Raw genomic sequence first — 275,472 nt, 5'->3', positions numbered from 1 at the left:
GGCTGAGGCAGGAGAATGGCGGGAACCCGGGAGGTGGAGCTTGCAGTGAGCTGAGATCTGGCCACTGCACTCCAGCCTGGGCGACAGAGCGAGACTCCGTCTCAAAAAAAAAAAAAAAAAAAAAAAAAAAAAAAAGATGATGAAGAAGAAGAAATTGGAGAAACCATGCTGGGTGGTGTCCAGCCTTGTGAATCTCTTACAAAACCAACATTAGGCCGGGCACGGTGGCTCAAGCCTGTAATCCCAGCACTTTGGGAGGCCGAGACGGGTGGATCACGAGGTCAGGAGATCGAGACCATCCTGGCTAACACGGTGAAACCCCGTCTCTACTAAGAAATACAAAAAACTAGCCGGGCGAGGTGGCGGGCGCCTGTAGTCGCAGCTACTTGAGAGGCTGAGGCCGGAGAATGGCGTGAACCCGGGAGGCGGAGCTTGCAGTGAGCTGAGATCCGGCCACTGCACTCCAGCCCGGGCTACAGAGTGAGACTCCGTCTCAAAAAAAAAAAAAAAACAAAAAAAAACCCAACATTACTCACCAAAGCTTTTCACGTGTTTCGTTTTGTCTATGGGAGTGGGGAAGAAGATGGGAGAAATGCTGAGGGCGACCTACAGGTGGGCAAGGAGGCAGATGCTGCCATGGGGGTCCTGCTAGACTCAGTGCCACTGCACAGGGAAACTGTCGCCAAGGGTGGGCAGGGATGCAGCCTCAGAGACCGCCCCAAGCAGCACCGTTAACACGCACGACACCCGCTCCCCGCCTCCTGGCTTCCTCCTCTTCCACTCTAGACGGCTTTCTAGCAGGGGAGCAGGGATGCCAACCCTTCCCGCTCCCTCTGCCTGAGCCGCTGAGCGCTGACTCGAGGTTAACTAAAATCCCAGGAAATGACTCTTGATTGGCACCGGTCAGGGCCTGCCCCTGACCAATTAAGAGTGGCCAAGTGGTGATGTCACATAACAATGGTTGCTCCTGGGGGTGTCCCACAGTTGAGGGGCAGGTTGGGGAGGTGTGGGGAGGGTTCAGGACAGGCAGAATAGCAGAGGGAGGAGCCCACTGCCCAAGGGACTTTGCGTCTCTGCACCCTGCAATATATATTTATTCTCAACTCACAGATGAGGCGGCCATGGCCAGAGAGGGTCTGTGATGACAGCTGCTGAATGGAGGAGTCATGGGTGCCAGTGCTCAGACTCACCTCCTGCACCACTGCCTGGTCTTGGATCCTGTCTCTTCTAGGTGCTCACATCTTGCAAGATTTTTTTTTTTTTTTTGAGACGGACTTTCGCTCTTGTCGCCCAGGCTGGATTGTAATGACTGGATCTTGGCTCACTGCAACCTCCACCTCCCGGGTTCAAGTGATTCTCCTGCCTCAGCCTCCCAACTAGCTGGGATTACAGATGCACGCCACCACGCCCGGCTAATTTTTTGTCTTTTTAGTAGAGACAGTTTCACCATGTTGGCCAGGTCGGTCTCAAACTCCTGACCTTAGGTGACCTCCTTGGCCTCTCCAAGTGCTGGAATTACAGGTGTGAGCCACTGTGCCTGGCCTGTCCTTGCCAGATCTTAAGGCCTTGAAGGCAGAAACCACGCTGGATCTTTTCTCTCATCCCCAGAGTTCGTTTCTCCAGGCTGGATCTGGATAGTCCCTGGCTGCTACCAAGGGGTCCTCCGAGGAGTCTGCAGTGATGGAGAGGGAGCCACAAACCCATCTGTCACCTGAATTTCCCAAACGTGCCATGTCAGAGTGGTCCTGATGATTCACAGAAATCTCTCCATGTTATTTTATTTATTTATTTTTGGTTTTGTTTTTAGAGACATATTTCACTCCGTCACCCAGGCTAGAGAGCAGTGGTGTGATAATAGCTCACTGCAGCCTCGAACTCCTGGGCTCAAGTAATTCTCCCAACTCAGCCTTCAGAGAAGCTGAGACTACAGGTGTGCATCATCACACCCAGCTCTTTAGATTTTTTTGTAGAGACTGGGTCTCATTATGTTGCCCAGGCTGGTCTCGATCTCCTGGCCTCAAGTGATCCTCCCACCTCCCAAAGTGCTGGAATGACAGGCGTAAGCCCCACCTAGCCCCATGTTCTTAACAATCCTTACATCCTCAGGGGCTGGGCGTGAGCCCCAGGACTGCGCCAGCCAGCTCACCTCAGCTGCGGTGTTGGCATCTGATTTGCTGGTTAGAGTCTCCAGGTGTTAAATTTGCATTTCCCTTGTTATTATGGTATTAGGTTTTATTCTCAATACTCAGAGCTAGAAGATATGGCTCAAAGTGATTCAGGAGGCATGCAGGAGTCATGTGGATCCCGCCACGTGGACGATCTTGTAAACATAAACAAGGGGCAGGGGAGCCATGCAAATGCAGAGAGGGTCCCTGCCAGCTACTCCGCAGGTGCAACTGGAAAGAGCAAGCAGGCAGGACAGCCAGGAGCCCGCAGGGACTGACTGGCCCCCACCTAACCCCAGCTCCTGGCAGTGGCTGTGATGCAGCTGTGAGTGCGGAAGAGGCCAAGAGCTCTTTTTTTTTTTATCTTGAGACAGAGTCTAGCTCCGTCACCCAGGCTGGAGTGCAATGGTGCAATCTCGGCTCACTGCAACCTCTGCCTCCCGGGTTCAAGTGATTGTCCTGCCTCAGCCTACTGAGTAGCTGGGATTACACGCATATGCCATCACGCCCAGGTAATTTTTGTATTTTTAGTATAGATGGCGTTTTACCATGTTGGTCAGACTGGTCTCAAACTCCTGACCTTGTAATCCGCCTGCGTTGGCCTCCCAAATGCTGATATTACAGGTGTGAGACACCACGCCTAGCCGGGAGCTCTTTTTCGAAGTGGGCGCTTGTATTCTCTAAATCCGTAGGGTTTTTTTTTCCAGAACAAGCAAAAAATAATTATTTGCAGCAGAAAACTGATTAATTTTTGACACTAAAGGCAGAGATGTTCAAACTATAGACACCATTCAATGTCCCCTTCCCTCTAGCAAGAAAAGGGAAACAGTTCACACTGTGCTGAGAAGGCAGGAAAACCTGGTAGTGATGAATTATGTGCCTCCAGATCCACTGGCTGAAACCCCAACTCCCAGTACCTCAGAATGGGACCGTATTTGGAGAGAGGGTAAAGGGGTATTTAAGTTCAAATAAGATCATATGGGTGGGTATTTAAGTTTTTTAAAAAGGCCATACTATCCTTATGAGAAGAGATTAGGCTGGGCATGGGAGCCTTACTCCTGTAGTCCCAGCACTTTGGGAGGCCAAGGCAGGCAGATCACTTGAGCCCAGGAGTTCAAGACCAGCCTTGGCAACATGGCAAGACCTCATCTCTACAAACATATATGAAAATCAGGGCTGGGCGCGGTGGCTCATGCCTGTAACACCAGCACTTTGGGAGGCCAAGGCAGGTAGATCACCTGAGGTCAAGAGTTTGAGACCAGCTTGGCCAACATGGTGAATCCCCATCTCTACTAAAAATATAAAAATTAGCCGGGCATTGTAAACGGGTGCCTGTAGTCCAGCTAGTCAGGAGGCTGAGGCACAAGAATCGCTTGAACCTGGGAGGCAGAAGTTGCAGTGAGCCAAGATTGCACCACTGCACTCCAGTCTGGGCAGCAGAGTGAGACTCCATCTCAAAAAAGGGGAAAAAAAAAAATTAGCTGGTCACTGTGGCGTGTGCCTGAAGTCCCTGCTACTAGAGGAGCCAAGGTGGGAGCAGCTGAGCCTGGGAGGTCAAGGCTGCAGTGAGTCAAGATTGCGCCACTGCTCTCCAGCCTGGGTGACAGAACGAGAATCTGCCCCCCACAAAAAAGAAGAAGAGATGAGGACATAAACACACAGAGGTAAGACAGCATGAAGACCTGGGAAGGAGAAGGTGGCCAGCCACCTACAAGCCAAGGACAGAGGCTCAGAAGACACCAACCCCACTGACACCTTGATCCTAGACTTCCGGCCTCTAGAGTTGCGAGAAAATAAATTTCTATCATCACAGTGGTGCACACCTGTAGTCCCAGCTACTCAGGAGACTGAGGCAGGAGGATCACTTGAATCCAGGAGTTTGAGGCTGGAGGGCTCTATGATCACACCTGTGAATACCCGCACTGCCTCCCGCCTCTGGCAGAACAGTAAGACTCTGTCTCTAAAAAAAAATAATAAAAAAAATTAACGTAAACTGGCCAGGCGCGGTGGCTCACACTGTAGCAGGACGAGCCGCAGACAAAACTCCTCAGACACCGGATTAAAGAAGGAAGAGGTTTTTTATTCGGCCGGGAGCGTCGGCAGACTCGAGTCTTAAGAGCCAAGCTCCCCGAGAAAGAAATACTTGGCCTTTGTAAAGGCTTACAACTTTAAGGGGTCCACGTGAAAGGGTCGTGATAAATCGAGCAAGCGTGGGAAACGTGACTGGGGGCTACATGCATCAGCTAACAGAACAAAAAGTTTTACAATGCTTTTCTCATACAGTGTCTGGAATTTACAGATAACACAAGTAGTTTAGGCCAGGGGTTGATGTTATTATTATTACTTTGTTTAACTCCTAGGGCCGAGTGGTGGTGCCAAGGTTGTCTGGCTATTTATCTTACTTTTGTTTCTTTCTCTCTTTCCTCCTGTCTTGTGAACTAGGCAAGGTCGGGGGAGGAGGGCAGCCGGAGTAGTAGTGGTCTCCTTCCTTAACTCCTGTAATCCCAGCACTTTGGGAGGCCGAGTCGGGCGGATCACGAGGGGAGGAGATCAAGACCATCCTGGCTAATATGGCGAAACCCTATCTCTACTAAAAATACAAAAAATTAGCTGGGCGAGGTGGCAGGCGCCTGTAGTCCCAGCTACTCGGGAGACTGAGGCAGGAGAATAGCATGAACCTGGGAGGCGGAGCTTACAGTGAGCCAAGATTGTGCCACTGCACTCCAGCCTAGGTGACAGAGCGAGACTTCGTCTCAAAAAAAAAAAAAAAAAAAAATTTAAAGTAAACTGTTGTTTAATCTACCCAGTCTGTTATTTTCTTACGTCAGCCCAAGCTCACTCATACAATGCCCCAGAGTTCATGTCAGATATTATGTTCAGAAAGTATGATGTTCCATTTGCAAATTTTTTTTTTGAGACAGGGTCTTGCTATGTTGCCCAGGCCGGTCTCAAACTCCCGGGCGCAAGCAATCCTCCTGCTTCAGCTTCCTAAAGTGCTGGGATTTGCCAGGTGCGGTGGCTCATGCCTGTAATCCCAGCATTTTGGGAGGTTGAGGTGGGTGGATCACCTGAGGTCAGGAGTTCGAGACCAGCCTGGTCAACATAGTGAAACCCCATCTCCACTAAAAATACAAAAAAAAAAATTAGCTAGCCATGGTGGTGGGACAGGCGCCTGCATTCCTAGTTACTTGCAAGGCTGAGGCAGGGGGATCGCTTGAACCCGGGAGGCGGAGGTTGAGATCGCACCACTGCACTCCAGCCTGGGCAACAGCACAAGACTCCATTGCAAAAAAAGAAAAAAAAAAAAAGAAAGTCATCAGTCCAAAGTGCTGGGATTACAGCTGTGAGACACAGACCCCAGCCCAGTGACTCGTCAACATTTTGACAGTTGGACAAAGCTACCGAAGTCTCGGCTCTCAGCCCCTGTGCAGAGCAGGAGCAAGGGAGGAAGGTTTCATGACTTTGTTCTGCTTATCACTGAGCACCCAGGCTCAGGGAAGTGCTGTGTGTGTGTGTGTGTGTGTGTGTGTGTGTGTGTGTGTGTGTTTATCCAGGGCCCTGCAAATCAGGAGCCCAAGCCATCTGGCCCCTCCAGCACGAGTGCTGCTTCTCGATTTGACCAGGCTGAGGATCAAGTCAATGATTTTTTTTCTTATTTTTGAGACAGAGTTTCTCTCTTGTCGCCTAGGCTGGAGTGCAATGGCGAGATCTTGGCTCACTGCAACCTCCAGCACCTAGGTTCAAGTGATTCTCCTGCCTCAGCCTCCCGAGTAGCTGGGATTACAGGTGCCCGCCACCACGCCCAGCTAATTTTTGTATGTTCAGTTTTTTTGTTTGTTGGTTGGTTGGTTGGTTTTGAGACGGAGTCTTGCTCTGTCACCAGGTTGTGGTGCAGTGGCGCGATCTCGGCTCACTGCAACCTCCAACCACCCAGTTCAAGAGATTCTCCGTCTCAGCCTCCCAAGTAGCTGGGATTATAGGCACACACCACCACGCCCGGCTAATTCTTTGTAATTTTAGTAGAGACAGGGTTTCACCATGTTGGCCAGGATGGTCTCGATCTCCCGACTGTGTGGTACACCCACCTCGGCCTCCCAGAGTGCTGGTATTACAGTTGTGAGCCACCACGCCTCGCCTTCTTTTTGTATTTTTAGTAGAGATGGGGTTTCGCCATGTTGGCCAGGCTGGTCTCGAACTCCTGACCTCAGGTGATCCATCTGCCTCAGCCTTCCAGGGTGCTGGGATTACAGGTGTGAACCATCACGCCTGGCCAATGATGTATTTTTAGCTACATCTAAATGTTGTGCCAGAGAAAGAACCTTCTCCAAAGCCAGATGTCACCAGAGAGAGGCTTAAAACTAGGCTAGCCAGGGACAGGCCCAGGTCGAGAGGGTGGCGTGCTGCTAGTGTGTCGCCAGGACCACACCACAGGCAGCCTCCTGAGGAAACATCACCAGTTTCTGAGGCCAGGTTTGACCCGAACACCCAGAAGGGTCCCATCTTAGCCTATTTGGGCAGGTGTGACAAATACCCCAAGACCAGGAGGCTTCTAAACAACAGACACTTCATTCTCAAAGTTCTAGAGGCCGGAAAGTCAAGAAGTCAAGGCACTGGCAGATTATGTGTCCTGTTCAGAGTTAGTCATTCTATTTATTTATTTATTTTTAGGCTAGGCATGGTGGCTCACGCCTGTAATCCCAGCACTTTGGGAGGCCTAGGCAGATCACCTGAGGTTGGGAGTTCGAGACCAGCCTGACCAACATGAAGAAACCCGTTTCTACAAAAAATACAAAATTAGCCAGGCATGGTGGCACATGCCTGTAATCCCAGCTACCCGGGAGGCTGAGGCAGGAGAATCGCTTGAACCCAGAAGGCAGAGGTTGCAGTGAGCCGAGATCATGCCATTGCACTCCAGCCTGGGCAAGAGCGAAACTCTGTCTCAAAAACAAAAACAAAAACAAAAATTAGCCGGGCATGGTGGTGGGCGTGTGGAATACCAGCTACTCAGGAGGCTGAGACATGAGAATCACTTGAACCCAGGAGGCAGAGGGTGCAATGAGCCGAGATTACGCACCACTGCACTCCAGCCTGGGTGACAGAGCGAGACTCTGTCTCAAAAAAAAAAAAAAAAAAAATTAGCTGGGCATGGTGACGTACGCCTGTAATTCCAGCTATTCAGGAGGCTGAGGTGAGAGAATCACTTGAACCCAGGAGGTGGAGGTTTCTGTGAGCCGAGATCACTCCATTGCACTCCAGCCTGGGTGAGCGAGCAAGTCTCCTTCTCAAAATAAAATAAAATAAAAAATAAAAAATCTTTTTAGAGACGGGGTCTTGCTCTGTCCAGAGTGGCAGAAACAGAAACTTTCCTGGGCCTTCCTATAGCAGGCAGCTGTCAGGGCCTGGGGGACACAGAATGTCTCCCTGGAATTCCCCGTGAACCCCAAAGGTACTTTGGGGTCCACCTCTTTGACTTCTTCCTCGCTCCTAGAAAAGTCCTCCATCAGGACCGGGCACGGTGCCTCACGCCTGCAATCCCAGCACTTTGGGAGGCCAAGGTGGCAGATCACTTGAGCCCAGGAGTTCAAGACCGGCCTGAGTAACATAGTAAGACCACAAAAAAATCAAAAAAATTAGCCGGGCGTGGTGGCATGTGCCTGTAGTCCCAGCTCCTTGGAAGGCTGAGGCGGAAAGATCACCTGAGCCCGGGAGGTTGAGGCTGCAGTGAGCTGTGAACACAACGCTGCACTCTAGCCAGGGCAACAGAGGAAGACCCTGTCTCAAAAAAATATGTAAAGAAAAGAAAAGAAAAAAAAAAAACCTGAAAAATCCCGTCAGTCCAGAACCCCCAAGCCATGCGTCATGCGGCTGTGGCTGATTTTTAATCTGCTGGTCTTGTGTGTTTGCAGAGGGACTCTGCCAGAATTGGAGTAATTTGGTTAAGGCCGAAGCTGCGTGGACACAGCCAGCTTGTCCTGTGTCCTGGGAGGGTGGCAGGAGGAGGCCACAAGTTCCCAGAACCACAGCCCTCACAGATGGAGGGGGATTGGGAGAGACCCCCTCCCTGCACAGCCCCCAGGAACCAGTGCGTCACCCCAAGCCTGCGAGGGAAGGATGATTAGTCTTCCTAGTTTACAGATGAGAAAACCCAGGCTCTGAACGGCCCACGGTCTCACAGAGAATGAGCAGCTGAAAGGTGCTAACCAGGCCTGTTGGAGCCCACAGCCTCGTCTGCCTCTCGGGACAGGTGCTGCCGCTGAACGAGGTGGCTGAGCTGATCCGGGGTGCCCGAGCTGATCCGGGGTGCCCTCTCCCCAATACCGCTTTCCCATGGGTCCCTCGCATGCCTGGAAGCTCTTCCAGAGGCAGCCTTTGGAGTCCGGCAAAGGATCGGTCCAGGTCACTCCCTGGGGACTCGCCTTAGCTGACCCCCAGCTGGACAGCAGGCAGGGGCCTGGGAAATAGTCGAGGAGGAGGACCACGGGGTTGGGGGAGTCTTCATGGCCTCCGCCCTTCTCCTCACTTCCCCATCCAGCCTGGCCCTGGCCTTTCCGCCCCTCCTTCTGCTCCCCATGGGCACCCAGGGACAGATGTGGCCTGTTAGTGCTATCCGAGAGCTGTGGGGAATGCCTGTCACCTGTGTCCATGGGCACACAGGGACAATTCAAAGTCCTCTCTCAGCTCCCAAAAGGCTGACCCCACCCTGGGCAGCACGGTCCTTTGTCCTGCTTTCCTGGGGGAACCACTTGTATGTTGATTTGGGGACTTGTCCTAGCTCCAGATTGTTTTGCTTTATTTTAAATAACAGGTCAAGGCAGCTTGAACAGGGGCGTGAGAGGAAGTCACAGGCAATCCCAGGGCAGCAGCCCTGCAGGGCGGCCCTCCACCCTGAGGTCTCCCACAGACTGGCTAGGTTTCAGAGCCATCTGAGGACATGGCTGGGACAGACCCCCACCCCACATCACCTGGCCTTGCACTGTGTCTCAGTATCTGGGGTGGGAGTTTTCCATGGTTGGATAAGACGTTTCACAGTTTCCTAACAGGAAATGTGGGGTGTGGAGGCCTCCTTTGGGTCCCAGTCCACTGGGGTTAAGAAGAAGGGCTTGAGGCCAGGTGCAGTGGTTCATGCTTGTAATCCCAGCACTTTGGGAGGCCAAGGCGGGCAGATCATTTGAGGTCAGGAGTTCTAGACCAGCCTAACCAACATGATGAAACCATGTCTCTACTAAAATTACAAAAAAAAAAAATTAGCCAGGTGTGGCCAGGCGCGGTGGCTCACACCTGTAATACCAGCATTTTGGGAGGCAGAGGCAGGCGGATCATGCGGTCAAGAGTTCAAGACCAGCCGGGCGCGGTGGCTCACGCTTATAATCCCAGCACTTTGGGAGGCCGACGCAGGTGGATCACCTGAGGTCGGGAGTTCAAGACCAGCCTGACCAACATGGAGAAACCCCGTCTTTACTAAAAATACAAAATTAGGCAGGGTGGTGGCACATGCCTGTAATCCCAGCTACTCGGGAGGCTGAGGCAGGAGAATCGCTTGAACTCGGGAGGCGGAGGTTGCGGTGAGCCGAGATCGCGCCATTGCACTCCAGCCTGGGCAAAAAGAGCGAAACTCTGTCTCAAAAAAAAAAAAGAGTTCAAGACCAGCACAGCCAATATGGTAAAACCCCGTCTCTACTAAAAATACAAAAATTAGCAGGGCGTAGCTGGGCACAGTGGCTCACGCCTGTAATCCCAGCACTTTAGGAGGCCGAGGCAGGTGGATCACTTGAGGTCAGCGGTTCGAGACCAGCCTAGCCAATATGGTGAAACCCCGTCTCTACTAAAAATACAAAAATTAGCTGGGCACGGTGGTGTGCGCCTGTAATCCCAGCTACTCAGGAGGCTGAGACCAGAGAATCACTTGAACACGGGAGGCGGAGTTTGCAGTGAGCCAAGATCGTGCCACTGTACTCCAGCCTGGGCAACAGAGACTCCATCACACACACACACACACACACACACACACACACACACACACAACTAGCCAAGCATGGTGGCAGGTGCCTATAATCTCAACTACTAGGGAGGCTGAGGCAGGAGAATTGCTTGAACCCAGGAGGTGGAGATTGCAGTAAGCCGAGATCATGCCACTGCACTCCAGCCTGGGCAACAGAGCGAGACTCTGTCTTAAAAGAAAAAAAAAAAAAAAGAAGAAGAAAGGCTTGGCCCTTGGCTTCCACACAGAGTCCTGGGGTCCCAGCACCCTGCTCCCCAGGCCTACCCTGGACCCCAAAGCCTGCAGCCCCACTGCCTCCCAGGCCATGCGGCCCAGGCCCCAAGTCCTCACCTATGGATGGAGATAGCACCCTGCCCACCTGGCCACGCAGGGAGAGGGCAAAACGACCTGGTCATCACACTCTCCCAGTGTCACCTTCCTGGTTTCCCCCCCCAGAGACTCTTCCACTCATTGAACGAACACAGAGGCCTTGGCCTTGGCAGGGAGCCAGTCGCTGTGGGTGGGCAGCGCCGACAACCATCACTGGGAGCAGGGCAGGAGGGGGCACAGGGGTTGCTGAGCAGAATGGCAAGGGGCCAGCTCTCTGGGGAACTGGCTGAAGTCAGCAGTCATTGGCCATGGGCCTACACCCTGGAGAGGCCTGGCCGGGTCTGTGCCACCCTCTGATGGGGGCAGTCGGGCACGTGGAGAGATCACCGCAGTGAGACAGACACGCTGCGGCACACTCCCCTTCCCAAAGAGAAACGACAAGCTGTCTCGAGAGACGGGCTGGATGCAACGCAGGCAGGAACACAGACGGGGCAGGAACACGGGCTGGATGTTCACCACCGGCCCTTGCCTGAGGCCACCTCTACATGGGGGAACCAAACGTGATAACCACGGTGAAGGCTTGGGGTCACCCTTGAGCTATACAAGAAGATCCTGTTTCATCTTAAGAACACCTCGGCCAAGGCTGGGTACAGTGGCTCACGCCTGTAATCCCAGCACTTTGGGAGGCCTAGGCGGGCGGATCACCTGAGTTCAGGAGTTCAAGACCAGCCTGGGCAACATGATGAAACACCGTCTCTACTAAAATACGAAAATTAGCCGGATGTGGTGGTGTGCGCCTGTAATCCCAGCTCCTCCGGAGGATGAGGCAGGAGAATCGTCTGAACCTGGGAAGTGGAAGTTGCAGTGAGCCGAGTTTGTGCCACTGCACTCCAGCCTGGGTGACAGAGCGAGACTCCATCAAAAAAAAAAAAAAAACAAAAAAACTCAACTCTATGAGGTCCACACTGTAAGGAAGCACAGAAGCAGCAAAGGCTTCGCTGAGTATTGGGAACCTACCCTGGGCAACAAGCTCGGGCATGCCTGGGAAGGAGCTGTGCCCAGCAATGATGGTTTTCTGTTTTTTTTAAGGCATGCACCACCATGCCCAGCTAATTTTGTATTTGTAGTAGAGACAAGAGTTCTCCATGTTGGCCAGGCTGGTCTTGAACTCCTGACCTCAGGTGATCCACCTGCCTCGGCCTCCCAAAATGCTGGTATCACAGGCATGAGCCACCGCACCCGGCCAGTGATGCTTATTTTTTCCGCCAGTGGTGAGGCTGGGAACACAGGGACCATAGGAGTGGGAGCAGCCAGCCTGAGGATGGACAGTAGTACAGGGGCACCCCCACCTGGCATGGGAGGTTAAGAGCCAGCCACCAGGCCTACATGGCTGGGCAGGGTGGATCCGTAGCTGCCAGGAGAGGGTGGTGCCCCTGGGGAGGCCACAGAATGTCCTCTTCGAGTCCATCAGCCTGCATCCTGCAGGCTGCAAAGCGCAGTCGCCTGGAGCGGCCGGTGCTGACTGGGATGCTAACCAAGCGCTTCTCATTGCTGGGGGGCATCTCTCTTTCCCATCCCAACAAAGAGGGCAGGTCTTCGGCTCTCTTGTCTCAGGGAAAGCAGACAGAGCAGGCAACTAGATCATAGCCTCCCTGGCCAGCACCCACACACCCTGGGGTGGCAGAAACTGGAGCTCCCTGAGAGGATTAGGCTGGGGCAAGCAGGAGGGCAGTGGGTTAGAGGCAGGTGCGGGCGGACGGGAGGGGTTGGCAGCCTCCCCACCTAAGACTGGGAATGGATGAGGCCCCTCCTAGCCTCAGATGGCAGGACCCTGGGATCCTGCAGGTGGCTACAGGGGAGCCCAGGATAGCCAAACCCTGGAGACAGGAGTCCCAGGGAAACTGTCCTTATAAAATTTATAAAATTAAACAGGGTCCGGGTACAGTGGCTCATGCATGTCATCCCAGCACTTTGGGAGGCTGAGGCAGGCAGATCACTTGAGAGTAGGAGTTTGAGACCAGCCTGGTCAACATGGCGAAACCCTATCTCTACTAAAAACACAAAAATTAGCTGGCTGTGGTGATGGGCACCTTTATAGGCACCGCAGCTACTCGGGAGGCTGAGGAAGGAGAATTACTTGAATCGAGAAGCGGAGGTTGCAGTGAGCTGAGATTGCACCACTGCACTCCAACCTGGGCGACAAGAGCGAGACTCCACCTCAAAAAAAAAAAAAAAAAAAAAGTAATCAGGGAAGAGGAGGGAAAAACGGAAACAAGGCAAGCTTGCAAGCTACTCAGCATGAGCTGTGAGGGCAGCCTGCTCTCTGACGGCTGCCTCACAGCCGTGCAGTGCCTGTGGCCTCAGAACCACACAGACCCTGTCGCAGGATGATAACACCACTTAACTGCTCTGCAGATAGCCACTTGTACATCATGAAACGTTAACTTTTGCATTTGAGATATTCTTTTAGGTCCTGCATCCGGATGAAACTACTGACGCCAGCTAGTCTGAAAGATCCCACAAAGAATTGACTCACGCGGAAAAAAAAAAAAAAAAAAAGCCGTTTCCACATCCTGATGAATTCATCTCCGTGCCCCGACCAATCAACGACTCCAGTTTTCCAACCCCTTGACTTCTTTATAGGATCCCCGTAAAAGCCTCAGCCCGGAACTCCTCCGGAGGTGGATTTGAGGTCTCCTCCCAATTCCTCGCTCTGTGCTCTGCAACCATTAAACTCTTTCTTTGCTGCAAACCCTGCTGTCTCAGTGTCCTGGTCTGCTACTGAGCAACGGGCATGCAAACATGTCGGTCCTATGACACCAGTCTTAGCCAAATGCTAGGCCCAGGAAAGTCACACCCTAGAGGTCTAGACAAGAAGAGTGTCAGCGGGGACCATTTTGTATTGTACACTGCAGGCCCAGCTAATTTTTGTACTTTTAGTAGAGACAGGGTTTCACCATGTTGGCCAGGCTGGTCTCTGGTCTCGAACCCCTGACTTCAGGTGACCCGCCCACCTTAGCCTCCCAAAGTGCTGGGGTTACAGGCCTGGAAGTTCCTGTTAATGAGTATAATAAAATCTTTAGGCCGGGCGCGGTGGCTCAAGCCTGTAATCCCAGCACTTTGGGAGGCCGAGACGGGCGGATCACGAGGTCAGGAGATCGAGACCATCCTGGCTAACACGGTGAAACCCCGTCTCTACTAAAAAATACAAAAAACTAGCCGGGCGAGGTGGCGGGCGCCTGTAGTCCCAGCTACTCGGGAGGCTGAGGCAGGAGAATGGCGTAAACCCGGGAGGCGGAGCTTGCAGTGAGCTGAGATCCGGCCACTGCACTCCAGCCTGGGTGACAGAGCGAGACTCCGTCTCAAAAAAATAAAATAAAATAAAATCTTTAGATCTTGTTTTTTGGAAAATGCTACATTTCAGCTTTGTTCTTAAAAGACTGTTTTCCTTGGTACACATTAAAAATTAATATTTTATCCTCACATTTTGAAAACATTATTCCACTGTCTTCCAGCTTCCATTGTCATTGAAATCCTCCCTATTGTCCTCTACTAGGTTTTTTTTTTTTTTTTTTTTTTTTTTTTTTTTAAATTGGCCAGGTGCAGCGGCTCATGCTTGTAATCCCAGCACTTTGGGAGGCCGAGGCCGGCGGATTGCAAGGTCTGGAGTTTGAAACCTGCCTGGCCAACATGGTGAAACCCGTCTGTACTAAAAAATACAAAAATTAGCCGGGCGTGGTGGTGTGTGCCTGTAATCCCAGCTACTTGGGAGACTGAGGCAGGAGAATTGCTTGAACCTGGGAGGTGGAGGTTGCAGTGAGACGAGATCACGCCACTGCACTCTAGCCTGGGTGACAGAGCAAGACTCCATATCTCAAGACTCCAGCTATGGTGGCTCATGCCTGTAATCCCAACACTTTGGGAGGCCAAGGCTAGCAGATTGCTTGAGTTCAGGAATTCGAGGCCAGCCTGGGCAACGTGGTAAAACCCCGTTGTCACCAGTGGAGGTTCTTGGCATCTTGAACAAAGAATTGGACAAAATGCACAAACAAAGCAAGGAAGGAATAAAGGGATTTATTGAGAATGAAAATACACTCCGCAGTGTGGGAGCTGTCCTGAGTATAGGGGCTCAAGGGCCCTGTTACAGAATTTTTGGGAATTTAAATACCCTCTAAAGGATTCCATTGGTTACTTAAGGTATGCCCTATGTAAATGAAGAGGATGAAGTAGTTACAAGGTTATTTACTTGGCCTATGCCCTGTGGAGAGGATATTTCCTGTCATAGTTGAAGTATGAATTGGCCTTATGTGCCCTGCCTCCAGACCCTATTTTCCTGCCTCACCTTCTGTACTAAAAATACAGAAGAATTAGTCAGGCGTGGTGACACGTGCCTGTAGTCCCAGCTACTGAGGAGGCTGAAGTGGGAGGACTGCTTGAGCCCCAGAGGCAGAGGCTGCAGTAAGTGGAAATCATGCCACTGTACTCCAGCCTGGGTGACAGAGCCTGTCTCAAAAAAAAAAAGTCTCCCTTTCATCTCGCTGCCATGATCTGCGGCTTTCCAAAAGCATACCTAGGTTTAGATTATTTTTATTTATCCTGCTCAATATATGTTGTGATTCTATGTTTATAGATTCCTGACTTGCACCATTTCTAGAAAATTCTCAGTCATTAGCTTTTTTTTTTTGAGAGACAGAGCCTCACTCTGTCCCCAGGCTGGAGTACAGTGGTGAGATCTCCGCTCATCGCAACCTCTGCCTCCTGGGTTCAAGCAATCCTCCTGCCTCAGCCTCCCGAGTAGCTGGGACTACAGGCACCTGCCACCCCGCCCAGCTAATTTTTGTATTTTTAGGAGAGATGGGGTTTCACCATATTGGCCAGGCTGGCCTCGAACTCCTGACCTTGTGATCCGCCCGCCTCAGCCTCCCAAAGTGCTGAGATTACAAGCAAGAGCCACCACCCCCAGCAGCTTTTTTTGAGAGGGAGTTTAGCTCCTGTTGCCTAGGGTTCAAGCGATTCTCCTGCCTCGACCTCCCAAGTAGCTGGGATTACAGGCATGTGTCACTACACTGTCTAATTCGGGTTTTTTATTTTTTATTTTTTGAGATGGTGTCTCCCTCTGTTACCCAGGCTGGAGCGCAGCGGTGCGATCTCAGCCCACTGCAACCTTTGCCTCCCGGGTTCGAGCGATTCTCCTGCCCCAGCCTCCCAAGTAGCTGGGATTACAGACGCCCGCTACCATGCTAGCTAATTTTTGTATTTTTGGTAGAGCTGGGGTTTCACCATGTTGGCCAGGCTGGTCTCAAACTCCTGACCTCAAGCAATCCCCGCCTGCCTCAGCCTGCCAAAGTGCTGGTATTACAAGTGTGAGCCACCACGCCTGGCCATTAGCTCTTTATTTGCTGCCTCTCCTTCCTCCCTTCCTGGGACTCAAGATTAGACTCTGTGAATGTCCCCTGGTGGGTGATGGGCAGGTCTAGACAAACCTGCCCCCAAAGTCTGAGGAAGCTAAAAGGCTGAAAAAAGAGGCTGACAAATCTGGCTTCTCAGGAAAAAACATTTAATAGGGCCTTATGAACAGAAGCCATGTCTGTGTCTAAGGCAGTGAGACAAGACAGTGGATCCCCACACACTCACTCCCAGACTCATAGCCTGGGAAAGGGTGAGTCAGAGGAGCGAGCAGGACACTTGAAGTATGATAACATTAAGGTTGTTTGACCTTAGGGCAGGATTTACAGTAAGTGTGTGCTCTTACACAAGGAACAATAGAGAAACTGGAAATCGTTCTGTTTTTGAGTCGAAGTCTCACTTTATCACCCGGGCTGGAGTGCAGTGACATGATCTCGGCTCACTGCAACCTCTCCCACCAGGTTTCAAGGGATTCTCCTGCCTCAGCCTCCTGAGTAGCAGGCACAGGCCACCACGCCCGACTTATTTTTGTATTTTTAGTAGAGACGGGGCCAGGCGCGGTAGCTCATGCCTGTAATCCCAGCACTTTGGGAGGCCGAGGTGGGCGGATCACTTGAGGTCAGGAGTTTGAGACCAGCCTGGCAAACATGGTGAAACCCCATCTCTCCTAAAAGTACAAAAATTAGCCGGGCATGGTGGTGTGTGCCTGTAATCAATCCCACCTGCTCAGGAGGCTGAGGCAGGAGAATCGCCTGAATCTGGGAGGCGGGGGTTGCAGTGAGCCGAGATTGCGCCACTGCACTCCAGTCTGGGTGATGGAGAGACTCCGTCTCAAAAACGAAATAAAATAGTAGAGACGGGGTTTCGCCTTGTTGCCCAGGCTGATGTCCAACTCCTGACCTCAGGTGATCCACCCGCCTCGGCCTCCCAAATTGAAGGTTCTCCTGTGGGTTCCAAACCCGAGAGCCAATAGACAACAAGAGGCAATGCAGAGCAAACACGCTGTTATAATTAGCGATTGGATGCAGGCAGGCTGAAGCCTAAAATGGCGTCAGCACCAAGCGAGGACGGGGCAGGGATTTTAGTCTCCTGTAAACAGGAAGCGCCCCAGTCTGACGTCGCTGCTACCAAGTACCCGGACGGCCTCCCTCTAGCTCTTCAGCGTGTATGTGTCTTCCGGCCAGGGTAAGTGTCTTCCGGCCAGGGTAAGTGTTTTCCGGCTGGCTCTCTTCCTGCTTCTGCCATCTTGCTGGCGCAGGCTGCTGCTGCAAATAGTCTTGCGCCTTGGGACTGGGCCTGAGAAGGGAGGAGTTACTCATCCCTTCAAGCTTTCAGGTCCCGGGGAGAATCACCAAAGTGCTGGGATTACAGGGCTGAGCCACCGCGCCTGACCAAACTGGAAATCTTAGAGGCCTCCCTGAACTGGGATTATTCAGAAGTCAACATGGCGGATTAGCGTCCAAGATGGAGCTGCTTTGGCAGCCTCGGCAGCCTCGACCTCCCCAGCTCAAGCGAGCCTCCCACTGGAACTACAGGCATGCACCACCGTGCCCGTCTAATTTTTTATTTTATGTTTTAATTTTATTTATTTATTTTGAAATGGAGTCTCGCTCTGTCGCCCAGTCTGGAGTGCAGTGGCGCGATCTCGGCTCACTGCAACCCCCGCCTCCCTAGTTCAAGCAATTCTCCTGCCTCAGCCTCCGGAGTAGTTGGGACTACAGGTACCCGCCACCACGCCCTGCTAATTTTTTGTATTTTAGTAGAGACGGGGTTTCACCATGTTGGTCAGGATGGTCTCGATCACCTGACCTCGTGATCCACCCGCTTTGGCCTCCCAAAGTGCTGGGATTACAGGCGTGAGTCACCGCGCCCGGCCTTTATTTTTTAATTTTTTTTTTTTTTTTTTTTTTTTTTTTTTTTTTTTTTTTTTAGAGACAAAGCCTCACTATGTTGCTCAGGCTGGTCTCAAACTTCTGGCCTCAAGTGATCCTCCCGCCCGGCCTCCCAAAGTGCAGGGATTACAGGCGTCAGCCAGGGCGCCCAGCCTCTCTGTCTCTTTATTGCTATTAATATTTCATCCTCTTTCCTTCTCCACGTCCTCCCCGCCACTTCCTGGCTTCCCTCTCACGCTCCAGGCCTTGCCAAGGCCCCACCCGGCCTCCAGGGATGTTCCAAGGACCAGCCTGCCAGGCTGAAGTGAGTGTTCTCTAGGTTCAGCTGAGATCAGCTGGAATCTCCCCCAAAGCAAATTTCCTAGGTAACTTAAGGGCAAACAGAGGCCAAACAATGGAAAGAATAGAGGCCCCCAGAGGGAGAGGCCAAAGGGGCCGCCATGGGCTGTCCCAGGGGCTGAGCCTGGGCTCTGCTCCAAATGCCTGCCCTCCTCCCCACCAGAGTCCTCTTGCCTCGGGCTCGGAAGATTGAATCACTAGGAGGCCCCCAGATGCTCTTTCTCCGCACCCCCACCCACTGCTGATCCCCTGGCGGGGGAGGTGAGAAGGCGCAGGTCGGGGGCAGGGCTGGAACCCCCCTAAGCCACAGACAAAACTGAAAAATGAAGTGTCTGTCCTCGGGGGATGGGGATTGGAACCCATGACAGAGGGTACTCAGTCCCCCAGCCCAAGTCCAGTCTGAATGTCCCCTGCCCCAGACCCTCACAGATTTTCAATCTCCTGCCACCCAGGATGGCCACTGCTGGGCCTGTAGGGTCCTCCCAGGACCCTAGGAGAGAGGATGCTCTGACCCACACAGCACTTCGCTACCCAGGACTTGCAGGAGCCCCTAACCAGAGCGCGAGAGCCGGCAGACCCAGGGCGACCAATCCGAGTCCAGACCTTGTACCGAGCTGATTGGCTCAAGGAGAACCAATCAGAGCCCAGAGTTGGGATTTTGCAAACAAGATGCAGAAGAGAACTTTTGTCTTCCCAGTCCCACGGAGAGCCAGCCTGTCAAGAAGAGAGATAAGGAGTGGACAGGAAGAGAGTAGCGGAGGCACTGGGGCACTAGGCTTGGGGTATTCCTGCTTGTCCCAATATTCGGTTTGGAATCTTCCCAACTCCACAAGCCAGTGAATCCTCTTTGTAGCTGAGTGAATGCGAAGTGGATTTCTGAAATTTGCAACTAAGAGAATCCTGATTCTCTTAGTTGCAAGGATGTTTACACCTTGAAACAAAACAAACAGGAAAAACCTGGGCCCTATCACCCTGGGCTCCAGGCCATGCGAGCTTCTCAGGAGAGTGGTCTACACCTGCTGTCTCTCCTTCGGAGGTCTGGTCTCTCCATGCTGCCCTCTGAAACCGCCCCCACCACTACCCCCACGAGGAGGCCAAAGACTTACGTGTCCCCGAGCCTGAGAGACACACTCAGTCGTCATCTTCCTAAACCCTGCCAGGGCCTGATGCTGCCCGATACTCTCCTCCCCCTCAAGACTCTGTCCTGGCCTCTCATCCCTTCTTTTCCTTTCCTCCTCTGGGGGCCTCGCAGGCCAATCACAGCCACCTAAATCCTTGTCACTGGCCCAGGCCTCTGCCTGGAGGTTGATGAAGACACCTTACTACGACATGTCAAAATCAAACTTACCCTCTTTCCCCGCATTCTCCTACCTCCCGGCCTTTGTATAAGCTGTTCCCTCTGCCCGGTGTGCCCTCTCCACCCTGACCCCCTATATAAACCAATTGCCTTTCCAGCTTCCGGACTCCCTGGCATCAGCCCACACCCTGCAAAACTTCTTGCCCAAGCTGGAGGAGCCAGGTAGGAGGAGGGTCTGAGTTGTGACGTCCCCACTGAAGGAAATCAAAATATCACACCCCAAAATATGGCTCCCTGCTATAATGAGCATTTGAATTAAAAACCCTTAGGCCGGGTGCGGTGGCTCATGCCTGTAATCCCGGCACTTTGGGAGGCCGAGACGGGCGGATCACGAGGTCAGGAGATCGAGACCATTCCGGCTAACACGGTGAAACCCCGTCTCTACTAAAACTACAAAAAAAGAAAAAAGTTAACTGGGCATGGTGGCGGACGCCTGTAGTCCCAGCTACACGGGAGGCTGAGGCAGAGAATGGCGTGAACCCGGGGGACGGAGCTTGCAGTGAGCCGAGATCGTGCCACTGCACTCCAGCCTGGGCCACAGAGAGAGACTCCGTCTCCAAAAAATAAAATAAATAAATACATAAAATTAACAATTCTGAGAGATCGGCAATGCAGGAAGAGACTTTTTCCCAGTCTACCTAAAGGTGGGACTCACCCGCCAAGGAGAACAGCTGTTCTTTTTGTCACGCGCATTCCGTGTGGGAAGAGACCACCAAACAGGCTTTTGTGTGAGCGACAAGGCTGTTTATTTCATAGTTCACCTGGGTGCAGGCTGGCTGAGTCCAAAAAGAGAGTTAGCAAAGTGTGGTGGGATTATGGCTGGTTCTCATAGGTTTTGGGATAGGCGGTGGAGTTAGGAGTAATGTTTTGCGGGGCAGTGGGTAGATCTCAAGGGTGGGGAGATTACAAAGAACCTTCTTAAGGGTGGGGGAGATTACAAAGTACATGGATCAGTTAGGGTGGGGCAGAAACAAATCACAATGGTGGAATGTCATCAGTTAAGGCTATTTTCACTTCTTCTGTGGATCTTCAGTTGCTTCAGGCCATCTGGATGTATACGTGCAGGTCACAGGGGATATGATGGCTTAGCTTGGGCTCAGAGGCCTGACACTTTTCCCTCCCTGTTATGTCATTATCCAAAAATGCAGCCACACCTGAACGAATTCTTTTTTTCTTTTTCTTTTTCTTTTTTTTAAGACAGAGTCTCACAGAGTCTCACTCTGTCGCCCAGGCTGGAGTGCAGTGGTGCGATCTCAGCTCACTGCAACCTCCACCTCCCGGGTTCAAGCGATTCTCCTGCCTCAGCCTCTTGAATAGCTGGGATTACAGGCGTGTGCCACCTCTCCCACCCCCTGAACACATTCTTTCCAAGACAATGACTGTCTCCAGGGGTTGTTTAAATTCCAAAGAGAACGATTTAGAAATTAATCTCTGAGGCCGGGTGCCTCACGCCTATAATCCCAGCACTTTGGGAGGCTGAGGTGGGCGGATCACGAGGTCGGGAGATCTCCTGGCGAGACCATCCTGGCCAACATGGTGAAACTCTGTCTCTACTAATATGCTAAAAAAAAAAAAAAAAAAAGTAATATCCGTTCCCCATTTAATCCTTCTACCTGGCACTCATTTGTTGCTCAACAGATTTCCTCTCTTCCCCTCCCTTCCCCTGTTTTACCAGGATCTAAGCCCCCATTCTTTCTGCAACCTTAAGATGGTTTGGAAGTTTCTGTGCTGCGCTGAGAGGTTGGGTCTTCATTGTGAAGGCTCCCGTGTGTGCACCGCCTCATAAACCCGTGTGCCTTTTGTGCTGTGAATCACTCTGCCTCACATCAGTGATTACAGCTCTTGACCCCCAACCCCCCTAACTCCAATCCCTTCATCTGCCAGCCACGAACAGTAAGCTCCAGCTCACCTGCTTCAAGGGTTGAACTAAGCTCAAGTGAGGACTAGACCCTGAATGTTTCATGTGAGGAGCCTGGTCAGGTTTAAGAGACCAAAAAGGGGGTTGAAACTGTTAACAGGAAAGGGGTCCCGATCCAGACACAAGAGAGGGTTCTTGGATCTCCCAGAAGAAAGAATTCAGGGCGAGTCCATAAAGTGAAAGCAAATTTATTAAGAAAGTAAAGGAGCTGAGCACAATGGCTCACGCCTGTAATCCCTACACTTGGGGAGGCTGTGGCTGGCGATCACTTGAGGTCAGGAGTTCGAGAGCAGCCTGGCCAACATGGTGAAACTGCGTCTCTAGTAAAAATACAAAAATGAGCCGGGCATGGTGATGCACGCTTGTAATCCCAGCTACTCAGGAGGCTGAGGCAGGAGAATTGCTTGAACTGGGAGGCGGAGGTTGCAGTGAGCTGAGATCTCGCCACTGCACTCTAGCCTGGGGCAACAGAGTGAGACTCCTCAAGAGAAAAAAAAAGTAAAGGAATAAAGAATGGCAGGCCGGGCGCGGTGGCTCACGCCTGTAATCCCAGCACTTTGGAAGGCCGAGGCGGGCGGATCACAAGGTCAGCAGATCGAGACCATGGTGAAACCCCGTCTCTACTAAAAATAGAAAAAATTAGCCGGGCGCAGTGGCGGGCGCCTGTAGTCCCAGCTACTCGGGAGGCTGAGGCCGGAGAATGGCGTGAACCCGGGAGGCGGAGCTTGCAGTGAGCCGAGATTGCGCCACTGCACTCCAGCCTGGGCGACAGAGCGAGACTCCGTTTCAAAAAAAAAAAAAAAAAAAAGAATGGCTGCTCCATAGACAGAGCAGCCCCGAGGGCTGCTGGTTGTCTTTTTTTTTTTTTTTTTTTTTTGAGACGGAGTTTTGCTCTTGTTGCGCAAGCTGGAGTACAATGGTGCGATTTCGGCTCACCGCAACCTCCGCCTCCCAGGTTCAAGCCTCAACCTCCCTAGTAGCTGGGATTACAGGCATGTGCCACCACGCCTGGCTAATTTTGTATTTTTAGCAGAGATGGGGTTTCTCCATGTTGATCAGGCTGGTCTCGAACTCCCAACCTCAGTTGATCCACCCGCCTTGGACTCCCAAAGTGCTGGGATTATAGGCATGAGCCACCACGCCCAGCCTGGTTGCCCATTTTTATGGTTTTTTTTTTCTTTTTTTGAGACGAGTCTCATTCTGCTGCCCAGGCTAGAACTGGAGTGCAATGGTGTGATCTCAGATCACTGCAGCCTCTGCCTCCTGGGTTCAAGCGATTCTCCTGCCTCAGCTTCCCAAGTAGCTGGGACTACAGGAGCCTGCCACCACACTGGCTAAGTATTGTTTTTTGTTTTTTTTTTTTTAATACTTTTAAGTTCTAGGGTACATGTGCATAATGTGCAGGTTTGTTATATATGTATACCTGTGCCATGTTGGTGTGCTGCACCCATCAACTCATCAGCACCCATCAACTCACCATTTACATCAGGTATAACTTCCAATGCAATCCCTCCCCCCAAGTTTTGTGTTTTTAGTAAAGATGGGGTTTCACCATTTTGGCCAGACTGGTCTCAAACTCCCGACCACAAGTGATCCACCAGCCTCGGTCTTCTGAAGTGCTGGGATCATAGGCATGAGCCACTACGCCCAGCTGGTTATATCTTAATTAAATGCTAAACAAGGGGTGGGGTTATTCATGCCTCCCCTTTTTAGACCATATAGGGTAACTTCCTGACGTTGCCATTGCATTTGTAAACTGTTATGGAGTTGGTGGGAGTGTAGCCTTGAGGACGACCAGAGGTCACTCTCATTGCTATCTTGGTTTTGGTTCACTGCAAGCACCGCCTCCCGGGTTCACACCATTTTCCTGCCTCAGCCTCCTGAGTAGCTGGGACTATAGGCGCCCACCACCACGCCCGGCTAATTTTTTGTATTTTTAGTAGCGATGGGGTTTCACCACGTTAGCCAGGATGGTCTCAATCTCCTGACCTCGTGATCCACCCGCCTCAGCCTCCCAAAGTGCTGGGATTACAGGCGCGAGTCACCGCGCCCGGTGGTTTTGGTGGGTTTTGACCGGCTTCTTTGGTGCAACCTGCTTGATCAGCAAGGTCTTTATGACCTGTATCTTGTGCTGAACTCCTATCTCACCCTGTGACTTAGAATCCCTTAACCACCTGGGACCGCATCCCAGTAAGTAGGTCGCAGCCTCACTTTACCCAGCTCCTATCCAAGATGGGAGTTCCTGTGGTTTACATGCCTCTGACAAAACCACTTAGAGGTAGAAAGCCACGTGTGAGCTGACTTTTGAAGAAGACTCGCTTCATTTGTAACCAAACACAGGTCCGGATGCCCACAGAGTCCAGTTTACAAGAGTGAAAGGTCTGGTAGAAAGAAAATGATTTTGCCTGGGCGTGGTGGCTCACACCTGTAATCCTAGCACTTTGGGAAGCCAAGGTGGGTGGATCACCTGAGGTCAGGGGTTCGAAACCAGCCTGGCCAACATGGTGAAACCCCTGTCTCTACTAAAAATACAAAATTAGGCCGGGCGCGGTGGCTCAAGCCTGTAATCCCAGCACTTTGGGAGGCCGAGACGGGCGGATCACGAGGTCAGGAGATCGAGACCATCCTGGCTGACACAGTGAAACCCCGTCTCTACTAAAAAATACAAAAAAACTAGCCGGGCGAGGTGGCGGGCGCCTGTAGTCCCAGCTACTCGGGAGGCTGAGGCAGGAGAATGGCGTGAACCTGGGAGGCGGAGCTTGCAGTGAGCCAAGATCACGCCACTGCACTCCAGCCTGGGCGGCAGAGCGAGACTCTGTCTCAAAAAAAAAAAAAAAAAAATTAGCTGGGCGTGGTGGCACATGCCTGTAATCCCAGCTACTTGGAAGGCTGAGGCAGGAGAATCGCTTGAACCTGGGAGGTGGAGGTTACAGTGAGCTGAGATCCTGCAATTGCACTCCAGCCTGGGCAACAAGAGCGAAAAACTCTGTGTCAAAAAAAAAGGAAGAAAGTGATCTTATTACTCAGAACTCCCAAAACTAGTATTGGGCAAGTGGCCGGACTCCCATCTAAAGAAACCACTTCAAATTTGTGGGGGGAAAGCAAGGGTTTAGAAAGGGAAAACTGTCCAGGGGCGGTGGCTCACGCCTGTAATCCCAGCACTTTGAGAGGCTGAGGTGGGTGAATCGCTCGAGCTGAGGCGTTTGAGACCAGCCTGGGCAACATGGAGAGACCCTGTCTCTACAAAAATACAAAAAAAATTAGCTGGGCGTGGTGGCACACACATGTAGTCCCAGCTGCTTGGAGGAGGGTGAGGCAGGAGGGTCATCACTTGAGAGCAGAGATCATGCCACTGCACTCCAGCCTGGGCAACACTGTGAGGCGCCATCTCAAAAAAAAAAAAAAAAAACAGAGAGAGAGAGAAAAGTTGATAAGGAAGGTAAGGAAGGTATATGCAGGAATGTGCTGAGTAGTCTATTGTCTTATTCCTGAGGCTGTCGGCTATCTTGGGTCCCAGTCCACCTGGAACATGGGCTGGCATCATCTCAAGAATGGGAGGGTTGTTAATTAGCCGTCTTGAGGTCATCTCTGGAATTTTGCAGCTGTGTCTCCAGGCTTGGTCTGTCTGTCTCAAGATCAGCCCTGGAGCTTCTAAGAAGGCTCATGATCAGATATTAACATGCAGTTAGGTAAATGTGAAGGGAGTATAGATGGCGGAAAGGGGAGAGACCTGGAGCGTATTTCAAGGCTAAGGGAAAAGGGGCTTCTGCAATTTGTTACAAGGTTACATCTTGAAACCCAAGAGAAAGAGAAAGAAAATGTAAAAATGCGTTTTGGTGTGGGGCGCAGTAGCTCACATCCCTATAATCTCAGCTACTTGGGCGGCTGAGGCAGGAGAATCACTTGAACCTGGGAGGTGGAGGTTGCAGTGAGCTGAGATCGTGCCACTGCCCTCCAGCCTGGGCAACAGAGCAAGACTCCATCTCAAAAACAAACAAAAAAATATAAAAATAAATGCATTTTGAAGTTAAGCTGCCTAGTTACACATTCACTCACTCATTCATTCATCAAACACTGTCTGAGTACTTAGTATCTTCCAGGTCCTGGGCTTGAATGGAACCCCAGCCTGCCCTCCAGGAACTCCTGGTCAGTGGGGCTGAGAGGAAAAAACAGGCCATCCCCCTGTCGTGATCAAGTCATGATGGAGGGCAGGGAGAGGTGGGACAGAGCAGAGAGCCAGAGCCTGTGGGCTCTGAGATGAACGTGGAGGCTGATCCACTGCTGTCCCTGCATCGGGAGGGGCAGAACTGGAAGGCAAACCCAAGTTTCAGCGTCCCAACCCCGGCTGCTCCTGGCAGGGCCAGGGATTAGAACAGATTGGGACTCAGGGGCTTCTGGGGTTAGTATAGATGGGGAGTAAGGCCTGGGGTCTCCGTTCTGTGGGAGAGGTACCCCCATCAGGCAGTGGCCTGGAGGGGTGAGCACAGAGGCTGCCCGCTCTCTGCTGATCCCGCCCACCCTCTCTGTCCACATTGGTTGGGGGTGGTTATGAGGAGAGTCCAACAGTGCCCAGTGCCAGGCTGGCTCACCCTGCTGCACACCTGAAAGTCCTAGCTAGTGGCTCCCAAAGCAAGGCTGCCCGGCCCAGCAGCATCAGCATTAACTAGGTACTGTCAGAAATGCAAATTCTCAGCCGGGGTGGCTCACGCCTGTAATCCCCGCACTTTGGGAGGCTGAGGCGAGTGGATTACTTGAGGTCAGGAGTTCAAGACCAGCCTGGCCAAGATGGCGAAACCCCATCTCTACAAAAATACAAAAGATTAGCCAGCCTTAGTGGCGCATCCCTGTAATGCCACCTGCTCGGGAGGCTGAGGCAGGAGAATCTCTTGAACCCAGGAGGCGGAGGCGGAGGTAGAGATTGCAGTGAGCTGAGATCACGCCACTGCACTCCAGTCTGGGCAACAGTGTGAGACTCCCTCTCAAAAAAAAAAAAAAGAAAAGAAAAGAGAAAGAAGGCCAGGCACCGTGCCTCACTCCTGTAATCCCAGCACTTTGGGAGGCCGAGGTGGGCAGATCACCTGAGGTCAGGAGTTCAAGACCAGCTTGGCCAACATGGTGAAACCCCGTCTGTACTAAAAATACAAAACTTAGCCAGGCATGGTGGCGGACGCCTGTAATCCCAGCTACTTGGGAGGCTGAGGCAAGAGAATCCCTTGAACCCAGGAGGCAGAGGTTACAGTAAGCCAAGATTGAGCCATTACACTCTAGCCTGGGCGACAGAGCAAGACAGACTCTGTTTAAAAAAAAAAAAAAAAAAAAGGGCCGGGCACGGTGGCTCAAGCCTGTAATCCCAGCACTTTGGGAGGCCGAGACGGGTGGATCACGAGGTCATGAGATCGAGACCATCCTGGCTAACACGGTGAAACCCCGTCTCTACTAAGAAATACAAAAAAAAAACTAGCCGGGCGAGGTGGCGGGCGCCTGTAGTCCCAGCTACTTGGGAGGCTGAGGCCGGAGAATGGCGTGAACCCGGGAGGCGGAGCTTGCAGTGAGCTGAGATCCGGCCACTGCACTCCAGCCTGGGCTACAGAGTGAGACTCCATCTCAAAAAAAAAAAAAAAGAAAGAAAAGAAATGCAAATTCTCAGGCTCCACCCCAGACCTGAACCAGAAGCCCCAGGGATGACACCCAGCCATCTGTGTGCTAACAAGCCCTCCTGGAAGACCCTGATGCACTCCAGAGCCTAAGCCACCGTTCTAGAGTTCCGAGGACCGTCTAAGAAGACAATAATGGAAGTCACATATGTGCTGGGTGCTTTGTGTCATCTCAGGTAATGCTTCCAACAGTGCATGCAGCAGGGGCCTACAAATCCTTCCGGGCTCAAGAGAGTCACAGGCTTAGCCCCGGGCTGGATCAGCATCCAACTCCAGGTCACTGTGACCCCAAGGCCTGGGCTTCGGTTATCAGACAGAACCCGCTGTGCAGTAAACACCCACGCAGCAGTTAGTGGCTGCAAAAACGCTTCCTCATACGTGTTGTCATTGTTCAGTTTATCTCCCGGGGGCTCCAGCCAGGCACAGAGGCTGCACACTTTGCTGGGCTGAACAGCCAATGCGTTATAGCCAGGGCCTGCTGAGCAAACTGGAGAGAAAGGGGAGGCAGGTGGACTCGGCGCCAAGTCACACAACATCCGGTGGGTCAGGCAATCTATCCAGAGTTCAGTTTCTTCATCTGTAGAATGGGACGATAATCCCTCCCACATAGCCAAAAGAGATGGAGGTCAGATACGAAGCAGCCACCTCCACTTTCTCCCAAAATTCCACCAAAATGGCACAAAAAAAGATGTCTTTATTTTATTTTATTGTTGAGATGGAGGCTGGCTCTCTCGCCCAGGCTGGAGTACAGTGGCACGATCTCAGCTCACTGCAACCTCCGCGTCCTTGGTTGAAGTGATTCTTCTGCCTCAGCCTCTACAGGTGCCCACCACCATGCTCAGCTAATTTTTGTATTTTAGTAGAGATGGGGTTTCACCATGTTGGTCAGGCTGGTCTTCAACTCCTGACCTCAGGTGATCCACCTGCCTTGGCCTTCTGAAGTTCTGGGATTGCAGGCATGAGCCATGACATCATTCTTTTTTTTTTTTTTTTTTTTTTTTTTTTTTGAGACGGAGTCTCGCTCTGCCTCCCGGGCTGGAGTTGCAGTGGCCGGATCTCAGCTCACTGCAAGCTCCGCCTCCCGGGTTCACGCCATTCTCCTGCCTCAGCCTCCCGAGTAGCTGGGACTACAGGCGCCGCCACCTCGCCCGGCTAGTTTTTTGTATTTTTTAGTAGAGACGGGGTTTCACCATGTTCACCAGGTTGGTCTCGATCTCCTGACCTCGTGATCCACCCGTCTCGGCCTCCCAAAGTGCTGGGATTACAGGCTTGAGCCACCGCGCCCGGCCTTTTTTTTTTTTTTTTGGAGATGGAGTTTCATTCTTGTTGCCCAGGCTGGAGTACAGTGGCATGATCTTGGCTCACCAAAACCTTCGCCTCCCAGGTTCAAATGATTCTTCTGCCTCAGCCTCCCGAGTAGCTGAGATTACAAGCACCCGCCATCACGCCCAGATAATTTTTTATTTTTAGTAGAGACGGGGTTTCACCATGTTTGCCAGGCTGGTCTCAAACTCCTGACCTCAGGTGTTCCACCCCCGCAGCTTCCCAAAGTGCTGGGATTACAGGCGTGAACCACCAAGCTTGGCCTGTTATTCTTTTTTATGGCTGCATAGTATTCCACAGTGTATATGTACTACATTTTCTTTTCGTTTTTTTAGACAGAGTCTCACTCTGTCACCAGGCTGGAGTGCTGTGGTGCAATCTCAGCTCACTGTAACCTCTGCCTCCAGTGTTCAAGTGATTCTGCTGCCTCAGCCTCCTGAGTAGCTGGGACTACAGGCGCACGCCACCATGCCCAGCTAATTTATGTATTTTTTAGTAGAGACAAGTTTCACCATGTTGGCCAGGATTGTCTCAATCTCTTGATTGAGATTGGGGTGCCCAGCCCCAAACAGAAGCCTAGTTCCATGTCTTTGCTATTGTAAATAGTTCTGCAATAAACACGTGTGCATGCATCTTTATAGTAGATTGATTTATATTCCTTTGGGTATATACCCAGTATATACCCAGCCTGATCTTTCTAAAACTGAAAAAAAAAAAAAAAGTCCAGGCGCGGTGGCTCACGCCTGTAATCCCAGCACTTTGGGAGGCCAAGGTGGGCAGATCACAAGGTCAGGAGTTCGAGACCAGTCTGGCTAACATGGTGAAACCCCGTCTCTACTAACAAAATACAAAAAAATTAGCTAGGCATGGTGGCGTGCACCTGTAATCCCAGCTACTTGGGAGGCTGAGGCAGGAGAATTGCTTGAACCAGGAAGTTGAAGGTTGCAGTGAGCCGAGATAGCACCACTGCACTCCATCCTGGCAACAGAGTAAGATTCAGTCTCAAAAAAAAAAAAAAAAATTCAAGCAGACCATGACTCTGGGCACCAGCATCTCCTTTGTGGGCTGGACTAGGGTTCGGCTTTGGAAGGAGGCTAGGGTGGGATGGGGGCCAGGCCACCTATGCAGGAGACCACCCGGGAAATATAAGGCAAGGAGAGAGGGGGCTGGCAAAGGGCCAGGGCTCCAGCATGGGAGGGGTGAGTTGAGAGGAGTCCTCAACCAGTCAGAGAGGCAGGAGGCCAAGGACACAGAATTTGTGACCAACTGTCAAATACACAAGCAGTTCAGAGGGACAGCCTCTGAACCACCATTGCGTTTGCTGATGGAGTTGTTGCTATCAAGAGATCTCAGGCCAGGCGTGGTGGCTCAAGCCTATAATCCTAGCACTGTGTGAGGCTGAAGCAGGAGAATCACTTGAGGCCGGGGATTTGAGACCAGCTTGGGCAATATAGTGAAACCCCATCTCTGGAAATTAAAAAAAAAAAGACAGGTGTGATGGTGCACACCCATAGTCCCAGCTACTCGGGAGGCTGAGGTGGGAGGATCACTTAAGCCCAGGAGTGCAAGGCTGCAGTGATCTGCGATCATGTCACTGTACTCCAGCCTGGGCTGGAGTGAGATCTTGTCTCAAAAAAACAAGAGTATAATTTCCTTTTTACCAAGAAAATGTATCCACTTATTTGTGTCATAAACAACAACTGCTGGGCACAGTGGTTCATGCCTGTAGTCCCATCTACTCAGGAGACTGAGGCAGGAATTCCTTGAGGGCAGGAGTTTGAGAGCAGCCTGGACAACAAACAAACAAACAAAAACCTTCTGAACCATACAAGGCAAAGAACAAAACAAACTAATAACCACAACAAAAATACCAATAAACCAACAATAACCTTTTTTTTTTTTTTTGAGATAGAGTCTTGCTCTGTTGCCCAGGCTGGAGTGCAGTGGTGTAAAATCATGAATCACGGCAGCCTTGACCTCTAGAGCTCAAACAATCCTCCTACCTCAGCCTCCCAAGCATCTGGGACTACAGGGGTATGCCACCAGGCCTGGCTAATTTTTAAAATTTTTTTTTAGAGACAGGGTCTCATCATGTTGCCCAGGCTGGTCTCGAACTCCTGACCTCAAGTGATCCTCCGACCTTAGCCTCCCAAAGTCTCGAGATTATTAGCGTGAGCCACCGTACCCAGCTGGGCTCTTCTATTGCAAAAGCAAAACTTTGAAATCCAATTTCTTGAGTATTCCAACCTTGATTACAAACTTAATTAACTAAACTCCTACACATGATCTAAACTGCAGTGACAGATTTTGTATGGCTGACTTCTATTACAATACTGTTACACTTAACACTCTTCTGAAACATCAAGGTCCAGGGGTCATTCAGTGCTTCCTCACTTTTTTTTCTTTTTTTTTTTTTTGAGATGGAGTCTTGCTCTGTTGCCCAGGCTGGAGTGCAGTGGCACGATCTTGGTTCACTACAATCTGCGCCTCCCAAGTTCAAGCGATTCTTCTGCCTCAGCCTCCCGAGTAGCTGGGATTACAGGTGCCTGACACCACACCCAGCTAATTTTTGTATTTTTAGTAGAGACAGGGTTTCACCATGTTGGTCAAACTGGTCTCGAACTCCTGACCTCGTGATCTGCCAGCCTTGGCCTCCCAAAGTGCTAGGATTACAGGCGTGAGCTGCCACACCCAGCCAGTGCTTTCTCATTTCTATCCTTGCTTTTATCTTCTTAGGGATATTTTGATTTCTCACTAGGGCTTTGGTGATGGGAGTTTATTTATTTATTTATTTATTTATTTATTTATTGGATAAAGGGTCTTGCTTTGTCACTCAAGCTGGAATGCAATGGCTAACAGCTCACTGTAGCCTCAACCTCCTGGGCTGAGGCAATTCTCCCATCTCAACCTCCCAAGAAGCTGGAACTACAGGCACACACCACGACACCTAGCTAAAATTTTTATATTTTGTAGAGGCAGGGGTCTTGCTATGTTGCCCAGGCTGGTCTTGAACTCTTGGGCTCGAGTGATCCTCCTGCCTCAGCTTTCCAAAGTGCTAGAGTTACAGGGTGAGCTACCCTGCCTGACCCGTGATGGGATTTTGGTATGTTCCCATGTTTGGAATAATTTTCCAAGACAAGCTGAGATCACTGGATCTGGATGTTTGACCGTGGGTCCTTGGCTGGAACATAGGGCTTGACTGCCTCTGCTGGGATTGCACTTGCCTATTTAATTGTTTTGGACATTCTCTGTTGAATCCTCCTCGTCCTTGACAACTAGGGGTGGCCCCTGTCCTGAATACCCGGCAGAGCCTCGTCTGCCTGGTAGTTCTGTGCAGCTACCAGTGCCCATGAGTCTGTGCTTGCTTTCCTTTGTGCAGTTTCTGCCTCTCCAGGGCTCCAGTCCAGAGCTCTGTGTTTATTCTTTTCTAATTACACAGAGAGAAAGCAAACAGATCTCTTTACTGTTTTGTTTTTTTGTTTGTTTTGCTTTCTTTTGTCGTTTTGTTTTTGAGATGGAGTTTCGCTCTTGTCGCCCAGGCTGGAGTGTAATGGCGTGATCTAGGCTCACTGCAACCTCTGCCTCCTGGGTTCAAGCGATTCTCCTGCCTCCTTGGGATTATAAACTTGAGCCTCCTGAGTAGCTGGGATTACAAGCATGCACCACCACGCCTGGTTAATTTTTAGTAGAGACGGGGTTTCCGCATGTTAGTCAGGCTGGTCTCGAACTCCCGACCTCAGGCAATCCGCCCGCCTCAGCCTCCCAAAGTGCTAATATTACAGGCGTGAGCCACCGCGCCCAGCCTAGTATGTTGACAATAATAAAAGAAACAAAATGCACAGACTAACACACCCCCACATATTAAGCTCAATAAAAATTCAAGTCATATGACAATCATCTTTCTTTTTTTTTTTTTTTGAGACGGAGTCTCACTCTGTCACCCAAGCTGGAGTGCAGTGACACCGTCTCAGCTCATTGCATGCTCTGCCTCCTGGGTTCCCACCATTCTCTTGCCTCAGCCTCCCGAGTAGCTGGAACCACAGGCACCCGCCACCATGCCCGGCTAATTTTTTTTGTATTTTTAGTAGAGATGGGGTTTCACCATGTTAGCCAGGATGGTCTTGATCTCCTGACCTGTGATCCACCCATCTCGGCCTCCCAAAGTGCTGGGATTACAGGCGTGAGCCACCGCACCTGGCCTAATTTTTTTTTTTTTTTTTAATGCTCCAAGGGATCCTGGTTTCCTTTAGTGGATAAGGGTCTTAGAGACTTATATCTGGGTACCAAGGTGCCCATGAGACTGGGGGTGGGCAAGGAGCTGTTGTGGCTTTCAGGCAACTCTTTGTCAAAAACAAAGCCGGAGGCCAGGCACAGTGGCTGACATCTGTAATCCTAGCACTTTGGGAGGCCAAGGTGGGTGGATTGCCTGAGCTCAGGAGTTCGAGACCAACCTGGGCAACATGGTGAAACCTTGTCTCTACTAAAAATACAAAAAATTAGCCAGGCGTGGTGGTGCATGCCTGTAATCATAGCTACTCGGGAGGCTGAGGCAGGAGAATCACTTGAACCCTGGAGGCAGAGGTTGCAGTGAGCCAAGATTACACCACTGCACTGCAGCCTGGGCGACAGAGCGAGACTCTGTCTCAAAAAAAAAAGAAAAGAAAAGAAAAGAAAAAACATGGCCAGGTGTGGTGGCTCACGACTGTAATCCCAGCACTTTGGGAGGCCGAGGCGGGTGGATCACCTGAGGTCAGAAGTTCAAGACCAGCCTGGCCAACATAGTGAAACTCAGTCTCAACTAAAAATACAAAAAAATTAGCTGGGTGTGGTGGCGGACGCCTGTAATCCCAGCTACTTCGGGAGACTGAGGCAGGAGAATCACTTGAACCTAGGAGCAGAGGTTGCAGTGAGCCAAGATGATGCCATTGCACTCCAGCCTGGGTGACAAGAGTGAAACTCTGTCTTAAAAAAAAAAAAAAAAAAAAAAAAACACACTTTGGGAGGCCGAGACGGGTGGATCACAAGGTCAGGAGATTGAGACCATCCTGGCTAACACGGTGAAACCCCATCTCTACTAAAAAAGACAAAAAACTAGCCGGGCGAGGTGGCGGGCGCCTGTAGTCCCAGCTACTCAGGAGGCTGAGGCAGGAGAATGGCGTAAACCCGGGAGGTGGAGCTTGCAGTGAGCTGAGATCCGGTCACTGCACTCCAGCCTGGGCGACAGAGCAAGACTCCGTCTCAAAAAAAAAAAAAAAACAAAACAAACAAAAAAAAACCCCCAAAAAAAACAAAAAAAAAACCCAAAGCTGGAAATACCTCATATACTTTTAAGGTCATAAATTGACAGTAAATTCCTTCAGTCTGTGGTTTTGTTTTCGGACATTAATAACATTGTTATTGTTAATTCTATATTGACACGGGCAAGCTACAGCAGTTACTGTGACACTGGCTGGCTCGGCAGGGGATGAAGAAGGCAGGGAAGGAAGGGTCCGAAACAGCGAGTGGAGGGGATTGGTTTGAGAAATCCGGCCGACAGGAGAGCACTGGCAGTCACAGCATGCAGGGAGGAGTGTTTGCTTTACTTTTTGTTTTCTTGTCCTTTTCTTGGGATGGGAGGGGCTCAACCTTGCCCATGGGTGGAGTGAAAGTGCCAGTAACCCATAAGGGTGCATCAATCAAAATTCCTGCTTGTACAAAGGAAAGTAAGAAGCTGGGTGTGTAATCCCCACACTTTGGGAGGCCAAGAAGGGCGGATCACCTAAGGTCCAGAGTTGGAGACATGGTGAAACCCTGTCTCTATTAAAAATACAAAAACTAGCTGGATATGGTGGTGTGTGCCTTTAGTCCCAGCTACTAGGGAGGCTGAGGCTCGAGAATCTCTTGAACCCAGGAGGCTGAGGTTTCAGTGAGCCAAGATCACGCTACTACATTCCAGCCTGGGCTACAGAGGGAGCCTGAGTGAACAACAACAACAAAAAAAAATAGTGAAAGAATCCAGCTCATCTGGTTAAACCAAACCATGTAACAGGAAGGCCCAGGTGGGGGTGGAAACAGGGAGATCACCAGGTCAGGCCCAGCTGGACATGGCTCCAGGGATGCCTTGACTCAGTTCTGTGTGTATAACCAGCTCCATTCATGGGGGACTGGGCTCTGTTCTGAGATGAGCCCTCCCCTTATGTGGCAATGAAATATCACTGAGTCCAGAAAAAGACCTAGAAGCCATCCAGAAGAGGACACACCTCTATCCCAGACTTCTGTCATTAAGACCATGTGGGTTACATCATCTCTGGACCAGTCTCTGGCTGGGTGTCGTGAACGGTCCATGGTCAGAGATAACCAGTCCCATGTTTGTGTCTTTCCACAATGTCAGGATTTTAGCGGATTTTTTGTGTTTCGATCACAAAAGCCATGAGCTCCATGGCGTTCCCAAGGAGGCGTTCTCATTGATTCCCATTTACTCGGTAGTCAGTGCCACAGGCACACAGGCTTAAGCCACTCCACAAGTCAGTCAATACTACAAACCATACAGAGTAGTGTCCTTAGTCTATATATAAATGCTACAGATTAAACGTTCCACAACAAAGTCACACTTAACATCAAGAAGAAAGAGAGGCTGGGCGTGGTGGCTCACATCTGTAATCCCAGCACTTTGGGAGACTGAGGTGGGCAGACTGCCTGAGTTCAGGAGTTTGAGACCAGCCTGGCCAACATGATGAAACCCATCTCTACTAAAAATACCAAAAAAAAAAAAAAAAAAAAGAAAAAAAACGCCAGGCATGGTGACAAGTGCCTGTAATCCCAGCTACTCGGGAGACTGAGGCACTAGAATCACTTGAGCCTGGGAGGCAGAGCTTGCAGCAGTGACAACAGAGCAAGACCCTGTCTCAAAAAACAAAACAAAAACCCAGGTGGAACTCCTCAGGAAGTATTTAGTGTGCTGTTACCAGACAGTTGGCAGAGAGAAGAAAGAAAGACCCCTGTCCACCAGAAAGTTGGAGTTAGAGGCCAGAGAGGGGGTGACCAATGAGAGCAGTCACAGAGGGGATGACAGCAGACGGGCCCTGTGCCTTGCCTTTGCCTGTGCTGTTCCTTCTGCCAGGAGAGCCATATGGAGTAATTCACAGAACTTCCCCTCCCCCGTAAGTAATGGTCTAGATGTTGACATCCTGCCTTTCTTCTCTAGGGCCCAGGAAATGCCTGTTGAAATAAATTGCATTTGCTGGAAAGCCACCACGAACCATGCAAATCGTCAGACTGTTCTTTCCCATGTGGGTATGAAATCTGCTTTGGAGCACGGGCCCAGTGGGGCTGCAGCGAGCGCACCACCTTCCAGGACCACTCTCCAGATGACTAAGAGCTGTGGACTGAGACCTAGTCACTGAGGGCCCTGAGGCAAACCTGTGCCTGGCTCCCTAAGCCCCAGGTCCTCCTGGGTAAGGGGTGCCCCTGGAAAGCAAGTGGTGGGAGTTCACCCCACCAGTAACTATGCCAGTGCTTTATCTGTCCTTTATTGCAGGTAGACCAAAGTGGCCACAGGCTTTCTACTCAAGGTTCACAACCAGATGACCAGCTCCAGTTTACTGATGGGAGAGAAACCCACTGGTTTAGAGAGTTTAAGAATTTCAGCCTAGAAGCTGGGCAACGTGGCTCACACCTGTAATCCCAGCACTTTGGGAGGTCAAAGCAGGAGGATCATTAGTGGTCAGGAGACAAAGACCAGCCTGGGCAACATAGGGAGCAACTGTCACTTCAAAAAACATTTTTAAAGAAAAGGCCAGGTGTGGTAGCTCACGTCTGTAATCCCAGCACTTTGGGAGGCCGAGGCGGGTGGATCACCTGAGGTCAGGAGTTCAAGACCAGCCTGACCAACCTGGTGAAACCCTGTCTCTACTAAAAATACAAAAAAATTAGGCGGGTGTGGTGGTGGGCGCCTGTAATCCCAGCTACTCAGGAGGCTGAGGCAGGAGAACCACTTGAACCCAAGAGGCGGAGGTTGCAGTGAGCCGAGATTGCGCCACTGCACTCCAGCCTGGGTGACAAGAGCAAAACTCCATCTCAAAAAAAAAAAAAGAGCCGGGCATGGTGGTACACACCTGTGGTCCCAGCTACTGAGGAGGCTGAGGCAGGAGGATCACTTGTGCCTGGAAGGACAAGGCTGCAGAGTTGTAATCACATCACTGCACTCCATCCTGGGCAACAGAGTGAGACACTGTCTCTAAATAGTAATAATGAATCCCAGCCTGGGTAAGACTCTGTCTCAAAAAAAAAAAAAAAAGAAAGAAAGAAAAAAAAAATTTGGCCACACTCACCCTGCTAAGACAGGCAGATTCAACCCCAGGCAGATCACTCTCTTTCACAAGCATCCCAGGGCTGTCCATCTCCGACCAGAAAGCCAGCCATGAGCCATGCCTTCCTGTCCTCTCAGAGCCTGTGTGCTCGACCTTAGGAGGAAAGGGACCTGCCAGGGTGCTTGGAGGGAGGGAAGAGGGGAGCACTGGGCTCAGAGGCGGAAGGGGTGCTCCAGGGGTCAGGAGAACCCAGGGCAACAGGGGCCAGGCTGTGCTTCCAGGGCAGGGTTTCACAGATGAGTAAACTAAGGCCACGGCAGGTCAGACACGTAGGCTCTTTTGTCCCCTGCTTCCTCCTCCATGCCCTGGCCTCTGAAGCTCTCCCAACAGTCGGGACAGGTCAGACCAGAAAATAATTGGCCTCGGCTGGGCGCGGTGGCTTAAACCTGTAATCCCAGCACTTTGGGAGGCCAAGGTGGGCAGATCACAAGGTCAGGAGATCAAGACCATCCTGGCTAACACAGTGAAACCCTGTCTCTACTAAAAGTACAAAAAAATTAGCCAGGCGTGGTGGCGTTCACCTGTAGTCCCAGCTACTCGGAGACTGAGGCAGGAGAATGGCGTGAACCCGGGAGGCGGAGTTTGCAGTGAGCTGAGATCATGCCACTGCACTCCAGCCTGGGTGACAGAGCAAGACTCCATCTCAGAAAAAAAAAAAGAAAAGAAAAGAATTTGGCCTCGAAGGCTGCTGGGGCTTTGGGGGTCAGGCAAATTTGAATTCCAACCTCTGCTTGTCTTTTTCTTTCTTACTTTTTTTGGAGATAGGATCTTTCTATGTTGCCCAGGCTGGTCTTGAACTCCTGGGTTCAAACGATCCTACTGCCTCAACCTCTGTGAGCTTAGGTTAATTTCCATCTCGGGCTCAGTTTTCTTTTTTTTTTTGAGACGGGGTCTCACCCTCACCTAGGCTGGAGTACAGTGGCATGATCTCGGATCACTGCAACCTCCGCCTTCCAGGTCCAAGCAATTCCCCTGCCTCAGCCTCCCGAGTAGCTGGGATGACAGGTAGGTGCCACCACATCTGGCTAATTTTTGTATTTTTAGTAGAGATGGGGTTTCACCATGTTGGCCAGGCTGGTCTTGAATACCCAAGTTTAGGTGATCCACCTGCCTCGGCCACCCAGGTGCTGGGATTACAGGCTTAAGCCCCTGAACCCAACCAATGGCCTCCGTTTTTTTGTTTGTTTGTTTGTTTGTTTTGAGATGAAGTCTCGCTGTGTCGCCAGGCTAGAATGCATTGGCACGATCTCGGCTCGCTACAACATCTACCTCCCGGGTTCACGTGATTTTCCTGCCTCAGCCTCCCGAGGAGCTGGGACTACAGGCGCCCTCCACTGCGCCCGGCTAATTTTTGTATTTTAGTAGAGATGGGTTTCACCGTGTTGGCCAGGATGGTCTCGATCCCCTGACCTCATGATCCGCCCGCCTCGGCCTCCCAAAGTGCTGGGATTAGAGGCGTGAGCCATGGCGCCTGGCCCAGCCTCCGTTTTTTTCATTTGTAAAATGGGGATGATAACAGTGTGACCTCAGAGGGTTGTGAGATTAACAACTGCAAGGAGGCCGTTTCCCCAGGCATAGCCAGGAAGAGCTGGTGGGTCTGGGCACAACAGCAGTGGTGGCTGTTGTAAGAAAGCCATTCCCTTCTCAATTCTCTTTTAATCCCTTTGCTTAAGTCCAGGGGCGAGTCTCTGCTGGGTGCTGGCCTGTCTTGAATACCTCTCTACACCTTTTGAATCTTCCTTTTAACAAGGAGAGGGCAGGAGGAGCTCAGCTCTTAGAGAGGCAACAGGACCTACCCAGGTTTTATAACATTGTTTTAGTGTTACTTTTACTGTTGACTTCTAGTCTCTGAGATACTCGTGTTCCATTTAGGGTGGCAATACAAAGTTTCTCTGAAAAATACATTTGTGATCATGGAAAAGCCAACATAAAGCAAAAGCATTAAAAGTATTACAAGTGGGCCAGACTGGGTGGCTCACACCTGTAATCCCCACACTGTGGGAGGCTGAGGCGAGTAGATCACTTGAGATCAGAAGTTCGAGACCATCCTGGCCAACATGGTGAAACACTGTCTCTACTAAAAATACAAAAATTCGCCAGGCATGGTTGTGCACGCCTGTAGTCCCAGCTACTCAGGAGGGTGAGGCAGGAGAATCGCTTGAAACCAGGAGACAGAGGTTGCAGTGAGTCGAGATGGTGTCACTGCACTCCAGCCTGGGCAACACAGCGAGTCTCAGAAAAAAGAGTATTGCTAGTGCAGAAAGGGTCCACATTCATTCATTCCTTTTTTTTGTTTGTTTTGTTTTGAGACAGAGTCTGGCTCTTGTCACCCAGGCTGGAGTGCAGTGGCATGATCTAGGCTCACTGCAACCTCTGCCTCCTGGGTTCAAGTGAGCATGTCCTGCTGATTTTTGTATTTTGTAGAGAGGGAGTTTCACCATGTTGGCCAGGCTGGTCTTAAACTTCTGACCTCAGGTGATCCACTTGCCTTGGCCTCCCAAAGTGCTGGGATTACAGGCCTGAGTGCTTGCCTGGCCTCTCCTTTCCATTTTAAGATGGGAGAAGTAAGAGCCTGTGATGGAAACGACCCGGGGAGAGTGGAGAGAGGGCAGAGTTTTGGGATCAGTGTTGGCTTGAAGGGTCGGGTCGGGATCTTGTGAAGGGGGTGGTCGTGGCCAGGAGCTGGATGGGTTCAGCCCGGTCCCAGGAGGGAAGGGAATGGGTGCTACCTCAGCAGGTGGGTGGGGGAGCTGGTGGGAATTTTCTACTGATTCCTTCATTCGAAGTGTATTTATTAGGCACCCACTAAGTGCCAGGCTCTTTCTCAGGGCTAGGATAGAGGTTCCATTTTCTCAGTGGCTTAGGCACCGGATCATCAGCGGAGTGAGAGGATGGGCATCAGCACTCAAGAGGTCACCCAATGGTTTCATTTTTTGCAGTCTTTGTTGTCCCAGAGGAATAAGAACTAAAATCACTAGGATTGTGACATGCTGGAAATACGGCATCTTCCAAAGATGATAATATACAGTTTTGTGATACACAAATTGTGTGTGATACATTCCAATTCCTCACATTGAATAAATTACCAATAGCAATATGCTGTGAAGATGGGCGAGATGAGAGTGAAGAGGAGAAGGTATAGAGAAAGGATGGGGCGGCGTTAAGGATACAGCAAATAACTGGAATTCCGCAAACACTGGGGTGATGCAGGCACGCCCTTAGCACGGTCCCGGCAGGGGGCGGTGGGGTCAGGCCGACCCGGGTCCCAGGGGTGACAGCGTCCTTTCCCCACTGCAGGACATCGAGGTACTCAACCCTCTGAACCTCAGTTTTCTCATCAGTTACATGGGGAAAACAGGATGGTAACCCGTAATACTGGCGGCGCGGAGGCCGGGGAGCGATCCCTACCTGTTGGCCCGCGGGCTGGGGACGGTCCGCACCCGCTCCAGGGAGGAGCGAGGGTGCGCGGGCCGGGTCGCCGGGACCCAGCAGGGGTTCTGGGGATCGGGACCCGCAGGGCAGGGCGAGACGGGCGGGACGGGCGGGGCGGGGCGGCGCTGACCCCGCCCCGGGCCGGAGGGGCGGTGCTGCCTCCCGCCGGGCCCCGGGCATTGCCCTCCGGCCGCCGAGCCGCCCGCCCGCCGGCGCCCCGCTGTCCGCTGCCAGCTGCCGCGGGAGCCAGAGGTACTAGAGGCCGCGCCGAGGGTGCGGGGGGCGGGGGCTCCATGCAGATCCTGCGGCTCCCTGTGGGGAGGGGGCGCCTCGGGAAGGCAGGGGCTGGGGGGACCGCGAGGGGCGGAGGTGCTGGGCCGCCGCCCTAGCCCGGGCCACCTGTTCTGGAGGCGACATTTGTGCGCGCACGAACCCCGCGCGGCGGTGCCGGCCACCGCCTCCACCCCAACTGCGCCCCGAAGTGGAGCGCAGCGGCTGGACCCGGAGCCCCGGCCCTCGCGGGCAGGACGCTCCTGGCTCCGGAACCCTCGAGGGCAGCCCCGCCCGGTTGGGTCCCGGGGCTGGAGAGGGGGCGTCGGGGAGAAGTCAGGTTCGAGGCAGGCTCTGCCCGGCCACCTTGGGCGAGTCGTGCCCCTCCGTCCGAGGGAGGCCTGGGCGCCGGGCGGTGCTCGCCCCGGAGCGGATGCGACTGGGGACGGGGATGGAGAGCGTCCGGCAGGAGGGGGCTTTGCCGGGCTGGAGGCGTCGGCGCCGGCCTTGGGGAGGGTGAGGATTTGAACCTGCCCAGAAGCTGGAAGGGCCCTCCCCATGCGGGAAACGGCCTGGGTACAAGCTGGGCACAGAGCGAGCCGGTTGGAGTCGCCCGGCCTCCGCGCTCGCCTGGGATCCACAGGCGCCCCTCCCTCCTCTCCAGCTGGGGAAAATTGAGGGCTGAGCGGGAGCGGAACTGGGCTTGGGAGAGGCTCTGCTGGGGCACCTGGTTCCAGCGCCCATCCCATTTCACTGCCAGGGCCCTTCCCTCAGTTTCATCACCTGTCATCCGGGGGGATAAGTTCCCACTGCCTGGATAGTCTCGGCTGAGCCTCTGGCCCTGAGTGGGTTAAAGCGCCATCTCCCCTGCACCCACCTTTCCCTTACGACACCCACCTTTCCCTTAGGACACCCTCTCTGCGGCTTCCTCCGCTCCGCCAATGTCGAGTGATTGACTGTTCCGCGAAGGCCCCTTGGGGTCACTTACCCTGCATTCAGCAAATAATCCCGAGCACCTGGTGTGTCTCAGGCCAGGTCTGGCCTTCCTGTTCCGCCACCAGCTGCTCAAAGACTACCCCTATGTCACCTCCTCCCAAAGAATGGGGGGGAGCCACCGTGCCCAGAGTCCCATAGCAGAGTGCCGATGGAGCCAGGCCTCCCTCAAGATTTCCCACAACCCTCTCCAGCCTCAAACCTTCTCCAGGACCCGAAACCCCCTCAAAAGGGGGTCCCCAAATCAAAGGAATACAAAGGAAAACAAAATATAAAGGTAAAGAAAGGGAGAGGAGAGATGGAATCCTCTCTGTCATTAGTTTTTTGTTTGTTTTTTTAGGGTCTCCCTCTGTCACCCATGCTGGAGTGTTGTGGCAACTCATTGCAGCCTCAAACTGCTAGGCTCAAGCAATCCTCCCACGCCAGCTTGCTGAGCTGAGACTGGGGGCACACACCACTACACCCAATGTTGTCATTAGTTTGTCTCTCAAACATTTTTCTAATGCCTTGGGTGCCTGTCGTTTCTTGTCTGATAGGACAGCTCAGTATTAGAGGATAAACTCCGAAATGGACAGCCATCTAAAAAATATGTTTTGTTTCCTTCTACTAATTGAAGCCCTCTAGCTGCTAGTTTAATGGGTCCATTAATTTCCAGTTCGTGTGATGGGCCCTGGGACCTCAGTGTGGGGCAGGGTTGACAGAATCTCTGCAGGTGGTTTGTGTGGAACACAGGAGGTTGTGAACGACCACATCAGCCCCAGCTAGCAACTCCCAAGCCTACCTGGCCATGGGGCCACTGGGTTCAGACCTCCAAGGATGCAGTTCAGCTGGGGATGCAGGTCCCTGAACGTGGTGGCAGGTGGACGGCTCCACCACCAAGCTGGCCATCTGAGTTCTGAAGTGTACCTCCTCTCACTCTTCCCAGCTGCCTCCTTCTTTGGAGACTTCCTAGGTGTGCTCACAAACTCCTGTTGATCACCCTGCATTTTCATCGGCTCACCGCATCCTTCCCTCCAGATTGGAAGCTCCTGGAGGGAAGGAGCCTTGTCCAGATCCCAGAGCCCAGTGCCAGGCCTGGCACCTAGCAGGTGCTTGCTGAATATCGTTTGAATGAATTAACCGAAAGAAGTAGGAAAAATCACTCCTGTTTGCATACTTGTAGATAACTATTGTTAACATTTGCCTTTTTTTGCCAGACCTTTAAAAACACGTTTTCCCAGTCGGGCGCGGTGGCTCATGCCTGTAATCCCAGCACTTTGGGAGGCTGAGGCGGGTGGATCACTTGAAGTCAGGAGTTCGAGACCAGCCTGGCCAATGTGGTGAAACCCCGTCTCCACTAAAAAAAAAAATACAAAAAATTAACCAGGTGTGGTGGCACGTGCCCGTAATCCCAGCTACTCAGGAGGCTGAGGCAGGAGAATCGCTTGAACCTGGGAGGTGGAGGTTGCAGTGAGCCGAGATCACACCACTGCACTTTAGGCTGAGCAACAGAGCAAGACTCTGTCTCCAAAAAAATAAATAAAATAAAACAAATAAATAATAATAAAATAACACGTTTTTCCATATTTGAATATGTCTATATAAAATATTTTTCCATTGGTATAATTTCATGAGCATTCCTCACCTCAAACATTTTTTATATTTTTCAATGCTTACATTTTGCTACATCGTGTTGCGTTATTGGATCTCTTTTGACTTTTTAAAAATATATTTGGCTCTTTTTGATAATGTTACATTGAATTTCTGCGTACATTTATACATGGCCAGATCTTTCCTGGGAAGGAATTAACCTGGTAATCAGTGCGTATGAACTTCTAGAATGGCTGTATCTAGACCCAACTAGATATTTCTTCGTATTTCCTAGAAATGAAATTCCTGGGTCAGAGTATGAGCAACCAGGTTCTTTGTGTGTTGCTTATTGATTGGTTTGAGTTGATCAATAAGGTTTTGCCCCTTGTCTGGTTTCTGTGTGGCAAAGATCTTTCCCCAGTTTATCATTTGGCTCTTATTTGTGGGGGTGTGTGTGGGTGTATGTCTGTGAGAGAGAGAGATAGAGAGGAGCAGCAAGTTTTTTTATTTTATCTGTGTGTGTGCTTTCTGATGAGGGAAACCTGGCGGCATTTATGAGCTGATGGAAAAGCCAGAAGAGAGAGCTCAGCTCCCTCAGACCCGGGAGAAGGAGGGACAGGTTAACAGGCTGAGGTCTCTGAGGACTGAGGAGGTGGGAGGATGCCGTGCTGCTCCCAAGGGACCTCCTGAGCTGGTGAGGACAGGAGGCAAGAGGGAGGGGCTGGGGGGGGACACTTGATGAATTGGCTTTGATCTTCCCCAGAGAGAGTTGGGGAAGGCCCCAGTCCCTCGGTTCTTCCTTCCTGGGAGGGAGCAGGTGTGAACACTCCCATTGACGACTATGCAGGGAGGGGAGAGCCTAGTTCAGGGGGAGTCCATGCAGAGCCAGGTTCAAAGCAGGCTGTCCACATACAAACCACATGCCCTTGGGAATTGCTCTGCCGGGCTGGAGTGCAGTGGCCGGACCTCAGCTCACTGCAAGCTCCGCCTCCCGGGTTCCCGCCATTCTCCTGCCTCAGCCTCCCGAGTAGCTGGGACCACAGGCGCCCGCCACCTCGCCCGGCTAGTTTTTTGTATTTTTAGTAGAGACGGGGTTTCACCGTGTTAGCCAGGATGGTCTCGATCTCCTGACCTCGTGATCCGCCTGTCTCGGCCTCCCAAAGTGCTGGGATTACAGGCTTGAGCCACCGCGCCCGGCTGAGTCTCCGTTTCTTGTAGCTATTAGGAAGTGGCAGCTCTTTGAGTAAGTGCCCTTCCCTCTCCCATCCGCCGCCTTTGTCTTCCCTATGGACAGACCCTGGGGGTGCAGAAGCTTCCAGCTGTGCAGTTGGCCACAGGACTAGGGGAGCCCCCTTCCCTTCCAGACCAGTGTCCACATACCCTCCCCTGTGCCAACACACCTTCCCCTGTGCCCACACTCTCACCCACCACAAGCCTACTCCAGCAGGAGCACCACAGCCTTCTGGGGTCATGATGAGCTGGCAGACAGGGAGCCAGGTGGACCAGCACATGAGAGCGAAACAGGAAGAGTGTCTGTCTTCACCTTCGCTGTTTGAAAGTCATTGTCCCAGATATAGGTATAGGACCCAGAGAGCCCCAATCATCTGTGACCATCATCTGTTCCTTCCCCTTCAGTTTGGGGTGGGCCTCTTTCCACTGAGCTCCCACTAGGTACCAGACACTGTTACCTGACCTTACCAGACCCTCTCAGCCACCATGCTCTGTTATTCCCGTTTTACAGACAAGGAGACTGAGTCTCAGAGTCAAGCGCCTCCTCTTGGCCACAGTGAGATTGAGCCGCTAGCCTGGTGCAACCCCAGGCGAATGAGGCTGAACTACAGGTAGACTCCTTTCCCCCAGCAAAGGGTGTTTGAACCCCGCTCTGCCGCTGCCCAGCAGGTCTTGGTTTCCTCCGCACTTACACTGTAGTTAATCATAAGAGGACCTGCCACACGCGATGGTGAGGGATTAAGCAAGTCACAGCAGAAAACCACTTTGACCAGCGTCTGCACAGAGTCAGTGCTCAGAAAATACACGCCATTGTTATTATTAAACCACACAGCTCCAGGCCTGACAGTGAGCTTTTAATAAATGTTAACTCAACACTGGAGAAGCCTTCTCACCCTGTCAGCAGTGCAAGCAGAAACAACAATGAGATCACATTTGCCACTCACCCGAGTGGTGGAGAGGACGGTCATGCAGCCCACTCACCCTCCTATGCCCTGGGAGAGCCTGTGGTGAGGCAAGTGTGCCCTGAGCCTGGAGTAGGAGCGGGAGAGAGCAGGTTAGGGCTCCATATCTGAAGCTTTAAATTATATTTCCGAGGCCAGGTGCGGTGGCTCACACCTGTAATCCCAGCACTTTGGGAGGCTGAGACGAGTGGATCACCTGAGGTCGGGAGTTCAAGACAGCCTGAGCAACATGGAGAAACCCTATCTCTACTAAAAATACAAAATCAGCTGGGTGTGGTGGCGCATGCCTGTAATCCCAGCTACTTGGGAGGCTGAGGCAGGAGAATCGCTTAAACCCGGGAGGCAGAGGTTGTGGTGAGCCGAGATTGCGCCATTGCACTCCAGTCTGGGCAACAAGAGCAAAACTCCGTCTCAAAAAAAAAAAAAAAAAAAAAAAATTGTATCTTTCCAGCCAGGTGTGGTGGCTCACACCTATAATCCCAGCACTTTAGGAGGCTGAAGGGGGTGGATCGCTTGAGTCCAGGAGTTACCTTTTTTTTTTTCCAGTATAACTTTTGAGACAGGTTCTTGCTCTATTGTCTAGGGTGGAGTGCACTGGGGCAATCATGGCTCACTACAGCCTCAACCTTCTGGGCTCAAGCGATCCTCCCACCTCAGCCTCCTGAGTAGCTGGGACCACAGGCACCCTCCACCATTCCCTGCTAATTTTTTTATTCGATTTTTTGCAGAGAAGGAGTCTCATTATGTTGCCCAGGCTGGTCTGGAGCTCCTGGGCTCAAGTGATCCTCACGCCTCCACCTCCCAAAGTACTGGGATTATAGGCATGAGCCACCTTGCCCAGCCCTAAATTACATTTCCTTTAACCCACAGGGTTCTCTTCTAGGAACCAGTCCTATAGAAGCTATTAAGGACCTGCTCAAAGATATAAGTGATGGTTACCATGGTGTTGTTTATAAAAGCCAAAAAGATCAAAACCACATTTCTGGTGGTCAAGATAGGAAATGTATGAAAGGAAGGCAGAAACTGCCTTAAAATGGGATACAATGTTGCCTTGGAATTTATGGTGTGAGGGCTGTATTGCTTTCTTAGATCTCTAAGACATAAGTCACATTGTAGCACTCCCAAAATCATCCCAATCAAAAGGCAAGTCCTTCAGCAGCTCTCAAGGTCTCCCCCCGCCCCACCCTGCACCTGGCCACCCCGTGGCCCACCCTCCCCTTATCTTTCTGACCTCCTCTCCTGGAAACCCCCAAGCCCACATACTCTGCTGTTTGCTCAGTCCTCAGCCACACTCGCCCCTGGATCTTTGCCCTCCCTGGTCTTCCTCCTCCCTGAGTCACTTCCCCCAGGGCCCCACAGTGTGCTCCCTGGTTTCCTTCAGGCCTCAGCACAAATGTCCCCTTTTCAGAGTGGCATCCCCTAACCCAACTGTATGTAGTAGCCCCTGTCCCGCAGCCCATCTCCCCGAGTGCATTTTTCTCCTGGCACATTTTATCCCCTGATGTATTTCTTTATTTATTTTCTTTTTCTCTTTCCTTTTCTTTCTTTCTTTTTTTTTTCCAGCCTGTAGTACAGTGGCACCATCTTGGCTCACTGCAATCTACGCCTCCTGGGTTCAAGTGATTCTCCTGCCTCAGCCTCTCGAGTGGCTGGGATTACAGGCAAGTGCCACCACGCCCAGCTAATTTTTGTATTTTTAGTAGAGATGGCGTTTCACCATGTTGGCTAGGTTGATCTTTTTTTTTTTTTTTTTTTTTTTTCTTGCTCTGTTGCCCAAGCTGGTGTGTAGTGATGAAACCCTGGCTCAGTCTTCTGGGCGCAAGCAAACCATCCTCCCACCTCAGCCTCCCGAGTGGCTGGGACTACAGGCCATGCTAATTTTTGTATTTTTTTGAAGAAACGGGGTTTCACTGTGTTGCCTAGGCTGGTCTTGAACTCCTGGGCTCAAGTGATGTTCCCACCTTAGCCTTACAAAATTCTGGAATTACAGGAGGGAGCCACCATTCCTGCCATTTATTTATTTATTTATTTATTTATTTTATTTATTTATTTTTTTTGCCTCCACTCTGTTGCCCAGTCTGGAGTGCAGTAGTATGAGCATAGCTCACTGCAGCCTCAGCCTTCTGGGCTCATGCGATCCTTCCACCTCAGCTTCCCGAGTAGCTGAGACTACCACGCCTGGCTAATTGTTTTATTTTTATTTTTTGTAGTGATGTGGTCTCCCTATGTTGCCCAGGCTGATACTGAACTCTTGGCCTCAAGATTCTCCTGCCTCAGCCTCCCAAAGTGCTGGAATTACAGGCATGCTCCACTGTGCCTGGCCTCTGACTAATTTTTTTATTTTTATTTCTGTTTTTTGTAGAGATGAGGTCTTCCTGTGTTGCCCAGGCTGGTATTGAACTCTTGGCCTCAAGATCCTACCACCTTAGCCTCCCAAAGTGCTAGGATTACAGGTGTGAGCCACCTCGCCCAGCCAGCACCTGATGTCTGACTGTCTGCCTGTCTTTTTTTTTTTTTTTTTTTTGATGGAGTTTCACTCTTGTTGCCCAGGCTGGAGTGCAATGGCACAGTCTTGGCTGACTGCAACCTCCACCTCCCTGAGTCTCATTCTCACAGAATTTCTCCTGAATCAGCCTCCTGAGTAGCTGGGATTACAGGCGCCCACCACCACACTTGGCTAATTTTTGTATTTTTAGTAGAGATGGGATTTCGCCATGTTGGCCAGGCTGGTCTCGAACTCCTAACCTCAGGTGATCCACCCACCTCGGCCTCCCAAAGTGCTGTGATTACAGGTGTGAGCCACCGCGCCCAGCCAGCACTTAATGTTTTTCTTCACTAATTTTCCCCTACTCGAATGTCAGCTCCATGAAGCCAAAGACAATCCTTCTCTTCCCTGCTATACATATTCCCTGACCTTGGAGAGGGGCCGCCACCACATCAGCACCCAGGCACTTGTTGGATGAACGGTCTAGGTGCTAAGGGCAGTGCTGGGGACTTGTCTGGTTTCTTTCCAGGAGACTTCTTGCACGAGGTTGAGCAGAAACTCTCACCTGTGAGTTGTCACCTCCTGACTTCTTTAATTGTCTTCTGCACCCTTGGCCTTGACCCAAGGGGGCAGGTGGCACAGAGCTGCTCTAAGAGGTCAGTGATGTTGGCTCCTGATGGAATGGACAGAGGTGGTGCTAGCAGACCAGATTAGGAAGGTCTTTCTAGAAGGGTCCTAAGAGATTGTCTTTTCTTTTTTTTTTTTTTTTTGAGACGGAGTCTCGCTCTGTCGCCCAGGCTGGAGTGCAGTGGCGCGATCTCGGCTCACTGCAAGCTCCGCCTCCCGGGTTTACGCCATTCTCCTGCCTCAGCCTCCCGAGTAGCTGGGACTACAGGCACCCGCCACCTCGCCCGGCTAATTTTTTTTGTATTTTTAGTAGAGACGGGGTTTCATTGTGTTAGCCAGGATGGTCTCGATCTCCTGACCTCGTGATCCGCCCGTCTCGGCCTCCCAAAGTGCTGGGATTACAGGCTTGAGCCACCGCGCCCGGCGAGATTGTCTTTTCTAAGCTCTTTGTTTTACAGATGAAGAAGCTGAGGCTCAGAATTGAGGGGGAGGCTACAGAGCAGGATGTAGAAGAAAGAAGACAGGCCCTTTCTCAGGCAGTATCATTAGCAAAGATGGTTAATGACAAGAACACCCAGTAGGTGATGCTGGGGGAGCAGGGGGAGGATGAGCACTCTCTTTTGCTGCTATTTTTGTTGTAGTTGTTGTTTTTTTGAGACGGAGTCCCACTCTGTCGCCCAGGCTGGAGTGCAGTGGCATGATCTTAGCTCACTGCAACCTCTTCCTCCTGGGTTCAAGTGATTCTCCTGCCTCAGCTTCCCAAGTAGCTGGAATTACAGGCGTCCACCACCACACCCAGCTAATTTTTTGTATTTTTAGTAGAGACGGGGTTTCACCATGTTGGCCAGCCTGGTCTTGAACTTCTGACCTCAAGTGATCCAGCCACCTGGGTCTCTCAAAGTGCTGGGATTACAGACATGAGTCACCACACCCGGCCTTGCTACTGGATATTTTTAATCTTTTTTTTTTTTTTTTTTTTTTTTTTTTTTGAGACGGAGTCTTGCTCTGTAGCCCGGGCTGGAGTGCAGTGGCCGGATCTCAGCTCACTGCAAGCTCCGCCTCCCGGGTTTAGGCCATTCTCCTGCCTCAGCCTCCTGAGTAGCTGGGACTACAGGCGCCCGCCACCTCGCCCGGCTAGTTTTTTGTATTTTTTTAGTAGAGACGGGGTTTCACGGTGTTAGCCAGGATGGTCTCGATCTCCTGACCTCGTGATCCGCCCGTCTCGGCCTCCCAAAGTGCTGGGATTACAGGCTTGAGCCACTGCGCCCGGCCGGATATTTTTAATCTTTAAGACAGTAAAACAGGTGAAAGCGAAGCAACATGGGAACTTTCTTTCAAATAGAATGAACTCAGTACTCTTCTAACTCAGACCTAGATTTCTAGATGCCCTTTTCATGGGCATTGCATTTGCCAGGCAAGATTACCCTGTGAAGAACTTTCCCTGAGACTTGCATCTCTGGGATCTCTGTGCAAAGCGAGTGACCCAGTCAGAAAACATATCCACATCCAGGCAGCCTGGCACGACAGGATATCCCCATATGTGCATGTGCATGTGTCCAGAGTAAAGGTGTAGGAGCCCAGATTCAAGGTCACTTAGTACTTTCTGAACTGAGATAAAACCCAGTGGGGGCGTTGTGGGGAATTTCACTCTGCCCCTGAGAAGCCAGCCCCACCCAGCCAGATCCAGCGTCCTGTGTAGAGCTAGAGTGACCCTGGGAGGGAAGGATGGCCTCAGGGAAGGAAGAAAGGCACTCTTGGGACTGGCAAGTAGTCAGGTACTTTACCATGAAGAGCTAAAGGCATGTGACTTGATTTGTACCTTCAAATAATGAGGCAGCTGAAATTTGCATCGCATAGAGTTTATAGTTTGCAAAGGGCATTTCCCAGGATTAGTTATCACATTTGATCCTGGCTTTGTGGGCAGGACTGGTATCATTTACTCATCCTTTCAAAAAATATGTATTGAGACCAGTCACGGTGGCTCATGCCTGTAATCCTAGCACTCTGGAAGGCCAAGATGGACGGATCACTTGAGGTCAGGAGTTCGAGACCAGCCCGGCCAACATGGTGAAACTAAAAATATAAAAATTAGCCGGGCGTGGTGGTACTTGTCTGTAGTCCCAGCTACCCGGGAGGCTGAGGCAGGAGAATCTCTTGAACCCAGGAAGTGGAGGTTGTAGTGAGCCAAGATCGTGCCACTGCATTCCAGCCTGGGCGACAGAGTGAGACTCGGGGGTGGGGAAAAAAAAAAAGCAAAAAACAGAAAATATGTATTGAGCACTTACTATGTGGTAGGATCTGTGCTGGCCCCAGAGGAGACGACAGTGAGTAAAAGCAGCATTGGTCTGCCCATTTCCATGGTCTCGTTGCATCATTGTTTATTTAATCAGCCTCTTCAAGAAAGACCTTGGGTTGTTTCTAATCTTTTGCAACTGCAAACCTGTGACCTTGTGCAAATGTCACATTCATCTGTAGGATAAAGGCCCAGAGTGAGATAGACGTTGTTAAATTGTCCTCTGCAGCCGCTGAACACTGTTTTGTTGCCCACTGGCTGTGTATGAGCATGCCTGTTTGCTCACAGCCTTGCCAAAAGAATGTGTTAAGTGTTTTGGATTTTTGCTAATCTGATAGGTGAGAGATGCTATCTGAGTATGTCCATTTGCATTTCTCTACTTATAAAAAGATCCTTGCTCTAGCTGACTTGTTTAGAGGTCATATTTTGTATGTATGTGAATTGTCTTTGCCCCTTTTTTTTAGGGAGTGTTGGTCTTCTTCCCTGAGCTTACTATTAGCGCCCAGGTATGAAACTGTGTATTGGTACTCTCTGGAGTATGAAGCTAGTTCCTGGCTTCTGTGTTAATCTGTATAATTTTGTTAAGGAAGTGTCCCTTGATTTGTAATTTACTAAGTATTGGCTACTCTGTTAAATGTTTTTTGGAGTCACCAGGGATGATTTTTCTGCTTAGATCTATTTAATATGATGAATTATATTCATGATTTCCTAATTATATTGAACCATCCTTACATTCTTTGAATAAACCCCACTTGCATTCCTGAATCACCCCCATTTTTTATTTTTGTAATTTTTTGAGACAGAGTCTCATTGTATTGCCCAGGCTGGAATGCAGTCTGGTACAGTCTTGGCTCCCTGCAACCTGTGCCTCACAAGCTCAAGTGATTCTTGCGCCTGAGCCTCCTGAGTAGCTGGGATTACAGTTGTGCCCCACCACACCAGGCTAATTTTTGTATTTTTAGTTGAGATGGGTTTTTGCCACGTTGGCCAGGCTGGTCTCAAACTCCTGGCCTCAAGTAATCCACCTGCCTCAGCTTCCCAAACTGCTGGGATTACAGGCATGAGCCACCACACTTGGCCTCCTTTAATTTTAATGTGCTGCTGAATTCTATTTGGTTATATTTTATTTTGGATTTTTACAATAATATTCATAAGTGAAATTAGTCAGAAGGATATTCTGTGAAGCCGTTGTCAGGTTTTGGTTTAAGTATTTGCTTTATTTAAATTTTTTTTTGCCTGGCACAGTGGCTCATGACTGTAGTTCCAGCATTTTGGGAGGCCAAGGCAGGTGGGAGCCTAGGAGTTCAAGACCAGCCTGGGTAACATGGTGAAACCCCATCTCTACTAAAAATGAACCTGGTATGGTGGCATGTGCCTGTAGTCCCAGCTACTCAGGAGGCTGAGGTGGGAGGGGCGTGTACTTGAGCCTGGAAAGTGGAGGCTGTAGTGAGCCATGATCATGCCACTGCATTCCAGCCTGGGTGAGAGCAGACCCTGTCTAAAAAAAAAAAAAAAAAATATATATATATATATTATATATATATATATATATAATATATATATATATATAATATATTATATATTAAACTTTCCTTTCTATGTGTTGCTGTTTAACAGTTTAAACATTATCTGTTATTTCAGAGTTTTCCAGGATTCCTCCCAAAATGTTTTGCCCTGGTGCTTTTGTTTGTAATGGTAGTCCTTTTGTAATTCTGATTCTAATGTGGAAGTTGTCCTGTGTAGATTAGCTATGTCTTCTGGGATCCATTTGATTATTATTTTTCTCTCAGAAATTATTTTATTCAGATTTTAAATGTTATTTGCTAAGTACTGTCTTATTTTTTAAAATAATTATCTGCTTATTTGGTTATTTTCCCATTTGGCATTTCCTAGTTTGTATGGAAGCTTTCTCCCCACCCTCTTATCTTGATTAGGTTAGTTGGTGGTTGTACATTTTATTGGCTTTTTTTTCCAATGAGCCAGCTTTTTACCTTATTTATTAGTTCTACTGCTTATTTCTTCCCTAATTTATTTCTTCTTTATTCCCTCCTCCCTTCCTTCCTTCCTTCCTTCCTTCCTTCCTTTCCTTCCTTCCTTCCTTCCTTCCTTCCTTCCTTCCTTCCTTTTCTTTCTCCCTCCCCTCCCCTCCCCTCTCCTCCCCTCTCCTGTCTTCTCTCTTCTTGAAACAGGGTCTTGCAGTGTCATACAGGCTGGAGTGCAGTGGCACCATCATGGCTCACTGCAGTCTTAACTTCCCAGGCTCAGGTGATCCTCCTGAGTAGCTGCACTGCAGGTACACACCACCACATCTGACTAAGTTTTTTTTATTTTTTGAGAGGGAGTTTAGCTTTTGTTGCCCAGGCTAGAGTGCAATGACATGATCTTGGCTAACTGCAACCTCCACGTCCTGGGTTCAAGCGATTCTCCTGCCTCAGCCTCCCAAGCAGCTGGGATTACAGGCATGCGCCACCACACCCAGCTAAGTTTGTATTTTTAGTAGAGACGGGGTTTTTCCATGTTGGTCAGGCTGGTCTTGAACTCCTGACTTCAGGTGATCTGCCCAGCTCAGCCTCCCAAAGTCCTGGGATTACAGGTGTGAGCCACCGCACCCAGCCTTTTTTTTTTTTTTTTTTTCCTATAGTGACAAGGTCTCACTGTGGTTCCCAGGGTCTCAAACTCCTGGGCTCAAACGATCCTCCCACCCCAGCCTCCCAAAATGCTGCGATTACAGACAGGAGCCACCATGACCAGCCATTGTTTCTGTTTTTCATTTTGTGGTTCTTTTTCTAACATTTTTAAACCGGTGCTTTATTTATTTTTATCCTTTCTGTTTTAATTGTTATATACACTGGTGGCTAAAAATATTCTGATCATTTGCAAATATTCATACATCTGCTGTGGCTGTATCCTGTAGATATGGATACTTGGTGTTTTGGTATTTATTGTTGTTGGTGGTGGTGTTACATTTTGAGATAGAGTCTCAGTCACTCAGGGTAGAATACAATGATGCAATCTTGGCTCACTGCAACCTCCGACTCCTGGGTTCAAGCAATTCTCGTGCCTCAGCCTTCTGAGGTAGCTGGGACTAGATGCGTGTGCCACCATGCCTGGCTAATTTTTTGTACTTTTAGTAGAGACCAAGTTTCACCACGTTGGCCAGGCTGGTCTCAAACTCCTGTCCTTAACTGATCCCCTGCCTCGGCCTCACAAAGTGCTGGGATTACAGGCGTGAGCCACCACACCCAGCCTGGTGTTTTTATTATTTTTATTTGCTAGAAATCCCATATATTCAATTTTTAAAAAATTTCCTTTTTTTTAAATTAATTTCTAGTGATATTGCCTCATAACCGTAAATTTTAAAAATATTTTTTGGGGCCGGGCGCGGTGGCTCAAGCCTGTAATCCCAGCACTTTGGGAGGCCGAGACGGGCGGATCACGAGGTCAGGAGATCGAGACCATCCTGGCTAACACGGTGAAACCCCGTCTCTACTAAAAAATACAAAAAATTAGCCGGGCGCGGTGGTGGGCGCCTGTAGTCCCAGCTACTCGGGAGGCTGAGGCAGGAGAATGGCGTAAACCCGGGAGGCGGAGCTTGCAGTGAGCTGAGATCCGGCCACTGCACTCCAGCCTGGGCGACAGAGCAAGACTCCGTCTCAAAAAAAAAAAAAAAAAAAAAAAATATTTTTTGGATGTTATTGACATTTTCTTTGGACTGAATATGGTCAGATTTCATGATTGTTCCATCAGCTCAGCTCTTAAAAAGAAAGCACATTATCTATCACTATGGTAGAGAGTTTGAAATATTATAGTACCTTACTGATTATCTTATTTCGGTCTTCTGAATTCTTATTTCTGTTTATGCTACTTAACATTTCTTGGACTGAAAGTGGTAAAATCTCGGCCGGGCGCGGTGGCTCAAGCCTGTAATCCCAGCACTTTGGGAGGCCGAGGCGGGCGGATCACGAGGTCAGGAGATGGAGACCATCCTGGCTAACCCAGTGAAACTCCGTCTCTACTAAAAAATAAAAAAAAAAACTAGCCGGGCGAGGTGGCGGGCGCCTGTAGTCCCAGCTGCTCGGGAGGCTGAGGCAGGAGAATGGCGTGAACCCGGGAGGCGGAGCTTGCAGTGAGCTGAGATCCGGCCACTGCACTCCAGCCTGGGCGACAGAGCGAGACTCGGTCTCAAAAAAGAAAAAAAAAAAAAAAACTGGTAAAATCTCTTATTAGTGTTTTGATATTATTTATCCTAGTAGCTCTGTAATTTTTTATTCTGAAAATTGTAGCAGTATTATTTGATACATTGTAAATTATACCGTTAGCATAATAAATTGCCCTTTGGCTCATTTAGTGATGTTTGTTGTGATTTTGCATCATTTTATATTGAGATTATTGCCCCAGCATTTTGTTTGCATTTGCTTTTATATCTTTGCTTTTTTCTTTCTTTTTTTTTTTGAGACAGAATCTCTTTCGCCCAGGCTGGAGTGTAGTGGTACCATCTCAGCTCGCTGCAACTTCTACCTGCTGGGTTCAAGTGATTCTCCTGCCTTAGCCTCCCAAGTAGCTGGGATTACAGGCACGCGCCACCACGCCCAGCTAATTTTTTGTATTTTTAGTAGAGAGAGGGTTTCGCCCTATTGGCCAAGCTGGTCTTGAACTCCTGACCTCAAGTGATCCGCCTGCCTCGGCCTCCCAAAGTGCTGGGATTACAGGCTTGAGCCACCGCGCCCGGCCAGGCAATATTTTCATAGTGAATTTTCTTTATATATAAGCGAGTGTTTGTGCTCCTCACCCCCGTTTCCATTTTGTTTTATACCTTTAAATTTTTTTCCATATTTGAATTAGTTGAATTTTCCTGGAGTGGCAATTAACAGGAGGTTTTGGTGGAAATTGGGAGAGGAGCCAGGACAATTCTTTGGGTTTCTCTGGTGAAAGGCTCCCTCCTCTGTTGCCATGGTAATGGGCTGTGCTTTTAAAATATGGCCTTTCTCTGTATCCACTCCTTTTTCACCTCCAGAACCTAACCTGTCTCAAGAGGTCACCGGCCTCCAGCCCTGAGTACTCCCAGTTCTTTCTGGCTGTAGCTCCTGCCTTCTGCCATCTCCCTTTTAGAAGTGGCCTTTTCTGGGGTCCTCCACGCCTGAGCGCACCCCCTGCCGTCCCCCACCGCCTGCGCCATTGCCATGTCTGCTGCTCGCGGGTGCTTTGGGCCACACTCACCTGTGGTTAGGAGTTTGTGGGTTTTCCCTGCCTCTTAGTTGCTTTGTATAATTTGGTAGAAGAGGGAAAGTTCAGAACTAAGCTGCTGCCTTATTCCTCCTGGAATGAAGTCCACCTCCCTGAGTTTTCTGTTTGTGGCGCCCACGCAGAGAGCAAGGCCGCCTGCTTGATTCCCGGCTTCTGAGGCGTTAAAGCCTTGGGAGGAAGAATATTTTGTAACCTCTGCTCTGAAAAGAGCCCTTCTGCCCTTCTTTTTTTTTTTTTTTTTTTTTTTTTTTTTTTTTTTTGAGACAGAGTCTCGCTCTGTGGCCCAGGCTGGAGTACAGTGGCCGGATCTCCGCTCACTGCAAGCTCCGCCTCCTGGGTTCCCGCCATTCTCCTGCTTCAGCCTCCTGAGTAGCTGGGACTACAGGCACCGGCCACCACGCCCGGCTAATTTTTTTGTATTTTTAGTAGAGACGGTGTTTCCCAGTGTTCGCCAGGTTGGTCTCGATCTCCTGACCTCGTGATCCGCCCACCTTGGCCTCCCAAAGTGCTGGGATTACAGACGTGAGCCACTGGGCCCGGCCCCTTCTGCCCTTCTTACAAACAACAGCTCTTTTTTTGGGGGGGGTGTCCAGAGTCTCACTCTGTTGCCCAGGCTGGAGTGCAATGGCGCAAACTTGGCTCACTGCAATCTCCGCCTCCTGGGTTTAAGCGGTTCTCCTGCCTCAGCCTCCTGAGCAGCTAGGACTACAGAAGTGCACCACCATACCTGGCTGATTTTTTGTTTTTCTTTTTTTGAGACAAAGTTTTTTTGCTCTTGTTGCCCAGGCTGGAGTGCAGTGGCTCAGTCTCAGCTCACCACAACCTCCACCTCCCGGGTTCAAGTGGTTCTCCTGCCTCAGCCTCCCGAGTAGCTGGGAGTACAGACCTGCACCACCATGCCCGGCTAATTTAATTTTTGTATTTTTTAGTAGAGACAGAGTTTCACCATATTGGACAGGCTAGTCTTGAACTCCTGACCTCGTGATCTGCCCACCTTGGCCCCCAAAGTGCTGGGATTACAAGCATGAGCCACCGCACCCGGCCACAAACAGTCCTTCTTATGACAATACTTCCTCCTAAAAACTGTCATTCTTACTTCTTGGGTAGAAACATTGTATGTATTTGTGCCCTGGAAGACTGTGGGGGCTAGGGGTGGGGAACAGGACACTGGGTCCTCCAAGCACGGTTTGGAAGGGCATTGAGTTTTCACACCAAGAGGGGTCTGAGTTCCAAGACCAAGGAGCCCACCCCCTCCTTTGATGGACAAAGCAGTGAAGGTCCAGGGAGGGGCAGAGGTGGGTCCAAGGTCACGTTGCCAAATCTTAGCAGGTGGGGAAGCTGTCAGGCAGGGCCTGGGTTTGAATTCTGTACTCCGTGCTGTTTCTTGGCTCTGTGGCCTTCCACCCCAGATCCCTCAGGGTTCTTGGCGCCTCAGGTCTGTGCTAAGGTGTTACTTATCACATGTAGGTTAGCAGCAGGTGCTCACGCATCCCCCCAAGGTTAGAGCATTTGGTTAGCCTGCACCTGCCCCGCCCCCTCCCCCCGCCACTGTGCAGAAGGGAATCCGAGGCCCAAAACGGAAAGTAACCTGTCTAAGGTCACACGACAAGTCATATTCCCGACCTCACTGGTGAGTGGGCCGAGGTCAGCTTCCTAGTTCTGCACTTTCAGAGTTTTCAAAACACTCCTTATTGCAGGCCGGGCATGGTGGTTCACGCCTGTAATCCCACCACTTTGGGAGGCTGAGGCCAGTGGATCACAATGTCAGCAGTTCAAGACCAGCCTGGCCAAGATGGTGAAACCCCATCTCTACTAAAAATACAAAAATTAGCCAGATGCGGTGGCAGGTGCCTGTAGTCCCAGCTACTCGGGAGGCTGAGGCAGGAGAATCACTTGAACCCAGGAGGCAGAGCTTGCAGTAAGCTGAGATCATGCCACTGCACTCCAGCCTGGGCAACAGAGCAAGACTCCGTCTCAAAAACAACAACAAACAAACAAAAACGCTCGTTATTTATTTAACACATGTGGCTGAACCCTAGGCTGGGCTAGTCTCTGCCCCCAAGGCATTGACAGCCTGGTGGGGACAGTGCACACACACACACACACACACACACACAGTAGGGCAGCACGCACACACACACACACGCACGCACACAGTGGGGCAGCACACACAGTGGGACAGCATGTTCACACACACACACACAGCAGGGGAGCATGTGCCAGCCAAGGCTGCAGCGTGGAGAGCAGGGGTGCTGCGGCCAGCAGACCACACTGTAATGTACCCCGGCCTGAGTACCACTGTGGCCCCTTAACTATTCTGAAAGTTAAACAAGGGAGCAGGGCTGGGATTGGCTGGAGTAATCCCTGCATCCCTTACTGGGAGTCAGGCTGAGCTAAGACAGCCTGCCGAGCCCATTGTTTGGGCCAGGACCTCCTGACTCCACCAGGTGCATCCTCAGCAAGTGGAGGAACCCAATCCGGCGGGCATTTCACCTTTTCTGCATGAAGGCTCCTGACCCTTTGTCTCCCACTACGTCCCCTCCCCAAAACCACCCAGTTCCAGTGAGTCCAGGTGTCCTCTTCCCGGCAAGCGGGCTCCCATGCCAGTTGGGGGTAAAGAGTGTGTTCCAGCCGGACACAGCGGCTCACGCCTGTAATCCCAGCACTTTGGGAGGCCGAAGTGGGCAGATCACCCGAGGTAAGGAGTTCCAGAACATCCTGGCGAACATGGCGAAACCCCATCTCAACTAAAAATACAAAAAAATTAGCCCGACGTGGTGGCACATGCCGGTAGTCCCAGCTACTTGGGAGACTGAGGCAAGAGAATTTCTTGAACCCGGGTAGCGGAAGTTGGCAGTGAGCCGAGATCGCACCACTGCACTCCAGCCTGGGCGACAGAGCAAGACTCCATCTCTTAAAAAAAAAAAAAAATCCCTCTCCTCTGGTGGGGGAGCCCCTTTTTCTGGTGAGGTCACAAGTCCTCAACAGTGGCCGCGCATCTAGGTGCCTTCAGTCCTGTGAGTCTGGCCCTGGCCCTCTCTATCTCCTGCCATTGCAGCCCCACCTCTGATACCATGATGTTGTGGGGTCAGAGACCAAGAAAGGCATCCTGGTGTCCGCTGAGGGGGATGAGGAGGGAGAAAGGAGAGACAGAGAGACCAACCTGGAGTGGCAGGAGTGAGAGAAAGAGCGGAGGGACTAGGAGTTCTGGGGAGAAAAAGCAGGAAGAAGACACAGATCAGGGGGATGAGACATTCATTGACTGGCTGAGGAGGTCATCAGAAGGTTCCATCATTGACTTCTAGGTTCTCCTTTCCTCTTGGGTGGGCTGTGCAGGGTGGGATCCACGTGTCGTGACAGTGTCGTGTGGGTCTCTGTCTCCTTCCCTTGACTCTGCTTGCCTCAGGGCTGGCTTCATTCCCAGGCAGCCTCTGCCCGGACGGTTCCTGGCTCACACCTAGTGACCCTATGGGAAGCACATACCTCTGCTTGGCCCGGACTGCATTCTGGGTGCCTCAGCCTGACCACTGCGGCCAGGGGAATGTGGTACTATCATTAGCCGGACCTGAGTCAGTGCTCACGGCAACAGCCAGGGAGCGGGGCCCCCAGGCAGGGGTGGCTTCCCACAGGACAGCAGGTGTTCTCAGGAGGATGAATGGGTGCGGGGTAGGTAAACCTAGATGACCCCTCTGCCTCCACTACAGAACAGCGGCGCATGTGACTTTGCTCTTTCCTCTCCTGCTGCGGCGGGAGCCTTCTCCACGGAGCTGCCATGTTAGTGATGTTCAAAGCCACGTGTGACCTTAGGGTCATGGGGACCCTGGAGAAGGTAGTATGAGAAGTTTCCTTTCTACCTCACCCTGGCCAGGGTTCTACCTCGGGCTCCTGTCTAAGTCTGGGACCCAGCTGAGACCTGACCACACTTAATCCCCACAGCAACCTGTGACCTGAACCAAGGTTCAGAGAGGTGGCCTGTCTTGTGGGCACGTGGCAGGGCCAGGAAGGAAGCTCAGGATGTTGGTGTGGGCCTTTGTCCTCCAGGCCTGGCCACATAAAGTCCTGCTCAGGAAGGAAGCCGTGAGGCAATGAGCTGGGAGACGCTGGGGGTGAAGCCCACCTTGGTTCCTGTCTGACCAGGCAAGGGTGGAGGTGGATGGGGAGGGGACCCAATTTGGCTCCACTAGAGGCCAGTGTGACCGTGGGACAGGGATGGCAGGCTCTGACGGTCCAGTTGGGAGCATGATAAAGAACATGCTACGTCCTGGCTGCATGTCCCTGCTTCCTGACCTTAAACACTATCCTGAGTGGCCCCTCCCTCCCAGCCCCATCACAGACACCCACCAGTTCCCCTGCCAGAGGAAAGGCCTATGACACAATGGCCGTGGCCACATCTGTTGAGGGCCTGCTCCGTAGGCTGGGCCCTGGAGATGCATTGCCTCCCTCCATCCCTCCAAAGTGGAGTTAATCCCATTTTGTGGGCAGAGAGAGACTAAGGTTCAGAGAACGAGCATGGCCTGACTGCAGTCACATGGCTGGTGACACAGTAGGAACCCCTGTGTGACCCTGGCGCTGGTGTCTTTCACCTCAGAGGTCTGGGGTCACAATCACAAGTCAGCAGGGGTAGCTACACCCCAGCCTGGCCATGCACAGGGGCCAGCTCCTTATCTGGAGGCTTGGAAGCCACGGCAGGATCCAGCCATGGTCACTGATGCGCCCCCCTTGGCCATTCCTGGGCCTGTTTATCCCCATATCCCACCGTGGCTTTGCTCCTGAAGTTCCAGTTCCTGGGCCCTCCTGTTGAGACCCCAAGAACATGAGAAGAGCGGAAATAGCCTCTGGCTCTCCTGGAAGGCCACTCCCCATCTCATCGGTGTCTGTTGAGCTCCTGCTGTCCGCTAAACCTGTGTCAGCACCAGGAACAGAATGAGAGCGAGGAGACCCCGCCCGTGAGGACTGAGATCACGGAAACACACACAATTATTTCCAGGGGATGAGGGCTGCGCTGGGCGCGGTGGCTCCATCTGGTCCCACCACTGAGCCCTGGAGCCCCCGTCTCCTGGGTGGATTGCTCCCTACCTCAGGAACAGCCCATCTCCAGTGACCCACTGTGGGCCAGTGTTGGTGTAGGCCCCTGGGTTAGTCGGGGTTCTCCAAATAAACAGAACCAGTCGATGAGAAGATGAAATAAGACGTCTCAGCTCAGCAGTGAGGCAGGAGAACAGGGGCACATTCCTCCGTCCTCAGCCTTTCCTTCTACTCAGGCCCTCGAGGGTTGAGGGGCCACCCACACTGGGGGCCATCTGCTTCCCGAGTCCGCTACTCGAATGCTAATCTCATCCGGAAACACCCCCAGACACACCCAGGAGTAGTGTTTAATTGGGGCACCCTGTGGCCTGGTCAAGTTGACACATGAAATTAACCATCATAGCCCTGACTCTGGTTTGGAATAAACATCTCTGAAGGCCAGCCCAGCTACAGCACTCCCCGAGGACTGGCCGAGGCCTCTGTGGTGACGACAGCCTCACGGCTCAGCCTCTCTCTCTGCGCAGTTGTGCGGCCCTTGCCCTCACGGGGACCCAGAGCCCTCCCCAGGCCCTGCATGGGGCTCTCCAAGTCCTCAGTGAGCTCCCTGGGCCAGGTCCATGACCAAGGAAAGGAAATGTTGAGGGACGTGACCAAGAGTCACAGAAGGGTCATGGTCACTCATGCCAAGGGGCAAGAAAGAATTCAGGGCGAGTCTGCAGTGCAAAGTGAAAGCAAGTTTATTACGAAAGTAAAGGGGCCAGGCGCAGTGTCTCACGCCTGTAATCCCAGCACTTTGGGAGGCCGAGGTGGGCGGATCACGAGGTCAGGAATTCAAGACTAGCCTGGCCAACATGGTGGAACCCCATCTCTACTAAAAATACAAAAAATTAGCCGAGCATGGTGGCACACACCTGTAATCCCAGCTACTCAGGAGGCTGAGGCAGGAGAATTGCGTGAAGCCCGGAGGCGGAAGTTGCAGTGAACCGAGATTGGGCCATTACACTTCAGCCTGGGCGACAGGGCAAGACTCTGTCACACACACACACACAAAACGGAAAGGAATAAAAGAATGGTTATGCCATAGAGCAGCCCCTAGGGCTGCTGATTACCAATTTTTATGGTTATGTCTTGATGATAATGCTAAACAAGGGGTGGATGATTCATACCTCCCCTTTTTAGACCACATAGGGTAACTTCCTGACATTGCCACGGCATTTGTAAACTGTCATGGTGCTGGTGGGAGACTAGTAGAGAGGACGACCAGAGGTCAGTCTCATGGCCATTTTGGTTTTGGTGGGTTTTGGCCGGCTTTTCTACTGCAACCTGTTTTATCAGCAAGGTCTTTATGACCTGTTTTGTGCTGAACTCCTATCTCGCCCTGTGACTTACAATGCCTTAACTGTCTGGGAATGCAGCCCAGTAGGTGTCAGCCTCATTTTACTCACCTCCTATTTAAGATGGTGTTGGTCTGGCTCACACGCTTCTGACACCTTTTTCCCTCTTGGGGCCTCTGTGTTCCCGTCAGGACATCGGAATCTCCAAGGGCACAACCCTGGTGCTCTGGGAGCCTCTCTGTCAGCACTCAGCCTGGATGGAGGGCTCAGTGCGGACTCCATTTCGTTGGGTCATGGTTGGCCAGTGCTAGGCTGAGCTGGGCTGGACACAGGGCGGGAGGGGTAGCGCCCTTACTGTAGGGACAGGTGGGGGTGCAATTCGTGTAGGGATGAAAAGCACCAGCTTGGAAGGCCTTTCCTAAGCCCTTGGGCCTGGCCCCTGATATTGATACCCCTAGTTGGGGCCTGCAGAGCTGGTGCCAAGAACCTAGCCAGTAGGAGTCTGACCCAGCCTTTGGCCCTCTGTCTCCATTACCCTGCACCTCTCGACTTTTTTTTTTTTTTTTTTTTGAGATGGAGTCTCGCTCTGTCGCCAGGCTGGAGTGCAGTGGTGCAATCTCAGCTCACTGCAATCTCTGCCTCCCAAGTTCAAGCGATTCTCCTGCCTCAGCCTCCTGAGTAGCTGAGACTACAGGCGCACAGCACTACACCAGCTAATTTTTGTATTTTTGGTAGAGACGGGGTTTCTCCATGTTGGCCAGGATGGTCTTAATCTCTTGACCTTGTGATCCGCCCACCTAAGCCTCCCAAAGTGCTGGGATTACAGGCGTGAGCCACCACGCCCGGCCATGCCCTGCACCTTTCCTCACTCCTCACTTCCTGCCTAAGATGAGTCATGGGGGATCCTGGTGGTGGGAACCATGGAAGGGCTTAGAGCAGGGGAGTGGCCACAGTAACAGGCTAACTGGGAATAGCTCCCTGGTGACAGGGTGGGAAGTGGTGAGCCTGGAGGCAGGGGCAGGCAGCAGGAGTGTGCCAGGCCCAGCTGACAAGGCCCAGGACATAGGCTGCAACTGTGAGGCCTGTCTCGGGGGCCAGGAGCATGCTTTGGGCCTGAGGTCACCCGGGTATTGGGATGTGGCCAACTTGGCCCCATACACAGTTTCTATTCCTGGGTCTTGGGCTCTGACACCAAATATGGCGTGGCCCGAGTCTGGCACCCCCAACTGTGGTCCGACGACATATCCTGCCCCTCCAAGTGGGCCCGGACCCCGCCTACACCATGGAGTCAGATCATGCCAGCACTCGGGGCCCCCAAGCAGGCAGGGGCCCCTGCTGCTGCTCCTGGACCTCCAACTGTTCACCTGTTCGCGTGGTTCACATGGGTTAAAAGTACTCAGGACCAAAATAGCCCCTCTCCCTGCAGAAGAAAGACAGGGGCAGGGGGCACCATGTCTTAGTTACACCACAGCCCTGTCCTTGCTACCCGCATCCCAGGGAGCTCACCCAGCCTCTGCCCCCCACTTTTCTCACTGGCCCACTTGGTCACACAGCAGTCTACACACTCATTGGTTCGCTGTTACTGGTCACTCACTCGTTAATTAATCCATTCATTTGCTGATCATTCATTAATTCACTCATTGGTTAACTCATGGAGTCACTATTTATTGACTACATACTAAGAGCTGGGCACTGTTCTACTATTCTAGAGCTGAACAAAACACAAAACATACCTATCCTCATGGTGTTATGTTCTAGACAACCAAAGCAAATAAGTAGGATGTACCGTGTGTTAGAATAAGTGCAAGGATGAGGAAACTAACGAGGGGGCTCTGAGGTGATGGGGGCAGTTGGAAATTCAGGGGGCCCAGGGAGGACTTGATGAGAAGGGGACTTTTGAGTGGGCACCTAAGAGAAGAACCTTCCAAGCAGAAGGACAGCAGGTGCCAAGGCCCTGGCAGCCGTGCGAGGTCTGAGAAACAGGCAGCCAGGTGTGGCTGGGGCACAGGTGACGGGGAGAGAATCAGAACATGAGGTCACGGGTATGGGGTACACATGGCACCCAGCGGGTCAGGGCCTCCCATCACTCAGGGTCTAAGCTGAGAGTGACGTGGCCGAGGTACTTGTAAAGCATCCTGCTGGCTGTCGAGGGAGTGGGTCAGGGTGAGCCGTTTTCCCATGTGTCTGCTGCATGCTGGGAACCTAGCTGGGTGCCGGGGAGAGAAGATACAGGTGCACACTAGATTCTTGTTTCCATGGTGCTTGCAGAGGTCTGGAGCCACCGCTGTCTCCTCCATCTGACCTGCTCATCTGCTTAACCAAGTGTCACCTCCCTGAGGGAGTCACCGTCTTGTTTCCTTTTTTCTTTTTCTTTTTTTTTTTGAGACGGAGTTTTTTTTTTTTTTTTTTTTTTTGAGGCAGAGTCTCACTCTCTTGCCCAGGCTGGAGTGCAGTGGCCAGATCTCAGCTCACTGCAAGCTCCGCCTCCCGGGTTCACGCCATTCTCTTGCCTCAGCCTCCCGAGTAGCTGGGACTGCAGGCGCCCGCCACCTCGCCCGGCTGGTTTTTTTGTATTTTTTAGTAGAGACGGGGTTTCACCGTGTTAGCCAGGATGGTCTCGAATTCCTGACCTCGTGATCCGCTGGTCTCGGCCGCCCAAAGTGCTGGGATTACAGGCTTGAGCCACCGCGCCCGGCTTGAGACAGGGTTTTGCTCTTGTCATCCAGGCTGGAGTGCAGTGGTGCGATTTCAGTGCACTGCAACCTCCGCCTGCTGGGTTCAAGCAGTTCTCCTACCTCAGCCTCCTGAGTAGCTGGGATTACAGGCATGCACCACCACGCCAGGCTAATTTTGTATTTTTAGTAGAGACAGGGCTTCTCCATGTGGGTCAGGCTGGTCTCGAATTCCCCATCTCAAGTGATCCACCCGCCTTGGCCTCCCAAAGTGCTGGGATTACAGGCATGAGCCATTGTGCCTGGCCCCCTTTTTTTTTTTTTTTTTTTTTTTTGAGACGGATTCTCGCTCTGTCGCCCAGGCTGGAGTGCAGTGGTGCGATCTCTGCTCACTGCAAGCTCCGCTGTCTCCCGGGTTAACGCCATTCTCCTGCCTCAGCCTCCCTAGAAGCTGGGACTACAGGCGCCCACCAGCACGCCCGGCTAATTTTTTTTTTGTATTTTCAGTAGAGACGGGGTTTCACCATGTTCACCAGGATGGTCTCGATCTCCTGACCTCATGATCTGCCCACCCCAGCCTCCCAAAGTGCTGGGATTACAGGTGTGAGCCACCGCGCCCAGCCTTTTTTTTTTTTTTTTTTTTTTTTGGAGACAGAGTCTGGCTCCGTCACCCAGGCTGGAGTACAGTGGCGCAACTCGGCTCACTGCAACCTCCGCCTCCCTGGTTTTCAAGTGATTCTCCTGCCTCATTCTCCTGAGTAGCTGGGATTACAGGTGCGCACCACCACACCTGGCTAATTTTTGTATTTTTAGAAGAGACAAGGTTGCACCACGTTGGCCAGGCTGGTCTTGAACTCCTGATCTCAAGTGATCCACCTGCCTCGGCCTCCCAAAGTGCTGGAATTACAGGCGTGAGCCACCACGCCTGGCTTCTTTGTCTGTTTCTAAATGGTGCCCCCACCAGACTGAGAACTCCTTCAGGGAAAGGCTGTGTCTGATTCTCCCCTTCTCCCAGGTACCAGTGCAGGGCCTGCCCCTGTTCCCTGAGTGTCCCCTGAGAGGTGGAGCGAGTGAATGTATCAGTGAACACATGAGCCCCAGGCCTGACCTGCCTGTGTGGCCAGGGGGACGAGGCCTCTGAGAGCCAGCGACCTGTCTCACTCTCTTCTTGCCATCTTTTGCAGATGGATTTGCAGCCGCTGCAAGTGTGTGGAAGGGCCGTGTTCGTGTTGGCAAAGAAGGTCGGCTGCTGAGCCAGGGCGTGTCTCCCGGAGGCCTGCAGACTGCCAGGATCCCCACCTCTTTGCAATGGGCTGCCCAGGCTGGTCAGTTACCAGCCAGTGACATCGTTGAGGTTCCCAGCTCTCTACCCTGGGAAGGGCCCAGCCTAAGTTACGAAGCCCCAGGCTCCCAGTACCACTCTCAGCCTGTGTGAGATTGCCACCCCACCTTCTGCCTATCCTTGGAAGGGGACCGACTCTCAGTTCCCCTTAGCAACCAGGTTGCACCCAGTCCCTTGACTTCGTGCCCAGGTTTCCTGGCACCTAAAGTAGAAACGATGCAACTGCCCCCTGGGCTTGCTGAGGGCCAGCGGGGGTGTGAGTTTGTCACGGAGCATAGAAGTCACTGAGTTAATGGTGATCCCGCTGGCTGTTAACATCGATACAGTTCAGGTCAGCATGCACCAAGTTCCTCCAACACATCAGGTACATTGGCTAACCACTTCTTCCAGTCAGGGTGGTGCAGTGATGAGAGCAGGGACCCTGGCCAGGTGGCCTGGGACCTAACCCCTGCACTGTCACTGCTGGCTGTGGGACTCTGCACAAGGTACTGTACTTCTATGCCTCAATTTCCTCATCTGTGGGGTAGGGGTGGTAATTGCCACACCATAGGGTGGTTATAAGGGGCCACACATGTTCCTATGTGTGAGATGCTGAGAAAGTCACCCGGTATGGACAGGATGGACAGCCAGTATTTACAGAATTATAAACGAATGAATGTTCCCTTTAGTGGGTTCCAGCGTCCTGTCCTGCCGGTGGGAAGACAGGCTCAGGGAGCTCCGTAACTTGCCCCAGGTCACACAGCCGGTTCAGGCAGAGTTGGGGTCTCATGCCTCCCAGGTGTTCACACAGTCTTTTCCCCAGGAGCATGGTCCAAGCCTGCTGCTCCCCCAACCACCTGCGAGGTACCTGGGCATGTTCCTGCACTGGCCAAGCGCACATCACCAAGAAAGAGAGGTCTAAGGGCAGTAGTACCAGTCAGCATCGTGGCCTAAGGCACAACCTCCCAGTTTCTTTCCCACCTGTGTCTATGAAAAGCACAGCCCAGGGTCTGGGCTGGGCAGCCAGGGGGCCAAGAGACCCCCGTGTGTCTGGAGCAAAGGGCTCTGGGATGCGATGCGGTAGGCATCCCATGTGCCTGGAACGAGTGCCCTGTGAGTGCACCTGCCGGGCCAGCCTTTAGCAAGCCAGTGCCCGGGCCTGCCAGAGCCCCAGGCCTCATGCTGAACGTCCTCAGGACCCCTCAGTGGCCTGTCCTTGGATGAGCCCCAGGCCTGGTTCATGGAGCTGAGGCGGGCATGAGCTGGGCCTCAAATCCCAGGCTGCCAATCCTAACAGAGCCCTGTGTGTCACATGGTGAAGCCATCACTTCTGACAGTCCTTATGCGGACCAGACTCTGGCCTGGGCCTGTAATGGTTACACACCATGGGTGGCACTGACCTGGTCCTTGGGGGAGCTTACAGGTGTGTCACAGAGAGTGGAAGGGACCCTGCTCAGACCCCAGTCTATGGCCCACTGTGCTCCCATTTCGTAGGTGAGCAGCCAGCAGGCTGGGGTTCAAGCCTTGACCCCTGTGGGCCCGGGAGTCCATGGGCTTGGAAGCCAACCTTGGCTCTGGCTGATGCTCACAGGAAGCATTTCCCTGTGGGTCGGGAATGCCAACGGCCTCCCTGATGGGGGTGCTCATCTCTTGCAGACCAGCCGGTTCCTGCTGGAAGCTCCTGGTCTGATCTGGGGAGACCATGTCCAAGCCCCCCGACCTCCTGCTGCGGCTGCTGCGGGGTGCCCCAAGGCAGCGGGTCTGCACCCTGTTCATCATCGGCTTCAAGTTCACGTTTTTCGTCTCCATCATGATCTACTGGCATGTTGTGGGAGAGCCCAAGGAGCAAGGGAAGCTGTATAACCTGCCAGCAGATATTCCCTGCCCCACCTTGGCACCCCCCGCCCTACCCTCCCACGGCCCTGCTCCGGGCAACATCTTCTTCCTGGAGACTTCAGACCGGACCAACCCCAACTTCCTGTTCATGTGCTCCGTGGAGTCGGCGGCCAGAACTCACCCCGAATCCCACGTGCTGGTCCTGATGAAAGGGCTTCCAGGTGGCAACGCCTCCCTGCCCCGGCACCTGGGCATCTCACTTCTGAGCTGCTTCCCGAATGTCCAGATGCTCCCGCTGGACCTGCAGGAACTGTTCCGGGACACACCCCTGGCCGACTGGTACGCGGCTGTGCAGGGGCGCTGGGAACCGTACCTGCTCCCCGTGCTCTCCGACGCCTCCAGGATCGCACTCATGTGGAAGTTCGGCGGCATCTACCTGGACACCGACTTCATTGTTCTCAAGAACCTGAGGAACCTGACCAACATGCTGGGCACCCAGTCCCGCTACGTCCTCAACGGCGCCTTCCTGGCCTTCGAGCGCAGGCACGAGTTCATGGCGCTGTGCATGCGGGACTTCGTGGACCACTACAACGGCTGGATCTGGGGTCACCAGGGCCCGCAGCTGCTCACGCGGGTCTTCAAGAAGTGGTGCTCCATCCGCAGCCTGGCCGAGAGCCACGCCTGCCGCGGCGTCACCACCCTGCCCCCCGAGGCCTTCTACCCCATCCCCTGGCAGGACTGGAAGAAGTACTTTGAGGACATCAACCCCGAGGAGCTGCCACAGCTGTTCAATGCCACCTATGCTGTCCACGTGTGGAACAAGAAGAGCCAGGGCACGCGGTTCAAGGCCACGTCCAGGGCACTGCTGGCCCAGCTCCATGCCCGCTACTGCCCCACGACACACAAGGCCATGAAGATGTACTTGTGAGAGGCCTGAGAGGCCACCTTCCCGACCCGCTCCTGATGGAGGGAGCACTTGGCCACCCTTCCTGGGGAGGCAAGATTGGGGCCCAGGAGAGGGAGGCCTGAGCTGCCACTGGGCTTAGGCTGGCTGTTGAGGAGCTGAGGGAGCAGGTCCAGTGGGAGGCTATGGACACCCCCAGGACAGTGTCCTGTCTTGAGGCAGGGCTGACCCGTGGTGCCAGAGCCTGCGGAGTGAGCTCAGTGAGCGCCCCGGGCCTTCTAGACAACAGGCAGGAAGGATGAACCTCAGGGCACCCCTCGGGTGGCACAGGAAGCCAGACAGTTGGGGCAGAGGTGCCCACAAGGGCAGAGGCCGGTGCTAAGGGGATGGGGAAGGAAGGACGAGGTTCCCAGAGAGGAGAGGAGGCTGTTGGTAGGAAAGCGGCAGCGATGGGGGAGACCCAGCCCTAAGGACCAGGTGTGGAGTAGCTTCTCTCTTTTCTGGTTTTGGTTCCTCTTTCAGAGGGGCCAGCAGGGACTGAGTGGGCAGAGGCCTGGCAGTGCCAGCCTGGGGAGCCCCTTAGGGGCAGCCCCTCCTGCCCACCCCATCCTTCCTCCTCTCCAGAGATGCCAGGGGGGCGCGTATGCTCTGCCCCTTCCCTCTGACGGGGGCTGGGTGGGGAGGCTCTTTAGGCTCAGGAGAAGCATTTTAAAGAAACCCCCTCCCCATTATAAACAGGAGAATAATCAATAGAATAAAAGTGAACCACTGTCACCTCGGGCCTTGTGATTGGTGAAGTGCGTTCAGGCTCACAGCCTCCTCCGCTCCATTCTTCTGATGGGGAAGCCACTGGGTGGACAGGTGGTGGCTTCGCCGAGGTCTCACAACCTGCCTGGCACGGAGAGCCTGGGACCTGGCTCCTAGCCCCGGCGTCCCTGGTGATGGAGCGGGGAACGAGGGGAGCTTGTTTTTCCCTCTTCCTTTTTCAAGGCTCACAAACACCCGAGGTTGGGTCTGAGGAGCCCACCACCCATCCAGGGAGGGGTCCATTGAGGGAGCTGTGAGGGCCTGTGGGGTTCCTCTGGCCTCCACCTGGATGCCCAGCTGAAATCCCGGGAGGGTCCTGAAGTACTGTGTGGGCGGCTCCAGGACTGGGCCATAGGAATATCTGATCCCCACAGGGCAAGACCCCAGCTGGTTCACATTGTGGAAGCTGCCTAGGCGTTCCCACCAGGCTGGAGGAGAGCTCCCCACCAGGACTGGGGGTGCTGCCAGGAGCACTGGGGCCCAGCGGGCTGCTGTTTGGCAGCTGAAGGGGGAGGCATTCATTGGCCTCCGTTTACTGCCCACAGACCGTCTCGGGCAGCATGGGAAGGAGGTGAGCTTCCTGGCTCTTTAGGGGTATTCAAGAGCAGATTATGTGTTGTTTTCTTTCTTTCTTTTTTTTCTTGAACTCCTGACCTCGGGTGAGCCACTGCACCTGGCCCAAGTTTTGTTTTTGATAAATACAAAGGGTTGTTAAGTCAGTGATTTCTCCAGCCACAGCAGCATTTCAAATGAGCAGGTTTTACTTAAATAATACAAATCATATACTAACTATATACGTATGTGAACAAACGAGATGACCTTTTAGAGTCCAGCATTGTTTAGTCATTTGACCATTATACAGTGAGTGCCTACTCGGTGCCAGCATGAGGTCAGGAGTTCAAGTTCAGCCTGGCCAATATGGTGAAACCCTGTCTCTACTAAAAATACAAAAATTAGCCAGGCATGGTGGTGGGCGCCTGTAATCCCAGCTACTTGGGAGGCTGAGGCAGGATAAACGTTTGAACCTGGGAAGCAAAAGTTGTAGTGAGCTGAGATCGCACCGCTGTGCTTCAGCCTGGGTGACAAGAGCAAGACTCCATCTCAAAAAAAAAAAGGCCTGGCGTGGTGGCTCATGCCTGTAACCCCAGCACTTTGGGAGACCAAGGCGGGCAGATCATAAGGTCAGGAGTTCAAGACCAGTCTGACCAATATGGTGAAACCCCATCTCTACTAAAAATACACAAACTAGCCAGGCGTGATGGGGGGCGCCTATAGTCCCAGCTACTCAGGAGGCAGAGGCAGAATTGCTTGAACTCGGGAGGCGGAGGTTGCCGTGAGCTGAAATCACACCACTGCACTCCAGCCTGGATGACAGACCGAGATTTCATCTCAAAAAAAAGGGGCCGGGCGCGGTGGCTCAAGCCTGTAATCCCAGCACTTTGGGAGGCCGAGATGGGTGGATCACGAGGTCAGGAGATCGAGACCATCCTGGCGAACACAGTGAAACCCCGTCTCTACTAAAAATTACAAAACACTAGCCGGGTGAGGTGGTGGGCTCCTGTAGTCCCAGCTACTTGGGAGGCTGAGGCAGGAGAATGGCGTGAACCCGGGAGGCGGAGCTTGCAGTGAGCCGAGATCGCACCACTGCACTCAGCCTGGGCAACAGAGCGAGACTCCGTCTCAAAAAAAAAAAAAAGGAAATTATGTGCATAAATGTCTGCTTAGGGCAGAGAGGTGGGTAGGAAGTGCCAGTTCCTGGGGAGGATGCTGTTGACTCCTATTCCATGGCCATTCTCCTCCCCCTTCTTTCTGGCTAAGGAAACCCCAATTTTCTTCGACCCTCAGGTAACTCAGGCCTGTAGAGGAAGTGGGCCCTCTCTAGGCCTGGGAGTGAATCTCCTTTGGTCTAAGCCAGTCCTAGTCATTCCAGTCCCTTCCTAGTAATTGGAGTGGAAATGGGCATGTAATGCTATTCTGGCCAATGAGAGGGCAAGTCAGCTGGAAAAGGGGGCTCTGAGAAAATTTCCATAGGCAAGAAAGCAGCATTTCTTTTCTGCGTTTGGCATAAGGGTGTAATGCTCCAAGCAATGGCAGCCATTTTGGGGCCATGAGGGGACAAGTCTGAGATCAAAAGTCACCACACTGCATCCTTGAAGATGTGAAGACCTCAAGGAGCTGCTGAGTTAACCAGCCTTGGAGGCGCCCTATCCTAACTCCTTGTCTCGTGTGTTAGATGCTATCTACTGTCCTCGAGAGTCTTTTCTTCCTGTGGTCCTCAGTAATAGAACACACTGAGTTCTAGGCAGACATATCACCTCTTGGCAGCTGGCTGTGGCCATGTGACTAAGTCCAGGCCAATGGGATGTGAGCAGGAGTGATGCCTGCAACTCATGTATGATCTTAAAGGCATCTGCTTTGGGCACTCTTCCCTGCTTCCCACTGGCTGGCGCGTGGCAGCAACTGGAGCAAAGGTTTTGCAGGGCACATTTTGGGGGTGGCAGAGTGGCCCCAGTAGCCTTGGAGCCCTCACCTTGGGATTGTAATGCGAGACAGAAACAATCTCTTTTTTTTTTTTTTTTTTTTGAGGTGGAGTTTGACTCTTGTCGCCCAGGCTGGAGTGCAATGGCGTGATCTCAGCTCACCGAAACCTCTGCCTCCCGGGTTCAAGCGATTCTTCTGCCCCAGCCTCCCGAGTAGCTGGGATTATAGGTGTGTGTCACTACACCCAGCTAATTTTGTATTTTTAGTAGAGACAGGGTTTCTCCATGTTGGTCAGTCAGGCTGATCTCAAACTCCCGACCTCAGGTGATCTGCCCGCCTTGGCCTCCCATAGTTCTGGGATTATAGGCATGAGCCACTGCGCCTGATCTAATTTTTATATTTTTGTAGAGATGGGATTTCACCATGTTGGCCAGGCTGGTCTTGAACTCCTGACCTCAGGTGATCTGCCTACCTTGGCCTCCCAAAGTGCTGGCATTATAGGCATGAGCCACTGCACCTGGCCTGGTCTCGCTTCTCTCCTTGGAAGTTGGTGGGGCCAGGGCCTGATTTTTGGCGGTGACTACAGCTGGGAGGTGTGTCTCCCTCCAAGACCACATCTCACCTCCCCCTGGTTTCCTGCTGCTGCTGCTGCTGCATCCACCCTGGAAGGGGATGCTTCTTCCCCCGACCCCACACCCCCCACCGCAGCACAGATCACACCTGAGTCCAGGGCCTGTGGTCAGGGCCTGAAGCCTGGTCCCACCCTGACCCCCAAACTCACAGCGGAATTCCGAGCACGCCTTGCACTGGGCTGATCCAAGTCAGAACAAGCAGAGAATTAGGAACAAGTGAACCATGAAACCAGACTTCCAGGAACACAGGGCTCACTCATCCCCGATCTCTGTTAGGCGCTCAGATGGAGGACATTACAATTTAATATTTAAACAAGAAGTTGAATATTGATACGCCAGCCAGGCGGAATTATTTTCCTTCCCTAGAGCTGCTGGGGAAACGACTCCCTGCTTGCCTGTGCCTGGCCCGCTGGGAAGATTCGTAAATAACCGACAGGATGCCAGCCCCAGGCCATGCAGTGCCCCCCGCCCCCAGTAAAGGATGGGTCCACATCTTTCTCAGTCCTGGCCAAAAACGTCTGTGAACACACCCACTAGAAACAAACCAGGAACAAACCGCTGCTCTGAGGATCTGATTACATTTCCCCAGAGCAGGTTTCCGCCAGAGCGAGCACCCCTCCCTCCTTTCCCAGAACTCAGTTGCCCAACAACTGTTCTGGCTCCTGCTCCTGAGGCGGGGGCAGCCTGAGGAACCAGGGCCTCAGGCGACAGCCAGCTCTGTTAGGCAGGGGCAGAGCGAAGTGCAAGGTCTCTCTGGAATCCCCCAAGGCAGAGGGCAGGGGCCAGACTCCTCTGGTAGCTGTGGGGGCTCGGAAGGGGACATTAGACTCTGGTCTGTGGCTGTTGGCACAGGGAGGTGAAGAATGGCAGCTGCCACTCGAGGCAGGCACTGGACCCCTTCCTGGCTCCCCAGCCAGCCTCCTTCCTACCGTGCGCACAGAACAGTGAAGGTCTGGGTTCAAATCCCAGCACCACCACCTACTTGCTGAGCCTCTGTTTCTCCGCGTGGAAAGTGGAGGTGTGATAATAACACCACTCTGTGTCGTAGAGAACGTGGTCTGTGCCAGGGGCTGGGCTGGGCTGGCTCATTTGATCATTACAACCATGCTGGGAGGGGGCACCACCCATCTCTTTGCAAAAGAGGAGACATACAACTCTGGCCAGGGGTTGGAGGCCAGGAGGGAGGGTCAGAGGATCTTCGGGACTTAGGCCTGTTGCTCCCATCCCAGAGGTGCAAGAGCACAGCACCATGATGGGCAGAGGCTGGGGTCCTCACCTGGCTGGGTGGTGTGGTGGTAGTGGGCACCTTCTGGCCTTTCTCCTGTTACCTCTGCCCTACCTGTGCCCGTCCTCACTGCCCCTGTGTTCTCTAGGATGCTACTCTTATTTCTGGCCAGCTGGATCCTGGCTCATTTACAGCAGTTGCATTAACAGGCTGGGCTGAAGCCAGGCACGGTGGCTCACGCCTGTAATCCCAGCACTTTGGGAGGCCAAGGCGGGCAGATCACTTAAGGTCAGGAATTCAAGACCAACCTGGCAAACATGGTGAAACTCCATCTCTACTAAAAATACAAAAATCAGCTGGGCATGGTGGCGCGTGTCTGTAATTCCAGCTACTTGGGAGGCTGAGGCACAAGAATTGCTTGAACCCAGGAAGTGGAGGTAGCAGCAAGCCGAGATGGTGCCACTGCACCACCACCCAGGCTGGGGTGTGGTGGTGCAATCATGGCTCTCTGCAGCCTCAAATTCCTGGGCTCAAGAGATCCTCCCACCTCAGCCTCTCAAGTAGCTGGGACTACAGTCATGGACCACCACACCCGCCCAGCTAATTTTTAACTTTATTTGTAGAGTCGGGATTTCGCCATGTTGCCTGGGCTGGTCTCAAATTCCTGGCCTCAAGGGATCCACCTGCCTTGGCCTCCCAAAGTGCTAAGATTACAGGCACGCGCTACTACACCTGGGCTGGTTATTGTTTCTTGATCTGGTGCTGGTTAAGTGGTGTGTAATTTGCTGAAAATTCACCGATTTTAGACTTAGGGTTTGTGGACTTCAAGAACATTTACATGAACAACAAGACAGAGGCCGTGAGGGTGAAGGAGGGGGCGGTTGGAGAGGTACTTGGGCCAGGGAACAGGGCTGAATGTTGGGGATCTAGGGTGCAGCCTGGCTTCTGGCCAAGTGGCTGGAGAGATGGGAGGATGAGCAGATGAGACACTCAGCTGAGTCTGAATGCGAGGGGCCCCCCCGAGATGTGGCTCCCGGGGACCCAGATTGAGGAGCTGACCTTAAGGCAATGGGAAGTGCTGCCATAGGAAGGAGGGCTTGTTCTGGGCGAGGGAGCTGAATACGGGGCATGAGCACCCATTCTAGGGGCTGCCTTCCCCCCAGAGAGTGGGTCCTGGAGGAGGGCTAGGGGAGATGGGGAGAGGACCAGAGCCAGCAGTGTCCACGGAGTGAGCAGGGTAGCAGGGAGAAGTTCTGGAGCTGCTGCTGACATGGGGCCTCAGGAAAGAGAACCAAAAGCTGGGGCCCTCAGAGCCCCCTATGTCAGCAGCGCCAGGCACCCTGGCCTGGGACAAAGGAAGCAAGTGGCCACAACCACCTGTTTATAGAAGGGTCTGGCAGGGATCAGGGAGGCCTTACAGGGGCCCTGGGGGAGCGGATGACGAAGGCTCTGCCAGGTCTCTGCCAGCCCCGTCCATATCCTCAGAGCAGAGACCAGGCCAGAGTTCAAGGAGATCTGGGACAGATGCGGGCCAACTGCACCGTGCAGGCACAGCTGGGCCTAGGAGCAGGGGCTTGGGTCTATCTGTGCTCTGTGGGCTGAGGGAGCTTTTTCTTCTCTGGCCTTGCTGTCCTTTCCTGTGGTATAGGAGACCCCATTTGTCTCTGCCATGAGACCACGTACTCCTCCTGGAGCCCAGGGTGGGGTTCCCTCTTGGCCCCAACCCAGTCCAGGGTTGGATAGGACACGCCTGCTTACTGAGGGGTGAATAAATGAGAAACTCACGTCCCCAGAGGCTGAGGGACCTGCACAAACCCCAGGCCTTCTCCTGGCCACTCAGACCCCTCTGATGTTGCCCTAAAGACCTCAGGGACTCCAGGTGCAGTGGCTCACACCTGTAGCCCCAGCACTTTGGGAGGCCAAGGCAGGTGGATTACTTGAGGCCAGGAGTTCAAGACCAGCCTGGCCAACATGGTGAAACTCTATCTCTCCTAGAAATACAAAAATTAGCCGGGCATGGTGGCAGGTGCCTGTAATCCCAGCTACTCAGGAGGCCGAGGCAGGAGAATTGCTTGAACCCAGGAGGCAGAAGTTGCAGTAACAGATCACATCACTGCACACACCAGCCTGGGCAACAGTGCGAGACTCCATCTCAAAAAAAAAAAAAAAGTCTCAGTGCCCCCAACAGCAGGGGCTGCCCAGCCTGGCCAACATGGTCAAACCCTGTCTCTACCAAAAATACAAAAAGTAGCAGGGTGTGGTGGCGAGGCCTGTAATCCCAGCTACTCGGGAGGCTGAGGCAGAGACTTGCTTGAACCCAGGAGTGGAGGTTGCAGTGAGCTGAGACCACACCACTGCACTCCAGCCTGGGTGACAGAGCAAGATTCCGCCTCAAAAAAAAAAAAAAAAAAAAAAAAAATTAGCTGGGCATGTTGGCAGGTGGCTGTAATCCCAGCTACTTGGGAGGCTGAGGCAGGAGAATCGCCTAAACCCAGGAGGCGGAGGTTGCAGTGATCCAACATCGTGACATTGCACTCCAGCCTGGGCAACAAGAGTGAAACTCCATCTCAGGAAAAAAAAGAAAGAAAAGAAAAGAAACTCAAGAGAGAGTTAATTGGCCTGGCGTGGTGGCTCACGCCTGTAATCCTCGCACTTTGGGAGGCCGAGGTGGGCGGATCACGAGGTCAGGAGATCGAGACTATCCTGGCTAACACGGTGAAACCCCGTCTCTACTAAAAAATAAAAAAAAACTAGCCGGGCGAGGTGGCAGGCGCCTGTAGTCCCAGCTGCTCGGGAGGCTGAGGCAGGAGAATGGCATGAACCTGGGAGGCGGAGCTTGCAGTAAGCCGAGATCGCGCCACTGCACTCCAGTCTGGGAGACACAGTGAGACTCCATCTCAAAAAAAAAAAAAAAAAAAAAAAAAAAAAAAAAAAAAGTTAATTGAGGATGTGCTAACCACACTTGAGATCCCTTGGAGGGCTACCCTGCAGTGTCATGGACAGAATGTTTTTCTAGCAGCTGATAGAACAGGCCACAAACTCCCTGAGCAAGTTATATCTGAGCAAGTTACATCTTCTTGGAGCCTCAGTTTCTTCATCTGCAAAGCTGGGCAGGGAACCAGGGAGCCTTTACCCAGTTTCTGGCCCTAAAATTCATGTTTGGATAGAGATCTTCAGGGGTCTCGGGGTAAGAGCTGGAATGTGGCCATAGGCCCTTTGTGAGGCATGGGTGGGATCTGGGATCGGGGGTTTGGATGCCTGTGTCAGGGCTTGGGAGGAATGATCCAGATGCAGCCCACAGAGCCACGAGAGGGCATCTATGCCAGGAGGCCACATCCCAAAGTCCAGAGGCAGTGGAGGCCCATGTGATGTCCCTGGGCGGCAGCATGGTCCAGGGGAAAGTGCCTACCATGTGCTACCTCACCCAGCCCTCTGACGTGGGTATCATGATTGTCATTTTGCCAAAGAGGAAATGGGTGCCCAGAGAGGGCAAGTGTATTTGCAGAGTCACACAGCTGTGTCTAGGGCATCTTCAGCTTCTGCCATCTGTAACAGCGGCAGCAGCTCAATCTTTTTTTTTTTTTTTTTTTTTTTTGAGACGGAGTCTTGCTCTGTCACCCAAGCTGGAGTGCAGTGGCTGGATCTCAGCTCACTGCAAGCTCCACCTCCCGGGTTCACGCCATTCTCCTGCCTCAGCCTCCCGAGTAGCTGGGACTACAGGCGTCCACCACCTCGCCCGGCTAGTTTTTTGTATTTTTTTTTTTTTAGTAGAGACGGGGTTTCACCATGTTAGCCAGGATGGTCTCGATCTCCTGACCTTGTGATCCACCCGTCTCGGCCTCCCAAAGTGCTGGGATTACAGGCTTGAGCCACCGCGCCCGGCCCAGCAGCTCAATCTTGAGCCAGAACAACTCCCACCTCCAGCCTGGCCCCATGGTCCTCTTCTGTCGCCTGTCTATCCTGGACCCTCTGCATAGAGCACCTCTGTCTCCCGGCAGGCTGTGAGCATCTCAAGGACAGGACCGGGTTGTAGGATAACCCCTTTCACCGGCTACAGGATTTTACCTTTCACAGAGCACTCTCCCTCCCTCTTCTGCACAGAACCCTGAAGGGCAGATATGAGCCCCGTGTGACCCAGGAGAACCCTGAGGCCCTGAGAAGTTGGAGGCCTTGCCCGAAGTTCACAGCTCCTAGGAGGCAGGGCCACAGTCCAGGTCTGTCTGACCCAAGCCTGGGCTTATGTTGTGCTCCACCCTCCCTCAGATAAACCCAAGAAGGGCCAACGTGCTAATGGGGAAATGCGGGGCCACAAAACCACCCCTCTTTCCACACAGTCACATGCAAGCCGCAGTCAGGTCCATTCCGTCAGGGAAAGTCCAGACTGTTAGAAGCCAAGAGACTGACTGTAATGTGGGCATCCAGGCAGAGTGAAGCCCTGGGGAGTAAGTTCCCCTAGCTCGCCCTCCTGCTGGCAACCATGCCCAGGGCCTGGCCCAGCCTCCCTGGCTGCTCTGAGAGGCCTGGCCCTGGCTCTGCAGATGCTGGAGCCAGCGGAGGCATCTGGATCCCATGAGCTGGTTTGAGCAGAATGGCCTCAACAGCCCCCAGAGAGCCCCCCTCGCCCCTGGCTGCGCTGATGTAACTCCCATCTGTCCCCAGCCCAAGCAGCTCCCAAGGATGGAAAGTGTGAATCCTCAGGGAGGGTTGTCTAGAGGCCCTGGGCTGGACGGGGATCCCACGCTGACCGGTAGACACGGCCCCAAATCCCCCTGCACTGCACTTGCTGCTCTGTGTTGCCTGTAAGCGCCTCCCCCATCAGACGGTGAGCTCCTCCAGGATAAGAACTGTGTCTGATTTATCTGTGAGCTGCCAGCACCGCCCTGCCTGGGACCTGGCACCAAGGAAATGTCAGGCGACTGCTAAGTGAATGAGTGAAGGGATGAATGGATGAAGCATCATCTCCACAGATCGGCCAGGGTCCAGTTAGGAAAACAGGAACCTTGTGAGTTATTTTACCATAAAGTATTTAATGTGCAGGGAGTTAGCTAAAGAGGCATTGACCAAGCCTTAAAGAGAACCCTGAAGGCATGAGAGAATGCCACCTCCAAGCAGCAGCTGCCACACCAGAGGAGGCGAGATGAAGAGATGGGAGCTACTAGAGCCTAGAAGCTTGGAGGGGGTGCCCGGGGCTGGAATTCACACTTCTAGGCAGGGCACAGTGGCTCACACCTGTAATTCCAGCATTTTGGGAGGCCAAAGCAGGTGGATCACTTGGGGCCAGGAGTTCAAGACCAGCCTGGCCAACATGGTGAAACCCCGTCTTTACTAAAATAAATACAAAAAATTAGCTGAGCATGGTGGCGGGTGCCTGTAGTCCCAGCTACTCGGGAGACTGAGGCAGAAGAATCGCTTGAACCTGGGAGACAGAGGTTGCAGTGAGCCGAGATGGCACCACTGCATTCCAGTCTGGGTGACAGAGTGAGACTCTGGCTCAAAAAAGAAGTCACACCTTGGAGGAGGAGAGGCTGCGCAGCCTCAGGATCTTGGAGAAGGGACCCCACCCTGAGGCAGCACTCAGGCCTCAAAGGAGGGAGTGCCAGAGTCTCTGAGCAGCTGGTTCTCAGAGCATGGAGAAAACTCTGAAACTGGACTGTGTGCCGCTGCTGACTGAAGGGCCATCAGCTGGGTGATTTTGGCAGGACACTGAGCAAATGAGGAATAAGTCCTTCCTCCCTCCCCCAGCCTTCCAGTCTCTCTCTAGTCCCTCCTGTTGGTAGAGCACAACAGGCTGCCAGATGGCAAAGGAGACACGCAGTGTGCAGAGGCTCCCACCCGAGCAGGGGGCCAGGAGCCCAGCCCCATGGCATGGGCGGCCCCACTAACGCAGGTGCACCTCCATCAACAGTAACAAGCTTGTCATGCTTCTGCTTCGAGGGACAGACCTTCTCTTCCTAGAAAGATACTTTCACCCTCTTCCCCCAACAGAGACACAAAGTCCCAAGGGTCACTGTCTCCATCTCTGGGAAAGGTTAATTACTCTCCAAGTCAACCTCACCTGTGTGTTCTGCAATCTAAAGAATACATTTTAGGCTGGGTACTGTGTGGCTTGCACCTGTAATCCCAGCACTTTGGGGAGCCGAGGCAGGAAGATCCCTTGAGCCCAGGAGTTTGCGACCAGCCTGGGCAACATGGCAAAAGCCCATCCCGACAAAAAATACAAAAATTAGCCGGGCATGGCAGCGTATGCCTGTAATTCCAGCTATTCAGGTGGCGGAGGCATGAGAATTGCTTGAACCCAGAAGGCAGAGGTTGCAGTGAGCCAAGATCACATAACTGTATTCCAGCCTGGTTGACAGTTCCAGCCTGGGTGACAGAGTGAGACTCTGTCTCAAAAATAAAGAAGAAGGAAGGGAGGGAGGGAGGGAGAGAAGAAGGAAAGAAAGAAAGGAAGAAAGGAAAGAAGGAAGGAAGGAAAGAAGGAAGGAAGGAAGAAGGAAAGAAGAGAAAGAAAGAAAGAAGGAAAGAAAGAGAAAAAGAAAGAGAGAGAAAGAAAAAGGGAAGGAAGGAAGAAAGGAAGGAAAGAAAGAAAGAAGGAAGGGGCCGGGCACGGTGGCTTATGCCTGTAATCCCAGCAATTTGGGAGGCCGCGGCGGGTGGATCACGGGGTCAGTAGATCGAGACCATCCTGGCTAACACGGTGAAACCCTGTCTCTACTAAAAATTCAAAAAATTAGCTGGGCATGGTGGCAGGCACCTGTAGTCCCAGCTACTTGGGAGGCTGAGGCGGGAGAATGGTGTGAACCCGGGAGGCCGAGCTTGCAGTGAGCGGAGATCACACCACTGCACTCCAGCCTGGGTGACAGAGCGAGACTCTGAAAAAAAAAAAAAGAGAGAGGGAGGGAGGAAGGAAGGAAGGAAACAAAGAAGAAAGAAAAGAAGGAAGGAAGGAAGAAAGAAAGGAGAAAAGAAAGAAAGAAAGAAGAAAAGGAAAGAAAAGAAAAAAGGTACAGATGTATAGGCTGGGGATGGTGGCTCACACCTATAATCTTAGCACTTTGGGAGGCCAAAGCAGGTGGATTCCTTGAGCTCAGGAATTCGAGACCAGCCCTGGCAACATGGCAAAACCCTGTCTCTAAATAAATAAATAAATAAATAAAATAATTAATTAAATATATATAAAAATTATATAATACATTTTAAACTTAATCACCAACATCAATGCTGAAATAAATCAGGGGAAGGAGGAAGAGAGAAGATAATAGGAAGTTAGGAGGGGAGAAGAGTGAGGAGGAGGAAAAGAAGAAATGTATGTATGTGTAAAATACATACATACACGTGTATGTGTGCGCACATGCATTATTTTCTTTTCTGTGTGTGTGCATGCGTGTTTAGTTCAGTGGATAAGGAGCCTAACATGGCCAGGTGGCAATCTCAGCTTCTGACTAAGTGGAACCACTGTTGTCTGCTGGTAGAAACACCCCTCTGTTGGGGACCAAGACCTTTACCCAACAGAGCTCCAAGCTTCAGGAACCGGAAATGACAATTCTGTGGGTGATGACTCGGTGCGGTCATGATTCCTGGCTGTGTGTTCTGTCATGGAATGTGCGGGTCTCTGAGTCACCACACACTGTATCCTACAAGACAGAGCCTCATCTTTTCAGTGTGTTGCCTCCCAACTGGGGTTGTACCTGAGCCTTCAGGAGGTCATGCCACCATCCTGCTGTACCAGCTGTTTCTGGGTAGAGGGGTATCTCAGAGACAATAAGAGCCTACTCTGCCCTGGAAGGTCCTCCACTAGGTCATGGATGAAGCCCACCCAGCAGTCCTCGCCTGTGCTGCTGAACCAGGCTGGGGACTAAAGGCAAAGGGTGGGGGTTGGGTGGTGGAACATCACCTTTGACCCCAGCTTGGTCTAAAGTCCCCAAATGTGATCCCCTCCTGGCTAAAATATCGGGGGGAGTTCATTCTACTTGAGTCTGGGAGGAAACAACAGGGATTGATCACAGTGAAGGCTCAGTGAGAAACAAGAAATGTACACCTCCACAACCCTCCAGGGTAATATTCAAAATAAAGAGGATGACGTCCCACGACAATGTGAATGCACTGAACACTCCTGAACTGTACACTTACACTTGGCCAGAAGGATCGATTTTTATGTCGTGTATATTTTATCACAATATTTTTGTGTTTTGAGACAGGGTCTTGCTCTGTCACCCAGGCTGGGGTGCAGTGGCTCAAAATGCCTCCCAGAGTGCTGAAATTACAGGCATGAGTCACTGCACCTGGTCTTATTATTTTTTAGTAGAGACAGGGTCTTGCTATGTTGCTGAGACTGGTCTCTAACTCCTGGCCTCAACAAATCCTCCTGCATCAGCCTCTCAAAGTGTAGAAATTACAGAAGTGAGCCACTGCACCAGGCTTGTTTTACCATAATTAAATTAAAATAATAATAATGAGATGGGAAATGTGAGGTATTTTCACACTGCTATGAAGAAATACCCTAGACTGGGTAATTTATCAGATGAGATTGGGCATATTCAGGGTGGTACAGTCATCCACGACACTGGGTAATTTATAAAGAAAAGAGGTTTAATTGACTCACACTTCTGCATGGCTAGGTAGGCCTCAGAAAACTTACAACCATGGCAGAAGGCACCCCTTCACAAGGCGGCAGGAGAGAGAATGAGCACTAGCAAGGGAAATGCCAGACACATAAAACCATCAGATCTCATAAGACACACTCATTATGAGAACAGCATGGGAGAAACTGCCCTCCATGATCCAGTTACTTCTACCTGGTCCCGCCTTTGACATGTGGGGATTATTACAATTCAAGGTGAGATTTGAGTGGGGATACAGAGCCAAACTATATCATTCTGCCTCTAGCTCCTCCCAAATCTCTTCTCCTCACATTTCAAGACACAATCATGCCCTTCCAACAGTCCCCCAAAGTCTAAACAAAGTCCCCAAAGTCTACACCCAGTATTAACCCAAAAGTCCAAGTCCAAAGCCTCATCTGAGACAAGGCAAGTCCCTTCTGCCTATGAGCCTATAAAATCAAAAATGGGTTAGTTATTTCCTTCCTAACACAATGCAGGTACAGGCATTGGGTAAATTCACCCATTCAAATGGGAGAAACTGGCCAAAATAAAGGGGCTACAGACCCCTTGGAAGTCTGAAATTCAATAGGGAAGTCATTGAACCTTTAACTTCCAAAATGATCTTCTTCAACTCCATGTCTTGCGTCCAGGTCATGTTGATGCAAGAGGTGGGCTCCCATGGCCTTGGGCCACTCCATCCATGTGTCTTTGCAGCGTATAGCTCCCCCTTCTGGCTGCTTTCACAGGTTAGTGTTGAGTGTTTGTGACTTTTTCAGGCACACAGTGCAAGCTATTGGTGTATCTACCATTTTGGGGTCTGGAGGATGGTGGCCCTCTTCTCACAGCTGCTCTATGCAGTGCCCCAGTGGGGACTTTGTGTGGGGGCTCCAATCCTACCTTTCCCTTCTGCACTGCCCTAGCAGAGGTTCTCCATGAGGGCTCTGACCCTGCAACAAACTTCTGCCTGGACATCCAGGCATTTCTATACATCCTCTGAAATCTAGGCAGAGGTTCTCCAACCTCAGTTCTTGACTTCTGTCTACCTGCAGGCCCAAAACTTTGTGTAAGCCACCAAGCCTTAGGGCCTGCACCCTCTGAAGCAATGGCCTGACCTGACCTGACCTTGGCCCCTTTTAGCCATGGCAGGAGCTGAAACAGCTGGGACACAGGGCACTATGTCCCAAGGTGGCATAGAGCCTGGGACCCTGGGCCCAGCCCAGGAAACCATTTTTCTCTCCTAAGCCTCAGGTCATGTGATGAAAGGGGCAGCTGTGAAGGTCTCTGACATGCCCTGGAGACATTTTCCCCATTGTCTTGGTGGTTAATATTCAGCTCTTCATTAGGCAAATTTCTGCAGGCAGCTTGAATTTCTCCCCAGAAAATGGGTTTTTCTTTTCTATCACATTGTCAGGCTGCAAATTTCCCAAACTTTTATGCTCTACTTCCTCTTGAACACTTTGCCACTTAGAAACTTCTTCTGCCAGATACCCCAAATCATCTTTCTCAAGTTCAAAGTTCCACAGATCTCTAGGCCAGGAACAAAATGCTGCCAATCTCTTTGCTAAAGCATAGCAAGAATGACCTTTACCCCAGTTCCCAACAAATTCTTCATCTCCATCTGAGATCACTTCAGCCTGGACTTCATTGTTCATATCACAATCAGCATTTTGGGCAAAGGCATTCAAGAAGCCTCTAGGAAGTTCCAAACATTCCCACATCTTCCTGTCTTTTGAGCCCTCCAAGTCTCTAGGAAGTTCCAAACTTTTCCACATTTTCCTGTCTTCTTCTGAGCCCTCCAAACTGTTCCAACCTCTGCCTGTTACCCAGTTTCAAAGTTGCTTCCACATTTTCAGTTATGCTTATAGCAGCACCCAACTCCTGCTACCAATTTACTGTACTGGTCTGTTCTCACGTTGCTATGAAGAAATACCCAAGACACTGGGTTTTGTTTTGTTGTTGTTGTTGTTTTATTTTTAGTTAGTTTGTTTGTTTGCTTTTGAGAGGGAGTGTCGCTCTGTCACCCAGGCTGGAATGCAGTGGTGCCATCTTGCCTCACTGCAACCTCTACCTCCGGGTTTAAACAATTCTTCTGCCTCAGCCTCTCAAATAGCTGGAGTTACAGACGCCTGTCACCATACCTGGCTAATTTTTGTATTTTAGTGGAGATGAGGTTTCACCATGTTGGCCAGGCTGGTCTCAAACTCCTGACTCAAGTGATCCACCTGCCCTGACCTCCCAAAGTGGTGGGCTTACAGGCATGAGCCACTGCACCTGGCCATGACTGGGTAGTTTATAAATAAGTTTAGTTGACTCACAGTTTCACACAGCTAGGGAGGCCTCAGGAAAAATTACAATTATAACAGAAGGCACCTATTCACAGGGTGGCAGGAGAGAGTATGAGTGCGAGCAGGGTAAATGTCAGATGCTTATAAAACAATCAGAGTTCGTGAGACTCACTCATTATCATGAAAACAGCATGGGATGCCGGGCGCGGTGGCTCAAGCCTGTAATCCCAGCACTTTGGGAGGCCGAGACGGGCGGATCACGAGGTCAGGAGATCGAGACCATCCTGGCTAACACAGCGAAACCCCGTCTCTACTAAAAAATACAAAAACTAGCCGGGCGAGGTGGTGGGCGCCTGTAGTCCCTGCTGCTCCGGAGGCTGAGGCAGGAGAATGGCATAAACCCGGGAGGCGGAGCTTGCAGTGAGCTGAGATCCGGCCACTGCACTCCAGCCTGGGTGACAGAGCGAAACTCTGTCTCAAAAAAAAAAAAAAAAAAAGAAAAAAGAAAACAGCATGGGGGAAGCCGGTCCCATAAACCAATTACTGCCACCTGGTTCCACCCTTGTCATGTGGAGATTATCACAATTCAAGGTGAGATCTGGATGGGGATGTGGTGCCAAACCATATCAGCTAGGGACCACTATGGCAAAATCCATGTCTGAACTTGAAACCCATCCAACAAATATGTGTCAACACTAATTGTGCTTAAAAAAACACAAATGCCAACCCTAAAGTTCCTCAAATTTCAGGAGAATTTCAGCACCTTCCTTCTTCGCCTTTAGCAATTCAATATTTTAATAGCAGTGTGAAACTTCCTCATGACAAAACGTTTCTTGGTCAAGAAAAACCAACTCCAGTGAATAGTTGCCTATAAGCACAGGCCACCATGCCTGGCTAAATTTTTTAATTTTTAGTATAGACGATCTCCCTGTGTTGCCCAGGCTGGTCTCAAACTCCTGGGCTCAAGCAATCTGCCCACTTTGGGCTCTCAAAGTGCCTGGGTTATAGGCGTGAGCCACCACACCCGGCCAACTCTAAAAGATCAAGGACCACCTTCCAAGTCAGGGTGATTCACTTGTGGTCAATGTCATTTTGATGTTGGCCCTTAACCAATTTTATCTTCTTCCAGATTTGGCCAGCCCGACTCTTCCTGTGTGCTGGGACCCCCTGGACAGGAGCACCTCATCTGAGAGATGGCCTGGTCTTAGGAACCGTGGCCCTGGAACCAGCTACCTGTCTTCCCAGGATCAGATCTCTATTCTTGGCCAATATTGCTGGGTGCTGGGTCACCTCCTCCATTTCTCTTTTTTTTTTTTTTTTTTTGAGATGGAGTCTCACTCTGTCGCCCAGGCTGGAGTGCAGTGATGGGATCTTGGCTCACTTCAACCCCTCCGCCTCCTGGGTTCAAGCAAGTCTCTGCCTCAGCCTCCCGAGTAGCTGGTATTATAGACACATGCCACCATGCCTGGTTAATTTTTGTATTTTTGGTAGAGATGGGATTTCACCATATTGGCCGGGTTGGTCTTGAACTCCTGACCTCAGGTGATCTGCCTGCCTCGTCCTCCCAAAGTGCTAGGACTACAGGCATGAGCCACTGTGCCCAGCCCGTTTCTCTTCTTTTCTTTCTCTCTCTCTCTCTTTTTTTTCTTTCTCTCTCTCTCTCTTTTTTTCTTTCTTCTGGGAGATTTGAGCAAGATTTTGAGGTCTTGCTCTGTCACCAGGCTGGAGTGCAGTGGCACAATCATGGCTCATTGCAACCGCGATCTCCCGGGTTCATGCCATCCTCCCACCTCAACCTCCCGAGTGGCTGGGACCAGGAATATGCCATCGTGCCCAGTTAATTTTTGTATTTTTTAGTACAGATGGGATTTCACCATGTTGTCTAGACTGGTCTTAATTCCTGGGCTCAAGCAATCTGGCTGTCTCAGCCTCCCAAAGTGTCGTGGTTACAGGCACGAGCTATCGTGCCTGGCCCCCTCCTCCATTTCTGCCCCTGCCTGGAGCTTCTGCAGAGTTTGGGCTTGAGCCCCATCCACTCCAGCCCCAGAAACCTCTCCCCACTTCAGTTCTACTTTTGTAAGCTCCAGCCTCTGTGCCCCCTCATCCTGTTCCCTGTCCCAGGGAAGTCCCCCACCTGCCTAACAGGCCTCAGAGCCAAATCAACCCAAATATTTCTTTAACAGGAAACAGCATCCCAGCCATGCTGGGAAAACAAGGCTTAAAAAAAATTAGAGGCAATAAAAATCCCCAAATGACTCTGTTGTATTCTGACAGAAGGGGAGGAAAAAACAGGATTTCACAAACTGGATTTTTGGCGTCGCAAAATGGTCATCGACTCTCCCAACTTCCCAGTGAGACTGAAAGGAAAATTCCCAAAGAGCTTCTTACTCTTTTCTGTAAGTGCAGTCCATCTTCTAGTTCAATTACAGAAGGTCAGAACTGAGGTTGAGGGAAAAGAGTTCACATGAAAAAAGGAAGTAGATAAAAGATCAGGCTGGGTGTGATGGTTCATGCCTGTAATCCCAACACTTCAGGAGGCCGAGGCGGGTGGATCAATTGAGTCCAAGAGTTAGAAACCAGCCTGGGCAATACGGCAAAACCCGTCTACAAAAAATACAAAAAAATCAGCCAAGCACCTGTAATCCCAGCTACTCGGAAGGGTGAGGCAGGAAGATCACTTGAGGCCAGGAGTTTGAGACCAGCCTGGGCAACACAGCAAGATCTGTCTGTTCTTAAAAATCTATATATATTAGCTGGCATGGTGGCATGAGCCTGTAGTCCCAGCAACTCAGGAGGCTGAGGCGGGAGGATCACCTCAGCCCGGGAGATCAAGGCTGTGATGAGCAATGATGCCACTGCACTCCAGCATGAGCAATAGAGTAAGACCCTGTCTAAAAGAAAAGAAAGGAAAGGAAAACTCAGAATCCAGTCCAGAGCCTTGAAACTTTGGGGGTCCTCAGCCTAACCAAAACCTGTCCCATCCTATAACCGCAGAATTTCAAGACTGGGAGGGTCCGGGCTTGGTGGCTCACACCTGTAATCCCAGCACTTTGGGAGGCCAAGGTGGGTGGATCACTTGAGGTCAGGAGTTTGAGACCAGCCTGACCAACATGGTGAAACCCTGTCTCTCCTACAGATACAAAAATTAGCCAGACGTGGTGACAGGCACCTGTAATCCAAGCTGCTCGGGAGGCTGAAACAGGAGAATCGTTTGAACCCGGGAGGCAGAGGTTGCAGTGAGCCAAGATGGTGCCATTGCACTCCAGCCTGGGAGACAGAGTGAGACCCCGTCTCAAAAAATCAAAACAAAACAAAAAACTGTGAGGGACCATCGACCATAGATATCTACTGGTTCAGCTGGCACATTCCTGGAGAAGCACACATTTCCCACCATAAGACAATCTGGGCCAGGTGCAGTGGCTCATGCCTGTAATCCCAGCACTTTGGGAGGCCGAGGCGGGCGGATCATGAGGTGAAGAGATTGAGACCATTCTGGCTAACACAGTGAAACCTCGTCTCTACTAAATATACAAAAAAATTAGCTGGGCGTGGTGGCGGCGCCTGTAGTCCCAGCTACTCGGGAAGCTGAGGCAGGAGAATTGCTTGAACCCGGGAGGCGGAGGTTGCAGTGAGCCGAGATCGCACCGTTACACTCCAGCCTGGGGGAGAGAGCAAGATTCTGTCTCCAAAAAAAAAAAAAAAAAAAAAAGTAAAAAAAAAAAAAAAGACAATCTGCAAGTTACTACACAGTACCATACAGAATACCCAGGAGAGGCCGGGCGCGGTGGCTCAAGCCTGTAATCCCAGCACTTTGGGAGGCCGAGGCGGGTGGATCACGAGGTCAGGAGATCGAGACTATCCTGGCTAACATGGTGAAACCCCGTCTCTACTAAAAATACAAAAAACTAGCCGGGCGTGGTGGCAGGCGCCTGTAATCTCAGCTACTTGGGAGGCTGAGGCGGGAGAATGGCGTGAACCCGGGAGGCGGAGCTTGCAGTGAGCCGAGATCACGCCACTGCACTCCAGCCTGGGAGACACAGCGAGACTCCGTCTCAAAAAAAAAAAAAAAAAAAAAAAAAGAATACCCAGGAGACCCACACAGGGAGGAAAACACTCTCCATTAATAACGGCCTAAAGAAGGTGGAATTGTATTTCCATCTGAGGTAAGAGACCAGAGGTGGGCAGTCAGGGCCCAAAAATTGACCATCTCCCCGAAGTCATCCAAACACCCCAGACTCCTGCAACCCTGCTCTGTTCCTTAACGCTCAGCTCTCATCTCATGGTCCAAAGCAGCTCCTCCAGTTCCTGCTGTTGCACCCACATTGAGCCAGCCGACTTGACCCAGAGATCATGATGTCACTTCTTTCTTCTCTTATCCCATTGGCCAGCCCTTATTTCCCTTCGTTGCAAGAAGAGCTGGGAAAAACAGTTGCTAGGTAGGGAGCCAGGTGCTGACCTAAAAATCCCATTGTGGTGTATGACAGTAGCGTGGGTGCTGCCGAGAACTAGCCATGTCTGCTAGAGAGGTTTCCTCTGGGAAAATCCAAGTCTTTGTATGCTGTGATTTCCCAGAATGCACTATGCTGAAGCATGAAGAATGTCACATTTTGTTTTATTTGAACTTGCTAGCATCTTGGGCACAATTCCACTTTGTTGTTAATGCCAAATCCAGGTCCCAAGGCAAAAATGTAACCGTTTTTGGACTTTGCTCCTGGCGTAGAGTCAAACTGCTCAGGTTTGACTCTGCTGAGGAGTCAAACTCCTCCGCTGGGAGGCTGAGGTGGGTGGATCGCTTGAGGTCAGGAGATTGAGACCAGCCTGGCCAACATGGCAAAACCCTGTCTCTACTAAAAACACAAAAATTAGCCAGCCATGACGGGGGGCACCTGTAATCCTAGCTACTAGGGATGCTGAGGCAGGAGAATTGCTCTAACCCAGGAGGCAGAAGTCACAGTGAGCCAAGATCACCCCACTGCACTCCAGCCTGGGCAGCAGAGTGAGTCTCCATCTCAGGAAAACACACACACACACACACACACACACACACACAATTGATTCTACCTCATATGATTTCATGTGGGTGGCCGGGTACAGTGGCTCATGCCTGTAATTCCAGCACTTTGGGAGGCCAAGGCAGGCGGATCATCTGAGGACAGGAGTTCAAGACCTACCTGGCCAACATGGTGAAATCCCGACTCTACTAAAAATTTAAAAAAAATTAGCTGGGCAAGGTGACGCACGCCTGTAATCCCAACTACTGGGGAGGCTGAGGCAGGAGAACTGCTTGAACCCGGGAGGTGGAGGTTGCAATGAGCCGAGATCGCACCACTGCACTCCAGCCTGGGTGACAGAGCAAGACTTCGTCTCAAAAGAAAAAAAGAGATTGCATCTAGGAGCACCCAGCACGGCATAAGCACATACAAATGGCTCAATAAACGCTGTCATTTCTATTATTCCTCTGTCCCCTGAGCCACTAGTCCCATCTCTGAATCTCGGCTTCTTCGTTTGTGTAATCAGGGGCGTGGTAGCTAATCTCCAAAGATGATTTCAAACAATTATTTCCCTGTCTGCACACATATACCAGTCCTGTCAAGATGTATCTGGAGGCCAAAGCCACTCCGTCTTAGATGCTAATCTGCCATGTTGACTTCTGATTACCCTCAGTTCCAGGACTACTTTATCTACTGTTAAAAACACATGCCTCCAGCCCTGGCAACCATAGTGAGACCCCATCTCTACAAAAAAAATTAATAATAATAACTAAAAATTAGCTGGGCGTGGTGCATGTGCCTGTAGTCCCAAACTGTTCAGGAGACTGAGACGGGAGGATTGCCTGAGCCCAGGAGTTTGAGTCTGCAGTGATCTAGTATTCCATCATTGCCCTCCAGAGTGACAGCCTGTCTTTTTTTCTTTGAGATGGAGCTGAGCTCTGTTGCCCAGGCTAGTGTGCAGTGGCGTGATCTCAGCTCACTGCAACCTCCACCTCCTGGGTTCAAGCAATTCTCCTGCCTTAGCCTCCTGAGTAGCTGGGATTATAGGCATGTGCCACCACACCTAGCTATTTTTTTTGTATTTTTAGTAGAGACAGGGTTTCACCATGTTGGTCAGGCTGGTCTTGAACTCCTGACCTCATGATCCGCCCACCTTGGCCTCCCAAAGTGCTGGGATAATAGGCATGAGTCACAGTGCCCAGCCCAGGAAATTACTATTGGATGCTGAAGAAAATAAGACCCAGTTATGTAACCCAGTGAGATAAACTGGAACACTTGTTTTAATCACCTCTCTTTACCTCATTGGTACAGGAGGGATTCCTGCCCTAGGATTATGGCGATGGCTGAACACAGGACACCCGAATCTGGGCAGAAGGCATCCAGAGCAGTTTATGAGTCACATGTACTCACAGCTCAGGAGAGGAGGACACACTCTGCAGGGCCACACAGGGCTTGTGCCTGGTACCAGTGGATCACAAGAGGCTTTGTAGAATCAAGAGGGTAAGGTTGGCGTGGCACAGTGGCTCATGCCTGTAATACCAGCACTTTGGGAGGCCGAGGTGGGTGGATCATTTGAGATCAGGAGTTCGAGACCAGCCTTGCCAAACATGGTGAAACCCCATCTCTACTAAAATATAAAAATTAGCCGGGCGTGGTGGCGAGTGCCTGTAATCCCGTTACTTGAGAGGCTGAGGTAGGAGAATCACTTGAAACATGAAAATGGAGGTTGCAGTGAGCCAAGATCGTGCCACTGCACTCCAGCCTAGGTGACACAGCAAGACTCATCTGGAAAAAAAAAACCAAAAAAAAAACAAAACCAAAAAAACGGTGAGGTGCTCCCTGGTTTCATGGTGTATAAGATTGACTTGTTTGTATAATTCCATGGGTGGGCTGGGAACTGAAACCAGCTACTCAGGAGGAAGCAGGAATTGTACCCAGTCCACTTGATAAGGAGGATTGCTCGGCGCTTGGCTAGAGTACATTACGTTGAAATGTTGAAAATGCCTTTTTTTTTTTTTTTTTTGGAGACGAAGTCTCGCTCTTGTCCGTCAGACTGGAGTGCGATGGCGCGATCTCGGCTCACTGCAACCTCTGCCTCCCGGGTTCAAGCGATTCTCCTGCCTCAGCCTCCCGAGTAGCTGGGATTACAGGCACCTGAAACCACCGGCAAATTTTTGTATCTTTAGTAGAGACGGGGTTTCACCATGTTGGTCAGGCTGGTCTGGAACTCCTGACCTCAGCCTCCCAAAGTGCTGGGATTACAGGTGTAAGCCACTGCACCCGGCCAACCAGCTATTTTCTTTTAGCTGCTTATTATAAAATTCAAGATTATAATGAGTGAAAAAGGAAGGATTCAGGTAGAATTAAAAGGGCATATAAAGGAGCCAGGATTTGCTGGTTTCAAACATATAAACTACCATGTAATTTCTTTCTCTGTTTCTTTCTTTCTCTCTCTCTCTCTTTTTTTTTTTTTTTCTGAGACAGGTTCCAGCTCTGTCACCCAGGCTGGAGTGCAATGGCACGATCTTGGCTTAGCGCAACCTCTGCCTCCCCAGCTCAAGCCATCCTCCCACCTCAGCCTCCTGAGTAGCTGGGACTACAGGTGCAAACTACCATGCCCGGCCAATTTTTGTATTTTTGGTAGAGACGGGGTTTTGCCCTGTTGTCCAGGCTGGAATCCAGCTCCTGGGTTCAAAGCGATCCTCCTGCCTCAGCCTTCTAAAATGCTAGGATTATAGGCGTGAGCCACTGCACCCAACCTAATTTCAGTTCTTGTTTGTTTTTTTCCTTTCCTTTTTTTTTTTGAGAAGAAATTTCCCTCTTGTCACCCAGGCTGGAGTGTAATGGCATGATCTTGGCTCACTACAACCTCCGCCTCCTGGGTTCAAGCAATTCTGTCTCAGCCTCCTGAGGAGCTGGGATTACAGGCACCCGTCCCCATGCCTAAGTAATTTTTGTATTTTTAGTAGAGATGAGATTTCACCATGTTGGCTAGACTGGCCTCAAACTCCTGACCTCAAGTGATCCACCTGCCTCAGTCTCCCAAAGTGCTGGGATTATAGGCGTGAGCCACCGCGCCCGGCCCTAATTTCATTTTTTAAACAATGAGATCAGTTTCTTTTATAATAAACTTAGACTCGCAGTAAAAGATTTTTAAAAGTATCTTGGCAGTCTTTGCACCTAGGACAGAACCTGGCATGGTGCTTATCCACATTGACATCTGAACAAATGCGGTCTGAGACTTGTTCAACCTCTATTTCTCAAGTTCCTGCCTGCAAACGGACAACAGTCTGTTACCTCAAAAAAAGCAAGAGCAGAACAAGTGACTCCAGCAAAAAGTAGGGCATCTGGGGAGCTGAGATGACTGAAAGCCACCAGGAAGGTACTTTCCAGGCAAAGTTAAATTTTTTTTTTCTGGTATCCCCCTCTTCCTCCATCAGCCACAGATTGCTCCCTACAAGAGGTGACCTGTGATGCCAATTCAGTGATGCTCAGGGCTGGGTGCTGTGATCTTCCTCCAGGTGTCAAGGAACTTGCAGGAAATGGTCAGACCAATTCGGGCTGCCACGACGAAGCAAGTGAGGCTCAGAAAAGTAGTCACCCAGCCAAGATTTGAACTGTGGTCTCTCTGAGGATAAACTCATGCTCTGTCAACTACATCAGGGGATTTCAAGCTTTCTCCCAAAGCCCTTGCCCTGTGAATACCCAGGAGACCCATAAAAGTCCCAGATCTCAGATGAGGATAAAAATACATGCCATCATTTGCATGTTACAATGCAAAACCTGTGGTACTCACCTGCTTCAGCAAGCAGGATGGTATGTGGATGCCCTCAGACTCCACTCTGACCTGGGTACATCAGAGCAGCTGTGCTGGGCCTCCACTCTAAGGGCACTTTTGTGGTGTCATTCATTCAACCATTATTGAGGGCCACCATGCTCCAGGCCCTGGCACACAGTGGACTGTACCCAGGGAGACAGCCTGGGCATAGGGAGGCAGCCTAGGCACAGGGAGGCAGCCTGTGTACAGGGAGGTAGCCTGGGTAGAGGGAGGCAGCCAGTGAGGCCAGAGTGCCTGCATCTGCAGTACATTCAGCTATGTGATGCTGAGTATGTGAATTACTGGTCTGTTTTCTCTTCTGTGGGATGGCAGTAATACAGACTTTCTCCTCCCAGGGTGGCCAGGAGAAATGGATGAGTTAAGGCATGTACACAGTACCAGGCATATAGCAAGCAGTCTCATATTCTTCTTTTCTTTTCTTTTTGAGACAGGGTCTGGCTCTGTCACCTAGACTGGAGTGCAGCGGTGCGATCTTGGCTCACTGCAACCTCCGCCTCCCAGGCTCAAGCCATTCTCCCACCTCAGGCTTCCCACGTAGCTGGGACTACAGGCATACACCACCATGCCCAGTTAGTTTTTGTATTTTTTTGTAGAGATGGGGTTTCACCATGTTACCCAGGCTGGTCTCGAGCTCCTGGGCTCAAGGGATCCATCTGCTTCAGCTTCCCAAAGTACTGGGATTACAGACTTGAGCAACTGCGCCCAGTCTCTCATTTCTTTATTACTATTATTTGATAACTGGATGGATGGATTTAATTACAAAATTGTAAGATACATAGGAAAGGCCATGGTTAAACCCATTTTACAGGTAAGAAAAATTGAGGCTTGGGGCCACTGAAAAAGGTTGCCAGGAATAGAGTAGGTAGAATTATTCCCATTTCATAGACAAGTAGACTGAGGCTCAGGGAGTTAAGTCACCAGCTCAAGGTCAGTATCAGTGTCAGAGCCAGGCCCAGGCCCCTCTGGCCCCCTCTTTGAACTCTGAACTTTGGGGCAGTGTTTCACAGAAGGCACAGATGGCCTCAGTGACAGGAAAGGCCCAGGAGGACAGGTGGCCTGAGATAGCTGATGTCCTGCAGCAGCGTGTACTCCTCCAGCTGAATCGGCCTGGGCCTCACCTCCTTGGTCCTCACCTGCTCAGACTCTGCAGGAAGCCCCCTGGGAAATGGCTCAACCCAGAGTTTGTGCTCAGGAAACCCGTCCTCCCACTGCCACTGGGCTCAGCACCTAACCCTGGCTCCATGGCTGATAGGGATTGATTGATTGATTGATTGATTTAGAGACACAGTCTCACTCTGTCAGCCAGGCTGGAGTGCAGTGGCATGATCTCGGCTCACTGCAACCTCCGCCTCCTGGGCTCAAGTGATTATTCTGCCTCAGCCTCCTCAGTAGCTGGGGTTACAGGTGTGTGCCACCACGCCCGGCTAATTTTTGTATTTTTAGTAGACTCCTGACCTCATGAAATAGAAATAATACCCCGAGGGAAAACTATCAAAAGTTTGTAATTGGCTGGGTGCGGTGGCACCCAGGTGTGAACCTGTAATCCCTGAACTTTGGGAGGCCGAGGTGGGCGGATCGCCTGAGATCAGGAGACCGAGACCAGCCTAACCAACATGGTGAAACCCTGTCTCTACTAAAAATACAAAAGTTAGCTGGGAATGGTGGCAGGCCCCTGTAATCCCAGCTACTCGGGAGGCTGAGGCAGGAGAATCACTTGAACCCGGGAGGCAGAGGTTGCAGTGATCCCAGATGGTGCCACTGCACTCCAGCCTGAACAACAGAGTGAGACTCCGTCTCAAAAAAAACCAAAAATAGTTTGTAATTATAGAAGGGAAGGAGCTCCTGTCTTTCTTTTCTCTTCTCCTTTTTTTTTTTTGTTGAGACGGAGTCTCGTTCTGTCACTTGGCTGAAGTGCAGTGGCACGATCTTGGCCTACTGCAACCTCCGCTTCCCAGGTTCAAACGATTCTCCTGCCTCAACCTCCCGAGTAGCTGGGAGTACAGGTGTGTACCACCACGCTCAGTTAATTTTTGTAGTTTTAATAGAGACAGAGTTTCGCCATGTTGGTCGTCAGAATGGTCTCGATCTCTTGACCTCGTGATCTGCCTGCCCCAGCCTCCCAAAGTGCTGGTATTACAGGTGTGAGCCATCACACCGGCCGCTCCTGTCTTTCTTGTTTTTGTTTGTTTGTTTGTTTGTTTTTGAGGTGGAGTCTTACTCTGTCACCCAGGCTGGAGTGCAGTGGTGTAATCTCGGCTCACTGCAACCTTCGCCTCCTGGGTTCAAGTGATTCTGGTGATTCAGCCTCCCCAGTAGCTGGGATTACAGGCACGTGGCACCACACTCGGCTAATTTTATATTTTTAGTAGAGAAGGGATTTCACCATGTTGGCCAGGCTGGTCTCGAACTCCTGACCTCAAGTCTGCCTGCCTCAGTCTCCCAAAGTGCTGGGATTACAGGCACGAGCCACAGTACCCAGCCTCTTTCTTGATTTTTAAAAAAAGGATGCAGAGTCTGTTTTTTTGTTTGTTTGTTTTATTGTTGTTTTCTTTTTGAGACAGAATCTCGCTTTGTTGTCAAGGCTGGAGTGCAGTGGTGCCACCTCGGCTCACTGCCCGCCTCAGCCTCCCAAAGTGTTCGGATTACACGCGTGAGCCCCCAAGCCTGGCCAAAAGGATGCAGAATCTGTTTTGAAGGAGGAGGTGGAAATGGATGGAAGAGACTTCCAGAGCGTGCCGTCTTCTTTGTGACAGGCTCTGTCCTCGGCAGGGGCCGGCGTGACCTCTCTGAGCCCATGAGCGGGAACTATTTTTGCCCTGGACACCCGGTGATGGGCCCTCAAGGCGCTGGGCATCCCCTGCCCCGCTGCCCTCTTGGCTTCCATTCAGGAGCTTCATATCCCCCTCCCCTCACCCCTACCCCTGGGGCGCTGGAGTACTGGGGGACCAACTGGGAACTCCGCGGGGAGTAACCCCACGAGGGCGGGGGAGGGGAGGGCGCCGCCCAGCACCCCTTGGGGCTTCGGCCACCTCGAAGCAATCCCGGATCCAGAGGGCGCCTGGACCAGGTAGGGCCCCCATCCCGCCCCTGGCTGTGCGTGCCCTTGCAAGAGTCACCCGTCTCCATCCGTCACCTCCTCTCGCTCCCGGGCCTCCCCGGCAGCCCCCACGACCGTCCACCCTGGCCCGGCCTGGCCCGGCCCGGCCCTGCCCGGGCTCCCGCTCTCTCGGCCGCTCCCCGCAGAGCCCCGCAGCCCGAGGGGGCAGCACCCACCCCGTGGCCCGCTGCCTCTCTTCCCCACCGAGGCGTCTGCAGGAGTCCTTGTCGCGGCGCAGGACTCGGGGGCACTGACGCGAAGGAACCTGAACACCCCCAGAGCGCGGAGGTCGTGGGGGATGAGCCCGAAGAGGCGCACACCCCTCCCAGGCTGCCAGGACCTAAGGTGGGCACGGGCTGGGTCCGAGGAAGGGGTAGAGGAGGCAGGATTTGGGGCTCGGCTGGCGCAGAGCAGCGGCAGAACCCCTAGCGGAAGCCGGTGAGAGGGGAGATTTCGAACGGAGCCCGCTGGACCGGCGCCCCGGCGCCAGGAGCCTTGTCGTGGCTTGGGCGCGCCCCCTGGAGGCCTGAACCTGACATCAGGGGCGCCCAAATTGCTGAGATTGCAGACAGGGCCACCGCACCCAGCCTATCCTCCTCAACTGCAAACGCCCCCTTTATACTTAGGTCTATTTCTGGACTCTCAAAGATCCATTGAGGCCTATTCTGCATTGGTTGGACAGAACCAATTTTCTTCGTCTACAAATAATAATAGAACTCCTCTTTTTTTTTTTTTTTTTTTTTTTTTGACAGAGTCTGGCTCTGCCACCCAGGCTGGAATGCAGTGGCGTGATCTCCGCTCACTGCAGCCTCTACCTCCCGGGTTCAAGTGCTCTGAGATTATAGGCATGCGCCACCATGCAGGCTAATTTTTGTATTTTTAGTAGAAATGGGGATTTCACCATATTGGCCAGGCTGGTCTCGAACTCCTGACCTCAGGTGATCCTCTCACCTCGGCCTCCCAAAGTGCTGGGATTACAGAGGTGAGCCACCACACCTAGCCAAGTTAATTCAATTTTTAAAAATAAATAATTTTTTTTTTTTGAGACGGAGTGTAGCTCTTGTTGCCCAGGCTGGAGTGCAATGGCCCGATCTCAGCTCACTACAACCTCTGCCTCCTGGGTTCAAGCAGTTCACCTGCCTCAGCCTCCTGAGTATCTGGGATTACAGGCATGCACCACCACATCTGGCTAATTTTGTATTTTTAGTAGAGATGGGGTTTCCCTATGTTGGTCAGGCTGATCTCGAACTCCTGACCTCAGGTGATACACCCGCCTCGGCCTCCCAAAGTGCTGGGATTACAGGTGTGTGCCACCGTACCCAGCCAAAAAAATAAATTTAAAAATATGTAAATCAATAATAATATATAATTAAATATAATAAATAAAAAAATATAGAAATAAATAGATTGAGCACAGTGGCTCACACCTGTAATTCCAGCACTTTGGGAGGCCAAGGCGGGTGGATCACATGAGGTCAAGAGTTCAAGACCAGCCTGGCCAACATGATGAAACCCCCTTCTATACTAAAAATACAAAAATTAGCTGGACATGGTGGTGGGCACCTGTAATCCCAGCTACTCGGGAGGCTGAGGCAGGAGAATCGCTTGAACCCAGGAGGCAGAGGTTGCAGTGAGCCAAAATCATGCCATTGCACTCCAACCTGGGTGACAAGAGCAAGACTCCGTCTGGGAAAAAAAAAAAAAAAAAAGCAAAGAAAAGAAAAAAAAGAAAGAAAGAATGGACGGGGTTGGGAGAGCTTCTGGACAGCTTAACACTTGCTGGTGCCTATAGGGTGGTGTGCCTGGAGAGGGCATGGAGGTGCCACACATTTCCCCTTCCCTTGCCCTCTGGATCTCTTCCACCTGGTTGTCCTTCTGTGTCCTTCTGAATATCATTTTATTTTATTTTATTCTATTTTATTTTATTTTTTTTGAGATGGAGTCTCAGTCTGTCGCTCAGGCTGGAGTGCAGTGGCACGATCTTGGCTCACTGCAGCCTCCACCTCCCAGGCTCAAGTGGTCCTCCTGTCTCAGCCTCTCAAGTAGCTGGGACTACAGCTGGGACTACACTATGCCCAGCTAATTTTTTGTATTTTTGGTAGAGATGGGGTTTTGCCATGTTGCCCAGGCTGGTCTTGAACTCCTGAGCTCAAGCAATTCACCTGCCTCAGCCTCCCAGAGTGCTGGGATTACAGGTGTGAGCCATCACACCCGGCCCCTAAATATCCTTTATGATAAACCTGTAAATGTTAGTGTTTCTCTGAGTTCTGTGAGCCATGCTGCCAAATTAATCAAACTTAAATGGGGGGTCTTGGGAACTCCAACTTACAGCTGGACAGTCAGAAGTGTTACCAGCACACTGGGTTCTTGTAATCTTCCAGGATAGAAATCAAGAGAGATCACCAGTGGCTCACGCCTGTAATCCCAGCACTTTGGGAGGCCGAGGCGGGCGGATCACAAGGTCAGGAGATCGAGACCACGGTGAAACCCCGTCTCTACTAAAAATACAAAAAATTAGCCGGGCGCGGTTGTGGGCGCCTGTAGTCCCAGCTACTCGGGAGGCTGAGGCAGGAGAATGGCGTGAACCCGGGAGGCGGAGCTTGCAGTGAGCCGAGATTGCGCCACTGCACTCCAGCCTGGGCGACAGAGCGAGACTCCGTCTCAAAAAAAAAAAAAAAAAAAAAAAAAAAAAAAAAAGAGAGATCACCAGACATAGCAGCAAAAAGAAAGTTTATTTTAGCTTGTGCACAAGGGAGCCAGCACTGAGACAGGAAAAGGAACGGGCTGCTCCCCAGGGGTAGTGTGTGGGTTAGTTTTATAGCAGAGGTGCCCAGCCTTTTTGGCACCAGGGACCAGTTTTATGGAAGACAATGTTTCCATGGATGGGGGAGGCGGGTGAGGGGGTGGTTTCAGGATGATTCAAGCACATGACATTTATTTGCACTTTATTTCTATTATTACTACATTGTAATATATAATGAAATAATTATACAACTGGCCATCATGTAGAATCGGTGGGAACCTGAGCTTGTTTTCCTGCAACTAGACGGTCCCATTTGGGGGTGATGGAAAACAGTGACAGATCATCAGGCATTAGATTCTCATAAAGAGTGTGGAACCTAGATCTCTCACATGCACCATTCACAATAGTGTTCACGATAGGATTCTCCTATGAGAATCTAATGCTGCCGCTGATCTGACAGGAGGCAAGCTCAGGCGGTAATGCAAGCGATGGGGAGTGGCTGTACATACAGATGAAGCTTTGCTCACTCGCCTGCCACTCACCTCTTGCTGTGTAGTCCAGTTCCTAAAGGTCGTAAACCAGTATCAGTCCATGGCCCGGGGTTTGAGGACCCCGGTTTTATAGGGTTGTGAAAGGAGAATAGGGCCAGGCGTGGTGGCTCACGCCTGTAATTCCAGCACTTTGGGAAGCTGAGGCAGGCAGATCACCTGAGGTCAGGAGTTTGAGACCAGCTTGGCCAACATGGTGAAACCCTGTCTCTGCTAAAAATACAAAAAATTAGGCCGGGCGCGGTGGCTCAAGCCTGTAATCCCAGCACTTTGGGAGGCCGAGACGGGCGGATCACGAGGTCAGGAGATCGAGACCATCCTGGCTAACAAGGTGAAACCCCATCTCAACTAAAAAATACAAAAAATAACTAGCCGGGCGAGGTGGCGGGCGCCTGTAGTCCCAGCTACTCGGGAGGCTGAGGCAGGAGAATGGCGTAAACCCGGGAGGCGGAGCTTGCAGTGAGCCGAGATCCGGCCACTGCATCCCAGCCTGGGCGACAGAGCGAGACTCCCTCTCAAAAAAAAAAAAAAAAAAAAAAAAAAAAAAAATTAGCCAGGCATGGTGACGCACACCTGTAATCCCAGCTACTCAGGAGGCTGAGGCAGGTGAATCACTTGAACCCAGGAGGCAGCAGTTGCAGACAGCAGAGATCGCGCCATTGCATTCCAGCCTGGGTGACAGAACAAGACTCCATCACAAAAAATAAAATAAAATAAAATAAAATAAGAAAGAAAGGATAATAAATCTCAGGACCCTTAAAATCACTAAGCCAAAGGGAAAAGCCAAGCTAGGAACAGCATCAGGCAAACCTGCCCCCATTTTATTCTGCTTGTTTTTGTGGTTTGCTTTTGTTTTATGAGATGGAATCTCTCTCTGTCGCCCAGGCTGGAGTGCAGTGGCGTGATCTAGGCTCACTGCAACCTCCACCTCCCGGTTTCAAGCAATTGTTTTGCCTCAGCCTCCGGAGTAGCTGGGACTACAGGCATGCCCCATCATGCCCGGCTAATTTTTGTATTTTTAGCAGAGACGGGGTTTCACCATATTGGCCAGGCTGGTCTCGAACTCCTGACCTCATGATCCTCCAGCCTCAGCCTCCAAGTGCTGGGATTACAGGCATGAGCCACCATGCCCTGCCCATTTTATTCTTAAATAAGATAACTACAGATATTTTTAAAAAAGAAAGAATCTACATACCTCCCTCACGATTTACCCACAAGGAAATTCCTTGCGGTCCCCAAGATCACCTTAAAATAATTCTATTGAATTCCACCCTGGCGATGTAAATTGATACCTTGTCTTCCCAGGTGTGGGACAAAGGACAGAACTCAGTCACACCTCTGCTCACCTGAGACAAATGCATATCTGATTGACTCCTCTGCCCTATTGTTTATGCTATATCTAATGTAAAATGCAGATTCACTGAGCCAGACTAAGGCGTAAGTGACTACTCCTCTACCCCGCTCCCACATGGAAATTGTGTATTCAGTGAAAGGCTGATCAAAGACTCAAAAGGATGCAACTATTTGTTTCTTATCTACCCACACACTTTTAAAATTTCTTCCTCTTATGACCGGGCACGGTGGCTTATACCTGTAATCCCAGCACTTTGGGAGGCCGAGGCATGTGGATCACCTGAGGTCCGGAGTTCGAGACCAGCCAGACTACCATGGAGAAACCCTGTCTCTACTAAAAAAAAAAAATTCAAAATTAGCTGGGCATGGTGGCACACGCCTGTAATCCCAGCTACTAGGGAGGCTGAGGCAGGAGAATCGCTTGAACCTGGGAGGCGGAGGTTGTGGTGAGCCGAGATTGCACCATTGCACTCCAGCCTGGGCAACGAGAGTGAAACTCTGTCTCAAAAATAAATAAAATAAAATAAAATAAAATAAAATGTCTTCCTCTTTCCCCAATATCCACCCTTTCCCCTTTAAATACTGAAGCTCAGGCACAAGTCCTTAACCTTTGTAAAATAAACTTTCTAAATTGACTGAGACCTGTCTCAGATAGTTCTGGCTTAGAGTGTCTTTCTATAGGAAGGATTATGTCAGGGCATGTATGGGAAGGGTTTGTCTAGCTCTTGCATGGTGGTTCAACATACTTCTTCATACATCATGTGTAGCATTAGCATTTTAAATCTCTACCCCTGGAAATGATTTTTAGCATTAAAATGAGGAAAGGGGGCCGGGTGTGGTGGCTCACTGTAATCCCAGCACTTTGGGAGGCCAAGCCAGGCAGATCACCTGAGGTCAGGAGTTCAAGACCAGCCTAGCCAACATGGCGAAACCCCGTCTATACTAAAAATACAAAAATTAGCCAGGTGTGGTGTGGTGGCGCATGCCTGTAATTCCAGCTACTTGGAAGGCTGAGGCAAGAGAATCGCTTGAGCCTAGGAGGCGGAGGTTGCAGTGAGCAGAGATCATGCCACCGCACTCCAGCCTGGGTGACCCCCGCCCCCAAAAAAAGAATTATGGCAGGGGCCTGACTTTTGCTAAGACATTTTCCTCTCCCTCCGACCTTTTCCTCCCCTTCACATGGTTGCATGCCGGCAGTCATTTCCATAAGCGGAAGTCACTAATAATTCATTGTCTTCCTGTCCTAACCACCTCCCCACAACCCTGGCAGGCTGCCTGCAAGATTAATAAATTTGTTTTTTATTTTAAAGAACAATGGGATGCCGGTAGAAAAAAAGAAAAATAAGTAAAAATAAAGAACAATGATCTTTAGATCACATAAACCCCCTTGACGGCTTCTAGGAGTTGGGACTGGCTAAGGGGGCACTCAGGCAGCTTTGACCACGGGTGTCTCACCTCCTGCGTTCTGCTATGCTCTAGGCGGAGTTAAACGACAGCCCCGGCCGGGCACGGTGGTTCACACCTGTAGTCCTGCACTTTGGGAGGCTGAGGGATCACTTGAGCCCTAGAGTTTGAGACCAGAGTGGGCAACGTGATGAGACCCTGTGTCTACAAAAAATTTTAAAATTGGCTCAGAGTGGTGGCATGCACCTGTACTCCCCCTGCTCCTGAGAGGAGGCCCGCTTGAGCCTACGAGGTCAAGGCTGCAGTGAGCCGTAATCACACCACTGCACTCCAGCTTGGACAACAGGGCAAGACCCTGCCTCAAAAAAAATAAAAATAAAAGAGACCGGGCGCCATGGCTCACGCCTGTAATCCCAGCACTTTGGGAGACCGAGGTGGGTGGATCACGAGGTCAAGAGATCGAGACCATTCTGGCTAATGCAGTGAAACCCCGTTTCTACTAAAAATACAAGAAATTAGCCAGGCATGGTGGCGGGCACCTGTAGTCCCAGCTACTTGGGAGGCTGAGGAAGGAGAATGGCATGAACCTGGGAGACGGAGCTTGCGTGAGCTGAGATCACGCCACTGCACTCCAGCCTAGGCGACAGAGCAAGATTATGTCTAAAAAAAAAAGAAAGAAATATATTTTGGGGTAAACTATTTTTATTTCCTTCAAAGCCACACAGGAAATAGCTGGAGTGTTCACCAAATCGAGTTAAACAAGTGAGGCTCTAACTCTAATAGTAAAATGGGACGGGAGGTGGCTAAAAGAAGGACAGGGCGGTGACACGGTCTAGAGAGCCTGCCCAGTACAGGGACTGCCCAGGTGAGGGAGCGCAAGGGCTGAAGAAAGCAGAAGTAAGGAACGAAAAGCAGACTGGTCGTTTCCATCTGACCTTCCTTACAGGGTAAAACAGAGAGACCTTCCTCACAGGCAAGCTGGGCCTGGCATGCTGCGGTTCATGGGTGGAACACGCACCCCTGCAGAGGGGAGCAGAGGAGACTCGCTCCTCCCCTCATAATCTTTTTTGTTTCAATCAATTTCCTGAAGTACAAATAACTTTTTCCCCCCGGGAATCATGTGAACTTAAGTTGCAACATCAACCCCAAACATTTCCTACAAAGATATTCTCCACAAAAGCACAATCAGGAGTTAATATTGACCCATCAATGACCGGTACGTCAAGTTCAATTGGCCATAATTTTTTTTTTTTTTTTTTTTTGAGATGGAGTCTCGATGTTTGGTTCAGGCTGGAGTGCAGTGGTGTGATCTTGGCTCACCGCAACCTCCGCCTCCTGGGTTCAGGCAATTTCCTTGCCTCAGCCTCCCGATTAGCTGGGCCCACAGGCACCCACCACCATGCCTGGCTAATTTTTTGTGTTTTTAGTAGAAACCGGAGTTTCACCATTTTTGTCAGGCTGGTCTCAAACTCATGACCTCAGGTGATCCACCTGCCTTAGCTTCCCAAAGTGCTGGGATTACAGGCATGAGCCACTGTGCCCAGCCCAAATTGGCCATTATTTTGGACAGAGCTCTTGCCCTAGGCCCCAACAGACCAGACCAAACTAGAATTGAATCACTCGTGCTAGGTGCCACATGATCAAGCCAAACTTTGAAATGGGCCAGTTGTCCAAAAAATAGAAGATTCACAGCAACTAACCAGAAGGGGCCCAGTTTACCTGAGCTCAGGAGTTCAGGGTTGTAGTGTGCTATGATCGTACCTATGAACAGCCACTGCACACCAGCCTGGGCAACATAGCAAGACCCCATCTCTCGCTCTCTTAAAAAAAAAAAAAAGTCAGTTAGCTCTTCAAACTAATTTTGTTGAAATTTTGTCTTTTGACATATTGACCCATTAGTGACTTATAAGTGCAGTTCAGACAGAACACAGCCAAGTTCATTTGTTTACATTTGGTCTACAGCTGTTTGGTTTTGTTTGGCAGAACCGAGTAGTTTCAACAGAAACCATATGGCTTGGCTGGGTGCAGCGGCTCATACCTGTAATCCCAGCACTTTGGGAGGCCAAGGCAAGAGGATTGCTTGAGGCCAGGAGTTCAAGACCAGCCTGGGCAACATAGCGAGACTGTCTCTACAAAAAATAAAAAAAGGCTGGACGAGGTGGCTCACACCTGTAATCCCAGCACTTTGGGAGGCCTAAGTGGGCGGATCACCTGAGGTCAGGAGTTCGAGACCAGCCTGGCCAACATGGTGAAACCCCATCTGTACTGAAAATACAAAAATTAGCTGGGCATGGTGGCACATGCCTGTAATCCCAGTTACTTGGGAGGCTGAGGCAGGAAAATCGCTTGAACCCAGGAGGTGGAGGTTGCAGTGAGCCGAGATTACATCATTTCGCTCCAGCCTGGGCAACAAGAGGAAAACCCCATCTCAAAAAAAAAAAAAAAAAAAAGGAAAAGGAAAAAGAAAGAAAGAAAAGAAAATGAAACCACTTTTGCAAAACCTGTAACAGTGAAAAAATTATAACAGAGAAAGAGATCTGACCTAACCGACTCCCTCTTGCCTCTAACCTCCAAGGTGTCATTGTTCATTCCTGGGTGTACGCCAAACTAACTTTGCGAGGAACTTAATTTATAGTTTAACTTTGTTTGGGGGTTTTATTTTTTGTCTTTTTTGAAATAGGGTCTTACTGCATCACCCAGGCTGAGAACATTGGTGTAATCATGGCTCACTGCAGCCTCTGCCTTCTGGACTCAAGGGATCCTCCTGCCTCAGTAGCTGGGACCAAAAGTGTGTACCACCATGTCTGGCTACTTTTTTACGTTTAGACATGGGGTCTATATTGCCCAGTCTGGTCTCAAACTCCTGGGCTCAAGTGATCCTCCCACCTAGGCCTCCTAAAGCTGAGATTACAGGCGCGAGCCACTGCACCCAGCTTCTGAGATCATATAGGTCACTGTGTGGCTGTGTCATCCTGTCACCAGTTGGCCACGCCAGTGAAAAACAAATGGTGTAGGGGATAGGGAGGCACCTACAATCATCTGTGGTCCTTCTAGGATTGAACCCCATTTTATTTTATTATTATTATTTTTCGAAACAGGGTCTTGCTCTGTTGCCCAGGCTGTGGTGCAGTGGTGAGATCATAGCTCCCTGAAGCCTCCAACTCCTGGGCTCAAGAGATCCTCTTGCCACAGCCTCACAAGTAGCTGAGTACAGGCATGCGACATCACGCCTGGCTAATTTTTCTTGAATTTTTGTTGAGATGGGGTCTTGCTATGTTGCCCATGCTGGACTCGAACCCCTGAGCTCAAGCGATCCTTACACCTCGGCCTCCCAAATTGATGCACCTGGCCTAAATCCCGAGGTCCTGGAGCAGGTAAGGGCTGGAGGCCAGGTTCCAGTGAGGTTGCCAGAGGCTGCTTGGCAAGGTGACTTCAGCTCCCCATCCGGGAAGTAGGAACTGCAGCTCTTCTCCTTTTTCAGTGTTTTCAGTCATTCTTAAATTAACCACTTGAGGGCGCTGGTGGCCTCTGGCCGCTCTTGAAGCAAGGCGATCAGGGCTGCCGCTGCCTAAGGAGGCTGCGGTCGGAGCTCTGCAGAGCAGCCTGGATGTCTTCTCTCAGGGCCCCATGGCCCCCTCCTGCCTCTCAGAGCCAAGCTCACAGCCTTCTCTACCTACACCTCCTCCACGCCCACCCAGGCCTGGGCAGACCACCACCTGAGTGCCATCTTTGGCTCGTTTCCCCCGCCCATGCCGGCTCTAGCCCTGGACGGCCTAGCACCCCAACCTTGCTGGCGTCTCAGCCGGCAGGCCCCAGCCATGCCCTCCTCGCCTCTTCCATCTCCAGAACTCCTCCTTGGATGCCGTCTTCTCTCTGAACCTGGCCCAGTGGCCTCACGGGGTGCTCCCTTCTTGTTGCCCCCACTGCTCATCTGTCCTATCATCACTGCCTCCGGGCCTGAGTCCCAGGATCTTCAGCTCCCTGAGGGCAGGCCCTGAATGGTCTCCAGGGCAGTCTCTGTGCAGGGCGTGGTGAGTGAACAGCGAATGGCTTCCGCGAGGGCAGAGGGAGGGTGTTCGGACATGTCAGGGCTCTGGGGGACAGGGACGCTGTGATTGGGTCCTCTGTGCCAGCATTCTCAGCATTAGGTGGCCACAGGACTGGCTTTCTGCTAACCAGATTCCAAGAAACTGGCCAAGAACCCACAGTGACGAGGTCCTAATCTACCCAGATGGATGTACCTTGGGGGTGACCTGCCTGAGCTGCTGGGGGCTGAGGAGCCCTTAGGCTGCAAGCCCAGCAGCCCCTGCGTCAGGGATTTCCGTGTTCACCAAGCAAGGCTTTCCCATCCCCATGGTGTAGGCATGGCCTGGGGCTGGGCCTGGAAAATTCTTGCCTTTTCAAGTCTCTTTCCAGCCTTTAGACCCAGGGAAGAGAAGACCCAGGCTTAGGCCTCTGGCCAGCAACAGACTGGGATGTGGCTAGAATTGAATTACATTATTTCCATCGTGCTTATCTTTATGGTTCCTTTCTATTTCTGTCAAGTAATATTTGTTTTCCACTGTGAGGATGCCTTAACACAGCCCTGTGTCGTGTCCCCTCCATGGGGGAGGGAGCTGAGATCCAAAGGGATAGGTATCATTATCTCCACACTGCCGATGGGGAAAGAGACTCCAGCCATGTGATGTACTCAAGGCCACATAGTTAGAGGGTAGAAGGGCTGGGATTGGAACCCAGGCCTGTCTGACACCAGAGCCTGTTTCTTTCTTCCTTTCTTTCTTCTTTCTCTCTCTCTCTCTCTGTTCCTTCCTTCCTTCCTTCCTGCCTTCCTTCCTTCCTTCCTTCCTTTCTTTCTTTCCTTCTTTCCTTCTTTCTTTTTCTTGACGGAGTCACCCTCTGTCATCCAGGCTGGAGTGCAGTGGCTTGATCTCAGCTCACTACAACCTCCACCTCTGGGGTTCAAGCGATTCTCCTGCCTCAGCCTCCCAAAGTGCTAGGACTACCGGCATGAGCCACTGCACCTGACAATTTTTGTATTTTTAATAGAGACGGAATTTCACCATGTTGGCCAGGCTGGTCTCGAACTCCTGACCACAGGTGATCTGCCCGCCTTGGCCTCCCAAAGTGCTGGGATTATAGCCACCGTACCCGACTGAGCCTGTGTTCTTTTTTTTTTTTTTTTAGACGGAGTCTTGCTCTTGTCACCCAGGCTGGAATACAATGGCAAGATCTTGGCCCACTACAACCTCCGTCTCCAGGGGTCAAGCAATTTTCCTGCCTCAGCCTCCCAAGTAGCTGGGATTACAGGCGCCCGCCACCATGCCTGGCTAATTTTTGTATTTTTTGTAAAAGCAAGATTTCACCATATTGGCCAGGCTGGTCTCGAACTCCTGACCTCAGGTGATCCGCCCGCCTCGGCCCCTTAAAGTGCTGGGATTATAGGCATGAGCCACTGCACCTGGCCACCGCACCTGGCACCTGTGTTCTTTCATTTGCCCCAACTGCCAGCTGCACTGAGGACCTGCACCCAGAGGCTGATTCCTTGGGGACCTACCCTAGGGCTCTCTCTGCACTCATTTTGTTTGCCATGTTTATTCCCATGACGCTCTTTGTGAGGGCTGCAACTAGAACCATGGAAAAAGCCTGGCAAGTCCATTAACCACTCAGGCCCTTCTCTGAGCCTCACTCATAGCATCTGGAAGATGAGGCCGTTAACCCTGCCCTACATCCCGCTCAGGGCAAATGTGTGGGTTGAAGGAAGTGGTAGACGAGCCCTAGTCCCTACCTCGGCTTCCTCCTGTCCCTGATATTGGTTCTCTCATCCCTCCATCTCCCAGCATAGTACTGGTGCACAGAGGCTGCCATGTAGCAGAGCTCTTTTCTTTTTGTTTGATGTATGGGTTTTTTATTTTATTTTATTTTTTCGAGACGGAGTTTTACTCTTCTCCCCCAGGCTGGAGTGTAATGGCACCATCTTGGCTCAATGCAACCTCTGCCTCCCAGGTTCAAGCAATTCTTCTGTCTCAGCCTCCCGAGCAGCTAGGATTACAGGTGCCTGCCACCACACCCAGCTAATTTTTTGTATTTTTTAGTACAGACGGGGTTTCACCATGTTGACCAGGCTGATCTCAAACTCCTGACCTTAGGTGATCCACCCGCCTTGGGCCTCCCAAAGTGCTGGGATTACAGGCACGAGCCACTGTGCCCAGTCTGTTTTTTTTTTTTCTTTTTGTGGAGACAGGGTTTTGCTCTGTCGCCCAGGCTCACAGCAGCCTTAACATCCCAGGCTCAAGACATCATCCCACTTCAGCCTCCTGAGTAGCTGCAACTACAGGCATGTGCCACCGTGTGCAGCTAGCTTTCTTTTCTTTCTTTCTTTTTGAGACAGACTCTCGCTCTGTCACCCAGGCTGGAGTGCAGTGGTGCGATTTCAGCTCACTGCAAGCTCCGCCTCCTGGGTTCACGCTAGCATCTCCAGCAGCTGGGACTACAGGCGTTCACCACCATGCCCAGGTAATTTTTTGTATTTTTAGTAGAAACAGGGTTTCACCGTGTTAGCCAGGATGGTCTCAATCTCCTGACTGCGTTATCTGCCCGCCTCGGCCTCCCAAAGTGCTGGGATTACAGGCGTGAGCCACCGCGCCTGGCCGGCGCTTTTGTGCAATTAGCAATAACATGCCTCAGATAAACCTCCTTGCTATCATACTGCCACTGCGCCAAGCTAGCTTGCTCGTGCCCTCTCTCTCTCTCTCTCTCTTTCTTGTGAGATGGAGTCTCATTCTGTTGCCCAGGCTGAAGTGCACTGGTGCGATCTCGGCTCACCACAACCTCCGCCTCCCAGGTTCAAGTGATTCTCCTGCCTCAGCCTCCCAAGGAGCTGGGATTACAGGCATGTGCCACCAAGACTGGGTAATTTTTTTTTTTTTGAGATGGAGTCTGGTTCTGTCGCCCAGGCTGGAGTGCAGTGGCTGGATCTCAGCTCACTGCAAGCTCCGCCTCCTAGGTTCACGCCATTCTCCTGCCTCAGCCTCCCGAGTAGCTGGGACTACAGGCGCCCACCACCTCGCCCGGCTAGTTTTTTGTATTTTTTAGTAGAGACGGGGTTTCACCATGTTAGCCAGGATGGTCTCGATCTCCTGACCTCGTGATCCACCCGTCTCAGCCTCCCAAAGTGCTGGGATTACAGGCTTGAGCCACTGCGCCCGGCCTAATTTTTGTATTTTTAGTAGAGACAGGGTTTCACCATGTTGGCCAGGCTGGTCTTGAACTCCTGACCTCATGATCTATCTGCCTTGGCCTTCCAAAGTGCTGGAATTACAGGCCTGAGCCACTGTGCCCAGCCAATTTTTGTATTTTTAGCAGGTGATCCACCCTCCTAAGCCTCCCAAAGTGCTGGGATTACAGGTGTGGGCCACTGCACCCAGCTTTTTTTTTTTTTTTTTTTTTTTAACAGATGAAGTCTTACTATGTTGTCAGGGCTCGTCTGGAGCTACTGGGCTCAAGTGATCCCCCTGCCTCAACCTCCCAAAGTGTTGGGATTACAGGCATGAGCTACTCTGCCCAGTCAGAGCTCTTTTGTTCTCCACAACTGACTTGTGGGTGTCATTTATTAGTTGCCTGAGAGAACCATAGGTAATGAGTGATGCATGCCTCAAACAGTTTGCTTTCTTTTTTCTTTTTTTTTTTTTTTTGAGGCGGAGTCTTGCTCTGTAGCTGAGGCTGGAGTGCAGTGGCGCGATTTTGGCTTACTGCAACCTCTGCCTCCTGGGTCCCGGTTAAGCAATTCTGCCTCAGCTTCCCAAGTAGCTGGGATTACAGGTGTGCACCACCATGCCCATGCCCAGGCCCAGATAATTTTTGTATTTTTAGTAGAGATGGGGTTTCACCATGTTGCCCAGGCTGGTCTTGAACTCCTGACCTCAAAGTTCTTTACAACTTGTGAGGGATGATTAAAAGGAGAAAGCCAACTTAGTCACCTCCACGTTTCACAAGGAAGCCAGATGTGGTGGCTCACACCTGTAATCCCAGCACTTTGGGAGGCTGAGGCAGGAGGATCACTTGCTCCCACGAGTTCGAGACCAGCTTGGGCAACATGGCAAAACCCCATCTCTACAAAAACAAAACAAAACAAAAATAAAACAAAACTAGCTGGGCGTGGTGGTACATGGTGATGCATGCCTGTAGTTCCAGCTACTTGGGAGGCTGAGGTAGGGAATCATCTGAGCCCTGGGAGATGGAGGCTGCAGTGAGCTGTGATGATGCCACTGCACTCCAGCCCGGGCAACAGAGCAAAACTCCATCTCAAAAAAAAAAAAAAAAGAAAAAGAAAAAAAGGCTACTTGAAGTAAATTATTCTGAGTGGAGTTATCTTTTTTAGTTTTTGAAACAAAGTCTTGCTCTGTCGCCCAGACTGGAGTGCAGTGGTGAGATCTTGGCTCACTGCAACATCTGCCTCCCGGGTTCAAGCGATTCTCCTGCCTTAGCCTCCCCAGTAGCTGGGACTACAGGCACCCGCCACCATACCTGGCTAATTTTTGTATTTTTAGTAGAGATGGGGTTTCACCATGTTGGCCATGTTGGCCAGGCTGGTCTCAGACTCCTGACCTTGTGATCTGCCCGCCTCAGCCTCCCAAAGTGCTGGGGGATTACAGGCGTGAGCCACGGCTCCCGGCCTTAAGAGGAGTTGTTGAGATGTCTTCCAGCTTCCTAGAGTCCAGAAGTAGCACTAGTATTGACTTGCCTGTATGTAGCAGGGCTCCCTTAATTGCATCTGATGATTTTTAAATTTTATTTTACTTTTAATCCTGTTAGCTTTGAATATATTGCCTAGAGACTCAGTTACTACCCAGTTTTTGTTTTTGTTTTTGTTTTTGAGAGAGAAATATGCAACTGGACAATTTATTAGCTTTGCTTTTCTTTCTTTTCTGGTTTTTTTTTTTTTTTTTTTTTTTTTTTTGAGTCTCCAACTCCTGACCTCAGATGATCCATTCACCTCGGCCTCCCAAAGTGCTGGGATTACAGGCGTGAGCCACCGCGCCTGGCCTGTGTGTGTGTTTTTCTTTTCCTTTTTTGGTTAGTTTTTCAATTAAAAAAAGACACCTAACCCATGTAGTGTCATCTTTCTACAATCAGTGTTCCCATGGGGGTAAAACTATTCAGATTACTTGCATGCAAAATATAATTTAACTTTTAACATGAAAATACGTGGCAAAACCCAGAAAGATCCGTCATGAATGCAGGATACTTTCCACAAAGTTATACAAAAATAAATAAAATAAAATTGAAATAATGCTTGACTGATCCCAGGCCAAGATTCACTCTTGTATTCTACGGTAGTAGGTCCCTCCCTCCACACTGCCCCCAGAGTTCCCTCTTTAAAACCAGTAGGTCAGGCCGGGCACGGTGGCTCAAGCCTGTAATCCCAGCACTTTGGGAGGCTGAGACGGGCGGATCACGAGGTCAGGAGATCGAGACCATCCTGGCTAACACGGTGAAACCCCGTCTCTACTAAAAAAATACAAAAAACTAGCCGGGCGCGGTGGCGGGCGCCTGTAGTCCCAACTACTCGGGAGGCTGAGGCAGGAGAATGGCGTGAACCCGGGAGGCGGAGCTTGCAGTGAGCTGAGATCCGGCCACTGCACTCCAGCCTGGGCGGCAGAGCGAGACTCCGTCTCAAAAAAAAAAAAAAAAAACAAAACCAGTAGGTCAGCTGGGCACGGTGGCTCACGCTTGTAATCCTGGCACTTTGGGAAGCAGAGGCAGGTGGATCATGAGGTCAAGAAATCGAGACCATCCTGGCCAACATGGTGAAACCCCGTCTCTACTAAAAACACAAAAATTAGTTGGGCGTGCCGGGCGTGGTGCCGAGGTGGGCGGATCACCTGAGGTCAGGAGTTCTAGAACAGCCTGACCAACATGGAGAAACCCTGTTTCTACTAAAAATACAAAATTAGCTGGGTGTGGTGGCGCATGCTTGTAATCCCAGCTACTCAGGAGGCTGAGGCAGGAGAATTGCTTGAACCTGGGAGGCGGAGGCTGCGGTGAGCTGAGATCACACCATTGCACTCCAGCCTGGGCAACAAGAGCGAAACTCCGTCTCAAAAAAATATATAATAATAATAAAATAATAATAATAATTAGCTGGGCATGGTGGTGCGCACCTGTAGTCCCAGCTACTTGGGAAGCTGAGGCAGGAAAATTGCTTGAACCCAGGAGGCGGAGGTTGCAGTGAGCCGCGATTGCACCACTGCACTCTAGCTTGGCAACAAAGCAAGACTCCGTCTCAAAAAAAACCACAAAACAAACAAACAGAAAAAAAACCAGTAGGTCAGGTGGGTGGGTAGGCGGGTGGACATGGTGGCTTATGCCTGTAATTCCAGTGCTCTGGGAGGCTGTGGTGGGAGGATGGCTTGAGCTGCAGTGAGCTGTGATTGCATCACTACACTCCAGCCTGGGCAACAGAGCGAGATCTCATCTCTAGGTAAACAAATAAACCCAGTAAGTCACTCCCTCACCTGCCTAGATCCTGCAGGGCTCCCCATTCTCCTTGACATTCTGGTTCTTTCCACCTGGGGCTCCACATTGCCTCCACAACGTCACATCGCACCACTGTGCCGCCGGCTTGGCTGTATCAGCTTCTCTAACCTTGCACATCAGGCCTCTGTTCACCTGTCTCCACCAGCAAGGCCAGCAAGGCGCTTCTCCCTTTCTCTGCCTGGTCTGTGCCACATTGCCTGAACACACGGCCCGGCCCACCCCACCCCCTCAGAGCACCAGGAGCTCACATCTGGGTCCAAGACCCTACTAGGAGAGCAAGGCCAGAGAATGACCCCTAGGGCCCAGCATGAGCCTACACGGAGAAGGTGTCCACTGTCCGTTGAATTCACCCATTCAACAAGTATTTAGGCTGCTCATCGTGGCTCACGCCTGTAATCCCAGCACTTTGGGAGACCAAGGTGGAAGGATGGCTTGAACCCAGGAGTTCCAGACCAGCCTAGGAAACATAGTGAAACCCATCTCTACAAAAAAATACAAAAATGGCCAGGCGCGATGGCTCACGCCTGTAATCCCAGCACTTTGGGAGGCCGAGGCAGGCGGATCACCTGAGGTCGGAAGTTCGAGACTAGCCTGACCAACATGTTGAAACCCCGTCTCTACTAAAAATACAAAATTAGGCCGGGCGCGGTGGCTCACGCCTGTAATCCCAGCACTTTGGAAGGACGAGGAGGACAGATCACGAGGTCAGGAGATCGAGACCATCCTGGCTAACATGGTGAAACCCTGTCTCTACTAAGAATACAAAAAATTGCCGGGCGCGGTGGCTCAAGCCTGTAATCCCAGCACTTTGGGAGGCCGAGGCGGGCGGATCACAAGGTCAGGAGATCGAGACCACAGTGAAACCCCGTCTCTACTAAAAATACAAAAAATTAGCCGGGCGCGGTGGCGGGCGCCTGTAGTCCCAGCTACTCAGGAGGCTGAGGCAGGAGAATGGCGTGAACCCAGGAGGCGGAGCTTGCAGTGAGCCGACATCGCGCCACTGCACTCCAGCCTGGGCAACAGCGTGAGACTCCGTCCCAAAAAAAAAAAAAAAAAAAAAAAAAAAAAAAAAAAAAAAAAGAATACAAAAAATTAGCCGGGCGTGGTGGTGGGCGCCTGTAGTCCCAGCTACTCGGGAGGCTGAGGCAGGAGAATGGTGTGAACCCAGGAGGCGGAGCTTGCAGTGAGCCGAGATAGTGCCAATGCATTCCAGCCTGGGCAACAGAGCAAGACTCCGTCTCAAAAAAAAAAAAAAAAAAAAAATAGGCGGTTAGCCGGGCGTGGTGGCACATGCCTGTAATTTCGGGAGGCTGAGGCAGGAGAATCTGTTGAACCCTGGAGAAGGAGTGTGCGGCAAGCCGAGATCGCGTCATTGCATTCCAGCCTGGGCAACAAGAGTGAAACTCCATCTCAAAAAAAAAAAAAAAAAAAAAAAAAATTAGCTGGACGTGGTGGCACGCGCCCAGCTACTCAGGAGGCTGAGGCAGGAGGAACGCTTGAGCCTGGGAGGTTGAGGCTAAAGTGAGCTGTAATCAGGCTCCTGCATTCCAGCCTGGGCAAGAGTAAGACCCTGCTTTAAAAAAAAAAAAGAAAGAAAGAAAAATAAGCATTTATTGAGCACCTACTATGTGGTAGGCTCTGTGCTAGGCTCCGGGGATGTAGGGGACTTCAAACCAGACAGGGCCTTGCCCTCCGGGACCCCACAGTCCATTGAGATAGGGTGGGAGTGGGGGAAACACGCAGGAGGCCTTCAGCTACGTGGGACAAAGACCACTCCACAGTGGGACAATAGAAACAAGGGGAGCGGAGGCGCCGCCGGGGAGGAGGCTCTGGGCGGGCCGTGCTGAGACCGCAGCATTTGACCTGGGACGTGAGCAATCAGAACGGCCCGGCCAGAGGCAGCTGGGAACAGTGCTGCCCAGGGAATTGCAAGTTCAAAGGCCTGGGGAAAGGCCGCGCTGAGCAGCTGCAGGCACAGGCCCAGGCCAGGCCAGGCAGGGCCGGCCCCTGCAGGCTCGGAGGCCTGGCGAAGATTCCGCTTCTTATTCTCGCTCCCGTTCGGGGGGCGCCATCTTGCTTCCTTTATGGCGGCGAACGAGGCCCAGAGAGGCCACCGTCCCGCGTGGGGCCGCACAGCGGCGGGAGAGCTTCCAGCGCAGAGGGGCGCGTCCCCACTTCCCCGTCTCCAGTGCGCGGCAGAAGCGGGCGGAGCGACCCGGTACCCGCCCCCGCGCCCGCCCCGCGCGCCCGCCTGGCCCCTCGGCCCCGCCCCTGCTCCGGGGTGACGCGGGCTGGGGCGCGACGGTCTCGGCGGCGGCTGCAGAGGGAGCGCAGCGCAGGGCCACCATGGGGGCCCAGCTGAGCACGGTAGGCGGGGAGGGGGCGCCGGGGCCGCAGGGCGTCGCGAGGGACAGGGACCCATTGGCGAGGGGGCGGGCTGGCCTGCGGGAGGGGGCGCGGGACCCGGGCCGAACCCGGCCCCATCTCAACCGGCCGCACCCACTCCGCCCGCCCAGCCCGCCGCGCCCCACCCCACCGCACCCTAGCCCTGCCCGGGGGAGCAGCGTGGTGACCGCGACTCACGCCCTGGTCGTCTGTACCGGGGAACCAGCCCTCCTGCCCGGGGTGCGCGGCAGAGCCCAGCAGCGGGGAGCACCCGAGCCCTGCCCTGGCCGCCGTGGGGCCTTGGCTGCTGGAGGGACCCGTGGTTGTGAGTGTGTGCGCGTCTGAGTGTGAGTGTGTGAGCGAGCGTGCGAATGACTGTGGCTTGAGAGTGTGTGAGTGTGACGGTGGGTGTGAAGGGCGGGCATGGAAACGTGTGATGTGTGTGTGTCGGGAATATATGAATGGGCGATGTGACTGTGACAACGTGTGTGTGCGCGATGTCACTGAGTCAGAGGGTTTTGCACGTTTTAGCAACAAGGAACAGAACCCTGATGACGCTGGGGCGTCCTCCCAGTGCGCAGTGGGCCAGGCTGCCAGCGAGGCCAGGCTCCCACTGACTCTGCAAGCTGTGCTGGGGACCTCACACTTTATGGTATCAGCGCCGTTTGCCCCATTTCACAGATGGGGAAATGCACCGTCCCACAGCGCCGCCGCCCGAGGGAGCCTGCTCCATGGGGTTTCAAAGTCCACTCTGCTGCTGTCACTTCTGGGCTGGCCTAGAACCACCTTCCCTTCCCCCCAGGCCACCTCCTCTCTCCAGTTTCTCAAAAGTTGATCATGGTGGGGCTGGAGGCTTGAGTCTGTGTGGACACGTGGAGGCTGCAGCTGCAGAGGGCAGCTCCCCCCTCAACTGTGACCCGCTGTGTGTGGGGAGGCAGACACAGAAGGAATCAGCCCAGCACCCCTCCACCTCCACCTCCACACCTGGCATCTGCCACTTGGAGGGCACCTGGGCCCTCCCTCTGGCGCTAGAGGCTCCTCCTTGGGGAACCAGGCAAAAGGCCTCTTGGCTTGGGCGGTTGCTCAGGAAAATGTGGCTTAACCCAGAACTTGGGGGTATTCAGACCCCAGGGTGAACCTGTGGGCATCACCCCAGCCTTCATGCAACACTCTCCCCATTCTTCCCCAGAAAGCACCTGCCTCCTTTATTGTTGAAATGTCCTGCCTGTGTCTCCAAAGCTTCCCCTGGGCTCCACTCAACCCTTCCCTGCTGTTTTTGGTGGTGCTCCTTACCTTCCAGCTGGTGGTTGGATTTATGGCCACTTCCCCAGCACCTGGCTGCTCTACACATTTCTCGTGTTCTTTTTTGAGACAGGGTCTCACCCGGACTGTAGTGTAGTGGTGTGATCATAGCTCACTGCAGCCTCACCCTCTTGGGCACAAGTGATCCTTCTACCTCAGCATTCTGAGTACAGGCACGCGCCAACACGCCCGTCTGAATTTTTTTTTTTTTTTTTTTTTTTGAGACGGAGTCTCTCTTTGTCACCCAGGTTGGAGTGCAGTGGCCGGATCTCAGCTCACTGCAACCTCCACTTCCTGGGCTCGGGCAATTCTCCTGCCTCAGCCTCCCATGTAGCCTCCCAAGTAGCTGGGATTATAGGCACTCGCCATCACACCTAGCTATTTTTTGTACTTTTAGTAGATACAGGGCTTCGCCATCTTGGCCAAGCTGATCCCGAACTCCTGACCTCAGATGATCCACCTGCCTCAGCCTTCCAAAGTGCTGGGATTACAGGAGTGAGCCACTGTGCCTGGCCTAATTTTTTGTATTTTTAATGGAGACAACGTCTTGCTATGTTGCCCAGGCTGGTCACAAACTTCTGAGCTCAAGTGATCCTCCCGTCCCAGTTCCTCAAAGTGCTGGGATTACAGGTGTGAGCTGCCGTGCCTGGCCTCATTCCATTTATTTCTGTTGAATGACTGAGTAGTCCCCTGTGAGGGGCAGAGCCCTGCCTGGGAGTCGGGAGACCTTCACCAACCCCCTGAGCCCCATCTCTCCAAGGGTGGGTGGGGATTACCCTTTGTGGGTGCTGCTGGGGTCCCCGCTTGGTCCAGAATGTCTCCAGCATGTTCTGAGCTAGGCCTCCTGGCTTAAGGGCTCCCCACAGTCTGTAGGAGGCTGGCTGGGGGCCTGGTGTACTAGGTGTCTTATCTAGGACGTGCAGGCCCCGTGGGAGGCCTCTCCCAACATTTTGGGGGATCCAGGCCAGGGGTTGGCCCTGGAGTCTGCCAGCCACACTGGGAGAACGTTGGAGGTTGGCCTGCCATCCTGAACTGTGGTTCCCCTGCTTCCCAGCCCGGCTGTGAGTGCTCAGTGACCCTGACAGGCTGACAGGTAGAGTCTGCCGGGCTTTCCTACTGTCCTTGGCAGCCCCATGCTTAGTCGGTGGCCCAGATCCCAGCTCTGTGTCCACCTGTTCCTCCTCCTGGGTTCCCTTCTCCCACAGTTCCCAGCCAAGCCAGAGCCCCCCACTGCAGAACTTCCTCCGCTCCCTCCCACTTCCTCCCTGTTAGAACAGTACCAGGACGGAGGTGCCGCTCAGATTCTGGTGGGACTGCTGGCGGGCAGGCGGGCGACAGGTAAGCAAGTAACCCGACTGGCTTGTCCAAGCTCCAGGGCAGGGAACTGGCACCTGGGGACGACTGGGCCTGCCACGTAGGGGGCCCTGGCAGCTCTCTCTGCCCATCCCAAACCTGGCCTGGGCAGAGTGGAGGCCAGGGTCCCCGTAGGGAATTCTAGGGGTGGGCAGCTGAGCAGGGCATTCTATGCGTGGGGAGCAGAGCTACGCAACCCCTCAGCTATGGTGTATTAGCTGGGGGCTCCCTGGGACTCTGGCACCCTGTGTCCCTCTTCCCCTCTGTGTTATTAGAGACAAGGAGAGGCGGGTGGTGGGTTCCCTGGTGGGGCAGAGCATGGCCTGTGGGCATTAGGTCAGGAACTGGGAGGCAGCTGTCCCCTGGGTCTGCAGGTGGCTGGGTTGAGGTGGTCTGTGTGTGTGAGTGTGTGTGTAAGTGCGCATGCAGCACAGCTGAGGAGGCACAGGGGTGGGACCTTGGCCTCAGCCATCTGCCTCCTGTTTACTTGGCCCACTGCTGGTGGGGGTGGGGGTGGGGGTGGTGCTGTGGTTGGGGACGGGGCAGAGCCTGTTCCAAGCCGTGCTGGTGGGAATAGAGTGTACTCCACCATGTGAGTCTGGTAGGGCCTCTAGCTTTCTGGAGGTAAAACCTTCGCCCCTCCACTGCTCCTGGCTGTGGTGCACCCTCTCTGCCCATGTCTGTCACCCCCTTTGGCTTGAATTCAGGTGGGGCCTCCTGGCCTGTGTCCCCCGCATTGGGCATGGGACCTGCCACTTGAGTGCCCACTGGGGTTTGTGGACTAAATGACTGACAGATGGTGATGGTCTGCCCGTGGCTGCCTCCCCAGATAAGAACTTTTACCAATAAAAAGCCCACCCCTTCTCTTTAGTGGCCGGAAGGTTTCGCCGGGCTCAAGTCTGTCCCCTGAGGCTTGGTTTCCTCACCTAAAGTGGGAGGAGTCATGAACAGGCTAGAGGACTGAATGAGGTGGTGGGAGCAAAGGCTGCCCCCTCCGGCTCCGGGCAGCCCCCGTTGTTGGGAGTAGACACTGGAAGGAAGGCCCCTGACTCTCATCTGCTGCTCACGGCGAGCCTGGCTTTCTGAGCAGTGCCTGACTCCCAGCTCAGCCCTGGGAGCTGTGTGTATCCTCTCTGGGTGTGGAACAGGCGTGGGAACAGCCTGGAGCCGGATCCTAAGCCCACCTCTGATGCCTGTGCTCTTGGAGGACAAGCGGGCTTTTCTGACACATAGGACAGGCTGTGCCCCGCCCTCACCCAGGAGTCTGGGCTCTTGTCCTGGTTCTGGAAACTTCTAGGCAAAATAAGAAGACTGGGAGGGTGGGAGCCTATTGTCCCTTCACTAATTCATTCCACAAATATTTGTTGAGTGCTTTCTGCGTGGAGTATTGGGGATACAGTGGTGACGACAGACACAGATCCCGGGATCTGCTCCAGGGCCACCTCTGGATACTTGTGGGGAGCCGGTGCCTGGGGTTGGAGGAAGGTCTGTGCAACAGCCGAGGCCAGCATTCAGGGACTTGCCATTGGGGCCACTGACACGTGGGTATCTTTTTCTTGGCCTGGCACCCACCCAGGCCCACGTCCGTGGGTTTAGTGTTAGGGCAAGTGAGGGAAGTGGGAAAGCAACAGAAAATCAGAAACCAACACCAAGGCTCCACCCTGGGCCTCCTTGAGCTACATTTGTGCCCTCACTGTCACGCATTTGTCCCTCATTGTCACATGGAGAACATGGTGGTTCCCACCTTGCATCACTGTGGGAGGGCCAGGGAGGAAATAGGGGAAGGTGCCTCGCAGCCGGTGAAGCCAGCTGCCCACAGAGGGGCCTTAAGCTGGGCTGTGCGCTGACACAGCTGTGCTGGAAAACAACTCTAGGAAGCAGCAAGCACAACTCCAGCTCCTCATGTCATTGAGGTTCATTGCCAGGGTCCCCAACAATGGTGATTTCCTGCAAAGGTAACTTCCGCCAACTTTTTCCCTAGACGCTATTCCCCCTGGGTGTGGTTTCTGTGACTGAGGGAGAGGTCGATAGCAGAGGAATCATCGGAATTGTCCTCATCCCAGAGAGTTTCCAGAGGGGACCAGGGGCTGTGAAAAGTCTACCAAGGGCCTGGTTAGCTAGGGAAGGGCTCATCAGGGAAGATTTTGATGTTTGAGCTGGGCTCTGAGGGATGAATAGGAGTTTGCTGGTTGGATGCCTGCAGATGAAGGACATTTAGGGCAGAGAGGAGAGCATATGCAAACGCCTGAAGCAAGAAGGGCTTAATGTTGAGAGAGCAGAGAGCTGGGAGGTGAGTCCAGAGTTGGGGCCATAGAGAGAGTGCCTTCAGGTAGGCAGTGGGGAGCTATGGTGGGTATTTGAGGAGGGGGTGGAGCCGCCTGTTGGTTTGGGCCCCCGGGGCTGGGGGCAGGTGCTCAGGCCTCACTGTGTGAGGCAGGATATCAGATTTGGGCTGTGAGCTCTGTGACTGGGGCAGAGAGAGGGCACCTGTCTTGGGTGGTGACTCAGGAAGAGCGGCACTTTGGGCTGGACGTTGGGAGTCCAGTCCCGGCCCACCCCGCAGGGCTGCATGACCTTGGCAGGTCACCTCATCTATCTGAGGGACAGATAACAGTGTCATGTGGTGAGCAGTGCTTGGAGGGCTGGCTTTGGTGTACTCGGGGAAGGTCACTCCCCTTTCCTGGCCTCGGTTTCCTCACGTGCTGGGATGATCACCACGCCCGCGGCCTAGGGTTGAGGTGGGGAATATCCCAGGAAACCCGTGGCCCCTACTCGGAACAGCGCCAGCTCAGGGGCGCTGACCGCTGGGTGCCTCCTTCCTCCCCACCCTCCCCATCCTCCAGGTAGGGCCCAGGGAGGTGAAGCGACTCTCCTGCTGTCCTAAGCTGGGACTCAAATCCTGGTCTCTCTGACCCAAGTCCACAGCTGCCAACTGGGGCCTTGAAGGATGCGTGAAACACCTGGGCCATGCTGATTAAATGGGTGGTGGCCAGAGACCCCAGCTGGGTGGCCCTGGGCATGGGTGAGGGGTGGGCTAGGCATCCACAGCCCTTCTTTTAGACCCGTGGGTCAAATACCAAGGGCCCCACGGAGCGAGGCCTCAGCTGCACCCATCACGGAGGCCCTGCCTGGGAGAGAGGCGTTTTGTTTTAAGTCCAACAAAGGGCCTGTAACTGTAGCCGGGCAGCTTGGAGCTGCTGGGCTGGTTTGGGGGTGGGGGCCAGGCCTGGTATGAGGTTGTAGCACTCTGCCCTTCCTTCACTTGGCTATTCCACTTCTCAGTTGGTAGTGGCCCCATGAGGGTGGCAGGAAAAGCTCCTGTGTGTGAGCTGGCACTTCCCAAGTTATAGACCCCTATGTGACCTGGGACTCCGCTTATCTCATCTCACATCTCTTCAAGGAGATAGGCCAGGCAGTGGCCCTTGCCTTCTAGGGACAGGACACGCGGCTCCGCCAGAGCACCCTCCTCAAATCGTTGCAGAGTAAGGACTCCTGGTGGGGTTTCCAGAAGGGGAGGGGCGATGGGGCTAGGCCTTGAGAGGTTAGCAGCGTCTTACCTGGCCCTGCGTAGAGCGGAGGCACTTGTCTGTGTTCTGCAGGATACACTACCTCAAGGGGCCGGTAGCAGATCCCACAAAGGAAGTAGAGAGGCCTGCACGCATGCAAGGAACTTGTTTCCTAGCTTCCTGGCAGTCAAGGTGAAAAGGGAACTAGTAGGGTAATGATAAGAAGAGAACACACATGCACATTTGCTGAGAGAACTACAGTCAGGGAGGTATATGGGGAGGCTATATAAACAAGCTGTGAAACAGCTTTCTTGAGAGCCAGTGTTTTATATGAACTTTGACTTCTCAGTCTCTCTAATTGAACTACCAGTATGGTCTTCACACACTTTTTATTTTGAAATAATTTCAAAGTTACTGGCCGGGCGCGGTGGCTCACGCCTGTAATCCAGCAGTTTGGAAGGCTGAGGCGAGTGGATCACGAGGTCAGGAGATTGAGACCATCCTGGCTAACACAGTGAAACCCTGTCTCTACTAAAAAGTACAAAAAACTTAGGGACGTGGTGGCGGGTGCCTGTAGTCCCAGCTACTCGGGAGGCTGAGGCAGGAGAATGGCGTGAACCCGGGAGGCAGAGCTTGCAGTGAGCCGAGATCCGGCCACTGCACTCCAGCCTGGGCGACAGAGCAAGACTCGTCTCAAAAAAAAAAACAAAAACAAAAAAAAAAAAACCACATCAACACCTCAGTGGCCAGCAAACCACTCAGCACGGCTTCCTTAGCCGTGAGCTGTTTGAAGCTACCAGGCTGAGCACTACTGACTATTTTTTTCAGGCTCTGAATCGTTCCAGGGATCTCAGCAGGGGTGGGAGGAACCAGCTCAACTGTGGAATAGTACCAAAATGTGGCCAGTCGAGGCTTCAAATAAGTCACAGCGGTCTTCACCAGTGCTGGGGTCTTCTCCCCAAGGTTATGGACAAATTGAGCCAAGGTTCTGGGATGGAAAGTCCATCATCCCAAACGGTCAGCTGAAGGTCACCCCCCCGGAAGGACCCTGTGTGGTTCACTTATTTATTTATTTATTTATTTATTTTGAGATGGAGTCTTACTCTGTCACCCAGGCTGGAGTGCAGTGGCGTGATCTCAGCTCACTGCAACCTCCCCTCCCAGGTTCAAGTGATTTTCCTGCCTCAGCCTCCCGAGTAGCTAGGATTACAGGTGCCTGCCACCACGTCTGGCTAATCTTTGTATTTTTAGTAGAGACAGGGTTTCACCATGTTGGCCAGGCTGGTCTCGAACTCCTGACCTTGTGATCTGCCCACCTCTGCCTCCCAAAGTGCTGGGATTACAGGGGTGAGCCACCGCGCCTGGCCAGGACGCGTGGTTCACTTATACAAGGATCTTCCTCCCCCTCTGTCACCTGAGACCGCAAGACCACCCCCTGCCTCCTCCTCAGCCTTCTCAACCTGAGAACAAGGATGAAGACCTTTATGATGATCCACTTCCTCTTAATGAATAGTAAATATGTTTTCTCTTCCTTATGATTTATTTTCTCTTTATTTGTTTTTTGAGATGGAGTCTTGCTCTGTCACCCAGGATGGAGTACAGTGGCGTGGTCTCAGCTCACTGTAACCTCCACCTCCCGGGTTGAAGCAGTTCTCCTGTCTCAGCCTCCCGAGTAGCTGGGATTACAGGCACGTGCCACCATGCCCAGCTAGTTTTTGTATTTTTAATAGAGATGGGGTTTCACCATGTTGGCCAGGCTGGTCTTGAACTCCTGACCTTATGATCCTCCTGTCTCGGCCTCCCAAAGTGCTGGGATTACAGGTGTGAGCCACCGCGCCCGGCCCCTTATGAGAACAGTTTTCTCTAGCTTACTTTACTGTAAAAATATAGTATACAATACATAAAATATACAAATACGTTATCGGTAAGGCTTTTAGTCAATAGTATACTAGTACGAAAGTTTTGGGGAAACCAGAAGTTATACATGGATTTTTTTTTTTTTTTTTTTTTTTTAAAGACAGGTCTGGCCCAGGCTGGAGTGCAGTGGCGTGATCTTGGCTCACTGCAACCTCTGCCTTCTGGGCTCAAGCGATTCTCCTGCCTCAGCCTCCCAAGTGGCTGGGATTACAGGTGCCCACCACCACACCTGGTTAATTTTTGTATCACTAGTAGAGATGGGGTTTCACCATGTTGGCCAGGCTGGTCTTGAACTTCTGACCTCGGGTGATCTGCCTGCCTCGGCCTCCCACAGTGCTGGGATTACAGGTGTGAGCCACCGCACCTGGCCTATACATGGACTGTCAACTATACAGGTCAGCCCCTAACCCCCATGCCATTCAAGGGTCCACCGTGTATATATGCACACATGTAGTATCTAATATATTTAATATACATTGGATATATACTGTATAGAGAGAAATAAAGCAAATGTAGCAAATAATAACGTTAGGTACATCTGGGTGAAGAGTACATGAGAGCTCTGTTTTTGTTTTTGTTTTTTTTGAGACAGGGTTTCACTTTATCACCCAGGCTGGAGTGCAGAGGCATGATCTCAGCTCACTGTAGCCTTGACCTCTTGTACCCAAGCAATCCTCCCACCTCAGTCCCCGAAGTAACTGGGGCTACAGGCACGTACCACCAGGCCTTGGTAATTTTTTTGCAGAGACACAGTTTCACCATGTTGCCCAGGCTAATCTCAAACTTCTGAGCTCAAGCGATGGTCCAGCCTTAGCCTTCCAAGTGCTAGGATTGCAGGTGTAAGCCACCGCGTCCAGCCCATAAATGCTCTTTTACAGTAACTTTGAAATTATTTCTTTTTTTTTTTTTGAGATGGAGTCTTGCTCTGTCAAGCTCTGCCTCCCGGGTTCACGCCATTCTCCTGCCTCAGCCTCCGGAGTAGCTGGGACTACAGGCACCCGCCACGTCGCCCGTCTAATTTCTTTTTTGTATTTTTTAGTAGAGACGGGGTTTCACCGTGTTAGCCAGGATGGTCTCGATCTCCTGACCTCGTGATCCGCCCGTCTTGGCCTCCCAAAGTGCTGGGATTACAGGCTTGAGCCACCGCGCCCGGCCTGATGTGGTTTTATGTCGGAGAGATCATAGGCAAGCGTGGCATCATTGGCTAGAATGTTTGAAGACCAATCTTTAACATCTGATTATATTTGATTTATTATTTGAGTGTTGTTGGACCAGGTGTGATCAGACTGCTATCTGAATAAAACAAGATTTGTCAAAAATTCCAAAAAAAAAGTGAACCAAGCAGTTCCAACCCATGTTCAAGGGTCATCTGTGTCTATCTTTTGAACCATTTGAGAGTAAGTTTGCCCCTTTGCCCCTAAATATTTCGGTGTGTATCTCCTAAGAACAAGGACATTCTTTTGCATAACCACAGAATAATTACAGGAAAGTAACATTGGTACAACACTATTATCTAATCCACAAGCCTTATTCAAAAATTTTTTTTTTTTTTGAGACGGAGTCTTGGCTCTTGTCATCCAGGCTGGAGTCCAGTGGCATGATCTTGGCTCACTGCAACCTCCGCCTCCTGTGTTCAAGCAGTTGTCCTGCCTCAGCCCCCAAAGTAGCTGGGATTACAGGCTCCCGCCACCATGCACAGCTAATTTTTGTGGTTTTAGTAGAGATGGGGTTTCACCATGTTGGCCAGGCTGGCCAAATTTCATCAATTGTCTCAGTATTGGCCTTTATAACAATTCTTTCTTGGGCCAGTGCTAATCTAAAACCACATGCCGGAGTTCGTCCTGTCTCTTTGGCTTCTGTACTAGTTTACCAGGGCTGCCATAACAAATTTTCTGCAAACCAGGCAGCTGAAGACAACAGAACCTTATTCTCTTATAGTTCTGGAGGCCAGAAGTCTGAGATCCAGGTGTCAGGAGGGCAGGGCTGTGCTCTCTCTGAGGTTTAGGGGAGGATCCTTCAGCTCTTGGAGTCTGTCAGCAGTTTTTGGTTTTTAATTTTTTTGGATTTTTTTGTTTGAGAGGGAGTCTTGCTCTGTCGCCCAGGCTGGAGTGAAGTGGCGCGATCTCAGCTCACTGCAACCTCCACCTTCTGGATTCAAGTGATTCTCATGCCTCAGCCTCCCGAGTAGCTGGGATTGCAGACGCCCACCACCACACCCAGCTAATTTTTGTATTTTTGGTAGAGACGCGGTTTTCCATGTTGGTCAGGCTGGTCTCCAACTCCTGACCTCGGGTGATCCACCCGCCTCAGCCTCCCAAACTGCTGGGATTACAGGCGTGAGCCACTGTGCCCGGCCCCCCACTTTTTTTTTTTTTTTTTTGTGACAAGAGTCTCGCTCTATCACCCAGGCTAGTGCAGTGGCACGATCTCAGCTCACTGCAACCTCCACCTCCCGGGTTCAGGCGATTCTCCTGCTCCAGCTGCCCAAGTAGCTGGGGTAGCCCACCACACCCAGCTAATTTTTGTATTTTTGGTAGAGATGGGGTTTCACCATGTGTGTTGGCCAGGCTGGTCTCAATCTTCTGACCTCAAGTGATCTGCCTGCCTTGGCCTCCTAAAGTGCTGGGATTACAAGTGTGAGCTACTGTGCCTGGCCTTTTTTTTTTTTTTTTGAGATGGAGTTTCTCTCTCGTTGCCCAAGTGGTAGTGCAATGGCGCAATCTCGGCTCACTGCAACCTCCACCTCCTGGGTTCAAGCATTTCTCCTGCCTCAGTTTCCCAAGTAGCTAGGATTACAGGCATGCGCCACCACACCTAGCTAATTTTTTGCATTTTTAGTAGAAACTGGATTTCACGATGTTGGCCAGGCTGGTCTCGAACTCCTGACCTCAGATGATCCACCTGCCTCAGCCTCCCTAAGTGCTGGGATTACAAGCGTGAGCCACCGCGCCCAGCCTCTTTTTTTTTTTTTTTTTTTTTTTCCGATATGGAGTCTTGCTCTGTCTCCCAGGCTGGAGTGTGGTGGTACAATCTTGGCTCACTGCAACCTCCTCCTCCCAGATTCAAGTGATTTTCCTGCCTCAGCCTCCTGAGTAGCTGGGATTACAGGTGTGTGCCCAGCCAGGGATTTGGGTTTTCTAACCAACTTTTAGGGCTTTTCTTTTTGAATAGAGACAGAGTTTTGCTATGTTGCCCAGGCTGGTCTCAAACTCCTGGACTCAAGCAATCTTTTTGCCTCTACCATCTGAGTAGCTGGGACCACGGGCATGTGACACCGCAACCAGCTAACTTTTTTTTTTTTTTTGAGATGGAGCCTCGCTCTTGATGCCCAGGCGGGAGTGCAATGGCATGATCTTGGCTCATTGCAACCTCCACCTCCCAGGTTCAAGCGATTCTCCTGCCCCACCCTCCCAAGGATCTGGGATTACAGGCACCCGCCACCACGCCTGGCTAATTTTTGTATTTTTAGTAGAGATGGGATTTCGCCATGTTGGCCAGGCTTGTCTTGAACCCCTGACCTCAGGTGATCCACCCGCCTCGGCCTCCCAAAGTGCTGGGATTACAGGTGTAAGCTACTGTGCCCGGCCTACAACCAGCTAACTTTTTATATTTTTTCTAGAGACAGAGTTTCACCTTGTTGCCCAGGCTGGTTTCAAACTCCTGGACTCAAACTGTTCCCCTGCCTCCGCCTCCCAGAGTGTTGGGATTACAGGTGTGAGCCACTATGCCTGGCCCCGTTTTAGGGCCTTCGTGAGGCTGAGATGTCGGGGGCAGGGGCTGGAAAGGAACAGCCCCTCAGGGCTGTGTGGCGCGGTCCGCCTGAGCCTGAGGTTCCCAGTGTGGTATAAGGGATGAGTGGACCTGCCAGCTGTGTGACTGAGTGAGTCGCTTTGCCCTTCTGGGTTGTTTCCTCATCTGCGAAATGGTGGCGGTGACAGTGCCTACCGCGTGGGGTTACTGCGAGGGCTGTGCCTGTGTGGTGCCCAATGTGGCCCTGGGATCCCCGAGGCTGTTGACCTTGGTGATCTGAGCAGTAGAGTCGCAGCTCTGGGGGCCTTGCAGATCACTTGGTCCACTCCAGTTGAGAGGGGAAGGGACTTTCTTGGGGTCACACAGCCAGTGACCTTCCCAGTGCCTGGCTCGGTGCTTTGCTTTCCTTACACCTGATGGCAAAACCTCAGGGCTCAGGGACATTCATGGATGTCATTTGGGGGAAGTGGCTCAGTTCACCCAGCTTCACTGACTTGTTCTAGTGTGCTCTGTGGGAGAGCAAAGAGGAGAGCATCAATCTCAGTGGCCCCAAGGGACCGGATTTAAAGGTGCCATAGAGCCATTTGGTCAGTGTAGTCCTTTCAGATAGATTCTGAGTTGGGGTTATTATTTGTCTGTTTGTCTAAATCAAGCTAGAACTTGACATCGCTTAATAAGACCAGGGAAGTTGCTGGGTGTGGTGGCTCACGCCTGTAATCCCAGCACTTTGGGAGGCCGAGGCAGGTGGATCACAAGGTCGGGAGTTCAAGACCAGCCTGGCCAACGTGGTGAAACCCTGTCTCTACTAAAAATACAAAAATTAGCCAGGCATGATGATAGGTGCCTGTAATCCCAGCTACTCGGGAGGCTGAGGCAGAGAATTGCTTGAACCCAGGAGGCAGAGGTTGCAGTGAGCCGAGATCGGGCCACTGCACTCCAGCCTGGGTGGTGGGGTGACAGAGCGAGACTCTGTATCAAAAACAAAACAAAACAAAACAAAAACCAGGGAAGTTGACTAAAGGAAGGAAGAGAAGGAGGGAACACAAATATATTATGCTCAAGATTAATTTTGCTCTGAGCTTCCTAGTAGCCAAAGTGAAAAAGGATATGTGCTTAGAGACACAGCACTTTTTGGTCCTGGCTCCTCAGAGGAAATGGAGCTTTTTCTCATGGTACTGAGCATAGAAGCCTGGGTAATGCTCAGTGACAAGTGTAATGAGCAACAGGTGTAATGCTCAGTCTGGTCTTTATAGCTTCTCCTAGTGGGCACCAAAATTGATGATGCTGTCTGGATGAGGGTGGTGGGGAGAGGGTGCTCCTGGCAGAGGGGACAGCATGAGCAGAGGCCTGGGAGTGTGGACGAGCCGGTGTGTTTAGGGAAAGGCAGGCTTCTGTGCTGACCCCACGGGTCCCTGTCGTTTCAGTTGGGCCATGTGGTGCTCTCCCCAGTCTGGTTCCTATACAGTCTGCTCATGAAGCTGTTCCGGCGCTCCACGCCAGCCATCACCCTCGAGAGTCCGGACATCAAGTACTCGCTGCGGCTCATCGACCGGGAGGTGAGTGCCGGCCACTGCTGCTGCCTCGTCAGCATCACAGCATTGCCCAGGCACCTACAGGCATCTACTCTGTGCTCAGGGCATGGTCCCGCTCTGAAGTAGATACTGTTGTCCGCCCATTCTACAGATGGAGAAAGCGAGGTGATGTCCTTTGCTAAGGCCACCAGGAAGTGGCTGAGGGATTTAAACCCTGGTCTCTCTGTCCACAGAGCCCATTCTCTGAACCACACTCACTGCCTCATGGAAGGTCAGAGTGGAAGGAACCCCTCAGAACTTTTAGGTCCATTTATGGGGTAGGAATGCAGGGGGTGAGAGGTTTGAAGATAAGCTCTCCTCCCTCCTCACCCTCCCCCAGCCTCATTCCCCACAGCCTGGTACTGCTGGACCTGGACACCTTTCACATCTGTGCAGATTCCCTGGGTGCTCTGAGCTGTGTGGCCTCCCTCTGCCCTGTTTGATTCTTACTTTCTTTCATTAGTTAGTTCATACTTTTTTTTGAGACAGAGTCTTGCTCTGTGTCCCAGGCTGGAGTGCAGTGGTGCAATCTCGACTCACCGCAACCTCTGCCTCCCCAGGCTCAAGTGATTCTCCTACCTCAGCCCCCTGAGTAGCTGCAGTGACAGGCGTGAGCCACCGCGCCCGGCCTAATTTTTGTATTTTTTGTAGAGGTGGGGTTTCGTCCTGTTACCCAGGCTGGTCTCAAACTCCTGGGCTCTAGTGATCCCTGCCCCTCCACCTCCCAAAGTGTTGGGATTACAGGAGCCATGGTTCCTGACCTGACTCCTTTTTTTCTTTTTTTTTTTTTTTTGAGACAGAGTCTTGCTCTGTCGCCCAGGCTGGAGTGCAGTGGCCGGATCTCAGCTCACTGCAAGCTCTGCCTCCCGGGTTTACGCCATTCTCCTGCCTCAGCCTCCCGAGTAGCTGGGACTACAGGCACCCGCCACCTCACCCGGCTAGTTTTTTGTATTTTTTTAGTAGAGACGGGGTTTCACCGTGTTAGCCACGATGGTCTCGATCTCCTGACCTCGTGATCCGCCCGTCTCAGCCTCCCAAAGTGCTGGGATTACAGGCTTGAGCCACCGTGCCCGGCCGACTCCTTTTTTTCAAAGCTCTGATTATGATTTAAAACCAACCTCTCCCTCTTTTGCCTTGCTGCCCAGTAAAGGCTGCTTCCTTCGGTCGCTTGCCCTCTTCGGAGCCCCTCCCTTGCTCTATTTCTGGCCACCCCCAGCAGGCACAGGAGGGGTGTGGCAGGGAAAACTGAGTCACAGCAGAGAATGTCGTCTGCCAGGGCCCAAGTCTCCACCCTGGGCTTGTGCCTGGTGCATCTGACTCAGGCTTCACAGGAATCTCAGGCTTCCATGGCACGGAGCTTCCTGGAACTTTTGGAGCAAGTGTCTGTAATTATCCCAGGAGCTCACAGAGACGTTGACATTCAGAAGCAAAAAAAAAAATACAAAATGAAAAGTAAATTACCAGCCAGGCACGGTGACTCACGCCTGTAATCCCAGCACTTTGGGAGGTTGAGGCCAGTGGATCACCTGAGACCAGCCTGGCCAACATAGTGAAACCCCATCTCTACTAACAATACGAAAATTAGGCCAGGCACGGTGGCTCACACCTGTAATCCCAGCACTTTGGGAGGCCGAGGTGGGCGGATCACAAGGGCAGGAGATCGAGACCATCTTGGCTAACACAGTGAAACCCTGTCTCTACTAAAAATACAAAAAATTAGCTGGGCGTGGCAGCGTGCGCCTGTAGTCCCAGCTGCTGGGGAGGCTGAGGCAGGAGAATGGTGTGAACCCGGGAGGCGGAGCTTGCAGTGAGCCGAGATGGCGCCACTGCGCTGCAGCCTGGGTGACAGAGCGAGACTCCGTCTCGAGATAAATAAATAAATAAATTAGCCAGGCGTGGTGGCGGGCACCTGTAATCCCAGCGGGACTCCGTCTGGAGATAAATAAATAAATAAATAAATAAGCAAGCCAGGCGTGGTGGCGGGCACCTGTAATCCCAGCGGGACTCCGTCTCGAGATAAATAAATAAATAAATAAATAAGCCAGGCGTGGTGGCGGGCACCTGTAATCCCAGCTGCTCTAGAGGCTAAGGCAGGAGAATGGCGTGGAGCTTGCGGTGAGCCGAGATTGTGCCACTGCACTCCAGCCTGGGCCACAGAGCAAGACTCCATCTCAAAAGAATAAATAAATACGAAAATTAGCCGGGCATGGTGGCAGGTGCATGTAATCCCAGCTACTCGGGAGGCTGAGGCAGGAGAATCGCTTGAAGCGGGAGACAGGTTGCAGTGAGCTGAGATCACACCATTGCACTCCAGTCTGGGTGATAAGAGCGAAACTCCGTTTCAAAAAAATAAAAAAACAAAAAAAAGTAAATCACCACCTTCCAGATGAGACCACACTTACCTTTGGGATATGATTTTTTTTTTTTTCCAAGATGGAGTCTTGCTCTGTCACCTAGGCTGAGTGCAGTGGTGCAATCTCGGCTCACTGCAAACTCCACCTCCCAGGTTCACGCCATTCTCCTGCCTCAGCCTCCCACGTAGCTGATACTACAGGTGCCCGCCACCATGCCCGGCTAATTTTTTGTATTTTTAGTAGAGATGGCGTTTCACCGGGTTAGCCAGGATGGTCTCGATCTCCTGACCTCGTGATCTGCCCGCCTCGGCCTCCCAAAGTGCTGAGATTACAGGTGCGAGCCACCGCACCCGGCTGTTTGTTTGTTTTTGAGATGGAGTTTCACTCTTGTTGCCCAGACTGTAGTGCAATGGCGTGATCTCAGCTCACTGCAACCTCTGCCTCCTAGGTTCAAGCGATTCTCCTGCCTCAGCCTCCCAAGTAGCTGGGATTACAGGTGCCCACCACACCCTGCTAATTTTTTTTGTATTTTTAGTAGAATTGGGGTTTCACCATGCTGGCCAGGCTGGTCTTGAACTCCTGACCTCAGGTGATCCACCTGACTTGGCCTCTCAAAGTGCTGGAATTACAGGCGTGAGCCACCGCACCCAGCCCTGTGGTATGTTTTATACTTACGTGAGCAGGCACACACGTTTTTTTCTTACCCAAATGAAATCATAACATTTTGAAACCTGTTGACATTCTTTTCCCTTGTTATTGGTGGTTTTTTTGTGTGTGTTTGTGTTTTTTTAGAACAAGGTCTCGCTCTGTCACCCAGGCTGCTTACTGCAACCTCTCACTCTTGGGCACAAGCCTTCTAAGTAGCTGGGACCATGTGCATGCACCATTATGCCTGGCTCTGTTACTGTTGTTCCTTTTTTTTTTTTTCTGAGACGGAGTTTTGCTCTTGTTGCCCAGGCTGGAGTGCAATGGCACAATCTCGACTCACCGCAACCTCAGCCTCCCAGGTTCAAGCGATTCTCAGGCCTCAGCCTCCCAGGTGGCTGGGATTATAAGCATGCACCACCGGCTAATTTTGTATTTTTAGTAGAGACGGGGTTTCTCCATGTTGGTCAGGCTGGTCTCCAACTTTGACCTCAGGTGATCTGCCAGCCTCAGCCTCCCGAAGTGCTGGGATTACAGGCATGAGCCACCGCGTCTGGCCCTATTGTTTCTTAATTCCAGAAATAATGTATTATTTATATGTGCTCACAATAAAAATTCTGTGAAGGACGACCTCCATCCCTACCCCATTGCCGCATCCCAGGGCCCCATGCAGATGGCCCAGGTCACCGCTCAGCGTGAGCCTGCCAGACCCTATATGGGTATCTCGTTCATACACGCGGGTGTGTGGAGGTGTGGGTGTGCACACGCAGTTTCTTGTTCTGATAACCTGGTTTTTTAGCCAGCCGTACAACATGGATCCTTTTAGTATTTCATCATAGGGATGTTACACAAGGGAGTGTGTGGCAGATGTCCTAGGATTGCAGCTTTGCCCCCACATTGTGCCTGCGTGGCTTTGCAGGTTCCGCAGCAGGCCTGCTCTGGGTGCTCTGTGCTTTGCCCCACCTGGCTACCCTACTAGAGGTTGGCCAGCACCATAATTATTCGTCTCTTGTCCTCATTTCTGTTCCTTTTTTTTTTTTTTTTTTTTTTGAGATTGAGTTTCACTCTTGTTGCCCAGGCTAGAGTACAGTGGTGCAATCTCGGCTCACTGCGACCTCTGCCTCCTGGATTCAAGTGATTCTTCTGCCTCAGCCTCCTGAGTAGCTGGGATGACAGGCATGCACTACCACGCCCAGCTAATTTTGTAGGTTCAGTAGAGACGGGGGTTTCTCCATGTTGTTCAGGCTGGTCTCGAACTCCTGACCTCAGGTGATCTGCCCGCCTCGGCTTCCCAAAGTGCTGGGATTATAGGCCACCGTGCCCGGCCATCTCATTTCTATTCTTCCTCCAAATGTTTTCTGGCATGGGTTTCTGACCTTGACTGTTGGGACCAATTGATAATCCTGGAATCCACTTCCAGAAGGCCTTGGGGCTGTGTTTGCCTACAATGCAGAGGCTTCTGGTAGAGGCACCTTTGAGGCCTGGGCTGCTGGGCAGAGGTTGGTGGGCCACCTGCACACCTGATCCTGAGCAGTGTCTGCACCATCTTTCCTGCGATTTGCCTCTGCTCACACGTGCAGGGACGGGTCTCTCCTTGCGGCAGCTGCTCTGTGCTAGAACACTGCTGAGGTCAGAGGGTTCTTGTACTGAGCCTGGATGGGCATCTGTGATGTCCTCCCTCATTGGAGAGGTCTGTTATCCCCCACTAAGTGATGACACCGTCCACCTGTGGACTTTGCCACATTTGGATGTAAGCGCCTCTGCAGCATCCACCTTCCGCATGGCTCCTTCACAGTCCCTCTCCTGGCCATGCCGGGTATTGGGAACCCCACAGGGAGTGTACCCTCAGGGCGCTGGGTTTGGTTCTAGCTCTGACTGGAACTGGTTATGTGATTGGCCCTGGCCTCAGCATAAGACCCACTTAACAAGACCTCAGGGGTTTTAGTCTCAGCTCCGTCCCTGGCCCAGTCTGGCTCTTAGCCAGCCCCCCTCCTCCTCTGCCACTGTCCCAGCCACCGGCCATGGTCTGGGTGCCCACCCCGTGCAGGGTGGAAGCCTGGCTTTGGGCTTTTGGAGTTCCTGGGCAGGGAAGGCTCCCACTTTTTGCCCTGTGAAGCCTACCTCAGTCCTGGCTGCCCCATTTCCCAAGGGGCTCTCAGGTGCAGTGGCCTCTGCAGCCCCTCTCTTGGGGTGCAGGCCTGGGCACATGCAGCCTTGTCTAGCTCTGCCCCAGTTTGCCCATCCAGCCCCCGAGTTCTTCCTGCCGCTTCAGGCCGCTGCTTGAACTGAAGGCAGAGGTGGGTTCCTCCCTCCCTGTCCTGGAAGTTTTGGGGCTGTTCTGACATCCTCCCTTTGGGACCCTGGGTTCATTCCTGCTCTGGCCACCTTGTTTGTGGCCCCTCTGGGCCAGGACACACACACCCGGCGTGCGCCTGACCTCAGCAACTCACACGCAGTGTGCAGGTGTGTGCATCTGCACGTGGCATCGGCGTCACTTCTTACAAGGACACTCGGGCACTAGGGAAGGGTGAGGACACAAAGGAGGAATGGGATGGGGACTCTGACGCCTGGGAGCCCCCCTGGGAGGCCTCTGCCCTGGGGACCGTTCAGCAGCTCTGGACCTCTCTCCAGATCATCAGCCATGACACCCGGCGCTTCCGCTTTGCCCTGCCGTCACCCCAGCATATCCTGGGCCTGCCTGTCGGTGAGTCACGCCCCTGCCAGGCCCACTTGGAGCCTGGCAGGCAGCTGGGGCACTAAATCAGAGAGATGGGAGCTTCATATTTCCACCAGGGAGAGCGGGGAAGGCTTCAGGAGGAGGTGACAGCTGCCCTGGGCCTTTGAGGGGGAGTCTGTTGGAATGAGAGTGGGAAGGCCCAGGGCCCCTGACAGTGGCACCAGGAGGAGTGAAGGTGTGGAGGCAGGAAGCTGGGACGTGAGGGGAATCCCCAGGAGGGGTGGGAGGGGGCCGTGGGAGCTGAGGCCAGGCCAGGCTTTGAATGCTGGGTGGGGGTGCAGGGTAGTGGCTTAACACGACCCAGGGGTCACCTGTAGGGATGATCTCTGGCCCAGTGTGACCCCGTTCTGTCCTGCAGGCCAGCACATCTACCTCTCGGCTCGAATTGACGGAAACCTGGTCATCCGGCCCTATACACCTGTCTCCAGTGATGATGACAAGGGCTTCGTGGACCTGGTCATCAAGGTGAAGCCTCTGGGTCATGACTGTGGAGGAGGCCCGGGTGGGTGGCCATGGCAACAGCCCATGTGGACCCCCCCTGGACAGGGAAGGCTCCCGCTCCCGCCCTGTGCAGCCTAGCCTTGGTCATGGCTGCCCTGCTTCCCCAGGGGCTTGCAGATGCAGTGGCTTCTAGAGCCCCTCTCGAGTCCACGTCCCCCACAGCCTGGACTCTAAAGAGCCAGTGCTCCCTTGTGCCTGGTTTCTGAGTAAATAGCACGTCATCGTTTACCAACAAAAGCCAAACAAGGGGGTCTTGGCAGAGATCAGGGGCCAGGGTTCAGGGCAAGCGCCCTTAAACCAGGAACAGGTACCTGCAGCAGAGGCGCCAGGAAGGCTGGCCGGCGGTGCAGATGCCCTGCTGGGAGGTGTGACGGCGCAGCCCCGTCCCTGCTCTCATGCCGGGAGATTCCTGGGAGCTGGGTCCCGAGTGTGCGGGGTGAGGCAGCCACTCCACCGTGGTCAGCGGCCGCGCCTCGGTGACACACAGGCCCTGTTCTTACTCCTTTCTCTGAGAAATGTCCCTCAGGCCTGCTAGGGAAACGTGAGGGGCTCGTGCGGTGTGGTCTGGGAGCTGGGGTGATGGGCTTTCTGGGGTCTGTTGCGGAGTTCGAGGTGGAGGTTCACAGTAGAAGATGCAGCCGTTAGGGGCAGCAGACCACAGAGACCTGGGGCTGCAGCCCAGAGCCTGAAACATACGTGCCGAGTGGGGCCGCAGCCCGGAGCATGAAACGTACCTGCCGAGTGGGAAGAAAGAGGCAGCACAGCGGCTCCTGCAGGGACATTTTTGTGAAAATCAGAAATACAAGCTTTCAGCTGGGCGTGGTGGCTCACACCTGTAAGCCGCTGTGGGAGGCCGAGGCGGGCGGATCACCTGAGGTCAGGAGTTCAAGACCAGCCTGGCCAACATGGAGAAACCCCGTCTCTACTAAAAATACAAAAAAATTAGCTGGACATGGTGGCGTGCACCTGTAATCCCAGCTACTTGGGAGGCTGAGGCAGGAGAATGGCTTGAATCTGGGAGGCAGAGGTTGCAGTGAGACAAGATTGTGCCACTATATTCCAGCCTGGGCAATAGAACGAGAGTCAGTCAAAAAAAAAAAAAAGGAAAAAAAAGAAGCACAAGTTTTCCTGCAGAACAGAGGGTGAGAAGCAGCCTAGACCGGTAGGTGTATGGGGTGTTGGAGACCCTCCCCAGTCAAGGCCAAAGCCCTATAGCCTTCCCAGCCCAGTGCCCTCAGGTGCCCCTGGAGCCCTCTTACTGGGCCGCAGCTGAGGCCCTGGATCTCGCCAGGTCTTGGGGCAGGCACTGGATCTCAAGAGTGGGTGGGGCCCTGGCCTGGGCTCCTTCCTTGCTGGGGCACCCAGACCTGGCCTCAGGAACCTGTCTTTGGCTGGAGGACGGGCACTGGGCACATGGTCATGGGGAAGCCAGTGCTCCCTGCAGGGGACAGGTACCTGCGACCGAGCTTCCAGAAGGGCCACCAGGGATGGGTGGGGTTGGCTGGTGAGAGTGGCTCCCTAGTAGGCGACAGGGAAGGTGAGATCTGGGACTGAGTAGGCGCTGACCAGGTGAAGAAGGAAGAAAAGAAGCTTCAGGTGCAAAGGCCCTGAGGTCAGCAGCAGGCTCGAGGATTGAAGTGGCTGGAGGGTTGGGGCAAGGGGTGGGAGAGGTCAGTGGGGCCAGACAGGGCCTTGGAGGCCCCAGTAAGTTTTGGGGCTTTGTCCAGAAGCACAGAGGAGGTGGTGAGGGCTCAAGCATCTGTTCACATTGAAGTCTCTCTGGCCAGATGTGGAGAAGCTATTAGGAGGATTCAAGTTGGGGTTGAAAAACCCACAGGTGACCAGGCCTCTCCTGGCTTGGAGACCTCGCTGGCTCCCTTGGTCCTTGGTAAAGGTCAGAGTCCTGGCCTGGCACCCAGGGCCCAGGAAAGTGTTCTCTGTCTGCCTTTCCCTGGCCCTCCACTCCCCTCTGCCTCCACGCCCCGTAGCCACTCTCTGTGCTGAAGCCACAACAGGCTCCCCTCCCCGAGGCCCTGTATACGCACTGTCCCTCCCCCAGCCGCCTTTCCCTTCTCCATCCATCAGACGCCCCGGGCAGGGTGAGCCACTCCTCCTCTGTCTCCCCATCTCTTTGTAGGTGTCAGATCGAGGCCCTTCTCTTTCCCAAGACAGTAATCCCAGAGAGTGCAGAGCAGGAAGTAGTTCCAAGAGTGAGCGAGGTTTTTATGACAGCACGAAACAGAAGGGACTGAGTGTCCACCAGGAGGAGTGTGGCTGAGTGGGCCTCCCAGAGCCTTGACTTTGCTGACGGGTGTCAGTGTCTCCCGTTGGGAGGGGCCCCGGAGACAGTTGGTGAAATGTGAGCGCATCCAGCCCTGGAGTTGGTTGGCCTTGTACACGCGGCTGGTGCTTTGCTTTCCCCGGGGATGTCGGGGGGAGGCCGACTCCTGGGAGGGTGGGGTGAAGGACAGGCTGCAGGACGGATACAGTTTGACGGCTGGGTGGATTGGGCTGCACAGGAGAAGGCCATGTGTGGGCCTCAGAAGAGCTGCGGAAGAGGCACTTGCGCCCCGCTGTGGGCAAGAGCTCACCCCTGAGGCCTGGAGCCGGCGACTGAGGGCTGCGGGGGTGTCTTGCAGGTTTACTTCAAGGACACTCATCCCAAGTTTCCCGCCGGAGGCAAGATGTCTCAGTACCTGGAAAGCATGCAGATTGGAGACACCATTGAGTTCCGGGGCCCCAACGGGCTGCTGGTCTACCAGGGCAAAGGTGACTTGGGTCGGAATCCCTTGATTACAGAGCAGGCTCAGAGAATTGGAGAGCTTGGGGGTGCTGGGTGCAGGGTGCAGGTCCCTGGCTCTCTGTGGATGGGTGACTCCCACTGGGCCAGCTGTCCCTTTCTGGGACCTGAGTCTCCTTGCCTGTAGAGGGGATAAGTTGCTGGCACAGGGGTTGCAGACAGGCCACTCCCGGGGGCCACATCTCACCCACTGCCAGCCTCCGTTTGACTTTCTCAGCATCTGAAACAAGCAAGCAAGAGGACGGAGCTGAGCCTCTGGGTTCCCAGCCTCTCCACTGCTCCTGCACCTTCCTAATGGCTGGCGTAGAATGGCAGCCGCCTCCACCTCGGACCTCACAGTGGGGGCAGGTTCTCCACCCTCTCCAGCCCCCACACATGGCATGTTTGATGGCCGGGCCTCACGCTTTCTGTCTCCCCAGGGAAGTTCGCCATCCGGCCTGACAAAAAGTCCAACCCCGTCATCAAGACAGTGAAGTCTGTGGGCATGATCGCGGGAGGGACAGGTACGTGGAACCCCCACTGAGGCGTCCGGCGGCTGATGTTAAGGGAGGAGTTGGGGTGTGGGTGAGGCGCAGGTTCTGAGTGCCTGGGAGCTACCAGAGGTCAGGGGCCTGGGCCCAGTGGCCCTGGCCGCTCTCCCCCGGTACACCTGGGCGGGACGGTGCCTGTGAGCAGGCCTCACTCAGCACATGGGGGGCCTGGCTGGCTATTTTGCAGGCATCACTCCGATGCTGCAGGTGATCCGCGCTATCATGAAGGACCCTGACGACCACACCGTGTGCCACCTGCTCTTTGCCAACCAGGTCAGTGGGTGTCCCCATGATGGGCAAACTCAGCGTCTCCTGAGAGGGGACTTAGGGCCTGCTCAGGTGCTGTTGAGGGGTGTGCACAGCTCTGCTAAGATTCTGGGGATGACCAGCATGGGGGGAGCTCTGAACGTTCTGTGCACTGGCAGCCTTGGCAGCGGCATGGCCGGCAGGCTTCGTGGTGCAGAGCCTGGATCTGGCTGAGGGGGCTGCCCTGCGGGGAGCTCCCTGAGCACCCCATCCCCTGGCTGCTTCCTCCAAAACTCAGAACTCCCCTCACCATGAGCACGGATTGGAACCCACCGGTGGAGTGGGAGGAACAATGGCCTGGGCTGGCCTGGAGATGGAGGGGCTCATATGACCAGACGTTTGCACGAAGCCCCTGAGCTACAGGGTGTCAGGGCAGGATTTGAATGTTGGTCTCTCTGGCTTCTGATTCATATCCTTGTCCACGAGCCCACTGCCTGCCTGCTCTGGCCTGCTGTGTGGCCTTGGACCAGCTGCTTTCCCTCTCTGGGCTTCACTCCCTCATCTGTAGAATGAGCTGATGAAACTGGGTTGTTGCAAGGTCTTTCCAGGTTCAGTGTTTTGTGACTGATGACGTAGATTGGGGGAGAAGATACTTGCCTGAGGTCCTTGGATGTGGGTCCTTGCCCCACCCTGCCTCCCCACAGCTGCAGAAAACTGCCCTAAGGCAAACCGAGATGGCCTTGCTAGGCCCAGGGGAGAAAGGCAGAAATTCCAGGCTGGCTGGCATGGAGGGAGGGAGGGAGGGCAGCAGTGAGACTTGGTGGTGCTGGGTCCGAGTCTGTGGAGGCCGCCAGACTGTGTCACCTGTACAGGCCATCTTTGTACCTGGTAGCGAGGACAGTGTGGTCACCTTATTTTGTACCCCCGGACACAGACTTTGGGAGGGGCTTGACTGTGCCAGTCTCATGGGAAGTGCTCAAACCAGGACTCAAACCAGGGCATATTTTTATTTTTATTTTATTATTTATTTTTGAGATGAAGTCTTGCTCTTGTCCCCCAGGCTGGGGTGCAGTGGCGTGATCTCGGCTCACTGCAACCTCTGCCTCCTGGGTTCAAGTGATTCTCCTGCCTCAGCCTCCCGAGTAGCTGGGACTACAGGTACCCGCCACCTCGCCCGGCTAGTTTTTTGTATTTTTTTAGTAGAGACGGGGTTTCACCGTGTTAGCCAGGATGGTCTCGATCTCCTGACCTCGTGATCCGCCCGTCTCGGCCTCCCAAAGTGCTGGGATTACAGGCTTGAGCCACCGCGCCCGGCCGACACAACTTTTTTTAAAAAATTGAGACGGAATTTCACTCTTGTTGCCCAGGCTAGAGTGCAATGACATGATCTCGGCCCACTGTAACCTCCACCTCCCAGGTTCAAGCAATTCTCCTGCCTCAGCTTCCTGAGTAGCGGGGATTATAGGCGCATGCCACCACACCGGCTAATTCTTTGTATTTTTAGTAGAGATGGAGTTTCACCATGTTGCCAGGCTGGTGTTGAACTCCTGACCTCAAGTGAGTACTGGGGTACTCCTCAGCCTCAGCCTCCCAGAGTACTGGGCAGGCATGAACCACCGTGCCTGGCCTAAAAAGAAAGTTACACATAGTTAATAGAAAACAAAGTCAAAAGATGCACACACAAATCCTAACAGTCATTATTTCTGAAGGGTTTCAGGTACTTTTTCTTCCATATTTTCTGCATTTTTTTCCTTGAGCTCGTCTAGCCCAAAGCCTGTCTCTGTCCCTGTCCTCACTCCGTTAGAGCAGAAAGGGCCCTCAGCCTCCTACCCTCAGAAACTGGAAAAACTGTTTAACACCCCGTCTTCCCTAGGATGTGTCGAGGCTCATGCCCCTCACACAGCTCATCTCCTGGAGGGGAGCACCGAGGAGCTGGACCTGCAGTCCCCCACCCTGGCAATTCCCATATTCAGGCGCCTCGGGCTACACGGAGGCTGGGTGCTGTTCCCCACCCTGGGAACAGAGAAATCACATCTGTGGCTGCTTCCTGGGGAGAGTCCACCCCGCCCTTGCCCAGCCTGGGAACTCAGTAGCGATTTGTTAGTTGGCAGACCTTTCTGGGTGGCAGCGGTCTTTGGCCCCCAGTTTCTTTGAGTCCCATGGGGTCAGGGACACTGCACATTGGCCTGAGGAGCCCCCTCTGTCCTGTGTGACCTGCAAACACTGGGCAGCAGCCTGTGCTGTGATCAGAAGTGGAACGGGGATGGTGGGGAGGCAGGTGGGGGATTCAGGAGGAGATCCTTGATAGCCCCTGGAGGGTCCAGGAAGCTTTTCTGGAAGGGATGATGCTGGACTGAGTTCTGTAGGGCTCTGTGACTGCCAGGTAGGGGTGGGGGAGCTTCAGGCCAGCCAGGGGGATGGGTGTGGGCAAGGCCCGAGGGGGCGGGTGGAGTGGGGAGTGGTGTCTGTACTTCCTGGTTTCTGCAGGTACAACCTGAATGAGATCCCAGAACTCAAAAAGACTTGCTGGAAGGCTCAGGGTGGCAAACCCTGCGCCTTTTCACAGGACCATTGCTTATCGTATGTGTGATACCCGCTGCCAGGCTGCCCGCCTGGAGGGTCTGGCGCATTTCCCGTCTCTTCCCTGTTACGTGTCACGCAGCTCGGCCGCCTTTAGTTTTTTCCATTCTCCCCCCTCTCAGGACATTGAGCCCATTTCCCCACAACAGCAGAAGCAGTTGACACACTGAGTTTCTAGCGAACGCCTTCACCCTTTCAGCAGCAGCTTTGAGGGGCTCTGTAGGCTAGACAAGGAGGGGGGGTGGTGGGGTGATCTCTGAAGCTCCGCAGGCCTGTGGCCCATGGGCGGGTGCGATGACCAGGTGCGTCTCTGTTGAGTGTCTCCAGGGGCAGTCTCTGCCACCCATCCCTCCTGACCGCCTGGCCCTGTCCCTTGCAGACCGAGAAGGACATCCTGCTGCGACCTGAGCTAGAGGAACTCAGGAATGAACATTCTGCGCGCTTCAAGCTCTGGTACACGCTGGACAGAGCCCCTGAAGGTGAGCGAGGGAGGCCCCGTGCTGGGTGGGTGGGAGGTGCCAGCCTGCAGTTCACCTTTGCCCAGCCCTTTGCACGATGTCTGGCAGTCACTATGGCCCTGTGGGAGGGAGGTGGTGTGGCCCCGTCTCACAGATGAGGAACGAGGGCTCACTGAAGCACATGGCTGGAAACCACCACAGCCTGGCCTGGAACCCAGTTTCTTGCTTCCAGAGGCGGAGTCCTTTCCCGGGCGCACTGCACTGCCCGGCTGGGCAGAGAAGGCCAGCGTCCCCTCCCTGGGCGGGGCTCACTTCAGGGCAAGTCTTGGGGCAGTGGTGGTGGCTGCCTCTTCCACATCCCAGCATGCACACTCTCAGAAGCTGCTGAGTACACCAAGGCCATCTTCTCTCCCATCATCAACCCTGGGGAGTGGGCTAGGCCGACATTGGGGTTACCCTTGTTCCACCTGTCCAGTGGCTAAGCTGCTTGCCAAGGGAGTTGTGAGAGAGCCAAGACCGCGCTGGAGGCAGCGGTGAGGACCGCCACACCCATCACTTGCAGTGAGGTTGCCTCTGGGAGTTAAAGCGCCCTTCCCTTTTCGGCTTCAGATAGAGATGTAGGAGTAAGTAATATGTCAGTTTCTTTGATGTAAGAAAAGCAAAGCTCAGGCTTCCCCAGGCCAGTTACTTAGCTTAGGATCATTCTGGTGATGTTTAGCTGCAGGGCTGAGAGACGGTAGGGACTGCGATAAATTGGAGTGCGTCTGCCTGGTCCGGAGGACATAGTGCCACCCGCCGTGGGCAGTCCTGCTGTGGAGTACAGCCCTGTGTGGCCAGGGCCTCTGCTTTTCAAGAGAAGCTGGGGACCTGCATTTTCTGGGAAATTTCTAAGTGTTGGAAGCACCATTTTTGAACACCCGCGTGAGCGCCAGTTTGGGGTCTCGTCCTGCCATCTGCCCCTGCTTTGCCTCCGGCACCTCCTACAGCCCCAGTTTCCCCAGGACTCATCCTGCCCTGTGGCCAGAGCAAGGCCTGGTCCCCCAGGGAGGGGCCAATGCTGACCCTGGTGGCAACAGGCGGCAGCGCCTGCACCATCGCCTAGGGACAGCTACCTGCCGATGAGAGGACTAGTTGGGTGATTGCCCAACATTTTTCATGTACATTTATCGCCACTGTGACCCCCAATTCAAGCCTAGTTGAGGTGCTGCTGTAGCATTAGATGTAAGCTGAAATCCCAGAGATTGAGAGAGAAAGTGGTAACGGGCCAGTCTGGCTGTACTGTAGCTAGGCGAAGGATGAGGAGAGCGGCAAGGCCTCCAGGCAGGGGCAGTGACTGTTTCCCCCCCCAGAGCCACTTTCAGGACAGGTACAGAGAAAAATACACTAAGCCGTGCACGGTGGCATGCACCTGTAGTCCCAGCTACTCAAAGCTGAGGTAGGAGGATCACGTGAGCCCAGGACCTCCAGGCTGGAGGGCATTATGATCGCACCTGTGAATAGCTACTGCATGCCAGCCGGGGCAACATGGCCAATTCTCGTCTTAAAAAAAAAAAAAAAAAAACCACATACACACACTAAAAAGAAATCCCTGTGAAATTGAAAGGTGTCTTACATACCTGCACATTTTGTACACTAGCAAATACAGTTTATTCCCGTGCAGTTTTTTTTTTTTTTTTTTTTTTTTTGAGGCGGAGTCTCGCTCTGTCGCCCAGGCTGGAGTGCAGTGGCGCGATCTCGGCTCACTGCAAGCTCCGCCTCCCGGGTTCCCGCCATTCTCCTGCCTCAGCCTCCCGAGTAGCTGGGACTACAGGCGCCGCCACCACGCCCGGCTAATTTTTTTGTATTTTTAGTGGAGACGGGGTTTCATTGTGTTAGCCAGGATGGTCTCGATCTCCTGACCTCGTGATCCGCCCGTCTCGGCCTCCCAAAGTGCTGGGATTACAGGCTTGAGTCACCGCGCCCGGCCTCCCGTGCAGTTTTTACAAAGTACTTTCAGATCCATTTCAGATCCATTGCCCGGCTATAAAAATATTTTCTGTGCCTTGCCTTGTTCCAGAGGGATTTAGGAAGCTTACAAAGACTCATCCGGTGAGTCAGAGTGGCACAAATGGAAAACAAGTGCAGGGCCATAAAATGAATGGACTCAGGAATGGGGTTTGTACAAAAACGGACTATAATGCACGCTTGCCGTGAATGGGCCATGCGTATCACTCCAGGCTTCCCAGCAGCCAAAGTGAAAAGGGAAATGTGACCAGTTACTTAGCTCATGGTGTCCGTGAGATAAAGAGGACCCCCTTGCTCAGCACGGTAGACTCTTCCTGGTTCCAGGGCAAGCTGGGACTGCTTTGGCCCCTCCCTGTCAGGACCTCCATGGTGTGGACTGTATGCTGTAAACTTTGGCCATCTAGGCAAGGTGTCTGTGTCAGCCAGTGCCAGCCCTCCTGGCCTGAGGCTTCAGCAGCTTTTCTGTTGGTGTTGAGGGCTGCGGGTTGGCTGTTTCTGGTTGCTAAGGATAAAGACCAGCCATATCATCGTGGGTGCTCAGGGCTCGAGGGGGCAGGACACACAGCTGAGACTCGGCTCCGCATGGGCCAACATTCTTGTGGGGGAGTCACAGTGGGTTCATGGAGGTGGGGGCAGTTAGAGACTGTCACCCTGGCCAGCCTGGGGCAGAGCACCAGCCTGGGGACCTCTGGATCCTGGAAGGTACATTTCGGTCATGTATTGTGTGACCCTGAGCAACTCAACTCTGGGTCCTCTGGGCCTCAGTTGCCACATCTGTAAAATGGGATTCATATTCCCCGCCCTGTCCACCCACTGGGTTGTTCCAGGGGCCACATAGGAGGCCAAATGGAAGCAAAAGGCTTTGCAAACTATAAAGTGCAGTGAGGGGAAGCATGTTGGGCTTGCGTTCTGGTTTCAGGCTACAAGGCCTGAGGCCACAGGCTTGAGTCAGGGTTGGGGGCAGGGGGTCCTGGTGACAGTTTGCTGGGATCAACCTCTCCATTCTTCAGCATTTAAGGAATTCACTGCTTAGGGTTGGTCGGTCAGTAGGTTGGTGACCCCACAGCCACACATCAGCTTACCTGGTCTCTCACCCCACAGCCTGGGACTACAGCCAGGGCTTCGTGAATGAGGAGATGATCCGGGACCACCTTCCGCCCCCAGAGGAGGAGCCGCTGGTGCTGATGTGTGGCCCCCCACCCATGATCCAGTACGCCTGCCTGCCCAACCTGGACCGCGTGGGCCACCCCAAGGAGCGCTGCTTCGCCTTCTGAGGGCTGGGCATGGCCACACGGCCACCCACCCCGCACACCCCATGCCCTGTCCACACTCACCCAGTCATCTCCCCACATTGCACACTGGGGCCCCGGGTTCAGCCTGGCCTGCCCGTGCCCTGGTGAATCACCCAGCCGAGCAGGCCCCCTGGGGCCCCTTCAGGAGCAGGGCTGTGTCCCAGGTGGGTCACTGCTGAGCCTTCAGGGTAGGCCCCGCCTGGCACTTACTGGTCCTTACCAGAGACGCCCAGTCCCATCCCTGTCCTCATGACCCCTCGTCCACCCCACACACACACTACAAGGCTGAGGGCTGCCAGCAGCCGTCTGCCCACCCTTCCCGGCCGTGGACCACAGTCAGGATGTCAGCAGACACAGACGGGCAGCCCAGAGCTGCGGGAGCCAGGGCCCACCCCAGCCTCACCTGGCACCCCCACTCCCGCCTCAGGGCCAGGCCCAGGCCTCACCACCTGACACTGTGTGAGACATTGACACCAGAAAGCCCTCTTGGGGCACTGCTCCCCGCCCCAGGGCCCTGGTCAGCCGGGAGTTTGGCTCTCCTCTGGCTAGAGTGGGAAGAGGGAGCTGGCCACGGGGCCCTCCCAGCACCTCAGCATTTCCTTCCAATCCATCCAAACACTGAGGCAGCCTCGGGGAACCCCGAGCTGTGGGGTCGGCAGCCCGCTGCACCATCTCAGGGTTTTGGGGTCCTGGGCTGGGGCCACCATCCCTGATGGCAGAAGTCCCACAACCACATGTATTTATTCCTCTGTCCTAAACCATCCCCTCCTGCCCTCACCCCCAGCACAGGGGGATTCTGAGCAGTGCCTCTCGTCTGAGGGACATATTGGTGACCTCGACGTTGCCTTTAGACTACAGTTGCATTAGCCTCTGGCGTATCGGCTTTTTCAGAGTCATTTATGAGCAGAAAAAAAAAAAGTAAAACTTTGCTAATATTAACCCTTCTCTAGCTCCTCGAGGGTCTGTGACCTGCATCACAAGGGGTCGGGGGGTTAGGAAAGGGCTGGGGAAGACCTAGCATTTTGTTTTTCTTTCTCTTTTTTTTTTTTTTTTTTGAGATGGTGTCTCCTGTCACCCAGGCTGGAGTGCAGTGACATGATCTCAGCTCACAGCAACCTCCACCTCTCGAATTTAAGCGATTCTCCTGCCTCAGCCTCCCGGGTATCTGGGACTAAAGGTGCCCGCCACCACACCCAGCTAGTTTTTGTCTTTTTAGTAGAGACAGGGTTTTGCCATGTTAGCCAGGCTGGGCTCGAACTCCTGACCTCAAGTGATCCACTCACCTCAGCATCCCAAAGTGCTGGGATTACAGGCATGAGCCACTGCGCCCAGCTCTGGCATTTATTTATTTAATTTTTTTTTTTTGAGACGGAGTCTCTTCGCTCTGTCGCCCAGGCTGGAGTGCGGTGGCGCGATCTCAGCTCACTGCAAGCTCCGCCTCCCGGGTTCAAGCCATTCTCCTGCCTCAGCCTCCCGAGTAGCTGGGACCATAGGTGCCTGCCACCACGCCCGGCTAATTTTTTGTATTTTTAGTAGAGACGGGTTTCACCGTGTTAGCCAGGATGGTCTCGATCTCTTGACCTCGTGATCCGCCTGCTTCGGCCTCCCAGAGTGCTGGGATTACAGGCATGAGCCACCGCGCCCGGCCAGGCATTTATTTTTGATGTATCTTTGTGATAGAAAATTTGGAAAGTGCAGAGAAATATACACAGGAAGAAAAATTCCCAATCCCCAGAACCAAACCAGCTGGAACCAAGCAACCCTAGTCACCCCAATCCACCACTAGGCTGCTGCCTCCCGTCAAGATCAGATGAGTCTCGAGGCTCAGGGAAGTCAGCGGATGCCATCTGCACGGTGGTAAATTACAGAGGTGATGAGGCAAAGTGGGTGTGGGGCTGTTCTTAAAATGGGGTAGCAGGAAGTCCCCAAGGAGATGGATTTGGGCTGGGATGGGAAGAGAGAGCTGGCCCTGCCGGGGTGGGTGGGTGTTCAAGTGGTGGAAACAGCAGGTGCAAAGGCCCTGCCATTGGAACCAGCTTGTGGAATAAACTTTCAGAAATAGATCAAAGAAGGTGGGTGGCTGGAGGAGGCAGTGATGATGAGGCTGAAGAGGGAGGCGGGGCTAGGCTGGTGCTATGGAGACTTGCTGGGTGGCCCCAGGAGCACAGCGAGGTCAGTGTGGCTGGAGGGGAGTGGGGGAGAAGAGGGGACGGGGCAGGTTCACAGGAAGGAGGGCCCAAGACCAACCCCAGGGACTAGGAAAGCCCTGTCTCCTCTCACCTCTCATTTTCCATTCTGTCTCTGGCCACCTCACTACCTACAGGGGCAGGAAAAGGAATCTCAGACCCAAAATGGCCTTTTCCACACTGTGGCCGGGGACTGTGCTAGCAATGGACACACATTAGGTCTCATCCTCATTTCTGTCCCTCTCTGAGGCTGAAAGGCACAGGATTTGAACACAGGCCTGCCTGAGCCCACAAGAGGCTACCTCCGGGACCTGGGAAAAGGGGATGAATTGGACCTGATTCCTACCCCCTGCAGGTCTATTTCCCCATTCAGAAAACGGGAGAGGGCTTTATGGCGGCTATTCTCCATTCAGACTCAACACCTTTATTTATTATTTTTGAGACGAAGTCTCGCTCTGTCTCCCAGGCTGGAGTGCAGTGACACAATCTCGGCTCCCTGCAACCTCTGCCTCCCGGGTTCAAGTGATTCTCTTGCCTCAGTCTCCGGAATACCTGGGATTACAGGTGTGCACCACCACACCGGCTAATTTTTTGTAGTTTTGGTAGAGACGGGGTTTCACCATGTTGGTCAGGCTGGTCTGAAACTCCTGACCTCAGGTGACCCACCTGCCTCGGCCTCCCAAAGTGCTGGGATCACAGGCATGAGCCACTGCACCTGGACAACACCTTTAAAATAACAGTTGTAACGGGTCCTTTACACTCCAGAATTCACAGGTAGTGTCACCTACCTATGCGAAGAATTTAAAAATCAACACAGCTCCAAATGAGTTATAAAAGAGCAAGAAAGGAGACTGGGTGCGGTGGCTCACACCTGTAATCCCAGCACTTTGGGAGGCCGAAGTGGGTGGATCACCTGAGGTCAGGAGTTCGAGACCAGCATGGTGAAACCCCATCTCTACTAAAAATACAAAAATTAGCAGGGCTTGGTGACGTGTGCCTGTAATCCCAGCTACTGGGGGTGCTGAGGCAGGAGGATCGCTTGAACGTGGGAGACTAAGCTTGCAGTGAGCCAAGATCAAGCCACTGCACTCCAGCCTGGGCAACAGAGTGAGACACTGTCTCAAAAAAAAAAAAAAAAAAAAAAAAAAAAAAAAAAAAAAAAAGACTCTGGTGAAACAGACTATTTCTGCACGCAAACGCTGAGCCGGTCCCGGGGATACATGGGGCAGGAGCAGAATCCCCGGAGTCGCGGCCGCAGACGCTGCCAGGCTCTACCGACTGGGGCGCGGCTTCCCGGGCGGGACCCGAATTCCTTCCGCTGCGGCGCAGCTGCTCTGCTAGAAACTCCGTTTGTTCTCACTGAGCAAAAAGTCCTGCGAGTCCACAAAAGACAGGGAGTGGGGCCCTGGCTGGGAGATCCGCAAGGGGCTTCACTCTGGGGATGCCCCGGGACGTTGGGAGGGCCAGAACCCCACCAGTCCCCACCCCCACGTGCCCGCCATCCCTGTCTTTGGGACCAAACGTCCAAACAAAGCTCTGAAATGCCCCGGGGGAGGGGCCATCCCAGACTTAGATTACATGTTTATGATCAGTTGTGCTGACTTAAAAAAAAAAAAAAAGTCGGCCGGGCGCGGTGGCTCACGCCTGTTATCTTAGCACTTTGGGAGGCCGAGGCGGGCAGATCGCCTGAGGTCAGGAGTTTGAGACCAGCCTGGTCAACATGGTGAAACCCCTGTCTGCACTAAAAATACAAAAATTAGCCAGGCGTGGTGGCACGCGCCTGTAATCCCAGCTCCTCGGGAGGCTGAGATAGAAGAATCGCTTGAACCCGGGAGGCGGAGGCTGCAGTGAGCTGAGATCATGCCACTGCACTCTAGCCTGGGCAACAGAGCGGGACTCCATCTCAAAAATAAAAACAAAAATAAAATCGTCCTCCGCATCTGCTCTACACTGCCCAGCGGTCTGACCCCACTGGCCAGCCTGTCCTCCCGTCGCGCGTTCCTCCTGGCACGCCTGGAAGGGAGGAAAGGCTTAATGGTCCCGTTTTATGGGTGAGGAAAAGAGGCCTGGGAAGGAGCCCGGAGTGGTGGGATGAGCCTGTAGTCCCAACTACTCGGGAGGCTGAGGCAGAAGGATTGTACGATCGCTCTTACCCTCTTTCTTTCTTTCTTTCTTTCTTTTTTTGAAATGGAGTCTTGCTGTGTTGCCCAGGCTGGAGTGCAATGGCGCGATGTCGGCTCACTGCAACCTCCGCCTCCCGAGTTCCAGTGATTCTTCTGCCTTAGTCTCCTGAGTAGGTGGGATTTCAGGCCGTGCCACCACACCTGGCTTTTTTTTTTTTAATTTTTTTTTTTTTTAATTTCAGTAGAGACGGAGTTTCTCCGTGTTGGCCAGGCTGGTCTCAACCTCCTGACCTCAGGTGATCCACCCGCTTCGGCCTCCCAAAGTGCTGGGATTACAGGCGTGAGCCACCGTCACTGGCCTCTTACCCAGTTTCTGTACGGAGCTCCTGATGCCTGATGGCCAAGAGGACTTAACCCCATCTGTTCTAAGGGCATGGAGTGTATTTTTAGAGTGATTGGACAAATATGTGCCGAACACCTACCTCATGCCTGGCGCATGCTGGAGGCTGGGGTTGTATCAATGCAAAAGTCATTCCCTGTATTTAACACTTAAATGAATTAGTCTCTTTAACTCTCCCAACGCCCTATAAATTATTTGCTCCATAATACACATTAGGAAGACAGAGGCAGAGAGATGAAGTGCTTTGCTCGTGACGGTCACGCCGCCACCGGTCACGCCGCCACCGGGACGCGAGCCAGGCAGTCGTCCGGCTCTCACCCCCAAGAGCACTACATTATAAGGTCGCAAAGTGAAGACACGCTGTCATTAACTGAGCTGCTGTGTGAGGCCGGGGACGGACATATCTTTCTGAAGCACAGAGAAGGGGTTATACAGGGAAGTTTGGGAGAACTGGGTTAAGTCCGCATGTATGGAAATTGCCAGTTTCGTGGGTCACAACGTCAATACTGTGGGCAACCTTGGACTGACTCAATGCGCAGTTGGAGACAGCGATGAAGTGCAGAGCGTCCTCAGCCGGTGACTAGACTCCCTAGGAACTGGCGGCGTTGGCAGGAGAAGAACACAGGAATGAGAACGCACCCACCGTGCGCCGAAAAGAAACAGAAATTGCGCCACCCCGCGTCCAGTCTACTTTTCAGATGTAAAGGGCTCGGGCAGATCGCAACTCCCAGGCATCCCGCAAAGTAGGCGGGTCACCTTAGGGGCGACCTTTACCCGCTCAAAAATTCGTCTCACATTAGCAGTGAGGATTCGGGCGTCACCCCGAATCGTTATTTTCCTTACTCATAAGTTTAAGGCATAAAGAAACAGTTACGCTTATTTCCTAGGTAATGAATCATATTCTCATTTGGCGTATGATGAGTACCATAGTTGACCGTTGAGGTAATGATCCACTTCCATTGAAGTTTGTCTTACTCGTTAATGAAATTATTTTGTTGCTTTTCATTTAATGTTTTTTCGTCGGAGAGAATAAATAATTCATAATGTGCCGACATTCTGTATGCAGATGAGCAGCCAGCTCCGCGAAGGCTCACGGGGAGCGTCCCCGCCCCTTCCGGTTCTTGCTTGCGTTTAGCTGGCTGTCGCGAGAGTTGGTCGGCGGACGTCGGAAGTAGTTCGTCGCTCTGTAGCGGCCGAAGGGGCGGGCTCGCGGGCTGGGGGTGTCTCGGCAGCTTTCGGCTCGCTCGGCGGAGCAAGATGGCGGACATCTCCCTGGACGAACTCATCAGGAAGCGCGGGGCGGTGGCGAAAGGACGGTGAGAGACCTTTCTTTTCTTCGGGGTTTCGGGTCCGCGGCATAGTGGAGCTCGAGGCGGGGGAGGGAGCGGCCCGGGCGCGACGCGGAGGACCGGGTGCGCCCGCCCCCAACAGCAGCCGCGCTCCTCATTGGCCGGGCCGCCGCCGTCGCCGCAGCGGCCCCGACCGCCCGCCCACTGGCCGAGGTGCAGTCCCTCCGGCGGGCCTGGGAGGCCGACGGGGCCGCGGCGGGACAGGGTGCCACCTCGTGGACCTGAGGGGCTGCACCCTAGGGCCCCCGCGTTCCGGGGTCCGGGAGTCTCGGCGGTGCAGCCCCCTGGCCTGTCTGGACTGGCATTTGGGCCCCGCTCCGTGATCTCGGGGCTGCTTGGTCTCCACCTATCTTATAGTTGAGGCAACCGAAGTTTAGCAGCAGGGAAGTGACTTGCTCCGACGGCCGAAGCTGAGGCGCAAGCCCAAATCCCCGTCCACGCGGCCTCTGTTAACACTCGCCTCCCTTTGTGCGGCGTCTTAAGTTTTCTAAGCCTGTTCGTATAAACGATGCCTCGTTTGATCTTTCACGGTCCTGTTGTCTGCTAGCAATTCATGTTACTCCACTTTTACTGATGGGGAACTTGAGGCTGGGAGTGGTAGAGTGACTTGCCCGAGACCACGGAGAACTGAGCGGCGGGGCTGAGTGCGATTTAATTGCTGGCTGAGTTGGCCTCCTGCATGGGCTTGAAAAACAAGTGGGCTGGGCTGGAGATTGGTTATTTCCTTAGGGAGAAGAAAGTGCTTGAGCTGGGTGAGGAGCCATGGAGGTGATTTGCAGTCATGTCTCCCAAACTTCCCCATGACCGTTAAATGTTATTAGTCATTTCAAGTCTTTGTGAGCTGAGTTCACCTGTATGAAGAAGTGAGAACTTTGCCCAATAGTTTCCCAACACGCATTAAGTTTAAGTGTCTTTGTAAATAGCCAGGATGTAAATATGTTAGATACTGTTTTCTCAGACATATGTTTTCTCAGCAGATGTTTATTTTTATTTATTTTTTGAGACGGAGTGTTGCTCCGTCGCCCAGGCTGGAGTGCAGTGGTGCGGTCTCTGCTCACTGCAACCTCCGCCTCCCCGGTTCCAGCGATTCTCCTGCCTCAGCCTCCCGAGTAACTGGGACTACAGGTGTGCACCACCACGCCTGGCTAATTTTTGTATTTTTAGTAGAGACGGAGGTTTCACTATGTTGGTCATGCTGGTTTCGAACTCCTGACCTCATGTGATCTACCCGCCTCGGCCTCCTAAAGTGCTGGGATTACAGGCGTGAGCCACAGGCCCGGCCATTCAGCGGATGTTTATTCATATCACCCGTGTGCCTGTGGCTAGGTTTTTCTCTTGATGTCTGAAATGTATCCCTCACCTCCTTCCCCATCTGGACACTTGTATCAACTACAACTGCCACCACCTGGTAATTCGCAGCCAGCACTTACCGGGCTTCTGGTTCATATCGGGCATGCATTAGTATTTGTTTCCTCAGCTACTGACTGCGAAAGCTTTCTCACATCTCCGCCTAGTGTCTGATGTGAAGTTGGCGCTGGCTCCTCTGGCCACTTCTAAATCCATCCAGGTTTTGTAGGTTCCTTTGGAAACGACAGAATGATCGACACCAGGTTCTTCTCTCTCTGAGGTCACTCCCCCAGTTTCTGACTACAGGTGGACCGCACTGTAGTCTATTTGATCTGTACGGTTTTGGCTTTAGTGTGTGCAGAGTTTTGTGTTGGGCAGTAGGTGGGGCTGCAGAAATGGGGTGAGGGGTATGTGTGGATCCACAGGAACAGGGGCCTTGCAGTTGGATATACCTGGCACGTGAAACAGTTGGGTTCTGTTTCCCTGGCCAGGGGACTTCTAAACTAGGCAGTTTCCTCATTTGTAATGGTGATTCCTGGTTGAAGGAATTAAATGTGAGAAAGGTTTTTTTTGTTTTTTTTTGGTTTTTTGTTTGAGACGGAGTCTCGCTCTGTTGCCTGGGCTGGAGTGCAGTGGCCGGATCTCAGCTCACTGCAAGCTCCGCCTCCCGGGTTCCCGCCATTCTCCTGCCTCAGCCTCCCGAGTAGCTGGGACTACAGGCGCCCGCCACCTCGCCCGTCTAATTTTTTGTATTTTTTAGTAGAGACGGGGTTTCACGGTGTTAGCCAGGATGGTCCTGATCTGCTGACCTCGTGATCCGCCCGTCTGGGCCTCCCAAAGTGCTGGGATTACAGGCTTGAGCCTCTGCACCCGGCCGGGTTTTTTTTGTTTTTGTTTTGAGATGGAGTCTCACTGTATTGTCCAGGTTGGAGTGCAGTGGCACAGCCTTGGCACACTGCAACCTCTGCCTTCCGGGTTTAAGCGATTCTGCTGCCTCAGCCTCTCAAGTAGCTGGGATTACAGGTGCCTAACACCACACCTGTCTAATTTTTGTATTTTAAGTAGAGATGGGGTTTCACCATGTTGGCCAGGCTGGTCTGGAACTCCTCACCTCAGGTGATCCACCCCCCTCGGCCTCCCAAAGTCCTGGGATTACAGGCATGAGCCACCACGGCCCGCCAGAAGGTATGTTTTAAAGTTTGTGCCATGTGGCAAGTGTTCAGCAAAGGCTGGTAATTATCTTGAACCTTTCCTTAAAGGAATAGAAGCACACAGTGCCCCTGGAGCATAGGTGAGCACTGGGACTCTGGAGTCACCGTCAGGGTTCCAATCCCCGCTTCTCCCACTTTCCGTAGAACCCTCTGCAAGTTACTTAACCATGGCTTGCTCTCTTTACTTATCTATAAAACATGAGTAATGTCTACTTTATTAGGTTATTGTCAGGATCGAGTGAATTAATATACCTAAAATGCATTGAAAAGTTTCTGACAACGGGCACTTAAGTGCTTGATAGATGTTAGTTTTCGTTATTGTCATTGAAGGCTTCTTAAGGAGTAACGTGATTCAATTTTTAGCACGAGAATATTGCTTTGTCATTATGTGAGGATTGGATTGGGCCAAAGAGTGCAGGCAGAGAGACTAGTGTGGGAGAACCTGGAGTGCATGCTGGGTTTGAGTTAAATCTTCTGGAAACTCCATTTTTATCTCACTTGCACAACCAACAAAGAAAAACTAGATCCAGGGGTCCCTGTTAAGATAATGTGAAGGATCTGAACAAATTCAATGAACAGATGTCATTTCCTGCAGTAAGTTTATTTTTATTTTATGTCTTTATATTTTTTTAGTTGGAGCCTCGCTCTGTTGCCCAGGCTGGAGTGCAGTGACATGATCTCAGCTCACTGCAACCTCTGGCTTCCAGGTTCAAGCGATTCTCCTGCCTCAGCCTCCCAAGTATCTGGGACCATAGGCATGCACCACCACGCCTGGTTAATTTTTTGTATTTTTAGTAGAGACGAGGTTTCACCATGTTGGTCACGCTGGTCTTGAATTCCTGATCTCAAATGATCCACCCCCGTCAGCCTCCCAAAGTGCTGGGATTACAGGTGTGAGCCAGTGCGCCCGGCCATATATTCTATTTTACATACTGCCTAGAAGAAATCTGCATACTTGGAACTGTGGTTTTAATGTTACATGGATGTTCCAGGAAGAATTTTGTTGTTTAAGAAAGTTTTTTTCCTCTTGGTAGAAATAGCCAAAGATCCAGCTTGAGGAAGTGTAAATAACCTCTTTCTCCACCACTCTGCTCACTTTGTTTCCTGTGATCCCAAGGATCACATTTGTGGAATGTGCTTGTTCTCAAAAGCAGCCGTTCTGTTTTGTGTTCTTCACACCTTTTGAGTCAAGAAAAGGGTCATAGCTGGATGCAGTGGTGGCTCGTGCCTGTAACTGCTGCTGTGAGGGAGGCTAAGGCAGGAGGATTGCCTGAGCCCAGGAGTTCAAGGCTGCAGTGACCCATGCTTGCACCACTGCACCCCAGCCTGGTTGACAGAGCAAGACCTCATCTCTTTAAAAAGGAAGGAGAAGAGTCATTACCATTATTATTACCTAGGCCTCCAATTAATTATTAAAAGATTCCTTGACTAATGGGAAATGATTGAACCAGAAGGGGGTCGTTTTGAGTGATACCTTCTTCCATGGTGAGATGCTGTCTTTCCTTACCACAGCACATCTCCAGTGACTTTAGTTGCGAAAGATGCGTAGAGAGTCTCCTCAGGATAGCATTAGGCACCAGTTGCAGTGCTGGCCTGCCTCTCATGTTGGTTTTTTTCTTTATTTATTTGAGACAGGGTCTTGCTCTGTTGTCCAGGCTGGAGTGCAGTGGCAAGATCACGGCTCACTGCAACCTCTGCCTCCTGGGCTTAAGCATTCTTCCTGCCTCAGCCTACCAAGTAACTGGGACCACAGGCATATGCTATCATGCCTGGCTAATTATTTTTGTATTTTCTGTAGAGACGAGGTCTCGCCACGTTGCCCGGGCTGGTTTCGAACTGCTGGACTCAAGCAGTCCTCCTGCCTCTACCTCACAGAGTGCTGGGATTACAGGCGTGAGCCACTGTGCCCAGCAGTTTCTTTCTTTAGATATGAGAGCATCCCCAGTTAAGTCAGTTGACATGTCCCTTCTTGTTAGTTTGATGAGTTTAACCCTCAGTGAATAGCTTGCTATCTGCTGCCTCCAAGCAGTTCAGTGTGGCAGCCTTGAGTGTGCTGGAGGCTAGAGTTAAGCAGCTCTCTGGGCCAGATGCCTTATCTGGGGAGTCCTTGGAGCTGGAAGTGGGAGGTTGTGGGGGGACAGGGTGGATTGTAAACTTTGCAGTTCAGCTCAGGACTCTGATCCTGGTGCTGACCGCTTGTTTCCTTGTTGAAATAAGATAAAGGAAATATAAACCTAAACACAAAAGGGAGGAAATGGGTTATTACATAACTCTAGGCAAAGAATTATGTTTTAAAATGAAACATCTGCACAAGACTCTTGGGTAAGGGGATAGTATTTTATTTTATTTTATTTATTTTTGAGACGGAGTTTTGCTCTTGTTGCCCAGGCTGGAGTACAATGGTGCAATCTCAGCTCACCGAAACCTCCGCCTGCTGGGTTCAAGCGATTCTCCTGCCTCATCCTCCTGAGTAGCTGGGACTACAGGTGTGCGCCACTACGCCTGGCTAATTTTTTGTATTTTTAGTAGAGACAGGGTTTCATCGTGTTGGTCAGGCTGGTCTCAAACTCCTGACCTCAGGTGATGCGCCCGCCTTGGCCTCCCAAGGTACTGGGATTAAAGGCGTGAGCTAGTGCGCCCAGCAGGGGAAAGTATTTTAGTGTCTTGTTTTTCTTTGTGTTGCTTTTTTTTTTTTTTTTTTTTTTGAGACGGAGTCTTTCTCTGTCCCCCAGGCTGGAGTGCAGTGGCACGATCTCCGCTCACTGCAAGCTCCGCCTCCCAGGTTCATGCCATTCTCCTGCCTCAGCCTCCCAAGTAGCTGGGACTACAGGCGCCCGCCTCTACTCCCAGCTAATTTTTTTGTGTGTGTGTTTTTTTTTTTTTTTCTCCGCTCTGTCGCCCAGGCTGGAGTGCAGTGGCCGGATCTCAGCTCACTGCGAGCTCCGCCTCCCGGGTTCCTGCCATTCTCCTGCCTCAGCCTCCCGAGTAGCTGGGACTACAGGCGCCCGCCTCCTCGCCCGGCTAGTTTTTTGTATTTTTTTAGTAGAGACGGGGTTTCACCGTGTTAACCAGGCTGGTCTCGATCTCCTGACCTCGTGATCCGCCCGTCTCAGCCTCCCAAAGCGCTGGGATTACAGGCTTGAGCCACCGCGCCCTGTGTGTGTTTTTAGTAGAGAGGGTTTTCACCGTGTTAGCCAGGATGATCTCGATCTCCTGACCTCGTGATCCGCCCACCTCGGCTTCCCAAAGTGCTGGGATTACAGGCGTGAGGAGGCACTGCGCCCGGCCTTTTCTTTGTATTTCTAAAACACCTAATTCAGAGTTGACCCTCAGTCATAGTTAGAATTAAGCTGTTTTCTCTCTATAAAAATGACCTAAACACATACATCCCCTAACCCAGAAGTTTTTTTTTTTGTTTGTTTGTTTGTTTGTTTGTTTGTTTGTTTTTTGAGACAGAGTCTTGCTCTGTCGCCCAGGCTGGGGTACAGTGGCTGGATCTCAGCTCACTGCAAGCTCCGCCTCCCGGGTTTAGACCATTCTCCTGCCTCAGCCTCCCGAGTAGCTGGGACTACAGGCGCCCGCCACCTCGCCCGGCTAGTTTTTTGTATTTTTTAGTAGAGACGGGGTTTCACTGTGTTAGCCAGGATGGTCTCGATCTCCTGACCTTGTGATCCGCCCGTCTCGGCCTCCCAAAGTGCTGGGATTACAGGCTTGAGCCACCGCGCCTGGCCAAGACTCTGTCTTAAAAAAACAAACAGGCCGGGCGCGGTGGCTCAAGCCTGTAATCCCAGCACTTTGGGAGGCCGAGACAGGCGGATCACGAGGTCAGGAGATCGAGACCATCCTGGCTAACACGGTGAAACCCCGTCTCTACTAAAAACACAAAAAAAAATTAGCCGGGCGAGGTGGCGGCGCCTGTGGTCCCAGCTACTCGGGAGGCTGAGGCAGGAGAATGGCGGGAACCCGGGAGGCGGAGCTTGCAGTGAGCTGAGATCTGGCCACTGCACTCCAGCCTGGGCAACAGAGCGAGACTCCGTCTCAAAAAAAAAAAAAAAAAAAAGAGTCTTGCGCTGTGGCCCAGACTGGAGTGCATTGGTGCGATCTTGGCTCACAGCAACCTCCGCCTCCCATAACCCAGAGGATTTGAAACCTGTGGGTTAAAATCTACTTTATAATAATCCAGGGCCCCACTTCATGGGCCTGAATCCTTTGGACTGGACATCTGTCCTGAGCGGGCTGTAGCCCTGCCCTCCCCAGACAGAGCCAAGAGGGTGAAATATTCCTATAGCCCAGACAGACCCTCCCTGCTGGTCATCACATGTATGCCAGGTTCCCGTTGGGGATATAGGGGAGAGAATTTGGGGTCCAGGGAGTGTTTGCCTTCTCACCTGCCAGCAGCACTCTTGCCAGAACCTCGCGGAATACCTGCTGAAGGCCTGGAAGCAGTTGCAGAGCTGTAGTTTCAGTGCGATGGATGTGGGGCGTTACGAGACTCACTCAAAACCTTCCTCCTTCCCCCTCCCAAACATTTACTGAGGATAAAAGTGCAGGATGTGTTTTGGGAATGTCAGTAGTCACTACTGTGGGGAGTGAGGCTGCAGCCATAAGCTGGAGCCAGACCCGAGGCTCCCCCCAGGGGTTGGGCTTTGTTAAGGAGCCCTCAGCAGTTCTAGAAGCGGAAGGGTAACATAATTGAGTCTATGTTTTAGAGACCTACCCCTAGCAGGAGTGTTGATTTGAAAAATTTCCGATGACTAATGCCTGCCTGAAACCAGTACGGCTGCCTGCTGGGATGAATAGCTGTCTTTTCATGCAGGAAGAGCAGCTGTGATTATAAAAAGCCTGAACACTGAAGCCCCCTCAAGCTGTTCACGAAAGAAGTTGAAAGCACTGGTGGAACCAGGGAACTGAGTGCATCAGATTGAGGGGAAATAGCTTACTCCTTCCCACCGTGAGGAGCTCCTACTACATCCTCAACTACCGTTACCTCCCACCCACAAATGTGCCTGTTAGGCTGTTCAAATAGATAAAAATGCCAGCACAAAGCATCTTGGTGGTCCTCCCTGCCAGGCAGGCACTGTGCTGTGTGAGTTCTCAGTGTGTGCACTGCCCGCTTGCCTCGCTGCTTGTGCTCACCTTTTGGTCACTAGAGAGTGCTCTGTATCCCTGGGCATGACTGGAGTCCTAATATTTCTTCAGCCTGGGGACAGTGTTCATCCTTCCTTTATATATGTGTAAATTTTTAAGGGTTTAACAACATATTGAAACTGAATTACCAGACACTAATAAGGAAGATTGTTTCTTTTTGTTTTGGTGGTGGTTTTTGGTTTTGTTTTTTGTTTTTGTTTGTTTGTTTTGTTTTGATTTTTGAGATAGGGTCTTGTTCTGTCACGCAGACTGGAGTCCAGTGGCGTGATCTTGGCTCACTGCAGCCTGGACCTCCTGGGCTTAGTTGATCCTCCTGCCTTGGCCTCCTGAGTAGCTGTGACTACAGGTGTGCATCAACACTTGCAGCTAATTTTTTTGTATCTTTTGTAGAGACAGGGTTTTGCCATGTTGCCCAGGCTGGTCTCGAACACCTGGGCTCAAGCAGTCTGTCTGCCTTGGCCTCCCAAAGTGTCAGGATTACAGGCATGAGCTACTGCTCCCGGCCTTTTTTATTTTTTAAAGTTTTTTCTTAACTCTTCCAGTTCTGATGATTACTTTTAACCCATGCTTATTTAATTGATGCTTGAACCAGGCACAGTGAAGTTCATACCCATTCCTCACCCGTTAGTAGCTCTTGGGATAGTTAATTTCCTTGGTTCTGAGTTTCCTCATTGATAGAATGTGAACAATAACCTGATTCACGGGGTTGTAACATTTAAAGGATGTCTAAAGCTGAGCATGGTGGCTCCAGACTTAGAAGGCTGAGGCAGGAGGTCAAGGCTGAAGTAAGCTGTGATCACTGCACTCCAGCCTGGGCAACCGAATGAGATTCTGTCCTTTCAATTTTTTTTTTTTTTTTTTTTTTTTTGGTGAGACGGAGTCTTGCTCTGTCGCCCAGGCTGGAGTACAGTGGTGCGATTTCGGTTCACTGCAAGTGCCGCCTCCTAGGTTCACACCGTTCTCCTGCCTCAGCCTCCCGAGTAGCTGGGACTACAGGCACCCGCCACCGCACCTGGCTAATTTTTTTGTGTGTGTGTGTATTTTTAGTAGAGGCGGGGTTTCACCATGTTAGCCAGGATGGTCTCGATCTCCTGACCTCATGATCTGCCCACCTCAGCCTCCCAAAGTGCTGGGATTACAGGCGTGAGCCACCGCACCCGGCCCTCTGCTTTCATTTTTATAGAGATGGAGTCTCACTTTGTTGCCCAGGCTGGTCCTGAACGCCTGGGCTCAAGCCATCGTCCTGCCTCAGCCTTCCAAAGTGCTGAGATTACAGGTGTGAGCCACCATGCCCAGGGAGTCCGGCTATGTTTCCCATGCTATTCTTGATCTCCTGGGCTCAAGCCATCCTCCTACTTTGACCTCCCAAAGTGCTGAGATTACAGGCATGAGCCACTGTGCCCAGCCTTGTCTCTTAAAAAAAAAAAAAAAAAAGTCTGTGCCAAAAATTGTCAACCTGTAGTGAGTAATGCTCAAAAGTTTTCATTGATCGTGTCCTTTATTTTTTTTGAAACAGTCTTGCTCTGTCGCCCAGGCTGGAGTGCAGTGGTGTAATCTTGACTTACTGTAACCTCCATCACCTGGGTTCACGCGATTCTCCTGCCTCAGCCTTCCGAGTAGCTGGGATTACAGGTGCGTGCCACCACATCTGGCTGATTTTTGCATTTTTAGTAGAGACGGGGTTTCACCATGTTGGCCAGGCTGGTCTTGAACACCTGACCTCAAGTGATCCACCTGCCTTGGCCTCCCAAAGTGCTGGGATTACAGGTGTGAGTCACTGCACCTGGCCTAGCTGCAGGTTTCTGAGGTTACCCCAAAGGATAGCCCCAGTTTGTCCATGACTTTGCAGGCCATGGAACACAAAGCCTAGGATAGCCCAGTCCTAGGGAGGGTGGATGCCATCTAGCACATACAACCATTTCTTTCTAATTGTGCATGCCGGCCCCCTGAACACCCCCTTCCTTTGGCCCTGCTTTCTCTAGTGCCTCCATCTCCCAGAGTCCTCACATTAAAAAATAGGGCAGGGCCGGGCACCATGGCTCACGCCTGTAATCCCAGCACTTTGGGAGGCCGAGGCGGATGGATCACAAGGTCAGGAGATCGAGACCACGGTGAAACCCCGTCTCTACTAAAAATACAAAAAATTAGCCAGGCACGGTGGCGGGCGCCTGTAGTCCCAGCTACTCAGGAGGCTGAGGCAGGAGGATGGCGTGAACCCGGGAGGCGGAGCTTGCAGTGAGCTGAGATCGCACCACTGCACTGCAGCTTGAGCGACAGCGCTAGACTCCGTCTCAAAAAATAAAATAAATAAATAAAAAATAGAGCAGGGATGGGCAAGTAAACCTTAAGCCTTATCTGATTAACTGTATAAATGACCCTTCTACCCAGAACTCACTGGAAAATCTTTAAATCTTAATTTGCCACTTTCCAAAGAGAAAAATGATGGCATGCATCACTGCCTGTTTTAGTCCATTTAGGCTGCTATAAGAAAACACCATAAGCTGGGTAGCTTATGGAAAACAGAAACTGCCGGGTGCAGTGGCTCACTCCTGTAATCCTAGCACTTTGGGAGGCCAAGACGGGCAGATCACGAGATCAGGAGATCGAGACCATCCTGGCTAACACGATGAAACCCCGTCTCTACTAAAAATATGAAAAATTAGCCGGGCATGGTGGCGGGCGTCTGTAGTCCCAGCTACTCGGGAGGCTGAGGCAGGAGAATGGCGTGAACCCAGGAGGCGGAGCTTGCAGTGAGCCGAGATAGTGCCACTACACCCCAGCCTGGGCAACAGAGCGAGAGGAGTCTCAGAAAACAACAACAACAACAACAACAAAACACACACACAGAAAAAACAGAAACTTCCTTCTCACAGAGAGTCTGGGACGTCTAGGATCAGGATGCTGGCGGATTCCATGTCTGATGAGGGCCTGCCTGCTTCCTGGTTCTAGATGGTCTTTTTGCTGAGTCCTCACATGGTGGAAGGGGCCAGGGAGCTTTCTGGGGCTTCTTCCTTATAAAGGGCACTAATCCCATTCATGAAGTCTCTGTCCTCATGACTTAATCACTTCCCAAAGGCCCCCACCTCCTACCACCATCACATTGCAGATTAGGTTTCAACAGAGGAATTTTGGGGGGACACATGTTCAGTCTGTATTGCCGCCGTAGGTCTGGTACTGGCATATTGGAGGCAGTGGGTGTTTTTCCATTATTTGAGGTATAACAAGATGAAGGTCCAGGTTTGCTTTTATTGGTACCAGGTAGGCTCACCTTTGGCTATACTTCTGGTATTTATTAGCAAAGGAACTGACAGCCAGTCTTCACTCCAACCACTTGAATGCAGCAGTGGGAGAGTGCCAGTGACTGGCCCAGTATGAGAGATGCCTCCTGGGAGGTCCAGGCAGTGAAGTGGGAGGCAGTATAGGAACTCGTTTGTGCAGCAGTTTACCCTCTAACACCAGGTCAGAGATCCTCAACATGGCTCTTCAGAATCACCCATGGAGTTAGAAATGCAGATGACCAGGCTTCCCCCGAGATTTTGGATTCAGTATCTAGGGTGGGATCTGGATAGCTCCGTATTTAAGAAGTGCCACCGGAGTTTCTGACACTCAGCCAGGGCTCAATGCTGCTTAGGAGGTGCTGGGCCCTGCAAAAGGAATGAACCCCATTCTCCTCCCCCAGCCCCACCCAGGTAGGGAGAGAAAAAAGGAAACAAGCATGTGTAAAAATAGGCACAGAGAAGAGCTGGTCTGGAGAAATCGGGGAGGATTTTCCAAAGAGCACACCTTGACATAGGAGTCCCCAGGTGGAGCTTCTGCCACAGGAGTGGCCATTGATGGTAGCTACTGTAGAGAGGCCTGAGGGTGGCAGGTGACAGAAGAAGCCCAAAGACCTTGGAGAGGATCTCCAGTGCTGTACTGGGGAGGGCCGTCTGTTCACTTTGAAGCCATTGTAGGCCAACAGAGGAACCCAAGAAAGAGACCAGGGCCTGTTTATGGAGTTTCATTCATTTCCAATTAAAAATATATATTTTATTTTAAATTCAGGAAGTGCATGTACATGTTTGTTCCATGGATTATATTGCATACAAATGAGGATTAGGCTTCTAGTGTACCCATTACTCAAACAGTGAACCCTGAACCCATCATTTCCAATTTCAGTGGTTTCTGTATTTGATATTTTTGCTATTGCAACTTTATGTTTCTTTCCTACCAAGTCTTTGTGTTTTCTGTTTTCCTCTAGCTCTAAGCCAGACCCACATGTTTGCTCTCTTGGTCCTAGCCCAGTAGATGGTGTCTGCCTTCCTTAAAGACACTCTTTGTTAGTCATTGAGCCTCTCCAAACCTACTTCTCCGACTGTGAAGTGGGCATAGTAAGTACTTCTCAGGGTGCTGAGAGGGCTGAGTGAGAACATGGATGGGGATGGGCCTTGGAAACTAAAGTTACTCTTCAGATGAGTGGGATTATGTTTGGTGGATGTTTATTTTATTTGACTGGCATTGTTGGGAAGTTATTGTCCATGTTGGTGTCTCAAGACAGGTGGTCTAGGAAGCGAAACAGTCTTAGCTAGTGATAAAACTTGCCAGCCCCTCCCTCTTAATTTTGCTTAAAATGCAAAGTTAAAAGCCATCATGAAACCAGGAAAGGAGTCATCATGTAAGCATAATTATTTACTCAGGCACAGGCAAGGAACTGCTTTCTGATTCTCCAGGACCTCCTCTGTCCCCAGTGTTACCACAGTTCCACTTTCATAGACTGCTGTTGATATCCAGATCCACTTAATATTGATTGCAATTTGTATTTACAGGCTTAATGCCAGACCGGGGGTTGGAGGTGTCCGATCTCGAGTTGGGATCCAGCAAGGCCTTCTCAGCCAGTCAACACGCACAGCCACCTTCCAGCAGAGATTTGATGCCCGGCAAAAGATTGGCCTCTCAGATGCCCGGCTCAAACTGGGAGTCAAGGATGCCCGGGAGAAGCTTTTGCAGAAAGATGCCCGATTTCGGATCAAAGGGAAAGTGCAGGATGCCAGAGAGATGTTGAACTCTCGCAAGCAGCAGACCACGGCGCCCCAGAAGCCCCGCCAGGTCACTGATGCCCGGGAGAAGATTAGCTTGAAGAGGAGTTCCCCTGCTGCCTTCATAAACCCACCTATTGGGACAGTGACCCCTGCTCTGAAACTCACCAAAACCATCCAGGTAAGTTGTGGCTTTTGTCATGAATTCCCAGAAAGCTAGTAACAAAGGTAGATTTAGAGGCAAGGTGCCAGGAGTGATTGGGCAAAACTACTATCTCTCAAGTGTTGGTATAGCACTTTGCTCCTTACAGAGGCTTTAAGTACGTTATAGCCAAGGAACTATACAAGGAAGGAAGGGTATTATCTCAGTTCTGTACAAAAGAAAGAGGAGGCCCATAGAAATTTAGTGACTTTCCCAAGTGAGATACTGGTGGAAGAGAGAGGAAAGGACAAAAGATTTATTGAGCACATGCCATGTGGCAAGCACTTAACATACATGATCTTACAGTCCTCACTCCACCCCCAGGCCCAGTGGGATTTGCCCTGAGTCCAGGGCACTGGCCACCCTTCACAGCCGCCACCACAGAGGGAAAGGAAACAATGTCGTTTAACCTTCATAGCAGCTGTGGTAATAGGAACAGCAGCGGCCACAGCAAACATTTACTGAGCCAAGTCCGTTAAGCCCTACATGTGCATTACCATGTGGTCTCTGGGTTGATGATGATTCTTTTACTTCCTACTGTGGGGGATAAGGCCCTCTGTAGTGCCTTTTACCAAAGACCAAAGCTGCATGCGCACCATGTATCAAGTTCAGTAACCCCCTCCTTCTAGAGAATGCATGTGGACCCTGTGGGGTGAATTCTGACCACTGAGTGTTTCCAGGTTCCACAGCAGAAAGCCATGGCACCACTTCATCCCCATCCTGCTGGAATGAGAATCAATGTTGTCAATAACCACCAGGCCAAACAGGTAGAGTGAGTGAGAGAGAGAGTGTGTGTGTACATAGTGAACATGTAGGCGTGCACATGTTTTTTAATGAGGCCTACTTGGGTGCATGAACTGAGGCTTGCTCCCAAGGTTCCCAGTTGATAGTACTGGAGGCAGGGTTACAGTGAACTTTTTGCAATTTAAAGAAGAAACTTCTTTTTTTTTTTTTTTTTTTGAGACGGAGTCTCGCTCTGTTGCCAGGCTGGAGTGCAGTGGCGTAATCTCGGCTCACTACAACCTCTGCCTCCCGGGTTCAATTGATCCTCCTGCCTCAGCCTCCTGAGTATCTGGGACTACAGGCGTGCACCACCACACCCCACTAATTTTTGTATTTTTAGTAGAGATGGGGTTTCACAGTGTTCGCCAGGCTGGTCTCAATCTCTTGACCTTGTGATCCGCCCACCTCAGCTTCCCAAAGTGCTGGGATTACAGGCATAAGCCACCGCACCCAGCCAAAAAGCGACTTCTTAATAGATTCTTAATAGAGGAAGGGAGGCATAGGGGGCAGAGAGGCTAATAAAATTTTTGTTGTTGTTGTTAATTTTTTTTAAAATAAAAGTTCTATGTGCTTAATATAGAAAACTTGCCAAAAAGTCCCTCAAGTTCCTATTATCCAAAGCCAATCACTGTTGAAATTTTGCCATAGTTCCTTACATGGCCCCCCACCCCCCGCTTTTTTTTTTTTTTTTTTTAGAGACAGGGTCTCACTCTGTCCCCCAGGGTGGAGTGCAGTGGTGCAGTCATGGCTCACTGCAGCCTTGACTTTCTGGGCTCAAATGATCCTCCCACCTCAGCCTCCTGAGTAGCTGGGATCACAGGTGCATACCACCACATCTGGCTAATTTTTGTAGAGATAGAGTCTTGCCATGTTGCCCAGGCTGGTCTCCAACTCCTGGGTTCAGTCGATCCTCCTGCCTCGGCCTCCCAAAGTGCTGGGGTTACAGGCACAGGTGTGAGCCACCATGCCCAGCCTGTTTTTTTGTTTTTTGTTTTTTTGAGACGGAGTTTCGCTCTTGTTGCCCAGGCTGGAGTACAGTGGCACAATCTCAGCTCACCACAACCTACAGGCCTCCCGGGTTCGAGTGATTCTCCTGCCTCTGCCTCCCAAGTAGGTGGGATTCCAGGCATGCGCCACCACGCCTGGCTGATTTTGTATTTTTAGTAGAGATGGGGTTTCTCCATGTTGGTCAGGCTGGTCTCAAACTCCTGACCTCAGGTAATCTGCCTGCCTTGGCCTCCCAAAGTGCTGGGATTACAGGTGTGAGCCACCGTGCCCAGCCCCAGTCTGTTTTTTACTTAACTCATAGTTGTGGTTGTGGTTCTTTTCTTTCTTTTTTTTTTTTTTTTTTTTGAGGCTGAGTCTCGCTCTGTCACCCAGGCTAGAGTGCAGTGGCGCCATCTCGGCTCACTGCAAGCTCCGCCTCACAGGTTCACACCATGCCTCAGCCTCCTTAGTAGCTGGGACTACAGGTGCCCACCACCGCGCCTGGCTAATTTTTTTTTTTTAATTTTTAGTAGAGACGGGGTTTCACCGTGTTAGCCAGGATGGTCTTGATCTGCTGACCTCGTGATCCGCTCTCCTCGGCCTCCCAAAGTGCTGGGATTACAGGCGTGAGCCACTGCGCCCAGCCATGGTTATATTCTTATCCACTTTTCTATCATTCTTTTTTCACTTTGTAACTCAAGCATTTTTCTGCGACATTTCACATTTACTGTAAACGTTTTAGTAATTACAAAATCCATATAGTTGGCATTCCAGTTTTATTTAAACCATTTTCCTGTCATTTTCACTGTTAGAAATCCTTCTGCTATGAACATCTTTGTAGATAAAGTTCTTACTAGGGTTTGGGTTTATTTCTGTAGGTCATATTAACAAGGATGGACTTTCCAAGCCAAAGGATATAAAGGAACATTTTAGGAACTCTTCGTAGATACTGCCCACTGGGAAAAGGGACTTCTGATGTATCTGGAAGTTGTAGGACTTTCACTGGGCCCTTGTTGACAGGGAGTTCGCCTGTCAGGACTTGTGCCCCAGTCTTTCCAGGCACCATCACCCCTGTGCCCACTTCTACTTTGGTCCCTTTCTCTCTCCAGCAGCCATTTCCTTGCCATGCCTGTTCTAGATGTCTGTTGAGGGCACACATGCCACATTTGCTTATATTTCTTTATGTTATATTCTCAGAATTTATATGACCTGGATGAAGATGATGATGGTATAGCTTCCGTTCCTACTAAACAGATGAAGTTTGCAGCCTCCGGCGGCTTTCTTCACCACATGGTATGGCATTTCATGTTTTCTTACGCTGCATGTCTGATCAGACAGGTGGGAGAGGTTGTGGTGAATAGAGCCTGTTTTTTTTTGTTGTTGTTTTTTTTTTTGTTTTTTTGGGACGAAGTCTTGCTCTTGTCCCCAAGGCTGCTGGAGTGCAGTGGCACAATCTCAGCTCACTGCAACCTCCGCCTCCCAGGTTCAAGCTATTCTCCTGCCTCAGCCTCCCTAGTAGCTGGGATTACAAGTGCCTGCTACCACGCCCAGCTAATTTTTGTATTTTTAGTAGAGATGAGGTTTCACCATGTTGGCCAGGCTGGTCTGGAACTCCTGACCTCAAGTGATCTGCCTGCCTCAGCCTCCCAAAGTACTGGGATTACAGGGTGAGCCACTGCGCCCCGTGTGAATAGAGCCTTTCAATGCAGAAATATTTCTTCCTTTGGACCGTAAGATTTTCAGAGCTGGAGTTAGTCCAACCCCTTAGTTTTATAAATGCTGAGACACTGGGGTGCCTCCTGATTTGTTCAAGGTCCAACAGCAAGTGAAGTGCAGGGCTGCAGCTCCCAGGTGCTGTGTTTGAGACACTATAGGGAAAATGTGAGTGATCCCACAGTGGGGAGTCTGTGTTCTTTCCTTGGTGGCTGGTCATTCTGCATGCTCTGTGACCCTCTATGGTCAGCAGCTCGGGCGCTGCTCTTGGAGTCTGGATTCCCTTGGTTGACATTAGCAGGAATACATCTCACCTGATCTGTGGGCTCTGCCAGGTGCAGCCTGCATGCAGGGAAAGCTTGCTGGGCTAGAGTGTTGATCAGACATCATGCAGAGAAGGAAAGAAAACAGCATCTGGGAGCATCAGGGAGGTCCATGCTGCTCAGTTCAGTAGTACAGCCAAGTGTCAGACAGGGAGGCCAGTGGGCTGCCCAGGTGGGTCCTTATGGCAGACACCTCTTTTGTTTTTCCTTCAGAAGCTCAAAGACTCAGTTTTGGTTACTGTCTCGAGTATGTGGACCAGACTCCTGGTTAGTAATTAAGAGAAACATGGGCCGAGCGCAGTGGCTCACGCATGTAATCCCAGCACTTTGGGAGGCAGAGGTGGGCAGATCACAAGGTCAGGAGACCAAGACCATCCTGGCTAACACGATGAAACCCCGTCTCTACTAAAAAACACAAAAAAATTATCCGGGCATGGTGGTGGGCACCTGTAGTCCCAGCTACTCGGAAGGCTGAGGCAGGAGAAGGGCGTGAACCTGGGAGGCAGAGCTTGCAGTGAGCCGATATCACGCCACAGCACTCCAGCCTGGGTGGCAGAGCGAGACTCCATCTGGAAAAAAAAAAAAAGAGAGAAACATGAAGCTGGCTGTGCGCGGTGGCTCACGCCTGTAATCCGAGCACTTTGGGAGGCCGAGGTGGGCAGATTACCCGAGGTCAGGAGTTCGAGACCAGCCTGGCAACATGGTGAAATGCTGTCTCTACTAAAAATACAAAAATTAGCTGGACATGGTGCCGCGTGCCTGTAATCCCAGCTACTCGGGAGGCTGAGGCAGGAGAATTGTTTGAACCCTGAGATGGAGGTTGCAGTGAGCCAAGATTGCACCACTGCACTCCAGCCTGGGTGACAGGGTGAGACTCCGTGTCAAAAAAAAAAAAAAAAAAAAAAGAGAGATACGTCGTGAAGCTGAATGATGCCAGTTTGTTTCTTTACAAAGGGACCAGGCCTTTCCAGTAATTAGACTGCTCAAGTCTGCTATCAAGGGAACTATCACCTTGCTCAGTGAGTCTCTATCCCTATTTGATACCCTAATTGAATAAATGCCATATTTATACTAATGCGTTTTGTACCCTGTGAGATGGGTACTGTTGATTACCCTCGTTTATGGATGAGGAAGCAGGCATGGAGAGGTAAAATAAGCCTGTTCAACATCACCCAGCTGATAAGAAGCAGTGGATCTAGGAATGGAGCCTGAGCAGTCTGGTTCTCAGGGCCCTGTGTGTAGTCACTGTGCTGTCCTGGCTCTGGAGACTCAGAAAGCCGCCTGAGGAATGTGGAATCCAGCCTGGGGTGACGCTGCTTCTCCCAGACTTGGAGAAGCGTGGTGAATTGCCCCTGCCCATTCTCTGATCTGCCTTTCTGGCTGCTGCGTTCCTCCCTTCTCCCTGGGTCAGTGCCTTTAAACACTGCCCTAAATCAGCAGGGCTCCCGTCGCTTCTGCTTTATGCGCCCTTTTCCTCAGACACAATACAGGGGAGTTTTGTTTCCAACGGACCATATCGAGATGGGAGGGGCTATTTTTGGTGATCTGCGCTGCCGAATGCCCGTGTGTCCCTGACTCTCCAGGAGCTGATGAGGCCAAGGCTGTGTGTGGTTCCTCTGGATGGCCAGAAGAGGAACCAAAAGGCTGAGTTCTGGGCCTTCTTAAGTGTGGTGATCAGCACACTGTGATAGAAGCATATCTGGGAATGAACTTGGCCTCAACCTTTTGGCCTTTTAATTTTTCAGCTTTATTAAGAAAACAAAGGAATAGGCCGGGCGCGGTGGCTCAAGCCTGTAATCCCAGCACTTTGGGAGGCCGAGACGGGCGGATCACGAGGTCAGGAGTTCGAGACCATCCTGGCTAACACGGTGAAACCCCGTCTCTACTAAAAAATACAAAAAAACTAGCCGGGCGAGGTGGCGGGCACCTGTAGTCCCGGCTACTCGGGAGGCTGAGGCAGGAGAATGGCGTAAAAACCCGGGAGGCGGAGCTTGCAGTGAGCTGAGATCCGGCCACTGCACTCCAGCCTGGGTGACACAGCGAGACTCCGTCTCAAAAAAAAAAAAAAAGAAAACAAAGGAATAAAATAATGGCTACTCCATAGGCATAGCGGCTCTTTTACATTTTTTGTAGAGATGAGGTTTCACTGTGTTGCCCAGGTTGGTCTTGAACTTCTGGCCTCAAGCAATCCTCTCACCGCAGCCTCCCAAACTGCTGGGATGACAGGTGTGATCCACTATGCCCGGCCAAGCTTTTGGCCTTCTGACCAGCCTCATTATTGTAGAATTTTTAGAAAGTCTAAGTGGTATGGGTGAGTCTGTGGCTCTTAGGTAATTTTCCAGGTCAGGGCTGTATGGAAGCTTCCTGCCAAGAGCTTCTAGCACTGTGGAGAGTGGCTTCTGTGAGTGCGCGCTCAGGCCGTGTGTTTTTTTCTCCCCCTGCCCCTTCACTATGGGATATCACTGGCAGCCGGCAGCTTTTTTGGCTCCAGACCTCTAATAGAATTGGAGAGCTGGGAGGCGTAGAGGGTTCATGCTCTCAGCAAGTTGTCAGCCCCTTGGGGCTTCTTCAGAACATTCCAGGTCTGGCTTCTCAGATTCTTTTCTGTCTCTTTGTTTAGGCTGGGCTAAGTAGTTCCAAGCTTTCCATGTCCAAGGCCCTCCCTCTTACCAAAGTGGTTCAGAATGACGCATACACAGCTCCTGCTCTCCCTTCCTCTGTTCGAACAAAAGCCTTGACCAACATGTCCCGGACACTGGTGAACAAGGAAGAACCCCCCAAAGAGCTGCCACCTGCTGAGGTGAGGTGATGGTGGTGACCACAGCAGTTGGGGTCAGGAGGGCTGTATGCTTATATGTATCTCATTGTGTCCCCACAACGCCTTTGTGAGGCGGGCATTGCCACCCCCATTCTACAGATGAGCAAACCAAGACCTAGGGACTCTTACTCTCGAAGACCTTGCAGGCTGCTGGGGACAGTAGACCTGCTGAGAGGTTACGGTATCTGGTGATATGTTAGACTCTCCCAGAAGAAAGCTGTTAGGAGTGCTGAGGACAGAGCATCTCCATTTGGGAAATCTGGGAAAAAGGGCTCTTTTAGCTGAGTGGGTCTGGAAGCATGAGCAGCCTTCCAGGTAGAGGCTCAGGGCCTGAGAGGCTTGCGTATTTGGGAGATGGAAAAGGGTCCATGCTTTTAGCATAGAGTGGTGGGGGGTGTAGTGGACACTGAAGTTCAGGGGGCCCAGTTGTGGTAACTCTCCATGGAGCTTTCCTCTGGGCCTTCCTAGCCATGTGCCTGGAGGAATTTCTGTTGTGGGAATGCTCATCAGCTATCCAGCTTCTGGTAACGCTTTTGTCTGTGACAGCCCGTTCTCAGCCCATTGGAAGGCACCAAGATGACTGTGAATAATCTGCACCCTCGGGTCACGGAGGAGGACATTGTTGTAAGTACTGTGACCTACCAAACATTTAAATCTCAAACCGCCTCTGTGGCAAATGTCTCTTAAGACCCACCCTCAGGTTTGATGACTGCTAGGACTCACCAGACTCAGCATATAGTCACGCTCAGGGCTGAGACTAATGACAGCAAAAGGATGCAGAGCAAATGGTTCATGGGGTGAAGCTGGGGGGAAACCAGGCACAAGCCTCCAGAGGCCCCTCCCAGCAGAGTTGCACAGGATGCTGGGTGCCACTCGCAGCAAGTTGTGACAACACATGTGACACCAGGGAAGTTCATTAAAGACTCGGTGCCCAAAGGTTTTACTGGGGACTGGTCACTTTGGCATTCTTTGTGTAGCATGTACCAAAATTCCAGACTCCCAGAAGAAAAGCAGCTGTTGAGTAGAAACCATGTTGTTTGCACAGTCCAGGCACAGTGAACTGTGGGGTGGCAGGAGCCCTCCTGAGATCCGAGTTCCCAGATGCCAGCCAAGGGCCACCCCTGGAATCGGGCCTTTCAAACAGTAGCAGTCAGCCCAGCTGCTTCACTCTTCTGCGCAGCTTCTAACCAAGGCCAGGTGCCTGGCCTGAATGTCAGAGTCAGGGGATATCTGTGATGTAATGGGTCCTAAATGGGATCCTTTAGTCCCACTGGGTGATATCCAGTAGTTGTGTTTTCCTGTGAGTCTTTGGAACGTTCTATGTCCTTTGGAGGTTTTACAAGATGATTCCAAAGTGAAAGAGGTGCGATGGACTGGTGGTATCCACCTTCCTGGTCCATCCTGTCCCACCCATGGCAGTCATGGGCAAAACCTGTCAAGTGCCTGTGAGTGGGGTTCTGGATGCAGCTAGGACCTTTTTTCAACATCATTTTCATTCAGGCAGCCAAGGGAGCCATTAGTTTAGAAATCCAGGCATCCTTTGAACTGTCAGATCACAAAATGAATACAGTTGGAGAATCCAGCCTCTCCCTGCAGTTGAGTCCCAGACTAACAGACTGCACTGGTCACTACATTTGTTAAAATCTTTTTGTTTCGTTTTGTTTTGTTTTGTTTTGTTTTTGAGATAGAGTCTCACTGTCACCTAAGCTAGAGTATAATGGCGTGATCTCGGCTCACTGCAACCTCTGCCTCCCAGGCTCAAGCAATTTTCCTGCCTCAGCCTCCGGAGTAACTGGGATTAGAGGCACCTGCCACTACACCTGGCTAATTTTTGTATTTTTAGTAGAGACAGGGTTTCACCATGTTGGCCAGGGTGGTCTCGAACTCCTGACCTCAAATGATCTGCCCGCCTTGGGTTTGTTTTGTTTTGTTTTGTTTTTTTGTTTGTTTTTTGAGACGAGTCTTGCTCTGTGGCACAGGCTGGGGTGCAGTGGTGCAATCCTGGCTCACTGCAACTTCCGCCTCCTGGGTTCAAGCAATTCTCATGCCTCAGCCTCCCTGGTAGCTGGGATTACAGGCGCGTGCCACCACACCCAGCTAATTTTTGTATTTTTCAGTAGAGATGGGGTTTCACCATGTAGGCTATGCTGGTCTTGAACTCCTGACCTTATAATCTGCCTGCCTTGGCCTCCCAAAGTGCTGGTATTAAAGGTGTGAGCCACTGTGCCCAGCCCAGCTGAGGTTAAACCTTTTTTTTTTTTTTTTTTGGAGACAGAGTCTCGCTTTGTCGCCCGGGCTGGAGTGCAGTGGCCGGATCTCAGCTCACTGCAAGCTCCGCCTCCCGGGTTTATGCCATTCTCCTGCCTCAGCCTCCCGAGTAGCTGGGACTACAGGCGCCCGCCACCTCGCCCGGCTAGTTTTTTGTATTTTTTTAGTAGAGACGGGGTTTCACCATGTTAGCCAGGATGGTCTCGATCTCCTGACCTCGTGATCTGCCCGTCTCAGCCTCCCAAAGTGCTGGGATTACAGGCTTGAGCCACTGCACCCGGCCTAGGTTAAATCTTAATTATGAAACACACACATGCTGTGAAATGGGTCCCTCATACGCCCTTCTCCTTTACAGCGACAGTGCTGTGAATGGTGCACGTGAGGATGGAAATTGTAGCTTGTTTTGTGTAATACTTGACAAGGCATTAAGAATTAAAGCTGATTGCTGGGTGCAGTGGCTCACATCTGTAATCCCAGCACTTTGTGAGGCCGAGGCTGGTGGATCACCTGAGGTCAGGAGTTCGAGACCAGCTTGGCCAACACGGCGAAACCCCATCTCTACTAAAAATAGAAAAATTAGCCAGGCATGGTGGTGCGTGCCCGTAGTCCCAGCTACTCGGGAGGCTGAGGCAGGAGAATCACTTCACACCATTGCTCTCCCGCCTAGGTGACAGAGTGAGACTCTGTCTCAAAAAAAGGAATTAAAACTGTTTATAAGCGTAATAACGACTGCCATTTATTGAGTACTTGCTATGTGCCAGTCACTTTAGGCAGACTCCTGGGAGATATATAATGGTGGAAAATTGAACACCAGTCATGATCAGCGCTCAGGGGAGATTGCCAGTAATAATCATCCTCTCTCCTCTTCTACCCAAATAGGCAATGTTAAAAGGACAATGGAAATGAAATTGGAATTACACCTACTATTTATAGTTGGCCCTTCATATCTGTTGGTTCTGCATCTGCAGATTTAGCCAACCACTGAATGAAAATATTCAAATTTTTAAAAATAACAGTATAATGGGAAATAATACAAATTTTAGAAATACAGTATAACAACTATTTATATAGCATTTACATTGGTATTGTAAGTAATCTAGAGATGATTTAAAGTATAGTGGACAGTGTGCATAGGTTATACGTAAATACTACAGCATTTTATAGCAGGGACTTGAGCATCCACAGATTTTAGTATCTGTGAGTGGTTCTGGAGCCAGTCTCCCGCAGGTGCAGAGGGACGTCTTGTTTTGATATTTACCAGTAAAAACAAATCATGTCAAGGACCTTTTCATAAACCTTCTTTTGGCCCTCACAGCAACCTTGTGAAGGCAGTTGCAGGTGAAGAAATGGCGTGAGTGCTAGTCAGGCTCTGTCTGTCTTCACATTCTGCTCCCTCTCTGGCCTTAATTGTCTTGTCTGTAAAATGGGGTGGAGATTGGAGTCAATGATGTGTGCAAAGCACTGCTTAAAAATGATCTCTGTTGAGCTTTCCAGCAACCCTCGAAAGTAAGCTAGTTCTTTTTATTTTCAGAAGAGGAAACAGGCTTAGAGAAGTTAAGTAACTTGCTAGATGTCGCATAACAGATAGGAAGCAAAGCCTGGGGGATCAAACTCAGGTCTGACTTAGAGTGACCAACTGTCCCAGTTTTGCTAGGGACTCTCCTGGTTTTATCACTCAAAGTCTTATGTCTAGGGAAACCCTTCAATCCAGCCAAACCAGGACTCTGAGTAGAACTTCAGAATTTGTATTTCTAACAGATTCTCAGGTGACATGTTAGCAGCTGTCTTTCTTTGTATACATGTATTCTCATGACAGGGCTCTCTGAGAAAATTTTCATAACTATTTTATCCCTGTTGAGGTGGGCACTGAAGACTTTGGTGGTGGCTTGCTGGGAGATCCCAGGTGATCCAAGGCTTGTAAACCCAGCCCCTTTCCCACTGCTGACTTCATCTGGTGCTGTGTTGAGGCCTATGGATGTCTCAAGAGCACCACCTAACGTGGAACCTCCCTGCAGTCTCAGGCACAGGGGCATATTTAGCTGCAGTGGAGCCACCACACCCCAGGGCCTTCAGAGTGTGTGAGTGGCAGGCGGTGAGAAATCCTTCCCTAATCCCAACCCCTCTTGTGTGCAGGAACTTTTCTGTGTGTGTGGGGCCCTCAAGCGAGCTCGACTGGTCCATCCTGGGGTAGCAGAGGTGGTGTTTGTGAAGAAGGACGATGCCATCACCGCATATAAGAAGTACAACAACCGGTGTCTGGACGGTAAGTTAGGGAGAAGGCAGCCCTCTGACCCTCCCACTCCTCTCTACTTGCTGTCAGGTAGCAGGCTTTCCAGGGGAAGTCTCTCTGAGATGGGTGGAACCCATCTCTGGGGCCTCGTCTGCACCAGGAACTGCTGTGCAGTCTCTGAATAGTCCTGAGCCGTGGGTTACACAGGGCCCTGGATTTTCACCCAGCCCTTAAGCTTTTGAGCCCAGCAAAAAGGAAAACAGCGTTTCTCTGTGGATGGTTCTCTTAAGCGGTTTTGCCAGGGAAGCCAAGAGGCACAGCCGTTCCCTCCCAGATGTTGATCTGCTTAGTGCTAGGGCAGACGTTCCTCAAAGCCCTGGAGTCTTGTCTGAATGTTGGCTCCTGGGTGAGAGCTGCTCCTAGTGGGTAAACAACAGACTTTATTGACTTGAGGTTCGTATTTTTCATCTCCAGAGAGCCTGTAGAGAAGAATTCTGTCTGCCATGTTCCTTTTCCACTCATTTGTTCTTTCAGTATGTATTGAGTGCCTACTGTGGACCAAGGCCCTGTGCTAGAAGTGGAGAAGCAGAGACTAATAAAACAATACAACAATAAAAAAATTACAAATAAAAGACCTAGAGCCTTGGCTAAATCTTGGCACCTGGGTGAACTCCCCTGGGTGAGTCAGTGGAGTTCCGATTTGCATTTCCCCGTGGCTAATGATGTTGAGCACCTTTTCATGTGCTTATTGGCCATTTGTATGTCATTAAAAAAAATTATTTTTAATTTTGTTTTAAATTTTAAATTTCTCTTGTTTTTTCTTATTTTGTCATATTGGATGTGGAAAGATACTTTTCTTTTTCTTTTTTTTTTTTGAGTTTCTCTCTGTAGCTGGGGTGCAGTGGCATGATCTTGGCTCACAGGAACCTCTGCCTTCCATGTTCAAGCGATTTTCCTGCCTCAGCCTTCCAAGTAGCTGGGACTACAGGCATGCGCCACCACGCCCAGCTAATTTTTTTGTATTTTTAGTAGAGATGGGGTTTCACCATGTTGGCCAGGCTGGTCTCAAACTCCTGACCTCAGGTGATCCGCCCACCTCGGCCTCCCAAAGTGCTAGGATTACAGGCGTTAGCCACCGTGCCCGGCTATCTTCTTTGGAGAAATGCCAGTACAGAATCTTTGTCTGCCTTTTAGGTTCTTTTTTATTATTGAGTTGTAAAAGTACTTTACATATTCTCTTTTTTTTAAGTTTTTTTTTTTTTTTTTTTTTGAGACGGAGTCTCGCTGTGTCGCCCAGGCTGGAGTGCAGTGGCGCGATCTCGGCTCACTGCAAGCTCCGCCTCCCGGGTTCACGCCATTCTCCCGCCTCAGCCTCCGAGTAGCTGGGACTACAGGCGCCCGCCACTACGCCCGGCTAGTTTTTTGTATTTTTAGTAGAGACGGGGTTTCACCATGTTAGCCAGGATGGTCTCGATCTCCTGACTTCGTGATCCACCCGCCTCGGCCTCCCAAAGTGCTGGGATTACAGGCTTGAGCCACCGCGCCCAGCCAGTACTTTACATATTCTTAAGTCCTTTATCAGATAAGTGATTTACTAATATTTTCTCTCATTCTGTAGGTTTTTTTACTTCTGCTTGTTAATGTATTCATACACTGTATAAGGACTTTTTGGTTAACAACAGACCACATATATGACAGTGGGCCCATAACATTATAATACCATATTTTTACTGTATTTTCTCTATATTTAGATGTACAAATACAGTTGCCTACTCTACTCAGTAGAGTAACATGCTGTACAGCCAGGTGTGGTGGCTCAAGCCTGTAATTCCAGCACTTTGGGAGACTGAGGCAGGAGGATCACTTGAACCTAGAAACTTGAGACCAACCTGTGCAATGTGGCAAGACCCTGTCTCAAAAAATAAATTAGCTGGGCATGGTGGCGTGTGCCCGTAGTCCCAGATGCTGGGGAGGCTGAGGTGGGAGGATCACCTGAGCCTGGAAAGTTGAGGCTATAGTGAGCTATGATCATGCCACTGCACTCTGGAATGTATTCCCATGGTTAAATGATACATGACTATATGTGCATTTACAGCTATATATTCTAAGCATTGCTTTAACTGCATTCCATATCATGCCTTCATTTTCATTCATCTTGAATTATTTTCTAATTTCCCTTGTGATTTCTCCTGTGACCCACTGGTTATTTAGGATTGTTTCAATTTCCATATCTTCATGAATTTTCCAGATTTTCTTTTCTTCTTTGAGTGTTTAAGGAGAATATGTATTTTCTTGTTGTGGGTGGAGTGTTCTGTGCATGTCTATTATGTCTAGTTGCTTTGTCATGTTGTTCAAGTGTTGTTTCATTGTTGATCTGCCTGGTTCTATCTAGTATTGAAACTGAAATATGGAGTGTTTTGTTTTGTTTTTTTGAGACGGAGTCTCCCTCTGTCACCCAGGCTGGAGTGCAGTGGCATGATCTTGACTCACAGCAACCTCTCCCTTCTGGGTTCAAGCAGTTCTCCTGTCTCAGCCTCCCAAGTAGCTGGGATTACAGGTGCCCGCTGTCACGCCCAGCTAATTTTTGTATTTTTAGTAGACATGGGGTTTTTACCATGTTGGCCAGGCTAGTTTCAAAGTCCTGACCTCAAGTGATCCATCTGCCTAGGCCTTCCAAAGTGCTGGGATTAGGGGCATGAGCCACTGCGCCCAGTGAGATCTTTATTACTGTTTGTCTGTTCTTTTCACTTCTGTGTATTTTTATTTCATGTATTTGAGGCTCTGTTGTTACTTGCATATATGTTTGATTATATTCTTCCTGATGAATTGACCCTTTAATTAAATTTAAATCCCTCTTTACCTCTAGTAACTTTTTTGTTGTTGTTTTAAAGTCTATTTCATTTTATATTACTAATAGCTAATAAGTAAAAGACCAGCTTTCCTAGGGTTGCTGTTTGGGTAATATATCTTTGTTCACGCTTTTTTTTTTTTTTTTTTTTTTGAGATGGAGTCTCGCTCTGTCACCCAGGCTGGAATGCGGGGGCATGATCTTGGCTCACTGCAACGTCTGCCTCCCGGGTTCAAGCGATTCTCGTGCCTTAGCCTCCTGAGTGGCTGAGACTACAGGCGCGCACCACCACACCCGGCTAATTTTTAGTATTTTTAGCAGAAATGGGGTTTCTGCCATGTGGGCCAGGCTGCTCTCAATCAGCTGGCTTCAAGTGATCTGCCCATCTCAGCCTTGCCAAGTGCTGGGATTACAGGCATGAGCCACCATGCCTGGCCCACTCTTACTTTCAATCTTTTTCTCTCATCGACTATAAAAATGTGTTTCCTAGGCTGGGCGTAGCGTCTCACGCCTGTAATCCCAGCACTTTGGGAGGCTGAGCCAGGAGAATCACCTGATTGGGAGTTCAAGACTAGCTTGACCAATATGAGGAAACTCCATCTCTACTTTACAAAATTAGCCAGGCATGGTGGTACATGCCTGTAATCCCAGCTAAACGGGAGGCTGAGGCAGGAGAATCGCTTGAACCTGGGAGGCAGAGGTTGCCGTGAGCTGAGATCGTGCCACTGCTCTCCAGCCTGGGCAATAAGAGTGAAACTCCATCTCAAAAAAAAAGAAAGAAAAATGTGTCTTTTTTTAATTTTAATTCAATCTGACAATCTGTCTTTGGATTGGATTATTTAAGCCATTCATATTTAATATTGATAATTAGGTTTGTTTCTTCCATTTTACTTTTTGTTTGTTTGTTTGAGACGGAGTCTCGCGCTGTCGCCCGGGCTGGAGTGCAGTGGCGCGCGGTCTCTGCTCACTGCAGCTCCGCCTCCAAGGTTCACGCCATTCTCCTGCCTCAGCCTCCCGAGTAGCCGGGACTACAGGTGCCCACCACCATGCTTGGCGAATTTTTTGTATTTTTAGTAGAGACGGGGTTTCACCGTGTTAGCCAGGATGGTCTCAATCTCCTGATCTCGTGATCCGCCCGCCTTGGCCTCCCAAAGTGCTGGGATTACAGTCGTGAGCCACCGCGCCTGACCGCATTTTACTTTTTTGTTCCTCTTCAGTGGCTTTTCTTTCACATTTTTTTCCTAATATTGTAATTCCTTTCATGATGTATTCACTAACTTAACTCGAGTAAGATATGGAAATGTTACTCCCAAATGGCCTTGTTTCTTCTTCCTCTCTTTTGTGCTATTACCATTATACACGTTGTGCTTTGTATACAGTGGGAGTGTGGTCTTCCTAGTGCTTCATCCTTTGTAGATAGAGTAGAAGCCTGTACGAATGCTTTTGATCATCTTTTCACTGAATTTGATAGCATAAACCTTTTCCCTTACTACTTGGATGGCTTCACATTGAGTCTCATTTCTCCTTCACTTTCACTCATCTCCTGTATGAAGCAAGGTTTGTGGCCACTTTGCCTCTTGGTGCGCCATTGCTGAGGTTTCCTCACGCTTTGGATTTTCTTAGTGTCTGGCTTGATTGGAACCTAGCAGCCAGGTCTCCATCTGCGGAGCCAGAACCGCCGTGGTGGGTGTTTTGACCATTGATAATGGAGGAACAGCCCTTGTCCTCTTTTGTGAGGAGCTGAGGTCTCATAGCAGAGCCTTTTTCTTTCTCTGGTTTTTCAGGGCAGCCGATGAAGTGCAACCTTCACATGAATGGGAACGTTATCACCTCAGACCAGCCCATCCTGCTGTGAGTTCCAAAGGCGGGGTGCTGGGGAGAGGGAACTCCGTCCATCTCTTTTTATTCTAATGGGTAAACTGCTTGCATTCCTTTGTTCTAATGGCAGCTGGTTGTTTCAAATGCTTAAACTCAACCAAAATGGTTTGCTTTGTCATTTCCCCAGGGGTTGACCCTACAGGGGCTAGCATTATGATCTCGTTCTCAGCCTTCTGATTTAGAAATATCTGAGTGGAAGGTGGAGGGGAGGCTGCTTGGGTCTCCCAGCTGTGTGCATCATCATCATCCTAGGAACACAGAACTCCACCTCATGATTGGCTCTGATGGAGACAGAGCCAGATGTTACCCCTCTTTTTGTTCCCCAATTAGGTTTTTTTTTTTTTACCCTTCTCTGCTCTCCACAGGCGGCTGAGTGACAGCCCATCGGTGAAAAAGGAGAGTGAGCTGCCTCGCAGGGTGAACTCTGCCTCCTCCTCCAACCCCCCTGCCGAAGTGGACCCTGACACCATCCTGAAGGCACTCTTCAAGTCCTCAGGGGCCTCTGTGACCACGCAGCCCACAGAATTCAAAATCAAGCTTTGAGCAGGGGAGTGAGGCAGCTGGAAGTGGGGGCAGAGGAGGGTGGCTCTGTTTCCCCAAGGCAAAGCTTGTGACCAATGGGCCATCGGACTGGAGACCCCTGATTGTGGGAAGGGTCACCAGGGGTAAAGAGCTTCCTCACTGGATGGGACCCGCATTTCTGTGTTGTGTTCTGCCATGTGCTTTCTCTGTACCTTAACGTTTCCTGTAGTATGTTTCTTCTCCATCTCATCACCAAGTTAGGCTTGTGTTTTTCAGTGTGCCTCCGCCAGCCTCAGCCCCAAGCTGATTTCTTATCTGGAAATGGTACACTGAATTCTCTGGGTGGCTTTCTTGTGGCCCCATGGGATGCAGGGCGGGGGCTGTCTGAAGGACCCTGCTTTTTCCAGGGGCCGACGGGCTGCCTGTCCTTTGTGTGTATTAAGCTTTTCAGACAACGGAGGGGATGGAAAACCCTGGTATCCTGATGGGAGCCAGGTTGGCCTGAGAGCTGTGCCGCTCCTCTGCCTGGTCATTGGTGGTGCCTGGGTGGGGAGCAGGTCTCAGGCCTCTTGTCCTCTCCCCAGTGGCTCCAGGTCTCACTAATGGCAAGGGCAGGATGAGGCTGCACCGCTGGGAAGAGTGTCCAAGCTCTTGGCTTGGAGGCCCGTGCTGTCTCCGCCCAGAGGAAGTTCTCCAGAGTTCACCTTTCCCTTTTCCTTGAGTTGTGCTGAATGCCCTACCCTAGCTCTCTTTCCCTTCTGGGTGTCTCTGCTAGGAGGGGGTTGTGTTGTGAGCCCTCCTGGTTCTCACCTCGCCTGGCGCTCATCACACCCTGGTTTTGTGCAGCTGCCAGCTCTCCTCTGGTTGGGCCTTTCAAAGGTTCAACCTCCCATTCTGCAATGCTGTGGGTTAGGAGCTTATTTGAATGGAAGAGGTCGGTTTGCTCCTGGCTCTCCATTTCTGGCCTAAGTTGTCAACAGGACAGTGGTCAGGAGTGCCTGGAGGCATATATCCAGCTGCCACCAAGGGGCACTGTTTGTTCCCACTTACGTGAGTGACCCATCCATCCATGACCAGAGGGTTATTTTCCTGCCTTGGCAGAGGAGGAGTCAAGGGAGCAGGGCAGCTCTACCAGGCAAGCTGTTTCCCCAGCATAGGCACAGGCAGTTGGGACAAAACTAGAGAGCCCAGGGGCAGTCCCTGAATGACCAGGCCAGTGTTGTCCCTGGTGTCACTGAGTGGTCCCCTGCTGGTTTGCTGGGAATGAAGGGAATCCAGGCTGGCAGAGCTGGAACCAGTTGGGGAGCACAATTCTGGGAGCTCTGCAAAATCAGTAGCAAGTGCTGGGAAAGGCGCATGCCAGAGATACTCAAGAGTTCCCGAGACTTGCTTGAGGCTGACCCAGTGAAGAAAAACCCAGAGACTCATGTTTCCAGAGGTCAGTCTGTCAGGCAGGAAGGACCCAGGGTTTGAACTCAGCTTCAGTCTGCAGACTCTGAGGCTGCCCAGGCCGGGAAAGTCCAAGGAAGGGGCCTGGTGGTGCTCCACTTCCAGTTCTTTAAAGAATGCTGCTTTTTATTCTCTTAACCCCTTCAAGTGGGTGCAGACTTCTTGTTAGCAGCTGGAAGACATTCCTCCCACACTTTACCCTTCCTGGCCCAAGAGAGCATCCAGAAGGCAGTTGGACCTGGTTTTTCAGGTACTGGGAACAGGGGACTCAGTGCTTGGACTCTGCTTAGGGTAGGGACGGTAAATATCCTGCCTGCATGGCTTTACCCTCCCTCTGATCCCAAAGCAGGGATCTTCTGGTTGTCACAGAGTTTGATTGAGTCCAGCTGCAGCCACGTGGCCATCTGGAGCTGGTGCTGTAGGTGACCATCTGGTACATTGAGGGGACCTGTTTGCCTCCTCCACTCTATAAGCAGTAATCTTGGGAGACCGGGAAGAGAAGGTGGTGGGCTAGTCCTGTGTCCTCCTTCACTTCCCATGCCCCTGTGTTACCCGTCTGTGTCTCCCGTGCAGAAGGAGAGGAAGAGGCATTAAGGGATGAAGGGTGATTATGTATTATCCATTTCTGAATAAACATTTGGTATTCCTACCTTTGAGTTACTTTTTTTTTTGAGACAAAGTCTCACTTTATTGCCCAGATTGAAGTGCAGGGGCACTATCTTGGCTCACTGCAACCTCCGCAGCCAGACTCAAATAATCCTCCTACCTCAGCCTCCCAATTAGCTGGGACTACAGGCGTGCATCACCATGCCTGGCTAATTTTTGTAGAGATGGGGTTTCACCATATTGCACAGGCTGGTCTTGAACTCCTGACCTCAGGTGGTCTGCCTTCCTCAGCCTCCCAAAGTTGGAATTATAGGCATGAGCCACCACACCCAGCCAAGGGTTTTGATCTTCAGGGATTTCAACATTTGGAGTGCAACTTAATTATTTAAAAAATAGGTTCCTGATACGATACCCAGGATGGTCTTTAACTCCTGGGCCCAAGTGATCCTCCTGCTTCGGCCTCTCAAAGTGTTGGGGTTACAGGCATGAGCCACTGCTCCCCTCCAGGGATGCAAATTATTTGATACTCCTTTCTTCAGAAGGTGGGGTCCCATGCCCATCCTGAACCCAAGTGTGCTCTGTTACTACTTTGACCAGATGTGACTTTGCCATTTCTGGGCCTAGGCTTTCAAAGACTGTCACTTCCCCATTTTCTGTGCGTGGAACATTCTCTGGGAGCCTTAACACACCACATTAAAAGTTGCCTGTTGGGGCCAGCATGTTCACTCACTCCTGTAATCCCAGCAGTTTGCAAGGCCGAGGCAGGCAGATCACATGAGGTCAGGAGTTTGAGACCAGCCTGACGAACATGGTAAAACCCCGTCTCTACCAAAAATTACAAAAATTAGAGGGGCGTGGTGGTGGGCACCTGTAATCCCAGCTACTGGGGGGCTGAGGCAGGAGAATCACTTGAATCTGGGAGGTGGAGGTTGCAGTGAGGTGAAATCACGCCACTGCACTCCAGCCTGGGCAACAGCAAGACTCTCAAAAAAAAAGTTGACTATCTGCTGGGCATGGTGGCTTATGCCTGTAGTCCCAGTAGTTTGGGATGCTGGGGCAGGAAGATTACTTGAGCGTAAGGAGTTCGAGACCAGCTTGGGCAATAGAGTGAAGCCCTATCTCTACAAAAACAAAAACGAAAAATGACCTCAGCTACTCAGGAGGCTAAAGTGGAGGATCATTTGCACCCAGGAGACAGAGGTAGCAGTGAGCTGTGATCATGCCACTGTACTCCAGCCTGGGCAACAGAGTGAGACTGCAGGAAAACAAAAGTTGACTACTGAGTCTCATGTGGAACTGCCCACCTGACATCTCCCCTGAAAGGCCTAATGGGCGTCTCACCATGGCCCACAGAGAACTGATCCACTTGATTTTCCCCAAGCTGGCCCCTCTCCTGCAGTCTCCCCATCTCAGTCAATGGCAACACCATCCTCTTAGTTGCCCCGACTGAAGACCTAGCAGCCATCCTGGATTTCTCTCACACTGCCTATTCAAGGTGTGAATGCATGAGTGGAAAGCTGAGTTCGCACTCGTGACTGGCCGGGGTCAACGCTGACGTTCCCTCCCACTTCCGCGCGCTGATTTGACTCTGAGCTGATGAAGGTTGGACCCTGGCGGGCGGGGCCGGAGAGGCGGGCCTGGAGCCAGGGGGCGGGACAGACGCCAAGGAAACGCGCTCGCGCCGGCGCCGAACCACAACTTCTGGCGGCCCCCGCGCTTCCGGGCGGCAAGATGGTGGCGCGCAGGAGGAAGCGGCCGGCGCGGGAACGGGACGACCGTATCCCGAGCCCACCGGGTTACACAGGTGAGGAGCTTCGGGAGGCGAGACCGGGGGCGGTCAGGCATCGCCAGGAGGTGTTTGGGGGTTGGCGGCGGCCGAGGGTCCCCAGGAGCGGCCGCACGGTTAGGTGTGAGCCCCGGTGGCCCCTGGCCCCAGGCTCGGGAGGTCGTGAGGCTCCGAGGACGCAGGAGGCGCTCTTCTGTCTTCCCACTCTACCAGGGCGAGCCTGTCTTCGTCCACGCTTCCCGTGGGTGAGCCCACCTCTGTCCACCCCTCACCCAGGGCAAACCCATTTCCGTCCACACTCGCTCATCCAGGTGAGCCCATCCCCTTGTCATCGTCTCTGCTCCTAGTCCAGCCCCCAGCAGCTCTTACCTGGGCTGTTATGGGCTCTCCTGTTTGGTTGCCCTCCTCCTCATCTTGCCGCTGCTTCTGTTCTCCACCCATGTGGTAGAATGTTCTTTTTAAGTCCATTTAAAATTTAGATCATGTCTCACACGCCCACGATAGCCCCCACATCCACTGCATTCCCTCCAGTGGCTTTATCAGGTAGCTTCTAAAACAAAAAGCAGACTTCTTAACCTGTGTGGGCCACGTGGTCTGGCTGGTGCTGACCTAAAGCTCTTTCTGTTTCTCTGAGGCAAGGTGCTTTTTCCCCCCTGGGTTTTTGCACGTGCTGTGCCCATTGGTTGCTTATTGGCGTTTCTGGTCTGAGCTTTAATGTTGCTTCCTCAAAGAGGCCATCCCTGAGAGCCTATGGAAAGACCTCTGCCACCCCATGACCTGTGGGGAAAAGAAAGAGATCAGCCTGTTACTGTGTCTATATAGAAAGAAGTAGACATAAGAGACTCCATTTTGTTTTGTATTTGTGATGCTGTTAATCTGTGACCCTACCCCCAACCTTGTCCTTTGCAAGAGACTTGTGTTGCGGTAACTCAAGGTTTAATGGATTTTGGGCTGTGCAGGATGTGTCTTTGTTAAACAAATGCCTGAAGGTAGCTTGCTGGTTAAAAGTTATCACCATTCTCTTAATTTCAACTACCCAGAGACACGTACACGGCCAAAGGTCGCAGGGACCTCTGCCTAGGAAAGCTAGGTTTCTCCCCGTGTGATAGACTGAAACAATGCTGCTAAAAGGTTAATGGAGATGTTTGCATATGCATCTCAAGGCACAGCATTTTCCTTTGAACTTATTCATGTCACAGAGGTGTTTGTCATATGTCTTACTGCCGATTTCCTCTTTTTTCTTTGATCCTATTGTCCTGCCACTCCCCTGTCTTTAAGATGGTAAAGATAATTATCAATAAATACTAAGGGAACTCAGAGACCGGGGCCGGCGTGGGTCCTCTGTAAGCTGAGCGCCGGTCCCCTGGGCCCCGCTTTTCTTTCTCTATACTTTGTCTCTGTGTCTTATTTCTTTTCTCAAGTCTCTCGTTCCACCTTACGAGAAACACCCACAGGTGTGGAGGGGCAGGCCACCCCTTCAATGACCCTGTAATGTTTCTTTCATAATTGATACAAGCTTGCTGTATGCTTACTTGGTAATTGTCTTCTCCGTTATTGCAACTGAGCTTCCTGAGTTCAGGGACCGCAGCTCTATGCCAACCGGTAGTCTGACGGAGGTGTGAGAAAAATAGAAGCAGTTCCTAGCTTTATGAGATTACAGTCATGGGTGTGCCAGCGATGAATCAAAGAGTCTCATCAGTATAGCCTACAGACTATTAAGAGAAGCTGTGAAGGCACAGGCAGTGGGATCTGACCTGGCAGGAGGGGCTGCGGGTGATGCTGAGGAAGCGAGGTTTGAGCTAAACCTGAAGGTTAGCGGGAAGGAAGAGGGTGACGCGCCAGGTAAGAGAGGCCAGTGTGTGTGAGGCCCTGGTGTACCCAGGGGAACAGGGAGAATCCAAGGTGGTGGGGGAAGATGGTACGAGAAGAGGCCACAGTGGCAGGCAGGGTCTCTCGGAGCTTCCAGCCACGGTTAAGATTTTGGTGTTCACTCCAAGAGCCGCAGGGTTCGAGCGTCCCTTTCATTGCGCCCCCATCTGTAATCATTGCCCTTTTATCTTCTCTTTCCCTGCACCACCTTGGGAGGCCCTCCTGGGCAGACTCTTAGAGCCCGCACAGGCTTTGCCAAAGGGTAGGGTCGGGGGGTTGGTGAAGGGATGGATGGATTGATGAGCAGATAGGACTAGACAGGGATGTGGAGAAAGGAAGTGTGAATGTCTTGCTGACCTCAGCTCAGGGTAGCCTGGCCATCCCTCCCCTCCCATTTCCTTTCCAGCTATTCCAATCAAGTTCTCCGAAAAGCAGCAGGCTTCTCACTACCTCTATGTAAGAGCACACGGCGTTCGACAAGGCACCAAGTCCACCTGGCCTCAGAAGAGGACTCTTTTTGTCCTCAATGTGCCCCCATACTGCACAGAGGTGAGCTAGTGTCTGGGAGTGGACCTGTGGGCTCTAGGTGGGGGCTCCCTTGGCGTCCACCAAGTCCTTGGTGGTGAGACGGACACAGCTAATGGGAGCCCCAGAGGAGAGTGTCCAGAGGGCTACCTTGATCTACAGTCAGGAAACGGGTTTTTCAAAGATGTCTTTAAAAGTATAATCCTGCCAGGCATGGTGGCTCATGCCTGTAATCCCAGCACTTTAGGAGGCTGAAGGGGGCAGATCACCCGAAGTCAGGAGTTCAAGACCAGCCTGGCCAGCATGATGAAACCCCGTCTCTACTAAAAAAACAAAAAATTAGCCAGGCGTGATGGCGTGCGCCAGTAGTCCTGACTACTCAGGAAGCTGAAGCATGAGAATCCCTTGAACCTGGGAGGCGGAGGTTGCAGTGAGCCGAGATTGCGCCTCTACACTCCAGTCTGGGTGACAGAGTGAGACTCCATCTCAAAAGAACCCAAAAAAACCCCAAAATTAGCTGGATATGGTGGCACACGCCTGTAATCCCAACTACTTGGGGGACTGAGGCACAAGAACTGCTTGAACCTGAGAGGCGGAGGTTGCAGTGATCCAAGGTCTGCCACTGCACTCCAGCCTGGCAACAGTGTGAGACTCTGTCTCAAAAAAAAGAAAAAGTATAATCCTAAGTAGCCCAAGGCTTTTTTACGTATTACCCGAAGTTGTTTGAATTGCGTGTTTTCTTTGAGATTATACGTGTCCATAGTTTAAAACTAGGAAAGTATAAGGAAATAAAAAGTGCCTCTCGTTCAATCCAAACACAACTGTTAATTTTTTTTTTTTTTTTACAAAAACTAAACTAAGGGAATTGCTCCCTCTGTTGCTCACGCTGGAGCGCTGCGATCTCAGCTCACTGCGACCTCGCTTCCTGGGTTCAAGAGATTCTCCTGCCATAGCCTCCCAAGCAGCTGGAATTACAGGCGCCCACCACCATGCCCGGCTAATTTTTGTATTTTTAGTATAGACAAGGTTTCACCATGTTGGCCAGGCTGGTCTTGAACTCCTGACCTGAAGTAATCCGACCCCCTCAGCCTCCCAAAGTCCTGGGATTACATGCGTGAGCCACCGCCCCTGGCCAAGGGAATTCCTGGATTAGTTTTCAAAAAAGAAACCCTAATTTCTAAAACATTCCTTTAAACTTAGAGAAAAAAGAAGCGTGTAGAAGAGGGGGTGTGAGTTCTGACCTTTTTTGAAGTGCAGCATGTGTACAGGGAAGGGCCCCAGTGGCTGGTGTCCAGCTCGCTGCATCCCAGAGACAGAACATACCTGTGTAGTCAGCACCCAGGTGGAGACACAGCAGCACATCCCAGAACCCCCACTGATAACCTCCATCCTGACTGTCACAGCATAGGGTCACCACTGCTGATTCAGACAGACAACCTCCATCCTGACTGTCACAGTATAGTGTCACCACTGCTGATTCAGACAGACAACCTCCATCCTGACTGTCACAGCATAGGGTCACCACTGCTGATTCAGGTAGTAAAACTTGTCATATATATAAAATCAGAATAACAGCAAGAATGTCCCTACCTGTCTCCAGTGAGAGAGAGCAGGAATATGCCAGGCACGCTGGCTCATGCCTGTAATCCCAGCATTTTGGGAGGCCGAAACGGGTGGATCACCTGAGGTCAGGAGTTCAAGACCAGCCTGGCCAATGTGACAAAACCCCGTCTCTACTCAAAATACAAAAACTAGCCGGGTGTGGTGGTGGGCGCCTGTAATCCCAGCTACTCGGGGGACTGAGGCACGAGAATCACTTGAAACCCGGAGGTGGAGGTTGCCGTGAGCCGAGATCACGCTATAGGACTCCAGCCTGGGCTACAGAGCAGTACTCCAACTCAAAAAAAATAAAAAAGAGAAAGAGCAGGAATATTGACCTCCATATTATCCCTGCAGAACAGGTCGGAGGCCGTGGTGCCCACAGGCTCCCAGTTTGGGCAGATGTGACTGTGGCTCTGAGTCCTTCAGGGGCGCTGGACCCCTGGCAGTGCCACCCATGGTGGAGGGAGGCTTTCGGATGCCCCTGCAGATGCTCACACTTGACTTCCCTCTCCCTGCGGCAGGAGAGCCTGTCCCGCCTCCTGTCCTCCTGTGGCCTCGTCCAGTCTGTAGAGTTGCAGGAGAAGCCGGACCTGGCCGAGAGCCCAAAGGAGTCAAGGTCGAAGTTTTTTCATCCCAAGCCGGTTCCGGTAAGCCGCCAAGCACGGGGTTCCACTAGAGTGAGGGGGGTGGGGCATTGTCCCCAGTGTGTTGGGGGAGCTGGCAGTGGGACGTCAGAGCATTCTCTGGTCCTGAGCCCATCCTCACCGTGTGTGGCGTAGGAGGCTGTCCAGGTGACAAAGCCTGTTATTCCTTCCCAGATTTGCCACATCCTTGCACTTCTTGCCTGGCTTTTTCCTTCCTGTGTTAATGCTCAGGGACCGTCTCTGCTGGGTGCTTGCGGGGCCTCCCCCGGCTGCCCTCCTGCTTCCCCCGCTGAGGGAGCTCCTTCCCCAGGCTTAGGGGCCGGGTCTGCAGGAGCACTGTTCTTCACGGCTTTCCCAGTGGCCCTGGAGCCCACACCTCCTCCCCACACAGTGGCATCTGGCATGGTGTGTGCCCAGGCCTGGCTTCCAAAAACCTGCCCTGGCCCAGGGCGACCCCTGCGTGTCACAGCATCCCTCCTGTGACTGGAAGAAAGGCACCCTGTGTGTCCCCTCTTCCTGAGGAAGAGCTGGGAACAGCTGTCACTTCCCGCAGAAGCAGGATCACTGGAAGTGTGGCTGCCCCTGACCTGGGTTATGGGATGGCCTCTGGTTCTCTCCATGGCTCAGGAATAGACTAGCACTGTCTCCTCTGGTGTAGCCACCGGCTAGGCTGAGGGCGGGCCTGGAGACCTTGTGCCAGACATGCGGAGGCGCCCCCAGCCTCTGACATCTGTCTCTCTCTTCAGGGGTTCCAGGTAGCCTACGTGGTGTTCCAGAAGCCAAGTGGGGTGTCAGCGGCCTTGGCCCTGAAGGGCCCCCTGCTGGTGTCCACAGAGAGCCACCCTGTGAAGAGTGGCATTCACAGTTAGTACCACGGGGGTGACTGGCACCTCCTGTCTGGGCTCTGGGTTGGCAAAACACTCTATGGGGACAGTGTCTGAATGTCACCAGCCAAGTCCATGCTCCCTGAGAGTGGCGTGTGGAGGCCTGGGCAGGAGGACTGCGGGGCTGTGTCTGGGTCCCCAGGGAGTCGTTAGCCTGAGCCCCTGGCACAGAGCGGCACAGGAATACTGGGCAGGCAAAGTGAGGGCCCAGCTTGCAGCCCCTGGGGTTTCCTTAGCACCTGCGCCCCGGGCCCTGTGGGAAAAGGTCTCCATTAGCCTGGCAGGCCCTGGGGTGGGGCCCAAATGCCAGGCCTGAGGAAGCCCCATTTCCCTGCCTCCCTTTTCCTCAGAGTGGATCAGTGACTACGCAGACTCCATGCCCGACCCTGAGGCCCTGAGGGTGGAAGTGGACACGTTCATGGAGGCGTATGACCAGAAGATCGCTGACGTGGAGGCTCCGCAGGGTTGGCCGAGCACCGCATCGCCTGTGTGGCTGTGGGAAGGTGGCGCCCCAGAGGGAGGGTGGTGGCGGCCTGTCCTTAGCCACTCTAGAGGCCAGGCTCCCTTTTTCCCTGCTGGATCCTGGGCTGCCTGGCTGGGTGACACATCTAGTCTCCACATGGTCTATAGTGGAGAAGGAAGCAGCGCCGGCAGGTCCGTGCCCTCCCCGCCATCCTGAGCCCCAACACCATGCTGGGAGGAGGGGAGCAGCGCGTCCCTGGGGGGCGGGGCTCAGGGCGGTTCTGACTTAGGATGGAGGGCGTGGAGGGTGTGTTGCTGGAGGCTGCAAGAGGTCCCAGAATTCCATCGGATGACAGAATCACCTTCCCTGCAGGAAGAAGCTGAGGCCAAGGAGGAGGACGGGGTCTGTGACGAGGAGGGTTAGGTGATGGTGACCCGCTGGGGCTGGCGGCCTGTGCTCCCCCAGATTGAAGCAGCCAACCTGCGGGTGCTGGAGAGGGAGAGACAGAGACGGAAGCGCGCCCGAAAGGAGCTGCTCAACTTCTATGCCTGGCAGCACTGGGAGAGCAAGATGGAGCGTAAGCCACGCCCAGCCCATCCTCAGGCCCCTCGGCCTTGGCCCCAACCATGGATGAGGCCTCTGGCCAGGGCTCCTGACAGCGGGCGCTGAACCTGCTGGTCACAGAGGGAGGGCGTCCCTAAGCACAGGGCTCCCACTAGGCTCTGGAAAGAGGCCCAGCCTGGCAGCACCCTGTGTGGCGGTCCCCCATCACCCCCCGGGGCAGATGCATTTGCTCAGTGGGTGGGGACCCTGGGTCATCAGTGCCCACCTCTGGGCTCCTGTGCACTTAGTGCTGGCGCTGGTCAGCCTCCAGCCAGCAAGGAGTTCGAGTGCAGAGGGGGCCTCCGAACCCACTGTGGGTGCAGGGAGGATGCTGCAGAATACGTGTGTTGGGGTATATATGTGTGGTGTGTCAGGTGGCCAGTCACTGGGTGCTTTCCCTGCCTCGCTGGCCCTCTTGGCTCCCACTTGTGCTCGCTCTAGACCCTCAGCTTCCCCCTCTGTGCCATCAGCCTGTCACTGACCTGGGCCACCCGGTGACCAGAGTTGCCATCGGCATTCACCAGCACTAGGGGTGGGGTCCCTTTACCGAGTCTCAGGGTTGCTCCAGGCCGAGCGGTCAGGACTCCTTCCTTCCCCCTTGTGCATGGGTCGGGGTGGGGGCGGATGCCTTTGCTTTGTTTCTAGGGCTTCATCTCCAGGCTCGGGGTGCCAGCGTCTCCCACTTTGGCCTTGCCCTTGGACTCGGCCTGCCGTCGGATTCTGTTTCCTTACAGGATCCAGACCCTGCCCCCAAAGCAGAGCTGGGAAGGGGGCTGGGTTGGTGGGGGAGACATGCCCCCCGTGCCCCACAATAACTGGGAGGAGGGGTGGGGCATGCTGTCTGACCCTGCCCCGCGCCTCCTCTCGCCCCCAGATCTAGCGCAGCTGCGCAAGAAGTTCGAGGAGGACAAGCAGAGGATCGAGCTGCTGCGGGCCCAGCGCAAATTCCGACCCTACTGAGCCACGAGAGCCGCAGTGGATGGCTGGAGGTGCAGGGCCTGGAGGAACATCAGGTGAGGCAGGGCCTGCATCCGTCTCCGAGAGGCTGAGCTCTGGGAAACGGGCCCCAGGTTGAGGCCACCACATCCAATAGCCCTATGAGAGTCCACACAGGCCAGGAGTAAGGGCCAGGCCACCCCTCGGGTCTTGGGCTTCAGCAGTCCTGGGGACCTGGGCGTGTCCAGAGGAGGACTTGCCCCTTCTGCCTCCACACCCTCCCGTCAAGGACCCTGCCTGAATCCACTGTTTTCCCTTTTCCTTTAATGGAAAAGCCCTTGCTGGCAACGAAACAGCCTCGAAAGCAGTGAGAACGCGAGCAGCTTTTATTTTCCACCCAGTTGGGCAGCAGGGAAAGGCTAGGTGGCCCCAGCCCTTCCTCCCTGCAGCTGGCTGGAGATTATTAGCCAGGAGACAGCAGCCCCCCGAACCCAGACTCTTGAAGTTGGAATCTCACTCCTTCCCCTGACTACACCCTAGGCTGGGCTTCAAGACCAGTGAGGCCTGTCCCTACCACACCTGTGGGCATTTCTCGAGAGAGTGAGAGACAAAGTATAAAGAAAAGTGGGCGCAGGGGACCGGTGCTCAGGCTCAGCATGCGAGGACCCACAGCTCTCTTAGTTCCCTCAGTATTTATTGATCATTATCTTTACCATTGCCCCTAGGGTAATAGTGGGGGGAGCGTCAGCACAAAAACGTGTGAACAAAGGTCTCTGTGTCATATAGTTAAGGAAAGGTGCTGTGCCTTGATGTGCACGTATACTAACATATAGGCGTGCATTAAAGAGCAGTATTTCTTTTTTTTTTTTTTTTTTTTTTTTGAGACGGAGTCTCACGCTGTTGCCCAGGCTGGAGTGCAGTGGCGCGATCTCGGCTCACTGCAAGCTCCGCCTCCTGGGTTCACGCCATTCTCCTGCCTCAGCCTCCTGAGTAGCTAGGACTACAGGCGCCCGCCACCGCACCCGGCTAATTTTTGTATTTTTAGTAGAGACGGGGTTTCACTGTGGTCTCGATCTCCTGACCTTGTGATCCGCCCGCCTCGGCCTCCCAAAGTGCTGGGATTACAGGCTTGAGCCACCGCGCCCAGCCAAAGAGCAGTATTTCAACCAGCATTTCTCACCTCCAGCTGTAAGGTGGTTTCCTCCTATCTCAGTAAATGGAGCATACAATTGGGTTTTACACGGAGATATTCTATTCTATTCCCAGGGATGAGCAGGAGACAGCTGCCTTCCTCTTAACTGCAAAGAGGCCCTTCCTCTTTGACTAATCCTCCTCAGCCCAGACGCTTTACGGCGGTGTGGGACTGAGGGAGGGGCAGGGTTTTCCCTTCCCAGGAAGCCATAGCTCAGGCTATCACATGGGGAGAAACCTTGGACAGTACCTGGCTTTCCTAGGCAGAGGTCCCTGCCGCCTTCCGGAGTGTATTGTGTACCTGGGTACTTGAGATTAGAGAATGGTGATGACTTTTAACAAGCATACTGCCTTCAAGCTCTTTTTTAACAAAGCACATTCTGCATAGCCCTAAATCCATTAAACCTTGAGTCAGCACAGCACATGTCTCTGCAAGCACAGGGTTGGGGCTAGGGTTACAGATTAACAGCATCTCAAGGCAGAAGAATTTCTCTTAGTACAGACAAGATGCAGTCTCTTATGTCTACTTCTTTCTACATAGACACAGTAACAGTCTGATCTGTTTTCCCCACAGGCCTGGCCTTATTGCAGGGCTCGGGAACTCACATTCCCAGTGTTGAGTCTGGCAGCACGAGGTCGTCATAGTTCCAGGCCCAGAGCTACAGCTAGGCTGTGAGCATGTGTTTGTGCTGTAAGAAGGAGCTGATGATACTGGCCACATGCTGGGGTTCGCTCATGTGGACATAGTGATTGCCTGGAATTTCCACAAACTGGAACTGCTGGAGAAGGGAGAGGGTGTGTGGTGAGGTGTGGCCAGAGGAGCCTAGGGAGCTCCATAGGCCTTGGGGTCAGGGCCCTCCCACAGCCTTCTGGCTCCTGCAGGGCAGGAGCACCTCCCACGGTCCCGCACACTCTACACCTTGGAGCCAGGTCAGTCCATAGCACCCCAGGAGGTGTGTGAGCCCTGGGGACTTGGAGGCCTCCCAGCTGAGTTGTGAAGTTGCACGGGGCGGGGGGATGGGGGGAGGGGGGAGGAGGACAGGGATACTACGGGAAGACAGGGCGGGGCTAAGGCCAGGGATGCTGTGATTGTATTAGAGGAGGTCCCCTTGAGAACAGATAATGAGATGGGGACCTGAGCAGCCTGCAGACTTGTGCCTCCCTTCAAGAAGCCAGACGGGAGGGCCCTGCCTGCCTTGGCTCTGACCACGTGACCAGCCAGCCACAGGTGCGCTTCCTCCCTTTGTGACAACGCCAGGAAACCTGCAGAGGCCCCAGGATCAGGTGGTTGAGGGTAGGTAACCCTGAATCACCAAGTGCTCCCAGGAACCCGGGCACAGCCACCCCCACCTACAGCCAGCACACCCACTGGCGCGATGGGTGCGGAGGGAAGAGGCAGCCAGATGTTCTGCTGTGGTTTGGGAGCCTATAAAATGTGAGACTAGGCTGGGCACGGTGGCTCCTGTCTGCAAAAGCAGCACTTCGGGAGGCCAAGTCGGGCAGATCGCCTGAGGTCAGCAGTTTGAGACCAGCCTGCCCAACATGGTGAAACCCCGTCTCTTAAAAATATAAAAATTGGTCGGGCGCGGTGGCTCAAGCCTGTAATCCCAGCACTTTGGGAGGCCGAGGTGGGCGGATCACAAGGTCAGGAGGTCGAGACCACAGTGAAACCCCGTCTCTACTAAAAATACAAAAAATTAGCCGGGCGCGGTGGCGGGCGCCTGTAGTCCCAGCTACTCAGGAGGCTGAGGCAGGAGAATGGCGTGAACCCAGGAGGCGGAGCTTGCAGTGAGCCGAGATCGCGCCACTGCACTCCAGCCTGGGCAACAGCGTGAGACTCCATCTCAAAAAAAAAAATATATATATATATATATAAAAATTATGGCTGGGCGCGGTGGCTCAAGCCTGTAATCCCAGCACTTTGGGAGGCCGAGATGGGCGAATCACGTAGGTGAGGAGATGGAGACCATCCTGGCTAACACGGTGAAACCCCGTCTCTACTAAAAAATACAAAAAAAACTAGCCAGGTGAGGTAGAGGGTGCCTGTAGCCCCAGCTACTTGGGAGGCTGAGGCAGGAGAATGGCGGGAACCCGGGAGGCGGAGCTTGCAGTGAGCTGAGATCTGGCCACTGGGCAACAAAGCAAGACTCCGTCTCAAAAAAAAAAATATATATATATATATATATAAAATAATTAGCTGCGCATGATGGCAGGTGCCTGTAATCCCAGCTACTCAGGAGGCTGAGGCATGAGAGTCTCTTGAACCCAGGTGGTGTAGGTTACAGTAAGCCGAGATCTTGCCACTGCACTCCAGCCTGGGCAACAGAGTGAGACTCCATCTCAAGAAAAAAAAAAAAGTGGGACTATTAGCTGGGCATGATGGTGTGCACCTGTAGTCCCAGCTACTCAGGAGACTGAGGTGAGAGGATCACTTGAGCCCAGGAGTTTGAGGCTGCAGTGAGCTATGATTGAGCCACGGCACTCCAGCCTGAGCAACAGAATGAGACCTTGTCTCAAAAAATAAAATAAAAACTGTGGGACTGCCTCTGGCAGTTGGGTCACCTAATTGTGTCTGGCCCAGGAAGGAGGATGGGTACTCGAGGATGATAAAAGAATCTCCCCACCAAAGGTCTCTGTTTCCTGAATTCTGATGACATGTGTCCCCAGGCCTCTAGGGACCGACCACAGTGGAGCGTGAGGCCTGAGAGATCCTGGTGGTCACTTGTTGGGCCTGGGGCCAGACCAGGGGTCTTCCCAGTGCACGAGATGGGTGAGGTGGGACCAGAGTGGGTGACAGTGGCCGGACACCAGCTCCCTGAGCCCCGCCTTACCTCTTTGAGGGTAGACTTCAGCGTGTGTATCATGAATGACAGGGACTCCTTAGAGTAATTCTCTCTTCTCACATCAAAATATCCGTGGACTGCTCTGGAAAGTGAGGAGTTGGGGTTGTTGGGGTTCATCTTAGAACCTCCTCCCAGCACTGCCTTCATCCTGCCCTGGGTTCAGGCCTCTGAGGAGAAACTAAAGCCTGGGCTACCCCACCTCCCACAGCCGGGTCCCTTGACCCTGGGTTGGATTTGAGGTTCAGTTAATCTCAGTTCACACTCAGCTGGCACAAGCAAGTGCTTAAGGTACACCCTGCTGGGGCTCAGGGAGTTTAGGACTTGGCCACAGTCACAGTCCTGAATAGCAGAGCTGGGATCTGAACAGGCTCTGGAGTCCACACTTGCTCTGAGAGAATTTACGTCTTACAATCCTCCCATTGAAAGTCTACAATCCCGTGATTTTTAATACGTTGAGTTGTGAGACCATCGTCACAATTACAGAATATTTTCATCACCTCCAATGAAGTCCCGAACCTCTGCGCTTTCACACACACACACACACACACACACACCCCCCCCACACACACAGGCTTCCAGTCCTGAGCAACCATGAACTGGCTTTGTCTCTGCAGTGTGTCCTATTTGGACTTGAGCGTGAATGCAGTCATACAACACGTAGATGGTTGTGTCTGACTTCGTCTGCTTAGCGTGAAGGTTCATCCACTCTGGAGCCCATGTCAGTGCTTCCTTTCTTTTTATGGCTTAAAAATTGTCTGTGGTGGGCCAGGCACAGTGGCTCATGCCTGTAATCCCAGCACTTTGGGAGGCTAAAGTGGGCGGATCATGGGGTCAGGAGATGGAGATCAACCTGGCCAACATGGTGAAACCTCCTCTCTACTAAAAATACAAGTCAGTCAGGCGTGGTGGCGGGCACCTGTAGTCCCAGCTACTTGGGAGGCTGAGGAAGGAGAATCGCCTGAATCCGGGAGGCAGAGGTTGCAGTGAGCCGACATTGTGCTCACTGGTCATGGAGCCTTACCTGGGCATGCCCCCGGCTGACACCTGTGGAAAGATGTGGGACAGCCCTGGCCCATCCCCTGCTGCCTGAGCCCTCCCCTCCTCTGACCTTCCTCCTTCCATGACCCTGCTGCCAGGGGGGCTTCCCGAAAAAGATCTTGAGCCTCAGCGGTGTGGTCAACAGAGAACTTGGAGCCTCATGCCAGGGCTCCCTCCCGGAGATTCCTGGCACCCATGTGTCTTTTGGGGGTGACCGAAGGGCACTTGGTCCAGACTCACTTGATGAACAGAACGTGGGCCTGCAGCTTCCTGATGGAATGCACATACAGCTCCCTGCTGACTAAGTCAATACTGTTCTCAGGCTGCAGAGACAAAAGCATGGTGAATTCCACCCTAGATCCGAGCCCAGGACCCCACCACATCACCGCCTCATCGAAGGCTCTTTAGCCCCTGGTGGCCAGAGACTCCTGCCCTCTCCAAGTCTGTTCTCCCCTCTTCCTGGGCTCCTGGCTACCCAGCCTGACTCCATTTCCCATACTCCTTTGCCACTGGGTATGGCTGTGTGATTAAAGGCAGAGAAGTGACTTGGGCCACTTCTGGGCCTGGATTTTAGGACTGAGGCGTGGCCCTTCCACACCCCTTTCCCAGTCCGCAGGCTGCACCTCATGCTGTCCCCTGCCAGCCTGGGACAGGCTTCTTGCCAGCAGGAAGAAACTTGCTGGGACCACAGTACGGGATGGGCACTCCATCATGGCCCCTGCCGGCCTCCTCCGCAGCCCTGCCTGCCCTGTCTTGTGACAGTTTCACGTCTGGATGGCGGGGATGTGGCCAGCTCCAGTGAGATGTGCTGTAGGTGTGACACGAAGCTGGATTTGGAAAACTTAGCATGCAAAATAATACAATCAAGCTTCATGTTGATTACATCTGAAATCACATCATGGATTTTTTTTTTTTTTTTTTTTTTTTTTTGAGACAGTCTTGCTCTGTCGCCCAGGCTGGGGTGCAGTGGCCGGATCTCAGCTCACTGCAAGCTCCGCCTCCCGGGTTTAGACCATTCTCCTGCCTCAGCCTCCCGAGTAGCTGGGACTACAGGCGCCCGCCACCTCGCCCGGCTAGTTTTTTGTATTTTTTAGTAGAGACGGGGTTTCACCGTGTTAGCCAGGATGGTCTCGATCTCCTGACCTCGTGATCCGCCCGTCTCGGGCTCCCAAAGTGCTGGGATTACAGGCTTGAGCCACCGCGCCTGGCCACATCATGGATGTTAAATAAAAATATGAGAACAATTGATAGAGCTTATTTATTTTTGAGACAGTTTTGCTCTTGTTGCCCAGGCTGGAGTGTGATCTCAGTTCACCACAACCTCCACCTCCCAGGTTCAAGCGATTCGCCTGCCTCAGCCCCCTGAGTAGTTGGGATTACAGGTGCCCGCCACTATGCCCGGCTAATTTTGTATTTTTAGTAGAGACAGGGTTTCACCATATTGGTCAGGCTGGCCTTGAAGTTCTGACTTCAGGTGATCTGCCTGCCTTGGCCTCCCAAAGTGCTGGGATTACAGGTGTGAGCCACTGCGCCCAGGCTTGGGCCTGTTTTAATATAGCTGCTAGACAAATTTGAACTTCCATGAGGCAGGCTCTGCTTCCTTGGGACTGTGCTGCTCTGATTTGAGGACTCTAAGGGCAGGAGCTCTCAGCATTTTCTCTATTCCTAGTTCTCAGCACACAGAGTGCAGGGCATGCTGAGTGGATTAATTCCAGGAAGCTCTTGTAAGGACCAGCTCCCCGACACTCCTCTACCTCCACCATCGCGAATATAAAATTGCTATGGCTATGAACACACACACATACCTGAGAGAACTCACTGCCTTGGTTCCACCCTGGCCCGCCAGCTATTTTCTACTTCTCAGACTAAAATGACCTGAGATGCCTTTCCTGAAACAGGGGTTCCCATACTGTCCTCAAGGCCCGCGTGCTCTCATATGGCAGCTGCCACATCTCACAGCGGGGTGTGGCCAAGCCTTTCGGGCCTGCACACAGGAGGGGCTTCTCGGGCACAAGAGGAACAGGCAAACTTGAATCTGTCTCTACTAAAAATACAAAAATTAGGCTGGGCACAGTGGCTCATGCCTGTAGTCCCAGCACTTTAGGAGGCTGACGCAGGTGGATCACCTGGGGCCAGAAGTTCGAGACCAGCCTGGCAAACGGAGTGAAACCACATCTCTACTAAAATTACAAAAACGTAGCTGGGCATGGTGTCAGGGGCCTGTAATCCCAGTTACTCAGGAGGCTGAGGCAGGAGAATTGCTTGAATCCGGGAGGCAGAAGTTGCACTGACCCAAATTTGGGCCATGGCACCCCCAGGATGGATGACAGAGTAAGACTTGTTCTCTAAATAAATAAATAGAATGTGGGTGCTTTGCGTTATCAGCACATATACTGCCAAATTGGGACAATACAGGAGAAGATTAGCATGGCCCCTGTAAAAGCATGTTATGAAAATTTGTGAAATGTTCCTTTCCAAAAAAAAAAAAAATTCAGATCACCTGAGGTCAGGAGTTCAAAACCAGTTGCCCAACATGGTGAAACCCCATCTCGACCAAAAATACAAAAAATTAGCCCAGCGTGGTAGAGGGCGCCTGTAGTCTCAGCTACTCTGGAGGCTAAGGCAGGACAATCGCTTGATCCCGGGAGGCGGAGGTTGCAGTGAGTCGAGATCGCACCACTGTACTGTAGTCCGGGTGACATAGTGAGACTCTGTCTCAAAAAAAAAAGAAGAAGAAATATATGAAAAATTTTTTTTTTTTTTGAGGCAGGGTCTTACTCTGTTGCCCAGGCTGGAGTGCACTGGTACGATCTCGGCTCACTGCAATCTCCACCTCCCTGGTTAAAGCGATTCTCCTGCCTCAGCCTCCCGAGTAGCTGGGACTACAGGTGTGTATCACCACTCCCGGCTAATTTTTGTATTTTTGGGTAGAGACAAAGTTTCACCACGTTGGCCAGGCTGGTCTTAAACTCCTGGCCTCAAGTCATCTGCTCGTCTTGGCATCCCATGGTGCTGGGATTACAGGTGTGAGCCACTGCACCGGGCCAGACATTTAAAAAATTAAAAAAAGGATTTTGGGCCAGCTCCATCTTGGAATGTGAATCTTCTGCAACTAGTTTATGTCCTAACAAAGTCTTTCCATCCCGGGGAAGCCTCTCCTTCCAGCATTATGGGTGACCACGGCTCCCACTACAGAACAGGTCACATAAGCCATGGTCCCTAAGGACAGGGAAGGGGGCATCTCCAAAAGCCAGACTGACTAGGATCTGGCAATAAACTCCCACCACGCAGGTCAGCACACACACGGGACAAGCCACCAGTGAGTGAGTATTGGTGGGTAGGGAGGACCACCCAGCAGCGGGTATTGGAATAACTAGCTGTTCATCTAGAAAAACAATTACAATGGCTGAGTGCAGTGGCTCACACCTGTAATCCCTATAAACTTTGGAAACTGAGGCAGGAGGATAGCTTGAGCCCAGGCATTCAAGACTAGCCTGGGCAACATGGCAAGACCCTGTCTCTACAAAAGTGAAAACCTTAGCAGGGTGTGATAGCGCACACCTGTAGTCCTAGCTACTCGGGAGGCTGAGGTGGGAAGATCACTTGAACCCAGCAGTCTGAGGCTGCGTGAGCCATGATTGAGCCATGGCGCTCCAGTCTGGGTGACAGAGGGAGAGCCTGTCTCTAAAATTAAAATAGACTGAGCATGGTAGTTCACGTATATAATCTGAGCACTTTGGGAGGTCGAGGCAGGTGGATCACCTGAGGTCAAGAGTTTGAGACCAGACTGGCCAACATGGTGAAACCCCGTCTCTACCAAAAATGCAAAAATTAGCTGGGGGTGGTGGTGGGTGCCCGTAATCCCAGCTTCTTGGGGGCTAAGGGAGGAGAATTGCTTGAACCTGGGAGGCAAGGGTTGCAGTGAGCTGAGATCATGCCATTGCTCTCCAGCCTGGGCAACAAGAGCAAGACTCTGTATCAATAATAATAATAATAATAAAATTAAAGAAAAATAGAACTTTTAAAACATGAAAAAAAAAAAAAAAAGAAAGAAAACGAATCACTACCTCATACCATGCTCAAGAACAAATCCCACACAGATCAAAGACAAACACATTAACATTCCCAGACCATTGACTGACACCCTGGTCCAAGCCTCATCTCTTGGCCTGGGCCTGGACAGCAGCTCTCAGCGGTCTCCCTGCAGTTAGAGCTTCCCCACCTCTAATGACAGTGTCTCACACATGTCCAGTGTTCTACCATTTTTGAACAATCACAAAATAGCACAGGCCATGAGTACCTGAAGCGACAGCAGTGTGCGAGGCCACTCAACACACATGACCTCACCTAGTCTCGACAACAACCCTTCAAAGGCAGGCCCAGGGCGTGGCTCCCCTAGCCAAGCTGCTCAGAAACCAGCTGAATGAACGAAAGCACCTTCTTTCTGCACATGAGACAACCAAGGCTCAGAGAGGGTAAGCATCTTGCCCAAGGTCACACAGCCCCTCAGTGGCAGAGATGGCCAAGTTTCTATTAATACAAGTGCTCCAGTGACACTTCCAGGCTTCCATATGGGATGCTGTTTTTTGAGAACTTTGTCATCCTGCCTCTCCCCTCTTCACAGCCTCTATCAGGAATCCCGCTCTCAACAGATGCTCTGAGCTGACTTCCAGCTTTTCCCTGTGCAGCGGTCAGTGCCTGGAATGTCTCCCTCCTCTCCTCACCTCCACTGACTCTATTTAATGCCACTGAGGCCGGGCACGGTGGCTCAAGCCTGTAATCCCAGCACTTTGGGAGGCCGAGACGGGCGGATCACAAGGTCAGGAGATGGAGACCATCCTGGCTAACACGGTGAAACCCCGTCTCTACTAAAAAATACAAAAAAAAAAAACTAGCCGGGCGAGGTGGCGGGCGCCTGTAGTCCCAGCTACTCGGGAGGCTGAGGCAGGAGAATGGCGGGAACCCGGGAGGCGGACCTTTCAGTGAGCTGAGATCCGGCCACTACACTCCAGCCCGGGCAACAGAGCGAGACTCCGTCTCAAAAAAAAAAAAAAAAAAAAAAAAAAATGCCACTGAAGTGCACACTTACAAACGGTTAAGTTGACAATTATTATGTATTATGTTACCTATGTAATTTTTTTTTTTTTTTGAGATGGAGTCTCACTCTGCCACCCAGACTGCAGTGCAGTGGTGCGATCTCGGTTCACCGCAACCTCTGCCTCCCATTCAAGTGATTCTCCTGCCTCAGCCTCCTGAGTAGCTAGGATTAGAGTCGTGTGCCACCACGCCTAGCTTTATTTATTTATTTATTTGTATTTTTAGTAGAGAAGGGGTTTCACCATGTTGGCCAGGCTGGTCTCAAACTCCTGACGTCAGGTGATCTACCCGCCTCAGCCTCCCAAAGCGAGCCACCATGCCCAGCGTGTAATTTTCAAAAACGATAAAGATGCTCATAAGCAAACCGTGGCGGGGGGAGCAGAGGCAGCGGTACTCACCCGGGATAGCCTCTGGTCTCTGTTCAGAACCAGACCTGGAGGCGGAAGCACAAAGACAGCGGCATCAATGCTGTCCGTCAGGCTCAGGGGACGCTCTGTGAGTTTGCTGGAATCCCCCAGGCCTTTCCAACCCAGTGCCCATGTCTCCCATCTGCCCCCGACGTCCTCAGCTGCCCAGGACTCCCTGTCCTGGGGTCCAGCTGGACCAGGGCTCAACCATGGCCGCCTGACCACGGACCTGTCAGCCCACACGGGCCCTCACCGGCCACCCCAAAGGGCCGGTGCAAAATGAGGACAGGAGCTTAGGCTGACAGCCGGGTGGATGGTGGACCTCTCGTCTCTGAGAAACTCATTCCTAGGAAAAAGCAAATAAGCACCAATCGTGTCATCGTTTGTTGAGAAGATACTGAATGAAAAAAGAAACATGAGCGGAGTTGCGAGGCCTGGGTGGTGCCCAGCTTCAGCTTCGGGCGCTGACTTGGTTCTCTGCCCCCATCCCGATGGTGGCCAACAACTCGGCCTCAACTGCAGGCTGAACACCCAGCAGTTCCTTCCCGAGCAATGTCCCCTCAAGAACGGCCTGCATGGGAGTGTCCAGAAAGGGCAGAGGGTCCCCTGTGGCCCTGGGGGTAATCGCAAGCTGGAAGCTGCCGGCGGTTGGAAGGGATGGAAACGTGAACTGAGGTGTGTTTGCACGGAACCCGTCCAGCAGGACACACGGGGACTAGAGCTGCAGGTGTCCACAGGGATAAGAGGCAGGGCTGTTCCCTCCCCCATATAAATCTTTCTCAAATACCTGCATGGCCAGGCCTCCCCACCACCCCTTCTTATTTTTCTCCATGGCATTTTCTCTTTTTCGAGACAGAGTTCCCCTCTGTCGCTCAGGCTGGAGTGCAGTGGTGTGATCTCGGCTCCCTGCAACCTCCGCCTCTAGGGTTCAAGCAATTCTCCTGCCCCAAACTCCAGTGTGGCTGGGACTACAGGCACCCACCACCACGCCCAGCTAATTTTGTATTTTTAGTAGAGATGGGGTTTTGCCATGTTGGCCAGGCTGGTCTCAAACTCCTGAGCTCAAATGATCTGTCCACCTCCTGAAGTGCTGGGATTACAGGTGTGAGCCGTCACGCCCAGCCCCCATAGCACTTTCTAAGGCACTTCATCCTTTGCCTATTGACTGCTTCTCTCCTCTGCTAGAGTTCAGCTTCCATGAGGACAGTTTGGTCTGCCTTGTTCACAGCTGTATCCTCAGGACCAAGAACTGTGCCTGCCACATAGGAGGGGCTCCCAAAGTGCTTGCTGAATGAATAGACAGGTGTTTACCTCTGGGTGGGGTCTAGGAGGGGCTGGAGAGGGTTCAAAGGAACGGGTGCTGTGCCATTGTTTTAGCAGTGTGATGGGTGCACAGGTTACTGTTATTAAGACTTTATTATTTAAACATACATATATGAGCTGGGCACCGTGTTTTGCGCCTGTAATCCCAGCATTCCGGGAGGCCTAGGCGGATGGATCACTTGAAGCCAGGAGTTTGAGACCAGCCTGGCCAACATGGTGAAACCCAGTCTCTACTAATAAAGTACAAAAAAATTAGCCAGGTGTCATGGCGGGCACCTGTAGTCCCAGCTACTTGGGAGGCTGAGGCATAAGAATTGCCTGAACCGGCCGGGCGCGGTGGCTCAAGCCTGTAATCCCAGCACTTTGGGAGGCCGAGGCGGGCGGATCACAAGGTCAGGAGATCGAGACCACAGTGAAACCCCGTCTCTACTAAAAATACAAAAAATTAGCCGGGCGTGGTGGCGGGCGCCTGTAGTCCTAGCTACTCAGGAGGCTGAGGCAGGAGAATGGCGTGAACCCAGGAGGCGGAGCTTGCAGTGAGCCAAGATCGCGCCACTGCACTCCAGCCTGGGCAACAGCGTGAGACTCCGTCTCAAAAAAAAAAAAAAAAAGAATTGCCTGAACCAGGGAGGCAGAGGTTGTGGTGAGCTGAGATGGTGCCACTACACTCCAGCCTGGGTGACAGAGCAAGACTCTGTCTCAAAAAATTAAACAAACAAAAAAACACTAAACTATACATATATGATATGCAAACAAGATTTGTATGGGGGGGCCTAAACCACCTGATTTTAAAGTTCACGTGGAAAAATTACACAGGCAAGAATAGCAGGAGGTCAGCCACCTGTAATTCCAGCACTTTGGGAGGCCGAAGTGGGAGGATTGCTTGAGACCAGCCTGGGTAATGAAGCAAGACCCCATCTCTACACAGAAAGCTGAAAGATTAGCCAATCATGGTGGCACACGCCTGTAGTCCCAGCTACTGGGAAGACTGAAGTGGGAGAGTTAAGCCAGGGAGGCAGAGGCTGCAGTGAGCCGAGATCTTGCCACTGCAATCCAGCCTGGGCAACAGAGCAAGACCCTGTCTCAAAAAAAGGAAAAGAAAAAAAGACTAGTAGAAAAACTCTGTAAAAGAGCCATGAAGGGAGATGGTCCCGTCAGATATGAAAATCCTCAGGCCGGGCACAGTGGCTCACGCCTGTAATCCCAGTACTTTGCGAGGCCAAGGCAGGTGGATCACCTGAGGTCAGGAGTTTGAGACCAGCCTGGCCAACATGGCGAAACCCCATCTCTACTAAAAATACAAAAATTAGCCGGGCATGGTGGCGGACACCTGTAATCCCAGCTACTTGGGAGGCTGAGGCAGGAGAATTACTCGAACCTGGGGTGCGGAGGTTGCAGTGAGCCGAGATCGTGCCATTGCACTCCAGCTTGGACGACAAAAGCAAGACTCTATCTCAAAAAAAAAAAAAAAAAAGAAAATCCTCTGTTGGGCCTCAACTTAAAGCGTGTGGTACAGTACGATCATAGACAGGCAGTCAGAGACAGACCCAAGTACAGATGGGCGTTCAGTGTCTGACCAAGGCAGCCCCTTACGTGAACAGGGTAAAGATAGACTTGTCTAAAAATGGCATTAGGCAGCTGAGGAGCCATCTGGAAAAAGATGAAGTCAGATTCAAACCTCACCCTGTACACCAGAGAAGAATGCAATGTAGTAAATATTTAAATGCAAGTACTAGACCCAAAATAGTATTAGCATCAAGCATGACCTTTTAACTATGATTCAAATTCCAGAAGCCATACAAAAGACATATTTTCTTTTCTTTTTTGAGATGAAGTTTCGCTCTCGTTGCCCAGGCTGGAGTGCAATGGTGTGATCTCGGCTCACCGCAACCTCCACCTCCCGGGTTTAAGTAATTCTCCTGCCTCAGCCTTCCAAGTACCTGGGATTACAGGCATGCGCCATCACGCCCAGCTAATTTTGTATTTTTAGTAGAGATGGGGTTTCTTCATGTTGCTCAGGCTGGTCTCGAACTCCCAACCTCAGGTGATTTGCCCACCTCAGCCTCCCAAAGTGCTGGGATTACACACATGAGCCACTGCGCCCGGCCTAGAAATCTGTATCTTTACATAATATCTTTCCATTTAAAATAAGGGCCTTGTGCCCTTCCTCCAAAAAATAAAAAGAGCACAATAAAAAATAAATAAAATCTGGGCAATCTATTCAAAATTCCCCCCATGCCAAATGTTTTTGTTTAAACTGCACAAGTTAAACAAATCATACCTGCAACCTGAATGCAGCCCAGCTTATGATGAAGATTTGAACCATCCCCATAGCATGAGGCTTCAGGGGTCAGGTATTTTTGTTTTATTTTTAAGACAGGGTTGGCTGGGCACGGTGGCTCACACCTGTAATCCCAGCACTTTGGGAGGTTGAGGCAGTAGGATCACTAGAGTTCAGGAGTTCGAGACCAGCCTGGGCAACATGGTGAAACTCCATCTCTATGGAAAAATACAAAAATGAGCCAGGTGTGGTGGTGCACACCTGTGGTCCCAGCTACTCAAGAGGTTGAGGTAGGAGGATCGCCTGAGCCCATAAGGCTGAGGATTCAGTGAGCCAAGGTCATGCCATTGCATTCCAGTCTGAGTGACAGACCAAGACCCTGATTTTTAAAAACAAAAAAACAAAACAAAAAAAACACAGGAAAAAGACAGGGTCTTGCTAGAGTGCAGTGGCACAATCATGGTTCACTGAGGCCTCCGACTCCTGGGCTCATATGAGTCTCCCGCTTCAGCCTCCCAAGTAGCTGGGAGCACAGGTGCGCCACCATGGTGATGCCGTTTAATTCTGAATTTTTTGTAGAGATGGGGATGTCTCCCTATATTGTCCAGGCTGGTCTTGAACTCCTGCCTCAAGTGATCCTCCCACCTGGCCTCCCAAAATGCGGGGATTACAGGCATGTGTGAATATGATTGGTCAGGGGCCAGATACTGACACAGATCCCTCTGTCCTTAGGGCGCCACAGGCAGAGTGGGCTCCTCCCTCCTTCATGGGAACACTTCAAGATGGTTTCCACAAAGCCAGTATTGTGGGGCTTGAACTGAGATGAGAAGATAAAGACCTCATCTCCTCTGCTCTCTCACCATCCTGCACCACCCGCTCACACCTCCAGGCCTGTCCTGCCAGCTCCTTTCTCCTCCTGGAGTCCGTGGGAGCAGCTCCCGCACCTGCACTGCTTTGCTCAAAAGTCACCTTCTCATGAGGCCCACCCAGACCCTCCTATTCAAAAGAAGAAGTGGAGCTGCAGCCTCTCCAGCAATGCTCGCCGCCCTCCCCACTCTGCCTCCTCCACGAGCCCTCCCCTCCTCACGCACTCTAACCCATCCAGAGAACCTCACAGACAAGCCAACGGGCTCCAGAGGCTCCCAGCAGCCAGAGAGGCGGGGACAGATTCTCCCTCACAGCCCTCGGAAGGAACCAGCCCTGCCGAGGCCTTGACCTTGGACCCTGAACTCCGGAACTGTGGGGAAACGTGTCTTGGTGGTTAAAGCTCCAGATTCTGGAGGGATCAGGTTGGATGATGCGGGCGGGGGAGGACAGAATGTGAACTCTCAGGTGCTCTGGGGCTGGCGGGAAGGATTTGGGAGGAGCTGACATCGTCCTGGAGGCACTGGGTGGGGGTCTGGGTACTGTCTTCTTTTAGGTTATTTCCTTCGTTTACTGCGGCTGGGTCCCGAAAGGCCAGAACTGCTGTAGAGGGCTTGTCCGCACACAACGTTCCAGCCAGCTGACCTCTTCCCCAGACCCAGGGTCACCTCCTTCTCAGCCCTCCCTCTTGCCTGTTCCCTCACCCCCCTGAGACCCACATAGGGGTTCCTGGTCAGCATCCTGCATTCACTGTTTCCTGTGACCTGGGCCTAATCAGATTCCCCGGCCTCATCACAGATTAGCTCACTTCTGTGCCTGGGGCTCCCTAGGTCAGCCATCCGTGAGGCATGTCCAGGAAGCCTGGGCCCGGGGTCCCTGACCTCCCCTCCCCATGATAGGTTTCCAGGGAGGCGAGATAAAGGTTCAGAGATGATCACAAAGACCCAACAGGTCCCAAACTGGCGACCGAGGCCAAAACAGCCCACAGGTGCCGCTCTTTAGATCCTCATATCCATTTCTGGATTCATGACACCTAAAAATCCACAACTCAGCAGATCAACTGCAGAGCTGAGCAACTGGAAATTCTGGCCACATGAAACTAAATTCCCACTTGATTAGCACTGGCCCAGCTGCCTGCCAAGGTGGGCCGGCTCCAGCTCCAAAGTCCCTACACATCCCATAGCCTCCCTCCCAGCCGGCATGGTGGACTCCACAACACCCCCCACCTACCCCCAGGTGCCGGAGTTTCTGACCCCTGCATCACTCAGCACTTTATAAAGGGAAGGCACATGCCCACCTCGCCTGATCCGATGAGCGCGAATAACCCAAGACCTTGTTTGTCACCTGAGCACACAAGGGGACTCAAAAGGGAAAGGGCTGTCCCAGGTTCACTCGGCTGGCAGTGTCAGGAAGCCACGTTGTTTCGCCCAACTCAGCACATTCTCCGTCCGACCACAGCATCTCCCTCCAGCTGTTCCCTCACCCTGGGAGAGCTACCTCCCGGGCCACCCCTCTGGAGCAGGCCCCGCCACCAGTCTCTTCTAGAGCGTGTGTATTTCCCTCGTTACATCCAGAGAATGTCTAACCGCTCATGTGCCTGTTGACCGGTTTATCATCTGCTTCTCTTCCAAGAATCTAGGCCTCTGCCCGGACTCCTCCTTGCTCAACTCCAGAGGGTGCCCTTTGTGAGCGGCGGCCCCTGGAGTTGTGATGCTGGAGGTCTGGCCCCACTGAGAGAGGGACGGTGGGCTCTTGCTCACTGCAGCCTCACTGAGCCGGGCCTGTAGCGCACCTTAGAAAAGATTTCCTGGGCAGGCACAGTGGCTCACACCCGTAGTCCCAGCTACTTAGGAGGCTGAGGTGGGACGATGTCTGGAGCCCGGGAGGTGGAGGCTGCAGTGAGCCATGATGGTGCCACCGCACTCCAGCCTACGTGACAGAGTGAGACCTTGTCTCAAAAAGAAGAACGAACGAAAGAAAGAAAAAAAATTCCTGGGTAAAAAGCAATGTGCAGAAATTGATTGTGCCAGAAGCTTCCCTGAAGCCAAGACACACCAGCTCTACCTCTCCATTGTGAAAAGCCTCTCCCAAGTCACTCAGCCCCTGGGATGTCCTCACAGCCTGCCCCTGATGCTGGGCACCCACCCCAGGTCCAGCAGAGCATGGCCGCAACATTCACCAACATTTAGTCCAAGACACCTGACCAAACTCTCCCAGAGTGTGGCTTTCTGGGATGTGCAGTAGCTGTATGGCCTCGCCCGGGTCACTTGGCAACACTGAATCTCAGTTTCTCCTGCTGTAAATGGGATGAGGGTGAGGCAGGAGGGGGATTCAGTGAGATGCTGTTTGCAAAGTGCTTAGTATCTTGCCTTGTCTAGGGCAAGTCCTTGACATCCTCAGTAAGAACAGTGACAAGTATACAAAGGCTTTGGACAGCGGAGTCCCCTACCTGCGGCCACCTTCGTGGTTCCTCTTTGCAGGAGGAGCTCCCCGCACTCCTCGTTCAAGTGGCTATTGCTCTTCAGTAACCTGGGGGACACAGAAGGATGCTGGGTGCCTGGAGGCCAATAAAGAGGAAATCAGATAAAAAGGAGAGGAGGACCGGGGATGGTGGCTCGTGCCTGTAATCCCAACACTTTGGGAGGCTGAGATGGGCGAATCACCTGAGGTCAGGAGTTCGAGACCAGCCTGGCCAACATGGTAAAACCCCATCTCTACTAAAAATATAAAACTTAGCAGGACGTGGTGGCGTGTGCCTATAATCCCAGCTACTTGGGAGGCTGAGGCATGAGAATCACTTGAACCTAAGAGGTGGAGGTTGCAGTGAGCTGAGATTGTGGCACTGCATTCCAGCTTGGGGAACAGAGCAAGATTTGGTCTCAAAAAAAAAAAAAAAAAAAAAAAAAAAAAAAAAAAAAAAAAAAAGAGGTGCAGCAAAAGGGAGGAAAAGGGAGGTCACCCACAAAGGGTGCATGTGTTCCGTGATTTTTTGTGTTTTTTTTTTTTCTTCTTTTTCTTTTGTGAGATGGAGTATCGCTCTGTCGCCCAGGCTGGAGGTGCATTGGCGCAATCTTGGCTCACTGCAAGCTGTGCCTCCCGATTTCATCCCATTCTCCTGCCTCAGCCTCCCGAGCAGCTGGGACTACAGGCGCCCGCCACCATGCCTGGCTAATTTTTTGTATTTTTTAGTAGACACAGGGTTTTACCATGTTAGCCAGGATGTTCTTGATCTCCTGACTTCATGATCCACCCGCATCAGCCTCCCAAAGTGCTGGGATTACAGGCGTGAGCCACTGCGTCTGGCCCTTGTTTTCTTTTTAATCGAGACAGGGTCTCACTCTGTCACCCAGGCTGGGGTACAGTGACATGATCATGGCTCTCTGCAGCCTCGACTTCCCGGGGCTGCACAATCCTCCCAACTAAGGCTGCCGAGTAGCTGGGACCACATGCGTGTGCCACCGTGACCAGCTATTTTTTTTTTTTTTTTTTGATACAGGGTCTTGCTATGTTGCTAACGCTGGTCTCTAACTCCTGAGCTCAAGCTGTCTTCCCACCTCAGCTTCCCAGTGTGCTGGGATTACAGGTGTGAGCCACTGCACCTGGACTGTGTCCTGTGTTTCAATGGCATGTTTACAGCGGCAGGGTGTGTGTGTGCGCGCGTGCGTGTGGTGGGGCAGTGGGCGGCAGGGTGTGTGCGCGCGCGTGCGTGTGGTGGGGCAGTGGGCGGCAGGGGGTGTGTGCGCGTGCGTGTGGTGGGGCAGTGGGCGGCAGGGGGTGTGTGCGCGTGCGTGTGGTGGGGCAGTGGGCGGCAGGGGGTGTGTGCGCGTGCGTGTGGCGGGGCAGTGGGCGGCAGGGTGTGTGTGTGTGCCCGTGCGTGTGGTAGGGCAGTGACGGGCTTCTCCTCCTTCAAACAAATATGTGTGGAGCTCCGACCTACCAGGCCCACCGCCAGATGCAGGAGGCACAAACATGACCAAGTCAGCCATAGTGGGGGTTGTGGGGTTCACAGGCCTCGGGAACCAGGGGAGTCAGTAGGCTCTTATTGGACAGTGTGGTTACCTGCAGGGCAGGGAGGGACAGCTCGCCTGGGGGTGTCAGGGCAGGGCTCCCAGCTGAGGCCCCCAGGAGTGGGGAAGCCAGTGAGCAAGCACAAGGGAGAATTCCAGCTAAGGGAGCCCAGGCTGGAGTCCCAGAGGGGAGAGAAGGCGTGGAAGCAGTGTGTGCTCGGGGAGAGGCGGGGGCTGAGAGGTGTGGGGAGGGTATTGGAGTAAGGAAGGGGCATGGCCGGAGCAGGGGCAGAGGGAAAGGAGATAACATCCCTGAAGACCCTGGGAAGCCTGGTGCTCAGCGTGACCCCAGAGAGAAACAGGCTTGTTGGGTGACAGGGAGAAAGACGCTTCCCCACGTCTCACCGGGTGTCCTCCCATGGACCCCACAGCTCCCCATCCACACCAGGCACTCACCTCTGCAGCAGCTGCTTCAGGCTGTACACACGCGAGGGCTCCTGGGAGGCCTCTACCTGCAGCATGTGCTCTATGGTTCTCCGCTTGTAGGTCAGCAAGTTCTCCACTTCCTAAGAAGGCACAGTTGGCTGGGTGGGCAGGGATCCAGGCTGCAGACGAGGCCTCCGCCCCTCCCAGCCCTGCCCGCCGCTCTCGCTGAGCCTCTCTCACTGAGCCCCTCTAGGCAAAGACAGTTAAGAGATCAGATGGGATGATGGGGAGGAAGGGGAATCTCTGTCAACTCTTGAGTGCTTTGCAAACGCATGAAATTAGGGTCCAGAGGCCATGAACCACCGGGGTTGGCGATTTCTTCTGGTTCAAAAAATGCCATCATTCTCAGTGGCAGAAAGGGAGTGGCGGAAAGGGCGCCGTTCTGGGGCTTCCAGGCTCCCCCAGGATGCGTGGCTCACTCTGTGAGGACAGCCTCGGGCCCACTGCCTGGGGCTGCAGAGGAGGCAACTCCCATCTACCTGCTCCTGAGAATGGAGGACAAGAGGAACAAATGCCCCTCTTGACTCACCCAGTAGGAAGCCCCCGGGGGCACTGCGCTTGTCAATTCAGTGGGTGAAATGCAGAAAGAAGGGAGTGTCTGCTGTCTGCCATCTGTGAACTGGATCCTCACAATAGTCCCTGAGCTAGCTGAGCTCATGCAAGGAACATTTACTGAGCCCTCCCTAGGTGCCAGGGTTCGGGGAGTGGTGACAAAGAGATGGACATGATTCTTGCCCTTATGACATCTGTGGTAGTTGTTTTTTTCTTTTTCGGAGATGGAGTTTCACTCTTGTTGCCCAGGCTGGAGTGCAATGGCGCTATCTCAGCTCACCACAACCTCTGCCTCCTGGGTTCAAGTGATTCTCCTGCCTCAGCCTCCCAAGTAGCTGGGATTACAGGCATGCGCCCAGCTAATCTTATATTTTCAGTAGAGACGTGGTTTCTCCATGTTGGTCAGGCTGGTGTCAAACTCCTGACCTCAGGTGATCCGCCCGCCTTGGCCTCCCAAAGTGCTGGGATTACAGGCATGAGCGACCGAGTCCGGCCGATCTGTGGTCCTTCTATGGACAAAAAAACTGAAACTGACGGGAGTTGTGTCACAACTGAGAGGCTGAGACCTTGGCAAGAAAATGACAGGATGTCAGGGCTGGCTAGGGCATGGAGCCCAACCTCATTTTACAGGTGCGGGAACTAAGGCCCAGAGAGGCAAAGTAACTTGCCAAGGGTCACCCAGCAGGTAAACAACCAGGCCAGGACCCAGATGCAGGGACAGTACTGGTTATGGGTAGTGGTGGCCAGAGGGGTCAGTACTTGTTCCATGAGTTCACTTTTAGGGCTGTCATGTGTGGTGGTGCAACATGTACACAGTGCAAAGGCATTCGACTGGGTGTGAGTGCACTGCGCCTGCCCAGCTGTGTGCCCTACAACATCCTCCAGCCATGGCTCCTGCCCTCTTCCACCCCTGCCACTGCATGATCAGCCTGGCATTCTGCAGATCCCAAGCCACACGTCCAGTTTCCAAGGGGTCCCCCACACCCCTTCTCCTGACCACTCCTAGGGGTATAAGCGGCAGAGAGCTGTCCTCTGGTGGAGAGCGGGTCCCTGACTCCCCTTTCCCACCCTCTGCCACCTCCTCCTGCTTCCCTAGTGTCCACCAAAGGAGACAGGGCTGAGAGTACTGCCCGGGGTCCAGGTCCTCCCTAATGACAGCACGCACGAAAGCCCCGCTTCTCACATTCGATTCCAGGAGAAGTAGCGGCGAGTCCAGCAAGATAAGTTTATTCACCATCTCGGGGAAGATACAGGAAAACTGTGAGGACAGCAGAAGGGGAGAATGAATAGGGGGAAGAAGGAAAGGACTCTCCTGCCTTTCCCAGGGGACCCTGGAGTTCCCGGAAACATCTTTTAGGCTCGGGGAGGGTGCTGACCAAGGGGCCAGAAAGAGAATATTCTATCCTAAGGTGTGCCTTCCCCCACCACTCGCAAGTCTGTACCTAGCACTGAGCTGCAGACCCTGGTGATGGCGGGACTCCAGGGTGCTCTGGGACAGGGTATGGGGCGTGGAAACATTAACTCTACCAGAAGTCTCCACCGTTTCCACCAACTTCCTGGTATAATGACTATTACTGTGACAGGAGGAGGCACTTCCTGTCCCAGGTACCTTCTCCTTCCTCCTCTGTGCTACCATCCCCAGCCCAGCCGAGGGACCCCTGTTGGCCAGACAAAGCCATCTACTCACCATTCCGCCCACAATGCCACCTGGGGGACAGAAGAGCCATTGGTGACATTCCCTCACTCCCTCCCCAGCTGCAAACCCTAAAGCTTCTTCCCACCAGTGGCGGAGGGAGAGGGGGGCTCCATATGGGTGGTGGGGGCTCACTATCAGGTCACGATGGCCCCTTCATCAGACCCGACTACTCAAAAGACCACATGTCCCTCATCTCTGTGTCCCTTGCAGCAGTTGCCTGAGGTCAGAGGACGCAGTGGTCAATCTCTGATGCTCTCATCTCTCTCTGCAGATCTCATAAGCGCAGGGGAAAGCGGTGGGGCAGCAGCTCCTATCCTTCCCTCCCAGCCCTACTCCGGGCCCAGTCAGCTGCTGGTCAGTGTACTCACCGAAGCTGTGGCCCAGAATGGAGAATCGATTCCATTTCAAGGCTGGAAACACAAGGAGCCAGAAGGTCCGGCTGTGCACAGGCTCAGCCCGCCCTCTCGCTTCTACTCCTCGGGCTCAGGAAATTCCTTCCCAGCATCTGGGGTGTCCACCCAGGAGACCAGCTTGGGGGAACCACAGGAGGAAGCAAACTCTTCAACTTTCCTAAGATCTCCCGTGAATTGCTGGCAGACCTGGGGCCAGAGCCCAGGCCCCACTCCCAGGCCAGTGCAGCTTCCTGGATCCTAGCACCACTCCAATGCTAAGAGGGGGTGTCCCAGAGCAACCCCGTGCCGAAAAATACACTGCTTCTTACCTGCCACAACTCTTCGGATCTCACTCACAAAAGTCTGGTGGTAATATGGGACACCTGAGCTGTAATGGGACGAGAGCCCATGACCTCCGAAATCCATGGCAACATAATAAAAGTCTGAAACAGAGAGAAGCAGGTTGGAGGGCAGGAAGAGGTATCTATGCCAGCTGTCTCCCCGCCCTCCTCACTCCCCTGCAGACCTCCCCCCTCACCTTCTTGCCCACTTTCCCCCTGGACTTCCCTTCAGCCCCAGCCTCACACCTTGCGGGAGAAGAGGGATGAGTCTGTCGAAGGAGTTGGCATTGTCCAGCCAGCCGTGCAGGCAGAGAACTGGAGGGCCCTGCAGGGAGCCCCAGGCTTTGGCTGCGATGTGGCCCCAGGGCACAGCCAACTTCAGCTCTGAGATGAGACCTGAAAGACAGAGCCGGCTCTTTCATTCCTTCACTCTTTCATCCATGAAGCTGGTGCTCCCTGAGCCCCTTATCTCTGCCTGCTGTGCTTGAGCCAGGGGTCATGTCCAGAGACACTCAGCTGCCCACAGAAGGTTATGGGGGGAGAGAGAGCCAGACATGGGTGTTGAGACTCCCAGAGGAGGGAAACATAAGTTCGGCCGGAAAAACCTGAGGCAGGCCTCACAGCATGTACCCCATTTAAACTGGGGCAGAACCTTCTAGAATGGGCTGGGGTCGGTGAGCTGGTCATGCCCGGACCCTACCACTTGCAGGCTGGGTGACCTTGGACAAAGTACTGAACTGTCTTGAGACTCAGTTTCCTTTCCTGTAAAACCGGAGTAAACAGTCAACAGCCAGTTTCCTTAGCCTTTCCCAAGGGCCAGAGGGGTGCCAAAGCCTCACACATGCAACAGGTGGGACCACTGTCACTCTCACTGCACAGAGTGGGAAACTGAGGCACTGGGCGCTGCAGTACATGCCCAAGATCACACTGGGCGGCAGGGAGGGAGTGGAAATTTAGGGTAGGTGGTGGGACTCCAGGACCCACCACTGCCCCCGGAGCTCGCAGCCTCCGCCGTCCCTGCCGGGCTGGAGACCTGCGCGCGCCCGACTAACTCAGGGGCTCCTGGAACCCTGTGAGGCCACATGCGGCCGTGTCCCGGGGCCCCCACCTCCCGGCCGGTCGCGCTCTTACGCCCCGGGACTGCCGAGGAAGGAGCTGCGACACCCAGGAGGGCGACGCGGTCCGCGAACCCTCCACTCCATCCCGCCCTCCTCCACAGTCCCAATCAGGTGGGTGGGCAGCAGGGCGCTCGCGCGAGGCCTCCTGGTCCCACTGGAGTCTAAGGAGACCTGGTGCAGCGTTCTCACCCATCGCTCTTTTCCCGCGAATGCGCGGCCGTCAAGCCCTCACACCTGGCTCAGTCGCCGGAGGGGAGCGACGCCCGCACTTCCAGGGGCTGCCTCTAGTCTCTCCCGCTCCGCCGCGCCCCACGCAGGCCACGCCTCCACACCTCACGCCCCGCCTTCACACCGCCCTCCCTGCGCCCTGGCCGGCCCCGCTCCGGTGGCCGCCGGCCCCACCCCACGCAGGCCCTGCAACTCCTACAGTCCCCGTCCGCATTCAGAAGGCCCCGCCTTCTCACCACTCTGCTAGCGCCCCCGGGCGGGCCCTGCTTCCACTCCGCCGGCTCCACCCCAGGAAGGCCCCCGCCCCACCCGCCAGGCCCCGCCTTCGCACCACCTTGTTGGCGCCCACCGGCTGGAAGCCAGCAAGGCCCCAATCCCTGGGCAGTCCTGACGGCCGCCCCCACGTCCTTGCGGGACCAGGCCTGGGGAGCAGCCACAGCGAGTTGGGCCTCTGAGTGTTCGCTGGCCCGCGATGCAGGGCTGAAGGCTACTCTTTGTTTAGTGGCTTACTAGGCCCCCTGACCGACAGCCTGAGACCACCGGGTACCCACCGTGTTCTGGGGTCCTCAACAGAGCCTGGACAAGCAAGTCTTTTTTTTTTTTTTTTTTTTTTTTTTTGAGACGGAGTCTCACTCTGTCGCCCGGGCTGGAGTACAGTGGCCGGATCTCAGCTCACTGCAAGCTCCGCCTCCCGGGTTAGCGCCATTCTCCTGCCTCAGCCTCCTGAGTAGCTGGGACTACAGGCGCCCGCCACCTCGCCCGGCTAGTTTTTTGTATTTTTTTAGTAGAGACGGGGTTTCACTGTGTTGGCCAGGATGGTCTCGATCTCCTGGCCTCGTGATCCGCCCGTCTCGGCCTCCCAAAGTGCTGGGATTACAGGCTTGAGCCACCGCGCCCGGCCGACAAGCAAGTCTTAATGGTTGTTGTATAGGTGAACAAATGAATGTATAAACTGGGGACCTGGAGGAACCCTCCAGCTGAGGGATTATAAACAATATCTGCCTGGAAAGGATCGAAAACCCCAAGTTCAGAAGAGGATGTTTGGGGTGAGCAGATTCATGCACTAAATCCTACCACGAAAGAGGGGAAGTGCACCCTTTGAGTCTGAAACAGTGGCAAGTCTAGGACAAATAAGAACATGTACTGGTAGTGAACTTTTTTTTTTTTTTTTTTTTGAAACGGAGTCTCGCTCGGTTGCCCAGGCTGGAGTGCAGTGGCGCAATCTCCGCTCACTGTAACCTTCGCCTCCCGGGTTCACGCCATTCTCCTGCCTCAGCCTCCTGAGTAGCTGGGACTACAGGCGCATGCCACCACGCCCGGGCTAATTTTTTTTGGGGGGGGGTTTTAGTAGAGACGGGTTTTCACTGTGTTAGCCATGATGGTCTCCATCTCCTGATCTCGTGATCCGCCCGACTCGGCCTCCCAAAGTGCTGGGATTATATGCTTGAGCTGCAACACCTGGCCAAGTACTGGTAGTGAATTCTTCTAATTTTATGTTGCCTTGGCGTCCATTTTGGTAAGATTTAATTTTTTCCTACAAGCAGCAGGGCTCAGGCACCCTTGGCAGTTTCCAGGCCTATACCACACCCAAATGACTGCAGAGATAAGAAGTTAGAGGTCTGACAGGGTGGAATAGGCTCAGGCCTGTAATCCAAGGTAAGAAGATCGCTTGAGGCTAGGAGTTTGAGACCAGGGCTGGGCAACATAGTGAGACTCCCCCACGCCACCACCACAACCACTAAAAAATAAAACAACACTTAGAGGCATCTCTAGTGCCTAGCAGACTGCACTGCTGCTTTCCCCGTGCTTCCTTTAAAAAGAACAGCCAGCAAACTTACTGGCCCCTGACCATTCCCTTCTACCTGCTATTAGTCGCCACGTGCTCTTTCTGCCTGACTCTTCACTCCCGCCTCCCATGACCAGGAATGAGGACTTCCCTCCAGTCTCACTACACTTTCCTTGCCCATGTTCTGTATTAAAAATCTCTGGACTTGTTTGTTGCTGCAGTGGTGGGTTGAATTTGCACTTTACATCAGAACCACCAGGGGCTGCCCAAGGCCGGGCTCCCGAGGCCAGGCCGATAGGCAGGCAGCCTAAACTGGACACAAGTCTCAGCAGAGCCACAAAGGCCTTTCCCATGTGAGGGATCTCTGGTCATAGGTCAGACACTAGGCCTGAGGTTGTCCACTAGTTACAAGAAGTATCCTGTGTAAGGTGCACTGCACGCACCCACGTCTAGCCCCCTACCTTTCTGCTTAGGGCACGTTGCTGGCTGCTCTGGTACTGAAATCCCAGTTTAGCTGGGGGCTCTCAAAACAGGACTTCCTGTTCCTTCAGTACCATTTGCTAGTTGGAAGCTCTGGGAGTAAATGGGATGTGGTCCCTCGGGCTCCAGTCCGGCAGCGCTTGTGAGTGGGAAGCCACCGTACAGCACGCCGAGGCGGGGAGAGATCTGTGGAACGAGTTCTCCCTGGACCGGGACAGGGGAGCCGACCCCTGGAGACAGAGAAGACATTGGGCTGCAGAAGTTAAGGGAGCTTCCCGGTGGAGCCGCAATGCAGGGAAGGTTGTCAATGGCTAGAAACAGTGGGCAAGGGCGGGCTATGGACTGGGGCTTAGGGTGGCACGAGGTTATGACGGGCCTTGCATGTGGGGCCGAGGAGCTTGGCCCTTATTCTGAGTGGTGGGGCCCTGGGGAAGCTAGGAGCTGGGAGATGACAAGACTGCTTCTAGAAAGGTCCATGCACGGTACAGTCCATCTGCTCAGTAAACAGTTTGGCTTTCCATGGGCCTGGACCCTTTTACAAGTTATGCAAGGGGTCAAAGATCCTGGGGTGACAGAGGCATTGAGACATGAACCCCTGTGAGGTGGGTTCGTCCCTTTCCTCTTCGGCCCTGAGGACCCATCGGCACCCCCTCTTCACTGATGACACCAAATTTATGCCTGGGCACCAGGCTCCAGCCTGACCCCAGGATGGGGACCTGACCTCCAGCATCTTCACCTCAATCTGTTGTGGCTCCACCAGCCCCTTCAACACAGATGCACCCAGTCCCTTCTCTGTCCGGCAGATTCGTGGCCTCAGTCCCCCCACTTCCACCCCCCCCCATCCTCATCTTCACACTCACATCCTGTTATCACACCTCGGCCTTTCCCCACCTGCCTGTCTTCACTTCCATTCCTGTGACCCTCCCCTCCTCCCACCCCCTGGGCTGGCTTGTCATCACCCCAAGAAGACAAGAGAAATCACTTCGCGCCATGCCACCAGCTCCCCGCTGGAGCTCAGCTGGAACTCCGATCTTACTTCCCTGTGTGGGAGTCTCCGGTGCTTCTCACCGCCTGCTGGAGGGAGGTGGATTCCTGCCCCGGCATGGAAAGCCTTCTCTGGGGCCCGCTCTCCTTTATACCACATTCAATTCCAGGAATGCTGGGATGCCTATTGTATGCACCTGCCCCCAGTTTTCACACTCCTGTGTCCTTGCTTATGCCGTTCCTTCAGCCCAGAACGCGGTTCCCCTTTGCCTTTACCACTGAAATCATACCCTTCTTGTAAGGCATGGTTCAGAATCACCTGCTCCAGGAGGTGCTCTACGATCCTCCCAGGTGAAACGCATCTATCTCCCCATCTCCATTAGTGCTGCTGCCACCTGCCTCTCACCCCTATGTGGTATGGCAGTCTGTTGGGTCTGGCTGCCTCTCTGGCTGGATGTCTGCCCTAAAAAGTGGAAAAAGGTTTCACTCAACTTTGTTTTTTCCAATAGCGTCTACTAGAGGACCTTGCACACAGTAGGGCCTCAATCAATGTCTGCAGGTTGAATTGGCTGAGAACTGCTAAGAACTTCCTCTCCCAGTCTCCCTAAAAGGGCTCACAAAAGCAGCAGCAAGCAGGGGTGGGGGAGGGCGTGGATTCTGTCGGGAATTCTTAAGATCTTATCTTCTCACACCTTATTTATGGCAACATAGTAGCTGCATCCAGAAAGATAGGATTATATGAAGTGTTCACATAACCACTTGTGAGACAGAAATGTTTCCCAGGAGTTCCTCCATCAGCAAGACAAGGCCCCCAAGCTAAGTCAGTGAAATAAAAACAATCCCTGACACTAAATGCAATGTCGTATCCTGGACTGGACCCTGGAATAGACATGACCAAGAACATTAGATTTATTTATTTTTTAATTTTTTATTTTTTTGGTGAGACGGACATCTACTCTTATTGCCCAGGCTTGAGTGAAATGGCGCCATCTCGGCTCACCGCATCCTCCGCCTCCCAGGTTCAAGCAATTCTCCTGCCTCGGCCTCCCGAGTAGCTGGGATTACAGATATCTGCCACCACGCCCAGCTAATTTCTATTTTTAGTAGAGACAGGGTTTCACCATGAAGAACATAAGATTTAAAGACAAACAAACATGGGGGGCTAGCAAATATGTATACACTGAAATGTACAGTCATTTATTTTTTTGAGACGTAGTCTCGCTCTGTCGCTCACGTTGGAGAGCAGTGGGGAGATCTTGGCTCACTGCAACCTCCGCCTCCCAGGTTCCAGTGATTTTCCTGCCGCAGCCTCCAGAGTAGCTTGGATTACAGGCACCCTCCACCACGCCCGGCTAATGTTTGTATTTTTAGTGGAGATGGGGTTTCGCCATATTGGCCAGGCTGGTGTCAAACTCCTGACCTCAGGTGATCCCCCTGCCTCAGCCTCCCAAATTGCTGGGATTACAGATGTGAGCCACCTCCCCGGGCAAAATGTACAATCATTAATGAGAGTGTTAATGAGCGTGTTTTGCTTTGCTTTACTTTTTTTTTTTCGGTGCAGGGTCTTGCTCTGTCATCCAGGTTGGAGAGCAGTGGCGCAATCATTGTAGCCTTGAACACCTGGGTTCAAGGGATCCTCATTTCAAATCTCCCAAGTAGCTAGGGCTACAGGAACAGACCACGATGCCCAGCTAATCTTTAAACAATTTTTTTTTGGTAGAGATAGAGGTCTGTCTTTCTGTCTTTCTTTCTTTCTTTGTTTCCTTCTTTCTTTTCTTTCTTTCCTCTCTCTCTCTTTCTTTTCTTTTTTGAGACAGAATCTCGCTCTGTTACCCAGGCTGGAGTGCAATGGTGCAATCTCAGTTCACTGCAACCTCTGCCTCCTGGGCTCAAGCAATTCTCCCGCCTTAGCCTCCCAAGTAGCTGGGATTACAGGCATTTGCCACCGTGCCCAGCTAATTTTTGTATTTTTAGTAGAGATGGGGCTTCACCATGTTGGTCAGGCTGGTCTTGAACTCCTGACCTCAAGTGATTCGCCTGCTTTGGCCTCCCATAGTACTGGGATTACAGGTGTGAGCCACTGGGCCTGGCCAGTTTTTTTTTGTTTTTAGAGAAAAGGTCTTGCTCTGTCACCCAGCCTGAAGTGCCGTGGCACAGTCACAGTTCACTGCAGCCTCAAACTCCCAGGCTCAAGTAATCCTCCCACTTCGGTCTCCATAGTAGTTGGAACTACAGGCATGCGCCACTACACTCAGCTTCAATACATGCATTTAATGCTCTAAATTTCTTTTCTTTTTCTTTTGAGACAGGGTCTCATTCTGTTGCCCAGGCTGACTGCAGTGGCGCAGTAACGGCTCACTGGAGCCTTGACCTCCTGGGCTCAAATGATCCTCCTACCTCAGCCTTCCAAGTAGCTGAGACTACAGGCATGCACCACCATGCCTGGCTAATTTTTGATTTTTTTGTAGAGATGGAGTCTTGAACTCCTGGGCTTAACAATCCTCCCACTTTAGCCTCTCAGAGTGCTGGGATTACGGGAATGAGCCACCACACGGGCCTAACGCTCTAACTTTCTAAAAAAATTTTTAGCTGTGTTCCATATAATTTGACATGCTGTATTTTCATTATCATTGAGTGATTTTATTTTATTATTTTTTAGACAGAGTTGGCTCTGTTGCCCAGGCTGGAGTGCAGTGGTGTGACTGTGCCTCACTGCAACCTCCACCTCTCAGGTTCAATCAATTCTCCTGCCTCAGCCTCCTAAGTAGCTGGGATTACAGGTGTGTGCCACCAGGCCTGGCTAAGTTTTGTATTTTTAGTAGAGACGAGGTTTCACCCCATTGGCCAGGCTTCTCTTGAACTCCTGACCTCAAGTGATCCGCCCACCTCCACTTCCCCAAGTGTTGGGATTACAGGCGTGAGCCACTGTGTCTGGCCTAATTTTTGTATTTTTGGTAGAGACAGGGTTTCACCATGTTGCCCAGGCTGGACTCAAACTCCTGAGCTCAAGTGATCTGCCCACTTCAGCCTCCCAAAGTGCTGGGATTACAGGCATGAGCTACTGCGCCCAACAGGGCTACTTTGTTTTTACCCTGTCCCTGTCCACCCTATTTTCACCACCTGCTTTAAGAAACTTCCTCTTTGGCTGGATGTGGTGGTTCACACCTGTAATTCACCATTTTGGGAGGCCAAGGCGGGCGGATCACCTGAGGTCAGGGGTTCAAGACCAGCCTGGCCAACATGGCAAAACCCTGTCTCTACTAAAAATACAAAAATTAGCAGGGTGTGGTGGTGCATGCCTGTAATCCCAGCTACTCTGGAGGCTGAGGCAGGAGAGTCACTGGAACCCAGGAGGCAGAGGTTGCGTGAGCCGAGATTACGCCACTGCACTCCAGCCTGGGTGACAGAGTGAGACCCCATCTCAAAGAAAAAAAAGGAGGTTGGCTGTATACGCTGTTCTGCACCTTAGCAATATATTCCTGAGCTTCTCCTGTATTTGTCAAAAAAAAAAAAAAAGAAATCACAAAGCTGCCTCATTCTTTTTTATACTTGTGAAGTCTTCTGCTGGGTGAATATTCCACGGTTGTATTTGTCTACCCTCTACAGAGAGAATATTGGAAAGTTTCCCATGTTTTGCTTTACAGATAATGCTCCAATGACTAGCAGAGGTAACCGTGAGATAACTTCCCAGTGGTGGAAGAGCCGGGGCAAAAGCTAAACACATTTGTCATTTTCTAGATGTTTCTGCATCACCAGACTGTCTCATTCTGCTTCCCTCCTGCACTAGAAAGGCTGCCTCCTTCCCTATGGCCTTGACAGATGACCGTATCCAACCTTTGAAACTGTGTCAATTTGATAGGTGAGAAATTGTATCTTACAGTGCTTAGAATTGTTTTTCTTTTTATAAATTGGCTTAATCATTTTTTATATATCTGAGGATCAGCTGTATTTTTAATGTCCTTTCCCTACTTTTTCTTTTTCTTCCCCCCTGGATTTCTTAGAACTTTTTTTTTTTTGAGACAAGGTCTTGCTTTGTCACCCAGGCTGGAGTGCGGTGGCGCAATCTCAGCTCACTGCAACCTCTGCCTCCCGGGTTCAAGCTATTCTCCTGCCTCAGCCTCCTGAGTAGCTGGGATTCCAGGCGCCCACCACCACACTCGGCTAATTTTTTGTATTTTTAGTAGAGATGGGGTTTCATCATGTTGGCCAGGGGCTGCTTTCAAACTCCTGATCTGAAGTGATCCACCCTCCTCAGCCCCTCAAAGTCCTGGGATTACAGGGGAGAACCACAGCGCCAGGCCCAGAATCCGTTTTGAAGTGGAGCCAACAGGATTTGCTGCTGGGTGTTGTGAGGGTGGGAGGAGTCAGGGATGACCCACGGATGTTGGCCCGAGCAGCTGGAGGAAGTGACTTGCCATGAGCTATGGGCACAGCCGGAGCTGGCTTTGTTGACTGTTTTATCTAATGCTGATCAGCCACTGACCTACTCTTCCCACAGATACATTGGGAGTATCACACCGAGGGCCCACGGGCTTCGCTGGTCTGAGACCAAGTGCCCTTTCTCTTGAAGTGTTTGCATAATGTCTGCTTCAATGCACGGTAGCTGGTGTTCACTGTAGAGTTTCACTCTCAGGAGGAAATTTATTCCACAGCTGTAACTGCGCATGTCTTCCCAAAGATACTCACTCGCTGTTACCAACTCCTAGGATTCCTTACGACTGTATGGCTTTGAACTTCATCTGAGGCTTCTATACTCTGTAGCTTTGACTTGGCCTTCCTCTGCTACCTTTGGTGATTCTCAGGGGCTAGTACAATTCTTTTTTTTTCTTTTTTTTTTCAGATGGAGTCTTGCTCTGTTGCCCAGGCTGGAGTGCAATGGCTGTGATCTTGGCTCACTGCAACCTCTGCCTCCTGGGTTCAAGCGATTCTCCTGCCTCAGCCTCCAGAGTAGCTGGGATGACAGGCATGCGCCACCACGTCCAGCTAATTTTGTATATTTAGTAGAGATGGGAGTTCACCATGTTAGCCAGGCTGATCTCGAACTCCCGACCTTAGGTGATCCCCCTGCTTTGGTCTCCCAAAGTGCTGGTATTAGGGGCATGAGTCACCGCGCCCGGCCGCCTTCCAATTTTTTTTTTTTTTTTTTTGAGACGGAGTCTTGCTGTGTCTCCCAGGCTGGAGTGCAGTGGCATGATCTCGGCTCACTGCAAGCTCCGCCTCCCGGGTTCACGCCATTCTCCCGCCTCAGCCTCCCAAGTAGCTGAGACTACAGGCGCCCGCCACCACGCCCGGCTAGTTTTTTTGTATTTTTAGTAGAGACGGGGTTTCACCATGTTAGCCAGGATAGTCTCGATCTCCTGACCTCGTGATCCACCTGCCTCGGCCTCCCAAAGTGCTGGGATTACAGGCTTGAGCCACCGCGCCCGGCCGCCTTCCAATTTTCAAGCGATTCTCCTGCCTCAGCCTCCCGGGTAGCTGGGATTACAGGGGCCCACCCACCACACCTGGCTAATTTTTTGTATTTTTAGTCGAGACAGGGTTTCACTGTGTTAGCCGGGATGATCTTGATCTCCTGACCTCATGATCTGCCCGCCTCGGCCTCCAAAAGTGCTGGCATTACAAGTGTGAGCGACCGCGCCCAGCCTTTGTATTTTTTAGTAGAGACAGGGTTTCACCATGTTGTCCAGGCTGGTCTTGAACTCCTGACCTCGTGATCTGTCCGCCTTGGCCTCCAATGTGCTAGGATTACAGGTGTGAGCCTCGGCGCCCGGCTTTTTTTGTTGTTGTTGTTGTTGGGTTTTTCTTTTTTTTTTTTTTGAGAGACAAGATCACCCAGACTAGGGTACTGTGGAGCAGTCATAGCTCACTGCAGCCTTGAACTCCTGGGCTCAAGCCATCCTCTTGCCTCAGCGCCCTGAGTAGCTAGGACTACAGGCACACACTATTACACCAAATTTAGTAGCTATAGCACCCATTGTTAGCTCACAATTGGGTAGGACTGTAATGGTTTGAGCTGTGACTTGTTCCCCCCACTAAATTTGCATGTTGAAGTTCCAACTCCTACTACCTCAGAATGTCATCTTATTTGGGGATAGGTTCTTCTCAGAGGTGAACAAGTTAAAATTAAGACATCAGGCTGGGCCATATTCCAATATGACGGGTGTCCTTAGGAAAAAGGGAAATTTGCATATACACATCCAGAGAGAATGTCAAATAGAAATGATGTGGTTATTTATTTACTGAGTCGGAGTTTCACGCTTGTTGCCCAGAGTGGAGTGCAATGGCATGATCTCGGCTCACTGCAACCCCCATCTCCCGGATTCAAGCCATTCTCCTGCCTCAGCCTCCCGAGTAGCTGGGATTACAGGTGCCCACCATCACACCTAGCAATTTTTTGTATTTTTAGTAGAGATGGAGTTTCATCATGTTGGTCAGGCTGGTTTCAAACTCCTGACCTCAAGGGATCCACCCTCCTCAGCCCCTCAGAGTACTGGGATTACAGGGGTGAACCACAGCGCCAGGCCCAGAATCCGTTTTGAAGTGGAGCCAACAGGATTTGCTGCTGGGTGTTGTGAGGGTGGGAGGAGTCAGGGGTGACCCACGGATGTTGGCCCGAGCAGCTGGAGGAAGTGAGTTGCCATGATCTATGGGCACAGCCAGAGCTGGCTTTGTTGGCTGTTTTATCTAATGCTGACCAGCCACTGACCTACTCTTCCTACAGATACACTGAGACTATCACACCGAGGGTCCACGGGCTTCGCTGGTCTGAGACCAAGTGCCCTTTCTCTTGAAGTGTTTGCATAATGTCTGCTTCAATGCACTGTAGCTGGCGTTCACTGTAGAGTTTCACTCTCAGGAGGAATCTTATTCCATGACTGTAGCTGCGCATGTCTTCCCAAAGATATTAACTTGCTGTGTTACCAACTCTGAGCATTCCTTACGACTGTATGGCTTTGAACTTCATCTGAGGCTTCTATACTCTGTGGCTTTGACTTGGCCTTCCTCTGTTACCTTTGGTGATTCTCAGGGGCTGGTACAATTTTTTTTTTTTTTTTTTTTGAGATGGAGTCTTGCTCTGTTGCCCAGGCCAGAGTGCAATGACTGTGATCTTGGCTTACTGCAACCTCTGCCTTCCGGGTTCAAGTGAAACTCATGCCTCAGCCTCCTGAGTAGCTGAGATTACAGGCGCCCGCCACCATGCCCAGCTAATTTTTTTTGTATATTTAACAGAGATGGGGTTTTACCACGATGGCCAGGCTGGTCTCTAACTCCTGATCTCAGGTGATCTGCCTGCCTCAGCCTCCCTAAGTGCTGTGATTCCAAGCGTGAGCCACTGCACCCGGCCCCTCTCTGTGTTTTCACATCATCTTTCCTCTGTGTGTGTGTCTCTGTGTCCAAATTTCCCCTTTTTGTGAGGACACCAGTCATACTGGATTAAAGCCCACCCTAATAACTTCATTTTAACTTGATGACCTCTGTCAAACTTCTATTTCCAGGCTAGGCGTGGTGGCTCAGGCCTGTAATCCCAGCAGGTGGGGAGGTCCAGGCAGGCAGATCACCTGAAGTCAGGAGTTCAATAACAGCCTGGCCACCACGGCAAAACCCCGTCTCCACTAAAAATACAAAAATTAGCTGGGTGTGGTGGCTGGAACCTGTAATCCCAGCTATTCGGGAGTCTGAGGCAGGAGAATCACTTCAACCCGGGAGGTGGAGGTTGCAGTGAGCCGAGATCGCACCATTGCACTCCAGCCTGGGTGACAAAAGTAAGGCCCCATTAAAAAAAAAAAAAAAAAAGTCAACTCAGACTGTGCTGTTCGTATTTATTCAGTAACTTAACAAAACATCTTCTAGGGGAATTACTACCACAGGAATTACTACTCTCCGTTTGGTGTTGCTCTCCATCCGGCATTGCTACTTGTGTTCTTGGGAATGCCGCCTGACGGCTCTGTTAGTTTCCCAGTTTGTGAAACGGACGTGAGGGCCCTCTGCTCGTGGAAGGTGCTGGTGGATTAACAGTCACCACCATCACTGGGGCCCTGTTCAGCTCAGCCCGGCCTCCTTGATGCTTCATGCGCGTGGCACACCCTGACCGCCTTTTCCTTGTCTTCCCCGCCCTGCCCTCAGGCCTTCAAAGTGGTGGAAGCCATGGTGTGACTCCCACACTGGGTTTGGACGGGCAGGGATTGCCACTGAGCGGCCACGATCCTGAGAGGTGACAACGTGCTAGCAGCCCTCACTCGCTCTCCACACCTCCTCGACCTGGGCGTCCACTCTAGCGGCGCTTGAGGAGCCCTTCAGCCCACTACTGCACTGTGGGAGGCCCTTTCTGGGCTGGCAGAGTCCGGAGCTGGCTCCCTATGCTTGCAGGGAGGTGTGGAGGGAGAGGCACTGGCGGGAACCGGGGCTGCGAGAGGCACTCAGGTACCAGCCTGAGTTCCGGGTGGGTGTGGGCTCCGTGGGCCCCGCACTCAGAGTGGCCCGCCGGAGCCCTCAGCCCTGGGCAGTGAGGGGCTTAGAACCCGGGCCAGCAGCTGCAGAGGGTGCAGCCAGGTCCCCCAGCACTGCTGGCCCGCCTGTGCCACGTGGGAATTCTCACGGGGATTCGCCGCCTCCAGGCGGGGCAGGGCTGGGGACCTGCAGCACACCATGCTGGAGCCTCCCCGACCGGCGCCGCCCCCTGCTCTGCGCCCGGTCCCATGGACAGCCCAAGGGCTGAGGCGTGTGGGGGCACAGTGCAGGATTCACGGGCAGCTCCACCCGTCGCCCGGCAAGGGATCCACTAGGGGAAGCCAGATGGGCTCCTGAGTGGGGTGGGGACTTGGAGAACTTTTATGTCTAGCTGGAGGATTGTATATGCACCAATCAGCACTGTGTCTAGCTGGGGGTTTGTAGATGCACCAATCTGCCCTCTGTATCTAACTAATCTGGTGAGGACTTGGAGAACTTTTATGTCTAGCTGGAGGATTGTAAATGCACCAATCAGCACTTTGTGTCTAGCTCAGGGATTGTAAATGCACCAATCAACTCCCTGTGTCTATCTAGCTCAGGGATTGTAAACGCACCAATCTGCACCCTGTCAAAACGGACCAATCAGCTCTCTGTAAAACAGACCAAACTGCGCTCTGTAAAATGGACCAATCAGCTCTCCGTAAAATGGACTAAGCAGGACGTGGGTGAGGTCAGATAAGGGAATAAAAGCAGGCAGCCCCAGCCAGCGGCGGCAACCCACTCAGGTCACCCTCCATGCTGTGAAAGGTTTGCTCTTTCTCTTTTTGCAATAAATTTTGCTGCTACTCAGTCTTTGGGTCTGTGCGGCCTTTATGAGCTGTAACACTCACTGCGAAGGTCAGCAGCTTCACTCCTGAGGCCAGCGATACCAGGAACCCAATGGAAGGAATGAACAACTCCCGACGCACCGTCTTTATGAGCTGTGACACTCATCAGAAAGGTCTACAAGTTCACTCCTGAAGCCAGCAAGATCACAAACCCACCAGAAGGAAGAAACTGCAAACACGTCTGAACATCACAAGGAACAAACTCCAGACACACCATCTTTAAGAACTGCAACACTCACCACGAGGGTCTGTAGCTTCATTCTTGAAGTCAGGGAGACCAAGAAGCCACCAATTCCGGACCCAATCTCTCCCTTCAGGGTGAGGGTCTCATTCCCCAGCTGGTGGGAAGGTCAGCAGCCATCAGCCCCTCCGAGAATGTCCCTTGGCTGGTGAGAGCCGCTCTTCCCAGGAGCTCGCTGTAACCCGTGTCCAGTCAACTCAAGGACATCCCTGCTTCGAGCCTTCCTGAGGGGGGATGGGGAGCCTGCATTGCCCTCCTGCTGTTGGCTGTCCCTTGCATCCTGCAGGCATGGCCCTGATAACACACCCTCAGAATGCACCCACCCTCCAGCCTGGGCAACAGAGAGAGACTGCATCTCAAAAACAAACAAAAAACACCCTCCAACAGAACCGGACAGCAGTCACATTCATTCACCCAACACCTTTTTTTTTGGTTTGTTTTTTTGAGACGGAGTCTTGCTCTGTCACCGAGGCTGGAGTGCAGTGGTGTGAACTTGGCTCACTGAGAGCTCCCGCCTGGGTTCTTGCCATTTTCCTATCTCAGCCTCCTGAGTAGCTGGGACTACAGGCACCTACCACCACACCCAGCTAATTTTTTGTACTTTGTAGTAGAGACGGGATTTCACCGTGTTAGCCAGGATGGTCTTGATCTCCTGACCTTGTGATCCTCCTGACTGGGCCTCCCAAAGTGCTGGGATTACAGGCATGAGCCACCGTGCCCAGCCTCATTCACCTAACACATCTTAACAGGCTCCCAGTGAACAAAACAGACAAGCCCCTGCCATCACGGGGCCTACGTTGCAGTGATGGGACACAGACTACTAGAAAAGACAAGGGAACTCCTGAGTGTGTTACTTGGTGCTGTTACGGAGAAAAATGGGAGACAAGGTGGTTAACAGTGTGTAGGGTGAGGAACTGTAGTTGTTAGATAGTGGGGGTCAGGGAAGATCTCACCAACTGGAAGACATTCATATTTGAAAAAAGACAAGAGGGGCTGGGCATGCTGGCTCATGCCTATAATCTCAGCGCTTTGGGAGGCCTAAACAGGATAGTTGCTTGAGGCCAGGAGTTTGAGACCAGTCTAGGCAACAGAGTGAGACCACATCTCTACAAAAAATTTAAAAATGAGCCGGGCATGCTGATGTGTGCTTGTAGTCCTAGCATAGTGTATTCAGGGGGCTGAGTCAGGAGGATTACATGTACCCAGGAATTTGAGACTGCAGTGAACTATGATCACACCACTGCACTCCAGCCTCTTTGACAGAGCAAGGTCCCATCCGCCTCCCAAAGCACCCCCCACAAAAAAAAAGGGCTGGGCGTGGTGGCTCACGCCTGTAATCCCAGCACTTTGGGAGGCTGAGGCGAGTGGATCATCTAAGGTCAGGCATTTGAGACCAGGCTGGACAACATAGTGAAACCCCTCCTCTACTAAAAATATAAAATTTAGCTGGGTGTGGTGGTGCGCACCTATAATCCCAGCTACTCAGGAGGCTGAGGCAGGAGAATCGCTTGAACCCAGGTGGCTGAGGTTGTAGTGAGCCGAGATTGTACCACTGCACTCCAGCCTGGGTGAGAGAGCAAGTCTGTGTCTCAAAAAAAGAAAAAGAAAGAAAAATCTGCGGGCAGGACCTTCCAGACCAAGAGAGTAGCAAGTGCTAAAGCCCCAAGGGAAGGTGACTGGTGCGCCCAAAACACACGTAGCCACCAGGGTTCTGGGGCAGAGCCAGCCATGGGAAGTCCGGGAGATGGTCAGGGCCGCTATGCCAAATCAGGCACAGGCCACAAAGAGACTTGGAGGCCATCAGGACATGAACTTCACCCTGTGTGAGGTGGAAGCCATTGGCTGGGTTTGAGCAGAAAAATGGTGTGAACATTGTTCTAACTGGATCCCCCTGGCTGTCAGGAGGAAAGTGGGTGAGGGGAATCAGAGCAGGGAGGCCCAGCTGGGGGTGTCGCTTGGACCATTGTAGTGGAGGTGCCAAGGGTGACCAGGTTCAGGATCTATCTATCTATCTATCTATCTATCTATCTATCTATCTATCTATCTATATTTTTTTAGAAAGAGTCTTCCTCTGTTGCCCAGGCTGGAGTGCAGTGGCGTGGCCCTTGGCCCACTGCAACCTCCGCCTCCCCGGTTTGAGCCATTCTCCTGCCTCAGCCTCCCGAGTACCTGGGATTACAGGTGCATGCCACCAAGCCTGACTAATTTTTTTGCATTTTTAGTAGAGACGGGCTTTCATCATGTTGGTCAGGCTGGTTTCAAACTCCTGATCTGAAGTGATCCACCCTCCTCAGCCCCTCAAAGTCCCGGGATTACAGGGGAGAACCACAGCGCCAGGCCCAGAATCCGTTTTGAAGTGGAGCCAACAGGATTTGCTGCTGGGTGTTGTGAGGGTGGGAGGAGTCAGGGATGACCCACGGATGTTGGCCCGAGCAGCTGGAGGAAGTGACTTGCCATGAGCTATGGGCACAGCCGGAGCTGGCTTTGTTGACTGTTTTATCTAATGCTGATCAGCCACTGACCTACTCTTCCCACAGATACATTGAGAGTATCACACCGAGGGCCCACGGGCTTCGTTGGTCTGAGACCAAGTGCCCTTTCTCTTGTAGTGTTTGCATAATGTCTGCTTCAATGCACGGTAGCTGGTGTTCACTGTAGAGTTTCACTCTCAGGAGGAAATTTATTCCACAGCTGTAGCTGCACATGTCTACCCAAAGATATTAACTTGCTGTGTTACCGACTCCTAGCATTCCTTAGGACTGTATGGCCTTGAACTTCATCTGAGGCTTCTATACTCGTGGCTTTGACATGGCCCTCCTCTGCTACCTTTGGTGATTCTCAAGGGCTGGTACAATTCTTTTTTTTTTTTTTTTTTTTTTTCTTTTTTTGAGATGGAGTCTTGCTCTGTCACCCAGGCTGGAGTGTAATGGTGCCTGATCTTGGCTCACTGCAACCTCTGCCTCCCAGGTTCAAGCGAGTCTCATGCCTCAGTCTCCTGAGTAGCTGGGATAAGAAGCACCAGCCACCACGCCCGGCTAATTTTTATATTTTTAGTAGAGATGGGGTTTCACCATGTTGGCCAGGCTGATCTTGAACTCCTGACCTCAAGTGATCCACCCACCTTGGCCTCACAGAGTGCTGGGATTACAGGTGTCAGCCAGGGCACCCAGCCATACTAAGATATTTCCTCTCTCATCTGCTCAGGCTGGAGTGCAGTAGTGCGATCTCCGCTCACTGCAACCATTGTCTCCCGGGTTCAAGCGATTCTACCGTATCAGCCTTCTGAGTAGTTGGAATTACAGGCACCCACCATCATGCCCAGCTAATTTTTGTGTTAGTAGAGATGGGGTTTTGCCGTGTTGGCCAGGCTCGTCTTGAACTCCTGATCTCAGGTGATCCGACTGCCTCAAAAACATTGTCTTTTTTTTCTTTTTTGAGACCAAGTCTCACTCTGTTGCCAGTCTGGAATGCAGTGACAGGATCTCAGCTGACTGCAACTTCTGCCTCTTGGGTTCAAGCAATTCTCCTGTCTCAGCCTCCCAAGTAACTGGGACCACAGGTGCCAGGAAGGCTGAAGGCATCCGTTTGAACCTAAATAGATCATCCTGCTCCCCTACTGCTGTCCCCGTGGAGGGTTTGTGACTCTGCTTTCAACATAATTAATTCCTTTCCCGCTTTACAGCTTTTGAACGGGCACAGTGGAGGCTGCTAGTATGTTCTTCTCCTAAAAGACACCTATAAACTCAGACACAGACCGGTAACAACGGGGAGTGAACTTTAAGACTTGCTCAGTGGTTGGCATACCTCCTTTTCCTATTAAAGACAGCTCCTCGGCCAGGCACGGTGGCTTATGCCTGTAATCCCAGCACTTTGGGAGGCCAAGGTGGGTGGATCATGAGGCCAGGAGATCCAGACCATCCTGGCTAACACGGTGAAACCCCATCTCTACTAAAAATACAAAAAATTAGCCAGGTGTGGTGTCAGGCACCAGTAGTCCCAGCTACTGGGGAGGCTGAGGCAGGAGAATGGCTTGAACCTGGGAGGTGGAGTTTGCAGTCAGCCAAGATCACACCACTGCACTCCAGCCTGGGCTACAGAGCGAGACTCTGCCTCAAAAAAAAAAAAAAAAAAAAAAAAAAAAAAGAGACGGCTCCTCATGTGCCTCCCTTAGGCAGCCAGTGCAAGTGCTGACTTTACAAGGTTGGACCCGGGGTGCTGGTTTCACAACAAGCCTAGGTGTCAGTAGAGGCACGTACATAGATAGCAGAATGGGCTTTTTCCTCCTCCTTTGCTCCTAGAAAACTCTGCCTCAGCTCCAAATAGGATATTACAAACGATGTTAATGGGTAAATAAAAGATAGGAAAGCTGAGTGCGGTGGCTCACGCCTGTAATCCCAGCACTTTGGGAGGCTGAGGCAGGTGGATCACTTGAGGTCAGGAGTTTGAGACCAACCTGGTCAACGTGGTGAAATCTCATCTCTACTAAAAATACAAAAATTAGCTGGGCATGGTGATGGGCGCCTGTAATTCCAGCTACTCGCGAGGCTGAGGCAGGAGCATCACTTGAACCTGGGAGGTGGAGGTTGCAGTGAGCTAAGATCACGCCACTGTACTCCTGCCTGGGCGACAGAGCGAGACTCTGTCTCAAAAAAAAAAAAAAAAAAAAGCAAGAAATCAAGCAAACAAAAACATATAGGAAAGATGAACCACTGTCAATATGTGACAAACGTTCTCTTTAATAGCGGAGCTGGCAAGGCGCAGTGGTTCACAGCTGTCATCTAGCGCTTTGGGAGACTGAGGCGGAAGATTGCTTGAGCCCAGGATTTTGAGGCTGCAGTGAACCATGATTGCACCACTGTACTCCAGTCTGGGTGACAAAACCAGACCCTATCTCTAAAAGAGAAAGAGGCCGGGTGCGGTGGCTCAAGTCTGTAATCCCAGCACTTTGGGAGGCCGAGACGGGCGGATCACGAGGTCAGGAGATGGAGACCATCCTGGTGAACACGGTGAAACCCCGTCTCTAAAGTACAAAAAAACTAGCCGGGCGTGGTGGCGGGCGCCTGTAGTCCCAGCTACTCAGGAGGCTGAGGCAGGAGAATGGCGTAAACCCAGGAGGCGGAGCTTGCAGTGAGCTGAGATCCGCCACTGCACTCTGGCCTATGCGACAGAGCGAGACTCCGTCTCAAAAAAATAAATAAATAAATAAATAAATAAATAAAAGAGAAAGAAAGAAAGAACAGGTAGATACCTATTCAGGATGACGCCTGTCGATGGCAGGGTTAGGAGTTCTCAGTTCCCATTCTCAGTAGCTTTCATCTCTCCATCTTTCTTCACACCACGCTGGCCCATCATCTTTTTTTTTTTTTTTTTTTTTTTTTGAGTCAGTCTCTTTTTTTTTTTTTTTTTTTTTTTGAGTCAGAGTTTAGGTCTTGTTGCCCAGACTGGAGTGCAATGGCGCAATCTCAGATCACCTCAATCTCTGCCTCCCGGGTTCAAGAGACTCTCCTGCCCGGCCGGGCGCGGTGGCTCAAGCCTGTAATCCCAGCACTTTGGGAGGCCGAGACGGGCGGATCACTAGGTCAGGAGATTGAGACCATCCTGGCTAACACGGTGAAACTCCGTCTCTACTAAAAAATACAAAAAACTAGCCGGGCGAGGTGGCGGGTGCCTGTAGTCCCAGTTACTAGGGAGGCTGAGACAGGAGAATGGCGTAAACCCAGGAGGCGGAGCTTGCAGTGAGCTGAGATCCGCCACTGCACTCTGGCCTATGCGACAGAGCGAGACTCCGTCTCAAAAAAATAAATAAATAAATAAATAAATAAATAAATAAATAAATAAATAAAAGAGAAAGAAAGAAAGAACAGGTAGATACCTATTCAGGATGACGCCTGTCGATGGCAGGGTTAGGAGTTCTCAGTTCCCATTCTCAGTAGCTTTCATCTCTCCATCTTTCTTCACACCACGCTGGCCCATCATCTTTTTTTTTTTTTTTTTTTTTTTTTTTTGAGTCAGTCTCTTTTTTTTTTTTTTTTTTTTTGAGTCAGAGTTTAGGTCTTGTTGCCCAGACTGGAGTGCAATGGCGCAATCTCAGATCACCTCAATCTCTGCCTCCCGGGTTCAAGAGACTCTCCTGCCCGGCCGGGCGCGGTGGCTCAAGCCTGTAATCCCAGCACTTTGGGAGGCCGAGACGGGCGGATCACTAGGTCAGGAGATTGAGACCATCCTGGCTAACACGGTGAAACTCCGTCTCTACTAAAAAATACAAAAAACTAGCCGGGCGAGGTGGCGGGTGCCTGTAGTCCCAGTTACTAGGGAGGCTGAGACAGGAGAATGGCGTGAACCCGGGGGGCGGAGCTTGCAGTGAGCTGAGATCTGGCCACTGCACTCCAGCCTGGGCGACAGAGCGATACTCCGTCTCAAAAAAAAAAAAAGAGACTCTCCTGCCTCAGCCTCCCAAGTAGCTGGGATTACAGGTGCCTGCCACCATGCCTGGCTAATTTTTGCATTTTTAGTAGAGAGGGGGTTTCACCATGTTGGTTAGGTTGGTCTCAAACTCCAGACCTCAGGTGACCCGCCCGCCTCGGCCTCCCAAAATGCTGGTATGAGGGCAGCTCGCATGCAGAACCATGGTCAAGCAAAGCGGGTCTGAGAAGGTGGCTCCAGGTTCATGGAGCTCAAAGAGAGCCGGTGAGGGTGGGTGGGGGAGGCTGCGCCAGGGAGGAGGCCTAGGGAACGATAGGTGCTCTGAGTTGGAAAGTGCCCCCAAGAAATTCATGGCTACCTGGTACCCGTGAATGTGACCTTATTTGGAAATAGGGTCTTTGCAGTTGTAATCAAGTTCAGATGAGGTCACACCTGTAGGGGCCAGTCTTACAGGGTCTGTGGGTGTTTCTCCCCATGTGCAGAGACGAGAGATCGTAGAAATAAAGACACAAGACACAGATATAAAAGAAAAGACAGCTGGGCCCAGGGTACCACAACCACCAAGACGTGGAGACCGATATGCCTGGCTGCACTGTTATTTATTGGATACAAAGCAAAAGGGGCAGGGTAAAGAGAGTGATTGATAAGGTCTCTTTACCTTATCATGTGTCCACCGGACAGGGGGCACTTCCCTGTTAGGTAGCCGAGGCGGAGAGAGAGAGAGGATAGCTTACCTCATTGTTTCTTCTATGCTCTTTTCAGAAAGATCGAAGACTTTAATACTTTCACTAATTTTGCTACTGCTATCTAGAGGGCAGAGCCAGATGTACAGAGTGGAATATGAAAGTAAAACAGGAGCGTGACCGCTGAAGCACAGTATCACAGGGAGACGGTTAGGCCTCCGGATAACTGCAGGCCGGTCTGACTGATGTCACGCCCTCCACAAGAGGTGGAGGAGTAGTCTTCTCTAAACTCCTCCGGGAAAGGGATAGACTCCTTTTCCCAGTATGCTAAGTAGCAGGTGCTTTTCCTTGGCACTGACTAGCTACCGCTAGACCACGGTCCGCTTGGCAACGGGCATCTTCCCAGACGCTGGCGTTACCACTAGACCAAGGAGCCCTCTGGTGGCCCTGTCTGGCTGTGACAGAGGGCTCACACTTGTCTTCTGGTCACTTCTCACCATGCCCCTTCAGCTCCTATCTCTTTATGGCCTGGTTTTTCCTAGGTTATAATTGTAGAGGAAGGATTATACTAATATTGGAATAAAGAGTAATTGCCGCAAACTAATGATTAATGATATTCATATATAATCATGTCTATGATCTATAGTATAACTCTTGTTATTTTATATATTTTATTACACTGGAACAGCTCGTGCCCTCAGTCTCTTGCCTCCGCACCTGGGTGACTTGTCGCCCACACACACCCTCATCCAATGACTGGCATCCTTAGAAGAGGAACATTTGGACACAGAGACACTGTCCCAGAGGGGCAATAGCCACATGAAGACAGAAGCAGAGGTCAGAGCAACGCTCCCACAAGCCCACCACTGGCAATGATTGCAGGTGTCTTCGTCTGTTGTGGCTGCTAAAGAAGATACGGTAGACTGGGAGGCTCAAACAGCAGGCATTCGTTTCTCACAGTTCTGGAGACCGGGAAGTTTGAGATCAAGATGCTGGAAGATTCGGTTCAATCTGGTGAGGGCCTCTTCCTGGTTTTAAGGATGGCTGCCCTCTTACTTCAGACCTCAAGAGGCGAGGAAGGATCCCTTCCTCGATGTGACACCTTCATTTTAGGCTTCTGGCCTCTGGAACTGTGAGAGAATAAAGTCTGTTGTATTAAGCCACCCAGTTCATGGTCTTTTTACTGGTAGAAAGCACAGGAAGAAGTCTCCAGAGTGAGCTGAGGGACACACCTGCCCCTCGTACCCTTGGCCGTGGTCACCTAAGGGTTTTCTTTCCTCCTCGTGCCTCCTCCCTCTTCCACCAGGGACACGGGCACCATCCCCGTGCAGCCTCTGCAGGCGGGGGAGACTCCTGCACGGACTTCCTGCAGAGTCAGTTCTGTGATAGACACCAGCTGGGGGTCCTTTGCTTCCACTCAGTCCCAACACTGTCTACCTGGAGATGTCCTCAGGTCCCACAGGTTGAAGACTTGGTCCCACAAGACCTGAGCCCCACTCCCAAAGCTGATCCCAAGCCCAGGTTTTGTGAGTTTGCTGCTGCTGCTGCTGCTGCTGCTTCCTCCTTCCTTCTTTCTTCTTATTTCTTCTTCCCCTTCTTCTGCTTCTTTCTTCTTCCAGGGTCTCACTGTGTTGCCCAGCTGGAGTGCAGTGGTGTGATCTTGACTCACTGCAGCCTCCACCTCCCAGGTTCAAGCGAATCTTCTACCTCAGCGCCCCCCCCCAATAGCTGGAATTACAGGCCTGCACCACCATGCCCCACCAATTTTTGTATTTTTAGCAGAGATGGGGTTTCACCATGTTGGCCAGGCTGGTCTTGAACTCCTGACTTCAAGGGATCCACCCGCCTCAGCCTCCCAAAGTGCTGGGATTACAGGAGTGAGCCACTGCACCAGGGCTATTTTGTGTTTGCTTCTGACCAACCAGCCGTAAATTGGGGTTCCCACAGCCCTCCCTTTGGGTTCAATTCACTTGCTAGAGAGGCTCAGAACTCGGGGGAGCACTTACTCAGGTTTACCGTGCAGGGGTGCAGGGAAAACTTCCCCTTCGCCCTCTGAAGGCTCACGGAAAATCAACTCACAAAAGGCAGATGAATAGGAGAAAACGATGTGCATTTATTCGATTATAGTTTTACCTGTCACAGGAGCCTTCGGAATGAAGACCCAAAGATATAGAGGAAACTGTCCATTTTCATGCTGAGGTTCAACACAGCATGGGCAGCTGTGGAGACATAGGATTGGACAAAAGCGATCTGATCCAATGCTAGCAGATGGAGTGGGGAACCCAGCAGGGCCTGTCTGGCTAGATTCCTCCTGGCCTGTCTGAGCCGAGTTCCTTCCTTCTGGGTGTGGGGAGGACCCTCTCTGGAATGGGGTCTTATTATTATTATTTTTTTGAGACGGAGTCTTGCTCTGTCGCCCAGACTGGAGTGCAGTGACGTGATCTCAGCTCATTGCAACCTCCGCCTCCGGGGTTCAAGCGATTCTCCTGCCTCAGCCTCCTGAGTAGCTGGGATTACAGGTGCACACCACCACGCCTGGCTAATTTTTGTGTTTTTAATAGAGATGGGGTTTCATCATGTTGGCCTGGCTGGTCTTGAACTCCTGACCTCAGGTGATCTACCCACCTCAGCCTCCCAAAGTGCTGGGATTACAGGCGTGAGCCACGGCGCCTGGCCTGGAATGGGGGTCTTATGGCCTACAGTCAAACAAGGTAGGCCAGGGAATTTCTTTATGGCCAGTTTTGACACAGATAGGGCAGAGGGGGAAGTTAGTCATACATTAGGTTGTATGGCTGGTTTGGGGGAAAGGGGTTCTGGTTTCTCTGACCCACCCTGAGGAAGAGGGATTCTAGTCTCTATGGCCGGCCTCAGGGCAGAATGAGGGGCCAGAGACAGGAGGGCAGGAGAATTTCAGAGAGAAACTTTTCTGCACGGGTGACACAGACCCCCACCTCCAGGCCTGAAAGCACCAGGACCAGGAGGAAAAGCAAACCCCACTCAAGGAGGTAGCAGCAGAGCACAGATGAAAACAACGCTGCAAAATTCGTGTCTAGCCTTTGGAGCAGACCAGACCGGATACACAGTTACAGCTGACGGGAGCCGGTCCCTGGCTGGTGCTACCCTCCTCCCCACCCTGGCCTGGAGTCCTGCAGCACGCCCCAGAAACAGTGCCAGCAGCCAGGCCTGATGAAGTGGTGCCTGGCCGTGCAGACACGGCTGGTTGGAGGAAGCCCTGAACAGGACCACATTTTGACTGTCATGAGGCCTTCATCCACTAAAAAAAAAAAAGTAAAAATTGTATATTATGCCCGCATGGCTAAAAAGATGCATATAACCAGGCTGGGCTGCTTATAAATTAGTGACATGTTTTCTTCTGGTTTTAATAGAAATTAAGACATTTTTGTGGGCTCACAGTGTCCCTCAGGCACAGTGCCTGCTGAGCCAAATGTGGGTGTGGGCTCTGCCTCTGGGGTTGGTGTCAGGAAACTCCAGCTTCTTCCCTTGCAGGATAAGCAAGGGGTCGCTCTGGCTTTCCCCATGGCAAAGACACTTCCCATGGGCACCTGCACACACCCCAGGCCTCCTCTCTGCAAAGGCAGGGATTCCCGTGCCACCTTCTGAGGAGGGCAGCCCAGCAAATGAGCCAGCTGCATGGGTGGGAGTTGGTGACTGTTCTTCATTTTCCGCAATGGCTCGGTTTTTGCATCAACTTATTGGAGCCATGAGGTGCCCAGTATTTGGTTCAACATTATTCTGGGTTTGTCTGTGAAGGTGTTTCCAGAAGAGATCAGCCTCATTTAACTTTCTCTCCCACAAGGTGTTTAAATCCAGCTACCTTGCTCCCTGATCCAGACCTTACCACACCTGTCCATGACTGCCAAGAACTGTTAGGGACTACGGAAACTGGCCGACCTGATCTCCAAGATGTGCCTTTCGAGGAGGCAGACGCCACCGTGTTTACAGATGCTAGCAGCTTCCTCGAGCAGGGAGTTTGAAAGGCTGGTGCAGCCGTCACTACGGACACGGATATACCGTAGGCCCAAGCACTGCCAGCAGGTGCCTCAGCACAGAGGGCTGAGTTGATTGCCCTCACTCAGGCCCTTGATTGCCCTCACTCAGGCCCTCCGATGGGGTAAGGACAAGCGTATTAACATTTACACTGACGGCAGCTATGCTTTCACTACTGTGCATGTACACGAGCCGTCTACCAAGAGTGTGGCCACTCACCTCAGCAGGAAAGGCTATCAAGAACAAAGAAGAAATTTTGGCCCTGCTTGAAGCTGTTTGGCTCCCTCAACAGATGGCTGTAATTCACTGCAAAGGACATCAAAAAGAAGACATGGCCGTTGCCCGTGGTAACCAAAGAGCCGACTCTGCAGCCTGGGAGGCAGCTGGACTCCCAGTCGCGCCTCTGACCCTGCCGCCTGCAGTGTCCTTTCCGCAACCTGACTTGCCAGATCACCCAGAATATGACCCAGAGGAGGAAAAACAGGCTTTGGATCTTCAGGCCAGTAAAAATCAGGAAGGTTGGTGGATTCTTCCTGATTTCAGAATCGTCATACCCCGAGCTCTCCGGGAAACTTTAATCAGTCGTCTGCATTCTACCACCCGTTTAGGAGGAGTAAAACTGGTTCAGCTTCTGAGGAGCCATTTCGAGATCCCCCACCTTCAGGACTTAGTTAACCAAGCAGCTCTCTGGTGTACAGCTTGTGCGCAGGTAAACGCCAAGCAAGGTCCTAAACCCAGCCCAGGCCACTGCCTCCGGGGAGACTCACCAGGAGAAAGGTGGGAAATTGACTTTACAGAGATAAAACTGCACCGGGCAGCCTATAAATACCTCCTGGTACTAGTAGACACCTTTTCCTCATAGACTGAGGCATTTGCCACCAAAAATGAGACTGCCATCACGGTAGTTAGGCTTTTACTCAATGAAATCATCCCTCGGCATGGGCTGCCTGCTGCCATAGGATCTGATAATGGACCGGCCTTCACCTTGCCTATAGCTCAGTCAGTCAGTAAGGCATTAAAATTCAATGGAAACTCCATTGTGCCTATCGACCTCAGAGCTCTAGACAGGTAGAACACATGAACCGCACCCTAAAAGGTACCCTTACAAAGTTAATCCTAGAGACCGGGGAAAATTAGGTAACGCTCCTTCCTTTAGCCCTTCTTAGAGTAAGACGCACTCCTTACAGGGCTAGGTTTTCACCTTTTGAAATCATGTATAGGAGGGTTCTGCCTATGTTGCCTAAGCTAAAGGATACCCATTTACCAGAAATCTCACAAGCTAATTTATTACAGTACCTGCAGTCTCCCAACAGGTACAGACATCATCCAGCCGCTTGTCCAGGGAGCTCATCCCCATCCAGTTCCTGACCAGACGGGGCCCTGCCACACTTTCCAGCCAGGTGACCTGGTGTGTTAAAAAGTTCCAAAAAGAAGGACTCACCCCTGCCTGGAAAGGGCTTCATACTGTCATCCTCACCACACTGACGGCTCTGAAAGTGGATGGCATTCCGGCTTAGATTCATCATTCGCATCAAAAAGGTCAACAGAGCCCGACAAGAAACATAGGTCCCTAAGCCTGGGCCAGGCCCCTTAAAACCACGCCTAAGTCGAGTGAAGCCATCAGATTAATTCTTTTTATTTACCTCTATTGTTTCTTTCCGCCTAGTATGCCCTCTGCTCCACCCTGCTCTTTCCTCTTCACTTCTTTCACTACAGGACGTGCATTTGCAAACACTACTTAGAAGGCAGCAACCTCCAGTCAGCCATAAATATACTGCATACCCAGGTGGAGTCTCTGGCTGCAGTAGTTCTTCAAAACCGCCGAGGTTTAGATCTGCTATTCCTCTCCCAAGGAGGTTTATGCGCGGCTCTAAGAAAGCGTTGTTGTTTCTGTGCCAATCTAAGGTCATACATGATACTCCTCAAAAAGTTTGAGAAAATCTAGATAGACGCCAGAGAGAACAAGAAAGTAACACCCCCTGGTACCAAAATGTGTTTAACTGGAATCCATGGCTAACTACTCTAATCACTAAGTTAACTGGAGCTCTCCTCCTCCTACGGTTAGGTTGAGTCTTCGGGCCCTGTATATTAAATTGGTTTCTTAACTTTGTAAAGCAACACATAGCTTCTGTTAAGCTTATGTATCTTAAAGCCCAATATAACCCCCTTGTTATAACCGAGGAATCAATGATTTGATTCTCCAAAAACACAAGTGGGGAATGTGATACCCTAACTTGTATGAACTTGATTGACTCTCTCTTAGCTGAGAAAGCCGGACAGATTCCATTTGGCTCCTTCATTTGCAAGATATTAAGGGCTCCTTACCCACCCCCTTCCTCAAGGACTTAACTAGTGCCAGCTGACTCCCAGCACATCAAAGAATGCAGTTAACTGATAAGATGCTGTGGCAAGCTGTGTCCATAGTTCCCAAGAATTCGCCCGGTTGATGGTACCAAACCCCTGCGTTTGCGTCTGGTTGGTAGCGCCCAAAGCCCAGCGTCTATCACCTTGTGATGGATTTTAAGCCCCTGCACCTAGAACTGTTTCCTTTCCTGTAACTATTTGTCTTTGAACTTTTATTGCCTGTTTTACTTCCATAAGATTGCTACAGCTAGGCTGCCCCCTCCCCTTTCTAAACCAAAGAATAAAAGAAAATCTAGCCCCTTCTTCGGGGCCGAGAGAATTTTGAGCACTAGCCGTCTCCCGGTCGCCAGCTAATAAAGGACTCCTGAATTCGTCTCAAAGTGTGGCGTTTCTCCATAACTCGCTCCATTACAACTTCAGATGGTGAAAGCCACAGCAACAAAGCGGGGGTGAAGCAGCCACCCATTTTTAAACGAGCAGATCTTGTAAGAACTCGCGATCGCAAAAACAGCATCAAGCCATGAAGCCCCAATGATCCAAACACCTCCCACCAGGCCCCGCCTCTAGCATTGGGGATTACAATTTAATATGCGATTTGGGCAGAGACAAATATTCAAACTCTATCACCAGCCATCCCTGCTGAGATGCCGGATGTGTGAGTGAAGTGACTTGGAACCTTGAGTGCAGCCCATATGCCAGCTGAATACCATCAAATGGCCTCAGTCAGTGCCACAGGGAGCAACGGAATCTCCTAGCAGAGCATTGCCCAAATTCCTAACCCACGAAATACATGGGCAGTGGTAATTATAAAGACAGTGGAGTGAATTGATTGAGTGGCATCAGTGTGCTGAAGGAAAAAAACAACAGGCCTCAGGATAGCCATTGATCAACTTATGGCCAAAGGTGAAAATCAGGAGGGGTTTCCAGAGATGTGTTTAAAGACAGGTCACACTGTGCTGACAAAGGCCTAGGACCTGATGAGAACTGCAGCGTTTGAATCAGGGCAGATGAATGGCTCTGCCGGTCCTGTGCTCCAGTTGAGGAGCACAGAAGGGAAGGAGCGGAACACTGCCACCTAGGGCAGGGACGTCAGGGTAGATGGGCTCAAGAGTCTTGAACTCTAGGCTGGGTGCAGTGGCTCATGCCTGTAATCTCAGCACTTTGGGAGGCTGAAGTGGGTGAATCATCTGAGGTCAGGAGACTGAGACCAGCCTGGCCAACATGGTGAAACCCCGTCTCTACTAAAAATACAAAAAATTAGCTGGGCATGGTGGCGCATGCGTGTAATCCCAGCTACTTGGGAGGCTGAGGCAGGAGAATTGCTTGAACCCGGGAGGTGGAGGTTGCAGTGAGCTGAGATGGCAGCACTGCACTCCAGCCTGGGCGTCAGAGTGAGACTCCATCTCAAAAAAAAAAAAAAAAAAAGGCCGGGCACAGTGGCTTATGCCTGTAATCCCAGCACTTTGAGATGACAACGTGGGCAGATCACAAGGTCAAGAGATCGAGACTATCCTGGCCAATATGGTGAAGCTCCGTGTCTATTAAAAATAAGAAATTTTGGCCGGGCGCGGTGGCTCAAGCCTGTAATCCCAGCACTTTGGGAGGCCGAGACGGGCGGATCACGAGGTCGGGAGATCGAGACCATCCTGGCTAACACGGTGAAACCCCGTCTCTACTAAAAAAATACAAAAAACTAGCCGGGCGAGGTGGTGGGCGCCTGTAGTCCCAGCTACTCAGGAGGCTGAGGCAGGAGAATGGCGTGAACCCGGGAGGCGGAGCTTGCAGTGAGCTGAGATCCGGCCACTGCACTCCAGCCTGGGCGACAGAGCGAGACTCCGTCTCAAAAAAAAAAAAAAAAAAAAGAAATTTTGGCCGGGCGCGGTGGCTCACGCCTGTAATCCCTGCACTTTGGGAGGCCGAGGCGGGCGGATCACGAGGTCAGTAGATCGAGACCATCCTGGGTAACACGGTGAAACCCCGTCTCTACTAAAATACAAAAAATTAGCCGGGCGCGGTGGCGGGCGCCTGTAGTCCCAGCTACTCTGGAGGCTGAGGCAGGAGAATGGCGCGAACCCGGGAAGCGGAGCTTGCAGTGAGCCGAGATGGTGCCACTGCACTCCAGCCTGGGCGACAGAGTGAAGACTCCGCCTCAAAAAAAAAAAAAAAAAAAAAAAAAAAGAAATTGGCCGGGCGCGGTGGCTCAAGCCTGTAATCCCAGCACTTTGGGAGGCCGAGACGGGCGGATCACAAGGTCAGGAGATCGAGACCATCCTGGCTAACACGGCGAAACCCCGTCTCTACTAAAAACACAAAAAATTAGCCGGGCGAGGTGGTGGCGCCTGTGGTCCCAGCTACTCGGGAGGCTGAGGCAGGAGAATGGCGGGAACCCGGGAGGCGGAGCTTGCAGTGAGCTGAGATCTGGCCACTGCACTCCAGCCTGGGCGACAGAGCAAGACTCCGTCTCAAAAAAAAAAAAAAAAAAAAGAAATTTAGCTGGGCATGGTGGTGCACACCTGTAATCCCAGCTACTCAGGAGGCTGATGCAGGAGAATTGCTTGAACCCAGGAGGCAGAGGTTGCTGTGAGCTGAGATCGCGCCACTGTACTCCAGCCTGGTGACAGATCAAGACTCCATCTCAAAAAAAAAAAGAATGTGATATTGTGACCAGTCCTGATATCCCACCGAGATGGCTCCATGAAGTGTGGAAGCAATACATGAGAGGGAGATAACAGAACGATCGTGGAAGGGCATTGAGAAGGAGCCAGAGGCCTCCGGGAGGGGGATGTGCTGGTACAGATTTATTATGCAAGATCTGAGAAGCCAGCTGACCGTATTTCTGGAGGGTTCACCAGATACTGCTTTCACTAGTGAGGGGTCTAGGCATCACTGGGCAATCGGCATGGCCATCCTCTGAGGCCAGGGTATAAGAGAGCAAATAGGACTGGAGCTGGACTTGGAAGGGTCAGCAGGAGATAGGATTTCAGAGAGCAGAGGTTCGGTTGATGTGACTGTCAGAACAGGAGCAAGGCCAGAGTGGCTGCCAGGGAGCCTGGATGCATATGAGTCTCTGGTGAAGGCTAGTGGACCACGGTATTCCCAGGGGCCACAGCAGCCCTGACACTGCTTGACTGCTCTAAGCAAAGAAAGATCAAAAAGAAAAAACAAGCAAACAGGACAGTAATGGCAGCTGCTGATGGAAAATCCCAACCCCTCACCCAGTTTCCAGGCCTAAGCTAGGCCTCAGACCTGGAGGTCACTGACTGAAAGGGAGGCTGGGTCCCCTCGAGACCACAAAGATTTGCAGTAATAGTCTCCTAATTTTCCCCAAAAGGGCCGGCAGCATTTCCAAGAAGCAACTGTACACTGGGAGAAGAGAAATAGTATATATATCAAGGGCTGGTGGGTACATGGTCTGAGAGGCCCTTTGGAGTCCAGATAAGTGGAGTCCTTGGACTTCTTTTCTCCCCTGTCTACACTTGCTCCCTTGGCGATCACACCGTCTCCTACCTTTTTCTCTTCTCTTCTCTTCTTTTCTTTTCTTTTCTGACGAAGTCTCTCTCTGTTGCCCAGGCTGGAGTGCAGTGGGGCAATCTGGTTCCCTGCAATCTCCGCCTCCTGGGTTCAAGCGATTTTCCTGTCTCAACCTTCCGAGTATTTGGAATTATAGGCATGCACTACCACACCCGGCTAATTTTTGTACGTAGTAGAGACGGGGTTTCACCAAGTTGGCCAGGCTGGTCTGTAATTCCTGACCTCAAGTGATCTGCCCCCCTCGGCCTCCCAAATTGCTGGGATTACAGGCTTGAATCACCGCACCCGGCCCCTCTCATAACTTTCAGTAACCTATCCACGGTCAGTCCCAGGTGTATTGCTCCAGGCCTGACACCTCTGATGTTCAGTCTGTTCAGTCTCATATCAAACTGCCCACCTGACATCTCCCCTGAGAGACCTAATGGGCGTCTCACCATGGCCCACAGAGAACTGATCCACTCGATTTTCCCCAAGCTGGCCCCTCTCCTGCAGTCTCCCCATCTCAGTCAATGGCAACACCATCCTCTTAGTTGCCTCGACTGAAAACCTAGCAGCCATCCTGGATTTCTCTCACAGTGCCTATTCAATGTGTGAATGCATGAGTGGAAAGCTGAGTTCGCACTCGTGACTGGCCGGGGTCAACGCTGACGTTCCCTCCCACTTCCGCGCGCTGATTTGACTCTGAGCTGATGAAGGTTGGGCCCTGGCGGGCGGGGCCGGAGAGGCGGGCCTGGAGCCAGGGGGCGGGACAGACGCCACGGAAACGCGATCGCGCCGGCGCCGAACCACAACTCCCGGCGGCCCCTGCGCTCCCGGGCGGCAAGATGGTGGCGCGCAGGAGGAAGCGCGCGGCGCGGGACCCGGAGGACTGTATCCCCAGCCCACCGGGCTACGCAGGTGAGGGGCTCCGGGACGCGAGACCGGGGGGGCCAGGCATCGCCGGGAGGTGTTTGGGGGTTGGCGGCGGCCGGGGGTCCCCAGGAGCGGCCGCACGGTTGGGTGTGAGCTCCGGCGGCCTCTGGCCCCAGCTTCGGAGTCCCGAGGACCCACGCGGCGCCCTTCTGCCTGCCCACTCTCTCGGGGCGAGCCTGTCTTGGTCCACGCATCCCTTGGGTGAGCCCACCACTGTGCACCTCTCACCCAGGGCAAACCCATTTCCGTCCACATTCGCTCGTCCAGGTGAGCCCATCCCCTTCTCATCGCCTCTGCTTCTAGTCCAGCCCCCATCAGCTCTTACTGGGCTGTTACGGGCCCTCCTGCTTGGTTGCGCTCCTCTTTCTCTTGCCCCTGCTTCTGTTCTCCACCCACGTACCAGAATGTTCTTTTTAAGGCCATTTAAGTTAGAGCATGTCTCACACGCCCACGATAGGCCCCACACCCACTGCATTCCTTCCAGTAGCTTCATCAAGTCGCTTCTAAAACAAAAAGCAGACTTCTTAACCTGTGTGGGCCACATGGTCTGACTGGTGCTGACCTAAAGCTCTTTCTGTTCATCTGAGGCAACATGCTTTTTCCCCCTCTGGGTTTTTGCACGTGCTGTAACAGTTTGTTGCACAGTGGCGTTTCTGTTCTGAGCTTTAAAGTTGCTTCCTCAAAGAGGCCATCCCTGAGAGCCTATGGAAAGACCTCTGCCACCCCATGACCCTGTAATGTTTCTTTCATAATTGATACAAGCTTGCTGTATGCTCACTTGGTAATTGTCTTCTCCGTTATTGCAACTGAGCTTCCTGAGTTCAGGGACCGCAGCTCTATGCCAACCGGTAGTCTGACGGAGGTGTGAGAAAAATAGAAGCAGTTCCTAGCTTTATGAGATTACAGTCATGGGTGTGGCAGTGATTAACCAAAGAATCTCATCAGTATAGCCTACAGACTATTAAGAGAAGCTGTGAAGGCACAGGCAGTGGGGATCTGACCTGGCAGGAGGGGCGGAGGGTGATGCTGAGGCTCTCTTGAGGAAGCGAGGTTTGAGCTAAACCTGAAGGTTAGCAGGAGGGAAGAGGGTGATGCACTAGGTAGAGAGGCCAGTGTGTGTGAGGCCCTGGTGTACCCAGGGGAACAGGGAGAATCCAAGGTGGTGGGGAAGATGGTACGAGAAGAGGCCACAGTGGCAGGCAGGGTCTCACGGAGCTTCTAGCCACGGTTAGGATTTTGGTGTTCACTCCAAGAGCCGCAGGGTTCGAGCGTCCCTTTCATTGCGCCCCCATCTGTAATCATTGCCCATTTATCTTCTCTTTCCCTGCACCACCTTGGGAGGCCCTCCTGGGCAGACTCTTAGAGCCCGCACCGGCTTTGCCAAAGGGTAGGGTCGGGGGGTTGGTGAAGGGATGGATGGATTGATGAGCAGATAGGACTAGACAGGGATGTGGAGAAAGGAAGTTGTGTGAATGTCTTGCTGGCCTCAGCTCAGGGTAGCCTGGCCATCCCTCCCCTCCCATTTCCTTTCCAGCTATTCCAATCAAGTTCTCCGAAAAGCAGCAGGCTTCTCACTACCTCTATGTGAGAGCACATGGCGTTCGACAAGGCACCAAGTCGACCTGGCCTCAGAAGAGGACTCTTTTTGTCCTCAATGTGCCCCCATACTGCACAGAGGTGAGCTAGTGTCTGGGAGGGGACCTGTGGGCTCTAGGTGGGGGCTCCCTTGGCCTCCACCAAGTCCTTGGTGGTGAGACGGACACAGCTAATGGGAGCCCCAGAGGAGAGTGTCCAGAGGGCTACCTTGATCTCCAGTCAGGAAACTGGCTTTTCAAAGATGTCTTTAAAAGTATAATCCTGCCAGGCATGGTGGCTCATGCCTGTAATCCCAGCACTTTGGGAGGCTGAGGCCGGTGGATCACCTGAAGTCAGGAGTTCAAGACCAGCCTGGCCAACATGGTGAAACCCTGTCTCTACTAAAAAACAAAAAATTAGCCAGGCATGATGGCGTGTGCAGGTAGTCTTGGCTACTCGGGAAGCTGAGGGATGAGAATCCCTTGAACCCGGGAGGTGGAGGTTACAGTGAGTCGAGATTGCGCCACTGCATTCCAGTCTAGGTGACAGAGTGAGACTCCATCTCAAAAAAAACCCAAAAAACCCCCAAAATTAGCCGGACATGGTGGCACACGCCTGTAATCCCAACTGCTTGGGAGACTGAGGCACAAAAACTGCTTGAACCTGGTAGGCGGAGGTTGCAGTGAGCCAAGATCGCGCCATTGCACTCAAGCCTGGGCAACAGTGTGAGACTCTGACTCAAACAAAAAAAAGGAAAAAAAAGTGTAATCCTAAGTAGCCCAAGGTTTTTTTACGTATTACCCGAAGTTGTTTGAATTACGTGTTTTCTTTGAGACTATACGTGTCCATAATTTGAAAGTAGGAAAGTATAAAAAAATGAAAAGTGCCTCTAATTTTATCCAAACACAACTGTTAATTTTTTTTTTTTTTTTTTTTTTTTTTTTTGAGACAGAGTCTCCCTCTGTTGCTCAGGCTAGAGCACAGCGATCGTGGCTCACTGTGACTTCCGCTTCCCAGGTTCAAGCTGTTCTCCTGCCGCAGCCTCCCGAGCAGCTGGAATTACAGGTGCCCACTACCATGCCCGGCTAATTTTTGTATTTTTAGTATAGACAAGGTTTCACCATGTTGGCCAGGCTGGTCTTGAACTCCTGACCTGAAGTAATCCGACCCCCTCAGCCTCCCAAAGTCCTGGGATTACATGCGTGAGCCACCGCCCCTGGCCAAGGGAATTCCTGGATTAGTTTTCAAAAAAGAAACCCTAATTTCTAAAACATTCCTTTAAACTTAGAGAAAAAAGAAGCGTGTAGAAGAGGGGGTGTGAGTTCTGACCTTTTTTGAAGTGCAGCATGTGTACAGGGAAGGGCCCCAGTGGCAGGTGTCCAGCTCGCTGCATCCCAGAGACAGAACATACCTGTGTAGTCAGCACCCAGGTGGAGACACAGCAGCACATCCCAGAACCCCTGCTGCCTCCTCCACCGATAACCACCGTCCTGACTGTCACAGCATAGGGTCACTACTGCTGATTCAGGTAGTAAAATTTGTCATAGAAAATCAGAATAGGGCTGGGCGCAGTGGCTCAAGGCTGTAATCCCAGCACTTTGGGAGGCCGAGACTGGCGGATCACGAGGTCAGGAGATTGAGACCATCCTGGCTAACACAGTGAAACCCTGTCTCTACTAAAAGATACAAAAATATAGCCGGGCGAGGTGGCGGGCGCCTGTAGTCCCAGCTACTCGGGAGGCTGAGGCAGGAGAATGGCGTGAACCCGGGAGGTGGAGCTTGCAGTGAGCCGAGATCCGGCCACTGCACTCCAGCCTGGGCGACAGAGCGAGACTCCGTCTCAAAAAAAAAAAAAAAAAGAAAATCAGAATAACAGCAAGAATGTCCCCACCTGTCTCCAATGAGAGAGAGCGGGAATATGCCGGGCACTCTGGCTCATGCCTGTAATCCCAGCATTTTGGGAGGCCGAGACAGGCGGATCACCTGAGGTCAGGAGTTCAAGACCAGCCTGGCCAACATGGCAAAACCTCATCTCTATTCAAAATACAAAAATTAGCCGGGTGTGGTGGTGGGCGCCTGTAATCCCAGCTACTCGGGGGACTGAGGCACGAGAATCACTTGAAACCCGGAGGTGGAGGTTGCCGTGAGCTGAGATCACGCTATAGGACTCCAGCCTGGGCTATAGAGCAGTACTCCAACTCAAAAAAAATAAAAAATAAAAAAGAGAAAGAGCAGGAATATTGACCTCCATATTATCCCTGCAGAACAGGTCGGAGGCCATGGTGCCCACAGGCTCCTGGCTTGGGCAGATGTGGCTGTGGCTCTGAGTTCTTCAGGGGCGCTGGACCCCTGGCAGTGCCACCCATGGTGGAGGGAGGCTTTCGGATGCCCCTGCAGATGCTCACACTTGACTTCCCTCTCCCTGCGGCAGGAGAGCCTGTCCCGCCTCCTGTCCTCTTGTGGCCTCGTCCAGTCTGTAGAGTTGCAGGAGAAGCCGGACCTGGCCGAGAGCCCAAAGGAGTCAAGGTCGAAGTTTTTTCATCCCAAGCCGGTTCCGGTGAGCCGCCAAGCACGGGGTTCCACTAGAGTGAGGGGGGTGGGGCATTGTCCCCAGTGTGTTGGGGGAGCTGGCAGTGGGACGTCAGAGCATTCTCTGGTCCTGAGCCCATCCTCACCGTGTGTGGTGTAGGAGGCTGTCCAGGTGACAAAGCCTGTTATTCCTTCCCAGATTTGCCACATCCTTGCACTTCTTGCCTGGCTTTTTCCTTCCTGTGTTAATGCTCAGGGACCGTCTCTGCTGGGCGCTTGCGGCGCCTCCCCCAGCTGCCCTCCTGCTTCCCCCGCTGAGGGAGCTCCTTCCCCAGGCTTAGGGGCCGGGTCTGCAGGAGCACTGTTCTTCACAGCTTTCCCAGTGGCGCTGGAGCCCACACCTCCTCCCCACACAGTGGCATCTGGCATGGTGTGTGCCCAGGCCTGGCTTCCAAAAACCTGCCCTGGCCCAGGGCGACCCCTGCGTGTCACAGCATCCCTCGTGTGACTGGAAGAAAGGCAGCCTGTGTGTCCCCTCTTTCTGAGGAAGAGCTGGGAACAGCTGTCACTTCCCGCAGAAGCAGGATCACTGGAAGTGTGGCTGCCCCTGACCTGGGTTATGGGATGGCCTCTGGTTCTCTCCATGGCTCAGAAATAGCCTAGCACTGTCTCCCCTGGTGTAGCCACCGGCTAGGCTGAGGGCGGGCCTGGAGACCTTGTGCCAGACATGCGGAGGCGCCCCCAGCCTCTGACATCTGTCTCTCTCTTCAGGGGTTCCAGGTAGCCTATGTGGTGTTCCAGAAGCCAAGTGGGGTGTCAGCGGCCTTGGCCCTGAAGGGCCCCCTGCTGGTGTCCACAGAGAGCCACCCTGTGAAGAGTGGCATTCACAGTTAGTACCTCAGGGGGTGACTGGCACCTCCTGTCTGGGCTCTGGGTTGGCAGGACACTCTATGGGGACAGTGTCTGAATGTCACCAGCCAAGTCCATGCTCCCTGAGAGTGGCGTGTGGAGGCCTGGGCAGGAGGACTGCGGGGCTGTGTCTGGGTCCCCAGGGAGTCATTAGCCTGAGTCCCTGGCACAGTGGCACAGGCATACTGGGCAGGCAAAGTGAGGGCCCAGCTTGCAGCCCCTGGGGTTTCCTTAGCACCTGCGCCCCGGGCCCTGTGGGAAAAGGTCTCCATTAGCCTGGCAGGCCCTGGGGTGGGGCCCAAATGCCAGGCCTGAGGAAGCCTGGTTTCCCTGCCTCCCTTTTCCTCAGAGTGGATCAGTGACTACGCAGACTCCATGCCCGACCCTGAGGCCCTGAGGGTGGAAGTGGACACGTTCATGGAGGCGTATGACCAGAAGATCGCTGAGGTGGAGGCTCCGCAGGGTTGGCCGAGCACCGCATCGCCTGTGTGGCTGTGGGAAGGTGGCACCCCAGAGGGAGGGCGGTGGCGGCCTGTCCTTAGCCACTCTGTAGAGGCCAGGCTCCCTTTTTCCCTGCTGGATCCTGGGCTGCCTGGCTGGGTGACACATCTAGTCTCCACATGGTCTGTAGTGGAGAAGGAGGCAGCGCTGGCAGGTCTGTGCCCTCCCCGCCATCCTTAGCCCCAAAATCGTGCTGGGAGGAGGGGAGCAGCCTGCCCCTGCAGGGGCTCAGGGCGGTTCTGACTTTGGGAGGAGGGCATGGAGGGTGTGTTGCTGGAGGCTGCAGGAGGTCCCAGGTGCCGACCGGACGACAGGATCACCTTCCTTTCAGGAAGAAGCTAAGGCCAAGGAGGAGGAGGGGGTCCCTGACGAGGAGGGGTGGGTGAAGGTGACCCGCCGGGGCCGACGGCCTGTGCTCCCCCGGACTGAAGCAGCCAACCTGCGGGTGCTGGAGAGGGAGAGACGGAAGCGCGCCCGAAAGGAGCTGCTCAACTTCTATGCCTGGCAGCACCGGGAGAGCAAGATGGAGCGTAAGCCACGCCCAGCCCATCCTCAGGCCCCTCGGCCTTGGCCCCAACCATGGATGAGGCCTCTGGCCAGGGCTCCTGACAGCGGGCACTGAACCTGCTGGTCGCGGAGGGAGGGCTTCCCTAAGCACAGGGCTCCCACCAGGCTCTGGAAAGAGGCCCAGCCTGGCAGCACCCGGTGTGGCGGTCCCCCATCACCCCCCGGGGCAGATGCATTTGTTCAATGTGTGGGGACCCTGGGTCATCAGTGCCCACCTCTGGGCTCCTGTGCACTTAGTGCTGGCGCTGGTCAGCTTCCAGCCAGCAAGGAGTTCGAGTGCAGAGGGGGCCTCCGAACCCACTGTGGGTGCAGGGAGGATGCTGCAGAATATGTGTGTTGAGGTGGTGGTGGTGGTGGTGGTGTGTGTGTCTGTGTGCTGTGTGTCAGGTGACCCTGCACAGTGCCTGTGTGTGGCTGTGCGGGTGTGTGTGGTAGTGTGTGGTGTGCGGGTGTGTGGGTGTGCAGGGGTGTGGTGGTGTGTGTGGCTGTGCGGGTGTGTGTAGTAGTGTGTGGTGTGCGGGTGTGGGGATGTGCGGGTGTGTGGTGGTGTGTGTGGGTGTGCGGGGGTGTGTGTCAGGTGGCCTGCACAGGACCCTCTCCTGGCTGTGCACCTGATCACCTGTGACCCACTCCTGGTGCTGCAGCTGAGCCTCCTGCCCCACTGCCTGGTGTCCCTGTCTACAGGACAGCTTTCCTGTGGGCCCAGGAGTCTCCTTGCCCTGGCTAGGGCACAGGGAGGGGCTCTGCAGCAGGCCCTGAGCCATCCGCCCAGTCACTGGTGCTTTCCCTGCCTCGCTGGCCCTCTTGGCTCCCACTTGTGCTCGCTCTAGACCCTCAGCTTCCCCCTCCATGCCATCAGCCTGCCACTGACCTGGGCCACCCGGTGCCAGAGTTGCCATCGGCATTCACCAGCACTAGGGGTGGCATCCCTTTACCAAGTCTCAGGGTCGCTCCAGGCCGAGCGGTCAGGACTCCTTCCTTCCCCCTTGCGCAGGGGTCGGGGTGGGGGCGGATGCCTTTGCTTTGTTTCTAGGGCTTCATCTCCAGGCTCGGGGTGCCAGCATCTCCCACTTTGGCCTTGCCCTTGGACTCGGCCTGCCGTCGGGTTGATTCCTTACAGGATCCAGACCCTGCCCCCAAAGCAGAGCTGGGAAGGGGGCTGGGTTGGTGGGGGAGACATGCCCCTGCGCCCCACAATAACTGGGAGGAGGGGTGGGGCATGAGCAAGCCGGTTGCCCCGGGGGCGTGCTGTCTGACCCTGCCCTGTGCCTCCTCTCGCCCCCAGATCTAGCGCAGCTGCGCAAGAAGTTCGAGGAGGACAAGCAGAGGATCGAGCTGCTGCGGGCCCAGCGCAAATTCCGACCCTACTGAGCCACGAGAGCCGCAGTGGATGGCTAGAGGTGCGGGGCCTGGAGGAACATGAGGCGAGGCAGGGCCTGCAGCCATCTCTGAGAGGCCGAGCTCTGGGAAACGGGCCCCAGGTTGAGGCCACCACGTACAACAGCACCATGAGAGTCCACACAGGCCAGGAGTAAGGGCCAGGCCACCCCTCGGGTCTTGGGCTTCAGCAGTCCTGGGGACCTGGGCGTGCCCAGAGGAGGACTTGCCCCTTCCGCATCCTGCCTCCATACCCTCCTGTCAAGGACCCTGGATGAATCTGCTCTGTTCTCCCTTTTCCCTCAATGGAAAAGCCCTTGATGGTAACGAAACAGCCTCGAAAGCAGTGAGAACGTGAGAAGCTTTTATTTTCCACCCAGTTGGGCAGCAGGGAAAGGCTAGGTGGCCCCAGCCCGCCCTTCCTCCCTGCAGCTGGCTGGAGATTATTAGCCAGGAGACAGCAGCCCTCTGAACCCAGACTCTGTCTCCCCCTTGAGGTCACAGATGTTGAAGTTGGAGTCTCACTCCTTCCCCTGACTACACCCTAGGCTGGGCGTCAAGACCAGTGAGGCATGTCCCCACAGGCCTGGCCTTGTTGCGGTCGTCATAGTTCCAGGCCCAGAGCTACAGCTAGGCTGTGAGCATGTGTTTGTGCTGTAAGAAGGAGCTGATGATACTGGCCACATGCTGGGGTTCGCTCATGTGGACACAGTGATTGCCTGGGACTTCCACAAACTGGAACCGCTGGAGAAGGGAGAGGGTGTGTGGTGAGGTGTGGCCAGAGGAGCCTAGGGAGCTCCATAGGCCTTGGGGTCAGGGCCCTCCCATAGCCTTCAGGCTCCCTGCAGGGCAGGAGCACCTCCCATGGTGAGTTTCCCACACACTCAATGCCTTGGAGCCGGGTCAGTCCATAGCACCCCAGGAGGTGTGTGAGCCCTGGGGACTTGGAGGCCTCCCAGCTGAGTTGTGAAGTTGCATGGCAGGGACAGGGCGGGGCCGAGGCCAGGGTTGCTGTGATTGTATTAGAGGAAGTCCCTGTGAGAAAAAATAATCAGATGGGGGTGTGAGCAGCCTGCAGACTTGTGCCTGCCTTCAAGAAGCCAGACAGGAAGGCCCTGCCTGCCTTGGCTCTGACCAGGTGACCGGCCAGCCACAGGTGCGCTTCCTCCCTTTGTGACAACACCAGGAAACCTGCAGAGGCCCCAGGGTCAGGTGTTTGAGGGTAAGTGACCATGAATCACCAGGTGCTCCCAGGAACCCGGGCACAGCCACCCCCACCTACAGCCAGCACACCCACTGGCCCGATGGGTGCGGAGAGAAGAGGCAGCCAGATGTTCTGCTGTGGTTTGGAAGCCTATAAAATGTGAGACTAGGCTGGGCACGGTGGCTCCTGTCTGCAAAAGCAGCACTTCGGGAGGCCAAGTCGGGCAGATCGCCTGAGGTCAGGAGTTTGAGACCAGCCTGGCCAACATGGTAAAACCCCGTCTCTTAAAAATAAAAAAATTAGCTGGGCATAGTGGCAGATGCCTGTAATCCCAGCTACTCAGGAGGCTGAGGCAGGAGAGTTTCTTTGAACCCGGGAGGCGTAGGTTACAGTGAGCCAAGATCTTGCCACTGCACTCCAGCCTGGGCAACAGAGTGAGACTCCATGACTCCATCTCAAAAAAAAAAAAAAAAGTAGGACTATTAGCTGGGCATGATGGCGTGCACCTGTAGTCCCAGCTACTCAGGAGGCTGAGGTGGGAGGATCACTTGAGCCCTGGAGTTTGAGGCTGCAGTGAGCTATGATTGAGCCACTGCACTCCAGCCTGAGCAACGGAATGAGACCCTGTTTCAAAAAATAAAAACTGTGGGCCTGTCTCTGGCAGTTGGGTCACCTAATTGTGCCTGGCCCAGGAAGGAGGGTGGGTACTCGCGGATGATAAAAGAATCTCCCCACCAAAGGTCTCTTGTTTCCTGAATTCTGATGACATGTGTCCCCAGGCCTCTAGGGACTGACCACAGTGGAGCATGAGGCCTCAGAGATCCTGGTGGTCACTTGTTGGGCCTGGGGCCAGACCAGGGGTCTTCCCAGTGCACGAGAAGAGATGGGTGAGGTGGGACCAGAGTGGGTGACAGTGGCCGGACACCAGCTGCCTGAGCCCCGCCTTACCTCTTTGAGGGTGGACTTCAGCGTGTGTATCATGAACGACAGGGACTCCTTGCCATAGTAACTCACTCTTCTCACATCAAAATATCCGTGGACTGCTCTGGAAAGTGAGGAGTTGGGGTTGTTGGGGTTCATCTTAGAACCGCCTCCCAGCACTGCCCTCATCCTGCCCTGGGTTCAGGCCTCTGAGGAGAAACTAAAGCCTGGGCTACCCCACCTCCCACAGCTGGGTCCCTTGACCCTGGGTTGGATTTGAGGTTCAGTTAATCTCAGCTCACACTCAGCTGGCACAAGCCAGGCGCAAGCGAGTGCTTAAGGTACAGCCCTGCTGGGGCACAGAGTTCAGGACTTGGCCACAGTCACAGCCCTGAATAGCAGAGCTGGGATCTGAACAGGCTCTGGAGTCCACACTTGCTCTGAGAGAATTTACGTCTTTACAATCCTCCCATTGAAAGTCTACAATCCATGGTTTTTAATATGTTGAGTTGTGAGACCATCGTCACAATTACAGAACATTTTCATCACCCCCAATGAAGTCCCGAACCTCTGCGCTTTCACACACACACACCCCCCACAGGCTTCCGGTCCTGAGCTACCATGAACTGGCTTTGTCTCTGCAGTGTGCCCTATTTGGACTTGAGCGTGAATGCAGTCATACAACACGTAGACGGTTGTGTCTGACTTCGTCTGCTTAGCGTGAAGGTTCATCCACACTGGAGCCCATCTCAGAGCTTCGTTTCTTTTTATGGCTTAAACATTGTCTGTGGTGGACCAGGCATGGTGGCTCATACCTGTAATCCCAGCACTTTGGGAGCCTAAGGCGGGTGGATCATGAGGTCAGGAGATGGAGATCAGCCTGGCCAACATGGTGAAACCTCCTCTCTACTAAAAATACAAAAGTCAGTCAGGCGTGGTGGCGGGCACCTGTAGTCCCAGCTACTTGGGTGGCTGAGGCAGGAGAATCGCTTGAATCCAGGAGGCAGAGGTTGCAGTGAGCAGACATTGCGCTCACTGGTCATGGAGCCTTACCTGGGCATGCCCCCTGCTGACACTTGTAGAAAGGTGTGGGACAGGCCGGGCGTGGTGGCTCACGCCTGTAATCCCAGCACTTTGGGAGGCCGAGCTGGGCGGATCACGAAGTCAGGAGATCGAGACCATCCTGACTAACATGGTGAAACCCCGTCTCTTTTTTTTTTTTTTTTTTTTTTTTGAGACGGAGTCTCGCTTTGTAGCCCAGGCTGGAGTGCAGTGGCCGGATCTCGGCTCACTGCAAGCTCCGCCTCCCGGGTTCACGCCATTCTCCGGCCTCAGCCTCCCGAGTAGCTGGGACTACAGGCGCCCGCCACCTCGCCCGGCTAGTTTTTTGTATTTCTTAGTAGAGACGGGGTTTCACCGTGTTATCCAGGATGGTCTCGATCTCCTGACCTCGTGATCCACCCGTCTCGGCCTCCCAAAGTGCTGGGATTACAGGCTTGAGCCACCGCGCCCGGCCTGAAACCCCGTCTCTACTAAAAAATACAAAAATTAGCCGGGCGCCTGTAGTCCCAGCCACACGGGAGGCTGAGGCAGGAGAATGGCGTGAACCCGGGAGGCGGAGCTTGCAGTGAGTGGAGACTGCGCCACAGCACTCCAGCCTGGGCGACAGAGGGAGACTCCATCTCCAAAAAAAAAAAAAAAAAAAAAAAAGGTGTGGGACAGCCCTGGCCCATCCCCTGCTGCCTGAGCCCTCCCCTCCTCTGACCTTCCTCCTTCCATGACCCTGCTGCCAGGGGGGCTTCCCGAAAAAGATCTTGAGCCTCAGCGGTGTGGTCAACACAGAGAACTTGGAGCCTCATGCCAGGGCTGCCTCCCGGAGATTCCTGGCGCCCATGTGTCTTTTGGGGGTAACTGAAGGGCACTTGGTCCAGACTCGATGAACAGGACATGGGCCTGCAGCTTCCTGATGAATGCGCATACAGCTCCCTGCTGAGGAAGTCAAAGCTGTTCTCAGGCTGCAGAGACAAAAGCATGGTGAATTCTCGTCACAAGGCACAGGCACTCTTGTGGGCTCAAAACCCATGTCTGTTGGGGCAGCTTAGCCCTGGCACGGGCACCTTAGCCATCCACCCTGGATCCGAGCCCAGGACCCCACCACATCACCGCCTCATCGAAGGCTCTTTAGCCCCTGGTGGCCAGAGACTCCTGCCCTCTCCAAGTCTGTTCTCCCCTCTTCCTGGGCTCCTGGCTACCCAGCCTGACTCCATTTCCCATACTCCTTTGCCACTGGGTATGCCTGTGTGATTAAAGTCAGAGAAGTGACTTGGGCCACTTCTGGGCCTGGATTTTAGGACTGAGGCGTGGCCCTTCCACACCCCTTTCCCAGTCCGCAGGCTGCACCTCATGCTGTCCCCTGCCAGCCTGGGACAGGCTTCTTGCCAGCAGGAAGAAACTTGCTGGGATCACAGTACAGGATGGGCACTCCATCATGGCCCCTGCAGGCCTCCTCCGCAGCCCTGCCTGCCCTGTCTTTTGACTATTTCACATCTGGATGGTGGGGATGTGGCCAGCTCCAGTGAGATGTGCTGTAGGTATGACACGAAGCTGGATTTGGAAAACAGCATGCAAAATAATGCAGTCAAGTTTTATGTTGATTACATCTGAAATCACATCGTGGATGTTAAATAATAATATGAGAACAATTGATAGAGCCTTTTTTTTTTTTTTTTTTTGAGACGGAGTTTTGCCTTTGTTGCCAGAGGACAAGCTTCATAAATGCATGCTCAGTGGATTAATTCCAGGAAGCTCCCGTAAGGACCAGCTCCATGAAATCACACCCGATACTCCTCCACCTCCAGCATCGTGAATATAAAATTGCTATGGCTATGAACACACACACCCTTGAAAACTCACTGCCCTGGTTCCACCCTGGCCCTCCAGCTATTTTCTGCTTCTCAGACCAAAATGACCTGAGATGCCTTTCCTGAAACAGGGGTTCCCATACTGTCCTCAAGGCCTGCGTGCTCTCATATGGCAGCTGCCACATCTCACAGCGGGGCGTGGCCAAGCCTTTCGGGCCTGCGCACAGGAGGGGCTTCTCGGGCACAAGAGGAACAGGCAAACTTGAATCTGTCTCTACTAAAAATACAAAAATTAAGCTGGGCGCAGTGGCTCACGTCTGTCATCCCAGCGCTTTGGGAGGCCAAGGCGGGCAGATCGCTTGAGGTCAGAAGATCGAGACCAGCCTGGCAAATGTGGTGAAACGCCATCTCTACTAAAATTACAAAAAATTAGCTGGGCATGGTGTTAGGCGCCTGTAATCCCAGCTACTCAGGAGGCTGAGACAGGAGAATTGCTTGAACCCCGGAAGCAGAAGTTGCAGTGACCCAAACTTGGGCCACTGCACCCCAGCCCGGATGACAGAGTAAGACTTGGTGTCTAAATAAATAAATAAATAAATAAATAGAATGTGGGTGCTTTGCTTCAGTAGCACATATACTGCCAAATTGGAACAATATAGAGAAGACTAGCAAGGCCCCTGTACAAGCATGATATGAAAATTCGTGAAATGTTCCTTTACAAAAAAATTAAAAAAAATTCAGATCACCTGAGGTCAGGAGTTCCAAACCAGCCTGCCCAACATGGTGAAACCCCGTCTCTACTAAAAATACACAAAAAATTAGCCCAGCATGGTGTAGGGCACCTGTAATCTCAGCTACACGAGAGACCGGAAGGGGAATCGCTAGATTCTAGTGAGCTGAGATCACGCCATTGCACTCCAGCCTGGGCGACAAGAGCAAGACTCTGTATCGATAATAATAATAACAACAATAATAAAATTAAGGAAAAATAGAACTTTTAAAACATTAAAAAAAGAAAAATGAATCACTACCTCACACCATGCTCAAGAACAAATCCCACACGGATCAAAGACAAACACATTAACATTCCCAGACCATTGACTGACACCCTGGTCTAAGCCTTATCTCTTGGCCTGGGCCTGGAGAGCAGCTCTCAGCGGTCTCCCTGCAGTTAGAGCTTCCCCACCTCTAATGACAGTGTCTCACATGTGTCCCGTGTTCTATCGTTTTTGAACAATCACAAAATAGCACAGGCCATGAGTACCTGAAGCGACAGCAGTGTGCGAGGCCACTCAACACACATGACCTCACCTAGTCTCGACAACAACCCTTCAAAGGCAGGCCCAGGGCGTGGCTCCCCTAGCCAAGCTGCTCAGAAACCAGCTGAATGAATGAAAGCACTTTCTTTCTGCACATGAGACAACCAAGGCTCAGAGAGGGTAAGCACCTTGCCCAAAGTCACACAGCCCCTCAGTGGCAGAGATGGCCAAGTTTCTATTAATACAAGTGCTCCAGTGACACACTTCCAGGCTTCCATATGGGACGCTGTTTTTTGAGAACTTTGTCATCCTGCCCCTCCCCTCTTCACAGCCTCTATCAGGAATCCCGCTCTCAACAGATGCACCGAGCTGACTTCCAGCTTTTCCCTGTGCAGCAGTCAGTGCCTGGAATGTCTCCCTCCTCTCCTCACCTCCACTGACTCTATTTAATGCCACTGAAGTGCACACTTACAAACAGTTGACAATTATTATGTATTATGTTACCTATGTAATTTTCTTTTTTTTTTTGAGATGGAGTCTCTGTCGCCCAGACTGCAGTGCAGTGGTGCGATCTTGGTTCACTGCAACCTCCGCCTCCCATTCAAGCGATTCTCCTGCCTCAGCCTCCCGAGTAGCTGGGATCACAGGCGTGTGCCACCACGCCTAGCTAACTGTTTTGTTGTTGTTGTTTTTGTATTTTTAGTAGAGAAGGGGTTTCACCATATTGGCTAGGCTAGTCTCAAACTCCTGACCTCAGGTGATCCACCTACCCCAGCCAAAGAGCTGGGATTACAGGCGTGAGTCACCATGCTCAGCCTGTAATTTTCAAAAACAACAAAAGTGCTAACAGGCAAACTGTGGCGGGGGGAGCAGAGGCAGCGGTACTCACCCAGGAGATCCTCTGGTCTCTGTTCAGAACCAGACCTGGAGGCAGAAGCACAAAGACAGCGGCGTCAATGCTGTCCGTCAGGGTCAGGGGACACTCCGTGACTTTGCTGGGATCCCCAGGCCTTTTCAGCCAGGGCTCATTTCTCCCACCTGCCCCCAACATCCTCAGCTGCCCACGACTCCCTATCCTGGGGTCCAGCTGGACCAGGGCTCGACCATGGCCACCTGACCACGGACCTGTCAGCCCACACAGGCCCTCACCAGCCACCCCAAAGGGCCGGTGCAAAATGAGGGCAGGAGCTTAGGCTGACAGTCGGGTGGACAGTGGAGTTCTCATCTCTGAGAAACTCATTCATTCCTTTAGTCACTAGGAAGAAGCAAATAAGTACCAATCGTGTCATCGTTTGTTGAGAAGACACTGAATGAAAAAAGAAACATGAGCGGAGTTGCGAGGCCTGGGTGGTGCCCAGCTTCAGCTTCGGGTGCTGACTTGGTTCTCTGCCCCCATCCCGATGGTGGCCAACAACTCAGCCTCAAGTACAGGCTGAACACTCGGCAGTTCCTTCCCGAGCAATGTCCCCTCAAGAACGGCCTGCATGGGAGTGTCCAGAAAGGGCAGAGGGTCCCCTGTGGCCCTGGGGGTAATCGCAAGCTGGAAGCTGCCGGCGGTCGGAAGGGATGGAGACGTGAACAGAGGGGTGTTTGTATGGAACCCGTCCAGCAGGACACACGGGGACTAGAGCTACAGGTGTCCACAGGGATAAGAGGCAGGGCTGTTCCCTCCCCCATATAAATCTTTCTCAAATACCTGCATGGCCAGGCCTCCCCACCACCCCTTATTTTTCTCCATGGCACTTTCTCTTTTTTGAGACAGAGTTCCCCTCTGTCGCTCAGGCTGGAGTGCAGTGGTGTGATCTCGGCTCCCTGCAACCTCTGCCTCTTGGGTTCAAGCAATTCTCCTGCCCCAAACTCCAGTGTGGCTGGGACTACAGGCGCCCGCCACCACGCCCAGCTAATTTTGTATTTTTAGTAGAGACGGGTGTTGCCATGTTGGCCAGGCTGGTCTCAAACTCCTGAGCTCAAATGATCTGTCCACCTCCTGAAGTGCTGGGATTACAGGTGTGAGCCGTCACACCCAGCCCCCATAGCACTTTCTAAGGCGCTTCATCCTTTGCCTGTTGACTGCTTCTCTCCTCTGCTAGAGTTCAGCTTTCACGAGGACAAACAGTTTGGTCTGCCTTGTTCACAGCTATATCCTCAGGACCAAGAACTGTGCCTGCCACATAGGAGGGGCTCCCAAAGTGCTTGCTGAATGAATAGACAGGTGTTTACCTCTGGGTGAGGTCCAGGAGGAGCTGGAGAGGGTTCAAAGGAACGGGTGCTGTGCCATTGTTTTAGCAGTGTGATGGGTGCACAGGTTATTACTGTTATTAACATTATTATTTTATTATTTAAACATACATATATGGGCTGGGCACCGTGTTTTGTGCCTGTAATCCCAGCATTCCGGGAGGCCGAGGCAGGTGGATCACTTGAAGCCAGGAGTTTGAGACCAGCCTGACCAACATGGTGAAACGCCATCCCTACTAAAAGTACAAAAAAATTAGCCAGGTGTCATAGCGGGCGCCTGTAGTCCCAGCTACTCAGGAGGCTGAGGCATGAGAATGGCCTGAACCAGGGAGGCAGAGGTTGTGGTGAGCTGAGATGGTGCCACTGCACTCCAGCCTGGGTGACAGAGCAAGACTCTGTCTCAAAAAATTAAACAAACAAAAAAAACACTAAACTATAAATATATGATATACCAACAAGATTTGTATGGGGGGGCCTAAACCACCTGATTTTCAAGTTCACATGGAAAAATTACACAGGCAAGAATAGCAGGAGGTCAGGCACCTGTAATTCCAGCACTTTGGGAGGCCGAAGTGGGAGGATCACTTGAGACCAGCCTGGGTAATGGAGCAAGACCCCATCTCTACACAAAAAACTAAAAGATTAGCGGAGCATAGTGGCACATGCCTGTAGTTCCAGCTACTGGGAAGACTGAAGTGGGAGGGTTGAGCCAGGGAGACAGAGGCTGCAGTGAGCCGAGAGATCCTGCCAGTATCCTGCCTAGTATCTTAGTATCCTGCCTAGTGCTTAGTATCCCGCCTAGTCTAGGGCAAGTCTTTGACATCCTCAGTAAGAACAGTGACAAATATATAACGGCCGTGGACAGCGGATTACCTTACCTGTGGCCACCTTTGTGGTTCCTCTTTGCAAGAGGAGCTCCCCGCACTCCTCATTCAAGTGGCTATTGCTCATCAGTAACCTGGGAGAGACAGAAGGATGCTGGGTGCCTGGAGGCCAATAAAGAGGAGGTCAGAGGACATCAGATGAAAAGGAGAGGAGGGCCAGGGATGGTGGCTCATGCCTGTAATCCCAGCACTTTGGGAGGCTGAGATGGACGGATCACCTGAGGTCAGGAGTTCGAGACCAGCCTGGCCAACATGGTAAAACCCCATCTCTACTAAAAATATAAAACTTAGCTAGACATGGTGGCGTGTGCCTATAATCCAAGCTACTTGGGAGGCTGAGGCATGAGAATCACTTGAACCCAGGAGGCAGAGGTTGCAGTGAGCTGAGATTGTGGCACTGCACTCCAGCTTGGGGAACAGAGCGAGATTTGGTCTCCAGAAAAAAAAAAAGGGGAGAGAAGAGCAGCGAAAGGGAGGAAAGGGAGATCACCCACAAAGGGTGTATATGTCCCATGTGTTTTTTTTTTTGAGACAGAGTCTCACTCTGTCACCCAAGGTGGAGTACAATGGTGTGATCTCGGCTCACTGCAAGCTCCACCTCCTGGGTTCACGCCATTCTCATGCCTCAGCCTCCTGAGTAGCTGGGACTACAGGTGCCCACTACCACCATGCCCAGCTAATTTTTTGTATTTTTAGTAGAGACGGGGTTTCACCGTGTCAGCCAGGATGGTCTCGATCTCCTGACCTCGTGGTCCGCCTGCATCGGACTCCCAAAGTGGTGGGATTACAGGCGTGAGCCATCGCACCCAGCCCTTGTTTTCTTTTTAACGGAGACAGGGTAACACTCTGTCACCCAGACTGGGGTACAGTGACATGATCATGGCTCTCCGCAGCCTCGACCTCCTGGGGCTAAGCAATCCTCCCAACTAAGGCTGCCAAGTAGCTGGGACCACAGGCGTGTGCCACCGTGACCAGCTAATTTTTTTGTTTATTTTTTTGATATAGGGTTTCACTGTGTCGCTAAGGCTGGTCTCTACTCCTGGGCTCAAGCTATCTTCCACCTCAGCTTCCCAGCGTGCTGGGATTACAGGTGTGAGCCACTGCACCTGGACTGTGTCCGTATTTCAATGGCATTTACAGCGGCAGGGTGTGTGTGCGCGCGCGTGCGTGTGGTGGGGCAGTGGGCGGCAGGGTGTGTGTGCGCGCGCGTGCGTGTGGTGGGGCAGTGGGCGGCAGGGTGTGTGTGCGCGCGCGTGCGTGTGGTGGGGCAGTGGGCGGCAGGGTGTGTGTGCACGCGCGTGCGTGTGGTGGGGCAGTGGGCGGCAGGGGGTGTGTGTGCGCGCGTGCGTGTGGTGGGGCAGTGGGCGGCAGGGGGTGTGTGTGCGCGCGTGCGTGTGGTGGGGCAGTGGGCGGCAGGGGGTGTGTGTGCGCGCGTGCGTGTGGTGGGGCAGTGGGCGGCAGGGGGTGTGTGCGCGTGCGTGTGGTGGGGCAGTGGGCGGCAGGGTGTGTGTGTGTGCGCGTGCGTGTGGTAGGGCAGTGGGGGGCTTCTCCTCCATCAGACAACAAATATGTGTGGAGCTCCGACCTACCAGGCCCACCGCCAGATGCAGGAGGCACAAACATGACCAAGTCAGCCATAGTGGGGGTTGTGGGGATCACAGGCCTCGGGAACCAGGGGAGTCAGTAGGCTCTTATTGGACAGTGTGGTTACCTGCAGGGCAGGGAGGGACAGCTCGCCTGGGGGTGTCAGGGCAGGGCTCCCAGCTGAGGCCCCCAGGAGTGGGGAAGCCAGTGAGCAAGCACAGGGGAGAATTCCAGCTAAGGGAGCCCAGGCTGGAGTCCCAGAGGGGAGAGAAGGCGTGGAAGCAGCGTGTGCTCGGGGAGAGGCGGGGGCTGAGAGGTGTGGGGAGGGTATTGGAGTAAGGAAGGGGCATGGCCGGAGCAGGGGCAGAGGGAAAGGAGATAACGTCCCTGAAGACCCTGGGAAGCCTGGTGCTCAGCGTGACCCCAGAGAGAAACAGGCTTGTTGGGTGAGAGGGAGAAAGACGCTTCCCCACGTCTCACCGGGTGTCTTCCCGTGGACCCCACAGCTCCCCATCCACACCAGGCACTCACCTCTGCAGCAGCTGCTTCAGGCTGTACACACGCGAGGGCTCCTGGGAGGCCTCTACCTGCAGCATGTGCTCTATGGTTCTCCGCTTGTAGGTCAGCAAGTTCTCCACTTCCTAAGAAGGCACAGTTGGCTGGGTGGGCAGGGATCCAGGCTGCAGACGAGGCCTCCGCCCCTCCCAGCCCTGCCCTCTGCTGTCGCTGAGCCCCTCTCAGCAAAGTGGACACAGGCGCAGCTCTGGCTAGTCAGTCCCGCGATTCTGAACCAGTCTCTGTTTCATCTCAGTCACAGCCAGCCTGGTCTTGCCTGCGGCCAGGGACACTTGAAGAGATCAGGTGGGATGATGGGGAGGTTGGGGAATCTCTGTCAACTGTTGAGTGCTTTGCAAAGGCATGAAATTAGGGTCCAGAGGCCATGAACCATCGGGGTTGGTGATTTCTTCTGGTTCAACAAATGCCATCATTCTTAGTGGCAGACAGGGAGTGGCGGAAAGGGCACCGTTCTGGGGCTTCCAGGCTCCCCCAGGATGCGTGGCTCACTCTGTGAGGACAGCCTCGGGCCCACTGCCTGGGGCTGCAGAGGGGGCAACTCCCATCTACCTGCTCCTGAGAATGGAGGACAAGAGGAACAAATGCCCCTCTTGACTCACCCAGTAGGAAACCCCCGGGGGCACTGCGCTTGTCAATTCAGTGGGTGAAATGCAGAAAGAAGGGAGTGTCTGCTGTCTGCCATCTGTGAACTGGATCCTCACAATAGTCCCTGAGCTAGCTGAGCTCATGCAAGGAACATTTACTGAGCCCTCCCTAGGTGCCAGGGTTCGGGGTGTGGTGACAAAGAGATGGACATGATTCTTGCCCTTATGGCATCTGTGGTCATTCTTTTTTTTCCTTTTTTTCTTTTTTTTTTTTTGGAGATGGAGTTTTACTCTTGTTATCCAGGCTGGAGTGCAATGGCGCGATCTCAATTCACCACAACCTCCGCCTCCCGGGTTCAAGTGATTCTCCTGCCTCGGCCTCCTGAGTAGCTGGGATTACAGGCATGCGCCACCACGCCCAGCTAATCTTGTATTTTCAGTAGAGACGGGGTTTCTCCATGTTGGTCAGGCTGGTCTCAAACTCCTGACCTCAGGTGATCCGCCCGCCTTGGCCTCCCAAAGTGCTGGGATTACAGGCATGAGCCACCGCGTCCGGCCAATCTGTGGTCCTTCTATGGACAAAAAACCTGAAACTGATGGGAGTTGTGTCACAACTGAGAGGCTGAGACCTTGGCAAGAAAATGACAGGATGTCAGGGCTGGCCGTCATTCAGCCCAATCTCATTTTACAGGAGCGGGAACTAAGGCCCGGAGAGGCAAAGCAACTTGCCAAAGGTCACCCAGCAGGTAAACAACCAGGCCAGGACCCAGATGCAGGGACAGTACTGGTTACAGGTAGTCGTGGCCAGAGGGGTCAGTACTTGTTCCATCAGTTCACTTTTAGGGCTGTCATGTGTGGTGGTGCAACGTGTACACAGTGCAAAGGCATTGCACTGGGTGTGAGTGCACTGCGCCTGCCCAGCTGTGTGCCCTACAACATCCTCCAGCCATGGCTCCTGCCCTCTTCCACCCCTGCCACTGCATGATCAGCCTGGCATTCTGCAGATCCCAAGCCACACGTCCAGTTTCCAAGGGGTCCCCCACACCCCTTCTCCTGACCACTCCTAGGGGTATAAGCGGCAGAGAGCTGTCCTCTGGTGGAGAGCGGGTCCCTGACTCCCCTTTCCCACCCTCTGCCACCTCCTCCTGCTTCCCTAGTGTCCACCAAAGGAGACAGGGCTGAGAGTACTGCCCGGGGTCCAGGTCCTCCCTAATGACAGCACGCACGAAAGCCCCGCTTCTCACATTCGATTCCAGGAGAAGTAGCGGCGAGTCCAGCAAGATAAGTTTATTCACCATCTCGGGGAAGATACAGGAAAACTGTGAGGACAGCAGAAGGGGAGAATGAATAGGGGGAAGAAGGAAAGGACTCTCCCGCCTTTCCCAGGGGACCCTGGAGTTCCTGGAAATATCTTTTAGGCTGGGGGGTAGGTGCTGACCAAGGGGCCAGAAGGAGAATATTCTATCCTATGGTGTGCCTTCCCCCACCACCCGCAAGTCTGTACCTAGCACTGAGCTGCAGACCCTGGTGATGGCAGGACTCCAGGGTGCTCTGGGACAGGGTAGGAGGGCATGAAAACATTAACTCTACCAGAAGTCTCCACCGTTTCCACCAACTTCCTGGTATAATGACTATTACTGTGACAGGAGGAGGCACTTCCTGTCCCAGGTACCTTCTCCTTCCTCCTCTGTGCTACCATCCCCAGCCCAGCCGAGGGACCCCTGTTGGCCAGACAAAGCCATCTACTTACCATTCCGCCCACAATACCACCTGGGGGACAGAAGAGCCATTGGTGACATTCCCTCACTCCCTCCCCAGCTGCAAACCCTAAAGCTTCTTCCCACCAATGGCGGAGGGAGAGGGGGGCTCCACATGGGTGGTGGGGGCTCACTATTAGGTCACGATGGCCCCTTCATCAGACCCGACTACTCAAAAGACCACATTTCCCTCATCTCTGTGTCCCTTGCAGCAGTTGCCTGAGGTCAGAGGACGCAGTGGTCAATCTCTGATGCTCTCATCTCTGTTTGCTGATCTCATAAGCGCAGGGGAAAGCGGTGGGGCAGCAGCTCCTATCCTTCCCTCCCAGCCCTACTCCAGGCCCAGTCAGCTGCTAGTCAGTGTACTCACCGAAGCTGTGGCCCAGAATGGAGAATCGATTCCATTTCAAGGCTGGAAACACAAGGAGCCAGAAGGTCCAGCTGTGCACAGGCTCAGCCCGCCCTCTCGCTTCTACTCCCCGGGCTCAGGAAATTCCTTCCCAGCATCTGGGGTGTCCACCCAGGAGACCAGCTTGGGGGAACCACAGGAGGAAGCAAACTCTTCAACTTTCCTAAGATCTCCCGTGAATTGCTGGCAGACCTGGGGCCAGAGCCCAGGCCCCACTCCCAGGCCAGTGCAGCTTCCTGGATCCTAGCACCACTCCAATGCTAAGAGGGGGTGTCCCAGAGCAACCCCGTGCCGAAAAATACACTGCTTCTTACCTGCCACAACTCTTCGGATCTCACTCACAAGAGTCTGGTGGTAATATGGAACACCTGAGCTGTAATGGGACGAGAGCCCATGACCTCCGAAATCCATGGCTACATAATAAAAGTCTGAAACAGAGAGAAGCAGGTTGGAGGGCAGGAAGAGGTGTCTATGCCAGCTGTCTCCCCGCCCTCCTCACTCCCCTGCAGACCTCCCCCCTCACCTTCTTGCCCACTTTCCCCCTGGACTTCCCTTCAGCCCCAGCCTCACACCTTGCGGGAGAAGAGGGATGAGTCTGTCGAAGGAGTTGGCATTGTCCAGCCAGCCGTGCAGGCAGAGAACTGAAGGGCCCTGCAGGGAGCCCCAGGCTTTGGCTGCGATGTGGCCCCAGGGCACAGCCAACTTCAGCTCTGAGATGAGACCTGAAAGACAGAGCCGGCTCTTTCATTCCTTCTCTTTCATCCATGAAGCTGGTTCTCCCTGAGCCCCTTATCTCTGCCTGCTGTGCTTGAGCCAGGGGTCATGTCCAGAGAAACTGAGACCTTTAGTTGCCCCCAGAAGGTTATGGGGAGAGAGAGCCAGACATGGGTGTGGGGACTCCCAGAGGAGGGAAAGATAAGCTAAGCCAGAAAAACCTGAGACAGGCCTCACAGCATGCACCCCATTGAAACTGGGTGAGAACCTTCTAGAATGTGCTGGGGCAGGTGTGCTGGTCAGGCCTGGAGCCTACCACTTGCTGGCTGGGTGACCTTGGACAAATTACTAAAATGTCTTGAGACTCAGTTTCCTTTCCTGTAAAACCGGAGTAAACAGAGTCAACAGCCAGTTTCCTTAGCCTTTCCCAAGGGCCAGAGGGGTGCCAAACCCTCACACATGCAGCAGGTGGGACCACTGTCACTCTCACTCCACCGAGCGGGAAACTGAGGCACTGGGAGCTGCAGCCATGCCCAAGGTCACACTGGGCGACAGGGACGGAGTGGAAATTTAGGGCAAGTAGTGGGACTCCAGGATCCACCGCTGCCCCCAGAGCTCGTAGCCTTCGCAGCCTCCGCCGTCCCTGCCGGGCTGGAGACCCGCGCTCCCCCGACACCCACGCGCACGCTCGGCTAACTCAGGGGCTCCTGGAACCCTGCGAGGCCACGTGCGGCCGCATCCTGGGGCCCCCACCTCTCGGCTGGTCGCGCTCTCACGCCCCGGGACTGCCGAGGAAGGAGCTTCGACACCTAGGAGGGCGACGCGGTCGGCGAACCCTCCACTCCAACCCGCCCTCCTCCACAGTCCCAATCAGGTGGGTGGGCAGCGGGGCGCTCGCGCGAGGCCTCCCCGTGCCAGAGGAGTCCAAGGAGACCTGTTGCGGCGTTCTCACCCATCGCTCTTGTCTGGCGAATGCGCTGCCTTCACTCCCTCACGCCGGGCTACGTCGCTAGAGGAGGGACGCCCGCACTTCCATGCGCTGCCTCTAGGCTGTCCCGCCGCGCCGCGCCGCGCCCCGCCCCAGACAGGCCACGCCTCCACGTCGCAGGCCCCGCCTTCCCACCGCCCTCCCTGCTCCCTCACAGGCCCCGCTCCAACAGCTACCGGCCCCACCCCTTAGGCTGCCCCGCCCCACCTCAGGCAGGCCCCGCAACTCCGGCAGTCCCCGCCCCCATTCAGAAAGCAGAGCGTTCCCACCGCCCTGCCAGCGCCCCCCGCGGGCCCTGCTCCCAAGGCCGCGGGCTCCTTCCCAGTAAGGCCCCGGCTCCTCCCCAGGAAGGCCCGGACTCCACCCCAGAAAGGCCCCCACCACCCGCCAGGCCCCGCCATCCCACCGACCTGTCCGCGCCCACCGGCTGGAACCCAGTAGGGCCCCGACCCCCGGGCAGTCCTGGAATTACAGGCACGCGCCACCAAGCCAAGCTAATTTTGTAGTTTTGGTAGAGACATGGGTTCTCCATGTTGGTCAGGCTGGTCTCGAACTATCGACCTCAGGTGGTCAGCCCGCCTCGGCCTCCCGAAGTGCTGGGGATTACAGGCGTGAGCCACCGCACCCGGCCTGGTCAAACTAACTTTTAGGTATGAAAATAGCAGATTGTCAGGCCGGACTCAGTGGCTCACACCTGTAATTCCAGCAACTCGGGAGGCCAAGGCAGGTGGATCACTTGAAGTCAGGAGTTCAAGACCAGCTTGGCCAACATGGCTAAACCACATCTCTACTAAAAATACAAAAACAGCTGGGCGTGGTGGCACACTATTGTAATTTCAGCTACTCAGGGGGCTGAGGCAGAATTGCTTGAACTTGGGGGGCACAGGTTGCAGTGAGCCCAGATCTCGCCACTGCATTGCAGCCTGGGTGACAGTTAGTTAAGAAGAGAAAAAAAAAAGCAGATTGTCACCAATGTGCAGGAACCCGGAGAATATTGTTCCCAAAGCCTTTCCTGAGGACTGACTAGAAAATAAGCTTCAGACAACCAAAGAGACTAAAAAGACATTGTCATTAGCCTGGTGTAAACATTAAAGATACATTTACATGGAGAACCAAGAGATGAGGAGTAAAAGAGAAGATGAGTGTAATGGTGATGTTTGCCAACAACATAGATAAAGTAGAGCTATAAATAGGGGGAGAAAATGGTGTGGGCTTATCTTTAAAATGTTTTTTGTTTGTTTGTTTGCTTGATTTTTGGCCAGGCACGGTGGCTCAGGCCTGTAATCTCAGCACTTTGGGAGGCCAAGGCAGGTGGATGGCTTGAGGTGAGGAGTTCGAGATCAGCCTGGCCAACGTGGCGCAACTTCATCTCTCCTAAAATACAAAAATTAGCTGGGTGTGGTGGTGGGCGCCTGTAATCCCAGCTACTTGGGAGGCTGGGGCAGGAGAATCACTTGAACCCAGGAGGTGGAGGTTGCAGTGAGCTGAGATCACACCATTGCACTCCAGTCTGGGTGACAGAGCAAGATAATAATAATAATAGGCCGGGCCGGCCGGGCGCGGTGGCTCAAGCCTGTAATCCCAGCACTTTGGGAGGCCGAGACGGGCGGATCACGAGGTCAGGAGATCGAGACCATCCTGGCTAACCCAGTGAAACCCCGTCTCTACTAAAAAATACAAAAAAAAAAAAAAAAAAAAAAACTAGCCGGGTGAGGTGGCGGGCGCCTGTAGTCCCAGTTACTTGGGAGGCTGAGGCAGAAGAATGGCGTAAACCCGGGAGGCGGAGCTTGCAGTGAGCTGAGATCTGGCCACTGCACTCCAGCCCGGGCGACAGAGCGAGACTCCGTTTCAAAAAAAAAAAAAAAAATAATAATAATAATAGGCCAGGCGCGGTGGCTCAAGCCTGTAATCCCAGCACTTTGGGAGGCCGAGACGGGCGGATCACGAGGTCAGGAGATCGAGAGACGATCCCGGCTAACACGGTGAAACCCCGTCTCTACTAAAAAATACAAAAAAATAGCCGGGCGAGGTGGCGGGCGCCTGTAGTCCCAGCTACTCGGGAGGCTGAGGCAGGAGAATGGCGTAAACCTGGGAGGCGGAGCTTGCAGTGAGCTGAGATCCGGCCACTGCACTCCAGCCTGGGTGACAGAGCAAGACTCCGTCTCAAAAAAAAAAAAAAAAAAAGATAATAATAATAATAAAAAAAATATCAAAAAAAAAATAATAAATAATAAATCAAAAAATAATAAAATAAAATAAAATAAAATAATTTGAAACTGTTTTTAGTGATCATATGGAGTGGTAATGTTACATTTTTATTCTAAGAAGGTTTTCAAACATGGGACAAAGCAATTAGTAATTATGTGATATTCAAATTCTATCATCCCCAGTGGCCAGAGAACTGAATTCTTGGTGTAGGGAAAAGGAGTCACAGATGTGAAATAGAAGAGAATGAGTAACATTTTCTCTCTTGAATTTCAATCAGAAGTATCAGTATGTTTCATGAGGCATCTTAAAAGAACACACAAGACCAGGCGCGGTGGCTCACGCCTGTAATCCCAGCACTTTGGGAGGCCGAGGCAGGCGGATAGCGAGGTCAGGAGATCGAGACCATCCTGGCTAACACTGTGAAACCCTGTCTCTACTAAAAATACAAAAAATTTAGCTGGGCGCGGTGGCCGGCGCCTGTAGTCCCAGCTACTCCGGAGGCTGAGGCAGGAGAATGGCGTGAACCTGGGAGGCGGAGCTTGCAGAAAGCCGAGATCATGCCACTGCACTCCAGCCTGGGAGACAGAGCCAGACTCTGTCTCAAAAAAAAAAAAAAAAAAAGAATACACAAATTCACATATACACACACATATACAAACACCTTGTAGCTGTGTGCTTTGAAAGAGGCTGTGTGCTTTGAAAGAGTCTTAACAAAAACATAAAAGCTTAATCTGATTAACACTCTATGCAATGATCAATTTACAGGAAAAAAAAAAAGAAACTTCTTAACCTATACGACAGGAATGTAACCAGCAAAATCCAGACTATGGGAAGTGATACAAATTAACCATCCCAAATTTTTCAATAAAAAATTGCAAGACAGAAAAAAGAGATTCTGGGGGAATCTACAGATTTAAAGAGGGCAGTACTACACATTTAGCAGCTTTTGTTTTTTCTTTTTTCTTTTTTAGACAGAGCCTCACTCTGGCCAGGCTGGAGTTCAGTAGTGCAATCCTGGCTCACTTCAACTTCCGCCTCCCGGGTTCAAGCGATTGTCCTGCCTCAGCCTCCCGAGTAGCTTGGGATGACAGGCATGCACCACCACATCCAGCTAATTTGTATGTTTAGTAGAGATGGGGTTTCACCATATTAGCCAGGCTCATCTCGAACTCCCGACCTTAGGTGATCCTCCTGTCTTGGTCTCCCAAAGTGCTGGGATTACAGGCATGAGCCACCGTGCCCGGCCCTTTTTTTTTTTTTTGAGACAGAAGTTTCACTTTTGTTGCCCAGGCTGGAGTGCAGTGGCGCGATCTCGGCCCACTGCTACCTCCACCATCTGGTTTTCAAGCGATTCTCCTGCCTCAGCCTCCCAGTTAGTTGGGATTACAGGCGCCGGCCACCATGCCCAGCTAATTTTTTTTGTATTTTTTAGTAGAGACGGGGCTTCACCATGTTGGCCAGGCTGGTCTCAAACTCCTGACCTCGTGATCCACCTGCCTCGGCCTCCAAAGTGCTGGGATTACATGCGTGAGTCACTGCGCCCAGCTGTTTTTTTTGTTTTGTTTTGTTTTGTTTTTGTTGCTGTTGTTTGAGAGACAAGATCACCCAGGCTAGGCTGCCGTGGAGCAGTCATAGCTCACTGCAGCCTTGAACTCCTGGGCTCAAGTCATTCTCCTGCCTCAGCCTTCTGAGTAGCTGGGACTACAGGCACACACCATTCATTACACCAAATTCAGTAGCTTAAAATAACACCCATTGTTAGCTCACAATTGGGTAGGATTGTAATGGATTGAACTGTGACTCGTTCTCCCCACCAAATTCACATGTTGAAGTTCCGACTCCTACTACCTCAGAATGTCATCTTATTTGGGGATAGTTTCTTCTCAGAGGTGAACAAGTCATAACTAAGACATCAGGCTGGACCATATTCCAATATGACGGGTGTCCTTAGGAAAACGGGAAATTTGCATGTACACATCCAGAGAGAATGTCAAATAGAAATGATGTGGTTATTTATTTACTGAGTCGGAGTTTCGCTCTTGTTGCCCAGAGTGGAGTGCAATGGCATGATCTCGGCTCACTGCAACCTCCATCTCCCGGATTCAAGCCATTCTCCTGCCTCAGCCTCCCGAGTAGCTGGGATTACAGGCCCCCACCATCACACTCAGCTAATTTTTTGTATTTTTGATAGAGACAGGGTTTCATCATGTTGGCCAGGCCGGTTTCAAACTCCTGACCTCAAGGGATCCACCCTCCTCAGCCCCTCAAAGTCCTGGGATTACAGGGGAGAACCACAGCGCCAGGCCCAGAATCCGTTTTGAAGTGGAGCCAACAGGATTTGCTGCTGGGTGTTGTGAGGGTGGGAGGAGTCAGGGATGACCCACGGATGTTGGCCTGAGCAGCTGGAGGAAGTGACTTGCCATGAGCTATGGGCACAGCCAGAGCTGGCTTTATTGACAGTTTTATCTAATGCTGACCAGCCACTGACCTACTCTTCCTACAGATACATGGAAATTATCACAATGAGGACCCACAGGCTTCACTGGTCTGAGACCAAGTGCCCTTTCTCTTGAAGTGTTTGCATAATGTCTGCTTCAATGCACTGTAGCTGGTGTTCACTGTAGAGTTTCACTCTCAGGAGGAAATTTATTCCACAGCTGTAGCTGCGCATGTCTTCCCAAAGATGTTCACTTGCTGTGTTACCGACTCCTAGCATTCCTTAGGACTGCATGGCTTTGAACTTCATCTGAGGCTTCTACACTCTGTGGCTTTGACTTGGCCCTCCTCTGCTACCTTTGGTGATTCTCAGGAGCTGGTACAATTCTTTTTTTTTTTTTTTGAGATGGAGTCTTGCTGTCACCCAGGCTGGAGTGCAATGGCGTGTGATCTTGGCTCACTGCAACCTCTGCCTGCCGGGTTCAAGCGAGTCTCATGCCTCAGCCTTCCATCAGAGTAGCTGGGATGACAGGCACCTGCCACCATGCCCAGCTAATTTATTTTGCATTTTTAATAGAGATGGAGTTTCACCATGTTGGCCAGGCTGATCTCTTACTCCTGACCTCAGGTGATCTGCCTGCCTTGGCCTCCCGAAGTGCTGTGATTATAAGTGTGAGCCACTGC

At 52.4% G+C, this 275,472-nt stretch overlaps 6 protein-coding genes, 1 long non-coding RNA gene, 3 other non-coding genes and 1 pseudogene across 15 annotated transcripts; 7 read left to right on the top strand and 4 right to left on the bottom strand.

Moving 5' to 3' along the window:
- The first annotated feature begins 40,315 nt into the window (after positions 1 to 40,315).
- Positions 40,316 to 69,681, top strand: LOC105464338 (alpha 1,4-galactosyltransferase (P1PK blood group)). 2 transcript variants are annotated; one of them, XM_011712147.2, is made up of 3 exons: positions 40,316 to 40,394; positions 66,031 to 66,171; positions 67,824 to 69,681. In XM_011712147.2, exon 3 carries the CDS (start codon positions 67,870 to 67,872, stop codon positions 68,929 to 68,931), a length of 1,062 nt encoding a protein of 353 aa, XP_011710449.2. In that variant the 5' UTR covers positions 40,316 to 40,394; positions 66,031 to 66,171; positions 67,824 to 67,869; the 3' UTR covers positions 68,932 to 69,681. The 2 variants fall into 2 exon arrangements, with proteins under 2 accessions (XP_011710449.2, XP_011710445.2); XM_011712143.2 differs by having other exon boundaries at positions 66,031 to 66,673.
- A 45,975-nt stretch (positions 69,682 to 115,656) lies between these two features.
- LOC105464339 (cytochrome b5 reductase 3) lies at positions 115,657 to 146,322 on the top strand. 2 transcript variants are annotated; one of them, XM_011712148.3, is made up of 9 exons: positions 115,657 to 115,814; positions 129,085 to 129,216; positions 134,862 to 134,934; positions 135,326 to 135,432; positions 138,108 to 138,237; positions 138,688 to 138,771; positions 138,986 to 139,071; positions 142,004 to 142,103; positions 145,188 to 146,322. In XM_011712148.3, the coding sequence occupies exons 1-9, from the start codon at positions 115,794 to 115,796 to the stop codon at positions 145,358 to 145,360; spliced, it is 906 nt and encodes a 301-aa protein (XP_011710450.1). In that variant the 5' UTR covers positions 115,657 to 115,793; the 3' UTR covers positions 145,361 to 146,322. The 2 variants fall into 2 exon arrangements, with proteins under 2 accessions (XP_011710450.1, XP_011710451.1); XM_011712149.3 differs by lacking the exon at positions 115,657 to 115,814 and adding an exon at positions 118,450 to 118,472.
- Positions 146,323 to 150,463: 4,141 nt separating this feature from the next.
- Positions 150,464 to 151,258, bottom strand: LOC139358747 (uncharacterized). Its single transcript, XR_011614190.1, has 2 exons — positions 151,013 to 151,258; positions 150,464 to 150,683 (listed from the first exon to the last, which is right to left on the bottom strand). It is a non-coding gene; the product is annotated as an uncharacterized lncRNA (long non-coding RNA).
- On the bottom strand, positions 150,798 to 150,947 carry LOC112423755 (U12 minor spliceosomal RNA). Its single transcript, XR_003014311.1, has one exon. It is a non-coding gene; the product is annotated as a U12 minor spliceosomal RNA (small nuclear RNA).
- On the top strand, positions 151,248 to 182,827 carry LOC105464344 (DNA polymerase delta interacting protein 3). 2 transcript variants are annotated; one of them, XM_011712157.2, is made up of 9 exons: positions 151,248 to 151,403; positions 163,948 to 164,338; positions 165,040 to 165,126; positions 167,327 to 167,422; positions 170,786 to 170,965; positions 171,530 to 171,607; positions 175,385 to 175,514; positions 180,114 to 180,180; positions 180,573 to 182,827. In XM_011712157.2, exons 1-9 carry the CDS (start codon positions 151,345 to 151,347, stop codon positions 180,748 to 180,750), a joined length of 1,266 nt encoding a protein of 421 aa, XP_011710459.2. In that variant the 5' UTR covers positions 151,248 to 151,344; the 3' UTR covers positions 180,751 to 182,827. The 2 variants fall into 2 exon arrangements, with proteins under 2 accessions (XP_011710459.2, XP_011710458.2); XM_011712156.2 differs by lacking the exon at positions 165,040 to 165,126 and having other exon boundaries at positions 151,252 to 151,403.
- A 129-nt stretch (positions 182,828 to 182,956) lies between these two features.
- On the top strand, positions 182,957 to 194,308 carry LOC105464343 (ribosomal RNA-processing protein 7 homolog A-like; annotated as a pseudogene).
- Positions 193,953 to 216,025, bottom strand: LOC105464341 (serine hydrolase like 2). 3 transcript variants are annotated; one of them, XM_071080679.1, is made up of 12 exons: positions 215,922 to 216,024; positions 214,861 to 215,010; positions 214,603 to 214,716; positions 214,250 to 214,291; positions 213,873 to 213,892; positions 213,369 to 213,443; positions 211,604 to 211,713; positions 209,590 to 209,669; positions 202,664 to 202,698; positions 197,409 to 197,491; positions 196,119 to 196,212; positions 193,953 to 194,063 (listed from the first exon to the last, which is right to left on the bottom strand). In XM_071080679.1, the coding sequence occupies exons 1-12, from the start codon at positions 215,923 to 215,925 to the stop codon at positions 193,953 to 193,955; spliced, it is 918 nt and encodes a 305-aa protein (XP_070936780.1). In that variant the 5' UTR covers positions 215,926 to 216,024. The 3 variants fall into 3 exon arrangements, with proteins under 3 accessions (XP_070936780.1, XP_070936779.1, XP_070936777.1); XM_071080678.1 differs by having other exon boundaries at positions 193,953 to 194,066; positions 215,922 to 216,023; XM_071080676.1 differs by lacking the exon at positions 193,953 to 194,063 and having other exon boundaries at positions 195,450 to 196,212; positions 215,922 to 216,025.
- Positions 199,537 to 199,643, top strand: LOC139359002 (U6 spliceosomal RNA). Its single transcript, XR_011614506.1, has one exon. It is a non-coding gene; the product is annotated as a U6 spliceosomal RNA (small nuclear RNA).
- Positions 216,026 to 246,551: 30,526 nt separating the features above from the next.
- LOC105464340 (ribosomal RNA processing 7 homolog A) lies at positions 246,552 to 254,518 on the top strand. The gene is made up of 7 exons (XM_011712151.3): positions 246,552 to 246,692; positions 248,242 to 248,384; positions 250,714 to 250,839; positions 251,583 to 251,700; positions 252,070 to 252,167; positions 252,553 to 252,751; positions 254,074 to 254,518. Exons 1-7 carry the CDS (start codon positions 246,620 to 246,622, stop codon positions 254,157 to 254,159), a joined length of 843 nt encoding a protein of 280 aa, XP_011710453.1. The 5' UTR covers positions 246,552 to 246,619; the 3' UTR covers positions 254,160 to 254,518.
- LOC105464543 (serine hydrolase-like protein 2) lies at positions 254,510 to 270,187 on the bottom strand. Its single transcript, XM_071080680.1, is given in 13 exon segments — positions 254,510 to 254,909; positions 256,318 to 256,414; positions 258,224 to 258,260; positions 258,263 to 258,305; positions 261,300 to 261,334; positions 263,527 to 263,606; positions 265,648 to 265,757; positions 267,521 to 267,595; positions 268,027 to 268,046; positions 268,404 to 268,445; positions 268,757 to 268,870; positions 269,015 to 269,164; positions 270,091 to 270,187. Coding segments are annotated over 13 exon segments (939 nt in total). The 5' UTR covers positions 270,113 to 270,187; the 3' UTR covers positions 254,510 to 254,795.
- On the top strand, positions 259,764 to 259,869 carry LOC112423595 (U6 spliceosomal RNA). The gene has a single exon (XR_003014084.1). It is a non-coding gene; the product is annotated as a U6 spliceosomal RNA (small nuclear RNA).
- Positions 270,188 to 275,472: the final 5,285 nt, after the last annotated feature.

The sequence above is a fragment of the Macaca nemestrina genome, chromosome 15 (assembly GCF_043159975.1).
Source record: "Macaca nemestrina isolate mMacNem1 chromosome 15, mMacNem.hap1, whole genome shotgun sequence".
Taxonomy (NCBI): Eukaryota; Metazoa; Chordata; class Mammalia; order Primates; family Cercopithecidae; genus Macaca; species Macaca nemestrina.
Note: the sequence above shows the minus strand (reverse complement) of the source record. Positions and strands in the feature narration are given on the sequence as shown.

What these genes read in the sequence shown, in the direction of transcription:
- LOC105464338 (XM_011712147.2), top strand. Translation starts at nt 67,870, where the DNA reads ATGTCCAAGCCCCCCGACCTCCTGCTGCGGCTGCTGCGGGGTGCCCCA.
- LOC105464344 (XM_011712157.2), top strand. Translation starts at nt 151,345, where the DNA reads ATGGCGGACATCTCCCTGGACGAACTCATCAGGAAGCGCGGGGCGGTG. An exon ending in TCACGGAGGAGGACATTGTT is followed by an intron (nt 171,608 to 175,384) that starts GTAAGTACTGTG and finishes TCTTGTGTGCAG; the next exon opens with GAACTTTTCTGTGTGTGTGG. An exon ending in TCAGACCAGCCCATCCTGCT is followed by an intron (nt 180,181 to 180,572) that starts GTGAGTTCCAAA and finishes TGCTCTCCACAG; the next exon opens with GCGGCTGAGTGACAGCCCAT.
- LOC105464339 (XM_011712148.3), top strand. Translation starts at nt 115,794, where the DNA reads ATGGGGGCCCAGCTGAGCACG. An exon ending in TGCGGCTCATCGACCGGGAG is followed by an intron (nt 129,217 to 134,861) that starts GTGAGTGCCGGC and finishes ACCTCTCTCCAG; the next exon opens with ATCATCAGCCATGACACCCG. An exon ending in TCGTGGACCTGGTCATCAAG is followed by an intron (nt 135,433 to 138,107) that starts GTGAAGCCTCTG and finishes GGTGTCTTGCAG; the next exon opens with GTTTACTTCAAGGACACTCA.
- LOC105464341 (XM_071080676.1), bottom strand. An exon ending in CATCCCTCTTCTCCCGCAAG is followed by an intron (nt 214,717 to 214,860) that starts GTGTGAGGCTGG and finishes TCTCTGTTTCAG; the next exon opens with ACTTTTATTATGTTGCCATG. An exon ending in CATTCTGGGCCACAGCTTCG is followed by an intron (nt 213,893 to 214,249) that starts GTGAGTACACTG and finishes TCTGTCCCCCAG; the next exon opens with GTGGCATTGTGGGCGGAATG.
- LOC105464340 (XM_011712151.3), top strand. Translation starts at nt 246,620, where the DNA reads ATGGTGGCGCGCAGGAGGAAGCGCGCGGCGCGGGACCCGGAGGACTGT. An exon ending in TTCATCCCAAGCCGGTTCCG is followed by an intron (nt 250,840 to 251,582) that starts GTGAGCCGCCAA and finishes CTCTCTCTTCAG; the next exon opens with GGGTTCCAGGTAGCCTATGT. An exon ending in CCGGGAGAGCAAGATGGAGC is followed by an intron (nt 252,752 to 254,073) that starts GTAAGCCACGCC and finishes TCTCGCCCCCAG; the next exon opens with ATCTAGCGCAGCTGCGCAAG.